Below are 235,609 nucleotides of genomic sequence, written 5' to 3' on the forward strand. Positions count from 1 at the left end.
TGTCGAATGGCTTAATAGAAATCCTACAAGTGCCTATTGATATTATCAGCCTTTTCCCCTACAAACCTTTATATCACTACTGTGGAGTGTAGGCCATCGTTGACTTTAGCTCTCTGCATATTGGACAATGCGATGCCTCTCCAAATGGACTAACAGAGAGATGATGTGAGGCAATACCATGGGACGAGTGTGTGTGAAAGTGTGTTTATTGTTAAAAGCGGCACTAAAATGAGAATGGGTGCCTCAGAGGTTGTTGTGCCTGAAGTGGACCCCGCCTCATCCACTGCTCCAAAGGTTTGTCTTTTCCAGCCTTGGCAAACCAAGAGAAGGAGAAAAAGGGAGCGATTGTATTAGCGGGCGCCACTGGTCTATTGTAAGTGCAGTGTGTTCTTTCTCTCGACCTCTGACCTGCATTGTTATGAGGCTGCTCGTTCGGAGAGCCGAGACAGCTGGGAGAACTGCGGGGGGGCTGACGGACAGCTGGGGCCAAACTAGAGAGAGATGGCAAGGGGAAAAAGAGAAAGTGGAGAAACCAAAACTGATGAGGTGAACAAGGTTCTGTGTACCCCCATTCTTAAGTGACCTCTTTCACTCTCCTCTTGTGGGTCAGCTGGGCATTGGAATGACACATAGCTCCACACAGAGAGTCACTGAGGATGGGTAATGACAGAATGCAAGGTGTCAAGTGCATGGAATGACTGCAAGCTTTACTCTGTATAATAATGGAGTTGGATTATGGCAAGTCATAAAGTCAGATCCCAGAAATCTTTCATATTATACATATCCATGTAAAAAAACAACAACAACAAGAAAAGCAATATGTTTGTCTAAATTTGACGACAGCATTCTGTTAAACAATATCTATTGTTTTTACATTTTAAACATAAAAACAAACTTCACTTTTTGAAATAGCATACTTATATTGTGATATATTCCTTTAAAAAAACTAACTTCAGTATTTTGTGCAAGGAAAACAGCAAACTGAGCATGCTGATAGAAACTAAACAAATTGATACCCACAGAATAAACAACACAAATGCTTTTAGTGGCCCTTTAACATTTTTCATGGCAATATATCAGCCGTCTGGACTCAGCAGGGTTGAAATAAGGGAAAATTTTCAAAGTTGTCAGCTGCTGTCGACACAATCATTCGAAAACGCAAAAGAATGAAGAGAAAGGGGTGCAAAGACTGCGTAATGTGTTTCCCATAGGGCAGATGGTCATTGCTGTGACCTCAGCACCACAGCAAATACCCATGCAAACGTTATATAATGAAAATAGAAGTCAACAATTTTAGTGTGCTGTTTTCAAGATCCAAAAGATTTCTTCTGAGAAGTCTAATTCTTTTTGTAATACAAGCAAATCTATTATGGTGCTTTACTTTAAATCCTGCCTGCAACCACTTTAATAAATAAATACATGACAGCCTTAAACAGAGCGTTTGGACACTTACTGTAAAAATGTATGACCTTAATTCAAAATATTTTCATCATGAAACAAGATATTCAGCAAACTTTTATTTAACTAAAAATAGACCATTTTGAATACAAAACAATTATATATAATATATATTTATATTTCTGTTGTTTTTCTATTTTAATCTTTTTTATTATTTATAACCTTTGGAAGCTTGGGTAGTCAACAAATGAAATTAAAAATTATTGACACTTTCTTGTTGACAAACGTGAGCAGTTATTGTGATAAATTGCCCTTGTGGGTTACTCTGCTAGGGCACCGGTGTGAACTTGAGGGCATCATATATCCATTAGAATAACTTTATGACCAGCTGGGTAAAAGAAAATGCAAAAAGACAGTTTGTAACAGGAAAAAGTAATAGCTGTTTTTAGATTTGTTTCACTTGCTTTAATATTTCGTTATCTGAAATGAAATTCCTTTCTTTTAAACGAGTATTCTAGGTTAAACACAAACTAAATTAATTTAATCTGTGGCATACTGTTGAAAACACAGAAAAAAACAGTTAAAGCCATACTTATAGAAACAAACATTTCAAAAAATTCTACTTAAAAATGGAAGTGTGAGATAATAGCAATATACCACAGTACGTCTCCGTATCTTAAGGTGTGTTGGGTGTTCAAACACTTTTTGGGGCCACTGAAAAAATATATTGAGTTACTACAAGAATTCTTTAGATATGGACCACCAGGGCTCTGTTTGTGGAGTTGTGATTTTATAAAAGTGAGCCTGAGAAGGGGAGTGGATGATGGGACATTAAAGTGCAGTCTGAAACCTCTTTCACTCCTCCCCAGTTTTTTTGTCTCTCTGGCACTAATCCACTGGCCAAACAACACAGGCTCCCGCTAAATGAAAGGTTCTGATCCATGGGGGGAGATGGGGGATAAAGCATTGTGATTAAGATTGTATTAATGGGGCCATAGGAGGCTGGAAGGCTTTAATCAGTGTCTGTGCTGCCGTAATCCTCTGCCTTTAAGCTTCGAATAACACTGTGATCCTCCTCCTCGTGAGTCACATCACACACGCTCTCACAAACACACTGGATGGGCTGGAGAAGAAGCGTGAGGTCAAGGTACAGAGTTGAAGCACAATGAAACTGATAGGTGGTTGAGGAAACATGAGGATAATGTGACAAAATACCTGTCGGCAAGGTAAAGTAGAAAAAATGGAAAGTAAAAAAATAGACATATATAATATATTTTGGATTCAAAGTTACAAACAAAACCACAATCCAATGCAAAATTTGCATGTTGATGTTGACCACAAAGAGATACGGGTACATAAATAGGGCAACTGGGGCTAGCTGTCACATGGGGAAGCTGTAAGAATAATAGCTAATTTAGTTACTGCAATGAGTCGCAAGCAATTTTATACAAAAACTTATTTTCTAAGTAAATTTTTTTATGTTGCTTTCAAACTTATCATTCAACGGTTAGCTGTCTTTAATGTTGTTTTTTTCCTTTAAACAGAAATCTCAATATTTTCGTATTTTCATAACAGCATTAATAAGGCAAAGGTCAACTATATAATTAAGTACATTATAATTATGGTTGATTTGACTAAATATTTAACTGTACAAAGTGATGTAAAAATATTTTTGTATTATACATTCTATTTTTTCATTTTACATTTATCATTCATTTATCCAAAGCAACTTGAGCAATGAGAGGTAATTTAACATTTTTATCTAAACTCTTACATTTTCTAATTAAAGAGTTTATTTGCAAAAACAGATAGGCTAAGTGTTTTATATCATGATTTTATTGTGTTTTATTGTGTTAGTTAGCTGGATTTTTTTTGTTATTATTACTCATTACACATATTACACATATTATTACTGTTAGTAAATTGTTTTACTAATTGTTGTGAGCACGTTGTCAAATAAGGCCTTTACGCGATTTTAGGCATGCAAGAACCGACAGACGGATGACATCATATTACCGCGAGAGAGATTCGAGAGCTGACTGCTCCATACGCTTTTGACTCACTCGCGCTGTAATGTGATGTCATAAGCCTGTCGGTTCTTGCGGCGCCGCATCAAGTCGAACAAGCTTACTAAGCCACTAGATGGAAAGCCTGCAATAATTTTTGCTATTAATGCTAACCACTTGGATTCAGCAGGCGTAGGAAAGTGAAGTGAAAGTGACCTATTAGTGAGATATGGTGACCCATACCCGAAATGTGACCTCTGCATTTAATCCATCCAGAGAGTAGTGAACACACGTACACCCGGAGCAGTGGGCAGCTATCACTGCAGCGCCCTGGGAGTAAGTAGGGGTAAGGTGGCTTGCTCAAGGGCACCTCAGTCGTTACCCGCCGGCCCTGGGAATCAAACCGGCAACCTTCTGGTCATGAGTCCGACTCTCTAACCATTAGGCCACGACTTGATAAGCACCTGTTCCAAGACACACACGCAGAGACGCTGTTGTGCTCAGAGTGGAAGCAGGAAAGCAGCAACGAGTCACACTTGAGAAACTTGAAATAAACTGTGAGCTCAACTTTAAACTGACGATGACAAAAAGCTGTAAGGTTAGCTAACAAGCTGTCTCCCAAACTGACGTTCTCGACGTTTTGATTTGGTGGATTGTGACAGCACAAATTCTTAGAAACGATTTAAGAAAACGCCTCAAAGTGTTATCATTGGCTAAACGTTGGTGTTTCGTGTGATATTTTAGGTCACATATTTCTGTCAGGTTATTGGTACGTTTTCTATTTACATGTACATTTAGGAATTTGTCACATGCTCTGTAGCGTCAATTTTTGTTTTTGTGCATTACATTTTTTATAAGTTTGTATGTTCCCCGGGTCGAACCAGTGACCTTTGTGCTTCTAAGGCAGTGCTTTACTAATTTAGTTACATATTTTTGCTACTTAGTTAGAAATGTTCACGTCACACATAGAAATATCCTGCATATATTGTACTTTGTGACACACACAACAGACAAAAACATTTAGCATTTTTAGATTTAAAAAAAATATTGTTCTGTACAATTTATAAGCTTTCTTGCCCGTGGGGACCTCAATTTTGGTCCCCTCAGTGACACGAGTCCCCATGAGTTTGTGTGCATTCAAGTCCCCACCGGATATAAAAACAAGGCCACAGACACATTTCTGTTGTATCAGACAGGAGCCGTCCAAAGCATTGCACCTGCCCTACGAGCTCAGATCTGACTGAAGAATGACAGGGAGAGAGAAATTCAAAGACGGTCCACAGCAGAGGAAAGGTACAGGGAGGTTAAAGTTCACAGAAGGGTGGAACAAGCCATTAAAATGACATTGTGAAGCGAGACTTGTCCACTCAGAGCTTTGTGAGTGTGCTGGGTTGTCAAAGTTAAAGAGCTTCTAATAGGATGGGGATGCTGTCGTGTTTATCCTGCCTACCCCCTCTGCACGCCCACTGTATTGTGGAGGTAGCCCCGCTTTGAGGCCCCACAATGGCTGGAGAGGAGGGACAGATGGGGGTCCCTATGGAAGGGGGCACAAAAAGAAAGCAAGGTAGGAGGGCCCGACTGTGTGAGAGAGAGCCTGCAGTTAGCTCACACTGATTGCCATGCAAAGTAATGGAGAGTAAAAGAGAAACGGATGGGAAAAGTGAGAAAGACATGGAAAAGGGGAGGGGAGAAACGTCACAAAGAGATTTGGAGAGTTGTATAATAATCCGTAAAAGATATGGAATACAGTGCAAGTCTGAATGTAGCTGGACCCTTTATGAGTTTAAAATAGGGAAAACTAGGGTGGATGACTGATGGATAAGGGTTAATGTATGGACGCGGCTTAAAAGCACTATTGGCTGTAGTATGCAGTTTAAAACCTGGGTAAATACTATTGAACGCAAATTGAACCAATGTTATAGATTCTGAGTAAAAAAAATGTTGGCATGATGGCCAGTCCCTGTTTTCTGTCAATAAAGGTCCCATAAACTGCCATTTTTCTCCACAGATTTTTTTGTACATAGTTTTGGTCATGGTTTTTGAAGTTGAGGGCCTATCATGCAACCTGTCCATAGTGGTATTTCACCACCTTATACTGTACCAATTTCCAAAATACAGTTCCAGAATTAGGTTACACACACAATGACATCAACAACTAAGGATGTGAAAAAGTTGATAGTCCCATACATTACTTTAGGCCCATACATAATTTGTTTTCCCGCTGCTGTTCATAAGAACAGAACATAACAGCTGACCTGCCATACAGTTTTAAAGATATAGTTTACCTCAAAATAAAAATTCTGTCATTTATTCAAACCCCGTACTGTATATGAATCTGTGGAACACAAAATGTATTTTGAGAAATATCTCAGTGTTCTTGTGCCCTTTGTTGTTTGGTTACCAACCTTATTCAAAATATTTCATTTTTGTGTTATGCAGAAGAAAAAATCATACAGGTTTGAAAATGATGATTTTTTATTTTTAAGTGAATAATCCCTTTGAGAGCCACATTATGTCCCTTAAATTTGGCTGGTTGTGCATGTGTTATTTAAATACATTCTAATATTTTTTAAACAAGTGGGTCTATTGGCAGAATAGGTCTTTGTTTAGTCTCTATTGGCCCCTGCATCTGAGTTAATCTGTGCCTTTCCAGGTGAGTCCCTTAGCATTAATTTTGGCTCAGTGTGTCATAAAGGCTGAATGGAGTGGGAGTTGAATTATGTGTGAAAGGAGGGGATGCTGAGCGGAGGTGAGGCAGGGGTGTGTGGCAGAGCCTCTTCTGGTGTAAGATGAGGAGAGCCGAGGGGGAGGACCCGCGCACAGCAACAGATGGGCCCCAATGGCGCTCTCAGGTTGTAAACTTTCTGTTGGGAACATCTGTCAATTTGTCCATATGCCACAATCAGAGAGGAGAAACCCCAGTCTCAAACAGTGTGTGGAGTGTGGACACCTGTCACACCCAGTGATGAGACTGGAAATTATGGACTGTGTTCCAGTATTTGATTTCTCGTTGATGTGGGCATGTAGAATATTATAGCAGGAAAACAAATGATTATTGTGAAACGTTAATAAACGTATTTACCCCAGAAAAAATTCAACAAAATATTTTCATTGAAATTGTTCTCACGTCACATTCTCAATGTTGTTTTGTGTCTGCATCTTGCTATAGGCTATTTTTTGGAGCTTGATATTAATAACAAATGTTCTTTATTTTGAATTTAATTTATGAGTGCATAAAGATGTGTGCTTTTTTGGGGGTGAATTATTCCTAGCAGAAAAATGCCCAGCGTCTGAGCGCTTCTGGACAGTGTAACATTTAGAACTTCTGTAAAAGAAACTTCTACAAAATGATGCAACTCCACGAAATCAAAAATGTGAAACCAGTTCCACACTGTTATTTTGAGAACTTAAGAAGTCTCCTCTGAACTCCTCCTCTAGCAGAGTGTTACATCACTTTTTTGTAAAAGTTTCTCATTTTTCTATTTACTCTGTTGCGAGCGGATAAAGGAGAATTAAGCAGTTGATCGGGCTCAGTGTCCAGAGTGTTGCATTAGACAGTAATCCAGGGCATAGGAAGGGGGAGATGGGATGGCATCCCTAATCCCTCTCCTGGCCCATCTGAAACAAGTATTTTATACAGTTTTCATTATAGAAGCCTTATACACAGCATTTATCTTAAAGCTTCTTCAACAGGATCTATAGCTCAAACCGTATACTCCTGCACTATATTATAAATGCCACTAAAACCAATTTAATTTCCTTTAAATTCTTCTCTGGTTGCACTTCAAAAATTAGATACCAAATGATCCACAGTACCAAAACCGACTGAGCCCTCCAGCGACAGACTTTGGTTTTACCCACAGTTCACCCCAACACTGTCTAGAGTGACAGATGTTACAGGGACAACAGTTGGTATGGAGAGGGAGGGGGTTTGGGACCATCTGCCCAGGGTCAAGGTTTGGATTGAAGGTCTTGCAAAGAAAAAAAAATGGCTACATAGCTGAAATAGTGTTGAACATTGAGTGGTTTAACGGAATACTCGCACATTTAACTCATGCGTCCATATGGTTCAAACAGGCAAAGTCATCAAAGCCAATCTTCAGGGTGTCATGGTATACATGTACAAATGACAAACACGGTTTAACAAATGCCATTAGCAATTTAAGTACAAGCAATTCCATCAAGGTGCACAAAACTAGACTCTTGTTGACGCTTTACAAAATTAACTTAATTTTTATTTAAAACAGTAGCATACAAAAAGTGAAGTATTAAAAAAAAACAGCAAATATCAAATCAGAGTTCTCAGATTTTCGCTGATGGCATCCACTTTATCACGCAAGTTGGCGATTTTCATGTGAGCCATCTTCTTCTGAGGGAAGAGAAAAAAAACACCTTCAAACAGCGAACTTGAAATTAAATCTGATGATTGAATGCAAAACTATATTGTTCACTTTACACTTACAATGTAGACACGGAGTCTCTCCTGTTCCAGTTGAAAGAACTCAATCGCAGTGACCTCTTCAAATGTCTTTTTCAGGTGAAGAAAAGCGCAGTTAGGAGAGCGTTTGGCATGCTCGGTCCTTTGACACAGACATTGAGACATTCAGACATTCCCCTGATAGCACACATACATCTGGCTTACGTCTATTTGACATCTGCATTTACATCTGCAAGACATCTACAATACATTGTTTGCTGATCTGCAATACGTCTCGGAGATGTCTGCTGTTAGACGTCATATAGACCTCTAAATGTCTGTAAGATGTTTATGATTTAGAATGGATGTAAAGCAGCTCTTTCTAAGATGTTTAGCAGATGTTTTTACGCAGCAGATCTCCAGATCTTTAGCAGATGTATTACAGACGTTCAGACATCTCCGAGACGTATTGCAGATGAGCAAACTACGTATTGCAGATGTCTTGCAGATGTAAATGCAGATGTCAAATAGACGTAAGCCAGATGGATTGTGCTATCTGGGTCAGATTCAACTTTATTGTCATTACATATGTACAAGTACAGGGCAACGAAATGTAGTTTTTCAAATGGTAAGAACTTTAAAACAGTAGATTTATAGTTCGTTTATTAACAAATAAAGCATCAACATTGTAAAATGTACTCAAGACTAACAAAGTTAGATTATAAAAAGGTGTGCTTCAGGATGGGGGAGCTCACCAGGGGTTATCATCAGGTTCCCAACCCTCCAACTCTTTGAGACAGTAGAAACAGCAGGCCACGTCTGGCTCATTCTCACTCGGACAATGTACAAAACCTGCCTTGGCCATCTGAATGAGCAAAAAGGTTTTTTAACAATACATAGACTTTCTGATACAAAGGTGTTAAAAAAAGGTTGAAGAATTATTTAATTTCAAATAACATCACATGACCAAACGTGAAAAGAAAGTGTTAACAGCATTTTGAATGAATTATATTTACAGATTTTTAATGTTATCAAAATGCCTGATTATTTTCATTTGTGGCGTTTTAGTCTATTGCCATGTTTGAATGTCAGTGAGGAAAATAAGTAACTTTTGTATATCAGTATGTATTTTTTGTGGACATCGATTAAGTTCATCTTCAGTATATTTTCCTAAAGGCGTTTTTAGTAAAGCTCTATATGTTACGAGCTCATGCAGCAGACTGAAGCGGGTGCGACGACACCGGTTTTCCGGTTCCTGCACGTGACGTTAGGCAAAAAGTCAATTTGGTTCAAAGTAAGTTATCGGTCCATTTCTCTTTCCATACACTCACCAGTTCTGGTGTACACAGGCAATCCTCTCGAAAAGGCCACTCGGAAAAAGTCTGTAGTCGCTTTTCATAACTGTACATGTGATCAAATGACATGAGACGGGCAGCCATCACCTCTGGGTTAGACATATCTGAGAACTCATGACCTGCTCCTCTCCTCCACACTATAAACCTGACTGGGTGTGGCTGTTTAATTGGCAGGCTGCTGTGCATTAATTGACAGCTGACAGCTCCGTAAATTAACAAGTGTTGGATTTCATGAAGCGCTGCCGGCGTATATGACATCAAAATACCGCTAGACCGATTCGACAACTTAAATATATCCTAAAGAATAATATACGTAAAACTGAAAACGCGTATAAAAACAAACTTATTTTTCGACAAGTATGCGTAAATGGGCATTGTACTGTAAGTCCGCGAACGATATTGCGTGTATGAACATTTCACTCCGTTCAACTTTTTTTTGACACATTACAATAGCAGGTGTACGACTCCCTCTGCTGGACGAATTTAAAAACAGCAATGCTTTTCAAGCCACTGAATTACCAAGCTTGTGAATTACCAATATGTAATGTTCACTTTGACGGTTTCTTGAGGCGTTATTAATAAATGAAGATTAACTTTATGTGATATGTATGTGTAATACCTATGAACTACATATTCAATCAGTATAAGGTATATTTTTAGTGTTCAATGGAAGTTATTTTTAGAAGCATTTTCAGCATTATATATAGGCCTATTTTGCTTTAATTGAGATTAAAATATGATATTCATCATGCAGAGTTATGTGGTTTAGAAAATACTTCATGTCCTACAGTAGTTCACCTCCTAACAAGTGCCATAACGATTATGTCAACAACTACATGTTGTACTAGCTGTTTCGAAACCCCGTGGCTTAACATCACCAGCTATTTACCGCTTGAAAATCTTGGAGCAAGGTTGTCCCTTCTTGGCCTTGCTAGCCAATTTCTGTAAGCCAACTTAAACCATAAAGTGAGATCATAGTGAGTGGCGGACAAATTTAATGCTTTGCGGTGTGATCGTTTGGAAGCTGTTTATGACTGTGGTGGGTAAAAGAAGGGGTCCTTTTGCTGTCACTGTGTCCTGTAACTGTATCTCACACTGCCTGGCTGTTGAAATGTGCTTACCGCTTCAAAAAGTGGCCTCGCCGCCCCTCTTTGCCCTTCTGAAACTTTCCCGTGAGGGTCATTTATGTAAATCTATATGTGAGTGAAGTATCACTCAACTAGGGTGGTTATATAAAAGAGGATTTTCCTTATTTGATGATTGGTGGCTCGGAGGTTTCGAAGAATTACAGCTGCTTGTTCTCTGTTTTGTGGTGATAGTTTGTCATGTAATAGTCAGTGTAGGGTTTCAAATCAGACAGGACTTTTGCCGTATTTACTTCACACTAGAGCTGTCACTCATTCAGAACTCATCATAGATGTTAAGTGGGAATACATCACCATCAGCTGTTGCCTCTAGATGAGATGGTGTCGTGTTGCTTGTCTTCTTTATTATGTTTACACTTATATTGACCTAGTCAGGCTCAATAATTTAAATTTGTTGTGGAAAACATCATAATGACAATTGCTATTTTATTTATTCTTTTTTTTTAAACAAAAAAGTATTGACCTTGGTACAAAAATATAGTCTGTATATTATGCATTGTGGTGCAAGAATATAGCCTATGGTTTAACCATTATTATCTTTTTTGTAAATATTTTGAAAGTGTAATGTACCAAGACAGATTTAAACCCCATGTCCCCATGAGCTCCAATATGACCAGAGTTTTTCATGATGTTCTTCTTCAGTTGCAGGCTTCCGAAACATCACTGGACCCATCCACAGAAAAGAGAACTCTGTGGCTCCATTTATCACCTAATCTGAAAATCGCTGCTCTACATGCATCAACAAACTTGTCCATATTGTGAAATCAGGTCTTGATGTTCCGGCTGGATTTCATCACAAGACTAAAGCCTCTAGCTACTAAGTCCCACTCCATCTTCCCAGCTGTCAGGTATGTATCTCACGCTCGGTCCATACTGTATCTCTCAATCCCAATCCAAGTTTTCATTGACACTTGATTCTCCGCTCTCCGTTTCTTCTCCCACCCTCCCTGCTTCGTTCTTCTCCTCTCCCCCTACTCACTTATTAGGATCCTGGTGTGATAAGCGGCTGGAATCTCTTGCACTTGTCCTGTATTCTCAGCGTGGTGAGATTGAAAGGGGGAAAGTGGGATGGGCCAGCAGATGGAAACGCATGTCTCGCTGACCGTGCGCAGGAGAAACCTTCTCTGTGACTCTCGCAATTGACCGAAGTTCTTCAGGACTATTTTGGCTCCTCATTCAAATATCTCAGCTCAAGGAACAAGGCTGCCCGGGTGCTCCGTTGTTCATGCCAGCGAAGGTTTCCACTGGGAATTTGCGGTGTCGGGGTGCAAGCGGAAAGATCCTCGGAGACGGAAAGAGGAGAAGGGAAGACAGGAAGTGATAGAGGAAGAGGATTTAATGTGGGGCACAGGTAAGGCCATCCATCTATATCCAATTCTGCTGGCAGTCTCCTGTGAACACATATGAGATAAAACTGCTTTCCATGGAGATCCATTTTGCTACATGTGCAGAAATGTACGGCTGCACTTTAAATACGGGCTTGGAAAAACAACACTAATGCACCATATTCCGTATTTTCAAGGTTGAAATTGTAAATATGTATATACGGCATAAGCGTAGGACATAGATTGATTGCTTCTGGAGATGTGATACATCTGAGCCTGTGGTCAACGTCTTGTCCTCTTATGTCAGTCTTGTCATTAACAAGATTGTATTTCATGTAAAGAATTTGAACACACTTTGCTGTAATCAGCAGTCGGACAGCTGCTTTGTTGTCATGTTTAACGCCAGTAAAGCTTAAATGAGTTTGATCTGAGATGTTGTGTATATCAGAATGTCAGGGCCATAGACAGTACAGAACCCGGCGGGTCACTCAGCACAGCCTAGCAATGAACTGCTTGTATTTTTTTGTGTATGTCTGTGCACATTCCTGCAGGCTTTTTGCTAACATGTGTGTGTGATTGAGTGCGCTAACAGTTTTAGATGTAATTTTGCCCACGGCCAGTAATAACCTATAGACTGTGAAAAGCACGGCTGGACTGACCTTTCAAATGTATCTTTGGTCCTATAATAATTTATTTCAATGTGAAGGACATCAGCTATACAAAAGAAAGGAACAAACTCAGCAAGGATGCTTTTTGTGACTTTTTAATATCAGCACTTGGAAATAAAGTTTTAAAGGTCAGTCTGCTTTAAAGACTGGAGGTTTATTTAGCAATATTCATACATATTGGAGTGTGAGCCTTTCCAATATGTTTTCAGCCAGTTTCCTGCTTAAACCAGCAGTTTTGAAACCTTTTGGAGTTAGAACAAGAGCGGTCTGTTTCTTTTTCGTGAATGATCAATTATTTCACTGACCAGCTATAATGAATCGCTTTGCCACGCATCTTCACACAGGCTTTTAACATGCGCGTTTGACGCGATTACTGAAGTTCTTTGAATGTTTGTGGGTATATGCAAGCATGTGCATACTAGAAAGTGTCTATATGTTCAAGGCTTGATGTTTGCTGAGATGGATGGGTGTAGACACGGTATTGGGAGGGTCTCTGTCGTCTGCCAGAGGTGTGAAATTAGCATCCCTGTGAGAGAGAAAGTGACAGTCAACTTCAACATTCCCCTCACAGAGCTGTCCATTTGGAAACCTCTCATCCCTCGAAAATATTTCCAGAAATCTTTCCTTCTTGTTGCAGAGGCACCTAACTGATATGGATCCACTTTTGATCAATATTCTAATTTTAGTCTGATCATCCCCTGTCATGCAAACAGATACTCATAGACCCACTGCTGGCTCTGTGCTTTTCAAGGGCATGGACGCAGAACACTGAAGGGCTCAGGCATATTTAATGAACTTTAAAATCAAACCCTTTTAAACTTACACTTTACGTGCACTATTTGTCAAACGATTATATTATATATATAATGTCGATTATTTGTAGCCATAAGTAATGCGAGAAATTTACGCAGTGTAATAAATTATATCTTTAAATGTCACATCGTTCAGACTTCTCAAATGAACAGTGTTATTGATAGACATTGATTTGAAATCTCTGATGATCGATAACTGCTGCTTTTCCCTTTGCACTCGTTACTCTGGGTTATTATGGTTGTATGGTCCTTGCCATCCTTTGACCTTTCAGTGCAGTCTCTAAATTCACCACCCCTCCGCCAGCACACACACATTGCTGATATATACTGTACAGTATGTCCTCAGAGCACATGGTATGTACGCTTTCTCAACAGATAAAAGCCAAGCTCACTTTACGTTTGTTTTGGGCACTTGGAGTTGGGTTGTGAAATATACCTCCTCTATTCATACATACCAAAGGGTCAAGTAGACCATATAGAACAGGTCGTGTGAGATGACTGGAAAGAGAAATGACCTTGGCTTTTTGCTATCAGTTTTATGCTCTAGAAATGTATTTACGTTATTGATTTTATTCATCACTGGCACTTTAAATAGTTGTAGCAAATTCACGAAAATAGGCTTAAAGGGATAGCTCACCCCATTCTGTCATGAATTACTCACTCTGTAGTTGGTATTCAAACCTGTATAAATTTCTTTGTTTGATTGAACACAGAGAAAGATATTTGGACGAAGGCTTGTAACCAAACAGTTTTTGGACCCCATTGACTACCATAGTAGGAAAAATGACAATGGTAGTCAAAAGTGCCCCAGAACGGTTTGCTGTTCTACATTCTTCGAAATATCCAATCTTGTGTTCAACGAAACAAAAAAATTATAAAGTAATTTTTCCTACTATGGTAGTCAATGGGGTCCAAGAACTGTTTGGTTACAAGCATTCTTCCAAATATCTTTCTCTGTTTTCATGAGAACAAAGATATTTATACAGATTTAGAACAACTCGAAGGTGAGTAAATGATTACAGTTTTTTTTTTGGGTGAACTGTCCCTTTAAAGTCACCATGAAATTTGTTCATGTAATATTGCAGTGTTTATTCTAAATGCTTTATTTATTGTGTATGGATCATTCTTTTTTTAAATTCATGTGGCCTCATAATTTTTAATAAAAATCAGAAACCCTTTCAAATAAAATCACTTCTGAGCATGATTTGTGTTTCGGCCTGAGACTCTCCAATGGCCAGGCTTCCAACTTCCAACAATCATTTACAACAAATACTGCGATATTCCATTCAAAAAGCATTGACATTTTTTATTTCACAGTTACTTTAAAGGTTTTAGGTTAAATGACACTGGCACTGACCAATGGCGGATGGAAAACGTATAGGAAACATGATGGGAATACGTTCTCTTTATTCTAGAAACAGTCAAACTCACTCTATTGGTTGAACTAAATTTGACATGTCAGACTACTAAACAATGTATATGTTTTTAAAGTGCCTTGTTTTAAGAGACAGTGTTTACTACAAAAAGTCTACTGTACTTACAATGTATAGTCTCTAAACAATACATTGCATAATACATCATTTGAATAGGCCTAATACATCATTTATTATGAAGAATAATAAAACAGTCAATTGTACACTAGAATTATCTTATTAACTGCTAACTAACTAGTTTGTGTAGTATCATTTCTGATATCTTCATGATCAACTTTGTTATATTGTTTCATCAGATGCACACACTTGGCCTGAAGTTAACTTTCGGTCTGTGTTTGTTTAAAATATGAATATAAAATAAATTGTTATATTATAATGTATATTCATTGTATTAAATTAAAACTACTCGACAGTTATTTATTCTTTGCCGAGATCTACCAGAAGTTAAGTTTGGGCCATATAACGTTATGTTATGTATGCCGCTAAAACGGTCTATGACTATCAAAATGCATGTTCGCTGCGATTTACATTTGATCTGTTAATTTTACGAGAGCATAAGAGGAGAATGTGACAACTGATGATGAGGGGGATGATGAAAGGTGTGTTAGTACACAGATTTTACAACTATCCCTGGATATACCGTATCTGTGTCCACTCAACCGGCCAACTCAGAGTTCGTATTTATTCTTCGATGTTCTGATCGCTAGTTAAGCACATTAAAAATAGAACCTCAAAATTGCAATATACACCCGGGCCCTAGGCCAGACAGGAAAGCCTTCATCGAGGCCCCAACATGTTTTTGGCCCTGTCCCCTAGCACTTGAAGCATTTTCCTTGCAGCTGCGTCGTATCTCAACATAGAAGCTCTCTCTCTCTCTCACTTTCTCGCTCAGTGTAGCTTCATCTTTGATCCGGCCCTGGATACAGTGTTTAATTTTGCATTCTAGTTCCAGGTTTGGTTTGTTTGTGTCTCTGGTTTGCCCCGCAGGAGGTGGCTCTGTGTTCGCATGAGAGGCTTATCTTGCAGAGGTTGGTTTGCATTCAGGAAACGGTCCAGGCTGCTGCGCTACAGAAGTGTATACATAGTGTCTGGGGAAGTGACTCCCACAGGCTCTTTTCAAAGAATAGCTCTCTAAATAAACCATAATTCTCAGTGAAATTGTCACTTTAACGAGGAGGAAGAAATATAGCAGGTATTTTTTAAATCCTGTGTGAGAACTAAGATCGTTTCCTATACAGACTCAAAGAGTCACAGTTACATAAGCATATATTAACAAGCAAAATTGGCTCAATGAGTCCAACTAGATCAATTAATTAATTTCATTCAGAATAAAGATAGTTATGCAACGATAGAGTATACATTATTTAAATAATGGGTTGTATTTTGGAAACATTGTTTTGCTGATTTACTATGTTAATTGTAGATACTCCTTTGTGAATTTATCTGTCAACCTGCAGAGGGCAGCAGAGTGCTTTTCCCATTGCTGAAGCATTTCCCAAGAAGCGTAACATCAAGATCGAATGTAACACGAAATGAGGTTCATGTCGTCTAAATCTGAGTGTTTTCAGGTTGGTTCTTGGTTCTCCATCAGTGTTTTTTGGTTGAATGGTGGCAGGCGTCTTCTAGTTCTCTCTTCTCTATCAAGTTGCAGGGATATAGTTGGATTATAGGGCTCACAGAGCAGCACCTGTGTGTCATTATCAGAAATCGAATGGTTTCTCAAATCAAACCTGACAGGATTCAGCAAAGTACTGGATTTCTTGGACAAAGAAAAAGATGTTAACAGTCATGCGCATTGCATTGTGGATACAATATTCTCTGCAGTTTGCTTTGGTGGTATAGTATACATTTCTGCAGATGTACTGGTAGACAGCTTTTATTGAGCTACTTGCATCCCCTGTAGATGGGTGTAATGCTGTATGTTTTGCCCTTTAATGACCTCTAGTCCCTTTATGCAAACCTATATGTTCTATCATTTCTAACACCGTGGTTAGAAATAGTCATATTGCCTGTCATATTATTACTCCAGACAACCTTGAGACAAGAATCTAATTAGATTAAGTGTTGGCAAGCATTGCTCTTTCTTTGTGTCATTTTGTTAAAATAAGTTGTTGGCAAAATAGCTGTAAAGCGGACACTTCCTAAAAGGCTTGGCAGTCTTTGCGTTTAAAACGGTTGTAATTTAGCTGACACTTTTGTTAAAATACCAGGGATTGTTAAAGAAAAAATTGACATATTTGAATATTGTGTTCAGCACGAATGTGTGAAATGTTTTAAAATGATTAAATGTAGCCTACTTGTTCAAATAATTATTAATAGAATTATTCCCATCTTCACTCCACAGTGTCATTTTTTTATTTATTTTATATTAAAAATCATATGATATGAATATAAGCATTGTAGTGTAGACATAGTGATTTTTGGCCCTACCTCAATTTGTGTGAACAACATTTTTTATTTAAGAAATAGATATACAGTTTGTTCAATGCGTTGTAATATTTTCTATTTTTCATATTCTATTTTGTTGTTTGCTGTTCAGCTGATCAAGTCTTTCCAAACAAAATTCCATTTTTCCACTTTCATAGCCCTATCACAGGACCTTCACAGCCTTATTTTCATTGCGATAAATATATAAATAAGGCTGTGAAGGATAGATGTACGAAGCACTACAGCAACTTACACAGAACTAAGATGTCACGTTTTCGACTCTTTGCCGAAGGAGATGACTTAGGAAAGGTGCTCTGTAGAGCAGTTTGTCCGTTCAGGGCTACTGTAGAAATAACATGGCGAATTCCATGCAAGGGGACCCACGGTGTATGTAGATAGAAATAGCTCATTCTAAGTTAATAAAAACATAACGCTAAGGTCTTTATACACCTCAGAAGACATAGTTATGTATATTATATTGCATTTGTGTCAATAGATCCTCCAAAAAATGTCGCGCTGGACCTTTAAGGGTTTAAAGTAAAGACTATAACTCTCCTTTATCACCATCCATCCATCTTCACACCTGTTCTTTGATAGCCACTGTCCTCATCCTGTGACCATACCCATCCCAGACTTCTCACAGCACACACACCCGCACTGAGCCAGGGGTGCAAGTGGATCCCCGTTCTTGGATTTCACCCTCTCATCATGACATCCATTAAAGTCATGCTGGGTCCCAGTCCCTAGCGGGTAGACAGCACATTAGCGCTTGGACCATTGAGCTCAACAAGGCCCTGCTCTAAATTATTGATCCCAACACAACTAATGAGGAAACCCTATCCCGCCGTTTGATGAGGCACACACACGATCACCCTATACCTTCTACATTCTATATTGACACATTGTTTACCCAGCCAGGTCTGGATCGCCCTTCTTAATCAACCTGTTTATCAGTGCTTTGGTATTCACAGGCTCAGACGTTCAACGAATGTCCATATTTTTATTCCATTATACACTCTCCAGCTTATAGATCCAGGCTGTATACTGTACTGTACATACATACAATAAGCTGCTGTTTTCAACTAGGCAGGGTGCACGACCTTCCTTTTGACCCTCACAAAGTGAATGATTAAACTAAACACCAGTAATGAGGAGTTAATCAGTAAAGATCTAAATGAAGAGCTTCACCTGTATCAATGTGTTTACCCATTGACAGACACCATTGACGGGCACACAGACATTAGTAACTGTTTGCTCAGGTGCTTGTCTATTAGCGTGTACAAGTGCCCTCTGGGATCAAATGTCAGTCAGCATGTGTGTGTTTGCTTATGTAATGTATTGTAGAGTACTAGTTTTGATGATGATGAAGCGTATATATCACGTTGTCCCGACCCTCCTTTATTTCCTTCCTCTATCTATGTCTCTGTGCAGTGTACTGTTGAGAGTGTCATCCAGCCTCCTTAGTATTCACCTCCCCGCTCACTGACTTACTGCACAAGCCTGAGACAACGAAGGAGAGATAGAGAGGGAACACAAAACAGGAAGACAAAAATGACTGCGATTTTTCTATCCCCTGGCTCATGTGGGTTTCTGTCTGTGTGTGTGCTGTATTAGGCTTTTCAAGAGAATTCATTTTTGACACATTTCTTTTTAAATAGAATCAACCCTGAAGCATGGCTTTCTTCCATCGGCTGCCATAAGCTCTCTCTCTCTCTCTCTCTCTCTCTCGCCGTTGTCAGTGCAGTGGCTTGTGTGAGCAGAATTGTTTACATACCAAAGATGTTCTCTTTTAAATTCATTACGAGGTACAATTTATGCATTTTAAGGACACGTTTTGATATTGACCCCATTGTGTTGGTTTTATCAGTGGTCAACTCTTCGTTTGTTTGTCGCATTCTTTCATCCCAGTCTTTCCTCAATGTCCCCTCATCATTCTGGCAGTTTCAGTTTAGTTACGTCTCTCCCCCTCCTTCTCTTTCCTCCGCACCGTCGCTTTCGGTTGCATCTCTTCCAAACGCTCTCACCCATTTCGTCTCTTTCCCAAAACTCACCTTTTGGGAATGACGTAGCAGAGTGAGCACTTCTGCATCAGAAACAGTAGAAAGAGAGGAGAACAGAGACTGACAGAGAGGAGGCTAATCCCCTTACAAGTTTATTGTCATGTGGTGTCAAGAAAGACAGAGAGAGAGAGCCGGGCGAGAGGAGGAATGAGAAGCGACCGCCATTCCGACCACCATAAACACAGCGATTATGAGCTGAGACATAAAGAGATGGAGGGAAAAATTGCGAGTGAGAGAGAAAGAGAGCGTGCTTCCATGCTTTCCACTCTGCAGGATGACAAGCGGCTGCCGCCTCTCCAATTGGTTGGGAATGCCACCAATCAGAGTGCAGGCAGAGAAGGTGCCTTTAGGTTATACCCAACCCCAAAAACAAGAAGCAGGGAGCGAGAGAGATAGAGAGAGAGAGAGAGAGAGAGAGAGAGAGAGAGAGAGAGAGAGAGAGAGCGTGCAGCGCAGACACCGGCTTGACTGTGCTACTAAGGCATTTCTTTATGGTATCAGAGAAATTTCTGAACAGAAGAGAAACTGTTCGTCTGCTGTCTGCTTTAGAGAAGCACTGTGCAGGTGTTCCTGCAGGGAATTTTGCTCATTCACTGACTGGGACCCCCCCTCCGGACCCCATTCAATCGTCCTCCCCCCACTCTGCCCTCTGACTCACCTGAGAAAAGATAGCAGAGGACCCGCAGATCCCTCCCCACTAAAATCTGCTCGTTCACCTGGAGAGAGAGGACATAGGAGACAGGATGGACAAGAGCTATGCTCCCTCTCACGCAGTGCTGGCTGATTGACTCACTTCTGTTTCGGGAAGAGAGAAAGAGGAGCGCAGAGAAGAACTTGTGCTCTTCAGGATTGGAATTTAAAGAGAGCCGGTCCTGATCGCAGGAGCGAGTCGTGCAGGATGATCATAGGTGAGTTCTCGCTTGGTTCTTCACCGATAGCTTTGGTAAGGTGCTGCAAGCACGCAGGGGTAGTCTAAACTGAATATAATGTATAGCCTATAATGATTGAGCTTCAAGTCAAAGAAATCTCAAAAGTGGCTCCGGCTGAAGCAGAAAGCTTGAAGTGAGTGATCATAGCAGGTTCTTCAAGATAAATTTGGGTTGAGAGTGAAGGTCACAGTTCAAGCGGTGGGTGTTCGTTTATACATACGGTTTTAGCCTTTGCCAGATCTTGCTGTCGTTTCTTGGAGGGGATTTTAACAAGCAAAAATTAAACTGAAAATGAACCGAACTTCTTTAGGTGAACTCCACGGTGGCTCTTTATTGCAAGATGTTATATCCAGGTATATTCATTGGCGTAATCTCGTATTTCATTTTATTGATCCTCATCAGCAATTTATGACGTATCATGAGCTCGACATTTACTTTCTACCTATAAACACAATCCATCCAGCGTATTAGAGTGGCACATAAAAGATTTCTTTGCAGCTCCAAAATGTGTTTTGGGCGCTTCTGGAGAGTTCCTCCATTGCTGTGAGGCTAAAGATGTGTGTGTGTGTGTGTGTGTGTGTGTGTGGTGACTGGAGGCTGCAGCATCTGAGCCCACTCAGACTTCTGCAGGGCTTGTGTTCATTTAGCCTCTGCACTCTACAGAAACACAACTGTGCTAAAGTGTGTGTCTGCGAGACAGTTGTTGTCGTAGTGTGACTCCGCTTGGGTGCTTAAGATCATGGACAGTATGTATGCACAGATCTCTTTTAGTGTTCTGTAATGCACCTGGTGTCTGTGTGTGCGTGTTTGTTTGTGTTATGCTCTGTGAGGGAGCACCAGTTGAGGCCGCATTGTTTAACGCATGCCTGGGCTGATTTAACAGTCAGGCTGCTACACTTCTCGCCGGCATTTTCCTGAGGGCATGTTTTCCAGGGAGCTAAGCATAATGACTATAGGGCTTGTAATGTGTGATCTGTTAGTTCTGTGTGTATGTGTGCGTGTATGCGTATGTCATGAATACAACACGGAAAGGATTTAGAGTTGCAGTGCACAGTTCTACGCTATAGTCGGTTGTTGCACGATAAGAATCTTTCATTTGTGTTAGCCTAAGATACTTTCATATACAGCATGTTCTTTCAAAGTCTAGTCTAGTGTATACTCATAAAACACACATTGTGTGATTTTCAATATGCTCTTCCTTAAACTTGTCTGCATTCCACCTTAAAAGTGTGTGCTTGAGTTTGTGTGCGAGAGGTCGGGAATTGTGATGAAGTACTTGAATTTGGCCTCATTGAACAAACAGACGAGCACGGGCACGTCGTTATGTTTCCATCTGAAGAGGCTGGAATGATGTTTGTGACCGGCGAGATGGGCTAATGGCTTCATTAACCCACGTGATTACAGCTGCGTCACTCCAATCTCATAAGGCACATTTGACGGCGAAGGCTTTGGTGTGGGATTCTCCAGCTGATGAAGGAATTTTTCCAAGTATTCGGTCGGCGCCTGTGCATTTTAACCAAATTCCCCTCTGTGCTTACTCTGTGTTGCATTTTTAATGTCGTTTTGAGTATCAATGAACGACTTCTTGCTTATTACATGTTTTGGCAGCGCAGATGCGCTCGGTGCTGCTGTGACCTCATGCGCGTGTGATGTGACATTATTGGAAATGATGTTGATTTGTAGACAATAAAGTAATTGGTATAATTAAGTCCTGTTGCTTATTTAGTCTCGGGCTTTATTTTTAACATGGCGTGATTGTTGTTGTGATGTTTGAGATCTTTTGTCATTGTGGTGACCTTTAGAAAGCAGATGTAGTCGAATTGTCATGTCTCGGCTCTTTCTGCCAGTCCACTAAACAAAAGCCGTCTTACACAACACACAACATGTTACAATTTATTCGACACAGTTAAATACCGCTGTAGTGTGATGCTGTAACTGATCATATATAGTCCATATCTGAATGTTCTCTAAATGACCTTGAGCCTTCTTTTTTCTGCATCCTGCATTACTTTTATTTTATTTTTATCTCTCTCACACATTCTCTTATTCTCTGTGTGCGTGTTTGTGTCTTTGGTGTTTTTGAAAAGTGAGCCTTTTTGCCCTGGAGGTGTAGCCCCCCAACCCCCCTATCTACTTTTTTATCACCAAGTAGTGAATGGTCATCTTTGCGTTCATATCGAAGACTTGTTACAGAAGTTTTGAAATCTGCTTAACTTCTTTTTTAGCCTCTGTTAAGTGCTATGTAAACACTGACAAGCTTTGTGGGTGACAACCCCATTTAATTACGGGTGTGAATTTCCTCAGTTAAGGTTCCTGTCAGGGTTCCCGTCCAGAATACAATTATTGTGCAAATGATGATATGGACAAACAAGACAGACTTGTATTCATAGAGTCGCCTCTCTAGATCTCAGTGCCGTAAAACACACACACACACTCACACACACGCACACACACACACGCACACACACAGTGGCACTCTGGAGCCATGGCACGCCGCCTGGCTCCCAGTGTTTTCATCACCAAGACTGAGACAAAGAGCGGGGTTGGCTGCTGAAAAAGAGGTGAGTAACCTGAGCAGTAGAACTGCGACATGCATTCACTGCCGCCTGCCCAGTGTGGAGTTTCCATTGTGGCCGGGCAGTCAGAACGTCCCCCTTTTCCTTCATACTCACCTGCACACCTGTCTGTGCACACTGAGATAAGTACACCTCATAGACATAGATCGTTTAGGGACAGTTCACCCAAAAATGAAAATTATTTTCTGTTAACTTTTATTTTATTTACATCAAATTAATTCACGATTAAATTTTCCAAGCTTTCTGATTTTTATTTTTGGACCTAGCTGAACTGTCACTTAAACATTGATTTGGTACCGATGCGCAGAGGGAAGGAGTGAGAGAGAATATTTCTTACAAGTAGCATCCTTTATTTGTGTCGCCCGGAGGATCCGTTATGTTTTGTGACATTTAGGCACAGTGCCCATGGTCATCTGATGTGTTGGCTGTCTTGCTGTCTTGCTGTCCCTGTGATTTTATGTTTGTTGCGAGCACATCTGTCTTTATGATATGGCGGGCTCTCTTGCTTCCTGTCTACCTTGTTATCTGTCAGGCAATTCCACCGTTATGGACGTGACATTTTGCGGTATGGACGTGACATAAAAATGCTCAGAGAATGAATTTGTTACGAATATATTGAACCATCTGTTTATATTTTACTGAACCCTTGTTGACAGAGTCTAAACATCAAAAAATGTCAGTCTATGAAAACATTTTCGATTTAAAAAAGGGAAATAAACATGCTTTATGGATGTGACAAAAAAAGGACGCGGTTTTTGGGAGACAATAAACTTTGTAGGATTTCTGTAAAATAAAATGCACAATCCTGAAGCAATAATACCCAATGAATGGAGAAGGGATGCCTCTTTATAGAACATAAAATAGTTACTTTATATTCATTTTCATGTGTCCATTTATGAGGAATATGTAGCGTTATGGATGTGACAATCCTGAAAATGGCACTTACCTGACTATGAAAAATCATGCACTAAAAATAAAAATAAAACAAATGCTTTACAAATTTGAAGAGAGATCTCACATGGGTATTTGAACCACCACATGTTAAAATCTGTGCTGTTACCATAGTAAAACCGCTGGTAAAAACTTTATTTTTTCATGGTAAGGTTGACATTTTCATGGAATTGCCCTGTCATATATTCCCTCCTCCTCACCTTCTGCCTTCCTGCTCTCTCTCTTGTTGCTCTGTTTTGCTCTCTCTCTCTTTTGCTGCGGTCAACCTTAACACTCACTTGTCCCTTGAGGTTGAGAAACAAAAATCTGTTTGTTTGGGCAGCTCAGCATTTTTAGTTTTTTTCACCTCTTGTGCATGGCTGCAAGAGAATGACACAGCAATTATAAAATCTGTCCTCTAGAAACACCATCCATATATCCACACACTGCAATTTACAGACTAACTTAAAGGTGAAGTGTGTAATTTCTGCAGCATAAGCATCACTAAATGTAACTTTAAATACATTTTTAAACACAAACTTAAAGGTCCAGTGTGTAGTTTTTGTAGGATCTATTGACATAAATGCAATATAATATACATAACCCTTTAACATATTAAAAGGTTGCAGTATGTCCATAATGTTGCTGCTAGGGTACTTACCTCGACCAGGCGCAGTGCTCACTTTACTCCACCTCTACACAGTCTTCACTGGCTACCTGTTTCCTCACACATTCAATTTTAGATTCTCCTGTTGACATTTAAGGCTTTGAACGGTCTTGCACCTGGCTATATCAAAGACCTAATTCACCCATATATACCAACTCTGTCTCTTAGATTATCTGATTTGGGGCTTCTTAGCATTCCCAAGTTTAGACTGTCCACTGCAGGTGGAAGGTCATTTAGTGTTAATGCCACCAGGTTATTGAATTCTTTACCCATATCGCTCCGTAAACAATTGAAAGCAATTTGTTTGAAATGTATTATCAATAATCTTGCATCTTTTCCTGCATATTTGTATGTTTGTTTTAAAATGTATTTTTGCTTGAAAGTGCTCATTGTAAAGCGACCTTGAGCTTGTGGAAAGGCGCTATATAAAAATAAACTTCTTCATCTTCTTCTTCAGAGGAGTATGACCTTACATAATGAAGCGTTATGTTTTTATTATCTATTTCTATCTACATTCACCGTGGGTCCCCTTGCATGGCATTCGCCATGTTTTTTCTACAGTAGCCCTAAATGGACAAACAGCTCAGAGTGTGTTTCATAAATATGTTATCTTAAAGAAGCGAAAACGTAACAGCATCTTAGTGTGCAGCCACCGTAGTGCTTCGAAAGGGAGGGGAGTGGAGTGGAATTCGCAACCTCACTGCTAAATGGCGCTAAAATGTCCACATACGCCCTTTTCACATGACGTCACGCATCTTCCGTTCTGCCGCGAAACAGTGTATCATTACTTCCGCTAGCACTCCAGTTCATAAGGTGGCGGTAATGCACCTATAAGCTGATTTGCCAACCGCCAGTAAAACTCAAGAAGAAGAAGAAGTTACTTCCGCTAGCGCCTCAGAATGGAGTTTACCAAGTGGCTTGCACATCTGCCACAAATTCGTCTAGATGATGTACAACATCTTGCAGACAACTTTTCGCTAACGACAAGATCAAAGCTAGAGAAAGGATACAAATTCTTCTTTGAACAGTACCTGTTTGATTATGAAGGTAAGTGTTTTGTTTTCTTTTTGTGTTAGCGAAGGTGCTAGGATAAGTACTTGAATACGTGTTCTGTCAGTTTTTTGTCTCACTGTTGTTAAATTCCAGCGCGACGGCAAAACGGAAGTTCTTCTTCTTCTTCTTGTTTGTTGCAAGACGGATGTTGTGATACACTGCTTTGCAAAAAGGCGGAAGTTAAGTGACGTCATTGTGAAAGGGGCGTATTGCACCTTTAACCAGAGGACCATTTGTAATACTCACATGTTACTCTATCATAGGAGAATTTATAGCAATCTCATTTGTATTTCATTATTTAAAAAAATGTATAAGATCCTATAGTTGTGATTTGCCTTCAGGTGAATGTGTACTCTTGCTTTTAGCTTGTTTTGGTACTGCAGGTAAAGTACACATTTAAAGGGATACTCCATCCAAAAATGAAAATTCTGTCATCATTTACTCACCCTCAAGAAAGATATTTGTAAAAATGTTAGCAACTGACATTCCTGGCCTGTGACATCATTGACAGAACAGTTTGGAACAACTTGGGGTTGGGGTGATTTTTTTGGTGAACTATACCTTTAAATAAAACCTCACAAATGTTTTCTGAAAAAAAACTTATTTTAAGTCCGGATTTGCTCTCCTAGCTAAGACCCTATTTTTGGCTTATTTATAATACATCACTTTAACAGCCTGTTATGACTTTTCAGAAACTGTATTGTGCCATCTATTTTTAAGCTCTTATGCTTTGACGTTGTGTGGTTAAAGACGCAAAAGTCTGTTTTTTCAATTCCGTATAGATTCACTTTGTAGGTTTTATGTGTGGTTTAGCACCCATTAAGCTAAGCACCTGCTAGTGGTTTGGCAAAGCAATCAGCGTCATTCCCCATTTTATAACCCAATGAAACCCTATGTTTACACTTTCCACAAACAGCTTTGGTTTTGCTGGCTAGATTTCAGTTGCACAAAAACATGTATCCAAGCAAGTGAAAGACAGAAATGTTCAGAAAAATGTTTGAAGAAATGCAGAACAATTATATACTGTATCAAACTGGTGAGGAGAAATCCGTTCTCACTAAAACAGCATGTATGTGATTTTTGTTTCTCAGGGCTGTTGTGTTCCTGGTAGGTGGTCAGTTTATTCTTTCTCCACATGTCAGGTTAACTGCGCTTGATCTTCACACTGTTTGAGCTCTGAAGAATGTTCACATCTTGTTTTATCCCCCCCTCTCCCCTTCAAACCCTGCCATTACTCTTGACCGGACAGACAGACTGGCTGGGTGCTAGCAGACCGTCAATAGTGGGTGTAACAGACACTAATGAATTGGCTATAACAGGAGCTCTGGGAGGCAGAAATGCATTACGGACTGTGTGAGGCCCAGCAGACTGCGGGACTGTAAGATGAAAAGGTCCCAACTGCAACTGTATCTTTACACACACTGGTTTGTTTTAGCATGTTAGTGAGGACATCTCATAGGCGTTGTTTCATAATATTTTCTCTTTTAAAGCTAACCCACACCAAACTGTTAACAAACAGTTAACTATATCCCCTTTCACTCAAATAACCCTATCTGAAAAATGTCCCTTTTTTGGTTCTGTGTCATGAAAGTGTTTTACAAATGATTAGTTTTGGATGATTTACGAGCCTATTTTTTAGTGAGTAAATGTGACCTTTTTATGCAGTCACGCACCAAACATACACACATGCATATACACAAGCGGACTCATTTTCCATTGTTATTATATACAGTTTATTGTAATTACTACAAACTATGCCTACTAACATACCTAAAGTATTTATTTTTTAATTTTTAGAATAAAAATGCATTATGTCTTTATAACTTATTTGTGCTAATACAGACATTTGCATTGTACTGCATTGTAGTTCTAGAGACGAATTTGTCCCCAAAGTACCCATATGCGTGTGCACACCCACACACTATACCTAATTCTTGGCCTGCATATATCCTCTAATGGTTTAAGCATAATGTGTATGTTGGTGCCAGGTGTCAAATAGAGCTGCTCTTTAAAGCTCACGGCCCACCCTCTGTGGGATCCTGTGACATGTTGTGCATTTCCTATCAAAATGCTCTGTTTGCTCAAATGATGGGATGCACATGGCTGGTTGGGTCTTGGCTTTGTTACAGAGCCTCCTTGTTTGCCTTATGGTTTATTTTGAGACTCATAGAGCAAACAAATCATAAAAGCCTCGCTATACAAAGGAAGCAATGGGGTCACCCTTTGAATGAGACAGTTTATGAAATACGCAGAACCCGAGTGGAAGATAAACACACACATCCATCCACAAACAGCCCACATTTATCAATGGTTTGAGCTCAAATCCTTGACAAATTGGAAGGCTGGATGAATTATGAAGCAAGTGGAGGGGAGCTGGTGTGAGACAAAGAGAAGCGCGTGCATTTGTGTGTATAGAGAGATAATTCAGTGTTTGTCATTAAAGGAAAGAAGGTGAGTGGAAGTTTATGGCTGGTATTAGATTGTTTCCTATTGTTGTTAAGGTTATAAAAAAGAGGAACAAAATCAATTCTCCTTGAAATTCTGGAAGGTCGATGCACTGGAGTGAGGGAGGGGGTGGTGATGTGATAGCTTGCAGGAAGGAGCGAGAAATCTTTTCCTCCTGACAGGCCTATTGAGTTCAGTAATACCCTTTCTGAATGTATTCACACATGAGAACTAAAGCAATTTTTGTAAGTCACTCTGGATGAACGTATTTGCTTAATGTTTTCAAGAGAGAGTTCACCCAAAAATGAAATGTATGCCATCATTTACTCACCCTCAGTGATTCCAAAAGCATGAATTTTTCGTGGGGCACAAAGGAAGATATTTTTCAAATGATGTTAACGTTGCCTTTTTCTCTCCAGCAAAAGTGACTAGAGTCAAACCTGATATAAGACTTAAAATTGGCAACTCATTGGTTATCACATATCTAATAAACCAATTGTGACATGTCAAATTTGAAAATGTTAAATGCAGGCTGAGCTCAGACCTGTCTGAATGTTTTATGTGTGTGAAAGAGAGATAATAGATGAACACGCGTCCTTGTGTAAATGCGGATCTTGACAGCCTGCATACCTTTGGATCTGTGCCATAGAGTCATTGGCTAGCAGGTAGCGTGGTTGGTATAAAGAAAAGTGATGCGCCAGAGTTTGTGGTATGCACACCTGCACCTCCTCTACCTCCCCCTCCTCCCTCATTTTGCTCTGGCGAAGGGTAGAGGATATGGGGGATCTGCGCTCAGACCTGCCCCTGCCCAGGGGGTAAACGCGTCTGTGTCTGCGCATACATGCCTGCATGTAGATTCGGCTAGGTGCACCAGGCTGACATGGCTAGCTGGGTACAGTAACGAGTGAAGAAACCCTTTCAGTGTTGATGTGCATTTTTTGGTGACGGACGTGTCTGAGCGCATTGGCTGATATTTCAGCTTTTGCTCTGAGGTGTGTTCATGAATTATAAACACTGCATGTCTCTGTGTCGGACCATTTACAGTCTGAAGCTTATAATGATAAAATACCTTTTCTTGAGTTTAACTGTACAGAAATACCCTCACAAAAAGTTGTGTATGTTCTCCAAGTGAAAAAATGTTGTTGCTCAGCAGTTGTAGGCTACTTAAAAAGCTAAGTTTACTTTATGGAGATTTTAGATGTTTCGTTTAAAATAAAGATACGTTTTACCACCTCCTTATGACAGTGTTTCTCAACCAGACAGCCACAGCAAATTCCAAAGGGGCCTCAACTTCTTACCATGTGTTTAAAAATAGTAAAACATGTAACAAAAGGGTCAAAATTTTAAGTGGGGGCCTTCAAATATTGAAGTGTAAAATGGCTTAGATTCACTACATATACATCCCCGGAAAAAATAAGAGACCAAAATGATTTTCTGAATTTACAATTATACGTAGGTATGTGTTTAGGTATATGATCGTTTTTGTTTTATTCTGTGAACTACTAACAATAATTATCCCATATTACAAAGAAAATATTTGCATTTATTTGCAGAAAATGAAAACTGAAGAAATAGTTCAAAATGCTCTGTATTTTCCAGACCCTATACTGCAAAGAAAACACCTTTAAGCAATACAGTTCAACAATAATATTTGTACATGTATTAAGGAAAAAAATGTGATAACCTCAATTTTTCATCACAGTTTCCGTGTGTCATATCATGCTGTCAGTATTTCACATTGCTATTGGATGACTTTATGTCACTCCTGAGGTTTGTTGGAATGACCACAATACATCTAGAAATGCTGATTGAAATAACAATGACACAAATGAAATAATTTTGACTGTGTAGTGTGTAGAATTATGTTGAGTCTATATTAAGATATTTGTGTCATTTTAATCAAACAGAGAAAAACTTGTAATGTAGTAAATTTGTACACAGTTTGAGACTTTGAAATTAGAGGAGACGCATGTAAGAGCACAGTTTTTTAGAGAAATATCAAAAAACAATATTCTACATTAGATTTCCAGTTAATTTAAATATTTAGTTTTTATACAGCATTTTGTTTTTAGATTTCATTTGTAATTTTTCTCTTTTTGGCATTTACTTGATCTACAGTATAGTCTCAGTTTATAGTACTTACCCTTCAGTGTATCCTTTTCAAAACCACTTGCAGTAGAACATCTCTCATATAGCAATGTACTTTCTTAAACACTCATACTGATGCAACCAGTGGCTTAAGGATGTTGTGAAGGATGTGTGGTGAGCGGCAAAGCGGCTTGTGGAAAAAGACGTGGGCCATTTCTATAAAATTAGCTTAGCAAATGCAATGAAGCAGCAGCCCCTGCAGAGCATAGACAATCCTCACTCTAAAAAACGCCTTGTGTTCATCTAATATATGCAACTTTTTATGGCCTTAAGCAAAAATATCTTTACAGTAAGACCGCAATTGCATTAAAAGGATATTATACCACGCTAGATTCGTAAGGCATGAATAAGGCTTCAGCTCTATGGGTATGTTTCTGTGTTTTTGTGTTGTCTCCACATAAGTGTTTCTATTTTGGGCGATGGGAGTGATTTGGCTTTGCAGCACCCCAATAATCACAGTACAGACACCGCTACATATCTTCATTAGCGGATTTGCTGTGGGAAATGAATCCCGCTCTTTTCCTCCACCCCAACCTCATTCCAAGTTTTTTCTTACTCTGTCATTTCTACTTAAGTGTCCCCTCTCACTTTGGGTGCGCACACACACACGTCACCCTGCTAGCATGCTAGCTTCTGTTAAGCTGTCCTTTTGTCCCCCGAAGGTGCTTCGGCGGCCCAGTGGGCGTATAGACTCGAGACAGAACAAATTAAGGTCACAGCAGGCAGCGGACAGCACAGGAAACCTGCGGTAGACCAACCTTCCCTTTCCACCTTCAACACTTCAGAACACGGTTGATGCCTGTCGCCGGCTTACTCTGGGGAGTCATAATCATTTAATCAAGACCCATCACAGCCCCCTGTGTCCTCCTTTGCTCCCGGAGGCCCCAGTCGCCTATTGTTCGTATGAAGAAATGATGAAAGGTGATGGGTTTCTTTGAACTCGAGCAGGGCAAGAAAATAAATATGTGAAGTACATCCGAGATGTTACTGCGGCTCTGAGGGCGGTTTTTGATACGGACCAGAACTGAGAGTGAGAAAGAGAGAAATCGTATACTCGTGAATGGGGTAAGCATGACTCATGCTGCTCTGTGGTGCTTGATGCTGGAGCCCACAATGCATCTGTGTACTTCCAAAAGTAAGTTCAGAACACTTACATAAGGGCTGAAAAACAAAATTCATTCACATCTCCCCAAAACAGGGCACCTGTAAAATGAGAAAGTGCAGTAAGCAGCATATTTACGTTCTCGTACTTGGGTAAATCCCAGTGGCTCGCCAACCATTAACACCTTGGTTTAGATGGACGGCGTTCGGTAGACCTCCCGTCAAGGACGGTATCCAATTCTGCCTGTGTGTGCGCGGCTGTGTAATCCATAGCTGCAGGGATGATGACCTTCACAGCGTGGAGCCTCAGAGGCTAATGCGACAGTGAGTGAGACGAAGGAGAGAAAAAGTGGGTTACCAAACAACATTTAGCCATTTTATTGCTTAGTTCTTTACTCATGTCGCTGTAGTAAAGTAGATATTTTACAAAGTTTTTTCTTGATATGTGTTTTTATCCAGATAGGTACATCCTTAAGATGTCTGCTAAAGATCTGGAGATCTGGAAAACATCTGCTGTGTAAAAACATCTGCAGACATCTTCTAGAGTTCTATATGACATCTGACAGCAGACTTCTCAGAGATGTAGGGCAGATGAGATCTGAAAATCTGCCAGATGTCTGGCAGATGAAAATGCAGACATCAAATAGATGTCTGCCTGATGTACGTGTGCTATCAGGGTACTGTTTGCTGTCTTTGAATAAACATCACATGATAGTCGCTTAGTGAAGGCCTTGCGGCTTTTGTGGTGCCATTGGCCAGTCATATCATGATGTCATTTTCATGCACATCCAGATCAAAAGTCACGTAACATTACAGTTTACGTAATTGGCTTAAAAAGTTATGTGGTCCCATGAGCAAAGATTTAAAAAGATCTTAGAGCGCATACTTTCGGGAGGGGGTATGATGTTGGTTAAAAGAGTACTGGCTTATCAAATATTAATTGTTCTTTGATGGAGGAAATAAGAGAAGCGGAAGTTGAGTTTGTGATGCTGAATCACCATTCGCCCTTGATGTGGTTTCATCTGATCTCATCAGGCGCACCGGCACGTACAGGTGATCCCCCCATACGGCACTGACTTCGTCTCACAAAACCAATGACCTCTAAAACGGGCTCTTTTCAAATGTTCCCTCTCGTATCGATGTGCCACCCGTTCTTTTCTTTCTCTGTCCCATTTCTCTTTTTAATTTCTTTTACTATCTATCTGTTCTCCGTCACCCCGCTATTTTTGTCAGAATCAATCAGTGGATTTTCCACTTGGCTGCTCTGCATTGCCGCAGTTACAGGCGAGGGTGGAAGTACGAGGGGAGGAGAAGAGAAACAGAGGAGAAAGGGGGTAAAATGTGAGATGTGGCTACAAAAGCGGAGGCTGGCTGTTTTGATTTGAAATCCCTGTAGAAGAAGCATCATATCTGTCCCTTCTGGTGGCCTCACTGTATGCTGACAACATTGCATAGCTGCATTCCATCACAGCGCAAGTACACATGCAGTCATCCTCCCCCCCACTCCAAGACTGCTCTGTGGACTCCGCCACCATTTCTCCCCTCCTTACTCGACTCTTCGCTCGCACTCCGGAGGAAATGCGCATCTCGCATTCTGACACCATGCACCACGGTCCATGCAGCCAGTCGGGGAGACCTCCATGGTGCATTAAATTTTATGTGTGTCCTTTGCTGTATAGAGAGAGGATATAGTCTTAAAATAGCATCAAGAAGAATGCGATAAAGACACATAGGAAAGAAAATCGAATACCTCGGTTGTTTTTTCCAGACTCTTTTTAATTGCAGACCTACTTCTCTAACAGTAAACAGTCAAACTCCAACAGCATTAAAGGGATAGTTCACCCCAAAATTAAAATTCTGTAACCATTTACTCACCCTCTTGTCATTTCAAACATGTATGACTTTCTTTCTTCTGCAGAACACGAAAGATAATATTTTGAGAACTGTTGGTAACCAACGTTACCCATTGACTTGCATTGGTTTTGTGTCCGTACAATAGAAGTGAATGAGTACTGCTGTTGTTTGGTTACCAACATTCTTCACAATATCTTTTTTTGTCTTCTGCAGGAGAAAGAAAGCCATACTGGTTTGAAATGACAAGAGGGTGACTTTTTCATTTCATTTAATTTATTGGTAGTACTATTACTATTAACATTCATATTTCATTTTAAATTAAGGAGTGTTGAGTTGCCTATTGGTTTTGCTGTGTATTGAACATTGGTATTGAGAATTGTATAATTGAACTGTTGTTGGTTAAGACTACTGGAATTTGACTTAATTTTAAAAATGTTTCTTTCCAATACTAATATAGAGAAAAGAAAATAGAGGAAGTAAATTGAGAAATGCAGACAGAGAGAAAGAGAGAAACCAAAATAAACAGAGGTATAGATAGACTGCACCTTCCTTTCCACTTTTATCCATGCTGTTTGCTCCGTGGATGCATCCTGATATTATTCTGGATCAGTGGCCATGTGCCCACATATGTTAGTAGTGGCCAGAGGTACACATCAATATTCATTGAATCAGAAACCCTGACTTCTCCAATTTGTTCCACCCAGGCTGAGAAGGGAATTACTCAAAGGATAATAGTAGCAGATAAACTGGCCTCTCAGACTGGCCAGTTGGTATAAAACAATTGATTGGAATGGAGGCGATTTCTAAGCGACCGTAGCAGTGATAGATCTAAACGGCTAATACAAACATGTTGGCATTTAAATAAGTGGACTGATCTTTTTATTTGTGCGGGGTGGTCGTTATGGTGAGAATTACAGGGGACATGATGGACTCCGTTGCCTGTTGTGTCTGTCCCACGCAAGACCGATCACACATACAGATCAATTTAATGGTGCGCGTGATAGAATCGACAGCACTGTGCGACAGGCATATAACCACCGGAACGCAGGGGAGAGATTTCACAGAATGATTTTACCCTCGATGTCCTTCATGGTGCAGGTGAAGAGCAAATGAAAAGGGTAAACGTGTGTCTTCGCTTAGTTTCTCAGTATATGTGATACATACAGTATATAGGAGCTTTTGAGGGCTATTGTTTTTTTAAAGGTCCAGTGTATGAAATTTAGTGGCATCTAGCGGTGAGGTTGCGAATTGCAACTAACGGCTCGCTCCACCCCTCCCACCTTTCTCTCGAAGCACCACGGTGGCTGACACAGGACTAAGATGTCATCACGTTTTCGCTTCTTTGCCGAAGGAGATAAAATATTTACGAAACGCGCTTTGTAGAGCCGTTTGTCCATTTAGGGCTACTATAGAAACAACATGGGGATTTCCATGCAAGGGGACCTGCGGTGTATGTAGATATACTCCTTCTAAGGTATAAAACATAACACTTCATTATGTAAGGTCTGAAGACATAGTTATTATGTTGCATTTCAATAGATTGTCTTATATATACTGTATATACAGTATATATAATAGACCTTTAAGGCATCATTGGTGATTCTGGTTTACTTGGTGCCTTGGGTAAGATAAGTGAACATAATTTTTATGTATTTATCAGTTTAAGATTTGTTAGTCTATTGTTATGATTTTTTGTTTCATTTGCAAAATTTTGCATGGGAATGCAGGTTAAAATCCCATCTTATTGATTAAAAACTAAGCAAAAATTCAACTGAACTCATTGAATTGCAGCTAAACTAATCATCATGCATTTTTATTAAATGGAAAATAACAGCTTTGAAATGTTTCCTCTTGTGTTGTGGGAAAAATGTAAAATATGTTTCATGACATGAGTTAATGATGAATTTTGTTGTGTGACTTGATAAGACTAACCAAATTTAGAGGATGAAATTTCTGCCAAAGCATTTTGGACAAACACATCTTCGCCTACAATATTCGTCAAAATGAAGATAAATAAATGTACTGTATGACACCTCTGATTAGGGGCCATCAAACTGTCACATGTACACTTTTGCCCTTCATCATCACCTATTATTCTCACATTAAGGAAAAAGTGATGACTTAATGAAAGAGTGGCAGTGGAGAAAATCCAGCTAACACAAACAAGAGATCAGAGCGACTGTGACCACGACAGCATGAATTATGCATCGGCAGCAGTAAATGAACGTCTCCTAGAATCGCAGGCTCATAACGCATAATCTCAATGCATGATGAGCAATGCCAAACCTTTCATCTCTAAACAGATGTTTCCTATGAAATTAGAAAAACAACAAATAACATGTTTGTAGGTGTGATGATTTAATAGCTCAGATATCATATGATCTTCCAAACATTCACTGTTTTCTTGTCCCATGAGCAGAAACATCAAGGTAACAGAAGCATTGTTGATGTACCTACAGGTGCACGCAGGGGCAGCCCATCATTGGACATTTTCCATGCAGCTTCCTCTCTCTCTCTCAACTCTATTTTCTCTTCATCTCTCTTCTTTCCTCTTCTCTCCAGGGTAAGCTGGGTATTGGGGTTAATGTATATCCATTGTCACATGCTACATGCTGCCACAGTTTGACAGTTTATCTCCAAAGCCACAGAGGAAAAGAAACCGGGGTGGGGGGTTATAATGAGGCAGAAAAGAGGAAAAACGAGAGAAGAAAAACAGAAAAGAGGAGAGAGGTGGCTGATTTAAAATGCGTGGCACGTGGAGGCCGGATAACCATCTTTTCTGCAGCCCTCCTCCAGTGCACTGTTTGCGCAATCATCATTTACTGCAGAGAAAGAGAGAGAGGGGGAGAGAGATGAGGGGTGTTCAGTGATCCAGGAAGGAGGAAGTAAAAGAGTTTGAAAGAGAAGATTGAAGAGGAAAGAACTGCTGGAGATATACAAAGGCAGGCGGTGAATAATGGTGCAGAGATGATGCACCAGGATGTCCGACAAGACGGGTTCTGGTTTAGATGGTGTACCAGCATAGCTTCACCAGTCATTGTTAAAAAGTGCAGGTCGACCTGCATGAAACTGGCCAGAGGATTTGCAGTTTACATTTAGTCATTTAGCAGACGCTTTTATCCAAAGTGACTTACAGAGAGTAAGCATGCATTGTGTGTATGGGGCTGCGTTAGTATTTTTTTTTAATTGTGCATGTTTTTTCAGTAAAGAGAAAGACTTGTTGGATTTTAGTGTTCATAAATCTTGGAGATTTAGAAGCGTTGTTGAATTCTTGTTTTGTGGTTGCCATTGTTCAGAAACGTTGTGCTTGTACTGTGGAAGTTTACACTTAGAACTGTTATTTTTTGTAAGTTCTGTTAACTTAAAATGATAGTTCAATGATGAGTCATAATTTACTCACCCTCTTGTCGTTTCAAACCTGTGTGATTTTCTTTCTTCTGCACAACACAAAAGAAGATATTTTAAAGGATGTTGGTAAACGAACAACGGCAGACGCATTGACTACTATTGGTTTTGTTTCTATACAATAAAAATATGAAAAATTACAATGGTAGTCAAAAGTGCTCCGAACTGTTTGCTTTCCTGCATTCTTCAAAATATTTTCTTTTGTGTTCGACAGAACAAAGAAATTTATAAAGCAATTTTTCTTACTGTGGTAGTCGATGGTGGCCAGGAACTGTTTGGTTACAAGCATTCTTCCAAATATCTCTGTGTTCATCAGAACAAAGACATTTATGCAGATTTGGAACTACTTGAGGGTGAGTAAATGATGACAGAATTTTTATTTCTTTTAGTTCCTTGAACTAAAAATACTGGAGTTAAGACATTTCTGACAGTTCTATGTATAACAATCACGTAACAAACACACAGTAAATTTGGCAACATGAACAAATAAAGCTGAGTAAACAGAACTTATATGTGCAACCGATGTACATTTTTTTGTACATATTTCGGGTTTATTTGTTAATCCAACAGATTGTTCTTCAGTGTGCATGATTCATTGTGATTCATTAGGAAACCCATCTTCTTGAATGTGTCTGCTATGCTCTGTTAGTTCCAGCTTCATGCAGCTTCATGTTTTCCTCTCCTGATTCACACCAGATGTAACCTTTCTGCTGTCCACTTACCCTCTCTGTTCTACCGCCCACCTCTGCGTGTGCAGAGGATTCTTGCGCAGTGTTGTCTAGTAGTTCAAAGCACATAACAGTACACAAACACATCTCTTATCCCCTCTTACCACCACACACACACAGCAGCTTCAGAAGGTTCCAAATCTCTGATCCCGACTCCCTGCGTGAACTCTTCCGAACTGTGAGTGAGTGTGTGCCTCCGGTGCAATTACTCAGATGATATCAGCTGTCAATCAGCAGCTCACAGATGAGTCGGGCTGACTCTTTTGCATGATAATGGAATGCCACATTCAATCAGGCCTTTGTACTGCAGAGAGGGGGCAGTTGAATCAGTAAAAAATACACCGCAACAACAATGAAGGAATCTACATTAGCAACCCTCCGGTTTTATACCACGGTAGAGCTCTCCCCCCGTATTCACCTTCCGGTTTCCTCGCTTGTTGTAGCTAGAGGAGACGAGACTATGATAAAACACAGTAGAGTAGACAAGATAATAGAAAAACAAAGGAGGAGCGGACATGAAAAGGTAGCCACGTCAGCAGTCCACCACCGTACCTTCTCTCACCTTCATGATGAGGACAGTCTTTCGTCTTTCGTCTCTCTCTCTCTCTCTCTCTCTCTCTCTGCTAGTAGTGAACATTGTGCTAGTGATTTGCATACGTTTGTAATTGTCATCTGCGTGATCTCAGGTTTGTGCATTAGACCGTGTGGAGGAGTGGAGGAGAAACAATATAGGCAGTACACACACAAGGTTAAATGGGGATTAGACCCTCCTGTGGCTGTGGATGTATTTTTTAGAGCTTGACAAGAAGCCTGAGGAAGACTTATTAATAGCTGGTCCTTTACCCGCTGTTGAGCGTGTGGTTAAATCAACTGCAAATGAGCATTAAGTAAATGCTTTTCATTCAGAGACACTAACAATTTTCCAGTCAGTTATATTATGTGACAGTTTCAGGGAGCACTGAAAGATTCACAGAAGCGGAGGATTCCCTTCTTCCTGTTTCTTCTGCTGTTTCATTCGCACGCCACCTTTGGGACCTTGACTTTCAAAGAGAATATGTTTTCAGCATAACCCACTTCCCTGCTTGTTGACTCTCTGTTTCTGTCCTTAGTTTATGTACTCCTTGTTTTGTCAGTGTCTGCTTCTCTCAGTTTTAATAATACAATTACAGTAACAAACATTCTTGCCACATTTGTGGTGAACAGTAAAACATGTTTGAGCACATTTGATGATTTATTATATTTACAGTTGCCGTAATTGAGGTGCACCTGAAAGATCACACCTCATCTTATTTTTTTTGTAATTGTTTCTATTCTTACTGCTTATTTTTTACTAATAAACATAGAGTATGAAACTAGTTTATGCTTTGTTGGCATGAATGATGCCTTAGATAGTGCAGCTTTTAAATGGGTTTTGAGTTATTCCTTTTATAGGCAGTCGTATGTAAAACTTATTTTGCAATAAGATTGAATGTATTTAAGGTGCTGTGTAATTTTTTGGAGGATCTAATGACAGAAATACTATATAATCTACTATAATAACTATGTCTTCAGAGGTGTATAAAGACCTTACATAATGAAGCGTTATGTTTGTATTTCCTTAAAATGAGCGGTTTCTATCCACATACACCGCAGTTCCCCTTAAATGGAATTTGTCATGTTGTTTCAGTATCCCTAAACGGACAAACTGCTCTACAGAGCATGTTTCGTAAATGCATTATCTCATTTGGCAAAGACGGAGACATGACGACACTGTATACTTCGAAATTGAGGGGGGAGAGTTGGAGCGAGCCATTGGTTGCAATTCGCAACCTCACTGCTAGATGCCGCTAAATTTCATACACTGGACTTTTAAGATTAAGTTCATTCAAACATGAACTAACAATTAATAATACTTCCACTTTTGAATTGTGCATTATTTAAGTCTAGTAGCACCCTCGCAATGGTCTATGGTGTTTGTACACTTTAGTGGATTAATAAATGCTAGGAAAGTCGTCAAGACAACACTGTAGCTAAGACAAATTGTCCTCAGAAAATGTACAAATCTAATCATACATATAAATGTTGTGTGGTTGTGCTGAGGACAGTTAGACTGTTGTGGACATAGAACAATGACAAGATGTTCAAAGAGCTCAGAGCACTTAAAGAAATTGGACTTCTGACTCTAATAGCACATGGCTAGAGTCTCTCCTGAATGATAAAAAATACACTCATTTATCATGATAGCCTCATAAAAACACTCCACAGATATGAACCTTTCTTTCCTGCGCAAGCCCTCCTCAATTATGTATAACATTGTTGTGCCTTTTACCAGGACTTTGTGCAACTGCAGCTTTTTCTTTTTAAGGAAACAGTGGCTTACATGGAGGTTTCGAGAAACCGGTAGAGGTGGATCATCTTACACATGTTCCTCTCTTGTTATCTGTGCTGGAATCTTGCAGCCTTTTTCATTCCCTCGTCAGGTGAATTTGGCCTAATCCAGCCATTTGTGCTGAGTGATAGGATTTCATACCTGAGGGCAGGTGGCTTCGAGAGAGCGGGAAAGAAAGACAGGACGACCATTGTTTTTCCTAGGCGTGCACCCCAGACTTTAACCATTTAATGAGGGGTGGGAGGTTAAAGGTGGATTGAGAGAGGATAGCTGGAAAAGGCTGTGGGGGAGGTTCAGACAGGTGGATAAGAGAGAAAGAGGGGAGCAGCCACATTCCACAGCATTAGGTTGCTATGATTCTTTTGTGGTGGGAGAATATAGAATATAGTGTTGTGCTCTCAGGGCACAAGGGTATAAAGATAACCGCAACAAAGCGCTGCAGTGATCGCTCGCTTGTTCAATTTCTTTTTTCTGTGGAGACTTCAGATAATTCTTCAGTAAGATGTTGTAAGAACTGAAACAACCAAACCAACTTGAATATCACTATGCATCTTGTCAAGCATTGCAAATGACAAAATCGAACTGCATATAAAACCATTAACTAATAGTTTGAAGTAAAATTTGCTTATTAAATATATATTTAATAAATAAATATTATTTTTTTAATATATTAAAATGTATTTAAAATGTATTAAAATATTAAAGGAACAGTACAGCCAAAAATGAAAAGTCTGTCATCATTTACCATAGTAGGAGAAATTGCTTTATAAATGCCTTTGTTCTTTTGAACACAAAAGAAGATATTTTGAAGAATATAAAGCAAACCGTTCTGGGGCACTTTTGACTACCATAGTAGGAAAAATGACAATGGTAGTCAAAAGTGCCCCAGAACGGTTTGCTTTCCTATATTATTCGAAATATCTTCTTTTCTGTTTAACAGAACAAAAAAATTATGAAGACATTTTTCCTACTATGGTAGTCAATGGTGGCCACGAACTGTTTGGTTACAAGCATTCTTCCAAATATCTTTCTCTGTGTTCATCAGAACAAAGACATTTATACAGATTTGGAACTACTCGAGGGTGAGTAAATGATGACAAAATTGTGTTTTAAGTGTGGTTTCTACAAAAGCTTCTACCATCACTTAATAATCCCAGAGCTCATAATCTGTCTTGGAATGTTTATACATTATCATTAAAAATCAATTGCTCTTTGGAGAAAATAAATTGGATTTTTACACTGGGAAACCCAGTTATTTCACCATTCACTGGTCAGTGCAGAGACATCTAAGACTGATTCAGGATCATTGCGTCGAACTCTAAGAACAGGGCAGCCTCATTCACTTACAGAAGTGTCTTTTTGTAATTGCCAGTGAAGCTACTGAACATTAGATCATTAGCACTCCCGCTTCCTCGCTTTGTAGCGTATATACCCTTTCAGATTTACCCTCAGACTTTCATGACATTTTACTATCCATCAAAGACGTCCGTGTGCCCTACAGCCAGGACCATTCACATAGATTTACAGATGAAAAAGAAGGGATCATCTCACCAGTCAAACTGGCCTTCAGCCAAACATGTGTGATTTATGATTGTGGGAGGAAAATAATAGGAACTTGAGAAGGAACAACTCAGGGCTTATAAAAGGAAGAGGAGAGGGATGGCGAGAAAGATTAATGAACGGTAATGTAAAGGGAATCAGCAGCGTCCTTATAGGAGATCTGTCAGTTTCACGGCTCTTTTACAGTTTGTGGGGATCACTGGCCAAGTGTAAGCGAGTACATTTTGGCACATGAAGAATGCACCTCAGCACAGTACATTATTTGTCACACACACACGTACATATATATTTGAAGTTTCAAAATTTTAATAAATTAAAAACAATAAAATCTACATTTTGACAAAAAAATGTATAATACATTTTTCTTTCAGTACACATTTCAGCTCATTAGGTCATTAATCGAATAAAACAACTGGTGACATGTTTGTACAAAAGGTCAGATTTTCTTGCTTCCGAACCACACAGTGCTCTTGCAGTCCTTAGATTTTTGGACCTCATTGTACTTGCATGAGTGAGAGTCAGACTTTTTGTGAGCTGTGTTTTTGTGATTTCATATCATTCGCTTGTTTTGCTGGTCTCTGTTCTCTGCTCTGTTTGTCATGGTTCTCCCATATTAATAAGTATTATTCATTGCTACTGACCTCAATACATCTATTTGCTTTTTTCCGTAAAGCTAAGAAAACATGCGCTGGTTAAAAACATCACACAGGTTTAAAATGACAACAGGGAGTAAATGATGACTTTGAAGGTGAAGTATTCCTTTAAGGCAGTGGTTCTCAACAGGGGGCCCTGGCCCACAAGGGGGCCCCAGCTGACTTCCAAGGGGGTCTCAGGGTGACAAATAATTTAAAATGAGCATTGAAATACATTTTAAAACAACTAAAAACCAAGATATTTCTTATTATTTGTCTATTTTTATATTGCATAAACACTTTACTGGTTAATGTCAAGCTCTGAAATATTTTTGGGGGTCGAAATTTTGAGTTTCTGTGAGCCGGAGGGAGGTCTTTAAATATTGTTGAATACAGTGGGGGGCCTTGGAGTCAAAAAGGTTGAGAACCCCTGCTTTAAGGGATATTTTAACCCCTTGTGCCAAATATGTAATTTGACGTGAATATCAAATAAGAATCATTTGAGTTTTGATATCACTGCTGTCCTTCTGAAACCTTGTATCTCCATATTTCTTGATTTTATTGTTTGCCATACATCATTATTATTAGTCACCCTTTGTGTTTGTCACTGGGTTTTGCAAATATCTAACCAATAAATATTTAAAGATGCTTGTCAACTTTTACAACACAGCATTTAATCATTTTAAAAGTACAGCGTTTTTTCCATTTCCTGAAAAATAGCGACAGTGACGATATAAGAATAATTTTCTGTTTTATTCATTCATTTTTGTCTGTATTTCTCAGTCAAATGAGCAACCTAATTTTTGTTTCATTGTGGTTGGTGGCCAACATTCTAATCAGAACTCAAGTCGTGTATGGACTTGAAGAGGAAACGTTTCTAGATGCTATCTCCTACAGCCATCCTCCCTCTCAGACATTCTCGCTGTAGGCCCTCGTTAAAGCCAAGACCAGATTTATCCCAGGATTAGGGTGTGCATCTGCTTCCACGCCCAGAACATGTGCACGGGGGCCAAGGGCCGTGAGAAAGGGGATACTTACAGAAAGTACCTGTACATTTTTCTACTTCAATCAGTTTCAGAGCAAAGCAGTCTCTATCAGCGTGGCTGTGCTCTTCTCTGTAACTCTTCAATCACACTCAGCACTTTTCCTTTAGAGACAGGTTGATCATTGAAGCAGCCTTGATTCACCTACTTATAAAATCAAGGCTCAGTCTTTCTGGGGCTTTTCTTGCAGCCATCTATTATCCAACCAGGGTGTCATTACACCCATTCTCTGTCATTACTTCACCCGTATTTAGCCACTAAGCCTTCCTGCCTGAAAATAGTGTTTGTGTGTGGCTATATCTGTATCTGTTTGTTTGTGAAGATTAGCCACTGGTAATGAATACAGCCAATGTTTTTCTGTGACGTTCTTACATGCAAGCAAGACTCTGGATTTGGGGGGAGGGAGTGAGGGGGTACATGGCTTGGTTTGCAAGGCAAGTTCATCCATCTACAGAAATGCTTGTGATGGAGATCTTGGTCATCACAAGCTTATTTTTTCAATACTTTCCTCTAACATAGATCTGTTTCAACCTAAATCAGTCATGTGATTTTGGGGCAGGACTAACAGTTTTTCAACCAATGGCAGATAAGTTTTTTTTTAAATGTTTAAACAAATTATTTTTGCCACATTTTGGTGACAAAATAGTGCATTACTGTACATCAGTTTTAATGCATTTCGATCTATCCTGGATTTGAACCAATGTGGTGACCTTCTGAGTATGTGTGCACAAACTATAACCAATGTATAATTCAGACTGGAGTAAATCAAAATCTGTAAAATTATAGCGTCTGCAAATAACATTTAGGTCATTATGACAGTGCATCTATCACAGGCATGTAATTTGTGATGACATTTTAAATCACAGGTCTGTCGGTATACACATTCTTTATCTCTGTACTGTGTGTGTGTGTGTGTGTGTGTGTCTCTCTCTCCTTCACACACACACACACACGCACGCACGCGCACACGCACACACACACACTGTCTCATTCGAGTGCCGTGCAGTGGAAGCGTGCTATCGCGTGTGTTTATGTACAATATATTTGTGTAGGTATGATGAGAGAGATTAATATCAGACAGCCTCCCGCACACCTCTGTGCTGAAGCGTAACGGATGCTTATCACAGTCAATCATATGTTCACCACACTCACGGTGCACACACACGAACCGCAGATGTGGCGTTGTGTCTCACCTCACCAGCGCCTCGTATAGCAAGGAATGATGGCCAGGGTTTGAAACTTCAAAGCAATATGGGTTAGTTGAAGAGAAGATTTTATCTCTCTGGCTTTGTATTTAACATGCAAAGCCCTTGGGGAGGGGCTGGGGACTTCAGGGGCCTAAAAATTCAGGGGGGAGACTAATTGATTAAGAGCTGTGAAACAAGGATAAAGGGATTTATATTCCGTTTGATATCTGTGGAAGGGTCAGTAAGCAAGGTCACAGCAGCACCTCCTTGTGGCCAAATATAGGTTTGCTTTTGTGTATGGAGCATGTAATGCAGTCAAAATCAGGTCTGCTTTTAACATTTACATATTACATTTACTGATGTATTCATTTAGCAGACGCATTTATCCAAAGCAACTCACAAATGAAAGAGCATTTAACATTTTGTCAAAAAGCTAAACAATAATTGTAGTTTACCAAGCTGTTCATTAAAAGATACAGTTGGCACTGGCTAAAAGAGTCCCCATGTATAATTCATCTTTCTCAACTGCCAAAAGTTATGATTTGTTTTGATTCAAAATTATAAGTAGGTGGCAAAAATGTAGCATTATTATTATTATTGATTTTCTTGCTTATACAGTACCTACATTGTGCTGTTGATTTTCAGTAGTCTGTGGCTGGTAAGCGGAGCTTTATTCTTGACCGATATACGGCTTGTTGTTTCTCTTGTTATTTTCTAAAGCGCTTGAAGGAAGTCAGGCGAAGTGCAGAAGTGTTAAGAAGTTTGTTCATATTAATTACATGAGAATGTTAATGAGCAGCTACTTTTATGTGCTCTTTTTGAGTGAAGAAATGGAGTCGGAGGGTTAGAGAAACGACTGGCGACCCAGATGCTCTCAGACTGGCAGCCACTCCAGATGTAAGTGCAGGGATGTGCCGTTATGGCAAGTTTATGAAATTAATACTTCAACCTCTAAAATCTAAATGATGAGTCACTTTTTACAAACTGTTAAAATAGCTGACATGCACACCTGTGACCAATTGAAATACAAACATAGGTACAGTATTTTATATACTGTATATATATATATATATTTTTTTTTTTTTTTTTTTTTGTAGATAGAACATTCTTTTTTCCTCAAAACAGTCCCACGATGTACACAACATAAAGAAAAAACATCACATAATGTAAACAAGTAAGAATATGCGATTAACTCAATTTTGACAATAATGTCAGATAGAACCTTATAGTTCCAAGGTGAAGAAATATATTGCTTTTGGCCATTTATCACATATCACTGTGATGATTTTGGGATATTTTGATAATTCTATCATTGTTTAATAAACATTGCTTTCTTATCTACATCTCTCGATAAAGATAAGCTTCTTGTGACCATGCATTGCAATAGTTCAGCTTACAGCTTTAGTAATACCGCATTCATGTGTGTTACTATATGGGTGCTGTCTTTATATTATGTGGTTGGTTTTGGAGGTGGATTGCGTTGGCGGTCAGGTGAGGGGCATTCTGTCTCGTCCTGCTGTTCTGAGACGGGACCAGAATAGTGAGCAGCGCAGTGCTGCCGTCACAGTAATTGGACCCAAATTGGTTAAATGAATGAGCCATTTCTGGTGCCTTGGTCACAGCTGAGGACAGGGCACACAGACACGCTCTCAAACCCTCAGCATGCAGAGGAATAAAATGAAAATATTAATTCACTCTGTGTAGCTGTTTCTGGAGATTCAACAGATGAGTTTTGATCAATTTCGGTTTGAGAGCTGATGTGATTGTTTTCCCTCATTTACAACTGTAGTGAAAAAAACTTGACCTTATCACCAGATTGTCTTGTGTGGACTTCTTAGATTTCAGCTAATTAAATCTCTCCGGCACTAGCAAATTTGGTAAAAAGGCATCCGCTTTAAGCAAATGTAAATAAATGTAGTAAAGCTGAATCTAAACACTGTTGAGAATTCATTGTGTATTGCACCAGGCTGTCCCTGCATGCTTTAATAAATAAAAACCTAAGAAAATAAAATATCGAATTTCTTGTCCCTTGCTGAGTAACTCTATTATTATAAACCAACTGTTCCCTCTTTCAGGTTTTATTTGATAGTTGAGAGAGATGGCACCTGCCAACCATAATATATGCCGTAATTACAAAGGACTCTTTGTTGTGGAATACGCAGTGCAGGTGGCTCTGAGAGGTACAATTTGTGTTTTTTTATGATCTGTGACTCCATTGTTTGCCAAGTGACTGATAACTTAATAAAACTGTCTTTCATGCTGTGAAATGTCCTCCAAATAGCCACGAAACATGTATTTTAATTTTGTCCGATTTCATGGCTAGTTTTGATTTGCCTTCAAGGGAGAAACATGTTTTCCCACAAAAAAATCATGTAAGTAGTGCGTCAAGGTTGTGTTATGTTCCTGCAGCTTAATTGGTTGCTTATGGAGTTAGAAAGGTCAGGGGTTTGATCCTAATGCAGGGACGCTAATAGCATGTTTATCCTAAATGCACTGCAAGTCACCTGTAGGACCAACAAAAAAACTGTTTGTTGTCACATAAGATCTATGTTTAATATCTAAAGCTCATCTAGATAGTCATGATTAAAATACACTGATATAATGACAGAGAGTAAAACACAAGCACACAGATAGCGGCTGATTCAGAGGGGACTAAACATCTATCTGTATCTCTCCTCTCATTAATCTGCATTTGCACCAGTCTCACTCTGAACGACAGGTGCTCAGTGAGGGGCTCTGTGGGACCCCTGGCTCTCATTCTTCCTTTCTTCCTTCCTCTCTGTCTCTCTCTCTCTCTCTCTCGTTCCCTCTCTCTTTGCAATTTGTTCAGGGCCACTGCTGCTTGCCAGGGGACATCTGTGTTCCTCCAAAGCCTGCCATGCTGTTTTTCCTTTTTCCCCTCTCTCTCTTCTCTCATTGATCTAATTTCTTCTGCTATCTTTGCTCATATATATTGCTTGTATAGCATATATTGCTTGTTTTTACTGTATTACTGAAAAGCAACAATGCAGATGCATTGAACTAAAGAGATACTGTATTCCATCACATATCCCATAAGAAAGAAAAATAATAAATCAGATCTTTTGAAGGGGAAGTCTCCTGCTAAGAAATCGCAGTTGTTTCTAAAAGAACAACCCAAAAACATCTTAACTCAAACCTTTCTGATCTCAAATTCTCCCAAGACTAAATGGTCTGAGCTATCTACATTCATGTTATGTAAACAATTGACTCATTTAATTCTATTCCAATTTCTTTTCAAGACTTTTAGGAGAAACATATGAGACGGGATAGTTCAAAATGATTCATTCATCATTTATTCATGTCATTTAAAACGCTTTCGTCTGTGGAACACAAAAGAAGATATTTTGAGAAATTTCTGGGTGAACTGTCCCTTTAAGAGAAACATGAAGATGTCCATTATGTCTCTGGACCAGCCTCTGAGCAATTTGTTTTATATGTTATGTTGTTTATTTGTTACATTTATAGTTAAGACCAATTATATGAGCAATTATTCAAGGATTGTTAATGGAAACATTAAGGCAGGGAATCATTAAGTGTGATCAAAATCATTAAATTCCATACAATTCCATTCCCTAATGGATCAGTCACACTGATAGGGTGGATATAACCGCACCCTGCATGCCTCACTAGAAAGAATTGTACTGAATGCATTCAATTCTGCTCTAATGTTGCCCAGAGGAGAAAAGTGATCCTACAAATGGTGTTCTGTTCCCTTGGGTGCCTCTTTGCACCTGAAGAAATGAAGTGGCTGATTTTTTATCCTAATGCAACCAATTAAACCACCGACCTTCCGGTCTGGAGGTGATCGGACAAATAAGACCAATTCTTTTGGATTTGGATTTGGATTTGGATTCAATTTATTGTCATTGCACATGTACAAGTACAAGGCAACGAAATGTGACCTCTGCATTTAACCCATCCAGAGAGTAGTGAACACACGTACCCCCGGAGCAGTGGGCAGCTATCACTACAGCGCCCGGGGAATGCATGTTTATGTTTATGCATGTTTTGAATGTTAACATTCTTTTTTTCAGTCACTGCAGAAATCTTCTGTTTACTCCGTCAGCATTGACCTCATGATTATCATTCCTTATCTCCAAACCATTTCATTCTTATCTCTCCGCTCGCTCTCCACAATTACGCCAGCCATCTGAAAACAGCAAACGCACAGCCTAAGAAATAGGATTGCCGAGCTTCGGTATTAGAGAGAGACGGGCACGCCTGAGATTCCATTTATCAGGCCCAAACAGGCTCGGAATTATTCGAGTTTGTTGAGTCGCTTTCCCTTGCCTTTTATCTTCCAGTGTCCTTCTCTCTATTTATAAACCTCTCCCCACTCTCTTTCTCCTGCGCTTCCAACCATATTCACACACGGCTGTGGATCATTCTCTTCCAAATCCTCTTTCAAACCAGCACTGAAGATTCCCTTCACACCGGCTCCCATATTGCCATCATGTATTTGTCCTTGGTCCCTGGTTGCAGCCGCAGGGCTAAACCCACATCGCCCGCCCCCTGCACTGCAGGCTCTTTAAATGTGGTGATTATGACCTCGGCGTGTGATGCAGGATTCCTGGCGTGTCTCAGCGCTATCCCCCACCCCCTGAAACGCAGCCCCTGCTCTGGTCTGATCAGGTTACTGTAGCTTGTTAGGAGAATCAGATTCATACAGTGGCAGTACATCATCTCCCCGCGCCCCATGGGTTTGATGAGGCCGTTAAGACTGCTGGTATTATCATCAAGGCACTTTGTCCATCGTCAGAGGATCTTGTGGTGTTGTGGTGTCTAATCAACGCTCTTGTTTGAGTTAATGCTTAAGCCTGTGATCTTCGGCAGCTGTGCTTTTTAGTGCTTTGCTATTAATTAAAGACCCAATGAAACCAAACTTATACTTTTCTTCATAGAGGACACACGAAATACTTATGCACCAACTACACCCTTATTCATAAACTGTAGTGGGCAAAAGTTATGCCCAGGGGAGTTTATTAGTACAATATTTGCTTTTAATGTGGTACAAAATGGACATAAACACTAAAACTTTAAAGGCATAGTTCACCTAAAAATGGTGCCGTCTTTTACTCATCCTCTTGTCATTTCAAACCTGTATGACTTTCTTCCTTCTGCAGAACAGGAAAGAATACATTTTGAAGAATGTTGGTAACCGAACGATGGCGGTACCCATTGACTTGCATTGGTTTTGTGTCCATTCAATAGAAGTGAATGGGTACCGCCGTTGTTCAGTTACCAACATTCTTCAAAATATCTTCTTTTGTGTTCTGCAGAAGAAAGACCATCATGTTTGAAATGGCAAGAGGGTAAGTGATTACAGAATTTTTGGGTAAACTATCCCTTTAATGTGTTTATTGGACAAAATGATTGGGCAAAAAGGCAAACTGCAGCATTCCAGGGAATATGTGAAGAGTTCCGATGCAAAAGCCTCTAAGTGCCGTCTGGCATTTTTCTTCAAAACTGATTATTTTGATCAGGCTCTGGTGTTTGCATTAAAAGTTATTTGATGAATATGTTTTTAAATATGTCCTCTTTGCCATTAAAGTGGTATCACAGAACCTAGACAGCAAACCAATATTGGATTATCACTAATGTAAATATCGTTGAGGGGATGCGTCTATGGTGGTCATGACTGTGCATACGTATGCATTTTTATTACTCCGTTTATTCTGCGTGTGGTCGTAATGCATCATATACCACACACATACACGCATGCCCTTACCCTGTCATAGTGATTTACAGAGCGAGCCGAACCCCAAAAGTGTTGTTTAGTTTAAAGAGGTAATAATACATTGGGGGCAGCAAGCAGCCTGGATCTGATTTACGCATGCTGGCCGTGGTGTTTTGTCACACACGCTTTGACTCTACTCAAGGACAACTGTCCTTCTCAGACACATGCTCACACACTTCCCCGAGCAGTCTGCTGCACTTGCGCTTGTGTTTCTCTCTTTACTCGACTCTCATTGGCTGTCAAAGAAACTGTGTCGTTTCTCAGTTGGCATGTGAACAGACTAAACGGGTTTGGGTCCCTTCACCCTCTCAGTCATGTTTTGAGTTATGTCAGGGCTGTATTGCAGTGACAGGAGCACGCAGGCCACACTGGCAGCGAGAGTGACCGCTGTAGAGAGAGAGAGAGAGAGAGAGAGAGAGAGAGAGAGAGAGCATATGCATGTTCTGTCCGATTGAGGGGTTACAGTGCAATTCAGATTTCAGCTTGCACTGAGGTTGTTAAAAAATAGTAGAAATAATCATTATTTTCTTACAGACTTTGTAAACATAAAAGTTGAAGTGGTTATCAGTTATTTTTTACTAAGACGTCAATGTTTTCAGACGTATCAAATAGACTGTTTTTTAAAGAGACAGTTCACAAAAAATCTGTCATCATTTATTCACCCTCATCGTATAGGACTATTTCCTATGGATGTAAAAGAAGATATTTTTTAGAAATGTCTCAGTGGTTTTGTCCATAAAATGAAAATCAATGGGTTGTTTGGTTACCAACGTTCCTCAAAATGTCTTCTGTTGTGTTCTCAGAAGAGATGTCATACAGGTTTGGAATGTCATAAGCGTTACTAAATGATGATTTATTTTTTCATTTTTGGGTGAACTATCCCTTTAAGATACTTGTATTTTGGATCTTAAAATCCTTAGTCAAAATGGTTTGTTTTGATTTGCAATTTGTTCTGCATTTGTGTCCCTTTAAAAATACAAACCATTCAGGTTTTTCTCTCTTTTTTTGGCTGTACTATTCCTTTAAGACACACTGCGGCACTTTAAAAGAGATCTGTTTGCACCAAAAGAGAGTATTTAGAGGATAAGTCATGTGACTTTGTTGAGCATTGCATCAGGCACCAGCAGTGTCCACAAGGACCACTGGCACTCTTTTTTTCTCTCTTTCTCTTACCAGCAGTCTTGCAACCAATCTGCCTTCTTATTCGTTCTCTTTTCCTCCCTCTCTCTTTATCTGCCTGTGCGCTGTGCAGTCATTCAGGAGTCTTGCATGCCTAATTTGAGTTAATGATGCCAGGGCTCGTTCAGACCTGAGGCCCCAGCAGGCGGAACAGCTGGGGCCAGGCTGAGACAGCATATCTCTCCAATTTTATCTCTCTTTTTCTCTATTTCATTTTTTCTCTCCTCACATCCTTGCACGTATGCCCACAGCAGCCCTGACTACGGCACAGCCTAATGACGTCCTGTACGTGAGGGAAGCACAGGAAAAATCAGGAGAGAGTAGAAGCTTGACATGCAATCTCGAAATAGAAGCGGAAAGGGCAAAAAATCATCCAAGATTAAGAAAGAGACAGGCAGAGGGGGTGAGAGAGAGAGGAACAGATTTAAGACTGGAGGGAATTTGAAGCAAGGAAAATCCAGCAGCAAAATTAAGCAGCTTAAAGTAACTGCTCGCTAAAGCTTCATTTTGGAAAAAGGGTCCTCATGCAGGAGGTTGCGGCGGGTTGTAAAGGATAAGAAAAGACAATCTGACAGGGAGCAGAGCAGTGGTGTAAAGTATTGGAGTAAATGTAATTTGTTACTGTACTTAAGTATCTTTTTGGCTACTTTGTAGTTGTACTTAGTATTAAAGATATTAGCAACTTTTACTCTCTACTTTACTACATTTTTGAACAAGTATATGTACTCTTTACTCCACTACATTTGTAATGACTAATGCAATTACGCATTACATTTTGCATGGCACCTATCTTTTTTTGCAGCAGTTTATTTTTTGCTACAGAATCATTCATATAAGGGCATTGAAGGTACTTCTTGTGAATTTTGCCCTTACTTCTTTATGTGAATACGAGTGCATTATCAGGTAGTTGACAATCGCTGGCATTGACTTTTTAATTTTACCTAACATTATTTTATTTATCCTTTATATTGAAGAGACCTTTTTGAAGAATGTTGGCTTACTTATGAGCACTTGAGCTTAAATGAGACTTGGGTGTTTGTAATAGATGTAGGTTATGGTGTCGACCATGATTTGTTGCAATTTTGAGGTGTTCAGTCTTATTATGATTTAAGAAAATAAATGTGATTGCTCTCCTCACGAATCGACTGTTTCTTGTTTTTCACTGACGTGTCTCTTAAGTGTTGAGGACTAGTGCTGCTTTGAGCCTACATTCAGTATGAGTAAAATACTCAAGTACTGTTAAAATCAGATACTCGAAGACTTTTACTGAAGTCGTTTTGGAATTGGTGACTTGTAACTTGTAATGGAGTAATTTTCACTGCAAGGTATCTGTACTTTTACTTAAGTATGGTTTTCAGGTACTCTTTACACCTCTGGAGCAGAGACTCAATGACGTGGACAGAGAGAGAGAAAGAGCTAGTGGCTGTTGTTTCTTAAGCCTGACATCTCTCTGATGAGTTTCGTGCTGATAAAAAGTGTTTTAACACAGCCACTTCTAAGCCTGTGTGTTTCACCTCTGTATGCCATTTTGTCAATATTTGAGCGTATGACGTTTAGTCAGGCTTGACACCAGAGGATTGAAAGCTTATCTCGAAAGATTATTGGAAGAATTGCCTTCGTTTGCTTGTTCTTCGTGTTATTTTGTTCCTCTCGTCCCCACAGGAAGCATCAACCGAACGGGGGCCATCCCTACATTTCTACGGACCCCTACAATGATCCAGCCTCATCTGGATATGAAGCCCTTCCTACAGTTTCCAATGGAGACCCCTCCCCCACACAGCGTTGGCCTTTTCCACAACTTCAACGCGGTGAGATTGTCACGCTTCCATTTAAATTAATCATTGAATAGGCATTTTCAATTGTTTTTTATAGTAAATGAGTAAAAAAAAGTTTCTTTTTTTCAGTTATTTGTTTCTTAAAAAATTGATTACTTATGGAAACTTGTACCATTCCCCCTTTATCTATATATTATGGTTTATAAAATTTGATAATTAGGTTAAAATATTTTTAAAATAATGTTATCAAATGTTTTCTACATGGCTTTGTTTGAATTTGTCTGACTGCTTACCATAGAAAGCCGTGTAATACTAAAGACATTTCTTGTGTCATTGTGACTTATAGCTAATCATTTAGATTAGCATGCAGCCCATTTCACTCTCTCAGCACTTTTACTCTGATTCTCTTCTGCACATTTCCCAGATTGCATTCTGTATGTATAAACCGGTGCAGAGCATTCTGGTTTACATTTTCTCTCTTCCTTAAACATTTTAGATGTTATTAATGATTAATAATTAGTTATTAATATTAGGTGAATATTAAGACCAAAAGAAAAAAAAATGTTTTTGTGTATTGTGAATTATTTTCTTATTATTAATATTTTTTGTTTGAAAATTGATGGTAGAACTTTATTTGAAATATGTTTCCATATTTCTGTTTGAAATCATTTAGCCATTTTATAATATCTTGTGTAATTTTTATACTCCTTGTGCATCATTTTGTATATTTTGTACTTTTAATTTAATTTATAGTTGTAATTTAGAAATTTGACGGTGCATGCCATTGAAAGGCTATGTTACAAAACTTAGTTCCAAAATGAATGTGTTGGTATTCACAGCACATCTAATGTGTTAGACATTATCCACATTTTTTAAAAGAAGAGTTACATTCATCCAGTGGTTTGGATATGCAACACACTTACAGTTATAAAGATGCTTTACCCCCTGGTACTGATTTCTTACACGAAAAACGAAAAACCCTTTCCCCATGCCAGAACAATATGCATCAAACATTGCCATCCAATTCTGCCACATTTATTATCTTTTTAGTAATAGACAACAGAAGTTTATATATAGTTCATGGGAGAGTCAGCATCTAAGAGCTTAACTACTGTCTATTTACTTATGGCATTTATACTTAGACTCTGAGCTGGACTATAAACTTTAAACTGTGTGGTCGCAGCATTGCAGCAGGTTATTAATCAGAATGGGATAAAGCTCCGTATGTGAGTGACCAAGTGTCCAACAGGAAATTCTGACAATGGCCAATAGGGGGCGATATTGGAGAGGCTGGAATGACAGGCTGACCTCCCTGTAGGACACTGCTGAAGACACACTGCAGTGTTTACGCCATTGCCTAATGGAATACTGACATTTACAAGTTTCCTCGGTCAGGTAGTAAAAAATAGACCTTTACTGAAGTATTAAGTCATGTTATTTTGAGGAAGTACATGTGTAGACATTAGATGATGATATTTAGCAAATCTTTATAAAACTGTATTTTGTGGTCTTGTTATATGCTCAGACATGAGTATATTATACAGCATTGACCCATATCTTTCTCTATTTTAAAAACAAATGTGCATAATTTAATATGTAAAATATGCATTCATTTAACATGTAAAGTTTACTGAAAATGGTCTCTAGCAAGCCAAGCTTAAAAGGCTAGTTCACCCAAAACTAGACCCATTTGTCGGTAACCAGACCCATTCACTCCTATATGGACACAAAGGAAAGGGTACCGCCGTTGTTCAGTTACAAACATTCTTTAAAATATCTTATTTTGTGTTCTGAAGAAGAAAGAAAGTCATACAGGTTTGAAATCACAAAAGGGTGAGTAAATGATGACAGAATTTTTAAAGAAGAAAAGAAACTGATTTTGTTCTCAAGAATTCTGTTGGTATAAATCTTCAGAAAAGTCAAGTAGACAAATTTAAGCTCGTACCTTAGTTTTTCACTGCTTTACGGCTCAGTGAACTACAAAACCCTATAAACATACGATTTGTCAGCTCATTCCATCTGGATTCACATTCACATTGGAATGGAATTCCGACGAAGTGCAGCGCAGCCTGATCAAACAGAAATGAAAGCGTAATCTAGTTCTCACAATTTGTGGGTTTGGCAAATACAACCACTTTGCTGTGTTTACAGTACATTTGAACTCAAATCAGATGCTTTTAATCAGCTGTGTGTAGAGCCGGGGTGGCTCACGGCTCTATCTTTCATTCATCTCTTCAGCTGTACGGTCCAGCTGTAATTTGACTTTAATGTGCTTTGGCCTCTACCTGCCTGTCCGAGTCAATATGCCTGCAGGCGGTGAGGAACCTAAATAATTTATACGAAGCAGCTGCTTGTGATGTGGAAAAAGACCTCGCTTATTCTGCAGAATCAGGAATTTCTGATGTGTTAAATAGGACGGCTCGTGTGCCAACCTGTTGCCTTTCACCTGCTGCATCCTTCAATTCGAACCGTCCTCCCATTCACTCGCTGGAAAGTTTATTCCCAAAGCTTCCCAAGTTCAATGCCAGTTTTCCTCGCTGAGTAATGAAAGTCCACACGCACTTCTTGAAATTCCTTTAGCTGCGCACACTTCACCTCTGATGACCCTTCCGAATATCTCCTTAAACCCTCTTTAATAGCGGCAAAACATACATTTTGTGGCTGTATGATTTCAGATATTTTTGGAAGTCTTATTAACTGAGACCAGGTCACAGCTCGATTGGTTCCACATGAGTTGAAGAGGTGGCGGAGGATCGTCACAACGGGGTGGGGGCGGAAAGCAGGCAGCTTGTGCCTTGGTGCTTTTGATAGAATCAGGGAGTGGAGGAGCGATTTGGACAGTGAGACGGAAGAAAAAAGAAATGGGAGGGAGTGCATGACATTCTTAGTGCATCTGGACAAAATAACAGCGCGAGAGTGTGAGGCAAAGAGGAAGGAGATCGGAATACAGGAAGGAACGACAGTATTTATTGTTGGAGGGGAGAGAAAGAGTACGAAAAAGAAAGTTAAGACGCAGAGGAAAATGAAGAGGGAACATCCAACCAGAAACAAAGTCTTGGCGTGTTGTGAAGTGTCAGTTCGGATGGAAGGAGGAGTGGAAGAACGGTTGATGACATTATCCAGCGGAGAATGAGAACCGACTGTGGAAAAAAGAGAAAATTCAGACTTCACTTAAACATATCCTGAACCTGAATTCTACATCTTAGTTTGGAGTCGCTGTCGTCCTCAGAGGAGTGTGTGTGTGTGAACACGAGAGCGTGGGAGAATCAGGTGTTATGTTAGGACATTGGGGATCACTTCTGGGTGAGTGACACTCTCGCACCCTCCCACACAAACACCAGCTCCCTCACGAGGAAACCAATGCAGCTGAGAGATCCAGGCAGCGTTGAGTCTAAGAGGGTGAGTGCCTTCAGCTATCACCAGATCAGGCAGGTAACAAAGCAAGGTGCTTTTCTCCAACAGCATTCAGAGGCTTACATGTGCTTTAAAGGGTGTTTTAATTGGCATGCACCTTAGCTTGGGTCGTACTGTGTGTGGACGTAGTGCATGTTGGGCTCGCAAGTGAGAGAAAGATTATCATATAAAGTGTACTGTAAGGAGAGGCACTTTTAGTCCTTTTTCTAAACTACATTACAAAATGTTTTTGTTCAAGGGTCTGTTTTTTAATACTGAAAAAGTTCTGGCTTTTTTTGAAGAGCGTCTGAGTTATGAATGTGTGGGATGTGGTTAATTTCTCTAGATGAGCAACGGGAGGTGCTGTGACAGACACTGCGCTTCGCTTGCCAAGATGAATGTAACATCCACTTTTAATTGTTCACTTTAATCATTAGCAGTCGTGGCGTCTGCCAGCACCATAAAGATATGACAGCACAATAGTGAGCCTTCAATAAAACATCAGCTCTATATATTACAAACTAGCCTTTGGGTGCTCTGTCAGCTTTGGTTTGGTATTTTAGTGGCTGCATTAGACATTATCACAAATCTGCATCATAGCATCATTCCAGCTAAATGAAAATGGTTGGGGTAGTCTTGAGCCAAGATGTCTAAGAAAGTCAAAAGAATCAATCTGAAGCACCAACATCAGAACTCCACTTTACACTCTTTTTACTTCATTGCATGCGTGATTTGCCAGCACTTGGGATTTTGTTCGGTTTGACTTTAAACTTCTGTAGGCTAAATCCTCATTGGAAGAGCGTTGCGAGTCGTAAGGCCCTAAAGTACAGTCTGTAGACTTAAAAAAAGACAAAAACGAATCTTTATTGTATGAGAGGCCTTCAGAAAGCTTTGATTTTCATGTGCAGCCCATCAGAGACTCATTTCCTGGCTGATGATGTTAATACTGACAGTTGTGTCTATTGATGTGTTCTAGCTGGAGGTGTCCTGATTACCCAGCTAACTGCCAGCTTCACTTAATCCCCTGGAGATTCATGAAGAACAACATCATTGTGGTTAATCCAGTGCCTGTCTGATTGATGCATTGTGAACTTGCCCAGTGGTATTAGGGCCCTCGCGGTTACGGCTGAGATCGAATGAGTTTTCAGACACGTGACAAATAAGTTAAGGGGACGTCCGGTGCGAGGCCGGTTAACTCACAGATGTTAGCTCTGTCGCTCTGTCCCACACCTATGCTTTCTGTGTATTTAACTCTATAGTTGGAAGTTTTGCCTGGATATGATCTGTGTGCTGATTTTCAAAATGTTTTTGTTTGACTAAGAGAATGTTCATTTCAGTCTATCCCATCTTTTCCCAGCCAAGAGAGGATGTTTCAGACTTGCTTGTTCTAGTTTGTTGTTCCTACACGTTGGAATAAAACACATAGCTGTAATCTTCGGTATATTGTTTTTGAAAGGTTAATCCTTTTTTGTGTTAAAGGGATAGTTCACCCCAAAAATGAAAATTCTGTCATCATTTACTCACTCTCATATTATTTTAAGCCTGTATGGCTTTTGTTCTTCTGCAGGACACAAAAGTAGATATTTTTAAAAACTATGGTTACGGGAAACCCCATTGACTCTCATTGTTTTTGTGTCCATACAATAGAAATGAATGGGGACCAATTGTTTTTGTTTACCAACATTCTTCAAAATATCTTCTTTTGTGTTTTTCATTTTTGTGTGAACTGTTCTTTTAAGTACCTTGCTGCATTGCAATATCACCTGCCTTTGTTATTCCTAAAAAAGTAACAGAAAAATATTCTGTTTTACTGTCAAGTATATGTTAAACATGCAAATTAGAGTTTCTATTGTATCGTATGAACGTTGCATACAAAACACTTGAATGTAATACAAATATATTAGCCGTATAATGAAGCAGTGCAAAAATAATTATTGGGAATTACGTTAATGAATAACGACCAGTGCAAAAGGTTTTTGAAAAGCAACACCGGGCTTTGTGCTTTAAGCCAGTTATAAACAGAGGCTTAACCATTGGCGCTTTGGCTGTACTTGAATCACCCAGTTATATTTTTCTAAAGCCTGGCCTCCCACATGAGAGACACTGAAAAAGAAACTATTTTAAAGCTATATGAGGAGGGAATTTTCAAAAGAAAAGTTAACTTTGAATGACATTATAAACATTTTGTTGTTGCCAAGTCAAAATATCAGATGTGTTGATATACTGATAAGTCATGATCATAACAGATCTACTTTTTTTAGTATTTGCACCACAACATCCTTATCTTGTCCAATTGCTTACCTAGTCATGGTGACATGGAGCCATCACTTAGGTAAATTGGGATGTCTTTGTTTATTAGCATATTTGGTAACTGTATATAATGGCAAGCATTCGTGCTATAGATGAGCTGCTCAGACGTGATCTCACAGGTGTCTTTTACACCATATGGTTGATCTTAGGCATGTTCTGCCACCACTGTCCTGCCACCTAGACCTTTCCATCAACAAGACTGATGACCTTTTCTGTCTAATGGGAGCTGGGAAATGTGCCGTAGAGTTGAGTTTCACTTGTCCTTTCTCTTTCTCCTTTCCCTCTTTTCTGTATCCAGATGGATCCTGTTCAGAAGGCAGTGATCAACCACACCTTTGGAGTACCATTGGTCAAGACCAAACGACCAGTCATTTCCTGTAATGTCTGCCAGATCAGATTCAACTCAGAGGTATGATTTTGACGCTAGACTGTTTGACTTTGTGCATGGTTTGTTTGGTGTCTTTAATGAAATGGCTCGTGTCTGTTATACGTTTGAAGGTCTAAATTGTACGTGGTGTTCCTCAACTGAGTTTTCTTTTATGTGTAAAGGGTGGGATGCTGTGTTTTGGCAGCAGAGATTCATTGCACACACTGCTTTCTAGTCTGGAAATAGCCAATGGCTGATTTCTTTTGAAGTACTGTATCCACAAAGCACGTCAAAGTGGAGTTTTTCTTTCTTTTACAATTATAAAAAATTCTCTTTAAGAGAGCTCTTCTGCGTGTTAGGAGCAAACATATGGGCAATTTCCGGCAGGAATGAAAAGTGAGTTAAAAAATCCTTCCTATGGAAACAACTCTCAACTTTTCCTTGTACCACAGTCTTTTATTGAAAAATCCATATCAAGCGTTCCAATATTCCTTACACATCAATGAAAGCAATTATGTTAGTTGTTTATGCACCAAATAGCTGCTACACTTGTTAAGAGAAACTTAAGCCTGAATTATTCTGGGCTGAATTCAGTTGCAGCTGTGGCAGACAGTGACATGTATGAGATTAGTAACAGAGCAGGACCTGGGAGTGTCCCACTAGCCGGGGCTATTTTTACTGACAAGAGCTGTAATCATGGGCAGAAAATGGCTTTCTTGGTGTGAGCATGTAATCTCAAGCCTAGAGTCAAGCAGATGTATGGTCCACTTTAAACCACAGTCATATAGACAATGAAAGACAAGGAAAAGATAGAGAGGCCCTGCCTGCCTGTGGAGACCTGCAAAATTAGATGTTAGTCCAGCTCGCCTTTAATGATTTATGGGGGAAGAATTTGAGACAACACAGCAATTTTAAGAAAAACTTGACTTAATAGTTCTAGTGCAATGTTGGGAGGTAATATTTCATGGTGATGAAAATTCCCGCAGGAATTGTTTAATGCTCAGAGATCACTCAGGAGATTTAATGGAGTTCCCGGTTATGTTTCAGTGAAGTGTCTTTGTAACTTTGCCTCAAGGCAGTTGTTGGCATTCAGATAAATTGTTTCAAAGCAGAAAACATTACTGCACAATGTTTGAAGTTCTTTTAAGAATGTCCTTATTGGGCATTTCATTTAAAGGCATTAGTTCACAAAAAAATGATAATTCTCCTTTATTCTCTCCTGTCATTCCAAACCTGTATGACTTTCTTTTGCGGAACACAAAAGAAGATATTTTGAAGAGAATGTTGGTAACCAAACAACACTGGTCTCCATTGACTTTCACTGTATGCACACAAAACCACTGAGACATTTCTCAAAATATTATCTTTTGTGTTTCACAGATGAAAGAGTCATGCGTAACATGAGGGTGAATAAATGATGACAGAATGGTTTTATTTTTAGGTGAACTATCTTTTTAAGCAAGAACAATTATCATACCAACATTAATTATATTTGTGGTGATGATTGTTAGAATCTCAAGGCGAACCAGTTCTAGTTTGTCTGCAGTGTGAACATGGATATATAGTAGTGTAATATTTTTTGCTATGCGAATGTAAAACCATTGTTGACTCATCACCTAAGGTTGTTTTGTTTTGGTTCCCAGACATCTGATATTTGAGCTGTAAATTCTGTATCCCAAAGTGGCATCCAAAGAAATTCTTAGTTTACAACCCAGTTCATGACCTTCAAGTCAAACATGCTTGACACATGTACGAGTGTGCTTGTAAATACTGATTCATGTTGTCCAATAAAACCTTAAGCACCACTGATTGGGCATCTCTGACATCAGCACCACATTAAAGTCATACATAATTTCAACACCTCTGTTTTTGCTATGTCTCCCTGTCAGCCGTCACTACATTCTACTACAGCCAATAAACCCACTGTTACAGCATGTCTTAACAGGACGCCATTCAATACGTTTTTGTCGGACCTGGTCGAGATCATAGCTTGTTTTCTGTGATGTCATCCTGAGTAGCCCCACCCACTGTGTCTCAATTGCCCAAAAACCCATACATGTGCATTACACATACAGTATTTTCAGATTGGATGCTGTGTGTAATTTTTTGGAGGATCTATGGACAGAAATGCAATATAATATACATAACTATGTCTTCAGAGGTGTATAAAGACCTTACATAATAAAGCGTTATGTTTTTATTACCTTAGAATGAGCTATTTCTGTTTATACACAGCAGGTCTCCTTGCATGCAATTCGCCATGTTGTTTCTACAGTAGCCCTAAACAGACAAACTGCTCTACAGAGCGCATTTTGTAAACAAGTTATCTCCTTCAGCAAAGAAGCGAAAACGTGACGACATCTTAGTTCCGTGTCAGCCACCATAGTGCCTCGAAAGGGAGGGGTGGAGCTAGCCATTGGTTGCAATTCGCAACCTCACCGCTAGATGCCGCTAAATTTCATACACTGGACCTTTAAGTAATACAAGCACTGTTGCAATTTTCAGTAACCATATAATGGAATCTTACAATTACCGTGCTTTCTGTTTTTCTGCAATGTCCAAAAAGAAGCAACACATCTGTTCCTTGAAAATATCTATTCTTTGCCTCCTTGCTATCATCCTTTCACGCTTCATTATGGATTCATAGATTCCTAACCCCTGTTGTCGATAACCAAGTGCATTTATTGTGGAAAAAGCAGACTATTGGCTGCCAGCGTGTATTATCTAAAGCATTTATCAGACTATGGGCTTGGAGCGCTGTCGCGAGCAACGCGCATTCCTTTTACTCTATAGTGCAAGATGGAGGTATAACCTTGCCGCAGAAATGATGTCACCACATTGTGTCACCTTTGCTGCAGGACAGGGTTGAATGAGTGTTCCTCCTGCCAGAAATGCAGTGGCCCTTCACAGTTTTATCATTTACTGGTTTACCATCACATTAGCCTTCCTTCTGTTGTGTTTACCACAGCTGTCAGTCCTCTTCGTTTAAGCTTTCCCTTTTTGTTGTCATAATTACGTTTATGCTGGCATATGTTACAATACATGGTGTTCACATGTGATTGAGTAAGATGAGGACAGTCTGGGTTCTTCGTGAATTGGTGTTCTCATTTGTCCCTGGAAATGTTCTGTGCGCTTGCTCTGTTTTTCCATATTTCATTTCATGCCCCTATAGGACCAGCTCATCTTGTTATGCAAAAGTTTGGGCAAGAATTATCATTCTGCGCCTTACGCCGGGTATACAATAGGGCCCTTGGTCTTTTTAGTCATGTTATATTTCCCCGACTAATTGTGTCCAGGTGTGTCTAGTTTACCCTGATCCAGTCTTGTGTATATATAGCACAGTGTTTCCAGTGTTGGTTACATTACATGCAGTTTTGTGTGTTCTTGTCTCCGTTACCATGGAGATTTGTCTCTTACTAATACAAAGAAGTAATCCTCAATATGTTTGCACAAAAGCCATGATTCAGTTAAAGTGGCACCATTAAACAGCTGTCATATTACTGATAAATGCATTAAGTTAGTGATGTTGCTACTTTTAGGTTTACTTCCCAACATTCATGGTTGCAATTGCGACTGTTTTGAGTCTGTTGCTTGGATAAGACAATGGTATGAAGTGTGCTTCTCATTTATTCTTGGATGTGTTGCATTTTATGCTTTTTTCTTTGCTCTGTTGTACGATTTATTTTTAGGTTTACATATCCACTTTTTGGAATATTAGTACACTTATTAAAACAACCAAATGACACAAATGTAACTAAAAATCCAAAATAAATCAAAGCTATGTTCTCATCTATTTTGTGCTCCTATTTTTGTTACATTAGCTGGTTCATATACAGTATATAGTACCAGTCAAAAGTTTGGAAACACTTGTTCAATCATAATTCCCACACAGTTACAATTGCTACTCTATAGTTTTGAGGTTATTTATATTTTTCCACCTTTTAGAATATAACTAAAGAAATAGTGTTGCCAAACATTTGACTAGTAGTGTATATTACACCCAACCTGTGCCTTAGACTTGTATTTCATGGAGCTCAGGTGAATCCCAATCTATCTGTTGGCCTCAGCGTCCTCTATAGTGATCTTAGTATTTTAGACAGGCAGCTCCTTCAAACCCCTGAAGGCTTCGATTACAGACCACCAGCTATATAAGGCTCTGTCATCACCAATTACAGCCCACAACCTGCCACCACAGACAGGAAGGGCCAACCTAATATCATCCCCCCTGACTTTAAGTGTAATTGCCTCTGGGGGCCAATCCCAGCAGTCTTTGTATATTTTATTGCCATGGGTCCCTGCATGCTCTCTAAACCTCCTCAAGGCTACAACCCATTCACACAGAGCAGCTGTCAATCCTGTATGGAGCACAAAATACAGACAACATTTTATTATGAGATGTTTATAGAAAAAAAACATTTTGAATACTCATTTAATACACAAAAGCACTGAGGTGCCACCAGAGGTGAGAAATCATATACCTATGTTTGCAAAACAGACAGTCAATTGTAACTATGTAGAAATTATGTTGAGACATGCTAAGACCATATTTACTGCAATTACAGTACATAGAGCCTTTAAATAGTTGTACATAAGTAAACATTGTTTCAAGTTTTTCAGTTCATACACCGGTTGGTTCTAAAAATTCTGTACTCCTGACTCCTAAACTGAATTTTGAGAGCGAGTTTGGTTGGAATGCTGGCATGAGAGTGCTTTGAGGGATTCTTTTCTGTCAATGAATTCTGTAATTCTTTTTTTAGGATATGAAAGATGGAAGAAAGAGAAAATAGGAGCATTGTGTGGTCATAGAGTAAGACAAAACTTTAGTGTCTGAGCAGAGGAGAAAACACTGAAGAAATCATAGTTTTTTGGCTGCGTATAAGAGGATGAAAGAGCCGGATGTTGCCCAAAATAGTTTAGAATACAAAAATGAAATCCTTAGAGATTGAAAGAGTGTAGTTTTTTGTAAAAAGTGTCAACAAACACCAAACAGAATCTGTTTTTTTTATCAGACCAGCTAGGCCAGATATACAGTAACAAAAGGTCCAGTGTATAAAATGTAGCGGCATCTAGCGGTGAGGTTGCAAATTGCAACTAACGGCTCTCTCCACGGCTCATCCCTCCATTTTGAAGCACTGCGGTGGCTGACACTGGGCTAAGATGTTGTCACATTTTCGCTTCTTTCCAGAAGGAGTAACGCATTTACGAAACACGCTCTGTAGAGCAGTTTGTCCATTAAGGGCTACTGTAGAAACAACATGGCGAATTCCTTGTAAGGGGACCCAGGGTGTATCTAGATAGAAATAGCTCATTCTAAGGTAATAAAAACATAACGCTTCATTATGTAAGGTCTTTATGTATATTCTATTGCATTTCTATCAATAGATCCTCCCAAAAATGATAAAATATTTATTTTATTATTATTGTTCTGTTTGATGCCCCTAGTCATGCAAATTTTGAAAAGCATGATAAAGTATATTTTGTCATTATCAAGTAGATATATTACCTTATTTTTAGCGATCTATTCATACAGACATTATTCAAACCCTTCTTTCTGCTTTGTATAGAACAATGAGAGTCACACCTGTCAGTAAATATGGTTGTCAATCCCAAACACTGACAGTGTGAATGCAGCCCTTATGTTGTGCTTGTCTAAGCCTTGGATGACACTCTGGCATGGGTCTCTTGGTCCAGCTCCCAGTGTCTGTACAGCAACTGTTGTCAACTCTTTCTCAGTTTCACGTGGTACATAATCCAGCCACTTAATAATCATCATGTCTGTCTTGATGAGATGCATTCCGAAGCCGGCGCTGTTTTGAGCAAAAGGGAAGCTGCTGGTTGGTGATCTGTCTGAAGTGGTCTGCAGGGACGCGTGGCAGACACATGTTCTGCTGCGTGGGAGCCCGCTCCCCCGTTACGACGGCGCGGGCCATAGGCGACAGTTCCTGTACAGTATGTGCGTTTCTAGAAATATACACACGTTCCCAGAAATATACACACGTTCCCATCTACATGTTTTCCTATTAGAGGTCAATGTGATGGATGACTGTCTTAGATTGTGACACATCAGAGAAGTGGAATTGTTTATGTAGATTAGAGCTTCACAATAGTCAGCTGTTTTGTGTTTTTCTTGGTTTGACTTGTGCACTTGCTACTGATGCAGCCAAATATACAGCGAGGGAAATAAGTATTTGATCCCCTGCTGATTTTGTAAGTTTGCCTGCTTACAAAGAAATGAAGGGTCTATCATTTTTATGGTAGGTTTATTTTAACTGATAGAGACAGAATATTGAAAAAAATCAGGGGAAAAAATGTTATATAAAGGTTATAAAATAAGTATTATTTCACTGACTGAGTATCATTTCTTTGTAAGCAGTCAAACTTACAAAATCAGCAGGGGATCAAATACTTATTTCCCTCACTGTATACAGTTCTCTTCAATAACAGTTTATCTTTCAGATAAGTCCCTCTCTGTGATGAGAGCAAGAAATAAAACGCATTGTGTCATAGAACTATGCTATGACGCTTTCTGCATGCATTTATTTAATGTATATTTTATTTCAATGAGATGTTTAAAAAAGATCTTATGCAAAAGCACCCCACTGAAAGCACATGGGACCGAAAAGCATATACCCATACTGCTTTGCAACATAGACAACCAATCAGAGCTATTTACAAAGCTTTGGTGACGCTGATGCAAGACGGTTACAAAATCAGATTTTCCCTACATGCTTTTTGTGGCCGTAAGAATTCACAATAACAATATTATTGCAATATCTATTTAAAGATCCAGTGTGTAATTTTTGGAGGATCTATTGACAGAAATGCAATATAATAAACATAATCTTACATAATAAAGCGGGTCCCCTTACATGGAATTCTCCATGTTGTTTCTACAGTAGCCCTAAACGGACAAACTGCTCTACAGAGCACCTTTCGTAAATACATTATCTCCTTCGGCGAAGAAGCGAAGTCATCTTTGTCCTGTGAAAGCCACCCTAGTGCTTCGAAAGGAAGGTGGAGTGAGCCGCTGGTTGCCATACAGTCCTAGCTATAACAAATTCAAATAAATCAACATCAACTAAATATACATAAACTGTTTCTAATAATCATTGCTTCAGTTTTTGAAGTAAATATTGAAGCAAATGTGATATACTTATTTACAGATATATTTTTAAGAAGTGAATGGTTTTCTTGTAGTACAGTTATTGGTTTAATAACAAATATACAATACAGCAGAAAGTGTATTAGAAGGTTTATACTCCCAGCTGTTGAAAGGTTGTTTTTCTCCAGCATTTCGGATTCAAAATAAACAGCATCATTACTCGTTCTTTCCGCTGTGTTTCTTTCAGAGTCAGGCAGAGGCCCACTATAAGGGAAACCGCCATGCTAGGAGAGTCAAAGGCATCGAGACCTCCAAGAGCCGCCCACAAGAGAGTGACAAACCACCTCCTGGTCCCGTCTCTTCTCCCTCACCTACAGGGTCCCAGCCGGCCGTCTCCTCTGACACTGACCCCAGCAAAACAGGTACGATATAGACACATAATCACAAAATAATATTTCATTTATAAAAGAAAATGTGGGTCGCACAAATGAAACACCCCCTCCATTATATAATTCACACATTTTAAATTGCACTTTTGTTCCAAAAGCTGTACTAATTTAAAGAATATGAAGCACTCCATCATGTTTCTTAAGCTTTTTTTACTCGTGCTAGAATCATCATAACAATGTTAATTCACCCTATGAGTCAAGCCACCAAAACTAGGACACAAAAGCACCACAAATATTCTTCTCCTGCGTGTGTGGTCTGATCTCACGCTTAAGACGCAGCCAATAAGACATTCCTTTCACTGAAGGTATGAGGTCTGTCACAAGCAATTACTGCCCCGATACAATAACAAAGACAGCATTCATCAGTTCCAGCGGAGGATTTAAATTAGCCAGACTGTTAAGAACAGGACAGACCATCCCTCAATCTCAAACATTAGCTGTCCCATTCAGAGCCTAATTTTATCGTAACAGCGTGACTGTCTCCATTGCAATTCACATGTTTTCACACTTTATTAAGACGGCCTAGCTGATGTGTTTACAGAGCTGTTCATAGTGTCATGAGAGATTTGAGGCCCATTTGTCTCTGAATCAGAATAAACGTTGGGATTAAGACGGCCGGGTCAGAGCAAAGGGTGAGCAGCGAACCTGCAGGGCAGGATGGAAACATCACAGCTGATCTTTCTGTAATGAGAAGTGATTAAACTCTGGCAGCATCATAATAGTGGTGAAGCGAAAGGGAGGCACAGAGTTTATAATGTGGCAGAGCGACTCTCTCTTGTGCATGTTCTTCATCAGTCATGCCATGGAGAGTTTGTTTGAGTCTGTTTTATGTCCTCCTATCATTGACGATTAATGAAAACCATCGGGAAGACGCAGAACTAGTAGCCTTTTTATGAGCAGCTTTAAAACAAGTGTTTGAATGCCCTTTTTAAACCACCATCCGTGAATGCCAAAATAAATCCATATTAAAAGCCTCAGAAGGATCATAGATTTAATGGCTCTTGCAACCATTTAGTTATATTTATTTGTGCATTCCCTAGCCGCCATTCAAATGTCTGTTAGCTGTTCTTTGGGTCTGCCTTATTAGGGGTATCGATCGATTAATACATTATATCCAATTCATTAAGGAAGATATTTATTAATTCATCAATTGAATCACAAATGTAGCTGAAACAAACCAATTTATGAATCTAATTTAAAGATATGAAAGATATTACACTATGGTGGCATTACAGCACATTTTTTTGTCATCTTATTCTGTGCTGATGTTTTGGTATGTGTGGTCAAGGGGCATTAAAGGGATAGTTCACCCAAAAATAAAACTGTGTCATCATTTACGCACCCGCAAGTTGTTCCAAACTTGAATAAAGTTTGTTGTTTTGCTGAACACAAAGAAAGATATTTGGAAGAATATTTGTAACCAAACAGTTCTGGGGCACTATTGACTAGACTATGGCCCGGTTTCACAGACAATGCTTAGTTTTAGCCAGGCCTATGCCTTAGTTGGATTAGGATATTTGAGTCACTTTTATAAAAATACTTCAGAAAGAAACATTACCTGTGTGCATCTGTAGACAAACCAATGGCACTGACATACAGTATTTTACGATAAGTTATTTGATTCAGCTCCAACATTCATTTAAGGCTGGGACTTGCCTTAAGCCTTGTCTGTGAAACCGGGCCTATATGCTAGTCAATAGTGCCCCAGAACTTTTTGGTTACAAACATTCTTCCAAATATCTTCTTTTGTGTTGAACAAGAAATGAATACAGGTTTGGAACAACTTTAGGGTGAGTAAATGATGACAGAATTTTCATTTTTGGGTGAACTGTTCCTTCAAATACTTTTGGTTATTTTAAATTGAATGCAATTTTAGTGTACTGCTCATACTGTAGTAACATGTTACATTGACAGCCCTAGTCAATATACATGCTTCTGAGAGTCCAGCTCCTCTTAAAATTTACAAAATAACTGCTTTATTCTCTTCCACCCTCCATCGTTTTCGTCACAGAGCACTGCTGGGATGTTAAGGACATCACAGCCGTATCTCGCACTGAGGGTCCGGGATTTGTTGGCACTCAGAAGACTATCTACAGTCCCTAGCACAGGAAGAATTTCAGCGGGATAGTGCCAAAACAAACCGGCCGGGATCTAAATGTGAAACCAGATCTGTTTGAAAGAATGCTGTTTTCCATCCAAAGCGCGCCGTCGTGACCCCGACCCTTGCTTGTACTGTGTATCCCAGCAATCACTTTGTTTTGATGCCTTCCCATAAACTTGTTTCACAAAAAAATTTCATTAAGTTACCAGCCCTGACAGCTGCAGTCCCATCTGGACATTAACATCCCTTTGTGTGGAAAGCAAGAATTGTGTGTGCTTGTACAGTGTGAAGTCATCATGCACGAGCTCACCGGCTTGTTTTTCTACAGTCTTTTGTTACCACTGATATCTGTGTGAGTGCGAATGCTCATGACTAGATGTTGGAGATGCAGAAGGGCCCTAACCTCTTTATCTCACTTGCTTACAAGTCTTTCTTTCATGTGTATGTGTGTGATAGCACAAGAGCAGAATTCCCACGCTTCATGACAAACACAAGGCTGTGTTGAACCTCGGCTGTCGTAGACGTAATTTATTGATGATTTTTCTTCACACATCAGCAGATTCAGCTTCTACGAGTGAGATAGACAATACTCAGACTATTGGAGTCACCTGTTAAGAGGATATTGAGTTTCAGTTACCGCGCTCTCTTAACAGCTCCTGCACTGAAACTTTAAACTGACATTTAAGATGAACATTATATAGTTTGTTCTAACTTTTAGTAAGCATTTCAGGAATGGTCAGTCAGTTCGCATGTTTTCTATATTTTTAGCTTTTTGAATTTCCTGTTATGGGCGATATTGTAGGTCATTTAGAATTTGTTTTAAGGTTTGGCTGTGACTAACAAGTCCTGTAGTGCACGGGAACCCTTGGCAGGAGGTGTAGGAGGTTTGGCATCCAACTGTTTGTCACCGAGATCCAGACCTGCTGAAACTGAGAGCCATATATTACCAGCACCACGTGTGGAGGCCGAGACAGCAGGCTCTCTGTATTTTACAACATAAGCGCCATCAAATTTTCAGCTAAATCTTTTCCTTTGTCACTGTCACAGCTCTGGTATTGAACTACAATGGCAAAAGCACCACACATACAGCCAAACTCTATAAAAACGACAAGGAGAGTTTGGTAAACGGCCCTGTTGTAAGCGTACTGCATGGAAGATGCATCTGTAAAACAGCGATCTGAGCTTAGTAAATTTATGCACCCGACTGTATAATTAATAAGACCCCGAGCTCATTTGGGCATCCTGTTTCAGGGCTCATCTATTATTGATGATGGGTAGGGTGGGAGCTTCTTTCTGATGCTTCGAACATCTGATCCACCTGCACGGGTCATGATCAGACCCCCGCCTCACTGCATTGCACACCAACTTCTGTGGTGGCATCACATGTTTACTTTACTGCCTAGAAGACTGAGCTCCAGAAGCTTGAAGTTCTGTATGTTAAGTTTGTGCTATAATTCTGCTGAAATTACATTCCATATGCACTTTTGGAATGCATTGCTAATATAGTTCATTAGTATCTTTTGTCCTTCTGAACCCTCTTTAAAATATTTATATCACTACTTTCCAGGGTTTACAGTGTCTGACTCCCTCAGTAGCTAAATGAAGGCATGGGTGATATATATATATGGGTGAGAAATAAATATCCTGCAAGAATTCAAGTTGTGTACGCACGCTTTCAAATATGCAGAGCAAAGCATAAATGGAGGGCAGGCGGGTGCACGGCGCGGTGAACATGAAGAGCATGTAAATGATGGTGGTTGGTATGGCGACCATCCAGAGCATCGAGGATTCTGAAATCCCCATTACACACACCCCACCCTACCGAACCACAATCCTCTAACAAAAACCACATGCGTGCAGTCAAAGCCACATATTTCAGTGTATGATCATAGTGTGTGTGTATATAAGCGTGTGTGAGTTTGTTTGAGGGTGGGGGCCTGTAAAGGAATGGGTGGGCGGTGAAAAAGGAGTACTGGGAATATTAAGTCAGAGTTTGGGGTATTCAGATCCACACCTGCACCAAGTACAAGTCACTGGTTCCGGATCGTTTATTCTGATTCTGTAATGCCTGTAACACCACGAGGGTGCATGTAGAGATCGTTGATCTATATTTGGTGTTTTTAAGGGTCGTGGGGTTTGGTGTTACGTCCTGTATCTTCCTAAAGAGCAATGTGTCATCACCTCAAGCTTTGATCCAGATGATCTTTACGAGCCTTTGAAAGAAAGAAATATAGCACATGCTCTCATCTGCTCCACAAACAGAGCGAGAGAGAGAAAGACGGAGAGCAGAAAGAGAAACATTCTGCCTGGAAACTTTCAATGTAGAGAGAGGAGTGTTTCCTGTTAAATCACACATCTGATTGGCTCTAATCCACCTGCCATTCAGGATTTGCCACCATAGCGGAGGGCATTGAACCGAACATGCCAGAAATCTTAATACGACAGCTGGCATGTGTCTGTGTTATTTAGAACTTTGGATCACGTGAAACACTTATTTAGAATATCCATCATAAAAAAGTCTTATTAGATACAGGCGATATAAAGTCAAGCTATGTAGTCAGCATGTTGCTTATGATGAAACTGTATTAGAGCGACTAATACTGTAATTTATGTAAGACCATGTTGTCAAGTGTTTGTAAAGTGACAAAGAATCCTTGCAAGGCAATTGAGGAATGAAGTCGATGTTTAGTTTCCCCCCCAGGGAATACTTTCCCGTAGTCAGTGTAAAACTTGGGCTGGATTGTTGTCCTTGTGTTTATAGCGATCTTCTATTATGGGGTAAGATACCCCACTGTTTTAACTGAAGGGGACAGCCGGAACTGTGTAATGCTTTCCTGCCAAATTTAGGAGGTCTTTAGTATGTACCCAATGTAGTGTAAATTCCAAAGCTGTTGCGTAGAGATGTTATTGCCTCCTCGGAGTTACAAATGAGCATCCGGCATGTGTATGTGTTCTTCTGTGATTTACATGTACTATAATAGCAGGAATCACATTTCATCTCTTACTACTTTTCTCTTTATAGCAACAATTTTCAATAAGTAAACGTACTTACAGTACATACTGTTTTGCGTTTTACTCTAGAAGTTATAAGCTGTACCAATATAGCAAGCGTTCTGAAAAACACAGACATGTGCAAATAATTATATTTTATGAAGTATCTTTTGCGAATGTGTTTTTATGTGGTCTATAAAAGCTGGGGTTGTGCACTTCGAGAGAAATGATTTTGAGGTACATTTGGTTTGAAGTTTACGGGAAAAAACACATTTCTGTGGCGAAAGCCTGTGACTTCAAGAGCATTCCAGAGAATTTCGCTTTGTTATTTTCAAAGTTGAAATGGTAGAGCCCATTAACTGCCATAAATACTCCATTTAAATGTCATTTTGTTCTTTGCTTTGTTTCGTAGATGAGACACGGTCAGCGCCACTGTTAGACGGACCCGCTGCTGTCCCTGGGGCCGTGTCCGTTTCTGCTCCCCCATCCCCGGATTCTCCTGGCCCTGCCTGTCCGCTTCTGCCCACCCCTGCTACACCACAACCACCCCCAGCCAGCTCCTCGTCCCCTGGTTGTGTCTCCTCTAACCCGGAGCAAACAGTGACTGGGGCCCCTGGAGCACCATCAGTCACTCCCAGCAATCCTGAGACTGAAGAGGACAAAGCCAAGAAGCTGCTTTACTGCTCACTGTGCAAAGTGGCCGTCAATTCGCTCTCCCAGTTGGAGGCCCACAATAAAGGTGAAGATTCATTCAATGACATCTAAAGTCAATAGATTATCGTGCTAAAGTACGCAAAGCATCCATCATTGGAATAAAATGTCTCCGATGGGCAGTTAAAGGTGGATAGCTCGTATATAACCTCACATGCTTCCGGAATAGAGAGAGAATGACGTTATCGTATGCCTCTGATTCTTTTTACTGCTACAGTGTGATTGAAATATCCAAAAGTTATTTCGAGTAAGATTCCACAGTGTCATGTGCAACACAGATGTTTAATGTTTGCAACAAACCCAGCACTTTCCATTTCAGATGTGTAAAGGATAAAGCGGATCCAAGAGGTGATTTATACACATCTGTGTTATCCAGGAATGATTTTGCGCTCTGTTAATGTTCCTACATGTCTAGATGGCCCACAATTCAATACTGTAAAACTCATAACCGATATCTCCAAACCTGTCGCATCATAATAAAAACCAGCTCAACTTCTTTAAAATTATTTAGAATTATCCTAATAACAGTCATATTGGCAAATTTAATAAAATGCAGTCAAATCACTGCAATATTCTCAATGTTGTTTAAAGGGATACTTCACCCAAAGATGAACATTTATCATGATTATCATTGATTATTTACTTACCCTCTTGTCATATTAGATCTGTATGACTTTTTTCTTCTTCTGCAGAACACAAAAGAAGATATTTTGAAGAATGTTGGTAGCCTAACAATAGCGGTACCCTTTCCCTTGTAATTTGTGGATACAAATAACAATGCTTTACCAACATTCTTCAAAATACCTTCTTTTGTGTTTTACAGTAGAAGTCATACAAGTTTGAAATGGCAAGATGGTGAGTAAATGAGGACAGAATTTTTATTTTTGTGTGAACTAGGCTATGCCTTTAATTCTTTATCTTCAGCAGAATAACCCCCATCGTAAATAATTGATAACCTTTCAGCTCTAATGCCAATTATTGCTAAGGCATAATTATTTTAAGAAATCGCTTGACTAAAAATGCAAGATTTATCTTGTTTTGTGAGCAGTAGAAATATGCTTCGCACAGCTCAAGGCATTGCCCCGGGGGAAAACCAGCAATTACACCCATCACTGAACAACCTCTTTAAACGTCTAAAATCAGAGCATGTTACATCTGTATTTAGAGCTTTCTCTCCCTCATGATTTATACACAACCTCACCAACCCAGTCTCACGGCAGTTCGTGGCATAGACACGAAATTTGAAATCTATTCATTCGTGTTCATGGACACGAATATCCCCATTTTTTCGTGTCAGTGAGCACTACCTTTTTTTAATGTCACTCAGCACGACTTTTTCTTTTCATGTCACTCAGCACGACTTTCAATACACAGACTGCGTGTGTATTTACATGTATATATTTATAACCTGATGTCAAAAGAAGTCGTACATATTTTAGGATATGGCTAACCAACACCTTTAAATCACAGCCGCAAAGGCTAATTTTGCTAAAACCGCGAGTTTCACGAGGTGGCAAAAGCATGATAAATGGCTCCCCTAACCCCGCCCCTAAACCTAACGTCACAGGGGAAAAGTCAAATCATAACAAAACATACCAATGCGATCGTAGGAAATAGGAATTCACTCGAATGAGCCACCTTGTAAAATAGGTATGAATTCCCATCAGATTGCGTTGATATATATTTATACTGTACAGTGAAAGATACCGCGTATTAAAATACATTAGATTGAAAGTCGTGCTGACTGACACGAAAAAAGGGGGAAATTCGTGTCAGTAAACACAAATTAATAGATTACAGTTCGTGACAATGTCACGAATTCCCGTGAGACTGTGTTGACCTTACAGCACTGACTGGCCTCTTGATTTGCCCCAGAAGTGTCCTCAAAAACAAGAGAGTCAGATCAGTTTTTGCACTTCAGACGTGCTCGTAGTATTTTTGGTAGTGTTTGATTTCTTGTGGTATATCGAATGCCTGTGCAGATCTCTGTCGTTCTGCTGTATTATTCAGTTTGTGTCAACATATATTAGAGCCCAGATTTTCAGTCTGCAGATTTGATCAGTTAGTGTGTTTCTATCTGAAACCTTTAAAAAGTCTGCAAGTGTATGATGTCTAGTTTAAAAAAAAATCTGTTCAGATTTGAAAAGTCTTGTAGTGTATTCCAGCCATTAAATAGGGTATTTCACAATTAAGTATGTTGTCAGCACTTTGACGCCACATGGAAGTCTTTCTACTTGGAAACTATGCTTTTATGTAAACGTTACCTAGTACGAGTAATATTGAAGCATTGTTGCTGTGGAAAAAGGGAATTTATTATCACAACCTGGAATCAATACAGTCCATTACCTAAATTACACACTGAAACCAAGGCCAAAAATTCTAATCTGTGCAGACAAGTACAGACGCTTTGGGAGTTGAAGAGGGAGGTTCTGGAATGAGAAGTTAGAGGCGTCGGTTGTTTGTCAAATTTTATCCCAGATGTACAGCGTCAACTGTCAATTATTGTATCATCCTTTTTTTATTTTACAGATGCTGTTTATTAATGACGGTTAGACAGGGAGATGATAAACAACCATTGTTTTCCTCAACTGGAACAAATTTAGCTGGAAATTTTGGATTCATGCTCTTCTAGTATTATATTTACTCTTCATGTATTATCCAAACTTAACAGCACAAGGCTGTCAAAGGGATAAAATTCATTTAGATTTTTGCTCTTTTTTTCGATTCAAAACAAACCAGTCCTTACTCTTCCAGAGGCCATTTATGTGGGCGTCTCATGTTTTGGTCTATATCTTATCCGTGTTTTCATTGCCGTGTGAGGCCAGGAACATGATGGTGACACATTTAAGCAGAACCATGAGTTACAAGTCTCCATTTATAGGAAATGGGAAATTGATGAGCATTGTTGTAATGGAGGCAGACCAAAGCTCAATAAAAGAATTCATTTTTGAAAGAACGTTTTTGAAATGTACACATCTCAGCCAGGTCTCAATGGCTGTGTACTTATTGATTTGTGAAAAGCATGGTGCAATATTTTAACCTGCATGCCAGTGTTTGACATTCAAATAGGATTTGTTTCCTAGATGATTTAAACACGACATCCTATAGGATAGGATTGGAATAGAGATAAAATAGGAAACATGCCGACAGGAATAAGAATCTTCTCTGACTCTGACAAGCATGAGCAGACACATTCAAGGGTAATTCAAAGTGAAAGATTCAAGATCCCTCTAGTGGTTGAGACTGGATATTACAATGCTGCTTGATATTTGTCTGTGTGTGTTTTATGTTATATTTTAAACGTACATTCAAAATATGATGGGTTATTTTCAACTCAGCATTGGGTCAAAAAGGGACAAACCATTGGGTTTAATTAACCCCCCCCAAATGTTGACCCAACAGTGGGAAAAAAACAACGCAGCATTAGTTAATATGAAACAGTTGGGTTTGTCCCATTTTGACCCAGCGCTGCGTCAAAAACCCCCAGCATTTTTAGAGCATTTTTTAGACAGTAATAGACTGTAAAATGCTTAACAGTGTCTGCCAAATGTGCATATACAGTAATTAAATAATATACTATATTATAAAATATGTTATTCTAATTTATAAAACCACTTGTGTTTCTCTGTGTTGCTCAGGCACGAAACACAAAACCATTCTGGAAGCCCGCAGTGGACTGGGCCCCATAAAAGCATACCCGCGTTTGGGTCCGAAGCCCATCGGCGAGCAGGGAGGCGGGGCCACAGACCCCAACACTCAGGAACGCACCTTCCACTGTGAGATCTGCAATGTGCGGGTCAACTCTGAACTGCAGCTTAAACAGGTGTGTGTACTAAATATGTGTACTTTTAAATGTACATTGTTTTTTTGTAGGCCTGCTTAATGCTGTGACATAGACCAAACAAAGCATTCAAATAATTGTCATTTTACTGTGTTCTCAGCACATATCAAGTCGAAGGCATCGAGATGGAGTGGCCGGAAAGCCCAATCCTCTCTTAAGCCGACACAAGAAGCACAGGGGAGCTGACCTTGTGGTAAGTGTTTACCAAATCCCACTCAATACGTTTATTGATGTAGTTCTGGATTGAACTGTATATCAAAATTCATTATGATTTCTTTTAGGATCTCACCAAAGCGTTAGGCGCCGGCCTCCTGCCTAGTCCTCTGGCTGTTGCCGCCGCAATGGCCGCCGCCGCTTCCTCCAACCAGCTTGCTCTCCGCGCCGCAGCTCCCACCCACCATCCGCATCATCACCTCCTGCAAGGTCCACCCCTTAGCCACGCCATCTTGAGACCAGCTCCCGGGCCCATACGCACCTCACACGGGCCAATCCTCTTCTCTCCGTACTGACTCCACCCCTGACCCCCTTAGCCAATCACAGCCAGTCCGGAGCCTCACCTCCAAAAGCACACTGTGAAGAATTCAAGAAAAAAATAGTGAAACACCACAGCAATGACAAGAATCAACTCATCAACAATAAAACCAATCATTAAAATGAGCAGAAGGGTGATGGGTGTGAAAAGACCCCGTTCCTACCCAATTTCCATCACCTCCAACTGCCTCTGCTTTTCCGGAGTGATTTATTCAGTGGTGGACAATGAATATACAAACGCAGGGATTGTTGGAATAGAGCAATATATCGAAATATGCTTGATGCATTTGACATCTTCGTTCATTATCTTCTATTCTGTCCTCTATTTATACACATAACTGTGAGGTAGCAGCAGTCACATTGTAGCCAGACATGCTGGAAATGGGTTAGGTAACTTTATAGAGACCCCAGAACACACACACGCACCCAAAGACTACAGTTAAAACTGTTTCTTTGTGTCAGTCTGAATCAATGCACCCCTTGACCTTATGCACCTTGAAAAAAAACATCTGTTTGGTACTTGCTTCTAGTAGTCTTTGATGTATTCAGCTCATGCTCTGTCTGGCTTTGGTTCAGAGATGCTCAAAGCATCTTCATGCCTTTAAGAGAAAAACACACCACCATTTCTGATCCACCTCAACAAGTTCCTGGGTCAAGTAGAGCAGGGGATTGTGGGTAAGCATGGGGAGAAAAGTGTAAGAATGCCCAACTCTTTCCTAATGCTGGTAGTGTGGCCAAATATAGACATACCTCAGTTGCTAAAAAGGTTTCTTCTAAAAAGCTAGATCAGTCACATCTCCTCAAGGAAATAAAGAGATCAGTACTTACATCTACATCAGACTACATCATTTGACTAAAATGCCCTCGTAGACCTTAGAAACCCAGTAGATGTCTATTTATTCTATTGTGTAGTGTAGTGTAGTTTAGTGTATAGTGTAGTTCAGAACATCCAAGCTGGTTGACACAGAAAATATCCAAACTGACATATGTACGTAGAGGATGATGTGATGCGGATGCTGAATAAAGATGACAGAGTACTTTGATTCTCAGAGAAAGGCAACAAACCTAAGCACACACTTGGACTTATACTGTACAATGAAGGCTCCTCGGTTCATTCGGTCTCTGTGATTCTATGGAGAATGGACATTATGCAACCCCAGTGAAAAGTCTGACAAGCTCCTAAAAAGCAATATGGCCCCCTTCTCACTCCCCACTCAGCTTCTGTGTTCAGTCTCACGAGGCGACAAGGACTGACGCCACAGGTCAGCCTCTTCTGCAGCTCCACACAAATGAGTTTAGTAAAGAAATAAAGAAATAAAGTGAAGACGGAGTGAGAAGATCAAATCAAAAGTGGGCTGACACAGTAGTGGAAGCGAGGATGCGAGGTCACAGCGGACGCGACTGTGCGATTTTCCTTTTTTGGTATGAACACTGTCGTGAATCTAAAGCCATGCAATGCATATGATTTCTGTTCTTTTGTTATGATGGATTACTGCTATCGTTTTATTGTTCTTTCGGTTCATTTTCATAGCGCACTGTTACATTGAACAAATATTGTTGTGGAAATTCTAAAAGCGGGAAAAAACTGAACAAAAACAGGAATATTTTTCTATGGAAGATTGAAAACCTTCACTCGGGTGGGATCAGAATGTGGTAGGGTGTGGCCTACCCCGTTGTAGATAATGTATTTAGAACTCCAAAAAAATGGTAAATGAGCAAGGGTCTTGTGCGTTGGACACAATCTCACACCAAGTACTGTTGGAGATACACAGTGCCCTTCCATTAACAAGTGCAACAATGTCTTACTGTTGTTTTGTTGTTTGGATATTGCAATGCAATAAGCAATTATGTTGTCGTAGATGAGCGTATACCTACTGTACCGGGTTTCATGGTTACGTACGCCTGCAAACAGGCCTTCATGTTCTTCCACAGAGATGTTAGCCTTTTTAAAACAATAAAGAGTGGGAATATAAAGCAAGAAAAGGGCCACCCGCAGGGACGGACCCTTCATATTAAAGGGTCTCATCAATCTCTGAATGGGTGACAGGGTATAAATCTGAATGCAATCAATGTGTTGTCAGCCGTAGCCTTTGCATTGTGGGTTAGTTTTACTTTTTTTGTTTATTGTTTGCATTGTGTGGGAAACAGATTTCGTACGTCATGATAATGCCATTACTTCATGCTAACTGTGGTTAGCATCCATCATTGTGCTTTGATGGAAGTTGACCTCTGTTTGGAGATGTATTTTGGTTTTGGCACTAAAGGTGCTGTAGTTCACGTCAGTGTGTATCGTGTAGTGTTGTGTGCATACAGACAGAATCCGGTTGGGGAAAAGAAATGTTCGATAGCCTAAGGGGCTCATTGCTATAAACCGAATCTGCATTAATCTGCAAACCTCAGATCAGCCGATTTTAAACTTACTGCATATATTTACATTTAGTCATTTAGCAGACACTTTTTTGGGATAAAAGCATCTGGTAAATGTAAATGTATTGAAACAACCAGAGAGCAAAATTTTTATCTGATATGAGATGTGCAGCTTGGGTGGATTGCTTTTAGAAAAAAAGGGATAGTGGGCTCAAAATGTTTCAAAACTGTCCTTTTAGCGTGAGTAAATAATGACAGATATTTCATTTTTGAGTGCACTATCACTTTAAGGCTACGCGCACTTGACACTAGTTTGACGGGTGACTATAGACGGTTTCAAAGTGACAACATAAACAAACGTTACTGCGCATGCGCTCGTTCGTGGGCTGCAGTTAGCTTTCGGTACACATTCACAAACAATAGCGTGCCTGTAGATTATTTCTGATAACAAGCAAAAGAAACCGAGAAGAACCGTTAGTTGGCAAAACTTGTCTCTCCAAATTTTTGAATTTAGACTGCCATACCAAGGTCAACCGCTAGATGTCAATGCACCATACGGTTTCTTTAAATGCGACCAAACTACAGGACCCATTCAACAAATTGTTTATTTAATAAAATGAACATACAACAAAATTCAACAAATCGTTTATTTAATACAATTATTATACAATAACACATCATACAAATTAAGATTAACATAAATTAAATTAATTATAAATAGTTATTATATAATATATATTAGTTATATAAATATTATTAGACACTAGCCGAACACAGACCGGAACTCAACTGCAGTCCCGGCGCGCGCGTCCGATGAACCTGTCTATAGCGCCTCCCCATAGACTGTATAAAACAGGCGCCTCCTAAAAATCACGTCGGGTGAAAAGACCCCGTCACAGCTCACCTAGGCTCGATGCTGACTCGCTTAGTCCCATTCGTCAGCACTGTAAAGACCATGTTCATCCTGTAGTCACCCCTGAAGATAAGTGTCATCGTTGTACAGAATTGTCTAGAGCTCTGTAATAGATTCGTTCAACCTTTCAGGGCAGGTGTAATGTTAGTGGTGAAGTCTAGCCGTAGCCTTATTTCACCCCAGCCTCTCCAGGAGCCGCTAGACGGAGAAGCGTTGGTCCAACCTCGTTTTGCCAATAAAGTTATTTTTTAATTGTGAGATGGGAAAACGGTAACGTTACATTTGATGGAACGTAGCAATATTTAGCTCCTACTGGCTACTCTTGTTTATTGCAATAAGGAAATCAACCAATAGATGCATATGTGAGATAAATATTATAGATGTAAATTAAATAAAACACAGAACATCATGTAAATACTCGGTATCAGAGATTCTTGGATTTGCCACAGGGGGAAAAAAATAAAAATCAATGTCAATAAATCAATAAAGAATATTAAAATTCATGTGTAATGATTCTTTTTTTTAATGTACCTTTTCATGCAGTTGTTTATTTATTGAGGTATTACGTGTAAAAAGGATATCAAGACACTGAAACTGGGAAAAGTGAATCATATATTTTTGTGTTTGTCGTTTCTTTGTGTGTTAGTAACTACACTTTGATGGACAGTTTAAAGGGATACTTCACTCAAAAATGAAAATTCTGTTATCGTTTACTCACCTTCTTACTACCATAGTAGGAACAAATACAATGGTAGTCAAAAGTGCCCCAGAACTGTTTGCTGTCCTACATTCTTCAAATTGTCTTCTTTTGTGTTCAACAGAAAAAAGAAATGTATACAGATTTGGAACAACCCGACGGTGAGTAAATGATGACAGAATATTCATTTTTGAGTGAAGTATCCCTTTAAACAACTGTATATCGTTTATTCCTTATATGCACTTTCTATTGTACATCACTAGATGGCGCGCCAAGACTAAAACTTAAACTGCAGCAACAGACGAAAAACAAAATATTCTGTCAATAGAGTACAAACCTGCTAAAACTATTACCTTCTGTGTCATTACAGACTTTTATGTTCAAACTGTCTTGACAAAAAAAAGGTTATTAACAGATCTCGAATTAGATACCGTGTTTGTGTTTTAGTTTAAGTGTGTTTAAAATTTTAATGGAAACTCTTCATAAATGTTTAAAATATTATGCCTAATATCTTTTGTATATATTTTAATATTTTTTAGCACTCAAATGTAATGTCTTTATCTTAGTTTTATGTTCCCCTTATGTGAACACACTCTACAAACTATTAGTCTGATATTGCTTATGAGGTCAGGAGCCATCAATAGATGTCATGCTCATATGCTCACACACATGCTTCTGCCTTTAGGGAAAATAAATTTTATCTGCAATCTTGATGATTTTATTAGACACATTATTCCATGAAAATGCTATTTGTAAACGATTGTGCCAGCCATTTAGTTATTTCCATATCCCATATTGAGATGGGTGTAAAAATAGTATATATGATTAAGGAGGTTATTAATGGAGGTTTTTACATCAGCTGTGCAATACTGATATTTCTATGAACGTGCATAAATCTAACATTGTCCGAAAACATACTCGTACATGAAGGAATCAGTCACATGACATTTACAGCTCAAGCGATTGTCTTAAAAAAGCAAAACTGTCCTAGGATGCGTATGCCATTCTGTATGTAAATGATGATCCTCGGAGTGTTAATTTATTTATCTTTTAAAACAGAAATGCAAATTATCAGAAGGAACTTTTTAGTTGTTTTAAATGACCCTATTAATTCTAGTGGTAGCCCTTTTTGTAATAATAAAAATGTAGGAAATTAGAGCACGTCTATATCAAATTCTGAGCCCATTTAGGCCTGTAATCCACTTTTTAATACTTGAGAGGAAAGGTGAGCACAGTTGAAGTTCTTGTTGAGGTAGAGAGGGTGGTTGAGGAGCTGTGAGTGAGGGAGAGCTATAGCAGAGACACAACTCATGAGAACAGCGTGTCAGAGTTTGATAGGTTTACACGTTCAGCAAATGCAGAACTCCATTAGCTGAAAAATGTGCTTGTGCTTTTATCAAAGATTTTAGGTCTAATCTTTAAGGTCTGTGTAAGGAATTGCACAATATGTAACAAATAAATTACATAACACCAATGTATTGAAAGGTGAAAGGCACTCAGAGAATAAAAGACAGGTGCAAGAAGAAGAGGAATAGATTGGGGGTGGAAGTTTAATGTACTATTATGCACTTGACACTATTATACTTGACATTAAGTAACCTACCAAATACTTTAATACTGACAACTGATCAAAACACATCAGTGACAGCATTTAATTTGGAATGGAATCCATTTTTAAAATCGACTTTTCCCTCTAATTACAAAGTTGTTTAATATTAGCTCTGTTCAATGTTTTATAGGCTATTTGGAATTTTTCACAAAGGTTTCCAATTCCACTGTTTTTGGGCAACTTTTAAACTACTGCCAGGGGTTGTTTTTTATTCTGTGGGTTAAAAGTGAAAGGATTTTGTTCATCAACAGGCATTTTTAAGGTAAGTAGTGATTTCTGAAAAAGACTCAAAACTGAAAGTTTATGATAACCTCTATACAACGATTTAAGACAATATTGTTTATAATGCATAATTGTAAAATATATATATATAGCTTTTGAGTTTTGGTATTAGGTAGGGGGTTGTTGGACTAGTTTTGTCACGCAGATCTGGCAACCCGGATGAGCTTCATTATTGCTTTTCTATAATCATACATTTCTGTATATGATTCTCTTTAAATTAATTCATGTCAAAAAGTGAATGCATTACCGGAGTTCTATTGCGGCTTCATATTTTTGTAAAACTGTGTTAGATAAAGTTAACCTGTAAACAACAACATTCGTTTAACTTAAAGTGAAATCCCTTTAAAGTTTAAATGAAATTGAATTACACCTGCCATGTTCTCAAATCATTGCACATTTAATAACAACACGGAAATTGAGGCCTCGTAGTGTGCCATTGTAACTGGCTTTATTTTCATTTTAATAAATCAAATAGATTTTTATGTCTCACTTTGGTGTACTTTCAAGACTGCCACATGGGACCCTCTATTAAAACGTAAAACCCCAAATCTATTTTTTTTATCCGAAAGCATCAGTTAAGAAAGTAGTGGATGTGCATATCTTCATGGCTTATAAACAAACAAACGCTGCCCACATCATTTGCGCAGTTAATTGAGAGTATGTTCTCTCTACCCGTTCTCATCGATCTGCTAAATAACACGCTGTTGCAATATCGTGTAATACATATTCCAAAATTCAATTGTGCGTGCACATGAAACGACAATGTTTGTATGCACATCAGTGTATAGCAGCCATTTTGAAACGTAGGCTACATGAAGAGGAGACACTAAAATAATTCAAATGATACCGTTAGGTTTAGTGTTTGGGTTAGGTTAGAGATTAATATGCACGCATGCTAAAATTGGCGTATCATATGCACACAAAAATAGGCGTATTGTATGCACGCACAATTAAACTTTGGCGTACGTATTACACGATATTGCAATAGCTCGTGTTATTTATATGAAATTTATGAGAATGGTTTAACAGTCTTAATACTAAGGTATTGATTTCCCCACCCCCTTTAGTCGTCAGTTTCTCTCATTTCCACAGAGACGCTGTGCTCTCCTGCATGTTGCACTCATATGTGTGGGAGAACATGGCTTTATGTAGCCCATCTACATCCCAGCAGTGACATCAAATATGTCGAGTGAATGCCGGAGGCTACACTCCTCTGTCCTCTCTAGCTTTCAATTTCACAGTGTGACACCCACCTCAGAGAGAGAGCAACAATGCTTAGATAACTCACACCCCTGGGGTGTCGGGGGTGTCCTGATGACTGTTGGAACATTTGACAGGATTATTTTCCTGTCACGATTATTTCGAGTGACCCTGCCTCCATGATCAATTAGAATCGTGCATGTATCTTCAAAGGAAAGCAAGCAATCCTGGTAATAGAAGAGGGTGTAATTTGTTATATAATGAAAAGCAAAAAGGTCCATTATGATGTTTATAATGATCAAATTGAATTCATTTCCCAGACTGAAACTTGCTCTGCCTCAAGTGGCCTCGGCAAAAGGGCCACATACAAATGAAAAGAAAAATGCAGCCTCTTGATTAAATAGAAGCTTATAGTGTTTCTCTGATGATGTAAACTGATATGTTTTGTTTTGTAGTGAGCAAGAACAGTTCTGGCATAAAAAATGGTCATAAACATAAAATCATCAATAGAATCATTGCAATGTGATGACAGGTTTATATTACAGACAAAGCACTAAATCATCACTGCACATGTGAAAACAATGTAAAGTTTGCTGGTGTTATTTATACAAATACAGAGACCATTTCAAAGACCATCTTCAGTTTTTCTAAATTTACTTTTTATAGGTGTTTATAGGTAAAATTATAATTTTTGCTTCATTATGTGAACTAACAATATTTCTGCCAAATTTTAAATAAAAATATTGTTTCTATTTGCATTTATTTGTAGAAAATGAAAACTGGATAACTTTTAAGCAGTACCAGCAGTAATATTTCTACATGTATTTAGGAAAAGTTCAAAAATATTTTTTTAAGTGATAACTTAGTAATAATAATTTTGTATGTCTTCTCATGTTGTCAGTATTTCACATTGCTGTTGGATGCTGTTGTCACTCTTGAGGTTTGATTTTGTTAAAATTCAACAGACACTGGACTAGAAAGGCGACGATACATCTAGAATTGCTGATTAAATGAAAATCTGAGTCTCTCTATTTTCTGCGGCTGTACGTCTGATCATGCTGTGATTTTTCAAAGCTCATCTTTAACTTGTAAGTTGCGCTGCACATATTGGTTTAAATATTACATTATGCAACATCACTCCTTGAATTTCTGTGACACTTAAAAAAAAGATTTAATTTGATAAAGAATTCCCAGTTCAAAAATTATGATTAACGACAGATCTGTCTTCTTATGTTTGTTTGCATCCAGATGTTTCCAATAAAGTCGACATTGTAATCTTTCTCAGTTTCCCCAGGATGCTCCGGCTAAACAATAAAAGCTGGCAGGTGTGAGCTCATCACAGCGATAATTACACCAATTTTCCTATACACATCCTGTCATAAGAGATGCTATAGACAGGCAAAAACAATTGTTGTCCTTTTTCCCCAAAGCCGCAAAGAAATCAACCTGTATTAGATTCATTTCCAGGCCAAAATTGTCCATTCGGTGCAGCAAGACATTTACAGCAACTAGTGGAGTCAATAACTACAATCCAACTGGGGCTTAAATTGAAAATGTGTAGATATAGACAGGCAGACAGATTTAATCGCATACTGTTTTATTTGCTTTATATTGCAACAGTGTAGCTTGCCACAATGATCTTGTCAAATGAAGACTTATAGAGTTTGATTCCTTTACATATATTACAGTATACAGTATATTGAAGTGCTTCGACATCACAGAACTTACTGTAAAACCAATTACTGAAGTGAAATGAAATTTCTGAGAAAAGAGATGACTTGATTTGGTTTGAGACCTTATACACTCTGTTCAATATAATTCTTATGGTTTTCGTCCATTAAGATCTCAAGGACGCACAGCTTTGTAGATGAAACCACAACAGCACACAAGAAACCAGGCATAATACATCTGTGTTGTGAGGCAAATATGTCTAAAATAACATCGGACTAAAATTCTGGCTTTCTCTGTATGACTACTGTACACGTGATTTAGACAACCGTGTATGGATTATACATCTGACACAAACATTATTATTTATTTAATAAGAACATTTACAAAGATTGGGTTTGAGGACAACACATGTAGAAATAAATAACACTTCATAATACTAAACATTTTATTCACTCAATTTAAACACAATAACACGAACAACTAAATATTCACATTTATAAAAAATATGAATGATGCTTTGTTCAAACAGTACAGTTGCTTACTATTGCATGAGATATTTTGGTCACTAGATATCCTTCCCATAATGCTCTTTTGCTGATTTTATTGTCCACCAGTTGAAAATCTTTCAGGCCGATCAGTTATAAATCTAAAAGCACTCCTCTTTTTAACAAGCCGCACGATGCTCTGAAGTTTAAAGAGGATCATGTCTTAAAGGGACAGTTCACCCAAAAATAAAAATTCTTTCATCATTTACTGTCCCTTGAGTTGTTCCAAACCTGCATAAATTTCTTTGTTACATTTACATTGATATTTATTCATTTGGCAGACGGTTTTATCCAAAGCGACTTACAAGTAGAGCATATAAACATTTTGTCAACACGCTAAACAGTAGGCTACCGTTAGTTTACAAGGCCATGCTAATAGGATGATTAAAGCTGGAGTAAGCAAGTGAGAGAATGAACAACAAGATTTTTTGTTTTAGACACAAGACATAGACAGTTATTGGTTAGTCAAATAAATGCGGAACAGGTATGTTTCGAATTGTTTTTTGAAAGTTGGGAAGGATGCTGCAGTTCGGCTGGCAGTCATCCCACCACAGGGGAACCGAATGAGTAAAGGTTTTTGCAAGCGATTTGGTGCCTCGCTGTGATGGAACAACCAGGTGTCGCTCATTTTCAGAACGAAGATGATGGGAGGGGATATAGACCTGGAGCAGTGAGATAAGGTAAAGGGGCGAATTTGCCATAATCGTTCTTAAGGCCGTGTCAGGGATTTAAACTTGATGCAGGTTGGCAACTGGCAGCCCGTGACGTGAAATCAGGAGGGGTGTTACATGGTTTTTTTAGGCTGATTGGAAACTAGACATGCAGCTGCATTCTGGATCATTTGCAAGGGCTTGACTGCATTGGTCGTAGGGCTAGTTCTCGATTCTGTTGTTCCGATTCGATTCCGATTTACAAGCATTCGATTTGATTCTCGATTCGAGTCAATGATTATAGATTTAATACAAATCCTATAGATTTTTCTAAAAAAGATCAGTAAAAGTCACATTACAATGGTGAATTAAAAAATGAAATGAAGAGCCACAAACCTGTATATTAAACTTTAAACACATATTGAAACAGAACAGGTTATTTTACATTTAAGATACAGTATAACAAACACAATTTCAGAAAATTAGCTGTAACTGCTGCCTTTTATGTGAAGGTGATGTTTAATTCGACAACACACCTGTATCCGCCATGTTAATTAAGCAATGAATGAACTATATGCTCCCTGTTGTAACACCCACCCATTGTAAAAAGAAAAGTGACATCGGGTGGATAGTAGTAGCAAGAACATTCACATTAATGAATGTTCAGTGCTTGCGGAAATATGAAAAAAAATTTTTTTTTTTTTTTTTTTTATTTTTTTTTTATTTTTCTTTTTTTAAAAAAACTATGAATCGATTTTTCTGTCCAGCCCTAATTGGTCGGAAGGCCGGCCAGTAGAGAATTGCAGTAGTCCAGTCTTGATATGACCAGAGATTGGACTAGCAGCTTAGAGGCATGCTCCAACAGGAACGGCCTGATTTTGTTGATATTGTGGAGCACATACCTGCAAGTTCGAGTGGTTGCTGCGATGTGAGAGGTGAATTTCAGCTGCTCGTTGAACATCACCCACAGGTTTCTCGCAGACTTGTTGGGTGTTATAGGGCTGAATGGTAAGGTGGTGTTCAATTGATGGTTGGGCCAGTATAACCTGGAGTTCTGTCTTGGAGCTACTTAACAAACAACAGTTTACCTCAAAATCAGTGCATGAAGTTCAATAACCCTTTGCTAACAAACAGCTACTAGTCCAGTTCAAGTAAGCTCACTACAGCTGCAGCTAGCTAGGCAGACATAATGCTTCTCCACACTGGTTTGTTCTGATGAACACAAAGAAAGATATTTGAAAGAATGCTTGTAACCAAACAGCTCTTGGCCACCATTGACTAATATGTACAATGGTATAGTCAAGAGTGCCCCAGAACTGTTTGCTTTCCTACATTCTTCAAAATCTCTTCTTCTGTGTTCAAGAGAACAAAGACATTTTTCCTACTATGGAAGTCAATGGTGGCCAAGAACTGTTTGGTTACAAGCTTCTTTATTTCGAACAAGTTGAGGGTGAGAAAATGAAGACAGAAATTTCATTGAACTGTTCCTTTAAAACACAATTGGTGACAGATGTTTAGAAAAGAGCCTGTTTACAGTGCATGTTACGACAATAATCAAATCACCCCGCACTGGACTGATGGCGTTATTAATGGCATTTGTCTGTTACAGAGACACGACCATTCGGGGTGCCCGCGGTCTTTAATCTTGTCTGTGTGTTTGCGTGTGTATGTGCGTGCAGAGAGTAGCCATTGGGAAATGATGGCATGATACCATCAACAACCTGTCAGTCTTTCTCTGGAACATTCTACATGAAGAACGAAATAAGACTCTGCAAATATAAAGATTAAAAGTATTTATTGCACGGCTCATTGGAATGCTTGATTCTGATTGGCCAGTCGCGACATTTGCATGTTCGTTATTCCCAGATAACAACCTCTCAAAAATCATTTTGACAGGTTTTTTTTGACAAATTAAATATATCTTTTAATAACATATATGACATTATATTTACTAAGTAAAAGGCTTTTCCTTGCGGAAGGTCTGCATTCGGTAAAAATGAGCTTTTTTTCTCATGTGGCAAGTAGCCGTGTAATAAGCGGGATAATGTACAGGCAGCCGGTTGTTATCGCAGAAATAAGCCGCTTCAGTGTGATACAAGATCCTCCGTTTCGTGTCGGGTCCTGATCACACTGTCGCGGCTTATTTCTGCGATAACAACCGGCTGCCTGTACATTATCCCTTACATAATCTATTGATGAAGATTTAGAGGAACAAGCATGATTTAGAATGTCATAGTCAATATATTTATACTGTAAAACATGCGAATGACTAACATTATAGTTAGTCAAGATCCTTTAATACACAGTAAGATAATGTGACATTGAGAGCATCATCATCTATATATCTGTAATTGAAAATTTAACCCAGCTAATGAGGCAGAGGACCACGAGATACAGAGTGCATCTGTTTGTCCAGACAGCTTAATGAAACATTTCCACTGTGCTTAGAAATAGAACAGCCTGCACAATATTACAGAGACGTTACTGCAAAACATTTAATTGAGTCTACACTAAATCCAATAATTGCACTGTAACCCTTCAACCATACAGTTTTTTTATGTCAAGGCTGTTGACAAACGCTATTCATACATTTTCTTCATTCACCTCGACCATCATGATCCCGCAAGTGAAAGATAATAAAGATAATCAATAAGTGTGCATTTGGCTGAAAGCACCAATCACAAAGGCAAATATTCCTTATACCAACTGACAGGCAGCTAAGCAATGACTCAACAACAAAGTTGAAGCCCAGAAAAATCACATTTACTCAAGTCTGTAAAATGACAGGCACAGTGCCTTGTTTAGAAAACTTCAGTTAGGTTAAGTTAAACTAGCTTCCTAACTGCTGTATAAATATACGGAGAGTCCTTTGTTAGCTTATGAATGTGCTCAACAGACACATATCTGAGAGAACGTAAGATCTCTTAACAGCTCATTTATGGAAAACCTTATTCTAACAGCCCTCTTGGTGGTCAATACCTAACTTTCCATCCAAGGCCAATATGACCTCTGCTTCACTGGAAAACATTAATAGGAGAATTCAAGGGCAGAGCTTCAGGTGGAGTTATCCCTTGTTTCTGTCAGAAATCATTAAGCACCGTCTCCAAATGTTTCAAAAGCAATAATCATACCTATGTGTATGTAATGGATCTGGATTCCAGAGACCTGCATGAATAATGTCTTTAATAGACTCTCCATTCCTTTGTCCTTCTCCAAAAAGGAAACAAAAGAGAAAAACGTCAAAAGTAATGAGTAGGTGAGAGCAGCATTATTGCTTTGGAAATTACTTTTACACCCATGGCCTTTACCCCTAGAGAAGCCGTGTGTTGCTATAGCAATAAATCACCTTTCGGAGAGCCCGAGGGCCTGGTTATTCACGAGTCTGACCATGTTGTTTATTAGCGCATTCATCCTTCAGTCTTACAGACATGTTAAATTCTCCGGTTTACAAAGCCGTATTTAAGCAGTTTGCTCCAATCTGGACATAAGCAGACGTGATCGGTCTTGTATAATTGCTGGATTGAAAGGCACCTTAATATTTAATGCATGTTGTCAGGCGCCACCAAAAGAATCGTGGCCCATAGGTGTCAAGCGCTGAGCAACGTCGGTGCGGGACAAATTGAGCATGAAGAAAAGAAATAAGATGAAGAAATCTGGTAAAGATTGATCCCCCTTTTGCAATCAGGGAATGCATAATGGCAGTCAAACAACTTTAATCCTCTTCAATCTGACTTTCTGTTATTGCTTGGCCTATCCTGATCCCTGCTGCATTGCAATTTCCCTTAAACATTTTAGATGAGCGCCGAAGAAATAAGAGAAATGCAAGTGTCGAGAGCATCGAGGCCCTCATCTGGAGGCTGGTTTGGGAAGTGATTGGTCAGTCATGAATGCTGCTATATCACTGGAATCAGCAACAAGGTTATTTTGGCATCATAAGTGTAGATATATTCATCACATTCTATGCCGGACTGATTGAGTCACCATTTCCTGTCTGATGTGCTAAAAAACAGTGCAGTGCCTGTTTTTTTGTAGAAAATAGGACAGCCTTTGTGAATGTAGAGAATATGAAGAACAAACCTTTTTGATCATCAGTTGAATGAAACTCATCAGTGATGTACTAAACTAACAAGACTGAATAAGAAAGGTGGTCTCAAAGGGCATTACTTTTACTATGACTTTGAGACTTAATTAAAATTGGATGAAGTTATATGAGAGGAAGATAGTGATCTCCAGAGGAAAAAAACACCAATCTGAAATACAAAACTACATACTGTTAAAGGGAAAGTTCACCCAAAATGAAAATTCTGTCATCATTTACACGCCCTCTTCTCATTTCATACCTGCATGTCTTTCTTTCTTCTCCAGAACACAAAAGAAGATATTTTGAAGAATGTTGGTAACGAACAACGGCGGTACCCAGTACAGACATAAAACCAATGCAAGTCAATGGGTACCGCCGTTGTTCGGTTACCAAATTCTTCAAAATATATATTTTCGTGTTCTGTTGCACTTTACTATATAGGCTGAATCTTTAACATTATACAACTTCTTGCTATAGTCCTTAAACATTATAGTCTTTTTTAAAATTCTGACTGATTATTTTACATTAGCAACACAGAAACCTCTTAAACATCTCCAATGTGCTAAGTTTTGCGTAGTTTATATTTAGAGAAAAATGTCCGACCTGCAACCTTTTTAATAAAATTAAACTTCCAGAACTTTCTCCTGTAAAATGGTTTGGGCTTTTAAAACTAATCTTACTTTCCATCTGCATCACAAACGTCTATATTCATCAACACTGTGCATATTACAAAGAAGTAAACTGCTCACAACTCTTGAGATCCATGTCTGCTGTATTTATAGTACAGTGGTCATGCTGTTAGTGTCTGTGAAATGGAGGCGCCTTGCTCAATACACAGGACTTGTTTACTGTGACAATCTTGTCTACTGAGACAAACACATTAAAGTGCATTGCTATCAACAGCAGGTATGGACTTAGATCTATATGCAGAGTAAAGTGACTACAGTCTTGGTTTTCTTTAATAAATTACATGAAGACCAGCTTTTATTGTGAGTAATGGATAAACCAGTTCAATATAAACTTTATCCTCAGCTAAAACATGTTAACACAGAGTATACATTTTTTTTTTAAATCATGGACACATGATTTATTACAGTGAACCTAATAATTTTATAAAGAAATACAGGGTTGCATATATTTGGCACTTTATGTATATTAGGACTATTAATGTCAAAAGTCTTATAGACGATTTCATCGGCACGCACCGGGATCGAAGTTAACTTCTGGTCTGTGTTTGTTGATCGATCTTGCTAGTGGCTAATAATATATGTTTTATTTAATTAATATTAATATTTTATAATATAATATTAAAAAAACAATTTGTTAAATTTTATTGTATATTAATTTTATTAAATAAAAAATTGGTTGAATGGGTTGTGTAACTTTGTCGCATTTAAGTTTAGCCAAGTAACTGTTCTTCTACTGGTAACCCAAAATAATACTGGCTAGACATACTTTCAACTTGCTAGCTAATGTAATTTACTTTAATGTGATTTTCCTTTCCTTTGCATAACAAATCTGTGTACTTTGCCATTTGTTCACTTCGCAAAATGGTGCATGCAAGATGGCAAAAAAGAAAACCATCCTGTTGGGGATTTTATGTGACATGGTACGCCAGTTAACCGAGTATTTGTGGCAATTATGGCCAAAAATGGCTTCAGTTGGTTGCATGTACTCATTATTTTTCTGAAATATCAGCTCATTTATAGCAAGCAGATCCAACCACAGCTAATCTATTTAATTCTACTTAATGCATTCATGTTTTCTGTTCAATAGCTGTAGTCAGGCAGCAATGATTTCTTTTTGTACAATATTGTAAACTGATTTTGTCAATATTCCAGTGTTTTCCCGCATTGGGGTAATCTTTTGACAAGCAAAAATGTTTAAAGTGAATGATTAAAGATTATATTGGCACACTCACTGCTAAAAAGCCAAATGAGCATAAACACATTTTCATATCACGACACGGTTCTCAGCATTAGTATGACAGACAATGAATAAACAATATAGCAAAGACTCTATTTCCAAGTCTCCAAATAGCATTTTGATGGCCGAAATGAATATACAGACTTGCTTTTCCACTTACACTGGAAAATCTACTCTTTTCTTGTATAATTTTGTGGCGTATCGCTGATGGGGATGCGTTTTAACAACACTAGGACAGACTGGTATGCTGCCTAACGACCCTAAATGTCTGTGTAGTGCAGAACTGTCAACTCTTCCGATAAGAGGACACAATCAGACGCGAATTAACATTTAGATGACCATAAAACCTTGAAAGCCAGTGGGAGGGGAACTCGGGAGGAGTGTGAGGTCGCAATCTACCCCAAAATACCCGTGGGTAGCAGACACTTAAAAGGAGGTACGACTCTGTCTCACAAGCTATTACAGCTAATCAATCAAATTAGTGTAATGAATGTGTGTGAGGTGACATATACAGTGGAAAAAACTGGACATTCTCCTGTCGGTTTTATTTCTGGCTCGTTTGTGTCCCCTCTGGGTGACACAAGCATCAGGGGTCTCTGGACTACATTGAACTCACCCCACTGTTAGACACGTCCCGACACACGCAGCCACCCCCGACGTTTCATTGGCTATCAACCCTTGGATGTCCTGCTGGATCCTGTCTTCACATTTAGCTCCCTTAAGCCTTACAGCTTCAGTGACACTCCTCCGCCCTGGCTTTTAATAACTCTTGAGTTGTATCGGCTTTTGTGACAAAGAGTCGTCTGCTGCATCTGCGACCCCAATGTTCTGAAATTCGTTCCTTGCTGCTTTTCTCTTCCATCCATAAAAGCCGGCACAAACTTGCAAAGGGGATGTGAGGTAGATTTACTGCAAGAGTGTCTTCATGTCCTTGAGCTGGCAACCATTCTAATGTTTCAATTCAATAGACACAAGCCTTTGAACTTTAATGTGAAAAGTCCAATACAAGTTGCGGAAATAGGGGTCTCGTGGCCCCTGACACATCAGAGAGACAACGCCGTTCCGCCTCCGTAATTTCCTAAACTACAGATGTGATCTTCACCCAAATGTGAATTCACGATGTTATCTTTTATTTACAGCTGCCTTTTCATAGATTTGACATACGAGGTAGCTGTTGATTCACACTGCTTATGTAAGTTTTGTAAAACAGTACAGAATTTTAGATATTCAGCAGTTCTTTAGTTTGGGAAGTGGATTTTTTTGCTTTATTGTGAGTATAGCATTTAGAACATTGCATTGTGGACTAAATCTAAAGAGAGATTAAATATTAAATTAAACGTTTTTGCAAACATCATTTTTAAAAGTTTCGTGTTACAGATGCAGATAAAAAGACCACCCAAATGTATACGCAAGTAAGGTGGCGTACCTGTCAGTACAATTGCTTTGGAACCTGATGTTCCAAATATGGTAAGAGGCGTTACATTTCCGTCACACGCTTGCAGTATTCGACCAATCACTACGCACTGGTTAACTGGCCAATCATAGCACACCTCGCTTTTCAGTACGATGAGCTTTGTAAAAAATCTGCGCATTTCAGAGAGGCGGGGCATAGAGGAGATGTACGGTATGTGAAAATACAGCGTTTTTTAACCTTAAATCATGTATACATCTAAAACAGACGGTAATATTCGTTTTAGCCGTGTCATATGACCCCTTTAAGAAATTATCCAGTGCATTTAATGCAATAAAATAATGGTTTAAATTTTCTCTAAGCCTAATTATCAAAATCAGATGATATTTGAGGATATAATATTCGAATAGAAGCTCACAATCTAATAAAGCTTATGATCTTGTATATCCAGTTTATATATAACTTTGTTAGTTTATTAAAACAGCAATCAGTTATTACTTGTTCTCATTAGTCACTGGTCTCCACTTACAACATCATCTTTCTAGTTGTGTTTCTCCCAGTCTAACATATGCCGTGCCTGAGTACAACTTCAACCGATAATCTGATTTGTCATTCACTAGTCCATCATGTGTCAAATCTCATTTACGTTTCTCTCCTTGCATTGAACAACAAAACAACATTGCACATATTAAATCCTTGTAGTTATTCAAAACCAATACAGTGACCATGTCTACATATAAAAAAGAGGTTTACTGTACATGCAAAGAACATCTACATGCACATTTTTAATTTTACATAAAAAGCACATCATTTTATTATATGAAAATGCTGGGAATTCTTACTATTTAAATGTTATCGTATCTCTGAAATGAACTCACTATTACCTTTGACAACAGTACACAAATACAAGTAACACAAAAAAGTAAGGTGCTTTCACTCATTTTATGTTTATTAGGGAAAAGCCTTCATGCTGCGAAGGTGTGTTTCTTCAACGGCATGACTAGCAACACATAGTCTTGTTTGGGCATGCACAAATCAATATTAATTAGGGATGCATCGATATGTCAATTTTGGCCGATAACGATAACTGATAATTCTTTAAAATTGGAAGTCGATAACCTATATATGGCCGATATACAGTATCTAAATATTAATATAAAATTCCCTAAGACTGAAACAAAAGGCAAAATGTGGACAACTGCTTTTATTTGAAAACACTCACTGCAGAAAACAAGGTAACCATCAGTATTCTAATCTGAATATTTGTCTCAGGGACTTGTAAAAAGTTCCTGTGAAATGTGTTTCTTGATGCTGTACATACTTCGGTGTCTTTGTAGACACATGATGTCATTAAAACCCAGATTTATGTAAATCTAACTCTCCATGAGCGCTTACAAAAAGTTTATCGAGTCTAAACAAACAATTTATACAAAAAGTGAGGTTTATGAGATTGGAAGGCACAGGTGAGAACGTGACTTCCGAACACCAGCTGCCACAAATGAAGTGACTGCTTCATTTTACATTAAATCGAATAAAAACATGTCCTGTATGGTCTTGAGAGAGCTTCACTGATTCCTGTTTTCTCATGAGCATCCTTTGGTAAACATACACTTTAGATGACGATCCGCGATAATTGCCATCATTTTTTCCTTGCCAGCACTATATGGCTCCCTCTTACGTTTTGAGTGATCTAAATGATATCTAATGCTGATAGCGATGTTGGCGTGAGTTTGCCATTCATGGCAACCACTTCCTGCAGTCCCCCTCTCAGCGGCAGGGGCCCTCCACCCTAGCATGCTCTAAATAAACAGTCCTACGGTGTTCTCCTTTGGGTTCTCATTGATACTCCCAGGATGTGGCTGTGAGATTAAGGGAAAGAAAAACTCATTAATTATGAAAGAATGCAATTAATTGCTTTTTCTAACCCTACTGCTGTTAGATCTGTCTCCCATCCTTTCCCATCTCCCTAATCTAACCCATTGCGTGATCCATGCGGCGCAGGAAGAGACATATATGGGTTAGGGCTCATTACTAAAACATCAGAATTGTAATTCGTTAACCTTTGGGAAAACCAGACATTTGGAACTCTGACCTGCCATTTGTTGTAGTGGACACGATGTACCCACAAGCCAGAGCTCAGTTTGATTCCTGTGGCTCAACACAGCCAGCCATGGAATCCAAACATCTGCATCAAAAGCATTTTGAAACGCACATGGTTTGCATAGTACAGCTACAGCATATTCACCAACATGTCTTGCAGTGAGAAATAATTGGTATGCAGATAGTGAAGCATATCTGTTGATTGTTACGTGGTAGAATATCATAGTGTCTTAAAAGGATTATAAAGTTTACAGAATGTATAAAGGGAATTTTTAGGTATAAGTTTTAAGATATTTAAGGCTATATGTTATATATAATATGATATATATATATATATATATATATATAGGTTAATGCTAAATCATGCAAACATGTGCTGATTTTTTGTCTTTAAAATAGGAATAGAGACAATAAACAATAGTACCATGAGAATATTTATAAAATGCCCTCTGTTTGCCAAGTAATTTGCATTCAGATCATTTATTCTGCATTTCTTTTTTATTTAATACACAGTTAATAAAACACCAGAAAGCAATGGTCCAATTCCAGACAGCAAAAATAACTGATTTAACGGTGAGTGTAACAACGTTAAATGAGTTATTCTAAACATTGATTCAACATTAAATCAATTATTATTGGTATCTGAGATGTGTAAGGGGCCAGTGTCTAAAGAAAATTCTTGAAATTGAGATAAACAATCTAACAGGAACTCGTAACTATTTTATGAGGTGGCTAATTCGTATGAATTAGTGCCAAGAACTGTTTGGTTACAAGCATTCTTTCAAATATCTTTCTCTGTGTTCATCAGAACAAAGAAATTTATACTGGTTTAGAACAACTTGAGGGTGAGTAAATGATGACAGAATTTTCATGTTTGGGTGGAGTATCCCTTTAAGATCTAATTTTCTTAAAAGAATAATTTCTATTATTCACAGCCCTAAACCTACCCTACAATCTTAAGGCAATGATTGAATATTGGAATGCTGTTGGACCAACATAAAAATTGGGATTCAAACTGATTCAGGAACGCATCCTTCCTTCATCTGTAAATTTAGCCTTAAAGCAATGAGAATATAACATAGAGGCGCCTGAATCTAGACAATATCAGACATGAGTGATGAAAACGATGAATACAAGAATGATGGGAATCATCATAATAATCATGACGGGTTCTCATCGATTTTATTTCTTTCATGAGCAAGTTGGTTGGTGCTGCTGTTGATGAACAGATCAGATCTGTTCTCCAACAGGAGCTTCAAAGCACATCTGCCCTTTTGCATGCTGCATACTGAGTGTGGGCAGCAACTAATGGATGTTCCCACTAATCAACCCTGCATGTCGCCAGGCCAGTTAGATGCCCCCTCAAGAAGTCCATCGAGTCTGAGAGACACCGTGCTCAATGTTCACCGTTCCATCTGTGTAATTGCTTCCTAGAGAGATTACATTCCCGTCAGTGACACCATCAATTAGGCAGTCAGGAGGAAAATACAACAATAAGGTACTTAGCAGAGAAAATAAGCATTCAGATAGATATCGGCATAATCTTAATGATTCAACAAACATGACATTTGGATGAGCATATGTGGATCTCACGCAAATGTTTGCCCAACGCACCTAGACAGATCTCTTCCAAAGCCTTGTCCTCAGTAACCCTGTGCAAAAAATGGGCAAAGTTACAGAAACAAGATTAAAGTTTCAAGAATTCAAAATAGGAATAAGTGATGATGGGGGTTGACAAAGGGGGCTATGGTTATGTCCTTTTAAGGAATGCCCCACGCCTGTGATGTCAGGATCTCGATTGCATGGTCATCGCTGATGCAGTCTACAAACTTAAACCACACCTACACTGCGACATCTGATTGGACTTACGCACATGTTGCTATCATTTAACAATCAGACAGAGATTCCCTGTCTCTGTGTCTCTTGTCTGATAGTCCCTTACAAAAGGATTGTACTCCTCAACCATAAACTGCAACTCAGTTGTGCTTTTTACCTGTTTCCACCGAGCAGCAGCCTCAGATCAGGTAATGCCATATACTTTCATGTATAGTTACTGATAAGTTGCTACCATAAATTTTGGAGTGATCTCTAGTCGAGAGTTAGATTTTGGGAGGGTTAAGTTTTCAAAATATTTTGAAACAGAAAAATATTTTGTTTAAAAATGCATAGGGTACACCAAAAACACTTGTAAAGGTTGTCAATTGCTTCAGTGCATTTATTTCCCTAACCATTTAGAAATCAGTCTCCTGACAAAATGTGTTAATATGTAAATTTGACAGTAAGCTATGAATTGGTTAGAAATCACTGTATATTGTATAAATTTCATTCACATACACAAGTAGGCTACTGTTAACCACACATTTATTTCTCCTCAGATTGAGTAGTAAAGATGTGCCGTGGATTAGTGCTACTGTTCTTGGTTTTGGTGCTTGAAACCCGATGGAGTGAATCCAGCTGTCAGCAGCCAGAGTCGCAAAGATCAGCTTCAAACGTAAGCCTAATAACTTTATGTCTTCATAAAACCAAACAGCTTAAGTAAAAACTTATCATTTCATGCACAGGAGAGTCCAAGTTTTCGGCTGTCAGCTCATAACTTGCTAAAGAGATACAATGACATTGACTATGACAGTTTTGTTGGATTAATGGGACGCCGGAACGCCGGTAAGTGCATTAAACTTGTCTTTCTTTTATTTTTCACCTTTCTTCCTGAGAAAAGAGGTGTTGAAAGTATTTGTAAAAATGTTTTTTACAGATGCAGATGATAGTATACCATCCCAACGTAAAAGTAAGACATTCCCCAATGGGCTTTCAAATACATATTTCTTTTTTATATTAAAACTCTACGAAACTAAAAATGTTATGATGATTTGTTATTTTAGGGGAAATGCATGACATCTTTGTTGGGCTCATGGGTCGACGAAGCTCCGACTCTGGTAACAGCGCTTTCTCTTCAATAGCAGAACATACCATTGCTGTTTGCAAATAAAGTAGCGATTCTTAGCACCTTTTTTGTTAGGACACACCCTTGAGCTCTTTCATTTAAATACATTAAAGCATCTCAAACTTACTGTTAAATTAGCAGATGCTGGGCGTCCGTGGAGGAAAGAGTATCCAGACGCGAATGGAGGAGGCATCTTCTTCAACAAGTGCAAACTGAGGTGAGAGATTTGGAGAGCCTGTACTGCCACCTGCAGGCTCTCTAAATATATTACAACGCCATTTATATGTACCTGCAGTAATGTTTGTGCATCTATTTGTTGTTTTCAAATATTTTAGTTTATTTGTTTGTATATTTACGCTATACATTTTCCTGCAGGTTTCGTCGTGGATTATAGGCATTTCATACCCAGTCAATCGTCTGTTCGACCCTGTCAAGACAGCTTCTTTTCAAAGCATTTCTTCGGAGTGACAACAAAAAGTAATAATTTATTTTACGAACCTGATAGAGCAAAAGTAAATTTATATAAAATTAATCAAATAAACATGATTTCCTATAGTGTGCCCGTTTCATATACTGCAAATGATACATTTACATAGATTGTACATAGCCACATCTACATAATTTATGTCCGCATTTAAATATCTTTATCGAAGTCATTCAAAGTTATTTTTGCCTCCTAATGACTAAAACATGATTTTTGTAAATAAAAACATGATTGATCAGATCTCACAATGTTTTCATTAAAATTTAAAAACAGCAGAATGTAAACAGACTATAGCCTATATTTGTTCATTAATGATCATGTAAAAGTGTATTCCAAACCTGTGTTGTGTAGACTTTGGTGGAAAGAGCAGATAAACATTTTAATGTCCTTTGTCACTTACATTCTCACAATATTATATGACTCTCTGGGGGGACGGGTCTCAGATATTCTGTTTGTTAGAAAAACTTGAAAGTCTGTTTTGAGGGCCTATAGCCTTTTCTTTATAATGGGATTGCTGAATGAACTATTGACAGTACGAATGATTAGAAATAGGACTTTAAGTGTCTTGACTACATTGATAAGGTATCTGAAACTCTGATGCCAAGATCTTTACAAGGTTCGGCCAATGTGGCAGCTGAGAAATCCTTAAACAATGAGAACCTTGTCATTTAACAGTGAAAGTAAAAGTATGTTTTCCTTTAGAAAACACACACCACATCAAACGAACTTCTGAAGACTTAGTAAAACGCTGTTTTTAAGAAATCCTATCCCATTAGATGAGAACAAAAACGATACAATGCTACCCTTTGAAAATTCACTTAAGGCTGTGAGCTGATCTGCTGTCTAAGTCCAGAGATGGACCCAATCAGACAACATTCTTCCAACCAAAGATTGTTTAGTCTGTCCTCAGGCTAACTTACATTTTTACTGTTCTCACACCAAAACAAGGCAGCAAAGCAATTTATTAAAACAGACCAAAAAATAAATACACTGCATCAGCGACCTTATCAACAAATCTGCAGAGCACATACTGTAGTAAGGTAAGTTGTAGTTTACCAAATAATCAAACCGTATCAGGTATAAATATATCTGCTTAGTACACAGTCTTAATAAATAAAAATGCTACACAAGTTCACTATTTATTTCATTCAGTGCCATATTTGACTGTTGTCCTACTGCACATAATAATGCCACATTCAATTTAATTTTCATTCACATATCAAAACACGATCATATTGAAGACCCTAGCTATTCTTGACTCTGATGTCTTGATGTTAAGCTACTGTCCATTGAGTTTCCTTTCTGTGTTCCATTTGTAAGTTTCTCAGTCTGAAAAGTCTTTCTTGCTTCAGTTCTGAGCTTCACTGCGTTGGATGATTTTTTGTAAACATGCTCCTCAGTTGTCTGTGGTACTTCGGTGGGCTTCACAGTTTGGGAGGGTGGGTCTAGAACAGCAGGCTCCGGAGGCTGATACCGATGTCGATAACCATATGCTCTCAAATGATATGTGTAGTACTCAAGAGTATACATTAGCAAAGGGTCTACGTAGTGAAAAGACACTGCTAAATCGGAGCAGCACTGTGGACCCTGTTGGAAAATATGAACCATACATCAGGGAACAAATATAAGGTATTTAAATAGAATCAAATCAATTTGAGTTTTATCATAAGATATTAAAAATGTATTTAAAACAGCTTTAGACATCTGCTGTATATCCAATAATCATGGCAACAGCAACGGAAATCACAAATGTTTAACAAAAAGGTGCCAGAGGTGTTATATTCTCTACATTTTTAAATGATCCCACAATGCCATTCACAATCAAAACTTAAAAATGTGAATCACTGTAAAAGTGTTTATATGTAACGTGCGGAATATTCCAAGCCTGTATTTTATCAGCATAATCTTGTTGCATGTTTATACTCTATGAATTAAAAATAGATTTTATAAGAATAGCATTTGTCTCCTTTTCATTATCCTGACGAGATGAAATCACTTGTTTACGTCTTGTTTTCGTGTGGCTATTAGTCAGGGAGTCAGAGTCACATCATCAAGTTTATAAAAGAAAAGCTATTGACAAATGCTGTCCTCCATCTGTATCCATTGTTAAAAACATGACAAGGCTAAAATTATCAGATGCAATTTCATTCCCAAAATACACATCTCAAACAAGGTTACTGATTTTGTATCAATACCCCAAATATCTTGAATAGAAAATTACTTTTGACAGTTTAATAGTTTAGTTCTTAAAGCTTTTGAGAAACAAACTTTTAGCAAAGGATAACTAATTCACTTGCTGTGTGTAGGTGCGAGAAGCTATGAAATGAACAGTTTGTTAAGAACAAAAATGACAATGAGTCCACATTCATCACAGCTGCTTAGAAAACAAAAATGGTTTGAGTGCGTGACTTACCTCTACAATAGGATAGAAACAGTAGTTCCAGTACCAGAAGGTCTTGGAGAACTTGCCCGTAAGATGATGTTCAGGAATGAAGGGATGGAAGGTTTCTCGCAGCATCGTGTCCCTGGAGTCACCTGCTAGCACGCCCATTTTCTCCAAACACTGACCCATAGCAAGGTCCTCCACTGGGGTGGTATGAGTGCAAACTTTAGTGTTAAAACCCTCCACAAATCTTCTCAGGGCCTCCTTACTGAGCACGTAACCCGCTCCGCCGCTCATGTAGCCCTGCTTGGCGTACGGCTTGAATCTTTTGCCAAAGTAGATGGGCTGATCTGCTGTGTAGTTGGACAAGATCCAGCGCAAGTTGTCCACAACAACAAAAGTGTCATCGTCGGCTTTGAGGAACCAGTCTGCATCATTACCGTGGTTCTTCAGAACGTAATGGAAGGCTCGAATAGTCTTCCAGTACAGCTGGTCACGGCCTTCTCCAGTGCCGAGGCCCACCGTGGGAAAGCTTCGGTCTTCTTCGGAGCTCATGAACAACACTACATTACAGTGTCGAGTCCATGTGGCCTTTACATGGCAAGCCTTTGACTGTAGATTACTGGGCCCTGTCATCACCCAGCACAAGATACGCACATTCCTAAATAGCTCATCTGCAACATGACCATCCTCTCCTGTATAAACAAGTTATATATATGTCACATTCGACCATTGCATATTTCTGTACAATAAAGAGAATTTTCTGTAACAAAACAGTCCTGATTAGGGATGCACGGTAAATTATCGGCCGATAAATGATCATTTTTAATATTATCGTATTGGCCAATAATAAAATTTAGGCCGATATATTATAGCCGATAAATCATAAATCCTTTCCTCTGGTTAAACTTCTTCAGCTGCACGCTTCTCACAGTTAAAATACAGTACAGTCCTGTCTTTCTGTCGTGATCATTCACTTACTGCTATAAGCAAAGCATTGTTGGTAGGTACAGTATGTAGATACAGTATTTATGAATGTGTAAATTATAGGAACAAAAGCATATTGTTTGAATCAGACTGCTGTCTGAATGCTTTCTGTCTTGAGACCTGTTAGACGTGGCTATTAAGAACATTTCTCTGGGTTGCTCTGGAAGAACATCTATTATTTGTTTATTAAATAAAAAATATACCAGAAAAGTTTGAAGGATAAAGAATCGTTAACTAGTGTAAAGTGTGTTGGTACATGATTTTCAGGGAAAAAATTTTAACTAATGGTTACCTTGTTTTCTGCAGTGAGTGTTTTCAATTAAAAGCAGTTGTCCACTTTTTGCCTTTTGTTTCAGTCTTAGGGAATTTTTTTATTAATATTTAGATACTGTATATCGGCCATATATCGGTTATCGACTTCCAATGTTAAAGAATTATCAGTTATCGGCCAAATTTACATATCGATGCATCGCTAGTCCTGATAAAATAAGTGCTGTGTGCAAGATCACATATTATTGTTACTATAAAACACACTTTCTCCCATTAAAAAAACATTCCCGAAACACATGCTGTTAAAGTGAAAGTTCTGCATCAACTGTCTTACCTTACAATGCCTTATATCATGTAACGGCCAGTAACGAATGTGATAAATTATGCACTAGAGGGCAGTGTAACTCTGTACCTGACTGGTGGGGCAGCTTAAGGTTGATCAGGGCAGATCCATCCACTCTCTGGGTAAGATTGTTGTTGTTTAGCTCTGGCCCTGGTGGAGTAAGGTTCTTGCCATCACGCTGCCAGCTGAAGCTCTCCTCAAACCACACCTGCCTCAAGAAGACGTACAGGGTACAGGTGCCCACCAGAAAGCCCAGAGAGAACGCACACCTTGAATTCCCCCCTTTCATGGTGTCCAATTCATAGACTGTATAAAACATGGACGTAGTGTCCTTGACGTCACCCGTAGTTTTGAGAAGAGCAAAAGTCATCCATCTTGGCAGCACGTCACTCCCGGATAATAAAAAAGGGCAAAAAGGCGGGATGTGGAGCTGAGGTGCCTGGTTGGTGAAAACACTTGTCACTCAAGTGGCCATGCCCTTAATTATACAGAATTTTAAGGCTTAATATAATTTAAATTGATGAATTATAAAAAATTCACCCCCCTCACAGTTGTCATAAAGGGCAAAATTAGCTATATATACCAGGCTGTAAACATGTTTTTCTCTGCTATAAAGTTGGGCATATTAACATGGGGCTCAATGAGATTCTGCTCTGTTTTGGAGCCAGTCAGTCAATGAATTGCAGTTTAAGTCACTTCCGTGTTTCACGAGTGAGACCGGAAGGTTGACTCTCGGTCCAATCAGAAATCTTTGACACATTGGTCACTGCATGGCTGTAAAAACATTGGTGACTTTAGTTTTGTTTTCCACCTTTGTGGGGTGCTTTCTTCCAGTTCCACAGATTGGTCACAAGCCACTGAAAAAATTAGGAGACCATTTCATAGACAGTTTTTCTGATTTTAAAATTGAGTATTTATAGGTATGTGTTTAGGTAAAACAGGTATGTGTTTAGGTAAAACGGTCATTTTTGTTTCATTCTGTGAACTACTAACAATATTTCTCCCAAATTTCTAATAAAAATATTTAGGGATGTAGCTATCAAAATCTCACTGCACGATAATACCTCGGTATAAAGTCCACGGTAAGGTGTTTATTGCAATATTTTAAATCATAAATGATGACTTGGAAACGTGCCATAAGCATCCTCTTTTCTTAATCCTCTAATCATAACTGTTGTTTAGAGGTATGAGTTAAAGTATGAGATGGGTCAAATGACCTATAAATCCCTTTTATAAAATAAAATAATTGCACCAGATGGACCTTGCCAAAGGTAACATCTATAATTTTTTCTAACATTCTCTATGTTAGGCCCGGAAGACCTATCGTTTCATACAGTCATGTGACCACTATAATACTGAGACAATTTTGCTATTGCGATAACACGATATCGATAATATTGTTACATCCCTAAAAATATTGTTTCTTTTTGCATTTATTTGCAGAAAACGAACACTGGAGAAACAAGTCAAAATAACAGAAAAGATGCTCTGTATTTTTTCAGACCTCAAATACTGCAAATAAAACAAGTTCATATTCAATTTTAAGCAATACAACAGTAATATTTGTACATGTATTTAGGAAAAGACAAAGTGTCTTGTCATGCTGTCGGTCTTTTACACTGCTGTTGGATGACTTTGTCGCTCCTGAGGTTTGATTTTATTGAAATTCAACAGACACTAGACTGGAATGACCACAATACATCTAGAAATGCTTTCTTTTTTAAATTAGGAATGGTTTCTTACTTTTTTCCACAGCTGTGTGTACTATGACTGTTTAAAATGTGTTTTCATTAGGGTGCTACAATGGCAAATCTAAGATAAAGACTGCATTATAAGCTTGTTACCTTGGATGACTGATCAATCTTTGTTCTTGTCCTAATTTCTTTGAATTAGACACCTGCTGCTCCTTATCCTTTAGTCTTAAAATAATAAGACTACTTTGACTGCATCTGCTAAATGCCTTATATAAATGTATTTAACATTTAGTTAAATATACACGACAACACTTTACCAAAAACAAATAGGCTACAAAAACGCAGAGATTTTTAGAGCTTTACTTAATGGTTTATTTAACTTTTATAATGTAGCCTATGCATTTCCCTGTTGAAAAACCCCAGCATATGCTGGTTTGGTATGTTTTGATGCTGGTTTGTGCACATTACGCAAATATTCCATTATTATATGATTTTATTGCATGAATACACATACCGATATGCTGCATGCGCTTTTGTTGACATGAGATGTGTACCAGAGATCAAGGACAAAGGCCCATACCTTGTAATCTTTTGTCACCACTCCCCATGCATCTCACCGACCGTCATACGTGCCTGAAGAATGTTGAGAGCCATGTTTTCATGTTTTAGGTTTCATGTCTTCAAGCTTTAGTCCTGGATTTTAATCAGTTGAACAGAGAGTCGCGCGTCAGCTTGTTTAACTGCGTGTTATTACGTCAATGCGTGTGCAGAAGACGTTGAGGATTTCTGATGGATTCCAATCTTCCGACTTATTTTATCTTAACACAAGCTTTCCAACAGTTTGTTTTTGGTATACGGCTTGTGTTTATTTGGCGTTAACGGACAATATAGCCTCTGTCATAAGCGAAGGCTGTTGTTATCAGCATCACCGGTAGTTTGCCGTGTCGAGTCGACGTGTTTGATCGGAGGAATAGTCACTGTTGTTATGGAGGCCCGCCTACTAGGGGGCGTTCGCTTTTACTCGTTTTGTAGAAGGAAAACGAAGTGCTTCTCTACATCCAGTAGATGTCCCCATTCGCTCGTATACACGAACCTGAGACCCAGGATGTTAATTTTTATTCAATTAGCCCCTTATATAAGCGTCCCTATTTTTGAACATTTTATTGATTGTAAAAACAAGTTCAGAACATAAATGTCGAGTGTTTAATCTTTCAAATGAGGCATAGTTTGTGATACTCCACGGCATTAATAAATTATACAACTGATGCGTCACTAAATTAACAAATGTAAGTACACATTAAACATTACATACGAAATAATGAATTAATAAATACCTTAATTGAAAGAAGAGCTGTTTTTCAATGTTCGTGATTAGCCACAATGTTGGCCACAATGTTGTTTAGGGGGAAACGGCCACTTCCTCTTCCTGTGAGTATGTCCCAGGCTGTGCCATCTCTTTTGCAATGCACTCAAAAGTACCTACAATTCAAACACAAAAACAATACCTACTATTAGGCATAGTATAAGTAGGCGATTTGGAACGCAGGGATACTATTTCTAGATCTGACAAATTCTAGATCCAGACAGATTTTGCACCTCATTGACTCCCATAATAGGAAAGATAACTTATTACTTATTATCATTTTTTTGTTTGGTTGAACACAAAAGAAAACATTTTGAAGAATGTAGGACAGCATACAGCAAACAGTTCTGGGGCACTTTTGACCAACATTGTATTTTTTCCTATATCTTATTTATGTGAAATAGCCTCCACCCTCCAGTGATGCACCAACATAGAGTAGTAAAATATCTGTTGGAGGTTAACCTTAAAGTAAAATTGACTTAAAATGTAACACGCAAATGTACATGTCTGAAAAAGATCTCCCTCAAAGTCCTTTAGTCAAGAATATTTATTTATTTATTGACAAAGTAGCTTTTCATTGAGGGTCTCGGTGGTATATTTATACAACAACAGCTGACTAACAGGCCCTTTGTGAACTACACATGGTTGTTCAGCTAATAACTGGAATTCCCATCAAGTTTGTGGAAACAAATTATAAAGCATTTAATTCATCCAGTTTAATAGCGTAAAAAAATTAGCAACAGTCAGGAAGTCACAAATCATATATTAAGTTTGTGTTGCTGGGTTATTATTATAGCATATATTGTTGGTTTTAAAATGACAAGTTGATCTTTTTAAATACTATTTATTGTTAAATGCCCAAAACAGAAACTCAATGAATTAGGCTACATTAAGAAAATAACACAAGGTAGGCTCAACGTCTTTAATCCTTTTTAAAAAAAGTTTTGAACTTAGCCTTGGGTAAATATATTAATGAATTCTTAAACGAAAATAAATAAATAAATGTTTTAGGCTTGTTTAGCGCACATTTACGGAGCCTACAAAACAATAAAGGCTGTGTCTTAAAGTACAAAACTTCATTTGTGTGACTCTGCAAAATTGATGCAATATATAAATAATAAACGAAACGAAATGTCTTAGCTTTACCATAAGTCTATACGGTTAGATCCGGGCCGTCATGCTTGCGTGCGCTTGGAAAACCGGTTTAGGACCAGAAAGGGGTATAACTGGCAGCACAAAAAAACTCTCTGTGATGGTGTGCTCGTTGCACAAATGCATGTGTATTTGCTAGTGACTTTGGAGATGCCAGAGTTTGATTGCCTTTCAAAAATTCCCAAACTTGTGAAGTTACATTCATTTATTTTATATTCATATTCCTGGCCCCGTTTTGAATGACAGTAAATGGAGTTCGAAGTGTCGATTCCATCGACTCATAAAAGTGGGAGTCGAGAATCGGAGTCGGCTCTAAAAAACACGGAATCGAACACCCCTACTTTTGAGTGAAGTTTCACTTTAACGCTTAACTTGTATGGAGGACTAAACCTGCAAAAATTATAAATAAATAAATGTATAAATAAATAAATATATAAACGAATAAATGTAATAATATGAAAATAAATAAAGGAATGAATGGTTTGATAAAACAAAATAATTCGTTTTAGCTATTATTGATCTTAGCTTTAACTTTTCTTTTCATTTTTTAAATTGATTTATTATTTTTTGTGTCCATTTTTTATTATTATTTTTTTATTATTATTATTTATTTTTAGATTTTATTTATCATTTCCTTTTATTTTTACATTTATTTATTTATTTATTTTTATATTTATTTATTATCGCATGTATTTATTTCCACTTTTATTTATTTATTCTTGAATTTATTCTTACTTTTCTGTGTCTTGTATGATAATTAGATGGGTTGGTCTTGCCTACTATTGGTTCAGCGTAGATTGAAGCGTTTGATCGATTACTCTTGACTTGTTTTGGACTAACGTCACGTCACTCACTGATCGTTTGCTTCGTGTATAACGTTAAGTAACTATGGGGGGCGCACAATTAGCTAGAGAGTTACAGCATTTAGCCAATGAAGTCGATAACCATGCATCAAATGACTATGTGTCATTCAGATTAGATGCACTTATTGATGATTTATTACAGATTGACGGCGAGATAAATGACAAAGTTCTCCCTCGGTTGTTAGCCTCTTTGCAGCACATTCAAAGTCTGTGCGAGTCAGAGGGTGCTATGGTGGTGTTACAGTTCAACTGGTGAAAATCATAAAGCACAAAATGTAATAAGGTTTAACTACACAGATGAGCTTGTAAACCGAAGTCGCAAGCTAACGCTTTGTCAAAGTGATAGTTATAAGCAGCCTTTCGGTTAGAAAAAGCGTAAAGATTTAATGTAACATGATGTAACATAATGTAAATGAATTGAGACATAGTGAACTTAAGTCACAAGTTAACACGGTAGTAATGAGCATCGTTCTTTCACTACAGGGGCCATCAAATGGAAACCATTCCTTCTAAAAAGACGTGGTTACTAAACGGTACTCGTAAACTACATTCCATAAGAGATAAATAACACAGAGGTCACAAGTTAAAACGGGCATATTCCCTTGATTCATCCAGCTGCATATTGTTGTGTGACATCTTGATATTATTGCAAAGATCCGCAGCAGCTAGCATTGCGAAATAGCTTAGTGTGATTGTTACCGTAGTGACACGCTGCCTCGCTTTATTGTATGGGTACGAATCCCGTGTCAAATCGCTTTATTTATTTTTTCACCTCGCTTCAGCCGTTACGGGCGATCATACCAATAATTTGCAATCTTAACAAGAATGTCAAAATCATGTAACAAGAAAGTCTGTGTTTATTAGACATCTTAATATCAAGTCGTCTTGTGCTTTCAGAATCGACGAATCTGCTGAGGTCGTTCATGCACCTCTTTGGCAGAGGACCTGTAACCGGAACTTGGTCACCACCTTAGCACCCCCTGACTCGCACAGATTTTGAAGAACTTTGTCATTTATCTCTCCGTCAATCTGTAATAAATCCTCAATAAATGCATCTAATCTGAATGACACATAGTCATTTGATGCATGGTTATCGACTTCATTGGCTAAATGCTGTAACTCTCTAGCTAATTGTGCGCACGCCATAAACGTTATACACGAAGCAAACGATCAGTGAGTGACGTGACGTTAGTCCAAAACAAGTCAAGAGTAATCGATCAAACGCTTCAATCTACGCTGAACCAATAGTAGGCAAGACCAACCCATCTAATTATCATACAAGACACAGAAAAGTAAGAATAAATACAAGAATAAATAAATAAAAGTGGAAATAAATACATGCGATAATAAATAAATATAAAAATAAATAAACGTATAAATAAATAAATGTAAAAATAAAAGGAAATGATAAATAAAATAATCTAAAAATAAAAAATAATAATAATTAAAAATAATAAAAAATGGACACAAAAAATAATAAATCAATTTAAAAAATGAAAAGAAAAGTTAAAGCTAAGATCAATAATAGCTAAAACGAATTATTTTGTTTTATCAAACCATTCATTCCTTTATTTATTTTCATATTATTACATTTATTCGTTTATATATTTATTTATTTATACATTTATTTATTTATAATTTTTGCAGGTTTAGTCCTCCATAAACTTGTAGGCCCTACTGGAAATAAAACGTAGCCAAGCTTGACATTTCCTCTGAAATGCACGCATTTGAAGGTTGCCATGTAATGGCAATTCAGAAATAATTATTTCAGAAATAATTACATTTGGCTGCATAATCTTTTACGTATGTACACACAAATAGGCACAACGTGTGATACATACAACACAATGATAAACATGACATAGGCCTAATTACTTTGTTATAAAAGACCATATTAATCCTCTGTTAATTTTTTATTTTCCAGGTGCACTAGTGCTTGTTTTTAGCACATCCATCGTGTGTTTAAAAGATCATACATTTGAAATAAACTATATGCAGTAACACAACGTCATATTTAATTGTATTTTTGCAGCATCGCGGTAGGTGTATTAATAATTACTGAGAGTAACTGGTGTTTTTTAAGTATCTGGCAACCATTGCAGAGGCGAACCCAAGCAATCACAATGCGCACCCACAAGTGAAAATACACGTGACACTCACTGCGGTTCCACGCTTTTTTACTTCTTATAATCTTCCTATAGTTTTTGGATTAAACTGTACATTTACTTATTGCTGGTGAGTTACCGTTGTTTTTTGTAGCTACTTTAGGCTACATGTAATAAATATAAAACATCTTGTAAAATTATATATAGGCTATATATACATATATATGTCATGTTATCTATGACAGTACAAAAAACCTACGCTTGTATGATTTTGCCTATTCAAATTATGCTAACTTTTCAAACTTCTTTATGCGCATTTTCTGACTCGTTTGCTGTTGGCTTAGCCTATTAAAGCAGACGGAAGGAGGTCGGTTTCACTGTCGTAACACAAATCTTCACGTGAGATGGAATTTGGGCTTTCTCAACGTTAGGTTAGGGTAAGGCAATATGTTTTATATTATGAACATTTGGTCATGTACTATTAGTCAGTAAAAATATACATGTTACATCTGTTTGTTTGAGTCACTTGAAAACATTTGCGGAGGTAAAAGCCAAGTGCCTTGATATTAACAGGCTATATCCATCCGGGTGAGAAGAGAATATAGCTATCTGACCACATAAAGAATAAATTATATTTATAGACACAAGAATAGACTTGGCGATTGATTCGATGAGTGTGTTGAGATGTGTTGGTGTGACTTGTGGCACAACTTAAAAACTTTTGACTGCTTTTTGAGAAACCGATGCCTGTGTAGTGTGTACTACCAATACTCTGTTTAGATTATTGTACTGCCTGTACTTGCTAATGTTTTCATTTTACTGTTTTTAATAGGCTATTTTTATAAAAGTTCTAGCATGGCTTAATGGGAGAAGAAACCAAAGTTTGGGTATACTGTATATTCCATCTGGGTATATTAAATTCAACACGTGATAAATATTGAATATTTGACAGAGAAATATTATTTGTGCATGTTGCCTGTCTAAAAGCTGGTCATAAAACCTTTGACTGACACATGCAAAATTGTTTTCATTTCTTTGGCATGTAAACCAACAAAAGGATGAAACACTACTGCAATGTTAACTGCACTGGTTGTGTTTCTTTCTTTCGCTCTTCTGTAATTTAAATAATTGAGAACCTATCTTGTATCTTCCACCTTTAGGGTACTATTTTGCATTAACAGCCGTAAATCCAGGTTCCTCTCAGCTCTGTTAGACTTTTGCCCGGTTTCACAGACGAGGCTTAGGACTAGTCCTAGACTAAAATGAAAGTTTGATAATAAATTGCCCTGACATATCTTTAAATATGTAATTGCCATTGTTTTGTCTCAAGATGCACACCAGTAATGTTTTTATCAAAGGCATTTTAATAAAAGCGACTTAAATAGCCTAATTTAATCAAAGTCCTGGCTTGCTCTAAGCCTTGTCTACGAAACCGGGCCCTTATCTTCCAATTAGACTTCTTGTTTCTAGGTAGCCAGTTTCAGCTCTGTTTACATGTGCACAGACAGAATGAGTATTCCACTGGCTAATTTGCTTATAATTCACATCAGAAAAAATGCATCTTGTCACTGAGACAGAACAACTATTGTGCCCTTGCGGTCGATGATATGTTTCCTTTATGGGAAGATAAGGTACATCTCGGAGTGCTGATGTTAAAGAGTTTGTACCTTAGAGAGTGCTGCCCAAAGATGAGGTTTTGCAAATATTTTGACAGCTGTCATAGCAAATTTGTGGGAGCCTCACAAATGAGCATTGATGTACTTATTAACGTCATGCTCCAAAGTCTTCTAAAGTGCCATTTTTGAGAAGCAGGATGTAGAATTTGACAAACAGTACGGCAGCATTTTTAAAATCAAGTTTTACTAGATTTTTTTGAAAAGGAAAAAAAAAACACTCAAATGTAAGGAAATGAGCCTGGTATGCTTTGCATTTGAACTCGCACAGCTTTCGGTTTCTGCTAGTAAGCTAAGGTACAGAATTCTGTACCATAAAATAGATGAATGCAAATTAAGAATTAGAGCGATGAATTCATTAACTGTCACTATCATATGTGTGCTGATTATTTTAAAGATTATATCTGTTACCTGATGGTGATTGAAAATGGACTGTTGCTTTGAATCACTTAAAATCCTAAATGAAAGTCTTAATATTATCTGACTTGTTTTTCAGCATTTTTGTACACAGGTGATTATGCGTGTTATGAATAAGAAAGCACTGGCAGTTTTGCTGGTGGTATTCCCGCTCACAGTCATACTGATTTACCACTGGAACTCAGGGTCCATCGCTACAATTGACATACGGGGACGAGACACTTTAAAGAAGCTACTGGATGAGAGGATACGACAGATGAAATATGAAAATGACAATATTCCTTATCGCATCAAAGAAAACATCTTAAGGTGTGTACAGATTTGTTGTTGACACACATACTGTTGACCAGCGTAGTTTTGTTTTGCTGCATGAGTCGACTGACTGATAATCTTATATAAACAACCACAGAGCACCTACCAAGATTTTCCTACCAACCAAATTTCCAAATTCGAGCACTGGAATTGGGGCTGTTGGCCGTGTAATGTGACCATGAATATGATATACAGCTAGACGCTCCCACTTAATTTCATAGTCAAACAGAAAAACCTACGGGTTTCTAACCTCAGGCCACTGGCCTCTTTAACTGATATTTCGCTTCCACGCTGCACTCTTTGATAAGTTAATGAATAACATGATGTTTGGTTGGATTTTGCCCCTTCCCTCTTCAACTTCCAGTCTGTGTTTGGTTATAATATTGATTCTTTGCGGAGGTTTCCCGGAAGAGAAGTTTGGGCCACGTAATGGGTTTTTTATATTGTTGCCGTAATGATGCTGAAACCATCTATAATCTGAACTATTCACTTCAAATTCATATTCTTGCAATCTTAAAGGACCAGTGTGTAATTTTTTGGAGGATCTAATTGCAATATAATATACATAACTATGTGTTCAGAGGCGTATAAAGATCTTACGTAATGAAGCGTTATGTTTTTATTACCTTAGGATGAGCTATTTCTATCTACTATTCCCCTTGCATGGAATTCACCATTTTGTTTCTACAATAACCCTAAACAGATGAACTACTCTACAGAGCGCACTTCGTAAATACTTTATCTCAATCGGGGAAGAAGCGAAAATGTGACTTCATCTTAATCCTGTGTCAGCCACCGTAGTGCATCGAAAGGGAGGGGGGAGGAGTTGAGTGAATGGTCGGTTGCACCTGACCTGACGAATTCCTTACAACTGATCTGACGCGAAACCGCTACGATAAAGGCCAGTCGGTCAGGTGTCGGAAACAGATGAGTGATCTAACAAAGATTGCTGTTTGCACATGCACACTTTCTCACAATAGAAGGCCTCCGTTACACTTCTGAGTTTCTAATTTGGCAATTAATTTGACTGCAATAGCAGACTCGGTTGATTTTTATCTGCGTCTGGTGGGTGTTAATTTCAAAATGCAAGATAATAATATAACATTTTTAAAGGTTCTACGGACCCCCCTGCAATTACGCCACAGACCACTAGGGGTCCGCGTACCCCCGGTTGAGAAACACTTCATTAGACAGAGTGGCTTGTTTTTTGTAAAGTGTGTTAGTCCTTGTTTGTGTGTGACTTAATCGATGGCGCACCGCTAATTTACTTAGTTTTAGTCTATTTTGCGATTGAAACTCGTTTGCATTGAGTTCATATAGCCTATATCTCGAGCCCTATGATTTCTGTGATGCGGACGCAGAATCCTGCTATTTAAATCTGTCAACTGCCGGTTCTGCGTGTATGAGTGAATGTGTTGCACAGTTTAAAGTGCTACACGTGTGACGCTCATGGATTTGTATTTGTCTCACTGTATGAGGACATAAACACATGAGCATCATGTCCAGAGTTTCCCTGAGAGTTTATTTCAGGTGCATTTAACTGTTTTCGAAAAACTATCATCACTGAACCATACACTAAAACTCAAATTGATGAGTTGAATCAGGTGTTTTATATAGGGAGAGATCTAAAACATTCTGGAAGGTGTGCCCCGAGGACCAGGGTTGGGAAACACTGACCTAAACGCTCGAATGAAAAAATACTGTAGTGTTCTATAGTATTTGATATAGCTAATTGTGGTATTCTTGTTGCAATTGATCAACTGTAGTATACTTTAATATTTACTATAGTAAGGTTCAAAAACACTATATTATCTAGGAATTTTACTGCAGTTTACTATAGGCCTAGTAAATGCTATAGTATAAGCTACTACAGTATTTTTATGTGGACAAATATATTACTATTGTATAGTAAAAAATGGACAACACAGAACATTAAAAATGGATAAACTAAAAATTATATGGCCCTTTAATTGATCCATTTGTACTGTATATAACATTAATGTCCTTTGTTGATAACCAGTCTATTTATGTGATGATCTGCATTTGTGTTTTTTTAAAAATGATAACAGACGTTTTATACTTGTGCTACCTGTATAATTGTTTGGCCTGTGCTACAAAACTTTAAACCTCTGTAGCACCAGTGCTATGTGCAAAAAAGTTAATGTACAGCCCTGTATTTCAATTCAGATCGTGGATCGAGATTCTTTATGAAAATTGTGATATCCTTTTTTGGGAAGATTGCCCAGCACTACTTGGTGGTGGTGACGTTGATATCGAGCGACCTTAAGTGTAGTCTGTTTATAGCATCGTGTTAGCTTTTTGTTCTGCCGATTGTATTTCAGCTTCAAAAGTAACAAATATTGTGTTAATTTGTAAAGATTATCTTGATAGACAAAACGTGTAAACATCATAAACCTTTGATAATAACAGATCTTATTTTTTGCGGTCTTCCAAAAGTCTATGGGAAAAATGCATAGGCTTTCGGTCGAGGGAACCAGTGCGGCGCTTACTTCCGGGTTAGCCTACAAAAATACGTCATCTCTGAGGTACTGGATTCACAACCTCACCGCTAGATGCCGCTAAAAATTACACAATTGTCCTTTAAGCTTATTTTAATTGTACTAATGTCTTCATTTTAATTTCATGTATTTGAAAGTGTGTTTTTGTACTGATTTACGTAGTTCTATATACTGTAATTAAAATCTCATTTACTTACTTTCAAACAGAACCCTTGCCATTAATGGATGTGTTTGTGAAAGCGACAGATCCCCCATTCATTTCCCCTTTGCTCAGCAATTGTTTCCTCAAGTATCAGCTACTCGGCTAAATACAATGTTACAAGGCGCAGACCTGCAAAGAGCAAAACAATACAGGAATAAGGAGTACCACAGTTTCCTTAAGAGGTATGTCCAAAAGCACCGCTAAATACCCTTAACAATGGCGCCTGCGCACCGAAATATCACTCATTTTGTCTTTAAGTACAGTTCATTATTTGTATGGATAGTTCACCCAAAAATGAATGCTCTGCCAATTTACTATCCCCTTATGTAGTCCATCATTTACTGTCCCCTCAAACTAATATAACCTGGTTATTCACACTTCAGAAAAGACACCAAGCTTCAGTTGCCACCTGATATCAAGAGTGCTCCTTCTGTTTCTATTTTTAAGTCCAGACCACATTTTTATTCTCTGGCCTTTCCTGACTATTAAGTTTGTTTAATAATTGTTATTGTTAAGGGTTTTTCTCTCTCTCTGTTTATGGAATTTTAGAAGTTGTTGTATTTATTGTTGGTTTTGTACAGCAGTTTGGTCAATGTAATGCTGAACTTAAATGTGCTTTATAAATAAATGTACTTACTTACTTACAAAAGCAAAATGAAAGTAGGCTGTGTTGCGGGATGTGTTATTTTCTGAGAATCTTGCCTTGCCTCACTTTGCCATCTATGGGTCACCGTTTACTGTACTGTTTAGAAAATAGCAGTGAGCTTTCTGTGCAAAACTAGCAGTACTGAGAAATAAAGCCATACAGGAGTTATGATGAGTCATTAAAAAGCTAAATAATGGCCACGCCATAATAAGTTGAATCAGTTCTCTGATTTGTTTTCTCTGTTCATTTAAGGACCTTCACTGCTGCAGACTCGCTTATCTTAGCTGATGCCAACAACCCTCTCCAGTACCCTACTCAGGGTGTGGAAGTCAGACCAACCAGGACCATTCTAATACCCGGTAAATTACTGCTTATAGAGTTACTCAACTTAAAGCAACCATTAAAGGATTATTTGTGGTAAAATAGGACTAAAGAAGAAAATATTTGCAATGAAAATAGCCTATTGTGTTAGCTCTGGATGTTGTTCACAGATGTGTGATAGACATCTTTATATTTTTAATAGGGAAACATTTTTATAGACATTATTTTTCGATGATCACATGCTGCAACCATTAAAACCAATAGGTGCCATATTTAGTCATAGTTATCTAACCAACAGCTTCATATATAACAGCTGTGCACCTGCTTGTTGATCATGTGTGCACTGAACTGGATTAGGTGGAATCTCACTTGTTTGGGGAATAGTTGTACAAGGACCTAATTATCAGTGTCTTGTTGCTTAGCAAGTCCAAGTTTTATTAACTCGTGTGATTTATATTTGTCATTAACATGCGACCTGTATCTGGATGTTGTCCACATACACATTGAAAAGACAAGTGTAAACCCACTTCTGATCGGAATGTTGACCTCCCAGCGTGTCCTGATCCAGATGTAGTCGAGGACGTGTTGTGATCGGTTCTTAGTGTAATGTAAATGCAATCCAGCCAGTTTATCTACATTTACCCTACAACTTCACAGAAACCCCGCCCGCTATCATTATTCTCCCTCGTCTGTGCGACGCCTGTCAGACTGCGGAGCAGATGACAAATACAGCGGAAAGTTTACTCTTGCGTCATTCGTTCATTTTCCCACAAAATGATCGTGGATATTCTTTATAGTGTATCATTATTTGCAACCTACAGAGGATGTATGTCAAATCACAAGATGTTTTACTTGACCACTTCAGCTGTAGGGGAGCACGGGGCACAAAGTAACGCGGGGTCAGGGCTGGGAAGGTTACTTTTAAAATGTATTTCAGTACAGATTACAAAATACATGCTTTAAAAAGTAATCTGTAACGTTTCTAGATTACACAATTTTTGTAACTTAATCTAAATGCTTTAGTGTGAGTCAGTGTGACAAAAAGTCGCAATTACCTTAAAAATCACTTAAACAAGACACAAACAACTATCACAAAACATGAAAACAGTCGTTAATCATTCAGGTAACGACAGACAATAAAGATTCAAGGGTATGTACATTTTTTTAATGTGGTAATCAGTATAAATTCATACAGTTTGTCTCCTGGAGTAGGCTATTTGTAAACTTTTATTGTGTGAAATAGCCTATTCAGGACAGCACTAAATAAAATTAACATGCAATTTCTATGAACCCAGATCCTTCTTTTGATAAAATGATTCAAAATTTGCATATTCTGCAAGGGGTATGAAACTTAAGGGCATAACTGTAGTTTAGGATGCTTTTGCATATTGTCAGAGAATCACAGATTCCTGTTTACATTAGTTGCCTGTTACAGTTGATATTAATGTATAAATGACATAAAAATTCCAAGTAATCACTTTGGTAATCTTAAAACGGAGCTCTGAATACACCGTGTATATAATTTACACACAGAAAAAAGCTTGTTTAGTGTTGCTAATAGGCTTAGCTGATGTCAGTAAGCATGCTATTTAGGGCGCAAACCAAGGAAATTACTCGCTGTCACTTGCAGCCGAACCAACCCAAATAGACAAGAATGGGTGTGTGATCGCTTTTGATCATAGTAACTTACTTATGTCCTTATTTTATGTGTCTGTGACATAAATAAACAAATGATGTGTTTAAAAACACTGTTAGAGTCAGTGTGTGTGTGCGCACGTGAAATCCACCGCAGCTTTAATATATGATGATACGGCTGAAGTGGTCAAGTAAAAGCTTGTGTAATTTGACAAACATCCTCTGCTTATACTTTCACATATAAGATCATTAATCGTTTTAATAACTCCAGCTCGGTAGTCCAAACAGTTGTAGCCTGCATCTGATTCTGACCGTGGCTTACCTCCCACCGCTGCCTTGATTTCAACATGGCTGTGGCGAATATAGTTCCCAGTGTATCATTATCTGTAACCAAAGCCATCCTCCCCGTTATACGTGTTCTGTGAAATCTCAATGACAAATAAACACAGCCTCTGACTCAGAGGTATCGACTTGTAGCAATATTTGTAGATAAATATATTGAGCTTGAACACAGCAAAAATAATAATTTTAACACAGAGCTGTAATTGCAAATGTGATGTCAAACATGGTAGATTACTAAACTGTGAAAATAGCCTTTATCGGCATAAATCTCTGTACTAAGAATGACACATGACCAAAGCCACACAATAAGCCCGTGTTTTTGTGTTTATGTTTAAGGTTTGAGTCTAAATGTAAAATCCGAAGGGAGACATCATTTGGTAAGTTTACAATTTTTGTGTTTTATGTGGTAATGTATAAGTATTATTAGGTGGCTGTCTGGAATACTGCATTCTTTGGTCATTCAAAATAATCTCATGGCAATTCGTAACTACGATCTGTTTTAGTGAATTGGTGGGTAATTTGTAAAAATTTGCCTGAAATTCTCATTTGTGTGGGTTTCTTTTTGTACGTTCTGCTTACATACCATGGTTTCACATGGATGTTTTTAAGGGCTGGGTCGGTGGACCTTCATGCTTGCTTGCTTCATCATTTGTTTTTGTAAAATTTACATCATAAGGGGCTGTGTCCACCGAGGCCTTTACGCCTGCGGCCGACGTGTTTTTTCAATTGTTTTCAACGGAAACTCCATTTAAAAAAAACATAAGTTTACGTTTTTTTCCGCGCTCATCGCTGGTGCTATGCATTTTTCCCACGATCAGCGCCGGCGTTCGACCGGGTGCCCAGAGTTGAAAAATGCTCAACTTTGGGCAGAACGCTGAGCCTGCAGCGAGCGTTTTCAGCCGAGCTCCTGCCGTTTTAAGCTACGTAAATGCGCCTCGGTGGACACAGCCCCTAAGAATTAATAGAAAATGGATCATTCAGTGGTCAAATATTTTTTTAAATGACAGGGATCATATGCTGTATAACTGACAGTTTATTGTACTCTTATCTAACATGTTCTCTCTATACATGCTAGTAAAAAATATTAAAATCAAATTTATGTTTTTTAAATATATATTAAATATTATTAAATGTCCATTTCGTCTCTGTCTGGCCAAGCAAACTGTATTTTTCAAAAAGTGCCAATTTCAGGTAGATCTAACAGCTACGATGGGAACATTTGATACGGCAGTGCTGGTGGATGGAGTGCAGATCAGTGGAGAAGGAGAGATGCACATTAGTTTTGTGAGCGAATCACTGGCCTTGCTAAACAGACAGCTGCAGTTTGTCACCTACACAAACACACAGTTCCACCCCAACACAGCAGATGTAGGTAAGAGATTCAGAACACATTGAAAGACAAAGCTTTCTTAGGCAAACATTACCAATACAATGGAACTGGGGTTTGCACAAAAACATGATCCCTACACTGCAACTCCGGCGCTAAACAAATAGGTTTAGATTTCCCCGAGAATGATTTACTCAACAAGTCAAATATTAATTCTTGTTGCAGCATGCTCTGGGTAGCAGGGCTGGCTCTAGGCATGGGCAGGGTTGGGCTGAGCCCCCCTAAACGTCTGTCTTGCCCACCCAAAGAGAATAAAAAAAATCACCAAAAATTAGCTGAAAGCAACCTCACTCTTCACTCACAAAGCGGCTTTAGTTTGTAACATTGAAACATGCTACATACTACAGGTGGAAGAAAAATAATGTGTAAAGGCGTGCGTGCTTTGTGTTTATTATAAACAGAATGTAAAATTAATTGTGTCGTAAAATCAGAATATTATAACTTGTTTTTTTAGATGTTTCAGTAAAAAAAATCTCATATAAACTTTTCTGTTGTTTTGACCTGTTTTCTCCAGTTAATTTTTTGCAAATAAAAACAACATTATTATATGGAATTTGGGAGAATTGTTGTCAGAAGTTCACAAAAATAAACAAAAAAGACCATTTTACCAAAACACATTCTTATCAGAAAAAAATGGAAATACTTTTGAAATGGTCTCTTAATTTTTTCTGTGGCTATATGTGTGGTTGGCATATATTCCCTCCCAGGATATCGTCTTGGTTACGGATGTAACCTCAGTTCCCTGATGGAGGGAACGAGATGTTGTGTCGAGCTGACAGATGGGGTTCGCTCTTGAGAACCTATCAACTTCTGACTAGTTTAGAAAAGGCCAATGAAATTGGCAAATGAAATTTGCATGCCGGACTGCGCACCCAGATATCCGGGTATAAAAGGGAGACGGCGTGCTGCATTCATTCACCTTTTGGTCTGAGGAGCCTGAGCATCCCTCGACCGCTGCGGCAGGCGGCCAGCGTTGTGGCAAGAAGGACACAACGTCTCGTTCCCTCCATCACGGAATTTAGGTGACATCCGTGGTGACATACCACGTCTGTAGCACTAGGTCTGGTTAGAGCTATGTGGTAGATAACTCAACTGTTCCCCAGCCTAAGGGGGCAGGGCTGCTCTGCCCATCCTGCCCCCAGGAAGGTGTTTAGTGATGGATGGAATGCCTGTTCTTTACCCAGTGGGGAAAGAAGGGAGGCGTAAATAGCCGCTGATCCCCCTAGAGGAAGGGGGAAGGGCTTTCGCAGGCATACGCCCTACCGGCTGCTGGCCCTACACATTGCCCTGCAGGACGCGGGCTGACACCGGTTCCACGCGTAGGTATTAGAACCTCGCGAAGGTGTTGGGCGTAGCTCAACCCGCAGCTCTGCAGATGTCTGCCAGAGAGGCGCCCTGAGCCAGTGCCCATGAGGAGTGTGCCTCACTCCTAACGGGCAGGGGCGATCTTGAGATCGATATGCCGTAGTGACGGCATCCACGATCCAGTGCACCAGCCTCTGTTTGGAGACAGCCCTCCCCTTCTGCTGACCTCCAAAACAGACAAAGAGCTGCTCAGAGCTTCTGAAGCTCTGCGTGCGGTCCAAGTAGAGGCGCAGTGCGCGTACTGGACACAACACGGATGGGGTTGGGTCTTCCTCCCTGGTGGGGAGCGCCTGCAGGTTCACCACCTGGTCTCTAGGGGGAGTGGTGGGAACTTTGGGCACGTAGCCAGGCCGGGGTCCCAGGATAACGTGAGAATCACCGGGCCTGAGTTCTAGGCAATCTGTGGACACGGAGGGTGCTTGTAGGTCCTCTACCCTCTTGGAGGTGAGAAGTCGCTGCAGGAAGGCACAGTCCGCTGCACCATGTGGTAAGATTCCAGCAGTAATTCGGCGTAGAGTTTGAAGTCTCGAAGTCGATCAGTGTGAAGGCTCTGAAGAACAAAAGGTGAATGAATGCAGCACGCCATCTCCCTTTTATACCTGGATATCCGAGGGCGGAGTCCGGCATGCAAATTTCATTCGCCAATTTCATTGGCATTTTCTAAACTAGTCAAGTTCAAGTTCATTTATTTATAGAGCACTTGTTAAACAGCCACACGATTGACCAAAGTGCTGTACATTTTAATTAAGATCTCATACATCTCATTTCAAACTACAAAAACAGTAATAAAAGCAAAAACAATAAAAACCAGTGGAAAACACACCCTTAATGGTAGGCCAGATCGAATAAATACGTTTTTAGACGAGATTTAAAAATGAGAAAAGAGGGGGCCACTTTGACCTCTATTGGCAGATTGTTCCACAGCATAGGGCCAGCTACAGAAAAAGCTCGGTCTCCTCTACATTTAAGTCTGGACTTGGGAACCATAAGGAGATTCAGGTTGCTGGAATGCAAGTTTCTAATGGGGGTGTAGGGATGCAGCAGCTCTGACAAATAACTGGGGGCTTGGTTATGCAGGGACTTATAGACCAATAAGAGGATTTTAAAAACAATTCGGTGTTGGATAGGCAGCCAGTGAAGGGTCTTCATAATAGGGGTGATGTGGTCATATTTTCGACTTTTTGTAATGAATCTCGCAGCAGCATTCTGAACCAGTTGTAGATGGGTAATTTGTGACTGAGCAATACCAAAATACAGTGAGTTGCAGTAGTCCAAGCGTGTAGTGATAAACGCATGAACAACTGTCTCTAACATAGAAGCGTTTAAGAAGTGTTTGATGTTAGACAGCAGGCGGAGTTGGTAGAAGCTTGAGCCAATTACAGTGGAGATATGCTTGTCGAGTTTTAGCGACTCATCGAAGTGGACACCCAAATTACGCACATGAAAGTTGATAGGCAGCCCAAATCAGGACTGGTGGCCTGAGAGTAAGCAGACGGACTAAAAAGAATCACCTCAGTTTTATCTTCATTTAACGTTAACTTTTTTTTACCTAGCCAGATTTTAACCTCCTCTATACAGCTTGAAAGGGTATTCAGAGCTGAGGGGTCATTCCTCTTAATGGGTAAATAGATCTGGGTATCGTCAGCATAAAAATGAAAGGATACCCCATGCCGTCTAAAGATGGAGCCCAGAGGAAGCATGTACAGGGAGAAGAGGGAGGGAGCCAATATTGAGCCTTGAGGCAGGCCACATATGAGTGGGGCAGTGGAGGATGAGAAATTACCTAATCTAACAGAGAAATGTCTGTCAGATAGAAAAAACTGAAACCACTTAACTGTCCCTTTCAGGCCCACATCAGACTCTAAACGGGATATTAAAATAGAGTGGTCCACGGTATTGAATGCTGCTGAAAGATCTAAAAGAACCAGGACCACAGAATCACCAGAATCTGTAGCTAAGAGAATATCATTTAACACTCTAAGAAGGGCTGTTTCCGTACTATGGGCAGGCTTAAAACCAGACTGAAACATTTCTGTAATGCAATTATTTTTAAGGAAGGACTGCAGTTGGTCAAGCACAGTTTTTTCCAATACTTTTGAAATAAAAGGCAAAACAGAAATGGGACGAAAATTGTTCAACTTAGAAGGGTCCAGTGAGGGCTTCTTGAGAAGTGGGGTGACAGTAGCTACTTTCAGAGTAGCAGGAATTGAGCCAGTAGAGAGGCATTTATTGACAAAAGACATAAGGCCTGGCCCTACAGTATCAATGATTAGTTTTAGAAATTTAGGGTGTATGGTGTCATGTGGACAGAAAGAGGGTTTTATTTTAGCCTTAGTGTCTTTGAGTGATTGTAGAGTAATGGGTTCAAATTCAACCCAAGAAACAGAATGCGGAGAGAGCTGAGGAGATACAGTCTGGGAGGAATTTACTATGGGTCTCAGGTTTTAAATTTTATAGATGAAGTGTTTCAAGAAACCCTCACATAGAGCATCAGAGGCACCAGCCAAGGTGTTGTCAGTGGGATTAATAGCAGAGTTTATAGTAGAAAACAGTATTCTAGGAGTGGATAGGTGTTTTAAAATCAAGTCAAAGAAATAAGAAGCTTTAGCAGATTTTGCAGCGGACTGATAAAATGTTAAACTGTCTTTAAATAACTGAAATGAAATATGCAATTTATCTTTTTTCCATTTGCACTCTGCCTTTCTACATGCTTGACGCAGAAGACGAGTGTCCGAGTTTTGCCACTGAGCTGTCTTATTTTTGTGCTTATAGTGCTTTAGTGGGGCAGTGACATCTAAAACATCCCGCCATGCAGAATTTAGTAGACTTAAATGCTGGTCAGCATCCAGGTCCGGTAGAGATGAGTCTATAAATAAATGAGAGCTAGACTCTAAAAAACACTGAGTAAAATTAGGCACAAATTTGGAGGAATATGACCGAGATAGCAATATATCATTCTTAGTAGCATGAGACACATTAGGAAGTGACATGGAAAATAAAATCGGCTTGTGGTCTGAGAGCATAAAATCAGAAATCTCAATGTCAGAAACATCAAACCCATGATAGAGTACAAGATCTAGAATGTGTCCCTGGAGATGAGTGGAGTCATTTATCCACTGAACCAAATTAAGAGTCAATTAGATTGATAAACTCCTTTGATAGCGGGTTAGACTGGCAGCACACATGAATATTAAAATCACCCACCAACATAAAGCGGTCGTATTTTGTTGCGATATTGCCAATAAGTTCTGAAAGTTGCTGTATGAAGTCCTTTGCTGCGTGAGGGGGGTGATAAATCACCCCGACTAAAACAGGACCATTCCAGTCAAGATGTATTAATTGAGCTTCAAAGCTTGAGCACACATCCACTGAGACAAGCTGACAGCGATCACGAAAAGAGTCTTTTAAAATAGATACTAAGCCTCCCCCTTTCCTATTTTGGCGAAGAGAATTAAAAAAGAAGCAGTCAGCCGGAACCAGGTCAGAAAAAGGAGTTAAATCTCCCACCTTGGTCCAGGATTTGGTGATAAACATAAAATCCATATTATTGGTAGTGAAGTAGTCGTTCAGCAGGAAGGGTGGAGGAATGACCTCTGGAGAAAGCGAAGCTCTGCTTAGCGAGCGCAGGGCACCAGGTGTCACTCCGCAGCACCGGCGAGAGGGGCCGATCCGGGGAGGGCCGTCCACAGGACCGGGGGAGATAGACACGGGGAGCAGAGGTATAAGCCACCTGTAGATCTACGGCAGAAGGACTCGTTGGAAGGGCCTGGTCAGGAGCCAGCTCGGAGGTGAGCCTTCAGACCTCCTCGACACCCGCGTTTCCTCCTGCGCTTTCTCCGCGCAGTGATGAGAGGCAGACGCTGTATGCACGCCGGAATGTCCATGAAGAATTCCCCGTGCGTTTGATTGAAAACGCGTTCCATGTCCGACTTATTATAGCTATCCACAAACGGGGCTCGGATATACAAAAAGGATTGGCGGGTATTAGAAAAAAGTGCATCACATTTCAGAGGCCAGACAGCCATCCATATACCTAAAATGAGGAGCAGCAGACGGCATGCCAACATCACAGGTGCCATCTTGCTGTGTCATGTGAAAGCTAGTCAGAAGTTGATAGGTTCTCAAGAGCGAACCCCATCTGTCGGCTCGACACAATTTCGAGAGACCGACAGAAAGGGAACTGCTAGCCCCCCCTTCTGTACCTGGCAGGGCCTGCTGGGTAGTCTTGTTGAACGTGCACACTTCAAAAAATAGCTCACTGAAAGGTTGTTTTCAATCACATGGACTGCAGCAAGTGATTTTCTCCATAGGAATTCACTATGACAAACTCAAAGTAGGCCTACTTATGCTTAATGACCTGAACAATGACCAGGTAAGCCCAAATTTCTGTCAAACCTTACTTGTAATTAACACTAGCTTCTGTTAAAAGAACGAGCCCTTATTAAACAGATAAAGTAAAAGTCTTGCGCTAAGCCTTTATTCCCCAAAATCCATTACAAGGAAACAGTTTAACGTACCAAAACAACAACCACGGAAAAACAACAACCACGGATAACCAAATTAAATACATTTTGTTTATCACTGATATCAAACATAAACATGATAACAGAAAAGTTTTATGTTCTCAGTTTGTCGCTGTCTTGAGGCACGTTATGTTGTTTCTTTAAATTAAACAAGCTTAACGTGGGACTGTTGTTATCGCCGGAATAAGGGCTTGCTCTTTTAACAGTAGCTAGTGGTTATTACAATTTAGGTTTAATAGAAATTTGGTTTTGCGTAGTCGTTGTTTCGGTAGGCTATGTTAAGCTGTTTTCTTATAATGGACGATCGGACTCTAGTGAAGTAGGTATTCCCCCTACTTCAAATTGTTTTACTTTAATGAAATGTTGGAATATTGTATATTTTTAAAATAAAAGATCAAAAGCAGAAACAATGTAGATTTATTTTTACAGCCTTCTTTGCTATTTACCAAGGGTGCCAATAATGGTGAGCAGGACTGTATACATTAGACGTTGATCATACACATTAAATATGCAGGTGTACACATGAACGTGTATGTATACTGGATCAACCATATAATGCACATAGTACAAATATAAGTATGTAAGTTTGGGAATGGATGGTTATTGCATTAGGTGCAATGCATGATGCATTATAGTCCATGAAACTGTAGTTTCACACGCTCTTAGTACACGGCCTGGGATGTGTGTTCTAGTGGGTGTGAAGAGTTTTTTTAATAATATAAAACTATTATTTTGTTCAAACAGTTCAATTTAAAACAACTGGATTCCAAGCATTGTTCACTATTAAGATCAGACATCCACCGATGCCTAAATTCTACAGCCCTGGACCCAAAAGAGGTATAATAATTAATTATCAATTGATAATCCAAAGTTTTTTTTATCACTGTTTTACGGATTTTACATTGGTCGACTCATGTTCTTACAGACTACAATGTCAGCACTCTCGTCACCATTGCCACAAAAACATTTCTACGCTATGATAAACTTCAAGACTTGATCGACAGCATTCGAGAGTTTTACCCCACTGTAACTATAGTGATAGCTGATGACACCAAGGATCCAAAACCAGTAAAAGGCCCTTACATTGAACATTATCTCATGCCTTTTGGGAAGGTATATTTATACTTCATCAATTTTATTCTTCCTGCATCTGCTTGATTTAACGTCTTGATTCAGTTTTAAATTCTGTTGGATGTATTTTGCTGTAACATTTGTCTAGTGTTAAAAAACGTAAAGAGGGTGTGCTTCTGGACCGGTATTTTTTACATCTTGCAAAAATTGTCTTGATCTCTGTGTTAATTGTGTAATTGTTGTGTGACCTCAGTGTTGTGAAAAGGATGGTCTCAAGTGCTGTCTGCTCCTCATTACAGGGCTGGTTTGCTGGCCGCAACCTGGCAGTCTCTCAGGTGACGACCAAATACGTGCTTTGGGTGGATGATGACTTTATTTTCACCTCAAACACCAAACTTGAAAAGATGGTGGATATTTTGGAAAGAACCACTTTGGACCTGGTGAGTGAGTCAGATTGGCTTAACCTGCATGTTGGTAGTTGCTGGTATGTCTTCACCTTTTCTTAATCAGCAACATTTTATTTGTTTACTTATTTTAAGTAGGGTTAGTAAAACGAAACAGGAAGTAAAAATATCCACTCTGGAACCAAACACTTCATAGCTGCTCATCTTTGTCGTTCTGATGTGGGTTTCGGTCTTGTTCCATTGTGGGTTGTATGAGGGTTTTTTTTAAAGGTGAAATGGCGTTTTTTATATGTATGCATTCATTTCATTGGCCTTCGCATTTTACTCAGACACTGTCAGCTACTGCACTTTTGATTCAAAGGCTGCACATTAACACCAGCAAAACTGCAAGTGTATAATCCTGATGTTTTAATGTTTGTTTCTAAATCATGATATGATTTAGAGTTCAAAATTGTCTCAATATTATCGTGGTCACATGACTGTATGAAACGATAGGTCTTCCGGGCCTAACATTGAGAATGTTAGAAAAAAATGTTGTTACCTTTGGCAAGGTCCATCTGGTGCAATTATTTTATTTTATAAAAGGGATTTTTAGGTCATTTGACCCATCTCATACTATACCATACCATACATACTATTATCGTACAGTGAGATTTTGATATTGTTACATCCCTACTTAAAACGCTTGCTAAGGTGTACAGGGGCCAAATAAGGTTTTTCTAAGACTAAAATGTTAAAATGCAAAGTAGCAAGCACGTGTGCACACTGTTAAAATGCAAAGTAGCAAGCACGAGTGAACACGTTTTTCAAGGAGGCGTGAACGGCCAAACACCAAATTCCATATCTAGCCAAGATAAGACTTGACAAAACACTAAGGCCCAGTTTCACAGACAAGGCTTCAACTAAGGCATAGTCCTGGCTTAAACTAAGCCATGTCTGTGAAACCGGGCCTAAAACTTGTTTAAAAGTATTAAACCCAAGGTGCCATTTGCAGTGACGGATCTAGGAGTTTTTGAAAGCAATGGGGCCAGAATTTACAGAGGGGGGTCAAGTATAGTGTGCAATTCTTTTTTTACTTTTCAATTGCTGCTGGCACTATACTAGATTTCTGAACAAAACACTGGAGATGAGTTAGAGAATGATGCATGACGATGATAAACAGAGATTTAGGCTGGGTTGCACCAACAAGGATTAGGCGTAATCTAGATTAAATGAAGGTTTATTTAATAGTTCTATTGCACCAAACTGTAAACCTTGTTTAAAAATAATCAGGTTTATATTGAAGCTATCATTTGATTTAGGTTTTAATTTTACAGTAAATCTAGATTAATTTTAATCCTGTTGCTCCATTATTTACTTGGTCAATAAGATTTCAACTGGCCCCACCCCTAGATCCACCAGTGGAAACCTGAACAAACATTTTAATCAGTCTGTAGTGTTAACACAGGGTGTGGAACCTATGGAAAGGTTTAGTAAATCATTGTATTTTGTATTAAAAAGTGATAGTTCTTGTCAGAGGTCCTCACTAATTCAGTAATAAACTGTACATGTATGTGTGTGTTTGCATTGTGAGGTGGGAGGTGGGGTCAGGGAAGTGACGGGATACACTGCCACCTATCGACACATCGTATCCACGGATGCAGGTGATGAGGAGGGAGATTGCTTACACATAAGGAACGGATACCATCATGTTATCGAGGGATTTCCAAATTGTGTGGTTGCAGATGCTGTCATTAATTTCTTCATGGCTCGTACAGAGAAGATACGAAGAGTGGCCTTTGACCCACGTCTAGCTCGGGTTGGTCATTTAGGTGAGGTGACAAATATATATTTTAAAAGATAAATAAATGACTTTGTGAGTTTTATTATTACTTATAATAGAGAGTTAGTGTAATAATAATACTTTTAAATTGTCGTATTTTGGTTTCAGCATTTTTTATTGATGGGCTTGGCACTCTTCACGGGGGCTCGTGTGATGATGTCATCATCAATCACGCATCGAAGATTAAGGGAATGTTACCATGGGGACAGTCTGAGACTGACAAAGCCTACTCTGCGTTCCGCTATCCCGCCAAAAAAGAGAAAGATGTCAATGAATATGATCTTTACTATCTGAAGAACCATTTTAAATGTGTCACTAGTGACTAGACAACATCTGCATGCATGGCAGCCACTCAGGGATATATTCTGCCAGAACGAGGGAATGGCAGAGAACAAGTCGACATGTCCTGTAAAATAATATCTGTGGAAAATATATTTTAAAAAAGCTCGATTCTAACAAAGACAACAACAAACAAAGGGAAAATATATCAAATAATGCCAATACACATGTCAACAGAACAGTTTAGATCCTGGTTATTTATAAATTGTAGTATTTCCGTTTCACTCCACAAGCTAGTGGACCATTTCTAATTTTTTACAGAGAATACTTGATTTTTTTTTTAATTGATTTGTACTTATTTAGGGTAATTGGTTGATTTGTGTGTTTCATTTAGAAAAATTCTGTATTAAGTTTTATATCTGGGGGGGTTGGTAATGGTAGGCTGTCAAAGCAAAACTTCCACCTTCCACTTCCACCAAAAAGCCACCTCAGCTACAAATGTCAAAATAGTAAAGTATGTTAGTGTTTGTTGATGAATAAAACTTTATATTTTTATAAAAGATTTAGAACTGTTTGTACACATGATGCGTACCTTGCTGATTAAAGTGTGATGCTTGACGTGTGCGGAAAATAACCTTGGTTGTTTGTTGCTTTTCTTTGTAGCTTTTTAGAAGTGTGCCATCTAATTTCACAACATATGCCACCCATATGCAGTGTGTTTCACAATTGTATAACTTGACATGAGAGAATGCAGAAGTTTGCAAACATATTTTGATATTGTGTGTATTTTTACATTTTTTTTCCATTTTTTATGTTCCGAGATTTTGCCAACCACTCCACTCTTTCCTGCGCTGTTCAAACTGATCAATAAAGTGTTGTTGCAGTATTTGTTGTTGTTGGTGAAGCTATTTTTAAATTTCTTTATCATTTTTGCAAGCATTAATTTTGGTTCCCTTTTAAAATCATTAGCCTATATATAATTTGATTTTACAATAATTTTTGTTCATTGTTCAGGTCGATTTGTATAATTATTGAACGCAGTTTAGCTAATTCAGTATTCTAATTCTTCATCAAGTAAAGACAAACCAACACATCAGCATGCAAGACGATTGTTATTTTGAATGTACTATAAAATATCCAGAGTTGGCTGAGGGAAAATGCCAGTAATGATAACTGGGCAGTCATGTGAGCCAGTGAAGTGGCCTTACTTCCATCTAACCAATTAGTGATATCTCAAGCTTTAAAAAAGAAACTAGTGTTTCCCTGAGAGGGTTCTTTGAAATACCTAAGAAAAATGCAGGCATCAAAAAGTACAGGGAAAGTCATTTGGAATTTTTGGTTAACATTTTAGGTCAATGTGTTATTAGGTATTCCGTCAGGCTGATGGCAATTCATGACTTCAGCAAGCCACATGTTATAATATTGCTCATTATTGCAAGTTGTAACAAACTTTATTTTAAAATAAACTGAGACAAAAATAATAACCTTTACACGACACTGTAGTGATTAACACATTAGTCCAACAAGGTGAATATTGCATAAATAATATAAATAGCTAATGGACCTACATTTCAATAGCATGTACAGCATTTATGTATTAAAAAAAACCATTGTAGGCCTATCTGTACAAAATCCATTTTCATTACAATAGCTTTTCATGTCAGTTTTTCAAAGAGAAAAATGGTTGTAAACTAAAATGATTACTTTTAATACACTGCCAAGATTCTCCACCCCTCTATGTTTCTTTTGGTTTATTTTCTGTTTATATGAAGATTGCAGGAACACTATTAACACTGTTGTTCAAAGTTATGAGTTCCACTGGATACCACGTACAGTGTAAACAACAGAATACAAGAACTAAAAACAGGCACTGTGCTGAGAAAATTGGCAATAAAAAGTCCTGAAGCCTTTTCACGCATCCTTCAGTTTCCAGACCAAGAATTCAAATGCCTTTGGTTGTGTAAGATAATTACACCCACACCGTTGCATTGTTCTCTTGTGGTTTTTCCTGTTGAGCAAAAATGATTAAATGTCAATGCGACATAATGCCACAGTTAAGCAGAATGTTTTTGCAAAAAAATTAGTAATGTTATGAATAAGCCCTTGCATCATACTCTCTGCTGTTGGATGTAGACCACAGCATCATGGACTGTAACAAAAATATGTTGAGGATTTATGTAGTTCATAAGCCCACTGGATGTCAAAATCTTCAGTACACTCTCTAAAGAACAGAGAATGTATTATTGTTTGATTGACAGTAAACACTTTAGTACATTGGTTACGTTATTGAAGGCGAATGTAAAACTTTACCATTGCAGTTAGAAAGGTATATCCGTACCCCAATCTTTTGACACTCCATGCACATCTGTCACAATATACAGTATGTAATTATTGAGAGCATATGACAAAAACAAGACTAACAGGCCCAGCTTACCTGTATGAACAACCGAGCTCCAGCGACATCCATGAAAATGACACTGCTGCAGTCAATCAACACAGCCTGAACTTCACCTTCAGGCACTTCTGCAGTAATGTCAACAATTAAGAGAAAAAAAATGTAATTGTAAGATTTTTGTTAAAACTTTTCATTATTTAAACATCTCTAAAATTTGGTACCAGAAATGACTGAGAACTCACCTGATCGGAATAAGTCATTCTTTGAAGAAAATGAACTGTCTGCAACTCCTTGTTCCTTGTAAAACAATACAGTTATCCTTTAATTCCGTTTCAATAAAACATCTTAGAAATATGAAACAAAACTTTTTTTATAAACATTTGAAATGCATTACTGTTACAAACAGAAGCATGTCGTTTTTTATTGAATTGAAAGCCTTTATGAAGTTAGGAGCCTGTTGATAGACAAATAAATAAAAACCAAAAGCCAGAATAGATATAGAATTAAGAAGAAAGATAAAGTGAATTAATGTAGTTTATTCTTTTATTGCAGAATGTAGAAGTTTATTCTACATTTTTTAACTAAATTTAATAGTATTTCTTAATAATGCTAAAACATTAGGTAAATTAATAAAAAATAAACAAATAAAAGTAAAAAAGCTCCAACGATGGCCTATAAACGGTATACAAACTGTATATGAATGGACTGATAAATCATCTTACTACAGTACTGATGGCCTCCCTCTCTCTCTTCTCTATTGCTTTAATGGCTTTCTCTCGTCTCCGTATCTTCTCAGGGGTGAGGCCCAAAAGCTCAGTCATTTCTGCTTTGAAAAAACTACGATTCCCATAGTAGATGGGCCCATTGTAAGTCAAGATCTTCACACCAGGGACTTCATAGCACTATGATAGAGAAGGCAACAGTAAATCATATCAACTAAAATGTTTAAACAATATTAATAAAATATGATTAACTCTACAAACACAAGCACGTGAATTGCACAAAATAACATAATGTGCACATGATAACTTTTGCTAAAAAACATGATAAAAAAACAAAAGATTGCATTAAAAGAGAAGGAACTGACTCCTGACTCACTTTATTGTGATTGTTAATAGATCTGTAGATCTCCGTGTTGGCAGCTCTGCCCAGTACAGAGCAGCTGGCCCTGAAAACATGAAGTTTATTATGAGTTCAGGGATTTTTTTGGTCTCAACTTTATCTCCCCTTACCTTAAATGTGAATTAAATATCCGCCAAGAGAGGAAGATTGTTTTGGAGTATGGGGGTCTGTAAGGGATACTGTTTTATACAGCCCATGAGCATTAGAATGCTTAATTAAAGGATGTGGTAAACATAATTATTAAAGCAGATTAATACACAAAACTAATTAAATTTCAATATGAACTCAATATCTTGTTTCACTGGGGCTGCTCTAGTTGGATTGCAAGGTAGCTCCAACTCTAGTCAAAATGATAGAACATAGACTAGGTCTACATTAATCCAGATAAATTAAAAATAGTTTTCCCCAAAAGTGGCTTAAAAGGTCTGTCAAGCCATCTGAAATGGGAACGGGCAGCCAAATGTGGACGTGTTTATGATTCATGAGGACAGGATCAAAGTACATAAAAATGATACCTCTGTGTACGACAGATAACTGACATCATTGAGAAAATGACTCCAATGGCCAAGCCCAAGTCTACATTTAGCACAACCACTGACAGCCAGGTCACAAGCCACACCATCTGCTCAAATATACATAAATGATTATACGTGGTATCTTATGAACACCAAAACAAAGTGGAAAACAAAGATGGGAAAATACATACAAAATCAATTCTGCTAATTCTCCAAAGATCTGGGAGGTCCTGAAACAGCAGGAACATCTGTCTCAAACTGGTCACATTTATACAAGCAAGTACCGCCTGGATTGGAAGAAGAAAATATATTACTGCCATAACGATGCTTTCTGAATATCAGCATGATTAAACCAAAATGTACAGTATTTTCTTAAAGAATGCAAGGTGCAGACTTTTCTTAATGCTTTTGGTAAAAAATACCGTAAAAAAACTTACATTTTCTGGCTGCTGGGGGCGCAAATAACATTTCCCCCCTATAAAATTACATATGTCTTTTTCTGTAATTTTACGGTTTTGACCAAATTTTAAAAAATAATCTGTAACCAAAAAATCCTGTAAAATCTGTAAAAAAAATTCGTAAAAGTACGTAAAATTACAGATTTTTGACATTTTAAGTAGAAAAATTCTGAACAAATCTGTTTTTTTTACAGTGCATGTGTTATTGTTACAGGAACTCTTACCTTTGGTAAGAAGTAGAACAGAGGGCCTATCAGCAGCAGTACTATTAGAACAACCAGACTGGTGAACAGTCCGGCAAGCTGTTGATACACAATTTACAGAAATAAATACAACAGACACCTCAGCACACAATTTCTACATTTTTAAAGAGTACATAACTAGGGATTTTTAAGGCCCTACTTTGGTTTATGGAGTGTCCAAAAACAAGTTTATGTACATAGACGGTTATTTCGTAATAATAGGCAGTTATTCTTACCTTACTTCTTGACTGACTCTCAAATGATTCGTTCCGCGATTCATCTGTCTAATCCCCTCCTTTCTGCTAGCCTAGTCTGATGTGATTGGTCAGATGGTCTAGTCTGATGTGATTGGTCTACCGCTAATGAGGCTCACGAGTTACAGTGTTTGGGGGAGAAGAGTAAAGTTCTCGCAGGCAGTCCTAGCAAAACGTATCTGCGGCGGTTCGCGAATCGGACAAGGTAGGACTCGTTTGCGTGATTCAGAGTCGACTCCCTTTTTTCCAAGCCAATAACTTTGTTATTCATTCACTTTTGGATTTATAACTTGGCAGACTGCTTACTTTCAAACACGGCAACATAACACACTGCATGAAATGTAATTTTCATGATCTCATGTTATGTACTCTTTAAACATAAAATAAGTGTTGCAATAGCAGTGAATGTGATCTCAGACAAGTACCTGTGTGTACCCTCCAGCACTCTCCAGAATGTTAGTGGTGGCCAGTGTAGCTGAACTGGGGAAGCAGGTGAAGAGAGATGACACAGTGTTGGAGATCCCATGAGCTAGAAGCTCCTAAAACAAAACAAACGCTTGATTGGAACATTTTTGATGGTAAACACTTTTCATAACAGTGACTACGATATATACCTGATTTGGATCAATGGAGTATCCATGTTTGTCAGCATAAATCATGGCTAAAGATACAGACACGGCGTAACCGACAAGGGTGATAGCAACTGTGTCGGCAGCTATGTCTGGAACCGTCTCCAACGCTGGCAGCCGTGGCTTAGGGAAGCTGAAACAGAACACTCAGCCTTAATTTATTGGCATGATAAACACTGATAAAAACATAATTTCTTAAATATAATTTTTTCTCTCGTTTTATTTTGTGAGTTTCAGCTGTTGTAAGAGAAAATATATCTGAACGAACAATAAAACAACTAGGTAAGCATTAAGTAAGGGATAATGTACAGGCAGCCGGTTGTTATCGCAGAAATAAGCGGAGTGGAGGGTCTTGTATCACACTAAAGGGGCTTATTTCACAATAACAGCAGGCTGCTTGTACATTATCCCGCTTATTACATGGCTACTTGCCACATGAGAAAAAAAACAGGAAATAAATGTGAATTAGAAATATTTTATTAGCTCATTTTAACCGAATGCAGACTTTCCGAAGGAAAAGCCATTTACTTTCGGTTTTATGGTAAGAAACGACGTTCAAATGTCACAAACAGGCAATTTAGTTTAATCATTTGTAAATATAATGTCATATATGTTATTAAAATACATATTTATATTTAATTTGTCAAAAAAATCTATCAAAATGATTTGCTGCATCCGGGTTACCGTGTAGTTTTGAGTGGTTGTTATCTGGGAAAGACGAACCTGCAAATGTCGCGACTGGCCAATCAGAATCAAGCATTCCAACGAGCCGTGTAATAAGTGGTAATATCCCATGTCTAGTACTACCTGCATTTCAGTAAGAGCCTCATTAATATTCATGAGCCAAGCTAATAAAATGTATAATGTCCCTCCCCCATTCCAATGCGTTCAAATGCCTCTGATTATATGAATAGATTACCCTGCTGGAATATGTCCTACTATTTGTATGTTGTATCTGGAATCCAGAGAAAAGGCGTATGTAACTCCTGTTGCAATGATAACCTGCAACAAGAGGAACAGAAGAACATTTTAACAGAGCTGATGGAGAACAAAAGTTCATTAGCATATTGATGTGAACATTTATAAACCTAAACGTTCTCAAATATCCTAAAACAATAATACTCACAGTGATGATCTCCACTGGGATTGGAGTGCGCAGGCGCTCACGAAACCGTGAGTTCACCTCTTTTACTGGGACCAGAACGGCCAAGCAGAGCAGTGAGATCACCAGCTCGGCCACATTAGTGTTCGGCAGGTTCTCCATCACTGAACCCAGAGTCTGTGGATTTAAAATTTAAAGAACACTTCTGACACACCTGGGGCCTCATTTATCAACAGTGCGTAGAAAAGGTTCTATATTTTGTCCTACGAATGAAATTTAGAATGTGTCTAAGTGCAAAAAAATGCGTATTTATCAAACGTGCGTACACGGTTCTTAAGCACACCAGTGAGTAATCATTGTTGATAAATCCCACATGTTCTTAAGCGCCATGTTTGTTCACCCAATGAACCATATATGGTGACGAAACCTCCCTCATCACGTGCTCTCACTAAACAGATCACAGCGGTCTTTGAAAATGCATTCTTTGCACAATGCATGGTTTGCTCAATTTGATTTTTGTTGTTAATTTCATAATTATTTATAGGAGACTTATTTTGCATAAAATGTTCAGAAAAGTGAAATTGCAATTCGGTAAAGTGATGTGTAGTAATAGAAAAGCAATTAAAAAATATTTATATAATTTTGTAATAATGATTAATATGCAAACCACTTTTTTATTTTCTCATATATTGTTCTGTTAAGTGTGTCTTTTACATTATGCTTTCAATTAAAGGTTTGCCAAATCATCCAGCAAAGTGAGATCAGCCATGTCACTATAACTACATTTCAAATGATTTCCCATCTGTCTTTTGTAGCCTCACACCAATTATACAAATGTCTAGCTTGAACTATGAATTTACTAATTGAGTATTTGCAAATAAAGTACACTGGCACTTTATTTTTGCACTACATTTTCTGTATAAGCATGCTCAAAGGTGTGCTCACATTTACACACAATTCTACGTATTAGTACAAGTTAGTAGATCCCACACTTTGCATTAAACTGTTCTCACGCACTCACTACGCACACATTTGTGCGTACTGTACGTACTGTTGATAAATGAGGCCCCTGGTTCTTTGGCAGTACGTTTTATTACTGGCATGAACAGTTAAACTATCATTTGTTTGGAATAGGGTACTATGCAAAGGAAATGAAAAACACTACAGTCTGTCTGAATTCGGTCGTTTCTGACCTTAAAAAGAGAGAAGGCACCGGTGTATCGAGGGAGCCGTAGTCCCAGCATGCTCTGTAGCTGTGAGATGGTCACGTGGAAGGCGGCTGCACTTGTAAAAGCTTTTACAATAGGTTCTGAGAGGTATGTTGAAAGGAAACCTAACTGGAACCCACACATGCAGAGCTGCATACGGAAGATATAAAAACAATAATACAATAATGTATGGAAGCCCGTTTCTGCCAGGGTTTTTATTAATTATGACTTAGACTCATCTCATTGTAGTAATTCAAAATAACTTTCTCAAAATAATAACTTGGTGGAAACGGGCATCCATAATAATGCAATAGGTCTAATGTTTTATCAGAGAAAACACATTTGTTTAAATCAAGGATTTAAAGCCAAGGATGCCGTCATATGATGATCCCTTATCACCATAATAAACACAGTACTGTATATACTTTTAGATAGACCAATAAAAACACGCATAAAATATAAAAGACAACTTGTTTTATATTTAGTGTTTACTTGCTTTATTTTATTGTTTAGTAGGCAAATTAAGAAAAGTTTTCTACAAATTTTTGAATATTATACAAACATTTTCAGTTGTAACATATTTGAATAGCGCTTTTTAAAAACATCATCCCAAAATGGATTTACAAAAAATAAACCAGCAAGCTAAAAGAGACCATGATGATAAAATAAAAAAATCTGTAAATCTTTTAGCGCCCCCTTGTGGCGCCAGTCTGCAAACCCTTGGCTAAACTAAAAAGAGCTTCTTACCATCTCATCTTTCCCTATAATACCTCTTACCATCATTATTCCTGAGAGGAATGCGACAGCTGATGCCACTCCAATCCTCTGGGCCTCAAACTCTGCAGCCTCTGGGCTACTGGAGTTCAGAGCAAGAGGGGTGGGGACCAGCTGCTCCACCACAGTGCCAGTCATCAAACTCAAAACAGCAAAGGTACCTGCAAAAGTCAGATACAATTTAGCAGTAAACATATGTCTTTTACCAGGGATTTAAACCCTTGATCTTGCTGTGGTTAGTGCCCTGCTTTAAAGCTATAGAGTTACTGTTAAGCACTATTCATATGACAGATTCTTTGTGTAAATAGACATGCAAGCAATATGCCAAATTAACAATTCAATTTTATCTTATAAAAGTAAAGGGAACACAAATTAATAATTGTATGTATGTAAATCAGGTTCTTAAATAGTCAACGTGCACTATACGTGTTTTCATAATAGCTACTATAGGCTAAATGTGGTTTACCTGTAGAAACGTGGTGACCAGTGCCGAAGATCATATAAAGAACTACAGGAAAGAAGGATGTGTAAAGGCCATAGACAGGAGCTACTGATGTCAACAGAGCAAAGGCCATTCCTAACAAGCACAAATCAGAATACAGTGAATTCGATGAATAGGATTTAGAGTTCTCTAAAGAACACTTACAGCAGAGTCCTTCACTTCGAGTAGGCCTATATTACTTAAAATAAATAAATTAAACAGCAAAATACAATCGGCGTGCAAAACGTGATTTTTTCTTGATTTGATTTATGTATGTTATGCATGCTTATATTTTAGAATAAGCGTTGTATATTTCAAATTGTTAAAAAGTGCACCAAATACAAACGTCGATATGCGCACATTATACGCACAAGTTTTTTACGCGCAAGGTTGTTGTACCGTACATGTTTATACTTAAAATTGAACTACACAACTACAAGCAGCTCTGCCATAGTCGTCACTCGACACACACGAGTCCATCGTAACGCAAACATCTTAAAACTTGAAGTGATATTTTACCTTGGGGAATGTGCACTATTCCAACAGTCAGTCCCGCCACAATATCTCCTAAAATCCATTTTCGGAGCTTGTATTTTGGGAGCCAGTTGCAAACAGGCACTCTTTTCTTGAGCAGGTGAGCGCAGTCCACCTGAGAGCAGCTGCATCTCTGCGCAAGTCTGTGGTGGAGCCGCTCTCTGCCCCTCTGCTCTTCTGTGCCATACGCCTGTCTGAAGCGATCCTCTGTGTAGATATTTCTGTACACAGCCACCGACGCGCTCATTTCTATAGTCCAAAACTATAAACACTGTTTGTCGGAGAGAAAAGTTAGTAAACTTCAGAGTTAGACCCGTTCAAGTGCAATGCCCAGCCTCTCATTTATAGTAGGAGTCACTGGAATTTGACATCAGGAACAATTGTATTTTCCTGTCAAGTGCCAGGAGCCAATTGAGCAGCAGTTTTTTTTCTTTGCAAAGTCAAATGTCCGCATCTAAAAACATCCTACGTTTTAATATGGGTTTCTCTCAGCATATAAATCTGGCAAGTCCTCTGGGTGCAAACAAACACATGAACATCCATACCTCATCTAACACATAGCACTCAGACACTCCTCCTCTTCAAAGACTCTTTCTTCATGGTTATATGACATGAAGAGTCTGAGTATGGGAAGTGTACAATGTATAGCTCTGTGTGATATCTGCGTGAGGATCAGAGTGCTATTGTTTACAGGTTGCAGGTGAAACTCAAACCATGACTATTACCGATTATTAGAGGATGTCATTTCCGAGAGGGGGTGGATGTCTGCCGACCTTTAGTGTCTTCGTGTGCTTTGTGGAACCAAACCTGCATGGTGAAGTGTAATCATAGATGTTGTCTTTGCTCTGCTGATCAAACTTCAGCTTGTCTCTGGTGAGTGTGTATTGTCTGGCCACTAACAGATGCACTACTAAAGACAAGGTTCATTCAAAAAAAAGAGAGAAGAAAATACTGTCATTATTAATTCACTCTCATATTGTTCCTAAACACATTCTTTATTTTAGCTCTGTGGAACATCATTTTTTTTTCAAAATGCATACCCTCTCTTTTCTATAGACCACTTAGCAAATTGTAAACAATGGTCCAGAAGCACTTCCGGTGTTAGTTTTTATATAAATATTTTAAATCTTACATACGTAGCCTACTTAAATCTTAAGGACATTTGTTTATCATTTTAAACCAGTTCTAAATATTCAGTTGGTTGTGTTTTGTTCCAACGTTTGTGTAGTGTAACAGGAAGTTCTTCGGTACCAGCATTATGTCATCCGGAGTGGTCTATATAACAAAAGTAAAAATTATTATTAAAAAGTATCATAAACACATAAGTGACTATATTGTATGAGCTATATATTATAAGGTTTCTAAAAAAACATGCAACAGCTCTGTGTGAGGAACACAATATTCATGCTCGTAAGCATGTCTTCATTCAGTGTTAAGAAATGTTTTCCATTGTTCGAAATGTAATTTACGTAGATGAAATTCATTGAAAGATGGGTGAGCCTCGGTTTTAGTGTAAACGTGATGGAGATCACTTCATCGCCTCCTTAGCCAACAAAACTATTGCCGTGTAGACCTCTAGACAATGTCACGGGGCCTGAGATTACAATCTCCAAATCCAACCCGTGGAACAAAGAGTGATACAATATAAATGAATGATTTGTTTTGGTAATAGAACCGTGTTAGGTCGCATGAATGAACTTCTTCCTGATTATGATATTTGTTGGTTCGTGCAAATCACCATGCACCTGTGCCAGGTCAGACTGGACAGATGTCACAGATCACATTTCAACTATTTTGGCCCTCACTTCAAACTGAGATTCTCATGTCATGTTGTTAAGAGACAGAAAAAGTTGAAAAAGAGTAAATGATATAATAGAATTACTTTATGATAAAAAATCATGATGTTTGGTGTACTTTGAAAAGAGAAGAAGTACTTTTTTTCTGATGTAGCAAATTTGCAGTTGTTTATAAATTCAGCATTAGCTCATCACTTCAAAAAGATGCTTTCTCTGGTTGAGGGTGACATGGCTTAAGTGCATGAACTTTATTACCAATTATCTTTTTTTTTCTTTCACAGACTGTTCCAACTTTTCTCTGTGTGGCTGTATTGCTAAAAACAAGAGCCAATGGAGCTTCACAATGTCTTCGCTGGGTACATTTCAAAATGTTAAGTTTATTCATTTTTTTTATTGTGACACAAACAGTGCCTAAATACAGCGATGTTGTTTTGATCCCACTTTCCAAGAATCTCCGGGTCTCTGTATACGTTCTGATATTTTGAAGGTTTTGCCCAAGAATGCGGCTATTGTGTTCATTAGCTCAGGAGAATTTATGGACGTGCTGATGGCGTGTTGCGTCTGATGGCTGTTTAAACAAGATATTAATCAGTGGTTAAAGGAACAATGCACTGAATGGCAGAGGATATGGAATGTTAACCCCCCTAAAACAAGATGAAGCGCAAGCAGTCCAAGAACGGGACAGATTACAATAAACTCAAACAAAGACAATATAAACACAGTGTGAGATTCTAAATCACTTTGGCTGGAGCGTGAATCTGAATATCAGTCTGCGATGGACTGACAGGCTGTGAGTAGCTCATATAGCACATATCCCCACTGTCTTACTATAATAATGCTTCCTTAAAGGGATAGTTAAACCCCAAATAAAAACTGTAACTACAGACTCTTTCGTCTGTGGAACACAAAAGATATTTTGAGAAATGTCTCAGTGGTGTCCATACAATGGAAGTCAATAGAGTTCAGTGTTGTGTGGTTATCAACATTCTTCAAAATATCTTCTCATTTTGTTTTGAGTACCACTTTGTTTCTGTCAAACCCCCCTATGCTGGTTTGTACCGCACATAAAATACATTTTGTGTCATATGATAAGCACTTGCATAAAAATGTTTATGTTGTTTGGCTCCAAATCGCTCGGTGATGTAATTTCCCCAGTTGTATAAATTATAATTGCATTAGAACAATATCTTCTTAATCTCAGACATGCTGAGAGTGTTGTGGTTCGTAGATACTGTTTGCTTCACACCGATATTGTTTTGGCACTGTCAAGATAATTTTTTAATTCTATAGTTCCTCTTATTGTTTGTCATTTTAATGGGCCTCTTCAGTCGACCCACGCTGGTATGTCCTGCGTACTGACCTCGACAACGAGACGCGTGCTGAATCTCTCTTTCTGTCTCCATCCGACCACCTCTCCCTTCCTGACCCATCACGAGTGCTTATTCTAAACGAAACTGCGAACTAACAAAGTTATTCATTTAGCAGCTATTTCTCTTTTTTGTGATTTTCACATGTGACCCAGTGTGTGAAAACCCTGCTATTTTTTGTGATCGACTGTTTTTCACAATCATCCTATATATTGTGAAGAACATTCTGTGAAAATATAACTTTTTAATATACCTTTGATATTGACTGGGAAAGGCCGTGTCAAAGATTTAAATCATAGTGAAATAATGGTTGAAATCAAACTTTGATGCTCATTGTCTCAGAATTAGACTTTGAGACTTTAGCCTGGTTTTCACAGACTGGGTCACATATTCCAGGATTTTTAAAGGGGTCATATGACACGGCTAAAAATAATATTATTGTTTGTTTTAGATGTAATGCAATGTGTATACATGATTTAAGGTTAAAAACACTGTATTTTCCACATACCGTGCATGTTTGTATCTCCTCTTTGCCCCGCCTCTCTGAAACGTGCGGATTTTGAACAAAGCTCATCGCTCTGAAAAGAGAGGTGTGCTATGATTGGCCAGTTAACCAGTGCGTAGTGATTGGTCGAATACTGCAAGCATGTGACAGAAATGCAACGCCTCTTACCATATTTGGAACATCAGGTTCCAAAGTAATTGTACTGACAGGTACGCACCTTACTTGCGTATACATTTGGGCGGTCTTAGTCAAATCATACCACGAACTGATGTAGATTTGTGGGGGTGTGGTTACACGAGGCGTTTCAGGCAGGTCTGGGTGAGCATTCGCTTTTAGATAGAATGCATCTTTTTTTCCGACACTTTCATTTTACATGTCTAATACATGCATGGGCATCTTACACCAAAGACACAGAAAAACACGTATTCGCGCCATATGACCCCTTTAAGAATGTTTAGATTTTTTTTAAAGCATAATTATATAAAAAAAACAGAATTGAAACTAATATTTTTTGCACATCCGTACAACAGCGACAAGATATTTTTATATGAATGAGCGTGATAACAATAGCAGATGCTTTGGTCATTGATTGCTGACTCAGAAAAAGCAGCACAATAAAATGCTTACAGTTTAATTGCTTTGAACCATGGTAACTTGTCTTGTCACTGGGAAAAACAAGAGTGCGACCGGCGTCTGAACAACAGCAGGGAGAGGAAGGGGAGTGGAGGGGCATACACTAACCTTTTGTTCCATAAGGACGATAAACCCTCCCACACCACACCTTGACCTCTAATCACACACTTATTAATATATATTTGATGTTATACATAACAGAAATGTTAAAAGATCCTGCAATTCCTGTCCTTAAAATCTATTAATGATGTGTTTGAGTCAAGCAGTCTATTGCGCTACGGAGAGTTTGTATTCTTGGCGATAGCATTGTACCGCTCGAATGCTCTGTCAGAGAACAGCCTTGAACTGCATTGTTAAGTTTTCTTTGCATTGTGTGAACTCCTTCACTGTGTTCTCCACCCATGTGGCCCTCAGATTCTCTTTTCCCTCTTTATATGACCCCCGAGAGTCTCAGCAAAGACTGATAACATATTTGAAGTCTGGTGCCAGAGAGTGGTCTTGGGTGGACCCAGGTCAGCTGTCTTTCTCCCACACACACTTAACTCGAGTGCAGTGATCTTTAAGGGCCCTTGGTGTTCAAGGATAGCTGACACGAGTGATTTCTAGACCCATGTGTTTTCATTTGTTTATGATAAATGTAGTAAAAATGTCAAAACATCATGTTTTAGAGACATCATGCGATACAGTGGTTTAGGCATTGTTTAAGGATAATAGAACGGTAAGCTAGAGAATTGATTAGTTGCACAATTTTAATAAAAAGATCAGATCAGAGTGGGCTACTCGTGTGGTTAATGTCAAAAAAGAGGCTGTGATGGAGATACTTGAGGTACTTGACTTGTTCAGACTCATACATGGAGTCATTTGGGGTCATCTGTCATCATCCGAATTAAAGTTAAGGTGGAAGGGAAGATGACCTAGAAACTAACATATGAGTTTATCTCAGCTAAGAAAACAGAAAACTTTACAAACATTTTAGCTAGCAGTTGAAAAGTAAATAGACAAAATCTGAAACATCATAGATGAGTTACATTAATTCCCAAGTGTCACAATGCTTGTATTGCACAACTATGAAAGTGATGAACTCTTTCTTCTGAGAAAAAGCCTTGCACGATATTCAACGGGGCTCAATCACTGGCTAGGGGGCCTTGGTAGTCTCCCACCTTTCACCTTCATCCCTCTGTTTTCAGCATCAAAAGACAATCCTGGCTCTAGCTGAGTGGCCACCGGCCTTATTTCCCCCCACGTGTTCTCCTGCCATTCAGCCGGGTCCAGGCCCCGTCAGGGCTGAGCGTACCCATGGGATCCGACCAACAGGACCGCTCATGGCCACTTCCTGGTCATTTAAGACCTGTGCTGCAGAATGGAGAGCCATTGTCCAGACTGTTATCTGATGGCCTGCGCCAAAACACAGACAAAGCCAAGTGTCTGGAGACTCACCCCTTCCTCTTTCATGAGGTTATGGGGCTTTTTTAAGCAGGGAAAGGAATAGGTAAGATAAGGTGAATGAAATATAATCAATGAAAACAAGCAATGACAGTTGTAATTGAACATAAGAAAATTATTTTTAAAAAGAAACATAATTTATAATGATCAAGTGTGTCTGCAGAAGTGAAATGTTGATCATGACAGTGATTCACAAAAGTGTGTGAATAAATCCACTATGCAACTATACTATTCCCTGTTCATTTTTTTTTATTTTTTAATATTATATATTATTATTATTATTATTATTTCATAATAATTTCATATAATTCTATAAATACAATTTGTATAAAGCTTTCCACCTTTTGTAGTGCCTCAATACTCCCTGCCTGTTGTTTGTCATTCCAGATTATTCCATTTTTTGTTCTAGTCTTTAAACTCTTTAATTGATAAATATTAATAATTAAAACTTAATTGTTGATATTTCAAGTTAACCGTTATATTTCATTTCCCAAATGAACACTCTGTACTTGTAAAACATCCCCACAGGTACTGTATTTACAGACAGGATTTTTTTATGTTGATCCCACAACCATAATAGAGAGAATTACTTTAACAATTTTTTTCTGTTGAACACAAAAGAAGATATTTTGAAGAATGTAGGACAGCAAACAGTTCTGGGGCACTTTTGACTTTCATTGTAATTTTTTCTACTATGGTAGTCAATGGGGCAACTAATTAGTTACAAGCATTTGTCCAAACATCTTTTTCTATTTTCAACCAAACAAAGACATTTGTACAGATTTGGAACAACAGAGAGTGAGTAATTCATGATAGAATTTTCATTTTTGGGTGAATTATCTCTTTAAAGAAGGCTTGTGGGACTTTGACGTGAGAGGCTTCAGAAAATGTTTTTTGCTGTGCATTGTGAGCTATTTGTTGCTGTTTGTGACTGAGACAGCCCATATAGTCTGACTCCCTCAAATCATCTTGATTTGCAAAACAGACCTATAGAAGGTCATTTGGCAGACAAGATTAAAATACCGAGATGATTTCAACCTGTGCTTAAGACATTATCAAGAAAACACCATTGCAAGACTGTCCTGTAGTGAGGATGGTAATAGAGGCCTTAATTTCTTGATTGTTTTATTTATTTATTTGACATAAATTTTAAAACGTAATACAAACAAGCCCAAAAGACCAATTCATACACATTTTAAAACTGTCGAGGATAACATACATAAAAAAGCCAGAAGCCAGAGGCTTATTTCCCTTGTGGTCCTCTGTATTTAAAAATGGACTAACAAATCATAAAGGGAGTGAAATCAACATCAAAGATCAGCAACTCACATACTGTAGTAACTTCTAAAACCATAATTAAAAAGCCATTTTTTTACTTCTCTTCTATAAGTACTTTTTATCTGTTTTTACCATCAGGTAATTAATTCCAAGCGACAGAGCTAGTATATAGAAAAGAATTCTTCCTAAACTCTTGAACCTACAATATATGTATTATTGTTCCTTGCCCTTGTAGAATGCATGAACATCTCTCACAAAAACATAATAGGCAAACAAATACTTTGGAACATTTTTCTGTAATATTTTATACACCATCATCAACTTAAGAAAAGTTAGCCTTTTATCTACTTTTAAAAACCCAATATCCCTAAAGTGTTCATTGCTCAAATGCATTTGTGGATGGAAATTCAAAATAATCCTACACAATTTATTTTGACTGTAGAATACTTTTAACTCGTTTCGTAGAACCACCAAACCAAAATGTTGCAGCATAATCATAATGTGCTTGCACTAATGCACAGCTAACATTTTTAAGGTTTGTTCATCTAAGAAAGCTGCCTGTCCTGCTTAAAATTTAATTTGATTACATATCTTTGAATGAACTACAACAGCCATGTTTTCTCCGGTCAATTTACTATCCAAAATACAACCCAAATACTTCACTTCTTGTTTAGAAGTAATAATTAAATCTCCAACCTTTACTTATAATTTAGAATGCTTTCTCAATTTAGCCACAGAACCCAATAAAATAGCTTCAGTTTTCTCCAAATGTAAAAACAGCTTATTATGAACAAACCATTTGGATACTTCCATCATCTCTCTACTTAACTCAATTTTAACTTTTTCTTTTATCTCATCAGTAACAATTATTGCTGCATCATCAGCATATAACATAAGGTGATTAGAGCAGGCCATTTTTAAATCATTAATGTACATTAAAAAAGTAAGGGTCCCAATACACTTCCTTGTGGTACTCCACATGAGATGGGCAAGCAATCTGAAAACACCCCATTTAAATCCACCATTTGACACCTATTTGAAAGATAGGACTTATTCCATTGACATGCCTTAAAATCGAAACCTATAGCTTTAACTTTTAAAGAAAAATATTATGGACAACATGTGTCAAAAGCCTTTTGCAGATCTAACAACACCATTCCACTTAATTTGCCTTTATCCAGTTCTTTCCTGATTGGTGTCTCAGTGGAGTGCATCTTCCTAAAACCAGACTGAAATTCTTACAAAATATTAAATTTTGAAATATAGTCTTCAATCTGATCAAATATAATCTTTTCAAACACTTTAGATAAGGTAGACAAAATTGAAACAGGCCTATAATTGTTACATTCCAACCTACCTTTCTTAAACAGAGGGATAACTTTTACTTGTTTTAATTCGTCAGAAACCTTTGCTTGGCTAACAGAAAGTTTTAAAATATGAGTAACCACAGGGGTTATAAAATTAGCTGAATCCTTAATAACTTGCTATTATTATTTAGCAATCATAACCCACTGTCTGGTTGATGATCGCTGTATTGCCCTGCTGTTTGGGTCTCAGGCATTCTGAGTTTCCCTCAGGTAGACCAATGATAACTGGCATACAGAGCTGGCATTGTGTGGCTTTCATCAAAGAGTGAGCTGTTGAAGAAGCTTTGCTGTTTGGACTATCATAGCTATCAGTGCAGGTGTACCAAGGGGGATGGGATGTAGACTGCTCACATTTCAACTGTGCTAAATCAACTGCATGAAACTCTCTGGGATTCCGGTAAAATGTTCAGCGTATAGGTCATTTCTCATGAATTACGTGCAGAGCAAACTCAGTCTCTTAAGTTTGTGAATATAGCAAAAGGGTTAGTGAGCCAAATACTGTCGACTCCACGTGTGGGTATTTTAGTTCAGCATTGACTCAGCACTGCCCTCTGCTGGAGAATAACCTGCAATACAATTAGTTGAAATGTACGAAATAAAATATTTTCTTAGGATTCCTTCTTTAGGGATTTTGTGTGTGTGTGTTTTACAAGGACAAAGACAAAAGCTTTGATAATAAGTTTATTTATGTCATTCTTGGGATTGATATTACTGTTGATGTGAAACCTGCACAGATTTGTATTTTTATTCTAAAGATAGGAAAAATTACAATGGTAGTCAAAATTGCCCCAGAAAGGTTTGCTTTCCTACATTCTTCAAAATATCTTCTTTTGTGGTCAATAGAACAAAGAAATTAACTAAGCATTTTTTCCTACTATGCAGTCAATGGTGCAAAGAACTGTTTGGTTATAAGCATTCTTCCAAATATCTTTCTCGGTGTTCATCTTAGAACAAATAAATTTATACAGATTTGGAGCAACTTGGGGGTGAGGGAGGGTTACATTCTTGATGTAATACAAATGACACAGACCTTCCTCACAGACTACAGACCTTTTCACTCTTCACAAGAATGCAGGAATTTGACATGAAAATGTTGTCTTCTTGGTCACATATGTCCTTTCAAATAAAAATCACAGATATTTAGAACAAAAAGTAAAAGCAGCAAATAAGCAGATGTGCCTAGCCTAGACCGATCTATCCATCTCTACACTTTCCCTTCTTTATTTTTGAAGATCAAGCAATAGCAAAAACTTGAATAAATCTGTGTCTTTGATCTGCTCACGCAAGTACGACTTAATTTCCATTTTTAATTTTTTTCTTCCTCTCTGTGAAAGTGCCAGCATCAAGATTTACCTTGGTGTGCAAATGTGCTGGAATAGGTTTAAAGGAAATCTCCTCGCTCTCTCAAAGCTGAAGTACAGATGTTATGGAGTTAATTAAAAATTTAGCAGTTTGTTTCTTCAGCACCAATTTAGGTTGCATCAAATGGGAGAAAGCAGAAGGTAAATATTTTTGAGAGATGCATGAACCTGTCACACACACTACTTGAATGGAAAATTTAATTAAGAGTGTATAATCTATTCTACTGTATATATTTATATACTTGACAAAATCGATTAAAGAAACATTACTATATTTATAAGCTCTACACTAGTTTATAGTTACCAATTAACTAATTAAATATTGTACAAAAGTCAAGATGCTCTTTGAAACATTCACAAAGCACAAAATGGATCATCATATTTCACACAAACGTTTGGACTATAATACATTTCAAGACTTGTTTTTGCAAAATGTGGGGAAACAAAATTTTAAAGCATACTAAACTACAAATCCAACCTGACGTTACACTTAAAACGTTATGCTTTTAATTTAATTTGAAAAATGATTACTTTTTATTTCCTTTTTGCACAAGAAAAAAATTCTCCACTGTATACATTAAAATCACTTTTGGTGATATTTTCCCTAAAGAGCGGGTCTGAGTGCACAAAGCCTGTATTTCTATCTCTGTCAAAACCTGTTGGCAAGCATCTTGCGTTGTCAATGCTCATTACTAACAAGCTGACACATCCAGAGGACAAGCGCACAGAGCATATTCCAGAACCCGTTTAACAGGTATAACAGTAAGCCACCGCTTCATAAATAATTATCAATGTTTACTGAAATTGCATCAGATTGTTGACACAGGCCGTGTGTTTCTCTCCGTTCACACCTAAATAACAACACGGTGAAAAAAAGAGTGTCAAGTCTCCAGGGCTGCCCCCCTCTTTCCCAACACAGATTGGCTGATCATGCCCCTGACATGAGTGGGGTTTTGATTCTAGCACAGGTGTTGCACCAACGTTGGCACAGAATTCCCATGCCTGTGTACACAGCCCAGTGCTCACCACTATCTGCTGGCTCTTCCCAGCGGACCTGTACTTCTATTGAGGGATATTACAAGCGGCAGGCGCTCTCCTCTGATCTGCATGCGCTAGGCACTCTTACAGTCCTGGGTGAATTGTGCTTGACTTGTTCAATTTGTTTAAAAGCCTCATTCGGCTCTTTGAAGCCACGCATCTTAGCATAAATCATAACCTGTCTTCTTGCTCACAAGTGCTTTGAAATGCAGCATCTGCTTTTGAGTCCCTGCTTTACAATTAGTTAGGCAACATCAATAGATTGACTAAATATCATCTTTCTTGATAATGAAGTGTTTGGGGTATACAGTGTGAAGGGGAGTGCGGCCTTATTTTGAATTCAGCCGTACCTGGATTTAGTGGACAGTTCATTAGGATGTACAGCAGAATGGTGCAAAAACAGACGCAACAATCAAATTGGGTTACTAGCAGGATAACCTACTTAAGTCTATTATGGTTGTGGGGTATAGAGCTTGTGTTGTTTACTCTTTCATCACTCCATTCCTGTTTTCAGTTTGTTCATTTGTTTTGCCAACTAGAGCCGTCTGTTCAGTTATGAGGAAAGGAAGGAAAGATCTTAGAAGACGAGACAAAAACTGGCAGTGACATGCCTGCGTGTCGTCAGCAAATGAAGCAGATAAATCAGTAGACTGTATACAACACAGTGAGAAAGTCCTTGACAGCCTTGAAATGACTAACACGTCAACCAAATGATGACACATAATACACGTTTATTTGTCATGAACTTTCACTTTTAAAGCAGGGGTGGACAGTGAGCTTTTGTGACGCCAGGGTCGGCAAACTAATTTCCGCTTACACTATCGAGTTGTTAATCGTGTTATGGTTTAGCAATGTAAAGAGAATCTGTCATATCGCTGATATATTACTTTCTTCTTTTTTATTAAAAAAACTCCCATATTTGCAAAAATCCTCCTTTTTCCCATACAGTGTTATACAACCGGAAATTACTCTGCCGACTCTGGCGTCCCAAAAGCTCACCAGCGCCATCTTGTGCAACTAGCGAATTGCAACCAACGGCTCACTCCACCCCTTTCTTTCGAAGCACAACAGAGGCTTAGAGAGAACTAAGATGTGGTCATGTTTTCGATTCTTTGCCGAAGGAGATTTATTTATGAAACACGTTCTGTAGAGCAGTTTGTCCGTTTAGGGCTCCTGTGGAAACAACATGGCGACAAGGCAACAACATTCCATGCAAGCAGACCGGTATGTAGATAGAAATAGCTCGTTCTAAGGTAATAACAACATAACGCTTCATTATGTAAGGTCTTTATAACTCTGACCACTTTGGAAGACGTAAACAATGCTGGTCCAACATTCGTCTCCTGTTTCAGTAGTTTTTTAACAATACACAAACGTTTGAACAAAAGAAAACCAACAGAACATTTATAACCAATTAAAAATGTTGGATGTAATTATATTTGTAAGATTTAAATAAAATAAAATAAAACTGGAAGTGCTTCTTCACATGTTTACGTCTTACGAAGTGGTCTATAACATTTTTCTTTTGCTAGTGTTCCTAATGTGTGTAATCTATATTAAAAATGATTTCTTAATCCTTACTCAGTAACCATGAATAACTGACAGTCATAGAAACTGATTGCTGAAAAAGATTCCGGGAACGGGAGGGCTCACTAAGGGGCTGTTCAAAAAAAGGTTTTTTACAGTACATCCCAGTTATCAGGCCTGCCTTTAGTGCAAGTCCAAGATATTTGTCATTTGTCAATTTGTCATTAATCCAGCAGAATAGGTTTGATTTTATTACCTGCACACTCCATTAAGCCCAAGATCAAAGTAAAGTTGATCCACTGTTCTTCCTCATCATAATATGCCTCAACTTCAATCTGTAACATTAGGAATTCTTTTTACACCAAGAAAAGAGAAAGAGAAGGAAAAACAGAGAAAACCTCCACTTAAGTTTTTCATTTTCCAAAGGCAAGTATTTGATCAGTAGTCATAAATTAAAGGTACGGAAGTGCAAATTACGGCATGAGGATTAGATAAAAGCGCGTCTCTGTCAAAAGGTGGCATCTTCAAAGCTCCCCTACTTAAGCAGCACACAACAGCTTGTTGCTGATCCCTGGCATGGCTCGCTGCCGGATGACATCTCTACGTGCATTATGGGGGCTGTGCTATAACCGAGGGGGCCAAACAGCTGCTGACGGAGGTGTACAAACACAAATAAATCTACATCTGTGAGCAGAGAGCTGCTACTCACGTCAGGGACGCTGCTACTGGCTCATCACTAATGCATCGGGCGAGCAGGATGCATATGGCCCGGGAGTAGAGTCGAGGAGGGGCGAAACGGGTGTTTTGTGGGTCTGAGTATGAAGACTTGAGAAGAATTGAAGACTCATGTCAAAGATATTTTACACATTTATCTCAGATACTACTACTTTAAAAGAACAGTTTCATGATATATTATATACACACACATATATACAGTATATATGAAGAGTTTGATTCCAAGATGAGATAACTCAGTTTTTTTTTTAAATAAGTTTTATTTTATTGTGTATTCCAATTGATATCAATCAAACTGCAGTTGGTTTGTTTTCATTTAAGCCATAGTAACTAAAAAAAAATACAGCTAATTAACAAAATAAAACATGATAACATAATAAAAAAACATGATTTTTGAAAATTTTAAAATGTTATTTAAAGTTATTTAGTCTCATTTTGGAACCAAACTCTTCATATATACTGTATATATACCATATGTATATATATATATATATATATATATATATAATATACCTAAATGTAATTTACATTATGTATAAATCTAAACATAAATATTGCACATATTTCTTAATTATTTACATATATGTGGTTGCATTTATATATACATATAAATATACACAACACACTCACATATATTACATGAACGCAAACCTTTATTTTGGAATCTTTTAATCGCGTTTAATCTGTTTATCAGCACTATTTTTTATATAACTATTTTTATTTTATTATTTATTTACAACTTTATTTAACTAGCTAACCAAATAAAGACAATGGAGATAAAATGCATTTGTAAATAAAACAAACATCCTGAGGTTTCTGCTTTGTTATCAAATGGAGGTACAGGAATCATGTGTGTAATTAGAGCCCAGCCATCAACACTTGACATATTACATGCCTCACTGTAATTCTGAGCTTCTGTGGAAATTGGCAGGGGTCCATGTGCCGCACAATACCCACATTAACTCAACATTGTCAGGTGTTCTGACTATTTATTTTCCTTTGTTTCAGTATGTGTTTGTGTGTATTTGATTGATAATCAGTCTGTTCTTTCCTGTTGTTTTCAGACTGGCTTTTATATTATTAATATCACGTTGCCTTAGTCTGACAGCTATTGTGGGGAATCACTGTTTAGTGTTTTAGGGGTTTAAAGAACATGAACCATGAATAAACAATGTCCCCTTGCAGTTTAAATTAGTCATCATCTATTTTAAACTTTTATACAATGGAAGAGTGGAATTTACTGAACTAGATATAAATTGGCAACAAGTGGGATCTTCAATATGTATAGAAAAAGTATTTATAAATAAAATGTAAAAATATATGATATTACAATGATTTCTGTCTATTAAACTATACATCCTTGATTTCAAATGTAATATGTCAGACCAAAGCAACACAGCAAATTTGAGAGTCCACTTCAAACCTATAGTATAGATGGTTTCATCGGAATTGAATACTTTTTTTCAGTTACTTTAATTCAATAAATGGCATGCTCATAAACTGTCATGAAAATGAAATGCCAACAGAAGTATTTATAATAATATTCTCAGACTTTTGGGCCACATATTTAATTTTACTCTAGAAATCTAAAACTATCATCATCAAACAAACTTCATCACTTCTATCAAGCAGTCTGTCTTGCAGTGTAACCGAGTTCTTCAGGTTGAATGGCTGGTCTTCAAAAAGGATGTCTTTTCAATATGGGTGAGTTCAAAGTGATGAAGTAGTCTTCAAAGCTCAAACCCCAAGCAAATTTCATTCAGATGGCAACTTTCAGAGCTTGTCACATGACTTTTGGGGTCAAAGACCTGAATTGCTCTGGTTTACCATCTATTGTTGCTCTGGGATTAAGCAGTCAGTGTATATTTAAATAACAGACAGGCCAGATCAGTATTAAGGGAGCGAGGTGCTCATGGCTGTGAAATCTTCACTTTCGTTTTATACTCCGTTCCAGTACAGTACAGCTTCCGTTTCTTTTCGACTTTTCGTCTTTGGCAGTGCAGGCGCATGTCAAGCGATTGTTGAATTGAAATATTGATGTAGAATATCAAAGCATGGGGTATAGCTCCTGTGTTTCCCGAACTAACCGAAAGCTGCTTTGATCACAAGCTCCTGTGATCTGACTTCTGAAGTTGTTAAGAGTACTGGAAAACAAAATGCAAACAAACTTCAAGTGCCCCTAGTAATGATAAAAGTTTTCTCTGACAAGAAGATTTTTTGCGCTTTTTCATTTCAATACATAAATGACGGATCTCCATCTTGCATAAATGCAAATGGACAAGCACTAAAAATTGTAAACACAAAAAAATTCACCTGTCAAGGGTTTCGCTTATTTATTTAGACTGTTGTCTGCATTTCTTTTATATTCCTCTGCTGACTAACAAAACATTTCATACAACTAAGTCACAGTAAAGAATTTCTTTGCTGTTTTTTAATCTTTCATTTGACATAGGCTACAATCTTTTAACCTTAAAGGGACAGTTCACCACAAATAAAAATCTGTCGTCATTTTCACACCCTCGAGTTGTTCCAAACCTGTATAAATTTCCTTGTTCTGATGAACACAGAGAAATATATTTGTAAGAATGCTTGTAACCAAACAGTTTTTGGCCACCGTTGATTACCAGAGTAGAAAAAATTACAATGGTATAGTCAAAAGTGCCCCAGAACTGTTTGCTTTCCTACATTCTTCAAAATATCTTCAATATCTTCTAAAGAAATTTACAAAGAAATTTTCCTGCTATGGTAGTCAGTGGTGGCCGAGAACTGTTTGGTAACAATATAAGCAAACCTGCATAATCATATAACATAATATATTACATGAGCATTATATGAGCCTTAACTATTAGAGCATAAATATCAACATTACAACATTGTTTAGTAAAAAAGCTTTGCATTATCATGTCCTATACATTCCTCAAGTCTGTCATGGTAATTATAAACAGCTCGCTTCCTGATTGCATCGATTAGTGTTTTAAGGTGAACGGATGCAGGGGGCAGCAGGTTTTACCATGACTTCTGTCTCATCCATTATGCCACATTTGTCAAGCTGGGGGTTTTAAGACTCATTTAGTCCATGTGGGGCTGTAAACTGGCTTTTGGAGATGGTCAACAGTACCAAAGCGTGTGGCTTGCTGTTTGGAGTGCAGATGGTCAAGACAGCTGGAACAATTTAGTGATCTGAGGCTCTTAAACTGCCCTCCAGACAAGCTAAAACAGCTTGCCTGCCATTGTTTTGGTTATTTTATGAGGACATTGATCTTTGAATGAATGCATTTTGCAATGGTGATGAAGAACGAGGGGCACTCTAACACGCACCTTAGATCAAGAATAAAAATATTTCGTTTTTTAAATTAGACAAAAATGATAATAAACAGCATTTTAAATAATCAAATGTCAGATGAAAATAGTTATGATGCATAATGACTGTAAATAATCTGATCATCTTTTAAACAAGCTTTTATGTTGTTTCAATTCCAAATTCAAACCATTAAGACAACCGAGCTTTATTAACACTCGAACGTATGCAGATAAATAAATCCTGCGACAGGGTACAATGTACAGCTACCTAACAGCAGATGAATCCTCTATGTTCAAGGCAGTTCTCCCGATTGCCTGCCATCAGCTACAGCTGCCTAATGAAGGCTGGGATCTGTGCTTGCTTTGGAAATGAGTTTTCCCTTGAAAACAGCGTAAGCCTATCCAGGTCTATTTAAATGAGGTAACATGGGGAAGGTAAGCACAACCACTGGAGCATTGTTTGCACAGTTCAAAGTAAGGAGAGCATACTTTGCACTTCAAAGACGCTCATCTGGGAGGCTGTGAGAGGAGGGGGGAGGGGGATTTAGGGGACAGGAAATAAGAATCTGGGTAATTAACAACTTCTGCTCTGTAATAAAGCGCAAGAAAGGAGACAGAAGCGGCCTCCCCTACGTTAAGAGACCAAATATTTGATGCATTATACTTGCGTCCTTTTCCTGACTGTTACTGTGTTTTATTAGTATTACGCACCTTAATTGCCCCCAAAACAGTGTAAGGATGTGCTGCTTATTATGTTGTGTAAGATCTAACAGTATCTAACATGATTTTTACACAGAACAACAATTTTGCACCAGAATAATTTTAGAACAAGTATGTTGTTTGATTTTTTGGATAAACGCTTCTACTTACAGTACCTGTCAGCAGACACTTTAATGAAAGTGATTGAGATTGGAATCACAAAACACATTAATTTATTTGTTGTGACGGAAGTATCGTATGCACTAATGCACCCTTTCATAATTTAACATAACATTTTTTGTTGATTTTCTGATGTTTAGCACGTAACAGTATAAGGCAAATCTGCATTTGCAGGTCTAGAGTATTAATTTATTTCCTGAGTGTTGTATTTGATGTAACACATAAGAATAACAAATCTAAACAAAATTAGTTATTTTAATTTAATGTGACTATTTGAAGAGAGAGGGAGAGACATACCTGCATTGTATGTTTGGGTATGTTTTTTAATTCATAGAGGCAGAATGTCAAATTATGCTAATCCAATGTTACAAGTGTTCAGTCACTCCTTTTTCAAAATTTTACGGAAGGAAGATTTTGTTAGAAAAAAATACAATCAATTTCCTACAAATCTTACTACATTCCCTCATAGAGGATGCATTGTGGTCGCTTAACCAATATAAGCATGTTTTATATTGGTTAAGCAACACAATGCATATCAGATGGAAAAAAAGTGTATTTAAAAGAAATGCTTACATCATGTATATATGTGCATGTGAAGCAATACCATTTCAATACTTTTTTAATTCATGTCACATTTAACCCTATTGCAGTTTTTAAGAGAAATAAAACCACCAGACTGCAGACTTTTATACGATTTTCCCCCTTAAAATTTGCTAATTAAATAACTTATTAGAAATTGATAACAGCTAAACATTTCTTTTTTTCCCTCAAATGCTTTGCAGCGGGTTACTTTAAAGGACATTATGTTGTATATCACTTTTTTTGTTAGTTCGTTTCAAAGACACTCGTCAACCACTCCCAAACTTAAAAAAAAGTTAAATACAGATGTAAAAGCAACACGAGCCCGCATTGAAAATCGATTTAAAAGGCACATATAGCCTACTGCAGCTATAAGTTTAGCTCGTTTCCTCCGTGTCATTTCATTTCTCCATCACTGTGGTATATTTTAGCAGAGACTAAAGCAATGCATATGTTGGGACAAAGGTCAATTGTTATGCGACAAGAGGTGAGAAGCAACACAAAGCCATGAGGATTTTACATGTATTAAGATGTTAAACGGCTTTCCGACTTCAATGTAAATTCTCTGAAAGGCTCAAAGTGTTAGATGAACTTTACGTGGCTTCGCCTTTAATCCCTTTAAATGTGCTGACGCCCTTAACTTGAACCCGATGTGTGAAAATGTCACGCAGAGCTCTTTATTTATAATGTCACTTACGAGTGCGAACTACTGAGTTTTCTTTCATTTCTTTTGTTGGACTGTAACTCGTATAAATACTGTTTGAATGAAAATAGCGCTACTTTAAATTACCTTGTTCATTTTCTCAAACGCTTAACGAGAGAATTCACATTAATAGTTTTGCTCTCCAACATTCCTGACATCATTCAGGTATTTCAATTAACACATCATCATCTTCAATTTACAAACAACAAGCTAATATCAAAGACCAGATTAACAGTGATGCTGAAAAGACAATTAGGGAGAATTGAACTAAATGCCTAGAATACTTTTTGAAAAGTTTAACACGCCTAACTAACATTAACTATTTCTATGTAACGTATAACAAACCATCAGCTACTGTTCGTAAAAATATTAAATGTAGGCTATATTCACTTTTTGCTGACCTATTATAAAGTTTAAGCAAGGATGTTTTCTTTTTTCGTTCTCATTTTGACACATCAAGAACGATTGAGTCATTAAACGTGTAAATATGAATTACACGTGAACAAACGTTCACGTATTAGACACTTCTCACAAACAACCGGTCAAAGGAAAGGGGCTCGTACAGGTTAACATTTGGCAAAATTAAATTAGAATAAAATGAGGCTATAATACACACCCCTTTTCCTAATCTCTCAAAGATTGCCCTCCCCAATATTACCCCGCCGCATCTCTCTTCCATTTACTGGCCCTCCTGATACATACTTAAGAGTCCCCGTCGAGAGGATCTTTTCCCTACAAAGAGAAGATGCAATCTGAGCGCCTTTGAAATGATCCTCGGGATTTATTGCGATAGGCCCATCATTCGCACTTCAAAAGGAGGAGTCCTGGATTGAAAGCCGCTGGTTTTGAAAAAGGGACTCAGAAAACCGAACGAGCAAGAGCGCACAGTTGTCAACGACTCCACAGCTGAAAGGACAGTGGAGCTGGTGTGAGAAGACAGCATCTAAGGATTACAAATACATCACGATAACGAGTTTTGCGGACAAGCCGAGCGTGGATCATTGCGCGATTTCTACTTAACGTCTCACTTTGGCACGGCGCGCGCTTTACGCAGGTGTGGATTTCTTGAGCAACCGGTGTACAGATGGCTGCTTTAACCTTATCGAGAGCGGATAATTTTCTTCACAATTTCTTACAGGTACTGTGCTTAGTAGTTTTCTTGCCTCTATTACGTTGTATTATTACTGATAAAGAACTGAAAAGCGCGCGCATCACATGAACAACTTAACAATTTTTCTTTATAAAAGTCCCCCCGAAGGCTTATTGTGAGCAATATCCTGTTTTGTTTTTTGTGTTACTGAGTTTTTTTTTTCAATTGACTTAATTTTACAATCAGTATTAGTTAATTTGACTATCTTTCTGTATATCTATCTACGTAAATCTGGTTTCATATTTTGTGTGTACTGTGTATATATTTATATTGTATAGACATACACAAATATTTCAACTATTTTTTAGTAATAGTTGTTTATTTTTTTCTTCCAGGATCGCACCCCCAGCTCTTCTCCAGAGAGTGGCCCTAGCGCCCTATCCTTTTTGGCCACCACATGCAGTCAAGCCTGGCAAGAGGGGTCACAGCTCCCCTACGAAGGGCCAGTGGCATCCGCATCCAGCATGTTTCAGCTCTGGAGCAACGACATGCCACCTAACCCCAGCCTGAGTGCCCACCAGATGACCTTCACAGTACCTAAGGTGCAGTTCCCTGGACACATGCAGCCCAGCCTGGGCTCCCATTCCCATCATCATCACCACCACCACCATCACCACCACGAGTTACCTCTCACTCCCCCGGCCGAGCCTCCGTCTGCATACTCCTTTGAGCTATCTCCAGTAAAGATGCTCTCCTCCCAGGCACAGGGTAATGCACCATATTATGCACAGCACAATGCTGTGACTCAGAACTTTCCCACCTTCCTCCAGAACACTTCAGCCAGACCTCACCTTCCCGGCGGGCACGTTGAGGACGGCCAGCAGTGGTGGAGTCTCCCTCAAGGTAACGGCACAGCCCCGGGTCACCCTTTCTCTCTGGGTAGGCAGCTGGTTTTGGGTCACCAGCCCCAAATTGCAGCCCTGCTGCAGGGCACATCAAAGGGTCTGTTGAGCTCGACACGCCGGTGCCGCAGGTGCAAGTGCCCAAATTGCCAATCCACAGGAAATGGCAGTGCCACGCTGGAGTTCGGAAAGAAAAGACTGCACATTTGCCACATTCCAGATTGTGGTAAGGTCTACAAAAAGACCTCACACCTGAAGGCACACCTGCGCTGGCATGCCGGTGAGCGACCCTTCATCTGCAACTGGCTCTTCTGCGGAAAAAGCTTCACGCGCTCGGATGAGCTGCAGCGGCACCTGCGCACGCACACCGGGGAGAAGCGCTTCGGCTGTCAGCAGTGCGGAAAAAGGTTCATGCGTAGTGATCACCTCTCCAAGCATGTGAAGACCCACCAGAGCAGGAAGAGTCGGTCCAGTCAGCCTCCTCACAGTGGAAGTGATGCACTGCTAAGCAACATTAAGAGAGAATAAAAATTATAGAACAAAGACTGCACAATGCAAAAGAACTCACTGTAGAGTCTTTGGACTATCAGGGAACAGCTAACACATGAAGCAGCTAAAGTGTTTTTGCATAAATGGCATAAAAATGTGTGTCTATGTTTTTTAAACAGATATTCCAAAAAGCAATAGAAAGAAAACACTGGAGGAGTGCTTGCACACCATGCTGCACTGAAGAAAATATGCTGCTTATTGGGGACTTTAGAGACTTAAAACCACATTCAAGGTTTAATTTTGCCTGTGATTTGTGAGCTGATAAAAACAACATATTTTCATGCCACTGTATGCAGAGATGTCTCATGATAAAATGTTTCCCTTGCACATTTATTTAATTGTAATTCAAATCATTTCGAAAAAAATTCTCTAAACTCAGCTTAAAGTATTTGTTATTTTATGGTTGTACAATTGCTGTTTGTTTACATTTTGTTGTTGCTTTGGTTTTGAACGCTACTTTCTTGTTTAGGGAATTGTTGCCTTATGAAATAATTCTGGTTGCAACCAGCCAAATTTGCCAACACCATTCCTTTGCCGAATCTATTTCCCTTCAAATGTAAATTCCAAATAAATAATAGCTATAGTTTTCAAAAGTGAAATCAAATGTATATAATGTTATAGTGCACAGTTCAGCGAACATCAAGATAGCATGTGAAATATAAATAAACATAACTGTGCAAATCTTGTGTTTTGCAGTTCTTCGTTCCTTCACCGCAAAATGTATTTTTAAAGGGATGCATGACCTGCATGACTTTCTTCCGCAGAACACAGAAGATATTTTGAAGAATGCTGTTAACTGGCACCCATTCACTTACATTGGTTTTGTGTCCATATAATAGAAGTGAATGGGTGCCAGTGCTGTTCGTTTAACAACTTTCTTTAAAATATCTTATTTTGTGTTCTGCAGAATAAAGAAAATCATACGGGTTTGAAATGACAAGAGGGTGAACAAATGATGACAGAATTTTCATTTTAAGGTGAACTAACACTTTAACACCTTGTCCACACTTATTGCGTTTAACAGACGTTTTAAGTTCAGCAAATGGCTAACATTAAATCTAGAATTCAGCGTTTTGCATTTATTCATATGTTAATGGAACAGTGTTCAGGATGCAAATTTAAAGTGGTCATTGTTTCCAAGGTGTCGAGGAAGCACTTTGAAAGAACAAATGACTGAAAAGCCCTCAAAACATTTTACAGTTGTCAGTAAATAGTGAAGCCATTCATGAGAACAGTGGGCTGACCTTCTCCCATCAAGTTCACAGTCATGTTGTCTTGTAATGGCCAGTGTAAATACCAGTTAACAGTCACTGAGGACAGAACTCAACTGGAGCTCGCAGTCAATGGACCCCCAGCTGTTTATGTCCCACCGGTGGTGACAGAAGTCGCTTTGATTTGGCACCCTTGTGATAGAGAATCCTCAGAACCCTTTTTCCCATTTGTGTGTGTAAATGAAGTCTTTACTGCTCAAGAATGCCCAGAATGTGATTTAAACCTGAGACAAATTAACCAGATGTCTGTAAGTGTTGGGTGTTAAAGAACAGTTAACCCAAACATAAAAAGTCTGTCATCATTGAGTCACACTGATGTGGTTCAAAACCTTTATATGACTTTTTCTTCTGTGGAACACACATAAGATATATTGAGAAATGTCTCCATACAATGAAAGTCAATGGGGTCTAATGTTGTTCGGTTACCAATGTTTTTCAAAATATCTTATTGTGTGTTCTGCAGATGAAAGAAAGTCATACAGGTTTGAAATGACAAGCGAGAATAACTGAGGAAAGAATTTCATTTTTGGGTGAACTGTCCCTTTAAGGTCTTTGGCCTTACATATTTGTATTTTCTTTTGAACAAAATACTACCAAATATATCTATTAAAATTTTATCAATCAGTTTCTGATAGTTTGACACATCCTTAAAAATATTGCAAAATACAAAGTAAATAAAGAAGACAATAAAATATGTTGTGCTCCAAAAACACCCTTGTGTTCCAAAAGAACACAGTTTAATTCGATATAATACAATGATAAGTTTAGTCACAGACATACTGTAGTCTAGACATATATCATGTCCAATTCTTTCTCCATTTCCTTCATTTTCTAGAAGTGATCTTCAAAAAGCATGCAACCTTGTAAGATCTGAATCCACGTCTGTGGAAAGGCAGTACATGAAAGCTTTCAGTTTATGCAGGGCTATGTCAATTCATTTGATTCAGCCGATTTCAAACTTTGAATATTACATCAAGGCAAGAGAAGGTTGTTACAATCATTTTAAGGATACTAATGCATTTTAAACATGCCAACAGTAAAGCAGTTCAGCTTTGGTGCGGAGTTGAAGTTAGTTTTCAAGTTACCTGTGGTTTGTTGTTTAGGTAGCGCTAAAGGTCTCTGGCGCCCCCTCTTGGAAAGAATGTGCTATGAACTAAACTGAGTAAAAGTGCTTTTGATAATGCTGAACAACATAGCGAACACATACAATCCCTTCTTTGGTGTCTAACATTGTGTGACAAATTTTTTTGTTTGAATTCAGTTAAGAATGTCATCTTCCATAGCAAAAATGTTGTTGTCATAAACGAACATCTAAGCAAACTTGCTTAAAAAAAATTAAAGTGATTTATCTCTGTGATAAAAATGAACTGAATTACACATAAGGCCTAATATTTTGTTAATTTCATGTAAAGGGTAGTGGAACCTGCATTTTGGCACGTAATGACATTTTACCTTTGGCCTTGTAAGCTATGAAACAACACTGTTTTTGGAGACCTGCACAGTAAACCCACGTGCATTACATTGGCGGGGGGCAGCAGGGGCGGAAAAGGGTCATTAAACCACAGATAAAGTACTAAAATGTTTTTTCTTTCTGCCATAACAACTGCTGTTCATAACAACGGTCCTTCTGCTCAACAAGGCAGAGGTTTATTGTAAATCACACCTGTTGAACTCAATTTAAATGATTTCATATGTCCACCAGCAGATGCTGCGAGGTGTGAACAAGAAGCTCCAGGAGGGGATTTTCTCACTCTCTGCTACAACGGAGCGGATTGATGACAGAGAATTCACAGACACAGCGCTGGCTGCTTCCCTTTTCAAAAACCCAATGAGGGAGGACAAAGCCAAGCCTCTGTGTCCACAGATACGGTATATACAAATTAGCTGCATTTAGAGTCTCTTTGCCCTTTGGCTCCTTCACAAGAGTTTTTACGCAGCCTACGTGATCATTTGACATGGGATATAGAAAGACAGCCTCTGTAGAGTGGCACCTACAAATCCAGCGTTAGCCACCAGGGACCCTCTTATGTTCATGTACAGCAAGTTCTCCGAACTTCAAAACACATCAGGGATGAAAACGTTCAGCTTGTTCTGGATCAAGCCATCAGAATATAGCATACAAAGACGCATTCGAAAACGAACATTCATACGTGTGCTCTGGCCTGAATGCAAACTCACACCCTCAAAAACAGATTTAGTCTCGTTTCTGATCCAGTGACCTCCCAATATAGGAATGGTTGATTCTCCTTTGAACAAAATACAATCTTGTTAAAAATACAACAAAACAGAAACAATGCAAAAAATACAAAGTCACTAAGTAATTCATGTCACAGGTTTAAGAAGAATACCACGAGATAAAAGATGCAAAGTCCACCAGCGGTGTAGTCCAGACTGTGGCATGCTTTGGTGCACACAACAGATTGCCGTTCACTTTCATTCATGCTGCGGTTTCACAGGTCGTCCTCATCAAGCTGGGCCAAGTTACTAGAACACTGAAGATTGGATGAGGGACTTGGAGCAGCCATACGTCCATCTCTTGGTGAAGACCTGCGACCCCCTTCACCTGAGCTCTGAGAAACCAAAGAACACAGATGAGATGAGGGTGTGCATATAAGAATGGAGTCACGCTTATTTTTTTGCTCATACGTAATTACGATCATTCTTTATAAATCTTCATTTGAAAGGATCTGTGATGCATGACAGATGTAAGAAATCATCACCTGTTCTCCAGGGAGAGAATAATGAGCCGTCACAAGCCAACCTATTTACTAAAAATGTCTGTCGAGTCTTAATTACTGGGAGCAGAGCAGCAAGATATATGTAACTGGGTTTGTAGTCTGACTGAAATAGGATGTCAAGGGAATGTCGTCACAAGAGAGCAGTGCTGCCTTAAATGAATGCTTCAAAAATCTGGTCGCATATGTGGTCTTGAGCAAAAGTATGGCAAACAAAATGAAAATATAGAATATAAAAAACAAAAACACCTGTGAAATCCATGTTAAATTTTTGATAAAAACATTAAAAACTTTTAGCCAGCAGTAAAAGAAATATACAAAAATATAAACTATTTTATAGTCCTTTTTATAGCCCTGCAAAGGCAGTGCAGTAACTTCATTTTTGCTTGAAAGTGAATTGTCAATTTCGTTGTTTTTCCCAGAAAATAATGGGTTGTAACCCGTGAGCCCATGAGAAATAAATAAAAACATTAAAGTCTTTTTCTCAATTCCACACTCTAGAGAGTTAAGGTCTTTTGCCTTTGTAGGGCAGAATACTTCTATGGTATGCATAAATTTAAGTTAATGCTAATTTCAGCATTTACTAATAAATGTTTTAAATCAAAAGTTAACATTAGTTAATTCACTGTGAACATGAATAATTGAATTGACAGAAAAGACACACGAAATTCACATGTGCAAAAAACACATGTGATCACATGTGAAATGTGTGTTTTTGGAACATTTTGGTGTGAATTCCATGTGAATTCCCACGTGAAACCCATGGGATAACATGTAAAAACCCATGGGATAACATGTAAAAACCCATGGGATAACATATGCGACATGTCTCCACATGTGATCACATGTTCTTCACGTCACCACATGTTGCACATGTCATCCCATGGGTTTTTAACATGTTATCCCATGGGTTTCACGTGGGAATTCACACCAAAATGTTCCAAAAACACACATTTCACATGTGATCACACGTGTTTTTTGCACATGTTAAACACATGTTGTATACATGTGATCACATGTGAAAAACATGTGAAATTCATGTGTCTTTTCTGTAAGGGAATAACCAACATTAACAAGGATTAATGCATGTTAGTTAGTATTAGTTGATACATTTACTAATGTTAACGAATACAATCTTATAAAGTGTTACCAAATATGCAAAATATGCTGTGCACTACAGGCCTGATTCTGGGCAAAACGCTGTTAGATATGACAAAGGCCCCTTTCTGTTTCTGTGCAGAAACCTGGCCAGCTTTTCACACTTATTAAAAACCTGAAAGATCTTATTTATTCTTTGTGTCCCTTGTTATCACCTGTCTTCCTTCCATTTCTCACCTTCAGATAAAGAACAATCAAAATCTATTATTTCTCCAAAGCCCACGGAGAAAATAAACGATTGTGTTTTAAAGATACAGAAAGACCTACATATAATACAGATATGTTGTCTCTTGAATTTATAGGATTATAGCTTACAGTATGCTAGTTCAAAACTTACATAATTTACATAGTGCTTTACAGTATTTCACCTAAATAATACTGGGACAAAACAGGGTTGAAACGTAATGAAGTTGACAAAACAACAAAGCAGCACTCAGTTTCAACAACAATCATGCTTTTGATAGAGATCTGCTACTTCCTTCAGTCAACCTGTCTCGTTCCTGTTTGTGAATGTCATTACTCTCAGGCCTGAGTAAAGAAGATAAACAGCTATTTCACACACAACTATTGTTGAGCCGTCATCAAAGCTCATTATCAGGACTAGACTTTATCACTAACACAAGGGAAAATCTTAAAGGGACACTACATCAGAATAAAAAAAACAGACAGACCCTTCATAGTAGTCATATGGCAGATCTGGTACCATAAATATACAATAGTACATACATTTCAAAGTACCATGATAGTACCATCTGATATCATGATTTTACAGGATATGTCCATAACCCACCAGCAGGGGGAGCAGTGTAGCCTCTTATGCAAAATGAGTCCCATCTTCAAACTCTAACCTCATTCAGAGCACATTACATCCACGCGAGTGTTGGAGTATGCACGGTACCTGTGTGCTTTGCGTGCTAGAAGAACACAGCCCGTTGGAGACCTCCTGAGAGTTAAGAGGAGCCTGGTTGAAAGACTGATCTTCAGAGAAGGCTAGATGCACATGAGCTGGAGACGCTGTCTGGGAATTCAGTCTGGAGTCCACTAGAGAGCGTTGGACTTGGGTTGACTGTTAACATCAGACAGACAGAGGGGTTACAAAATCTTTAAGGTTATTTATGTCTGTTTACCACATAACACTATGATCTTGATTATGACTTTAAAGTATGAGATGAATGAAACATCTTACATCTGACTGTGAATGGGAATCAGTGGGGACCTGGCTGGGCAGGTAGATCGATGGTAAAGAGGTGTTACAGGAGTGAAGGCAGGGCAGTTTGTGTCGGTCAATGGATGCTGAAGAGTGTGGTCTCAAACCAGCAAATGCCGACAGAGGAGGCTTCATGCTCCGGCCCAAACTGTTGCTCTTACTTTCTCTTCTCTGGTACTCTATGGGAGACTGCAGGGCTGCACCACATAACAAATCAAATAAGAACATTTCAGTCCGTCTGAAACAACCAATCCAAAGCCACTTAAAGGTCCAGTGTATGAAATTTAGCGGCATCTAGCGGTGAGGTTGTGAATTACAACCAACGGCTCCCCGCCTTCCGAACCACTACGGTGGCTGACACAGGACTAAGATGTCATCACATTTTCTTTTCTTTGCTGAAGGAGATACCGATTTACAAAATGCAAATTCCATGCAAGGGGACCAGCAGTGTCTGTAGATAGAAACAGCTCATTCTAAGGTAATATAAACATAACGTTTTATTACGTAAGGTCTTTATACACCTGAAGACATTTTTATTATTGCATTTCTGTCAATAGATTCTCCAAAAATTACACACTGGACCTACAAATATATTCAAGGAACACACGTGTATAGTACATGTGTTCCCTGGGAATCTATGAAATTTCTGGAAAATTAGTGTTTTGTACGATGAGTAAATGAGTTTTGAACTCTCACCGTTGAGGAAATTGCGTTGGGTCTCCAGTATTTGGCTCACGTCACTGACCCAAGCCTTACAGATGTCTGCTGATGAAGAGTGCAAGACAAATCGCACTGTGTTGCCATCAGCCCCCCGAGACGTGAGGGCGAAGCGAGTGGGGTCATCGTCTACACACCCCTCCACACCCAAACAACTTATCTGAAGGAAGCAGTTACGTAGAAAACATATACACTTATTTAACAACCCATATTAACTAAATTACCATTCAATGATGCTCAGGGCTATTTGCACAAACAAAATGTAAAATCTAATTTGTCCCTAAACAACTTGTTTTTATTGAGGAACACGGAGTTCATAAAAATTACGAAAACATAAAGTTAATTATGCTTAATAAATCTAATCTGTAAGATTTAAGCGAATTTCTCATAAATTAAGCAGAGAAAAGTATGTTGAGAGGATGAAGTCTTGTACAGCAGAAGAAATTAAAGTCAAAACTAGAGATTTAGAAAATATGAGTATAACTCACCTTAATACTGTTCTTAAAAATATATCCAGGTAAAGAAAATCCTTTTTTCCTGTCTATTGGTTCACTGAAGATAACAAGCTGTTCGAAAAGGAAGACCCGCCTCTCTTTAACCCGGGACAGTAAACTGCTGTCCTGCTCTGTTACTGAGAACGTGTCCTGCTGGAGAAGTTTTCCCTGTGCCGTGATCTTCCCCTGATAAAGACAGAGAAAGAACGTGGCCTTAAGAAATCAGATTCGCTCACAGAATTTCCACAGAGCGACAGCTTTAAACCACAGCCTTCGTCTGGCGCCGTACCTCAAAGCCTTGCAGCCGACCCACGTTCATCATGTCATTACAGCGCTTCGGAACAAAACACATCACCTCCACTGCTTTCTGTTCCAGAGAGAAAGAACGAGAGAGAGACATGCAGACAGTTAGAAAGAGAGAGAGAGAGAGAGAGAGAGAGAGAGAGAGAGAGAGAGAGAGAGAGTGAGAGAAGGAAATGTGTGGAACAAACCTGAACATTCTTGGTAAGGCCTATGAGTAATAATTATTAGTGATTTTTGGCTCATACTGACACAAATGGAGGCGAAAACACATGTTGGCACCGCAAGGAAAATACACCATGATCCTTGGTGCGTTTCTGGTCTTGACAAATAAAACTTTTGGATAATTATAGCATCTGAGCAACATGATTTATACCTCCAGCTCTTCGGTATCCATCCCAGCCTTCGTGTAGTACTTCAGGAAATCCTGTCACGAGACACACAGCATGAGCTTTAGAATGGTCTATTTTTGCATCTGAGTCTGTTTGAATTAATGAGTGTTTGCCTGTAGAAACTAATTAGGGTCATTATTTTCAACAAGTTGTGGACACTTTACATTAGGAGAAAAGTATGAGGTTGATTCAATGCTAATTGTTATAAATTGAATGTTAATACATTTGGCAGCGCTTCCTTCTATCATAAACTTCAGAGACTAATGTGTTGTGACAACAGTAACGGTTTCCTGACACTGTGACAAGTGGTCATAAACATTAGCATATAAAAAGTAGAATTGCTTCTGCAAGATGACTTAAAACTATTTAAAACAAGCATTAAAAGAAGCAGGAACAACTAAAAATCAAAATCAAAATCTTTTTATAACATCTTACTTGTTTTGCCAAGCTATAAAAAATCTTATTGGGTAGAAATTGTGAGTGGGGGGGCCTTCAATTATTGTTGTGAACAATGGGGGGTTTGAAGTCAAACAGGCTGAGATGCACTCTATTAATATTTTATATGATAATATAATATATAATATGATCATTTCTAAGTGGTTAAATACTGTGTTGTCAAGCACTTTTTATTGGTTAGATATTTGCAAAACCCACTGACAAACAAAAAGGGTGATTCAAAATAATGATATGGCAAAAAAATCACGAAATACAAACATATGAGCTTTCAGAAGGACAGCAGCAATATATAGTAATTACAAATGAACAAAATAATGAGTAAACAGTTGTTTGCTCTCTGTTGTTTTTTCACCAAAAGGTATTTTTAAATTAAAATGTAAATGTATTTATTTTTAATGGATGTGGCGTAATAGTCAAAATTTCCAAGTGTCCCTTTTGAACATGCATTAGCTGCTGATTAAATGCTGAATAAAATCTTTAGTAAATTATCATATCCTCCTATCAACATTCTGATAATGTCATTTCAGTTATGAAATTTGCAATTGCTTTGACGTGGTTTGCAAAATTGACTTGTTTGTGCCCGTGAATGTGTGTGTTGCCCTGTGATTCACCTTCAGCAGCAGCTGGTACTTCATGATCCTCTGCACAGGTTTGATGAGCAGGTCATTAAGCTGCAGCCTGTGACCCAGCTGCTGTTTTAGCTCCTGCATACACACACAGACAAATACTATAAGACACGCGTGGTTTACTTATTCAGTAGATTTTCCTTATGCACAGAATAACAAGATGACCTATCACATTTGTTCAATTGTGCACGGAATGCAATGCATTCAGCCTTCCATTTCTACTGTAACAAATAAAGCAGAAATATCACAATTGCATAAGCTTTTTGCTGCCAATGTATGCATTCTACTGCGTAAATGATTGCATGTTGCATACGGTTTCATATACTTTGTTTAGGCAGTATATAGGATATACTGTGCAGAAGCCAGTAAGCAACATGGTAATATGCCTCAGCCAAACATTCGCTTTGATCCATCATCCCATAATGCCAAGCAATATCCATCCATAACCTCTTAATGTTTTGGCACAGCACTAAGAAGAATCCATTAAGTGTCAAGCTTTTCGATCAGGCATCTCGCCATTATGTCTGTTACAAGAATTGATGGGACTCCAACAAATGAAAAATGGAAAAAAGGGAGAGATGAAAAGTCGGCTTTGAGATATTTACACAGATGGTCCGGTTGATTCAGTTCGGTCAAATCAGCATGGTATGGCTGACCTGTGCCTCTCTGAGGACTGAGATTGAATGAGTGTGTGTGCGCCTAAACTTGACATGACCTTACCTCAAAGTAAGTCTCGATGTAATCTGATACAATGTGCTCGGACTTTGGTTTGTTCTGGCAATACACCACATATATGTGAAGTCGTCTTTCCTGCAGTTTGTGCAAACAGAGGACTGAATTAGCCCAGTTGAATGGTTACATACTGTACAGTCATTGCAGTACAAACAGTTCTATTCACAAATCACATTAGTAAGCTAAAAGCTAAAAACCAGTGTTAAGAAAAAATGAAAACAGGAGGAATATTGAAGTCACATTTTCCCACCCCAAAGAAAACAAATAGAAAATTAAGCATATGAAGAAATATTTTTGCATTGCAACATTATTAGGGGCCAAGGCCTGAAGTTGTTTGGGGTTGTGGGTTCGAATCCCTTGTAGCACGTGTGTTGTGCTTATATATATAGCCAACATTTTGAGTTCATTTTCACCTATTCTCTGTTTTTCACATGTTTTATTTCTTCCGTTTTTGCTCTTGTTGCTCTGTGCCAGTATGGCTCTGCGCTGTGCTTGTGACACCTTCAGGGGCTTGGCCCTGTTATCGTTGCATGCAGCTATATTTCTCATTGTAATCATGGTATATATCCCCACATTTTCATTACCATAATGCAACTTAATTTTCACCTTGTACTTTTTTTGAAATCCCCAATATTCTAAATAGTGATTCTCATTAGATTCAATGGATTCTTATTTCTGTACAAAATACTATAATGCATTGACAAAGGAAGTACAAAAAACACTAATTCAATATTAGAACACTATTTTCTTTTGTATTAAATTAAAGAGAATACAATTTATTTGCATTCAAATGTGCTTAAATGTCACAGCAAAAATAATGCAATAATCCTAACAAAAGTTTTAATTTTCTTTAAACGGGTCATATGACACAGTTAAAACGCATATTATCATTTGTTTCAGATGTAATGCAATGTGTATACACGATTTAAGGTTCAAAAACGCTGTATTTTCCACATACCGTGCATGTTTGTATCTCCTCTTAGCCCCGCCTCTCTGAAACACGCAGATTTTTTACAAAGCGCATCGCTCTCTGAAAAGCGAGCTGTGCAATGATTGGCCAGTTAACCAGTGCGTAGTGATTGGTCGAATACTGCAACCGTGTGATGGAAATGTAACGCCTCATATCATATTTGGAACATCAGGTTCCAAAGCAATTGTACTGACAGGTACGCCGACCTTACTTGCGTATATATTTGGGCGGTCTTAGTCAAATCATACCACGAACTGACGTGGATTTGTGTGGGTGTGGTTACACGAGGAGTTTCAGGCAGGTCTGGGTGAGCATTCGCTTTTAGATAGAATGCATCTTTTGTTCCGACACTTTCATTTTTGCAATTTTACGTGTCTAATACATGCATGGAAAACTTATAACACACCAAAGACACAGAAAAACACGTAGTCGCGACATATCACTCCTTTAAGCAAAATAATTTTTTTTTTTTTAAATATGACTTGTTCATAACAGATGTTGATATGACCCACAGTGATGTCTTAGAAATACATCAATGATCTTTTTGGAGAACATTTACTGTTATTTCTCCAGGCTTTACACCATCCATAAAATGACTAATGTGACTTACTCCAACTCATTATTTCCACATCTTAAATGAGAGACAGTAAGAGATGGGCAGCACCAGACATGCATTACAACACAGATGTGATTCAATGGAAACTTTGAAGCTGCTGTATATAAGTCTGTAACAGATTCTTTCTGCAGTATGAAAGCATTGTACTGTGACAGCACATAGAGGGAGAAAGAGAGGATGTACAACACTGATGTGAGCAGAAGGTCATGTATAATTCAACCCAATTATCCTGAATGTAATCAGAACCCTATTCTCTCACACTGCATTCGGGTATCAGGAGCATACACCTGCAAGTGCACACACCAACACACACTTATTCACACACAAGCACACTTATACAAAAGTGTTGCCTAGAGACCGCACTACAGTATATAGTAGACATCAAACCATAAATAGTTATGACATCAGACCATAAGAGGCTTTCTTAAAGGTCCAGTGTGTAATTTTTTTAGAGGATCTATTGACAGGAATGCAATATAATATACATAACTATGTGTTCAGAGGTGTATAAAGACCTTACATAATGACGTGTTATGTTATTATTACATTAGAATGAGCTATTTCTATCTCCATACACCGCGGGTCCCCTTGTATGGAATTCACCATGTTGTTTCTACAGTAGCCCTAAACGGCCAAACTGCTCAAAAGAGCACGTTTCGTAAATACGTTATCTCCTTCGGCAAAGAAGCGAAAACTTGATGACATCTTAGTTCTGAGAGAGGGATGGAGTGAGCAGTTGGTTGCGATTCGCAACCTCACCACTAGATGCTGCTAAATTTCATACACTGGACCTTTAATCAAATGTTTTTGTCTTGTTTTCTAGTTTAAAATATTTGAACATTGCTAAACATAAAAAATTTGATGTAACTCGTAATATTGCAGTTATACTATACGTAATATCTTAAAGACTTCTAGAAAATATACACTGTATGTGTATACTGTATATACTGACTTAAATTACTTTTACTCCACTAGCAAACTGTTTTTCTTTGTTTTAAGCATTAACCTCACTATAATGTATTTGTTTGTAATTATGCACAAAACAGAAAAAAAGGTTTAGATTTTTACTACAACACAATACAAAAATACTGATTAGGAAAACTATTTTTGCACTGCAATAACATCTCCTTATAAGCGTGTCTGTTTCAAACAGCGGAAGAATTTTGCAACACATCGTCTCTATATATCCAAAGTTATGCATCAATGACCGGAGAGGACATAGCTTCAGTGGCTCAGAACATTTTTATGTATGAGTTAAGAGAGGGTCTGAGAGCAGGACCAAAGAATGTTAAGAGGGGGGAAGGTGCTTTTTTGGTAAAAGGAAAAAAGAAACAGAGGAGGGGAAGTGAGTGTGACTGGCCCTGACTCCCTCTGTATTACTGTTTCCCATTACCTACCCGTTTCCCACTAGGCTTGTTTTCACAGTTTGATACAACCTTCTGTTACATGTTTCTTTATTCCCCTGAAGTCTTTTCAAGTCATTACCCACAGGACACAGACTTATTAAATGGTAAAAAAGGCAAACGATGACATACGTCTTCTCTTACTGTAACTCGTTGCTTTTAATTTGATTCTTTGATTCACCACCAAAACTCGTATCGCATCATGTGGCAGCTTTTAACAAATTGCTGCTACCATCAACTACTTCCACGACTGTAAATCTGCACATTTTATTCTCTCACATGTACATCTGAGACTGCAGAGATTGTGTTTTTTGTTCTGGGAGAGTTGTTTATGTGTATGCCTATAGCGCAGTGTTGATGTCCAGAAATAGTCTCGGTGTGTAAAGCAGCAGTGTTATCAAAGGATGCGGACGTGCTTGTTATTTCTCTTACTTCTCGCCTATTTTTCTGTCATGCTTCCATCCTGACCCTGCTGAGCCTCGTGGAGGCGGGCCAATGGACACACAGGCAAACACACAGCCAGTATCAGTAACAGGGGGTCCAAATGGGGGCCCAAAATAGAGTGAGACGCTGTGAGGATAAATGGGGTGTTAAAACGGTGAGTGTTAAAAGCCCTCTGTGTTTTCTCAGCTCTGTTTGTCAAAGGAAGTTCTGCTCAATCTTCTCTTCTGAAAAAACAGATTAGATCCAGCAAGAATTTGTGCGATGGTCCACGCGGCTTTGATGCTGGTCTAACTGGTGTCCCAGCATAGCCAAGGCAAAATCTTTGGGTAAAATTGGTTCAATTGTTGGACGACACAGAGTAGGGAAAGACAGACACAAGAGAAAGAATAACAAGACAGACTTACGTGTTTGATAAAAAGTTGGGCCAGTCGTTCAGGCTCGTCTACACATTTCTCCAGCTCACCCAGGAAATAACTACTCAGAACAGAAGGGAGATCAGACGTTCTCCATCATACCACCAAACACTCGCTTTGCTCATACTATAAGCATTTCTCATGCATAGATATAGCCTAAGATCATTTGTTGCTTTTTAACAGACAGACCGGTTATAAGGTCAGAATTTCACATCTAAACAAAGCGCTGGGGAAAGTTTAGTCTAAACTGTCTTTAAAGTTTTAAGAATATGTTCAAAGACTTAAATTCTTTCTCACTCTCACACACACATGTGCAAACACAGATAAACCCACTCTTTATGCCAGTCGTAGATCTGATGAATATTCCCAAACACTATTTTGTCTTTCCCCTTCATATCTTCCGGTACTCCTTTAGCGTTCATGGTGGCCATGTAGCCCTGAAAAAGACATTACATTGTAACCTCACTTAGCACATGACCACAAAGCACTCAACTGTAATGAAACTACACCATTTCATCTGTGACAATAAAGCATTTTTCTGGCATCATTACTTTGATTTATAATACAATCAGTATTACAGCTGACAAAAATTCAGGTCATATGATACATCAAATCTAATTCTACGGTGATTAAATGCTCTGAAATGCATTCTGGTTGTTCTAAGATTACAGGAAATTGATACCATTCCATAACGCCATTGATTAAATCCTCATGTGATTTGCTAATAGATATTTTCAAAGCCACTGCGAAAGCCATTTATTTTTTGTAATGTTGTGAACGAGAATGTGGCTCACCTCCACAATAAGTCCTAGATCACCTACATACATCTTTTCTGTCTCTATTAATTCCTTCAGAACGTACCTACAGGAGAAAGAGGGGGCTACTTTAGATCTTATTGGCTTCGTGAAGTCATTTGATTCCAAAACAATACAGACAGTGCAAAACACGTGGCGAGCATCTAATATCAGCAGAGGTTTGAGCTTGAATGGCATATTAATATAATGGAAGCTGTAGGGGATTTTTTCTAGAAATGTGCAAATATGATATGACTGCTGGTGAACATCTAATATCCGTTCAAATTTGCAATTAAAAAAGCGAAAGATAGGCTTTTCTTTTGTGTTACATAAGAGGCCAGAAACGAGCCGTTCTATAATGTTACGTAAAGGGTAAGACTATTGACATCATGATTTCACACACACATGCTTTTTTCTAAGGCACTCCTCCGGTCCTCTTCGCTGTCTGCGGTGGTTGATGATTGGCTGGAAGTGTCGTCCATAAACATCGAACTATTGTCGTCCGCCTGTAGGCTGGTGCAATGGGTGATCTGGAGACAAAGAGGGAATAACTGTGAATAAGAGATGAGACATAACGCTAAAAATGTTCCTCAAGAGAGAGAGAAAGACAGAGAGAGAGAGAGAGAGAGAGAGGGAGGGAAGATATGAGGTGTTGTAATAGCTCAGGTTGCCTAGGTGACGAGAAAGGAGCACGCTGGGTCTTCTTGTGACAGTGACTGAATGATAACAAGAATTCAGCGCTCTCCCGTAATCATGACAGACTTGCCGAGGGGCGAATTTGCTAAACTGCTGCGCCACATTTGCACATAGCTTTTCATTTAATTCACTAACCACTGCAATTCAATTAAAGTCAGTTTTGTTTTAATTCAATGTATTTAGATGAAATAATAAGGCGCAAAATGCCTGTCTCCTTTGTGATTTATGCTTATTATAAAATGTGCCTTACAAAAGTCAGTTAATAAGCAGACGCATCTTTAATGGAGGTGTTTCTTCCGTTCCCGATTTGCAAAATTTCTCAACTGACTGGCCCAAAAACAACAAACAATTTGTTTCAGCGAATTTACTTCTGCACCATAACGCCACTGACCTCAGTCACCCTGTTCTCACTAAAACTCCCAAATTGCTCTGGTTGACATGGACCATTGTTTTACTTGAGGACAGATGAGCACACAGCGGCGACTCTTGGGACGGAAAAAGGAAGTTCAAAGACGTTCTGTCTTTGTTAAGGTGTTTGTTAACCACATCAGAGGTAAAACTAGCACATATACTATGCTGTAAATCAAGCTCTATCACATCTCTTACAGTTGTTAATAGTGACGCTTGAGGTTGGGAGCTTGAACAAACAACCACTGTTGCATAACCAGGACTCTTTGTGTTACAGAAATGATAGCAGACTTACAATTTTACCTGGCAGATGTCTGATGGGTGGAAAAACGTACTGATACATTTAAGAAGTTTTCTTCTAGTGATCTCCTCTAGTGATGCCCATGTAACCACCCATAAACATCACAGGGTAAACACCCTAGCAACTGCATATCAATGCATTTAAAAGACCCAGAATACCTTAGCAACCTTAAAACATCACCCTGGCAACCATCACAATACTGTGCAGGTGACCACACACACATAATAAGCACTTGTCAACTGACATACTGCTCCCTGTAACGTACAACATTATGCGTCATAGCTGCTGAATGGATAAAGTCAGCTGATTTAAAGAGACAGCGCACAGGTAATGAAGAAAAGAGATATCAGTGGCTGCAGAAAGCCAGAACCAATTATCAGCAACGACCACTTGTAATTGTTTTCTCTTAAAATCCTACAATGTGTCTGCGTAAGTGAGCAGCAATGTGTTTGACAAAGAAACAAATAAAACAACATTCGTGGGTGACTAGATGTCTTATAACCTGCTGGACTCCCACTTTCGTCACATAGCCTCTTCAAACACAGCTTCAATAGCAAAGATTCTTACGCTGAGACCTTGTGGTGGACAGCAAGTCTCCTACATCTTTCAGGTAGTTTGTAGGGGCACTTCCTTTGCTTGTGTGTGCAGTTTCTTATTGTATTGTATTGTATTGTATGTGTGTGAGAGAATGATGTGAGACATTTCATCATGTTGAAATGATGTGGATTACAATAAACGGAAATTCCATGTTCAAACACACGACTATAAGTTATGATGTTAACGTCGTTTACAGATATTTCAACAAGTATGTTGTCGTATATCCCTCAATCACTGTTAGCAGTTTTGTTTTGTAAAATATCTTAAAGGGATAGTTCACACAAAAATAAAATGCTGTCATTCCAAACTTGTATATGACATTTTCTTCTGTGGAACACAAAAGAAGATATTTTAAGAAATGTATCCGTGGTTTTGTTGTGTCCATACAATGGAAGTTAATGGGGTGGGGGTGAGTAGATGATAATTGTCATTTTGGGTGAACTCTCTCTTTAAGAATAAAACAATACAAACAAAATATAAAACTGTTTTCAGAGAATATATCTTGAATTAACTTTTGTCTTCCTCCCCATTAGCAAATACTTTTCTATTTTTAAACATAAATGTAAATATATCAAGTTTCAAGGGTGTTTACATTTAAAAAAAAGAAAAACATTTCCAAGTGAACAAGAAGAACTCTGTCTGATTAAGAAATAGTGAGTTATGTAGTGTAGTGTAATGTTAAGCCCTACACTGTACTGATGTGCGCATTACACCAGGTCTGTCTGCATGTAATATTACACTGTTTTGTTGTTTTCTCATACATGGTTGTGTGTTTGTATGTTTTAGAGCCGTATGAGCTCTCCTGACTGGCTCGCAGGTTTACTCAGATCATTTTCAGATGTGCTTTGGCACAGGCCGCAGGAGAGCCCCCTCGCTTTTAATTTTCCCTTTTTTATCTGCGCGGCTTGTTTTTTACCCAGAAGCCAGGGGTCTTTGCTTGTTCCTTTAATAAAAAGCTGAGATCATAGTGGTTGTTTTTTTTCTACAGGAAATTATTTTTAAAGTTAGCTAGAGCAGAGGGATGACCTTGTGTCATTGTGTCAGGGATGACGGGACTCACGCTATGGTTATATCATCGGCAGCTCCTCTCTCAAACTGCTGTGTCAGACCTCTATGTGTGCGGGGAATATAACAAAACAGTCAGTTTGATAAACATGTGCTGCGCTCCTCCGTCCGTGAGACAGGCCGCATCGGAGGAGTGCTTACATATTCATTCAGGAATTTTCCATTAGCCAACAAATAATAAACTCACGCTGAATTCCTACAGAAAAATCCCTCTGTGTCAGGTACAAAGCGATGTGTCAGTGTGCACTGAATAAGAGAGAGAGAAAGGCATGTCCAGAATGAACTGTGATGTTAACTAAAGCTCGTCCTCTCCTTTGAGAGAGACAGGACGTTGCAATGAAATATAAAAAACTACCATAGAAAATCTTATTTTATTATGTTTCTTATACCAGAAAAAATATGGATATAATCTAGAGATGCACCAATACTAAATTTCTCATCAGATACCGATAGCCAGCCCTGATGATAGGCTGTTTTTAACTATTGGCCGATAGCCAATAGTGTGAAAAATTGCTTTTATAGACCGATACCGATTATTGGCCAATATATCTGTGCATCTCTAATATAATATAATCTATTTAAAGTCCTGGGAAAGAGAATTCTGAGAATTGTTTCTAAACACATTATAGATGTTAGAAATGTATTGCTGAAACACATTACAAAGACTCAGAAGTATGTAGTACTGAATTGTGGAGTTAAACCGTTAAACAGTTTTTCACCAATTCTCTGTTCAGGATTTTTTGGGCGGAGCTAAAACGGGGGATCGATGACGCAATGGAGCGTCCGAGCATGCATGGCCCCTCCCCTATCACTAGAACACCTAGCATCAGGTGTCTGCTCAATCACAATCTCAGGGTTGTAATCTCTCACGCACACGCTTTCAGGCTCTCACTTACACAACTAAACAAATATCACGCCAAATAACAAGCAAATGGTAACGCATAAGCAAATGGATGGAGGGGAATAATGCGAACGGAAGGAGGATCACTGCGCGTGATCGCGACGTGCTTCAGTGAATGATGTTTAATTAACAAATTACTAGACGAGCACGAGCAGTTAATCCACCCGGCTGGTTCGCTATCAGCAATCTCAGCATCTACCTTATCAGCTCAAGAGAACCACTACAAATAGAGAAAGCCGTTTTACCTGCATTCTCTCTACAGTCTTCAGGCATCCCTCCACCACCCCGGCTCCTCACCACGAGACCGTTTTCTCTCGCAGGACTACAGGGGAGCGCTCTGGGTTCGTGCTAATACCGGGACAGGGGAAGAGTACTCCAAGTTCGGAGGAAACTGCCGGGCTTAGATCCATCTCACCAGACAGCACGCCAAATATGCATACCTTTTAATTTGTATTATTATCTGCATGTTTGAATTTAAATCCTCCCATAAAACGTATTCACATAATTCATAATTCAGCCTACTGGGCTGGGGACTAGACGTTGGTTGAGCGACGCGAGTGGGCGTGGTTTCAGCGCCAACAGCGGACACGCCCCCAGCATTTGAGAGCAGAGAGTCCTGCTTATTTTTCCAAGATTTTGATAACTTATTTTATTTACTTGGATGTTTTTTTCTCTATTCAAATTTGGCTGGGTGGTTAATAACACACTTTTCTGTTGTGTGACAAACTCGGAACACATATTTTCATGTCACTTTACGCGGACTTATTATTACGCGGAGTAATATTCTAACTTTTCGGTTTAAAAAACAAAAAGCATTTTGTACATATACACAAAATGTTCAAAATTGTCTACATACTTTACCTTCTATTTGCAGCAGTAAGCTTGCAATAATGATAATTATTACAAAACATGTAATATTATATGTCAAAAATAATAAGAGCTGTCAATTCGGATTTCACAGATGTAGTGGTAAGTGATGTAATGGTAATCATGCAGATGGCAATACAGAGGCAAAAGTTATGGAATGAAGCTTAAAAAAATGTACATTTCCTCAAAAAAAAGCTTAATGTGACTTTATCTCTTTTTTACCTCCATATTTGCAATGGTTATTTTCTGATCATGGTGTATACAGATGGACTCTATAATCACATTTACTTGCATATCAAAAGGAAGCATTCCTGTTCATCATGTTGTTGTTCATCTAACCACCCATTTCCATTTATTCACCCTCCTCCAGCTTTATATACAGTACGTGCAGTATGTGTGTGTGTATTTTTCACAGTGTGACAAAATACTAATTCTGACTTTCATTTGTTGGTTTAATTTTTTTCATTTTCCACACACACTCTGATCCTGGACATCTGATTGGCTGGACTGACCTGTGTTTGTCCTAGCATGGTGAATCCCTGTGGAGAGTCTGATTCGTAGCTGTGGGATTGCAGGATACCTGGATCGTAGTTGCCGGGAGCAGGCAAGCCATCTCTCCACTCCTGCACACACAAAATAAAGCTTTAAAACAGCCAGGAACTGCAGGCTTTACTCTCAAGGCTTTCACAAGCATCAATACGAAGGTCAAAATAAAACCGACCCATAATTCCTCGCTCTATGTGAGTATGATGAGTGGGTGTGACTGAGGGTCGTAGCGAGTAAAGGTCACGACAGACGGCCAGCACACGGTTCATTTGAACTGTGGTTTATGTGGAGGTGAACCACAGAGCTCGAGTGAGCAGTTGGTCAAGCAGTGTGGTGCAATTCACACTGTCTTATGAGAAACAGAATGAGCGGGGAGACACCTGTAGTGTGGTGATATCGGATGTGTACGTGACTTTCTTCTGTGGAACACAAAAGAAGATATTTTGAGAAATGTATCTGTGGTTTTGTGTTCATACAATGGAAATCAATGGGGGCCGATGTTGTTTGGTTATCAACATTCTTCAAAATATCTTCTCTTGTGTTTTGCAGAAGAAAGAAAATCATACAGGTTTGGAATGACATGTGGGTGAGTAAATGATGACAGAATTTTCATTTTTGGGTGAGCTATTCCTTTAAGTTTCCAAATAGCTTTTTGTTTAAATAATACACTAAATGTCAATCAAATACACCAAAATACACATTTAAACATCTAAACCTCACCTGTTCTCTGTCTATAATTGGCAGAATGGTGAATTCCTCCTCTGTTGTTTGTGGATTGCCAAGTTCTTGGCTGCTCCTGGTGGGTGGAGGTGGGGGTTTGCCCTCCAGTCTGCGGACCTGCCGCTCCCCCTTGGCTGCTCCGGCCGCCCCAACGCTGAGCTTACGCACCGGATTAGTCAGCCACTTCTTTAGGGTGCTGACGGAGCGACGGGAGCTGGGGGAGTTTGGGGCCGAACTACCCGAAGTTTGGGGGGGCAGAGAGGCCACAGAGGTGGAGATGCTGCCCTCACTGCCGGCGGCTGAGTATGAGTCTGAGAGAGAGAAAGAGAGGGCAAATTAAAGATCATTTTTCACATCTCAAATTTTATGCTTCACTCTGTGTATATATGTGTGTGCGTAAATGTATATGACCCATGTTGACAGGCCTCATGCCACACACCCCAGTTCGTGTTAATCACATGAGATTCCATCAGACTGGTCCACGGCAGACATAAAGAGCTACACTGGTTATCCAAGTTGTCGTGTGACCCTGGGGAACTAAATATAGTCCCCGCCCCAAAGTCGAGGCTCAGGCTTACACTGCCGTGCTGGTGTCAGAGGGACCCTGGGAAACGAGCAGAGGGGGATGTCCACAGGAAACACACTTTAATCCTCATTCACAGGAAGGTCACCAAATTTTTTTGTTCTCTCTAGACGTTGTGCCCCCCGACTCTTTTCCTGACCCAGAACAGTGGCTGTCTGAGGTTATCAGCAGCAGCAAGGAAGAGTCTTGCCTGTTAGAGTCTCTCACCCTTCTAATGCAGCCTCTGCTTGACCTCCTGATTCAGCTCAACACGGTCTGACAGTACGGAAACACACACACATAAAACGCTCTCTGCCCAGAGACACAAAATGCTTTGCCCAGATGTCAAACTGTGTCAGAATCAACAATGTAAACTAACTAAAACTGCATTTTTTTTAAACCCAGCGGAAATTTGATTATGTTCCTCTTTTATTAGGCGAGTTCATGCATGCATTTAATAATGTTGTCACTTAAAACTCAACTTTAAGCATATTCCTGTGATAATTTCTACATGCCTTAAAATGACTTCAATGTAACTCTACACCCTTGCTGCATTTATATACATGGATTAATGTATATGCAAATAAGTCCCCGCCTCCCAATCGCAAGCTTGGACCGTTGATTATAGGTACATAGATACCTCACTCGACGTGTAAGCAGCGCAATTCTTTTTGCAGGTTACAGGGTTATGACATCATAAACGGAGGCAGCAGAGCCGATCCTTCCTATACGCAGGTTGCGTAGGGCCTCTGCACCACCAGGGGGCCCCCTTGAGTACCGAATCAAAAACATTATAATGTAAACAATACGCTATTTTTATAACTTGCGGATTCAACTTAACAGGAATCATTCGGAAATTTCATTTTTATTACTTTATTTATGTAATTACTTTACTCGGACATCATGTAGTGCGCGGCAGGTGATAACATGCGCGTGATGTGAGATGCGTATTTACATATGGCCATGGGTTTAAAACGGAGCTATCCGTCTGTATCCTTTGTACTATTTTCAAAGTCTTATTTAGTTTTGCCAAATTATGCAAGTACAGATTTACTAATTCAGTATTTATCCACTGGCATAGAGTTGTTTTGACGTTGGACTTTCAATACTCTGAATTTAGGGACCGTCTCCAAAGTTACATAGGCTACACATTAATACACACGTTTCTAACTTCAATAGCATTTAAAGGGAATGACTTACATTTACAAAACCAACTGTACAGTGTTCAAGTGAGTCTCAGCTATAATGCACACCACTGCAATCCACTGTAATTCGTTTGCCCATTATAATATGTCATTTTTGTGTCATCACATTTAGAGAATTATTGATGTGTTTTCGTATGCTTGGCTTTCTTGAGTAAACTATATTTATCATGTTTTATTTTTGTTAATCCCTCATTTGGTTAGTAAAAGCACACCACGTTTGCGTGTTAAAGTTTTTTTTTTGACAGCTGTGTTAATTAATTGATATATTTTTATTTCTTGTAGTTTACAGTTATGTTTATCTAAATTTAACTATCACAAAGGTTTGCTTAGGGGCCCCAGACGTCTAGGATCGGCTTTGGGGGGCAGATTCTAACTGCATTTGGAAACTGTCAATTGGTTAACTTCAATTTTATGGACAAAATACTCTGCAATGGTTTAAAATTATGAATTAGCACATGGTTTATCTTAAAGCATATTAAAAACACCACATAGATATAAACAACATTAAAAACTTGATTGTCACCACAGGGGAACTAAGTATGAACACACATTTATCTTCTGAAATTGCTTAGGAAAGATAAATAGAAAGAAAACAAATGGCATTCAGTTTAGAGTATGAAACTATAAAATAAATGTGTATAGCATAGCTTAGATAGTGTGGAATAATTTGAAAAGAAATGTTTGAATTCATATTGAAATATCTTGATTTTGATGGCAAACTTCAGTATCTTTGCAAAATTGAGCACTGTTGTTGTTACAGTTCAGCCAAAAAATTCTCTCAACATTTACTTACCCTCATGTCATTCCAAGCCTGTATGACTTTCTTGCTTCTGCAGAACACAAAAGAAGATATTTTGAAGAATGTTTGTAACTATTGGCCATATTGGCTCCATTGACTTCCATTGTATGGACACAAAACCACAGAGATATTTCTCAAACATCTTCTTATGTGCTTTACAGAAACAAGAAAGTAATACTGATTTTGAACAACATATGATGACTAAATGAATAAATGATGACATCATTTTTAAAGTATTCCTTTAAGACAGTGTTGACATCTCTTCAAGAACTCCAGAGGAAGTAGAAAGCAGACTTAAACCTCTCCAACTAATCTAATTGCTTTCTAGGAACAACGGAGACATTAAAGAGTTGTGATTTTTCTTTCCTATAGGGTAAAAGGTTGGAGCAATGTGACAGCGGGGAGCACAAGCTTCTATTTCTGCCAACTTTAACTGTCTTGAACAAATAAAAGCAGGAGGAAAAACAGAGAACAAGTTCCTGGTTAGAGATTAACACAGAATTCCAACTAATTTATTAAGTTAATGTTTTGTGTACTGCAGCAGAACTGACCAAGAATTTGTGCTGATACACAAAACAACCCCTGTTGAGATCTAATCCGCAAAGTTTCCACTTTCATTGGAGAATAATCAAGGAAATAACGGAGTTGACCTCAACCCAGATGGAATTCTGCAGAACCTAAAGTGGAGGGATTAGAACTCTTATTGCTGGCTAAACAGCAGGGTAAAGCTGCTTTCCTGATATGTGCCGCTGTGTGCTCAGGGGGGAATCCTTCACTGTGTGAAAAACATGCTAGACTGTCTACGCATGGGGCATAAGAGTGAGGAATGGTTTCATTCAGCACTCAGCACGTATCCAACGGATTTAGAAAGAGTGGCAGTTATGAAAAACCCAAATCCTATTCATTACCCGCGTTTGTTTTTTTGAGCAAGAAACTGAATGTTATCAGGACCCAAAGGCTGCTTGGAACCGGCAGCCAACGCTTACCATATCCTCCACAAATCAGCAGTGACACCCACATAAAACAATGCGTTATCAATCATACAACACATACAGAGTGTAAAAAACATATTTGGTCCTGAAACTTTGATGCAGTCGTGCATAGCAGGAAAAGTTTTTGGAACAAAATGAAAACTAATTCACATTTAACACAGAGAGGCTGAAATTGCAGGAATGTCGAGAAGTGCGAGGTTGTGTGAGAGAAAGGCATGTCCTCCTCCATTTTGATTGCTGGTAAAAAGAGAGGATGAATTGATTTAAAAGCTTTGCTAAGTGCTGGTGATGTGCAGAGAGAGAGAGAACTTCTTTTAATATGGCTGTGACTGAGTGTCAATGCTAAATTCTTTAGAAAGGATTTTTCCTAAAATCCTACTAGCGCAGACATCTGCAACGAGGGGAGAGAGAAAGAAAATGTGTTTAATAAGATGTTGTTACATAATATTCTGTATATAATATCCTGCAGATCAATTTGTGTATACATAGTGATTATAAGGTTTATTCTAAGTAAAAAAAAGAAAATTACCATTTTAAAATATTAGTTGTTTTTCTTAAACCAATTAGAATCAATGGGAAAGTAAAAATATGATATATACTGTATATTATATACACTGACCAAAATTATAAACGCAACACTTTTGTTTTTGCCCCCATTTTTCATGAGCTGAACTCAAAGATCTAAGACTTTTTCTATGTACACAATTTCTCTCAAATATTGTTCACAAATCTGTCTAAATCTGTGTTAATGAGCACTTCTCCTTTGCCGAGATAATCCATCCACCTCACAGGTGTGGCATATCAAGATGCTGATTAGACAGCATGATTATTGCACAGGTGTGCCTTAGGCTGGCCACAATAAAAGGCCACTCTAAAATGTGCAGTTTTACTGTATTGGAGGGTCCGGGGAGGTCTGAAAACCAGTCAGTATCTGGTATATATACATATATACATCCGTGGAAAGAATTAAGAGACAATTTTTCAGTTTTTCTGGTTTAGGTGAGATTGAGTAGTTTCATTCAGTGAACTACTTACAATATTTCGACCAAATTTGAAATAAAAATATTGTTTCTATTTGCATTTATTTGCAGAAAATGAAAGATGCTCTGTATTTTTTAGACCTAAAATATGGCAAAGAAAAAGTTTATATTCACTTTTAAATAATACAACAGCAATATTTGTACATGTATTTAGGAAAAGTTCAAAAGATAATTTTTTATGTGATAACCTTGATTTTTATCACAGTTTTATGTGTCTTGCCAGTCTTTCACATTGCTGTTGGATGACTTATGTCACTCCTGAGGTTTGATTTTGTTGAAATTCAACAGACACTGGTCTGGAATAGCCACAATACAACTAGAAAGGCTGATTAAATGAAAATTCACAGCAGAGTTGCGGGTCCCTGAAATGCCAGACCCCAAAACATGTGAGACGGATGAGAGGGACTGCGATAAAAAGAACTCTGCATGAGGACTGAATGGCTATCTGAGGTTGGCTCTCTCTCACACAGTTGGACGGAAGAAAACACAGAATTCCCCACAGCCCCCCGCTGGCAGGCCAGCCTGTAATTTCAGGAGAGCATGTGTTTCAGCTCAGAGCGGCCAGTGGGCTGTTTCATCGGCCCTCTGCAAGAAAGTCAACATGAAAGCACAAGCAGGGGAGGAGTGTAAAGAGATCTGTGATGCTGAGATGAATGGACGCAGGAGAGCAGGGGCTCTCAAATAGGAGGGAAGGAATAGAGTGATGGAGGTAAGAAACTAAAATGGCTTTGTTGTATCTGATAGAAACAGGTTGTAAACAAGACAACAAAAATAATCTTGGGCTTGTGTCTGAGAGAATTCCGACTTGTACCTTTCTGTCTAAACACACTCTGTTCTATCAAAAGAAAATTTGCCCAGCTTTGTAATACAGAAATCAAACACCTGTTCACACCTAAACTTGTGGGAATATTCGATTAATCTGTGTATATCCACCATGGCTAATCACATCATTTACTCCCTGCATCCCTCACCATGGTAACCAATACACCATCTCTGCATGATGACTGCTCATCATTCTACCAACTGGGTTTTCCGTCGAATTAACATAATACACAGCAAATGCATTCAGATGTGTTAATGTTTCTGCCTGGATTAAATGTGTAACTCTCCATCACTCATCTGATGGGAGGGTGGTAATATTGTAATGAAAAGCAGCTCTCGTGTTAGTCTGAAGTATATATGTAAACTCATTCCTGTAATGGTGTGGCTGAAAGCCAAGAGAGATGACAAAGCCACATTTCCATAATGCAGGAACTGCACTGTTCAACAACATCGATAATTTAAAGATGAATTAAATAAAAGGCAATATTTTAAGAGTTGTAAATGAATGCAATTTGCATGCCGCAATTTTCCATGCAGCAGACTACCACGATCTGTCATGCTTTACTGGGACTGCCCAACATCTCTCCATCACTACAGCCAAGCACCTAAACAGTCTCTTTAAAATGCTTACAGTGCACAACAGGTTTGGTTATATGCCCGGTTATACTGCTCTTCTCCATAATGTCATTGAAACTGACCCTACATGTGGAGTTTGATTGACAGGCGACCAGACCAATCAAAACGCTGATATTATTTAGAATTTAGAATAGAATTTTATCGGAGGTAAAATTTGATCTTTTTGGTCATAATCACAGTTTCACCCATTGCCTAAACGTGTCAGAAACCAATGGCGCTATCTAGACGTTATGTCGTTACATCAAGCACAGTACGTTAGACTAGAGCTTCGATCTTTATTTTTACTTTATTGCGAGTCACTTTCACATCCTGAATATATACTGCATATTGGAGACTTTCTTATTGCATTTGGCTGAAAGTACACGTCATTTTTTTCCAGAAATGATTATTTCACAATAAATATTCTTTAGTGCAGTGGGAGCACTTTGGATGATGTCGGATTTAGCAAAAGGGGGAGGGCTTTGTCCCCAGTGATCAGCGAATTCAGTTTCTGTCATCTCTATCTCTCTCTTCCCCAGCCTCTCCTTCTAAATCTCTCTTCTGAGCCCTGTCATTATAATGAATCCGCGTGCAACAGAAGGGATTCTTCCTCTCTAAACTATGGGATAATACAGATTCACAGTTTCTGGTTAAAATTGCTTTTTTAAACTTCCCATGCTTTGTTATATGTAGAAGTTCCATTAAAAGTACTTTGTAATGGTGATACACATAATAACAATCATCATTAAAAAAGATCAGGGGGAATTCACGAAGACTGAATTGCAACTGATTATTTACTTGCATAACTGGATTATGCAAATTCAGAAATCAGGTTCCGAAATGTAACCTCGAATGCAATTTGCATGCCGCAATTTTCCATGCAGCAGACTACCACGATCTGTCATGCTTTATTGGGACTGCCCAACATCTCTCCATCACTACAGCCAAGCACCTAAACAGTCTCTTTAAATGCTTACAGTGCACAGCAGGTTTGGTTATATGCCCGGTTATACTGCTCTTCTCCATAATGTGATCATCATTTGATGAATTACTGCTGCCACAACCAATAAAATGTACACAAATATTTCTTTGAAACAAAATCCTGCTTTCTCTATATAGTAATTGCATCAGGCAGGCACTGAGCTATGCAAAAAAGAAATGAGCTTGAGGGGCAACATGGCATAAGATTTAAAGACATTTTTTAGAGAATGTTATCTTGACAATAAACATGAATTTGTTCAATCATGTAATTTGACCAATAACTCAATCATTGTAATTGACCCTACACTTGGAGTTTGATTGACAGGTGACCGGACCAATCAAAACGCTGATATTATTTAGAATTTAGAATAGAATTTTATCGGAGGTAAAATTTGATCTTTGTGGTCGTAATTACAGTTTCACCCATTGCCTAAACGTGTCAGAAACCAATGGCGCTATCGTTACATCAAGCACAGTACTTTAGGCTAGAGCTCGATCTTTATTTTGTTCACTTTATTGCTAGTCACTTCCACATCCTGAATACATACTGCATATTGCAGACTTTCTTATTGCTTTTGCTGAAAGTACACGTCATTTATTTCACAATAAATATTCTTTAGTGCAGTGGGAGCACTTTGGATGATGTCGGACTTCGCAAAAGGGGGAGGGCTTTGCGAAGGGTCAATTGGCTAGATGTCTAATCATATCCAATCATACACTATATACATTCACAAGCCCTGGATATGAGAGGTATTTCTGATGGCCGTCTATTTCTGGAAGATGTTTAAATCATAATTCTATTATAATTTTTTTGACATAGAAAATGACTACAATTTTAGAGGCAATTTTTAGGGTTGGTCTTACAAATGTAAATCCTATCAAAACTTTGATTCACACAGTGCTTGTGAATAGAACTTATGAATAGGACAGTACAAATACAAACTTAAACAATCAAAGGTGTATTTTGTTAATGTACACCGTATTGAGGAAATTGCAATAATATGTGTCATCGCTGCGATGCTGTCCTTCCGAAACATCAGATTTCCAAATTCACTGTTTTTCAGGATTTTTTTTTTTTAATTATTAAATACTGTGTTGTCAAAGTTGACAAGCACTTTTTGATACTTTTGCTTATATATTGGTTGGATATTAGCAAAATACAGTGACAAACATAAAGGGTGTCTAATAACAATGATTTATGGCAAACAATAAAAACCACAAAGTATGGAGATACAAGGTTTCAGAAGAACACCAGCGGTAGTCTAATTTCATATACTGAATTCTGTTTTCTTTATGTTTCATGAATACATATTCCACTTTTATTTCTACTATCTATACGAATGTAAAGCTGCTTTGCAACAGTGCAAAATTGTGAAAAGCACTATATAAATCAATTTGAATTTTGTCTTGTTTGATTGGCAGACCTTTTTCCCTGTTTGTTTAAAGCACAAGTCATATTTATCTCTCCCGAAACTAACTGGATTACATGCATGACATGCATGACACTGCAAACACAACAAAAGACACTTACTAACATTTGGCTGTATTTCAATGCACTTGTTATTGGTCACACATGTACGGCTCAAGAATTGACAAAGAGTCCCTTAATCCATAAAACCAGCCCCTGCCTGCTAACATGTAAACATTTGCGATAATGTGTGCTGAAGGCCATGTGTTCTGAAGTCCACCTTTCCAGGAATTTGGGCTCCATTTCCATGTATTGATCGGCCGGTGGTAGAGTGCTGAGGCAGCCGCTCTGCAAGAGAGAGGTGTGTTGGCTCTAATGGGCAGCAATTTTCAGAGAGACTCAGGCCCCTGGAGACCTGCAGCGCTTTAGTCAGCTTTTGTTTGGCAAGGCCTCAAAAGTCAATGCGTTTGAAGAGGCGAGCCACAGCACCTGTTTCTCTGTCTGGATGTTCAATGTAAGACACTGCTTTTGTCTGAAAGTTGTGTGGTTGTGGATGAAGACAAGGTACAAAGCATCATCAGAACACAACAGACTTATGACCCTGAAGACCAGCTAAAATGTCCAAATTAAACAAAAACTTATATGTGGATTCACTCACGTCAATTTCAAACTTAAAAATGGGGGGAAACAAACAGGAAGTTAAAGTACAGGATTTGTTACATTTCCATATATTTACACGTGCACCATTTTAAACCCATAATTGCACAGGATACTTGAGTAGGGTATCGATCTATGACAAGAGCGTCATCCAGCCAAAACCAATTGGACTGTGAGCGGAGCGAAAAATGCAGAAGAGTGTCTCTCATTTTCCTCTGCTGTTGTGTTCGTACACTAAAGCACTTGTTCTCAAATGCAGGACTGGCCTTTAGATTGCATTTCACTTACGCAGGGGAAATAGAGCTGTTTGCACCTCATATGGGTCTGTGTGTGTACAGCTACTAAAGGACAGGAGCTCCTTGATGTGCGGACACAATCGCCCTTGTTGGAACGTATTGTACTGCACTGCATCACTAACATCAGATTCTACTAGCCCATGGCTGCATACAACCACCACCTTCTGATCTGAATCACACACGACTGCTGGATCATTGCAACCATTAAATTTTCCTTAAAATGTATCTATACATTTTATGTAACCTGTTGTTTACGACCGCAGCTTTATTTGTAGTATAAACCTTTTTTCCCCATTTGTGCAATTCGTTTCCTCTTTGGCCTCCACACTCTCTGTATCTCCTTAGCTGAAGCTGTGCCCTATTGCTCACCACTCACTCAACCCCAGAGACCCTTAACTATCCCCCCAAGCCAGCCCTGCCCCTAAATGCTGAGCATTAAAATCTTGTTCTCCGCTTGGGTGTAAAACAGCTGTATTTAGTCTCTCCGCCTCTGAGGATATCTGGAAGGCTGTAGTTTGTACCAACAGCCAATGCGGCATAACAAAATGAACCCCTTTAGTTATAAGGTCATTTGTGTTTACATTTCAACAAATAGCAGGTTTAATCACAGCCATGATGAGAGGAAAGAAATAAGAGAGAAAGGAAGATAGACATGAGAACTCTGGTTCTGCCAGAAAGACTCAGGAGCCAAGATGACGTTGCAATGACATTTATTTAACAGCTGACCAGCTAATGAAAGCAAAAGTCGGCATCAGTATCTGCAAAGGCACATGTTGAGTAAGTACGGATCTTATATACTCCAAGTGTTGGATGATGATAGGCTAGAACTATAAGTAATGAGTGACGTAGCATTAGAGTCTTCCTGGCAGAACTTGCGCTAAAACTAAAACATTTTTGTGAAAGACACAGACAGTGATTCGAGGTTGCAAGAAAGCTTTCAGGTTACAAGAGTGATGGAGAAAGAAGACTTCAGAGTACAATGACAGATGGATGACAGTTCAAGGTTTAGTCATAAGCACATTCACAAAACCACTTGCTCTCCTCTGATGAGTGGAGACAAGGATATTTTTAAGCAAATGAACCGATTTTGAGAGAAGAGAAAGACCCACAATTCCGTTAAAATGCCAATAGAGCTTGTTAATTGACGTCCAGCCGCGTTGAATGTTGCGCCATCTTGGGAGGATAGCTGCTAGTGCATTCAATGCATTGTTTTCTTGTTTGATTAGGAAATATAACTATTAGGGCTGTGCAAAAATATCATGCATATACATGCAACTATCGCAATATTTTTTTTCCCGATAGTGTATCGATACCTCTACTATTTTTTAAAATCATGTCATATACATACAGCCAAAAGTAAGTGGAAGAAAAATGGCGAAAAATATAAGAACGCTTGGAGCTCTCAGAGCTGATGTGTGGGTGTGCTTTGGTTTTCAAAATAAGTAATGGAGTAATGAGTTATATAAAATAATGCTGTTTGTAGGCTTCGCAAGTCATGACACAAGTCACTTGGCTACTGCAGTGCATTAGACAAAAAGTTTATTAAGAAAAGTAACAATGACATTTATTGTGCTCTCACAGATGTGACACCAGCACATTTACAGCACGGATGAACCAGGGGTTTTATACTGCCCATGTTCATCGTTTTAACTGTAATGCACCACAACAGCCAAGTGACTTGCATGAGCCACCTTACTCCCCTGTGCTACCCACTTGAGGGGCGCAATCCACAGTTTGAGAACCCAAACCTCTGATCTAAAGGTCCATGCATGGCACATCATGGCCACTCTGCAGAGGTAAGGGATGTTTTGACACTTATCCTTACAGAAAACCCCCGGTGGTGCACAGCATGTTGTATTTCTAGCTCTACTTTTTACATTTTCTATTTAAAGTATTGCAATATATCGCAAATGTGTGTCGTATTGGAATACATAGAAATATATTGTATCGTGACCCATCTATCGTGATATGTATCGTATCGGGAGGCACTTGCCAATACACAGCCCTAATAACTATGGTAGGTCGGTCTTGTTGTGTTAAAAACTGCAATAGCATTATGCAGAGTCGTTCAGGAAAAGCCCATATGGTTCTTTCATTTTTGATTTCACCATATATCAAACAAAACAAGTAACGGTAAATCAAAACAAAATAATAGCAGTGGAGTATTATCCTCCCAAGATGGCGGCGCCACTGCAACATGCAACATGCTTGTCATGCAACATGCAACAGGCGTGACGTCAGCTTCACATTCTCTATTGCCTTTAATATTAAAACGTTTTTCCTCTTAGCTGGACCAGCCTGAACAAAGTCATGCCTATGTGATGTGCTTTAATATCATATAGGAATGACATAGGAATGGTGATAAACCATCAAATAAAAACAAAAACTTTTAACAGAAATACCTGACAAACACAAAGTGTAAAAGCTAAACTGTAGAGATAGCATTTATTTCTTTTCAAGCATGCATACACAAACTCAAGCACACAAACAATGTTGGGTTGACAATGAGATTATCACCTCGCTTGCACACTTGTGCCCTTAACATGCATACTAAACCCACAGAAGAGATCTCTTACTTTGACACTTTAGTCTTCTCCACTGGGTCATGACGGTACACTTCCCCTTTCCTGTCACAGCATTTGAGACGCTCTCCCCTCGGGCATATCAGACACTAGCTCAGGAGGCGACTCAAGTGGAAATAGGTGAACCGTCACACAGATATTTCTATTTTAAGATCTTAATGGGAAGGCTGGCGTGCGCACAAGCATAGGTCACATTACCTGTTTGCACCCTCCGGTTTTGGAGCTGAATAGATGTGTCTGTTTTAATATTTGTATTTTTGATCATTATTATCAATCAAATCACTTTATTGTCACTCAACCACACAAGTGCAACAGTAGGTAAAAAACTATTATAATTAGTCATTATCTTTTCTCCTATATGTGTGAAATGCATATTTTCTGCAAACAGTCTCATGAAAAGATTTCTACAGACAATGCATAGACAGCATGACAATGCATCAATGGATGTCAAGTTCAGTTGCAATTTTGCTTAGTTTGTTTAATTAAAATATAAAAAAAACATAATTTTTCCATTGTGTGAAAAAGTCTCACCTGACTGTGACTGTGAAACACAAAAGAAGATTTGAAGAACATTGCTAACCAAACAACATTTGACTGCCGTTGCATAAAAAATAAAACCACCAAGACATTTCTCAAGATATCTTCTTTTGTGTTCCACAGAACAGTCATATACAGGTTTTGAACAAGATAAGGGTGAATAAATGATGACAGAAGCTTTATTCTTGGGGTAACTATCTCTCTTAAGTTAACCAATGCCAGACATACCACAGGTTCCCCCTGAAAACAAACAAAAAAACAATTAAATTATGCTTGTGCTCACCACCATGATATAATGTGAAATGGCTGTATTTAGGGCACCCTGTGCTTTCAGGTCCACTACGCCTAAAAATGATAGAACACTGGATACAGAGTACTAGTACTAGAGCAGTCACACACTCCGAACGTCTGGATAAGAGGCTTAAAACTCTTTTATTGCTGTCTGTTCTGTGTTGTTGGAATTGACAGGCATGGCACAAGCCAGACGGTGGTGAGCTACTGGTCTGTGGAAGAAAACCACAGCATTCCTACCCAGCTGCTGCTAGAAGCTTGCTAACCACGCTCTTTCTCTCCCTTTTACCCTTACCATGTTCCACACGTACCATCATAGACCAAGACGGCTAATCTGCCGTCCTGCTAAACACAAGCTTGGGCCAGACGCAGTGCTGACACACATCATAAGAAGTGTAAAGGAGACGTAAATTACACCCTTCTCCACACAGACTAAAGCCCTGAGCCAACCCCGGGCACATGAACACTCCTGACTGCTGATGTACTCATCCAGACAGCCAGAAGAGTCACTACAGGCAGTGAACGCTGATCTCAATCGCTGATGACTAAGATATACAGTATCTGTTTGCTGTCAGCTTTTAAGAGCACCGCAGAATCCTGAATGTGTAGAGAGATGTGTGAATGAGCGTATGACTGGTGTGTTTTTATATATATTTGTGTGTGTGGAGTCCACATGTCTGAGACCACTAATGGAAATTTAAATGTATGTATTGGAATGTTTAAAAATTGCTCATTGCAATATTTTATTATATTATTCAACATCATTTGCTAATATTCTGCATGTATAACATGCCGTTGACGACAAGTTTGTGCAAAACGCATGAGTAGCATCAATTCATAAAATAAAAATCTTGAACATGGTCAATATATGTAAAAATCACTAATCGACATTTGATTAGTAGAAAGTGTAGAATCGTAAATTGTTTCACTTTCACTTTCATTTTACATTTGTTGTTTTTGTGTTTCAAAATACTAAAACATTGTTTTGCGAGGTTTAATTACATATTTTTAATGTGGAGATATTTGGACACCAGTGTAAATAAACATTTCTGATACAAAACTATAGCAAGTAACTAAATATAGTAACTATATTACATATTAATGTGCAATAGCGGCTAGCTTTAAATGTACTGACCTTTCATATTCTACCGGAAAACATATAGTTGCTGCAATTTTTGCTTTGCTGCTCTAGTCAAACTTTGGAGGAATATTCTCAAAAACAATGACATCATATGCCAAAAACAGACAAACTGCCAAAGCTCATCAACTGAGATATAAAGAGCAAAATAGAAAAGAATCTCAAAAACAACTCCTTTGTGCCAGGGATGTAATCGGAAACATCCACCAAATCAATCATCCTATAGTGTTTAAACACAATCAATAAATCGTGTTTGGCCACGTGTGCATCTTTATACCATAGTATACTTAAGATTAAAGTACATCTTCAACGTCCGTCGTGTGAAGGTCTATATGGAGATGTGCATATAGTGATGGTGAGCCACCTGCCTGTTTGTCAGTATCTCCCCGGGCAACGCTAATGTCCTGATCATGTGGGCAGAATAGTGCGCAACACCAGCAACACCTGTTCCCTCTTCCAAATAATTAAAGAGATGACAAATCCTATTAAGATAAGTACACTTTCCATTATATCACAATGCCTGTTTCTCTTCTACAAGAAGCAATGAACTGGGTCCACCCCGAGTCCACCCCACATGCTGATGTCTCTCCTGCCTCCACACTTTCCTTCATATTCAACAATCAACCCTCGAGTCCAATAAAGAAACATGTTTATAAGAGTTCTGTTCATAATAAAATCTAATGTATATTTTTACTGTAATCGTGTCACTACCTCATTCTTCTGCCACAACACACAGCAGTCGGGCATGTGACAATGTGGATGTGGGTAGACCTCCCTGTGTGTTAGCTTATATCTGCCTACCCCTGTTTTTGGTTGGTGGCAGGATGTTTAAGCCCAGATGGCACTGATTGGGCACCCCACGGAGATCACTACGGAAGACAGGCCCTAAAGCAAAAGAGTGCATCTGTACGCTCCGAGTTTTGACAATTTATGATAAAACGATCTCCCAGAAGTTCTATGCTACTGCAGATAGAGCCTGTTTATCCTCCTCATTTTCACTGTTAAAACCAACCCACACACCACGAAAGCAAATTTAGATTTTCTATGCTTTTATATGCTAGTGGATGAGGTCAACCAAAAATTTGTATAATTATTCAGGGCTTCCTTTAGGCAGATTTGTCAACTACAATTGATCCATTGATAAAAACATAAAAGTATTGAAAGTTTTCACCTTCACGCACCATTCATATTTGTAGTTCGGTTCTTTTGGTTCGGACCAAAAAATAAAAAAAACAATTTAGTTCTGGTTCGCTTAGCGTTCAGACTGGCATTTTAACAACGAACCTAAAGCTTACATGTAAAGTCGCAACGTGATTGGACAGGTTTTATGATTTCTATTTTAAAATGGAACTTACCGGACATCCAAAACAATGCCGTGTGCTGGGTTATACATGCTCAGTATATGCCTGCGCATATGACGGTATTTTTAGCAAGGCAGTAACTCGCGAAGACCTCATGAAGTGTTTAAAGCTGTCAAAACGGCGCCAGGAATTTCTCCGTTACTACCAAATCACTTGATTTTCTGCTCGTATATTGTTATCATCACTTCCTCATTTTGGTTCTGTTCGATGCCTTTGGTCCGTGTTCATATTTCAATTGAACCCCGCCAGAGTTCGTTTGAAAGTGGACCGAGACCCATCTTTTCAGCGGTCTCGGTCCGCTTGTTTGGTGCGCACCAGGGTTCGGGTGGCAGCGTTCACACTAAGGGCGTTTTCACACCTGTGTATCGATTGCTTTGTTCCGAAACTGGGGGTTAAATCGCTACAATATTTAAATTTATTTTAGTTCGGTTCGCATTCACAAGGCAATATTTCCAAACGGACCAAACTTTGTTAATAAAAGTCACGTGCGAGTAAACTCTCATTCGATTGGTCAGAGTGCATCTGTTTATTTTCCGGCCGGTAACGCGGGTGATAATGAGCGTCAGCTGCGCGTTGTCTCGCGTCTCTCACGGCGGAGCTCGGGAAGCATAAATAGAGGAGAAGGACGAGAGAGAACCAGGCCTGGATTTTATGTTATGTTTTATTGTGTTTGTGTGGCCGGCAGTCGACTGTGAGGGAGCTGTCAGCACTTTACTTTCGTTTTGTTGTTTGTTTATTTTATTAAAAGTTTGGTTTAACGTTCGCCGGTTCCCGCCTCCTTCCTTCCTTACTTTGAACATTGTTACAGGGAGCCATTAGCAAAACAATCCCTTTCGCGTCACGCAACTTTACATAATTACCCATCATACATTGTGATACAGTCTGGTTCGTTGGTCCGTTGGGTCGGATGGCTTTCACACGTCTACCGAATCGCTCCAGAGTTCGTTTGCAATCGGGTCGAGACCACCTTGTTCAGGCGGTCTCGGAGCGATTGTTTTAGGGTGGATCCTAGCTCGATTGCCGTGTTCACATATGCGTAAACGAATCGAACCGAGAGAGAAAATGTACCAGGTTTCGAAACAAACCCTTATGTGTGAAAACGCCTTAACAGAGCAATCGCACCAGAGTTAGTTTTAATCGAACCAAACATGGCATATGTGAACACACCCTTGTTCTCAATGTAGGTCAAAAACCAGATAAGCTTAGCTGGCGTCGGCTATGTATATACTTTAAGCTGATGAAAGTGCAGTTTTCTTTCCTGTAGATACTCTTCACACCGTTATTGATAAGGCGATACTTATTTGAAATCTGCTCAGGGGAAAATCTCAATCAAAGTCAACAGAGTGTGCTTAACACTCAGGGCCCTACCTGGCGCAATGCGGTGCAAGTGTTTTCGCTAGTTTCAGCCCGACGCAGTTCTCATTTTCCCGTCTTGCACTGCGTTGTTTAAATAGCAAATGCATTGCAATATTTTTTTGTTATTTAAAGAGCACTTTAGTAGAAAATGCGCCTCCACAACGCGCTTTCACTTTACTTATTAGACAGAGGGAAGCGCAGCAGCACACAAACATGCAAAATATAAAAAATAAATGGATTACAATGTAAAAGATTATTATTGTGTACATAAAGATAAAATCTGGCTTGTCCTGTAGATGGTCTGCTCTCGCGCTTTAACCTCACGCACGAGCAGATGCGTTTCCTCTCTGGAGAAGTGTCCAGTCTTTGCTATTGCAAATTCCTCCGTGAAAGTAGCGAATCCGCCACGGCGCGAGCGCAACTGGCTCTTAAAGGGAATGAGAGATGAGACTCTGATTGGTTTACTGCACGTTACGCCCAAAAAACACCCATTACTCGTTAAGAGAATCGGGACAACCCGATTAGACCATGCGCGCCGACCGTTTTCCCGTTGTCAAACTAGCAAAAGTGGATTCGGACATGCCCTGAGTGCACCTGCGCCGTGTGCTTTAGATTAAAATAGGGCCCAGACTTAAAAATACAGTTTCTTAGCCTGCTTGAGATTTAAAAACAGAGCTATCCCAGTTTAAACAAGGATATTTTGCCTAGCTTAATAGGTATCTGCGTGGGAAAATTACTTCTGTGTGTAATACGTACAAATGACGATGCTCAGTGTGAGTCATACAGTAGGTGACGCGGTTAACATAACCGAACGCACTGTATACAGTATGTACTATAACGGTTGTTAAGCCTCCAGCATACATTTTTATTCCTTCTCATGTCTTTCGATTTCGTCTAAGTCCCATTGCCATGGCAACTAAACCCTAAGGGAGGAGAGTTAGGGACAACAACACAAAAGAGAAGTCAGAGAGAAAAGTTATGGGCATTGACGGACATAGAAACAAAGATAACGCCCTCGTGCAAAACACGTTTTGGAAAGTTCACTTTACAAGAGAGAGCCTGTTAACAATGACATCAAAGTCACACTTAAAGAGACTGACTTAGAAAATGTCAAGCGAGCACCACGTGTGTAAAAGATTGTCTAGCTTGCTTTCCTTTCATTTACTAAGCTCTTCTGCAACTTTGACTAATAATGTTGTATACAATATATGGCTCCACAACGAAGCTGCATACTTTCCCTTTATAAGACAGCACATGAACGTCTCACGAACTCATTTTATTTCCGGCCAAGGTCAAGAGAAACCCTATACAGACATGGATTTCTTCGTTAGTCCCTGACTTGTTGCATAACAGGATAAAACACTATATTTCACCAACAAGCATCTGTCCTCTTTCACATTCTGTGTCCTCTAAGTTAAGCTGCTATTGGTCCAAGAGGTTTAAGAACTGTTTCTGCTCCACTATAATTTGTTTGTTCACTACAAGAAAATATATCTGCCAGTGAGATCCGTTGAGAAGCCTCCAGGGAAAACATCTTTGAGAGGCTGCCAGCAGTCACAGAGAGACCTTTGTGTTGAAAAACACAATTCAATAACGGCACACTAAAATACACATCAAGGGTAAGTGAAAACATGTCTTCTTTTACCACGATAAACACCAGCGGCATGTGGCTCATTCTGGCATGCGTGATGTTGTGCATCACACAACACAATTTAGGGCAGAGTAGACGTTCAAGGAACACGAAGAAGGTTCAATGGAAACGTGTCCTCTCGCTGTCTTTTTTTCTAAACAAGGCATGGAATGCACTTCTGTGTCTAATAACTTGTGCTCCATTCTTAGTCACACTTTTGCTCGAGTGAAGGGAACACCACCTGCGTAGAAAATATTTGGGGGCGGTACAAGTTCAGAGAGACAGACTAAAATAAGGCAGCAAAGCCCCCCCTTCAGTTTTTATACAATCTGACAGTGATTTTATCACTGGAGGTCCACGGGTTACTGCACTGTTGGATGTGCTAACCCTACTATGGGCTGCCTAACTGGCCATACATAATACCTCATATCATGAACAAGATGAAAAAATATCAAGTAGACAATTTCTAAAGCAGTGTTTCTTTTTTAATATCGCTGTATGTGAGCAGGGCAAATGAGATTAAATCTCTCACAGTAATATTAACGTCTTATATTTGACTGCATTATCTCACAAGAGACAGATCACATGAGCTCCGCTGTCTTCACACCTATTAGTAGTTGCTGCATCACATAGCTACTCATTTTATTTGTTGCATCACTAGACACGCTCACACTAACAAGAAGCAACCAATAATGCTGTATTTTTATATTAACATACTTTTCATTAAAACCAAGAAGAAAATGATGTGTATACATTTCACATTGCTTTAAAAATAACTAATGCATCATAGATATTTGTGACCCTGGACCACAAAACGAGTCTTAGGTAGCACTGGAATATTTGTGGCAATAGAGCCTCTGATCTCAAAGGCGATCTCAATATTTTGATTTTTTGGCACCCTCAGATTCCAGATTTTGAATAGTTATATCTCGGCCAAATATCGTTCTATCATAACAAACCAATGGAAAGCTTATTTGTTCAGCTTTCCTATGATGTATAAATCTCAATTTCGAAAAATTGACCCATAAGACCCATAAGGTTTTGTTGTCACAATTATATAAAAAATGTCTATGCTTTGTAAACAGTATTAAAGGAGTTCCTCATATGCTGTGTTCTTATTTTTGGTCCAAAACTTTTTAATAATTAAAAAAAATGTGTCATGAAAGAACTGAGCAATTTGGCACAATTATATATTTATCCACATAACTCATTTAAAAACTTACTATCAAAAGGTTTTTAAGATTATGAGCAACACTTCAGTGATATATCAGTGTTTATATCAAAACCTTTTTTGAAATGTCAAAGTTGGGAAGTACTTAAGTACTCAAAAACATTTTTCCAGTATCTTTACATTTAGACAATAAAATTTATTTCAATTTACTAAAATGTATAAAGCAACTTTTCACTCTAATGCTTTTCATAAATACCTATTTTACCTTTAAAACTTTAAGTAAATCTACTTAAGTATTAAATGTAAAACAACTACATATTTCCATCTTGAAAACTACATTATTTACTAAATGTAGTCATGTAGAAGGTATGATATATGCTTTATAATGTAGTAAAGTCAAATTTTCCAAAGTAAAAACATTGATAAAACACAGATATTTCAAAATATACTTAAAAAAGAAAATGGCATATTTTCTAATCTAGGGAGGACTTTCAAGGAGGATTGCCTCTCTTACCTGCCCAGATCAAATGGCCCCAGAAAAATACCCAAATGTTTTAAAGTTCAATAGATGTAAAATATTTAAGCTATTGCATCCAGCTGAGCTCAGAAGTTTAATTTAGCATGATTCACAGAGAAAGGGAGAGCAGAAGACAGAAAGACAGAGAATTACTAAATGAGATTTGCCCCTGGAATGATCTTAACACTCCACTTGATTTCTCGCAGGCATATCATACAATTTCAGCCCAATATTCAACTGGGGCTATTTCTTCATTCTGTTAAAGAGCTGTGAGTGTGCATGCAAGAGACTATGTCAGATGGAAAGATGGAAGGAAAAGAGAAAGAGAAAAAGTGAGAGAGAAAGGGGGATGGGTGCTGGGTTAAAAATATCTCCTACTAAGCAACGGAGCAGTCTCAAGTACCTCTGAATGCTGTTCAGTTTTTGCTATTTCTGCAGCTTTTTCCATAATGCATGGAGGAATGAGACCTTATAAGTGGATAACAAAAAAAGAGCAGCCAGTTTTGTCTGCATAGTCAAAAAAAAGCATAACCTTTAAACTGCAGTGGTCTAGTGGAAATTGAACACAGACCTCTATTTGGCAATGGCAGTCCGCTGTTAAAAGTGAACATAAAACACTGTTTGCCACTCATTTTATATGTACTTCCATAATTTGACATATTTCAAACTTGAACAGGATATTTGACAGGAAAAAATGTCACAATTGATTTGATAAAAAGTGGCCATTCCATGTGGTGTTTGGATAGGAGAAACTGTAATATTAAAGGGCTTGATGAAATAAATAAAACGTGTAAACATATAATCATTGTTGCTGTCATGCAAACTAATTGCTACTCATGGGTTAAAACGTACATTCAAATAATCGATTTGTCTTTCAGTATTTCAAAAAGTTACATCAATGAATTGTGTCTAATAAAACCAGAAATGTGCATTAAGAAAATACTTTCAATTTGGATTTCACGTTTCAATCACTTGGTCAAATAAAGTTGCAGATTTAAACCATATATTGCTAAAGCGTTGCCAAAAAACCTGAGTACTACTGCGCACCCAGGTTGTGCCAAGCAAGCAGTCCTTACAGTTATTGTACTTTAAGTGGTCTATCATAAAAAAACTGCCTGCTAAACAGCACCTGTCCAATTAGACAGCCCAATTAAAAGAGCCACTTAGCAATGCTCATGTGCAACAGGAGCAAATCTGCCTTTTGTGAGATGGTAGGTTGAGCTGTGAGATATAAGAGTGTCAGCTCATGACATGGCTGAATCAAGATGGCTACACTGGCCTCATGGGCTAGCGACAGACTGAATGTGCATGCATGACAACACTAGCAAGCTCATGGAAATACTGTGACTAAGACAAAGCAAAGTCATCTGTGGTCATCAGTAGGGCTGTGGCATCTCACATCGGGGCTGAACAGAACTCTCTGACAATCTAACATAAAAGGATGAAGCTGAAATGGATAATTTGTCAGCATCTCAGTCAAGTGTAAATCTCATAAATTAGCATGACAACACCATGATGAAATAATGAGTAAAATAATATTGTACAATGAGTAACATAACATTTGTCCGGGCTTCAAATTTGCCGTACTAGAAAGACGAATGTACGAGAATGAGAAAGAAACAATTGTGGCTCTTTCTCGATCCTAATGGCCTCATGCCTCCCAGGCATCACCTCGGTTAGCTTCTATATTGCTTTGGGGTGAAACAGAGAGCGGAAACCTGCAGGTGAAAATGAAGGCATGGGGCGACAGAGAGAGCGGAGGCTTGGAAAGCAGAGCAGAGGCTTGGAAAGAAGACAGTTCTCTTGGCAGAGCAACGGTGCTGATTCACTCCATTCACTCCCTTATTTCCTGCCACTGGAGCCTGTCTGCAATACTGACACACACTACTGTTCTCTTACAAAACTTAGTGAGCTGACTATGGAGAGAGCATGATAGTACATCGATGATGAATCGGTGTCTCATAATTATTCATGACTTCTGTGTTTTCTTTTCCAATGAGAAGACATTTCTCCTAGTTATTCATGATAGTGCCTGGTATGTTTCCATCTGACCCTTCACAGAGAGGCATTCATGGCACATGATAGTAAGCTGATGGATAAATGAAGAAAAAAGCAGAATACAAAAATACATATTCCGATGATTATATATAAAATAGGGCTGTCAAACGATTAATCGCAATTAATCGCATCCAGAATAAAAATTTGTGTTTACATAATATATTTCTGTGCAATGTACATATTAATTTTGTATAATAACACACACACACATACATGCATATATTTAAGAAAAATATACAAATTTATCAACATATATAATTTAAATACTTGGTAAATATAAATAAATACATATAAATACGTAAATATTTCCTAAATATGTATACATGTATGTGTATGTGTTTATAAATAAAAAATAATAATATGCACAGTGCACAGACAAATATTATGTAAACACAAACTTTTATTCTGGATGCGATTAATCACGATTAATCGTTTGACAGCCCTAATATAAAAGTATATTTTTTGTGAAATACACTATATGCGGTATATACAGTATGTGGGGGAAGGGCTTCTCCACAGAAAGTGATAAATACATGACAGTTGTTAAAATTGTTGCAAAGAAACAGGCGCAGATGACGGAGGTGACTTCTGACCATTGAAACGCTAATTTCACCTGTTTGAAGCCCGCTCGTCGCGGATGTGAGTAAGGCCGGAACAGTAGCAAACTCGGGAAACTCGTTTTACTTGGGAAGGCTTTTAGAAATGGAGGCAAGTGGACTTTTGGACTTGCTCATGAAGGCAGTCTGCGTGCGGTACCGTGACCCGAGGACTTTTCCTCTTTAAATGCGGTAACTGTCATATTTGAACTAGAACAGTTATCCATGCATTTTGTTAAAAATAAATACTCATTTTATTACATGTAGTGGTTTCTGTAATACCGCTGTGGCTTGAACGTATGATTCGTGTAATGACTATATATTTTAAGATATGGAATCGGATCAATTTCTCTCCTGCCCCGCCCACTCCCCCACTCTTCTTCTCACAGCGTTCACACTCATTTAAGTTGCATGTTTCAAAACGACAGTGAGGTAGACTGTAGCTGAAAAAGGGGGGCTTCATGACACTTTATGGCATCTTACTGTACGTGCACTTTAGACATACTGTAATAATTGTTCCTAAAGATATTCAATATATGTTTGATAACTACTTTCTGCCCAATTTTAAGGCAGCATTACATGTATTCTTCACAGAAAGAAGACAATCCCAGAATGCATTGCGATGAGGCGAGAGAGAACGATAGATTGTAATTAAACTTTTAATTCAGCAATAAACTACTAGTACAAAATAGTAAAATGGAAATACAGTTGATTATTAATATCATTTTAGTTAATGCTACATATTTGTATGCTTTGCCATGGTAAAAATGCAATATACCAGCAGATGTTGTGACTTACTGGTACCGTCTCCCTCTTAATCACAACCATGATGACAACTCATTCCCGGCCTTCATTAAAGACCAGACAGTCTAAAGCAGATGGGTTTAGGTTTTAAATGCCTCTGAAGATTTCAAGTTTGGTAACATAAGGCTGATATTGGGGCAGCCATTTTGTTTTCACGTTACAAGTTGCAGTCGGAGGGTCACGCTGAGAGGAGGATCTGACTGCAGCTACAAATATCTGTACCGTGACAGGCTCACATGGACTGCTGGGAAAGAAAATAATCATATATCCATTAACCACGGAAACAGCACATTAAGCAGCGCAGAAGCATCTCAAAATCTCGCAGGCGCACGCTTTCCTAATGTAAAGAATCTTTTCCTCAGGACACCTTAGATAGTTCCCAGGCCTTACGGCATGCTCTTCTCCTCAAACACAGCTGCAGAAATCCACAACAAGATCCTTTGTTGAGCTCATTTTAGGGAAAGACATGTTTTTTCCTGAGGTAAAAACTCGGCTTCCTGCTCCGGGGCCAAGGAAGTTTCAAAGATGACACAAACTCTTAGCACAATTCTTGATACGGCTCCCAAGAATGTTTAGATCTACCATTTACCTTCTCTGTTTTTATGCTTTATCCCTGTTAATTTTGTTCCTCATAACCGCATTGTCCTTCTAGCTGCAAGTTCAGTGTGACGCTATAACAGCAAATACTTTAAAATGTGCTATCTCAGCAGCAATCTCTGCTGATGCTTTATAAAATAAAGTCAATGCATCGTGCCATTACGTCGAAGATTTCTGTTCCAAGTCTATCAATTCTCTAAGTGGGATTATGAATGATACATATTTCATATACGCATGACGACACTTTATTTACACTTTATTTAGTCTTCACTCATGAGTGAGAAAGTGTTCTATGCTATAAGCTACTTAGTCACGATCATTTTAATAATGACTAAACAGATGATTGTCATGTGTCATTAAGACAGAGAAGAGACGTCATCTGGTGGAATCCTGCTGGGCTTGTAAATAATAGCCATCAGCTGCAGTGTGGAAAAGGAACAGCACTCACTGCTATGTAATTACCAGAATGATAGCTTGGCTGAAAAAAAACAATGCGATTGCATTCTGTTCTTTGGAAAGATGACTCTGTGAATGTGTGGAAATGATTGAATAAAATAAATATTATATAAATATTATAAAATAAATAAAATGCTATTAAAATAAACAAAATAAAATAATATTGAAATATTACAAAATAAAATGATGTTAAAATAAACATAATAAAAGGACATTGAAATAAACTAAATAAAATGATATTACAACAAAATAAAAATCAAGAACAGAGAAAAATCCTCTTGGATAGGACTACTAAGTACTATACTGTTGTTGGAGTAGCATGTAAATACTATATGGTATATAAATAAATAAGATAATCACTCGGTCCCATGGTAATTTAACAATTCACAGTAAAATCGGCAGTGTTAAAAAGGTCAAATTAACACTCACAGTGTACTGTATATATAATCCACACTCTCAAAGTGTGGATTATATAAACACTGTGAGAGTTAATTTGACCCTTTTTAACACTGCCGATTTTGCTGTGTAGACACTTCAGTCCCACCCTAAAGTAAAAATGTCATGCATTAGATAACAAAAAATCTAACATCTGCAAACCAACTGTGCAAGACCTTTATCTCAAAACTAACTTTAGTTTTCAGGCGTCATTTTTAAAGAACTCCACAAAAGCTGCCCCAGGTGTAGTTCAGCACTTTAACTATGGCCCAGAAAGTGTCAAAACACATTATACAAAATTGTAACAAATTGTTTAATCAATCAAAACCCAACAACCTCCTTGTTAAATAGTTTGCCTAAAAGTGCTACATTTAATGTAAACACTTGCTTGGGACATAATGCAAAGATGTGCATGGCTAAAGTATCCAAATACATTTTATTTGAAACCATTAATTCATACCATGGTACCACCACTTTACTTTTTTTTTGTAAAGGACAAGTTGCAAAGTCAAGTGTACAGTATGTGGCTGCTTGCATAACTCTAGCCATGGGTATGGAAAAGTGTGTTTTGGGAGACGGTCTGTAGGGTCATAGCAGGGGTGTGCGTGACACAGTGAACTAAACTGACAGTGTGAGACCGCCTGCCCATCTAACTGTGCAGAAAACAGCTCGCCTGCCGCCCTCCTGCTTTGGACGTATTCAGGTTGTGTACTTTATTCCTGGGGCTGAATAAACATTTAGCTCTCATCCAAGCGTGATTAAATGCTCTTACATAAACCAGCCATTTATACCCAATTCTATTACAGAATACAGCTTATGTGTTAGACTAAGACATACTGTATAATCTCCAAGGTAAAAGAGTAAGATTGGGAAGCACAAAAAAACATAAAAAGAGATGGTAGGAGGAAATCGCATATGAATTTAAGCTGCTCCATCTGCCTACAGCTTTCTCATCATGCGATTTATATTTAAGCAGGAGAGATTGATGCTAATGCCCTGCATTAAAATTATATTCGCTAGCATTTGAGAACTGGTAGCCACATGGTAGCATCACAAGTAACCGTACAGCCATTTTCTGCTTAAAAGGCGTTTAAGGGATAAGTTAGCACACACACGTCCACTAGAACTACAGATCTGCCTTGACACCTAATGTGTGCTGTTTGTATGATTAAAAGCGCCATTCCAGCGTTCCTTCTTAGGGAAGATAAGCATTTAGAAGGCCATTATGTAACCGCAATGCATCAATTCGAAACAGTAAGGAAATGGATGTTTAGTTACAAAAATGGTTAGAGTTTGGAGAGTTTGCAGCCCTTACATGGTTTGTGTGGTATCTCGAGAGTTAAGAATGATGTCTGCGGCTAACTTAGATGATCCCAAGTGAAGGTAGGAAGCTCATACTTTGGCTCAGAGGAAGAGTATCCATTAAATAAGCAATGGAGATTAAACTGGAGGCATCTTAACTATGCCAGAGCCCCGCAGAGGTGGCTATAGCACAAACAATGATAAAAGAAAGCTTCATTTTTCCACGATTTTTGCAACTCTGTTTGGTCGCACTGGTGGCACAGAAACTACATATTTTAGTTTTAAAAGGGCATTTAAAATCTACACTAATTTTAGCCGCAAAACACACAGAATAAAGCAAGAATCATTTGCACTAATCATGTCTGTATGTGTATTTGTAGTCCCTATTCCGAATCCATAGTTTTCAAAGCTCTGCACTGCCACACCTTAACAATACTGACCACCAAGACCATCTGAAAACAAACACAGACCAAAAAGGATGAGACAAGCCGAGGAACAGAGAAGGAATGTTTTTGAGTTTTTATCCACCCACGTGCTGCACATACATAGACCACCCAGACCCCCCATGAACACGTTCACACATAAACATATATAGAAACACACATTCATATAATTACACGTGTGCACACACTCCGGCTAGTACACAAAGCTAGACGCTTTGCCTCTCGATAATCGTATGTGCGTTTGAGAGAGAGGAAAAAAGTGTTTGCAAGGAAAGCCTTAACCAGGAGAGGTGGCAGACATCTGTTGCTCCAGCTGAGCGCAAGACGAGAAGAGGCACCCCCCTTTAACACCCCCCACACACATACACAAACATACAAGCATGTAATGCAAAGCAATGCATGCAAGCACACAGCTCTGGTGAGCAACAGTGTGCGCTTTTTAAAGGAGCGATAAGGAAAAAGGTGGGTGAGCATCTGTCAGTAGATTTGGAACAGGGGAATGGAGAAACAAAAACAGAACACTGGTGGGGGAGGACTGAAAAAACTGAAATAACACTGGATAGAAATCAACTACAGCTCACATGTTCAGCGCTCCTCAGCCAAACGTTATTCAAGTTCTATAAAAAAATACAGCTCACTACATCAATAAAAGAACCATTTCAGGCTTGCCTCTACAGACACAACATGCGCAGTCACTGACCTCTGACCCGGGCATAACAGCAGCCGCACTTTGCCAGGACTTTCCGGAACAAGTGGTGGCAGGCGCAGCCCCGATGGTGATGACTCCCCTTCATGGTAAACCCCAGTCGCTGACCACAAGATTAGCAGACGTGGGCATGGCACATCACACACTCATTCACTTGCGCGCACACTCGTGCCAGGGATATCCCCGTCACTGTAATTCCAAAGAGGTTCAAGGAGAACCTCAAACAAATCCCGGAAAGAACGCGAAAGTCCTCCACTCCTAAAGGGAATCATATACTGTCCAGATATCCAGCCTCTGGTTGTCACTCCACAAGGAGAGAATAGCGGCAGTCAATAGCACAGCTCAGTCTCCCCTGTTTTTCCACGCTCCTGCTCTGCTTAAATGACAGACTAAGATTGCTAAGAGAGAGAGAGAGAGAGAGAGAGAGAGAGAGAGAGAGAGGGGAGGGGGTGTGGGGGGTGGAGTTAGCGGCTCGACTTGCTGGCTATTCCAGGATACAGTTCCCACTCCCCCTTTTCTCTCTTCATCTTCTGCTCCCCTAAAGCTCTGATCTTTTTTGATAATTCTCTCTCTCCCTTGCTCTCTCTCTCTCTCTCTTCATTCGATTCAAGTTGTCTTGCTCCGTTTAGCTCCTTCACAATACCTTGTGGCTCAGGCTACTCCAGATTTAAGATAAACAAAGTGGAAGAAAATCTTCCCATGAGTCTAATGACACGTAATTGCATCTGGTAATTATATCAGGAGTGCCGGGCTAAAACAGTCTCTCATCGGCCAATTTCAAGCAGAGGGGCAGTAACAGAAAATATGGGAGGATTGTGTTTACTGTACACAGAGTTTACAGGGCACGAGGGCAACAAGATACCGGTGGCTGCCCTTTTATGACTTCAGACAGTTGCAGATCTGGGAAGATACACAGACGCAGTTGGGTGTGGTGAATACGGATATCACATTACAATGTTTACAGGTTTTGATCACACATGTCTGATGGTGTGTTCATACTGTACGCCCAACGCTGGAGGCCGAATGGTGTGAGCGTGTATTTAAATGCAGGTCAACTCTGATTGGACATCCTGATATACGACACATTTAGGCAGAGAATGTAACTGACACATGACCATATTTTAGGTGTACTACAGGGACAAATTTGTAAACATTTTGTTTACACGCACGTGCGTGCGTGCGTGCGTGCGTGCGTGCGTGCGTGCGTGTGTGCGTGCGTGCGTGTGTGTGTGTGCGTGCGTGTGTGTGCGTATGTTGTAATGTGGGATGCTGGTGAAGAGGAGCAGGAAATGAAGTGCAGTCTGGAGATTGTGCTGAGTTTGTGTGTGTTGGTGGTATATGTCTTTCTCTGGAGCCCAATTACCCAGTGTCTATTGCAGAAAAGCAGAGAGGCTCCTTGTAAGGAATACATAAAAATATACACTGTCAAACAACTTAAAAACGTATACACTCATGGCTCATAATGCCATAGAAGAATCATTTCTGGCTGAATGTAACTTTAATATCCACAGAACCACAGAAGGCTCTTTAGATTATAAAAAGAAAGATTAACGTCCTGGTCTGTACGTACCTTTAATGACAGAATAGAGGCAGGGCAGACAACTCTAAAGGAGTGCTCACAGACAGCAATAAGAATTAAATCGCTGTAATGCTTATTCAGGCATAATAAAATGTTTTTAAAAAATGTTTAAAATTCTTTATATGCAAAACTTATATTTTTAATATTATGATATCACATGGTATATTTTATAAACTGAATATATCTGTAAAAAAAAATAATGTTACATTTTTTACTCTTCGCTACATTTTGACATTCGCTATCTGCATACTGGTAGCTGCATAACTTGCATTCAAGCTCAACTTTGTCCCTTCGGCAGTGGTCTGTCTCACTCATGTCTTCCCAAATGGCCAAATCTCATTGAAACCGCATGAGGTCCTCTTGTGTTCCTACGCATATCTTAGTGTAAACGCCACCTCAGCCAGCCTGCTGTCTGCCTTGACAAAAATGGCAGAGGATTTTACTTGCAAGAACAAAAGGGAGCTGCATGTTCCTCTATTATAATCGGTATAATCCAACTACACAGACAGAACAAACAGTATTTTAATTTGGTTAAAAAGGAAAACAAATTAAATCAAACTAAAGGAATTTTCAAAGGATAGAACAACAAAGCATGATGTGCTGTTTGTATTTCTCATCTGTTAATGCACCTAATGTTTACTACTGTGAGAGGGAACAACACGCACTGTAGATACAATACAATACAATTTTCTCATTTTACCCTCCTCGTGTCCCTGCTTCTCTTTGCCTCACTCTGCCCTTCACCAGCACTCTTGGCTCAGTGCAATACTGGAGGAAATTATCCATGACAGGAGGGCAGATTTAGTTAAGTTGTTCTGAACTCATGTTGTGTTTGCTTTTCCAGTTGAGGTACAAGCAAGCAAATAGTTTCGGTGGCAAATGCCTCCCTCAAAACTAACATCCTGAGAACAGACTCAGAGAGGAAGAATTCATTTGGCACACTCACATGTTTTGCAGTGTATGTACTTTTAAAGAAGACTGTTACATAATAATCAAGTTCTCTATTGTGAAATAACACCCAGTCATCAAAGATGCACGTACAGGGTGCATAAAATTTTTCTGTCAGTAGGGGGATACTGTGCATCGGGGTAGATATTTGGCCCTCAAGAATCTTCTTATCTGATTTTCTGTGAAACTCAAGGGCCAAACACAAAAAACAGGCATTTCCTTGTGTACACCATTAAATAAATGCTGTAGATATACTATAAAAGAAAACTCTTACAGCAGTCAAAACTTATTTAACTTTTGTATGGTGTTCATGTTTTTGTTATTCAGCCAATGTTGTGGGTCTAGTGGACCTGCAGCATTATTGTTATTTTTTAAATCAATACAACCATAAACGTTAACGTTGCTATATGTAATTTTGTTAAAAAAGAAACATATGATATATATAATATCTAAAACATACTTACATTTAATAATTATTAATGTCCAAGGTAAAAAAATAATCTCATTATCTTTTTTTGAATAAAAAACCTGAACACATATCTTCTTTACAATGAGAACAATCATGATGCTGCATTGTTTTCATAAACCATGTTGCATCCATGCATACAGATCCAATTCTGATCTGTGTTATTTTACCAAGAATGTTAAAGAGATACCCACATTTATTTGATCAGCATCACTGATATTTGTTATTATGGTCACGATGTGCTTTCCTTGTTTGTTGTTGTGACCTAACATGACCTAACCAGAGGTGACCTCAGCAGAACTTCTTGTCTGCGACCTAACAAATGCGGTCTGGTCCAAATTTCACTGCATCCTGTTTTTTCTCATATCCTTAGCAAACACAAAAGCACATATTGGCTGAATGTACATACAACATTGTTTACATGTTCCTGTGTTTCTTATAAACCTTCACAGCTGTCAAAATGAGGGATTGGTTTATTGTAACATTGTTTGCATCCTAAATACACGCGAAATACTCACAATAAATACTCGCATATGACAATACTCACAGTAAGCATGTTTAAGATCCGCAAGCTACTGTTTTTACCACCAGAAATCAAAGGTTAAATCTAATCATGCAACTATAACAATTGTCCTGTAAGTCAACTTGCACAAATGTGTGTACATTTAAGACAATATAAGGCATATTTACAAATCTTGCAGACTTGTTTACAGGTAAGTGGAGGGCACGGTCAGGAGAAAAAGCTGATGTATTCGCTGTAAATATGTTTTCCATCCCTTTCTCTCCCTCACCAACACATCTAAATAATCATGAGCAATTGCTTCCACCCGCCGAATCAACGCCACGCTCTGATTTTATTAGGATGTTTAGTCCTCTCAATTTCTAATACTTTCATCTTTCTCTTACTAAAAGCAGGAGCTCCAATTAAGGCTGCATGAGTACACAGCAGTGGGAGGACAGAGAGAGAAAGAGTGGGCAGCGGGCCGATTGACTGCAGTCATGGTGTTGTATGCATTGCACTTTTTTTGCTCTGAACTCAGAGATTAGCCAGGACAGTCACACACGTATACATATGATTCAAATGCCAACTCATAAATTAAAAGGAATCCCATTCTTAGCCTGAAAAGACCTCAGATTTGTTTCTGACTGACATTTAGAAACACAAAACACACCTGCAGGATGATGGGAAATGTACCAAAAGGTGCCTCCTCCCACAATCCCTCTGACCAGAACTCCTATTCTATGCATACTTTACTTAAGCCTATACTCCCTGCGATCCTATAAATCTACTCACAAAAACATCCTGAAGAGGATTTTTAAGGATTACTGTTGAGATATTGAAAAATATAGGTTTATAACATAAACACAATTATTCTTTGCAACTTCTTGACACACACCGCTATCAGACAACCACAAATAATGCTGAGCTTATGTAAGACAATCTGCTTCCAATTATAATATATACACACTCCAAAGTTACATTTCCTTATAAAGCCTCTCCTTGCATATTATTCTGATGTCTGGAGCATCACACATTTCCTCTCAATTTTTTATCTCTTTCCGGGTGTCTGTTCAGAAAACATCAGATTACACTTCATTATTTGTATTTATACAAAATCCAAACACGCTTAAATTTAACTGTGCAAATTCCAAAGTAGATAAAAGAGAAGATGGAGTGCCGATTTATACTGCCAAGACTGCTAATTCCAACTCCTAATGGAAATGCACTGTAATACATACAGTAAAGAAGCGGTTCATAACATCAGTTCATGTGATAAGAAAGAACGTCTTCATGGCTGCAAACACAGACCCCACACAGCAAAATCGCCAGTGTTAAAAAAGGTCAAATTAACTCTCACAATGTATATATAATCCACACTTGGATAGTGTGGATTATATATACACTATGAGTGTTAACTTGACATTTTTTAACACTCGGGATTTTGCTGTGCAGCATCTATGTGCAACAATGTTATTCTCAACCCCACAGCCAAATAGAACGACTCCTCAAAAACTCCCCGTCTCTCAGCGGCTCGGATCAAAGCCTACCCTCCCCGGAGCGCTGTTCATCATGTGGACTTGGCTATGGCATTTGGAAGAATGTGTAGAGAACTCTGCTCTGATAAACGACCAACAGGCAACAGTTAGCACCAAAGAGCAAAACAAAACAGACCTACGTCCACCACACACAAACATGACCCGTCCACTTTCCGAGCTCCAACTTAACCACGGATCTATCAACAACATGCTGCATCTCACCCAACTGTTAACAATTATTTACATCCAACTGATAAACACACACGGTGGAATACACAAACAGCACTACAACTTTATGGTGTGTTTGACACTGTTCTAGAAGCTGATGGAGAAGATGGCTGATGGTTGCAGGGTGTCAACGTTTGGCTCCCAGCCCTGAACTCCAGCACAGAGACCAGCAGTTTATCAACATGTCTGCAGAATTAACACAAGTATTCTGTCTGCTCTCCATAACAACGCTGGTTTATTATCAAGTCTTAAAGGAACAGTGCACACAAAAATTAAAATTCTGCCATTATTTTTTCTGTCATCTTCTCATAGTGGTTTCAAACATGTATAGATGAACATTTTTGGGGGTGGTAAACTACCGTATCTCATTAGTTTATGCTCTGAGTTTATTTAGAGTAATTCACATTACACACAGTATATTCTTTCTATTGACATCTGTTTCTTCTCTTTTTTCACATTGACATGCAAAGTTTGACCCCCGGATTTTCATTTCAGACTCTGGTGGATAACGGATTCCATTGTAGCAATAATTGTCAAGGTTTATGTACTTTTCGAGGCTTGATGTGCATTGAAGTATAAATATTCCGCAATAAAATATACAGATGTGAAAAAGTGCACACATACACGCGCTGGGAAAGCCTGAGGTGTCCAGCACCAATTTCCCCCCAGTGTGGCACCACAGCTAGAAAGCCGTGGTAACAAAGCCCCTTTTAAGGTCAGGACTTGCTTTGCCTATGGGTCTCCCGGGACGTCCGACTTCACATTACCCCAGCACTGTTGTTATTTTATGTACGAAGAATATGTGCAAAGAAGGCTTTCAGAATGGGCCAACTTATGAATGGATGAGCATTCTCTGCAGAACAAGCCATATATAGAGGATTCTGGCCAGTGTAAAACACAATGTTTTGTGTCAAATATCCTGCCAAAAAAACTCTTTGTTTGCACAGCATCTTCTACAGTTTTGATGAATGCATAATTATTCTTAACTGCTTGAAAATGACACATCACAGAGCAACGCTCGGTAGAGGATAAAAGCTTTGCATTGTCTAAATAATGAATGAGCATTGTGAATAAAATAATTATGAACAAAAAAAACACAGAATCGTTTTGCGATCAGTCAGCCTTTGCACGCACAGGTTCTACCAAATGTAAAATTTAAATCCAATTAAAAAAATTAATGGAACCACAAACATTTTTTGGGGATTTATGTTTTTCAAGCATTTTTACTCAAAGTGTTCGAGGTAATTTCCTTTTAAAATGTATTATTTATGAATCAAGGGGCTAATTTTTACTGTTTCAGCAAATGCATCTTGGTGCACGGTAAAGGTATAGTCAAACATTATAAACATTATACTGTATTAACAAGATGTGTCACTGCCACTGAAATTAATGGGGAGGAACGCAACGCTCAATTTGGCCGCCCTAGCAAAGCTTATTGTGTATTTTAAAGGTATAGCATAAAATAAAAGCACAGCATAATCAATTCTTCACTCACCACAATTATGTTTAACTAAGAAGTATTCATAGGAAACGTAGCCAACATAGATAAATCACACTTTTGTTAACGAATTGTTGCACTTTTATAATATTACAGTTTTATTATAACTAAAGACATTGAAATCAGTATATCTAATAAATGATTACTTACACAAATGCACTTTATATGGTTTTGAGCACCTTGAACAACCAGTAATGACTAAGGCCTAAGATTTTGAGGCGTAGAGGTTGAGGCTTTGGGGCATACTTTGACCTAAAAGTGAACCAACCATTGTTTAAAAGCTTGCACAAGTTCTGGGGACTTTCCACTGTGTTTGAGTATCCTTAGTAATGGTCTTGGTCCAGTAATATTGGTAAAAACATGTTTTTCTGTAAGATTCAGAGACTGGTATCAAGGAGAAAAGTAAGCGTACCTATTGTATGTAAATGTATTTAAAAAATTAAAATACGATTGGTCTGCCACAGTTAGAACCATACCTTGTTGTTTAGGAAATAAGGGTGGCAGATGAAATGGGATTGGCTAAAGAAGAGTAAAAGTAAAGGGCGGAGAACCCCCTCTGAAGTTTTTGTATAATTGATGCAAAATGCTGTATCTTCAGATGCTTTGAGGACGTCTCACTTTGTTGGCTCGAGCAAATAAAGTTTAATTCTCTTGACACCTGGACCTTCTTCGTTTGTGAAATTTTTTCAAAGTTTTTAGACTGATTTTCCACAACAAGCTTTGCGCATGCGCAGTATCGAAAGCAACACGAAAAAATATATTTATAAGCACAATTTGATCATAGGATAACAAACATTATGGTACAGTTTACAACATTTTTAAATGTTGTTTTTAAATATGTTGTTTAATTGGGGTTTTATGGTAGAAATATCAGTATTCACGTCTTGTTTGAATTACGTTATAACTGCCCGGAGGCGCGTTGCGAAGATGGCCGCCGAGTGGCATGACTTCCCTAAATGGACTTTGGTATAGTTCACCTTCAAAATGAAAATTCTGTCATCATTTACTCACCCTCTTGTCATTTTAAACCTGTGTGATTTTCTTTCTTCTGCAAAACACAAAAGAAGATATTTGGGAAAATGATGTTAACTAAAAACCGTTGCTCCCCATTGACTTCTATGGACACAAAACCAATGTAGGTCAATGGGGACCAACGGTTTACCAACATTCTTCAAAATATCTTCTTTTGTGTTGTGTAGAAGAAAGAAAACCAAACAAGTCTGAAATGACAAGGGGGCTTGTAAATAAGGATAGAACTTTCATTCTGAAGGTGAACTATTCCTTTAAGTACGGCACACACTAACCTGTGCTTAGAAACAGGAAGCTGCTAAAGCATTCAAGTTTTGTGTTTCTAAGCATTTAACCAGACAAGTCAGCAAATGAAGGGCATACGTGTAGTCTTGAGCGTACGTAGAGTAATCTTCAGCAAGCCTTCCTACGAAACAGCTAAAAGATGCAGGTTGGCTGCATCAAAATATAGTGTGGGCAATGGAGCAGATGGACACTGGCCCTGTAAAACGTGGAGAAGGGAGACCGAGTGAAAAAGAGAGAGATAATGTGTGCATATCTCTCAGCGATCTGTACCATGTGCATGTGATTTAGTGAATGCTGGCACTGTCCCGTGATCCCACTGAAGCCACTAGAAGGCATCTTGTTTCTAATCTTTAACAGATGGGTGCCTCTAGATCCTCAGCAGTAATGCTAGAAAGGGCCTCTTTACTGACAACTTTGACCCCTTCTAAATCACACTGACCGGGAACTAAAACTGCATTAACTTGAGAAAACAGGCATCTTGCAAAAGGACTAAGGAGGTTCTGAGAACTAAAATTAATTTTAGTGCATATTTTGGCAAGAAAAAAACGTATGAACACTTAACACAAAAAATAAACACTATCCATATTAGCCGATGGCGTTTACTCTCTGTATGTCTTTTAGAGCTAACCTTTAGAGGTTACAGTTTTGACACTGCAATTCATCTATACAGCCTCATCTGCAATAAACATCCTAGGGCTTTCAGCTTTCTCGTCAAGTTCTGAATAGTTAAGGATCTGGTCACAAAACTCATACCTCAGCATTCAGTACCCAATGTCACCACAAAGGTTTTTTTGTTCTTGGGGACTTTTGGAAAATTTAAATGCAGACAAACCTCCATAGATAAAATAACCATAGCTGCAACAAATAACATTTTTTCCTGACATTGGGTGAAGGCAGGCAAGTGTGTCTCCCATCTGGAAACAGTTCAGAGACGCTTTTCCATACTTCTCTCCATGGAACATTAGCAGAGCTCACTTCCTCTATACAGTAGGATTAAGCAAGTCTGATTATCAGGTCATGAAGGACTATTAAAGGGTGTGGTTCATTAACTATTGTCACAAAGCCAATCAGATAAGAGTTTTGTTACCTGCGCATATCTTCTCTGACCAGAAATTAACTCGCGATCAAAACACATCATTAGCATTAGATGTGAATTATTGATTTGTAATTGGTAAAATGTAGTAACAAAATGTATACTTGAATTAATGTTTTTTATGAAATGTTTTGAAAATACACCCAAAGTCTAAAAACAACATAATAATTCAAATATAAAATATTGACTACAAAATGGCACAATGTAAACCCCAAATTTGTCTTTACTTGCACAATTAAGTAATCATGACCAAGCATTACTTGTAATATTACATTTTGGAGCCAAAAATAAAAAAACAAGTATGTTTAACTTAAACAAAATCTTGAATGTTTCATTTTGAGATCATACTTAAAATCTCCAGTACAAAATGCCATGAGGAATACTCCATTGTGCCCTAATATTTTTAATATTTACATGTGGTTAAATGATAAAAACTGATAGGGCATTTAATTGAAAATATAGCTGAATGAAGTTTTGTTGTTGTTGTTTTGTTGTCAAAAATACCATTCAACTTAACCTGTTTGGTTTCATTTTGTGTAAAAACTAAAACGTGCAAAGACAATTCACTTCCAAATAAATTTATAGTTTAAACTAAATCAGATTTAAGGCATCAATGACAACTGCTATTTGTTTGGCTATCAAACATCAAAGACATTATCAACAGGTCCCCAAGAGCTGTTGTATTTTTTTAAAAATCTGTAAACATCTAAGGAATAAACAAAATATTCAAAATATTCACCTGTTTAAAGAATTATATATAAATAAAAATCTAAAAAATCTCAAAGGGTTAATATCTCAAACATGACTGGCTTTTACATCTTTGCTGACTCATCATTTACATCTTTTCTACCCATGCTGAAATCATTATAATTTCATTTAAGAAACCAAAACATGCTGGTAGTGTTAACTGCACTTGTAAATATTTGCCAAACCCTAAACACTGTGGCCCAGTATGTTTATTTGTAGCACAGCTCGAAGACGCTGTTTTCATAAGATTCGGACGATCATAAGGATATCAATCAGTCAATAAGAATATTCCACAAATCAAAACAACTACCCGATCGCACATATGGCAGAGGAAAGGCGTAGTTAAAACAGAAATGATTGCTGGTTTAAACAGGAACAAGGTCGAGCATCAACATTGGCATATACTACCTCTACATTTTTTTTACTCCATTTTTCTCATAATACAATTACAGTAGATCTCTAGCAATATTTTCTGTGTATATGTATAACTTGCTACAACTCAAGTCAAGCAACATTTGACCAAATATGGGCGTTGGACCTTACTTGCTCGGTTTCGGTGTCCTCTTTTCCTCGATGGATCTTCCCAGTTCAGATCCTCTGTGTCCCATGAGGGTTGTTTTGAAATCTTCTGTCCTTGTTTGACACTCAGGTGCTCAATACCCTCTGTGTTCTAAAACCAAATAAGGACAGTCACAAATGATAATCGATCAGTTCCGTTCTTTAAGAAAATAAAACATGAAACTTTCTGTGAATGTCATAGGACCATGCAGTGTATGTTCATTTGTAATGTTTCCCTACCTATTAACTGTTTATCTATCATAAATTTGGCGTGCCATTAGTATTTAACAACAAAACATGGCATGTCACAGGAGTTATAAGCTCCGTCCCTTATGAGAAAGTTCCACTAAAGTTCAAATTTCATCAAGCACCATTACAAAGTCTCTGTGTCACACAAACATCATGCACATTCTTATCCACACTATGTATCAAGGAAAATATTTTTCAGAGGAGAGTTGGAAAATCAGTTGTCTTTGTATTTAGATAGTTCATCCAAATATTAAATAAAGCATATTTCTCAAATTCAATGCTTCACTATCGCATCTGCTAAATATCAATGAAAGCAATATTATGGTTAATAAACCAATACGCTGATACTGAATTGATGCATTTATATTTACGTCACATTTACATTTATGTTCTCAGCAGATGCTTCGATACCAACCAATCTTAACATTCCTCACACAAATGTTTTCCTCCTCAGACTTTATTTTGGCAAAGGCCATGGAAATGAAAATGAGTGGTCATTTTTTGCTCTGCATTGTTGCACTTCTTGAACTGTCATATATACTGTACATCACAGGAAGCAATAAATCAAATGAGTTAATACATTTACACTTTAGTTATTGTTCCTTTCTATTACGTCTTTGTTTAGAGTGTGAATTACAAACAATCTTATAGACGATTTGGTTTGTTTGGACAGGACAAAGTGTCCAAAAACACACTGTATGCCTTTTAAAACCAGCAGGCTGTCCGATGGGAAGTTCTCCTAGGACCTACAGTTTGCCAGCTGTTTTGAGAAGACGGCATGCGTGTGTTTGTTTATGGGTAGATGTTTTAATCAGCCCTTCAGCTTTTCCGTGTATGCAAGTGCTCCAAATGACTCCAAAACACCCATGAGTGCGATTCTTCTTTTGTCACTGAATCCTTGTTTACTTTTTCCCTGAAAAATGTATCTGCCACCTTCTGGTTGACATCATTGTTTGTCTTTTCGTTATTTTCCAGGGACCACTTGTCTTCTGATAAAACCATTTGATTTGATGTCATTGTTATGACGTGATTTTGAACATGGGTGTTTACCTAAGGGGTAGTTTTATCATTGGCACACATGGACACGTGGACAGTCACACTTTTTTTGTTTAATTAAGGATCTGTCATCTCTCCTTGCATACATAACCCCCACCCTCACCCACTACAGTCTCAGGAACATGTTGACAAACTATTCCAGCAGGAATGTGTCTTATGTAAGATATGAATCATACTGATTTCTGGGATACATTATTTTTCTGACCTCATCCCAGTCAGATTGTATGAATGTTTGTATGCTTCACTTCTAATGCGATAAGACCCAAAACAAATAGTTACTGTTTTTTAGATGCACATCTGTAACATAACAGCAACACTCTTTACGCTCCATTACTACAATTATGACCATGGTTACGAGTTTGAAACATCTAACAGTGTGGATAACGTTTGAGCAAACAAACACAAACAAGCAAAAGCAGCTGGATTTCATCATTTGGAGGTAATGTGAATCTGTTTTGAAATATCTCAGAGGAAAGGCGGCTTACCGTAAAACCTACAGTTAGTCAAGGTTGTGTCTAACAAACCAAAAAGTCAAAAGAAAACTGTGACAGATAGCGATTTGCATTATTTCGCAATAGTAGCGTGTAGTTCATGTATGTGTGTGTTGATTTACAGAGGTGAAAGGCCAAAGAAGTCATGGTTTAGTCACTCACCCACTGCTGATTCGGTATCGCCAGAGAAGTCAGCATATCTGCCATAGCACCCAAAATCTGATCGGTCCGTCCCTGGTTCTTCGGTAGAGGCTTCATATTGCCGTAGTCTTTGTGAATCTCTTTGGCTTTATTTCTCCCTCTTTCAAAATCGCTCTTTCTCGCGGTTCGTTGTGCAAGAGATGCAGTATAGTTCCAATTTGCTCCTCTAAAACACTCTCTAAATCATTTATTTCAGCAGGATCGTCTGGTTTCATCTAGTTTAAAGTGGCTTGTAGAGAAAGGGGTGCTGCTGTCCGAAGCGTCTTCTCTGGCTTCTGTACTGAACACAGGTGGAGTCTTGCTGTGGGTCAGCCAGGCCTCTCTCCCCCTCCCTCTAAAACAGCCACAGAGTTCCCGCGAGAGTGTTTTCCACAGTAAACAAAAAATCACTCTGTATGTCTCGCTTTTCTTTGCGTTATGTTTCCTGATTTTCAGACAGTACTACTTTCTGGACTTTTAAGCAACATGAACTGAACATTTATCTCCAGTCTGGCTTGTCATTGGCTGTGTGCATTTACCACCCCTCCAGCCAACTCCTCTCCACCCTCTACATCACTTTCATCTTCTACTGTGCCTCCCTTGCACAACAACACTGATTCTAAGAATTGCCTCCCTTACTTCTTCACCCATCATTCTTATTGTACTTCCATCATCATTTGCTGGATGTAGCCTTTTTGTTCCCCATCTGCTCTAACATGACACATGGCTTGTGGCATAGTGAGGGGTTGAACTTTGAAGAGCCAAATAAGGCAGCTGTGCTGGACTCAGGGTACCTACACAGAAGCTGTCAGAGATTATTCATAATAGCTGCCCGCTTCTTAAACACAACAAGAGCTTGAGGAGGGGAGAAGAAGAATCTCTACATATGAATCTAATTACACTTGACAAGTACACTTTTAGTCAGACTGTGTGTGCAACTGCTTGAACTGCCATATATAAAGCAATGAAAGCAAACAAATGACTAAAAAAACATTTTGAATGCTGAAGATTCAGTCTGCAGTAAAGTCAGCTGCACTTTTCGACGACCATTTTAATTTACTAGTTTGTTGTTGTAATAATATATTTTTTTAAGATTTATTTTTGTCCTTTTTTCTTTACTTTATTCAGTGGGAAGGGGAAAGTAGAAGAGAGAAGGAGGTGGGGTCTGGACAAGACAGCGAGTCGAAGCACGAAGCCATGAAGTCCGACATAAAATGATCTTTTTTAATTAGGTGACAGAAATTGTTTTTTAAACTACCTGATAAATGAACCATATTTTGTGATCATTTATATGGACGAAATGTTGTACCATCAAAAACTTTTTCACAGTGCAAGATTCATTTTTATTTTCGCCTTTATACTTTCCAGAATAAACGGGTGACCGTGTCATGATACACATACGTGGGTGGCCCGCAACGTATGTGTGCTTTTCTAAGCTGAATAGACATACACATTCCTAAGTCTACTGCTCATTCCCTCTTCACCTGGCCTGCAGTCACGACACATGTTTATAGAATTACAAATGTTAGTCTGGTCTCTCTCCGCTGCAACCGCACACCAATCCGGGTTGAATTTTCCCCAGACAAATTCTTATGTGATGGTGTATGTTCACGGACGGAGTATGAAAGGACATAGGAGAGCGGAAAGCAATCGGCCGAACCCATCTGAGCTGGAGCCAAACAGTGTAAAGATGGGCTGTGGAAACACTGCCAAGAGTCTAAGAATAACTCGGCACATGGCTGTCTTTAGCACTGCTTCTGTGACTAAACTTAGAGCTCAGGGGCCGTCCTCCTGCAGACCAGAGCACATGCATGCATACATGCACAAACACAAATCATGTTACTTATTAGAAAGGCTGAAATGGCAAAAAATGACAAAGCCCGAGTTGTGGGTTCAGATGTTTCGAACAAGTTTTAAATGAGAGCAGCAGCAACAACAACAACATATAGAGTTAAATTCAGTGTGCATTTTACTTTGAACATAATAATGATTTAGTGCTATAATTATGCTAATTGTACATGATTATAATGACCGAACAGTGTGTGTACTTACACTAAAGTTTGAACTACAGTACAAAAAATATATACTGTATATATTGTGACCTTAAAGGGACAGTTCACCCAAAAAGAAAAAATTGTGTTATCATTTACTCAACCTCGAGTTGTTTCAAATCTGTATAAATTTCTTTGTTCTGATGAACTCAGAGAAAGATATTTGGAAGAATGCTTGTAACCAAACAGTTCTGGCCACCATTGAATACCATAGTAGGAAAAACTGCAATGGTAGTCAAAAGTGCCCCAGAACTGTTTGCATCTCTACATTTTTCAAAATATCTTCTTTTTTTGTTCAACAGAACAAAGACATTTACAAAGACATTTTTTCCTACGGTAGTCAAGTTTGGTTAGAAGCATTCTAATAATCTCTCTCTGTGTTCAGAACAAGGAACTTTATACAGATTTGGAACAACTCAAGGGTGAGTAATTGAAGACAGAATTTTCATTTTTGGATGAACTGTTCCTTTAATAAATCAGATCAGACATCTTTCATTATATTTTTTCTATTCATATTTTATTCAGGTAACATATCAAAAACAAACTAGGGATGTGCGCTACGACTAATTTGACAGTTGTTTAAACAAAAGTTTTTGTAACCGTGTAGTCGACTAGTCTAAAACTATATGGCCCAGAAGGCGTCCAAAAACTTTGCGTAGGGCCTATGTAATACATTTTAAAGACTAAAGAATGTAGGCTATTAATTGAACTGTTCACATACAATATTTAATGTAGCTCAGGCATATGTGTTTATATATAGGCATATCAGGCACTTTCCTTACGTTACCATCATTAATATTTCTGCATTTGCTGATGCGCCAACCTTGACTGCATCGTTTTAGCAGCTGCAAGAAGTGACACGATGATTGTTTGCTTTGGCTGTTCTGTGTCTGGGCTTAAAATATGTAGCCTATACAAAATCCATTTTATTTTCTCCTTTAAGTCCTTAAACTTTTCGGACTCTGAAAGTTCAATTAAAATTTAGTAATCAAATTAAATTAAATTTTAGTAAAAGTGTGTCTATTACACTGAAATCATGAAAAAAAAAGTTTTTAAAAATTTAATAAAAATGAATTAAAAGCTTAAAAACGAATGTTTCATCATTTGTTTACTTAACTGATGTTGAATGAAAAAACATAACTTTTTTTAATTATGTCGCAATTTAAGTAGCCTACAAGTTATAATTAGGTTAGCCTAGCCTATCAACAAACACAATAGATTACATTTTATCATGTTTTTATTATTTATAAAGCAAAGCAAAGCAAAGCAAAGCAATGTGTGTAAACAAAAAAGCAATGGACAAAAAGTACAGAACAAGCTAAAATAGCAGCTAATAAAGCATACGGCCCATATTAGCTTATTTATAGAACATACATAGGCTAAACACTTGAGTCCGCATGTGATTATGATGTTATTATTATTTTACATGTTCTTGTTGAGGAAATGCAAGCATTATGCTCGGATGAAAGTCGGCTCAATGTTTGTGAACATAACTCCGTCTGACGAATCTGCGCAAACTCTGCAAGGGCGCACAGATAACAGTGCTAAGCGATCGTATTTATTCAAGCGCTTTTTTGTGATAAACATTATATTCAGAGAAATTTCTAAGTTCTGTGAATCTAGAAGCTGAGACATTCTCATCTCAGTTTTATTGAGTGTGCTCAAGATGCATTCACCGCATTTATAGCTCATTCTGCCATCAAATAGGCTAACGTCAATCCGTCTTTCATGCATTTTAAATATTAAAATATTGATATGTATTATTAAGTAATTGTTAACATAACTGTATGTAGCTAGATCATTATCTACTTTTTCGTTTTATGACTGCATTCAGCGCTTCCGACGCATTTTCCGCATCGCGGCAATATGAAGAACCCAATACAATATGGCTACGCATGGCTCCAGTGAAATTATTATTATGCCACTTTGATATGACATAGTTTGCGTAAAACCTTCCCCGTTTTCCTCTTTCAAAACACCCCCACAACCCGTCTTTCAAGTGGTCATTTCTGAGCGTGCTGCAATTAGCACAAAGGAAACGCACTCTAGATCTAAAAATTAAAACATTTCGTTCCTGATTTAAAGACTATTAATCATTATTTTTTCAAACATATTGTTTTAGTATGTAATTTAAAAGGTTTTTAAACGAAACATTAAAATGAAAGTAATTTAAAGTATAGTATTTTGTGTAATGTTTTCGTGTAATCGACTGTTGTTTTCAGTGTCGACTAGTGGGAGCTTACCGTTTAATCGACTAGTCGATTAGTCTCGCACACCCCTAAAACAAACCATTCAAAAATGAGTATTTTAATCATGCTGAGGTTTATTTTGTTATGGTAGGCTACATAGAGTACCCTGACAACACCAAATAAACAAACCAGTAGTTTGTAGTGGTGCACTTTGCTTCCCTCTGCTGGTGAAATGAGAAAAAAAACATCCAAAACCATTTCATTGCAGTGCTCATAAAATACAGTGTACACTTATACATATAATGTGTGTGATGTTGTTTATGGAGATACATATTTTAATTTACACAATTTTTTCCCTCTTAATTCACCGCTCTTTTTATGCTCTTGTGGAGAGTCTGTGAAAGAAAGTTGGTCAGCTAAGCTTCCCCTTTCTCTCTCTTTCATTTCCTGCAATACCTCCTGTTCTTCAGATCAAGAGTTTGAGAAAATAACAGTTGCTGACCCTCTTCTCCTGTTTTTACAATACAGCTTATCCAGCCAACTCGACCTGATGCTTTAAATCTATCAGCAAGTTTGGCTGAATGTGTTTCCATAGGTTATATAAACTCATCCATTAATCAGGTCAATAATTATGACTGAAAATAGCCTTAATATAGGTTAACTGAACTTTTATTAGTACTATTACTACTGTAGAAACTACATGTAAAAGCCGATTATTGTGTCACAATATGTGGCCTATAGTTCTTAAAAATACATAACAGTATCACAGTGCTACTAAATTCAAGAATCTCACATTTCTGCCTGGAACGCACTGTTCCTGTCACTCCTGTTTTGTTCACATATTTAATTACAATGCCCTAAAAACAGTGTGCACCCCACCAAATGTGTCAGCCCACTTTGCTGTATGGAATTAATTGAATTTGAAATCACTGAACGGGATCATGTGAGTCTGTTTGCTGTTGTTGTTCACAACGTCATGACAAGCATAAGTGCCCTCTTTTGTTTAAAGACTTTTGCTGTCTCAATACAAATAAACATGCAGGGATGTGAACACAGTGTTTCAAATGAGTAATACATTAGGAAACAAGGGATTTTTAAGGGCATTTCCAGGAATAGAATTAAAATGTAAGAAAAAAATTAAGTGCATGAAAATAAAAGCTTTTTCAAAAGGAAAATCCCTGAGTAGTCAAAGAATATACAAAAATGGCAATACCTGAATTGTGTTAAAGGGACAGTTCAACCCAAAATAAAAAATTCTGTCATCATTTATTCACCCGTTTTGAACATGCTTTTCAAATCTCGTATATGACTCTTTATTTTGTGAAAAACAAAAGAAGATATTTTGAGAAATGTCTTTGGTTTTGTGTCCAGACAAGCAAAGTCAATGTTGTTTTGTTACCAATGTTCTTCAAAATATCTTATTTTGAGTTCTGCAGAAGAAAGAAAGTCATACAGGTTTAAAATGACATGAAGGTGAACTATCCCTTTAAGAGCATTTCAAGGGGAAAAATACTTTTTACATTCACGAACATTCTTTCATTTTAGTTACAAAATAAAACGCCGACTGGTCAGCCAATATACAAAAATGGCAATAGCTGAATCAGTACAAATTTGGTTAGATTAGTTTCAATTTCAGTCTCTTCACATTTTTCATGTGACTTCAAGATAGCACAAGGTGTTACCTGGGGTTTGACTGAAATGCTTAAGCACCTTTTAATTGGCTAAACTCACATTTCGATCCATTGCTATTTAAGGGTATGTATAAGACATGGACAATTCAAAGGCATGCCAGGCATAAAAATAAACCAACAAAAAAAAACATTTATAGGCGTAAGTTTATAATACCCATCCAATTCCCTGCATACAGGTGATGTTTAGTGTTTTATGACTTTGCAAATGTAAAGTCCTGTGTTTGCGTGGGGTAAAGTACTAATGGAATTCCCAGTTAATGGCAAAACAGTCAATTGCTCACAGTTGGTTAAAAAAGGAAGTCATTTTTTAATAGAAACATGAAGACTCAGACCAGAGGGGTGACGCAGGGAGAATCCCACAGTCAGACTCCTGGCAGCTGCCATTTCTGCATGTTAATCCACAAATCTCCTGTAATCAGGATGAGAGCGGGGCATGCTGCACAGCACCTGTGTAAAGATTTAGAGGGATTCTTCAGTGATCGAAGGCCTTAGTGTCAGAGCGGACTCTGAGGGCTGAGAGGAGGGGATAGGCAGTGAGACTACTCTGACCTACGAGATCAGACAGTCAACAGTAGGAATCCATAGTGAATGGACCTCTCGGACACAGCAGGCGCAATGATCTGATCACCCAGAGATAAGTGGACCAAATTAAACCTTCATCTGAGCACTTTAAATGGTGAGAAACATTTTATTGATTTGGTGAAAACTTGGGAAAACTGCATTGGCTACTTCTTAAGTTACTACTTAAGACTACATAAAAGTGATGCAGAAGAGAACTACTGGCAAATTTCTAGAAACAAGTTGGCAATATATATATTCTTGTGCATTTGCTCTAATATGTGGCATTGTATATTACAGTATATAACATAGATCAACCAGAGCAAAATATTATTTACTACTATGAATACAATTTTATATATGTAGCCAGAATATTTCTTATTATTTTAACAAAAACGTTGTATCTTGTAGTGCAATTTTATGTTTGGATTGCCTGGGACAGCGTGTGGACCGAGATCTGGCTCTCACAGGACAGATTGTTTATATGGCACTAACAGGGAATGTTTTCCCATCCTCGCTACTTCCCTCTGTCTCAGCCTCACACAAACGCACACTGCGAGTCTGTCTTGCACTGGTTACACAGTGCCACCAGCAACAACGGTTAAATATAGCTGGGAAAGCACCGTGAGAGCAAATATAATCTTTTTCAAAATTATCTATGGTATTTTTTCATGCACGGAGCAGCTTAGACAGCAAACCTGTCATTGCATTGGTTTTCATGTGACCAATGTGTCCTTTCTACATCAAACATATGCAAGAAAGAAAGAATTATAAATAGTTTGTCACATCAGTTGCTTGTATCCAAAGCATACGTGTAAATGGCAATGATGATAGTTTCTGGCTCGTTTCAATGTTGGGGTCACCAGCCTTAAAAGGAGTAGTTCACTTTAAAATTTGCCCCCATTGACTTTCCATTGTAATTTTTATTCCTACTATGGAAAGTCAATGGGGGCAAATTTTGAAGTGAACTACTCCTTTAAGCTTTAACTACTACACCACAACACCCCAAATGTTTTTGTTTTATCTGATGGCACTACGTTAATACAACATCCATCAGCTCTGTCCAGCGTGTAATGGTCTCACTTCTAAAGTGAAACAGGACATGATCTTTAAGTTGTAAAAAAAATTGTGTTTACTTGGTATCTGTCAGCTAAGTAGACATGAGGTGTAGGAACAGTTCACTCCTAAATGAAAACTCTTGTCATCATTTACTCCCACTTTTCATCTAACTGTATTTACGAAACATAAAAATAGTGTTTGAAGAATGCTGGTCACTTTTTTCAAGTTACAAAGAATGCTGAGTGCTGACATGAGCTGTCAAGCTTAAAAATGATGATAAAAGAACATATTTCTCATACACTATATATACATTTTTATGAAGCCATGTGATAGATTTGTGCGAAGCAGAGACGAAAAATATTTATTGCACTTATTGCAAATCTTGTCATCAACCGTGGCTTGTTCATGACAGTCAGTCATACAAAAAAAGTCAAAAGAGTGAATTGTAACAGCAAGCAGAATCTCCTGGTTGAGTGAACTTATTTTATATAAACACAACATGTTGTTTAAAGATGAGAATATAAAAGAGTAGGGTAGTCTAATATTACCAAGGGAAATTCTCCTGTATGATTTTGACAAGTCAAGAGTCTGCCTCTGCTGACACAGAATCAGACACATGACACACACGCTTGACTAACAGATTCTGCTCTCTTCTCTACAACACACTCAGTTCAAACCATTTACAAAATTGCTCTAGTGCTCAGTTCAACATATTATTCTCATTAAAACCAACAACAGCAAAAAACATGGTGCCAAAACAGATACTTTTCATTTTGCAATGCGTTTAGTTTGGCACGTTCTCTGTGTTGTCATGTCAACAGACCTTGTTATCAACATTATCAACAGTTTTAGATATTTTCCGCAAGCTTGAACAAAAGTTCACAAGTTCCATCTCATTTACTTTTATCGAGTTTGGCGTTTACAACTATGTGCTTTGCAAGTTCAGTTTTAAGCCAATGCAAATAGTTCACATAGCGTTCAACAAAATCAATCTATTGGTTAAGTAGAAATTTTATCTTACTTGGGCGATAAATGGGTACAAAATACCAAATGACAAAAAACTGCCAAATTTATCAAATCTATATGATTGCATTGTAGGCTCTAAAAGAGGAAGCACAATGGATGCAGACGATATCTAGGTGCCTGTTGACTGTGTGAGTTTTGGTTCCTGCTGCCCAGATGGCTGAGGTTAAAGTGATGGTGCAGGTTGATCCAAACCTGGGCTCTGGTCCAGATGAGGATGCCTCCGAGCTGTCAGTTTCAGAGAATGATTCAGATTCCGGGAGCGTGCTGTCAGATGACTCGGTGCTCCCTGACTATGAGCGGGAAGAGGCCAACGGAGGCCTCACCTTGTACCAAGCCTGTGCCAAGAACAATGCTGCAGCGCTCCACAGAGTTCTGGAAAGGGGTGTCACAAGAGATGAAGTCATGGATCTAGACATAAATGGAAGGGTAGAGTCACACATTCATATTACTGATCAAACATTTGAAGCAGAAATGGTTCGCATAACTTTAAGCTCTGATGAATCCTCTTACTATTCTCTGACAGAACTGTCTGATGTTGGCAATCTCAAAAGGTTTTGTGGATATTGTGTATGGACTGAACCAGTGCCCGTTTCTGGATATCAATCACCAGGATAATGATGGCAACACTGCACTCATGATCGCGGCACAAGCTGGTAAGCTTTACTTTAACACATTACCCTGCTGCAATGATCAGCATCGCTGGGTACTGTTGTGGTGGGGATGCTAAAGCACTTGTACAAGCAGATGCATTTGGTTAACAGCCTAGGCTTTACTGACAGTAAGACCAACATCCAACCTAATGGCCTGCATAAAAACATCATATTGGCTTATTCTGGCCTTTTTAGCATATTAAACAAAACAAATATGTGGTATAAACAATAAACAGTATTGCTCACTATTGCAGGTTTTGTCACCATTCTTACCTACATCCTTAACTACTTCTCTGGAGTGGACATGGAGGTCAGGGACAACCGAGGCTTCACTGCACTCCTCAAAGCGGCCATGCAGGGCAGCGATGACTGTGTGGCCTCACTAGTCATGGCTGGTATGTTATTCTAGGTCAATAACAACAATAAAAACAATCAGTTTACAGACTGGTTAGTTTAAACAGGTGAGTTCTAGTCAGCTTCTTTTAAGCAAACTGAGGGTGCCCTGTCTCTTTAAATCCGTGCAAATTAAATTGGTCGTTCCTGTTTTTATGCTAGAACTAGAAGAGCATTACTACACTACTGCAAAACTTTACAAAATTATAAAAACGCATTAGACACGGCTAAACCCATACCATTGTCATCAATGGTGACGGTAAAAAAATCATAACGTTATACAAATCATACGAAGCAGGTGTGAGGCCATTTCAAATTCAATTCAAATTTACTGTATTTTGGGTAAACTTGTGGCGGTTATCTAGCTGCCTGTCATGTCAGTGTTAAACCACTCTTCGACGCACACTCGCGTGTTGTCTTTTTATGTGGATGTACTGTAATTTACGTCATATTTAATCCAGTCGCTGTTTTCCACCACCGTAACGTTATACGGGTAAACTTTCTCTTGAGACGACATATATAAATAAAAAATGCACTAGTGAAGGTACACCTCGGATTTGACATATTTTCCACCACAAACCCGGAAGTACAGTCTGGATTTAGTTAGACATTAAAAATATTTTGTAACATTAAAACATTCATGTTACTAATAAATTAGTCGAATTAAAACATTCCATCTATTAACATAAAAAAACGCCGTTCCATAAATTATTTTCGGGTTTAGGTGTGAGTCTGAAGTCATCACGCAACAGTGCGCAACAGTGTTTTCTAGGCGATTTTAACAATCAAATGTAGTTTAGACGGTTAGAGTAAGGTTAGGGTTATGGTGTGTGTTAGGGTAAAGGTTTCGTAAGACTTGAAACACCAAGGATTTAGTCAAAACCAACAAGCCACGCCCACGGATCTGATGACGTCAGACTCGAAACAACAAGGATTTAGTGAGAGCTGCACGCAGCATAGTCACCGAATGAAACATTCAATTCCATGATGCACGGCAACCACGAACGTGCAAAAATGGAAGCATTTTGGTAGCAATATTCAATTTAGAATGCAATATGGCAATGCAATATGTAAAATAACAATGCATTTATGTATTTAAATATACATTTTAAATAACTTATGTGCAACATTAGGTGCAAAATAAAAATGAAAATTCAGTAATATAATTTACATTTGTCAGTTCCTACACTAGTTGTAATATATAATCTAAGTAGATATTTATGCTGCATAGATAAACAAGCTCTTTAAATGGCAAAATCTACACACTGCTGTTGCATTTCGAGCTGGTCACGCCCCCCTCCCCTTCCCTAAAGCGTGCGTGAAGGCGAAACCAGCATCGCTAGCTCTAGCTCATTATTTGCGTTGTTTTGAGGTTTGTAAACACGTATGGCTTCAGAGCTGATAAAAGCGTTACTGTCGTTTTTGGACGCGCATGTTTTTAGTATAACGTTGAAATGTGGTGGATAAATTCATGTCAGTGTCAACATTTGTTAAAATTTGATTTTCCACACTTTTGTAAGTTGTATGTAGTATGAAGCAGACAACAAAATTACATTTTAAGCACCGTCATGTTGTGACGTGACGGAAGTGCAAGCCGGTTTAAAATACGACCCTGAGGTCATTTTCTGTTTGATCCTCGGATAATCTATTAGCGTTTACGGCGAGTAATGGATTAGAGGTGAAATCTTAGGTGTAAACGTGCACTTCTGACAATTCAGTTACACTTTTTACACCTTCAATAGCTTCTTATTTAGAACCCATGCAAATGTTTTGCCCTGTAAAAGTTACACGAAACTTGTTTGGTTATAGTTACGACGTAATCACTATGCAGTATGCAATATAAAAATGGAAAATCCATTAAACTCGACATTGACTGTAAACTATACCTCAAGCGGACACTAGGTGGGGCAATAATAATTGTTTACATATTTCTAGGCCACCAACACATGTCCTACACATACAGCGAGGTCCATTGACTACCACTGAAAATGGTTTACATTTTTACGTTTGTAAAATAATGAATACATTCTATTACCTGCCAAACCATTTTAGGTATTTTGAATGTGACCTTTTATGCTGAAAGGAGAACACACACTTGAGCATAGACTATTTGTGCAAAACTGTTTCAGAGCTTCAAAGAGCATCATATGTGCACCGATGTAAAACTGTACATTGAATTTTTATTAATTTTACATTATACAATTTTTATTCTTAATATGATATTTTAGTTCTAGACTGTCAATAGGGTGTCAAGCATTTGGTCTCCACTGTATATACATTCTTTTTTTCTGAAGCAATGTTGTTGACATCTCCTGTATGCCTCTCTTTTGCTAGGGGCAGACATAAATGTAGTGGATGCCGCAAGGGGGAAGGATATGCAAGAATGGGCCCTGAAGACAGGTCGATTTAACACATTAAACAGGCTCAGACGACTGAACAGCAGACCACGTGCAGAACAATTCTGTGAGACTTATGTCCCAGAGTGGCCAGAACTGAAAGAACTTGTAGCCAACGCCACGGGCACAAAAAACACAGGGAGGAAAGTCACCCATCGCCTGAAATCAACTTTCACTTTCAGCTTTCCACATGACCCCCAGGACAATGGCGTCATGGACCGTATGGTGCGTATCACCACAAGCATCCACAGTCCTTTGGTGGTCACAGGATGTCGTCCTCTGTGCCCCACCAGTCCGCCGGAGATTGGCAAGAGACGTCTGCCTGTGCCTGATTTGATGCAGATGCACCCAGAAAAAGAGCTGACGATACATGCGATCCAGCACAGCAACGGCTCTATCTCTGCCTCAACCACCTCCACCTCTTCTTCCTCGCTGGCCTCGTGCTGCTCTGACTCAGTGCGGAGAGGCAGCGTGCTCTCTTTGGCCTCCAATGGCATCCGCAAGTTTGTCCCACGCATGGCACGACGCAATAGCGTGTTCCCTGCTGGCTGCATCCCCCATATCAAAGTGACAAAGTCTGGGGAACCAACACCAAAGAAGGAGAAGAAGAAGAAGAAATCCAAAGGTCACTTAGAGCCACCAGTATGGAAGTACAAGGAAGCTAAAGAAGAGAAGAAAGAGAAAAAACGGTTGGAAAAAGAAAAAGCAGATAAAGAAAAGACTGATAAGAAGAGTAAAAATAAGTGAACTGCCAACAGATTATTGCCATGATATTACAGCTCTCAGACTCATATGCCATCCATATAGATCATTTAGATCCTGTGCTAGGAGTTTAAAGGGAAGGGACAATGTCATGTGAGTGTGGATGGATATTGTCCTCACTGTTGTTTTTCATCATTGCATGTACTGTTTCACTGAAGTAATGGCGTAACAAAGCAGCCAAAAGCACTATAAGCTCATAATACTTGATGCATCTGCGATGACAATATTGTTCGTATTACAGGACAATCTTTACCAGTTTTCTTTTTTCTAAACTAAAGCTATGCGTCTGTACATGCAATTAATTCAATTCAATTTTATTTATATAGCGCTTTTCACAATGTGCATTGTTCCAAAGCAGCTTTACAGGAGCAAATAAGAAAAACACAGAAAGGTAAAACACAGCACAGTGCATGGTGTTTATAGATCAAGCAAGATTATTATAATAAATAATATCTAATAAATAAATGAATATATTAATGAATAAATTATTAAAATTAAAATTATTTATTTTAATGTGATTTATCATGGAAATGTTACTCAGGGAAGACAAAATCATATTTTACTGAGTGTACAGTATTATTGCGCATAAGCAATATCTGACTAAGCAAAATCTGTAACATATCTATGCAAATAAGAATTAACTCATAAGACAAAAAGTTATACATTCCCCTATAAGGTACATTTGCACTGGCCAAAATGTTGTACTGTATGTTTGTTAGTCTGTATTATATTTTGGTAGCATAAACAAATTGTGAGATATTTATTAAAGTGTTATATACATGAAGGGCTATGATGTTTTTGATGTTTGTAAATCAGGTTTTATATTATCACTGATGATTTAGATTGTAAACCAATCACTATAAGCTTGTTAAAGCAAGGCTATAATTGGAGCCGTAAGGTCGAAATACAAAATAGGACTTGTGGTTTAGCAAAGTATTTGCTTACTCATTATGCCCTTGCGTGACTGGTAAGATCTTTACCATGGCAGAAGGTTAGGTATTTCTAAGGCATATACAAAAATAACCTGCTTTGCAAATTATTTGCAGACCTTTGTTTTGTACCATGAATTTTAGTGATTAAGCTTTTCGCTCAGCATTTTCACTTCTGGTTGTGCAGAAGGAGTTCTAATTAAACAAAACTTAGTGAAATGTCTCGCTTGATTTTAAATCTTTTGATCAGAAGGCATGTATAGCTAAATGTCTGAAATTAGTTTTGTAGAAAAAAATGTAATTGATTAGAGCAAGTGATCCTAAAGATAAAACCCAAATCAAATTGTATAAAGTTACAGAGCCCACATCTTTTATACAGCCATATATATGTACAATATGTACTGTATATTTTAGACCTAGTTTTTTATCCCTGTAGTTGAGGCAAGCATTTATTTCTTTAGGAAACATTTATTATTTACTGAATTCAATACTAAATTGATTATGTTATTATGTTTATTAGTTTATTATCAGTGGTAAAAAAGAAGTGCTGTGTCATCTTCTCTCATAATTGCCCAACAAAAAGGGATTTCCATCAGTCACAGGGAAACAGTTGGGAGAACTAAATAGTCTGAGAAAAGACAGACTCTCAAAATCATACATATCATGGGAACAGGATAAATGAATACCGTTTAAAACACAATTCTCCCTCTACTCCACTCAGATCTGAGGAGTGCCAGCTGTGTCTGAAAACAGCAGCCAAAAGAGAAGTCTTTTTTCTTATGTGTTATGCTTATGATGTGGTTAATCTTGAATCCTATCTCTGTTTTGTTGTAACAAACAAGAGAACGTTATTTCCGTTTCCACCGTCTGTGAGAGATGGTATTTAGGGCTATGGAAACTTGCTAAGTGGTTTTCTTTCAAAGCTCAGGAGACCAAATGGACATTTGTTGACATACAATAGGAGTATAGAGTCATAATCACAGTTCATCCGATAAATTGGTTGTAAATGAATTTAAGGCATGTTTTAACATTGTTCATCTTGTAATCTCTTGATTTAAAACAGTAGTATTTTGGCAAACTTATTTTCACAATATCTCTAAAAGAGACACTTTCTATACAACAATCTGAGACTCCTCTTTGCCTCATTCAACCGTATGGAAGTCTTCAGGCTTCTTTGGTAGATGTCACAATAACCCAAGGTCGCGCCGCCTTCAGCAATGTCCCAACTGTCCATCTGTGTTCAATCTCCTTTAAAACCACAAGCTCATGAAAGAGCCCCAAGAGGGATAGCCAGATGCATTACTAATCGCTGATTGGTTATTTAAATGTTACTTTAGTCCAAATGACATTTAAAAACAGTCCCCTAACCAGAGT

General features: G+C 38.4%; 9 protein-coding genes and 2 long non-coding RNA genes across 17 annotated transcripts; 5 read left to right on the top strand and 6 right to left on the bottom strand.

The window, feature by feature from the left end:
* Positions 1–7,656: 7,656 nt before the first annotated feature.
* Positions 7,657–9,278, bottom strand: birc5b (baculoviral IAP repeat containing 5b). The gene is made up of 4 exons (XM_057319564.1): positions 9,153–9,278; positions 8,577–8,686; positions 7,867–7,984; positions 7,657–7,773 (listed from the first exon to the last, which is right to left on the bottom strand). The coding sequence occupies exons 1-4, from the start codon at positions 9,276–9,278 to the stop codon at positions 7,693–7,695; spliced, it is 435 nt and encodes a 144-aa protein (XP_057175547.1). The 3' UTR covers positions 7,657–7,692.
* A 2,328-nt stretch (positions 9,279–11,606) lies between these two features.
* On the top strand, positions 11,607–79,994 carry znf385a (zinc finger protein 385A). Of its 3 annotated transcripts, none has more exons than XM_057319560.1 (8): positions 11,607–11,672; positions 52,272–52,417; positions 58,386–58,496; positions 65,804–65,978; positions 71,510–71,836; positions 75,447–75,631; positions 75,750–75,842; positions 75,931–79,994. In XM_057319560.1, exons 1-8 carry the CDS (start codon positions 11,660–11,662, stop codon positions 76,156–76,158), a joined length of 1,278 nt encoding a protein of 425 aa, XP_057175543.1. In that variant the 5' UTR covers positions 11,607–11,659; the 3' UTR covers positions 76,159–79,994. The 3 variants fall into 3 exon arrangements, with proteins under 3 accessions (XP_057175543.1, XP_057175544.1, XP_057175545.1); XM_057319561.1 differs by lacking the exon at positions 11,607–11,672 and adding an exon at positions 19,462–19,954 and having other exon boundaries at positions 75,931–79,993; XM_057319562.1 differs by lacking the exons at positions 11,607–11,672; positions 52,272–52,417 and adding an exon at positions 55,104–55,783 and having other exon boundaries at positions 75,931–79,993.
* A 16,129-nt stretch (positions 79,995–96,123) lies between these two features.
* Positions 96,124–98,771, bottom strand: LOC130545485 (uncharacterized). The gene is made up of 3 exons (XR_008961655.1): positions 98,701–98,771; positions 97,247–97,284; positions 96,124–97,062 (listed from the first exon to the last, which is right to left on the bottom strand). It is a non-coding gene; the product is annotated as an uncharacterized LOC130545485 (long non-coding RNA).
* tac3a (tachykinin precursor 3a) lies at positions 97,490–99,302 on the top strand. 2 transcript variants are annotated; one of them, XM_057320007.1, is made up of 7 exons: positions 97,490–97,656; positions 98,008–98,123; positions 98,194–98,293; positions 98,385–98,417; positions 98,512–98,565; positions 98,715–98,790; positions 98,949–99,302. In XM_057320007.1, the coding sequence occupies exons 2-7, from the start codon at positions 98,022–98,024 to the stop codon at positions 98,965–98,967; spliced, it is 384 nt and encodes a 127-aa protein (XP_057175990.1). In that variant the 5' UTR covers positions 97,490–97,656; positions 98,008–98,021; the 3' UTR covers positions 98,968–99,302. The 2 variants fall into 2 exon arrangements, with proteins under 2 accessions (XP_057175990.1, XP_057175989.1); XM_057320006.1 differs by having other exon boundaries at positions 97,493–97,656; positions 98,712–98,790; positions 98,949–99,294.
* Positions 99,303–99,986: 684 nt separating this feature from the next.
* c1galt1la (core 1 synthase, glycoprotein-N-acetylgalactosamine 3-beta-galactosyltransferase 1, like a) lies at positions 99,987–105,857 on the bottom strand. Its single transcript, XM_057320005.1, has 4 exons — positions 105,315–105,857; positions 103,110–103,479; positions 101,471–102,135; positions 99,987–100,644 (listed from the first exon to the last, which is right to left on the bottom strand). The coding sequence occupies exons 2-4, from the start codon at positions 103,408–103,410 to the stop codon at positions 100,306–100,308; spliced, it is 1,305 nt and encodes a 434-aa protein (XP_057175988.1). The 5' UTR covers positions 103,411–103,479; positions 105,315–105,857; the 3' UTR covers positions 99,987–100,305.
* Positions 105,858–110,233: 4,376 nt separating this feature from the next.
* On the top strand, positions 110,234–130,021 carry b4galnt1a (beta-1,4-N-acetyl-galactosaminyl transferase 1a). 2 transcript variants are annotated; one of them, XM_057363371.1, is made up of 12 exons: positions 110,234–110,347; positions 110,562–110,654; positions 112,387–112,616; positions 115,346–115,522; positions 116,239–116,345; positions 118,621–118,661; positions 119,476–119,656; positions 126,304–126,396; positions 126,485–126,672; positions 126,930–127,070; positions 128,608–128,845; positions 128,965–130,021. In XM_057363371.1, the coding sequence occupies exons 3-12, from the start codon at positions 112,408–112,410 to the stop codon at positions 129,180–129,182; spliced, it is 1,593 nt and encodes a 530-aa protein (XP_057219354.1). In that variant the 5' UTR covers positions 110,234–110,347; positions 110,562–110,654; positions 112,387–112,407; the 3' UTR covers positions 129,183–130,021. The 2 variants fall into 2 exon arrangements, with proteins under 2 accessions (XP_057219354.1, XP_057219355.1); XM_057363372.1 differs by lacking the exon at positions 110,562–110,654.
* Positions 130,022–130,103: 82 nt separating this feature from the next.
* On the bottom strand, positions 130,104–139,354 carry slc26a10 (solute carrier family 26 member 10). Its single transcript, XM_057363369.1, has 18 exons — positions 138,835–139,354; positions 138,301–138,411; positions 137,838–137,995; positions 137,046–137,210; positions 135,877–136,029; positions 135,670–135,752; positions 134,736–134,883; positions 134,547–134,660; positions 133,850–133,927; positions 133,359–133,454; positions 133,168–133,274; positions 132,629–132,698; positions 132,253–132,432; positions 131,773–131,827; positions 131,570–131,658; positions 131,446–131,500; positions 131,250–131,356; positions 130,104–131,143 (listed from the first exon to the last, which is right to left on the bottom strand). The coding sequence occupies exons 1-18, from the start codon at positions 139,094–139,096 to the stop codon at positions 131,105–131,107; spliced, it is 2,070 nt and encodes a 689-aa protein (XP_057219352.1). The 5' UTR covers positions 139,097–139,354; the 3' UTR covers positions 130,104–131,104.
* Positions 139,355–157,791: 18,437 nt separating this feature from the next.
* sp5l (Sp5 transcription factor-like) lies at positions 157,792–160,602 on the top strand. The gene is made up of 2 exons (XM_057319672.1): positions 157,792–158,498; positions 158,846–160,602. The coding sequence occupies exons 1-2, from the start codon at positions 158,445–158,447 to the stop codon at positions 159,878–159,880; spliced, it is 1,089 nt and encodes a 362-aa protein (XP_057175655.1). The 5' UTR covers positions 157,792–158,444; the 3' UTR covers positions 159,881–160,602.
* Positions 160,603–161,868: 1,266 nt separating this feature from the next.
* Positions 161,869–220,976, bottom strand: arhgef25a (Rho guanine nucleotide exchange factor (GEF) 25a). 3 transcript variants are annotated; one of them, XR_008961623.1, is made up of 18 exons: positions 220,514–220,976; positions 218,541–218,667; positions 180,731–181,041; positions 179,977–180,087; positions 175,035–175,159; positions 174,630–174,696; positions 174,169–174,272; positions 173,827–173,896; positions 169,978–170,067; positions 169,243–169,335; positions 168,160–168,210; positions 167,773–167,850; positions 167,478–167,669; positions 166,969–167,149; positions 166,252–166,469; positions 165,964–166,131; positions 163,521–163,742; positions 161,869–163,418 (listed from the first exon to the last, which is right to left on the bottom strand). XR_008961623.1 is itself a non-coding variant. In XM_057319574.1 (17 exons), the coding sequence occupies exons 1-17, from the start codon at positions 220,607–220,609 to the stop codon at positions 163,623–163,625; spliced, it is 2,202 nt and encodes a 733-aa protein (XP_057175557.1). In that variant the 5' UTR covers positions 220,610–220,975; the 3' UTR covers positions 161,869–163,622. The 3 variants fall into 3 exon arrangements, 2 of the variants coding, with proteins under 2 accessions (XP_057175557.1, XP_057175558.1); XM_057319574.1 differs by having other exon boundaries at positions 161,869–163,742; positions 220,514–220,975; XM_057319575.1 differs by lacking the exons at positions 218,541–218,667; positions 220,514–220,976 and adding an exon at positions 208,082–208,667 and having other exon boundaries at positions 161,869–163,742.
* Positions 220,977–226,941: 5,965 nt separating this feature from the next.
* ankrd33aa (ankyrin repeat domain 33Aa) lies at positions 226,942–234,437 on the top strand. The gene is made up of 5 exons (XM_057319468.1): positions 226,942–227,138; positions 229,178–229,531; positions 229,629–229,758; positions 230,010–230,150; positions 232,483–234,437. Exons 2-5 carry the CDS (start codon positions 229,259–229,261, stop codon positions 233,289–233,291), a joined length of 1,353 nt encoding a protein of 450 aa, XP_057175451.1. The 5' UTR covers positions 226,942–227,138; positions 229,178–229,258; the 3' UTR covers positions 233,292–234,437.
* LOC130545116 (uncharacterized) lies at positions 229,376–232,590 on the bottom strand. The gene is made up of 3 exons (XR_008961620.1): positions 230,594–232,590; positions 230,029–230,160; positions 229,376–229,477 (listed from the first exon to the last, which is right to left on the bottom strand). It is a non-coding gene; the product is annotated as an uncharacterized LOC130545116 (long non-coding RNA).
* Positions 234,438–235,609: the final 1,172 nt, after the last annotated feature.

Source organism: Triplophysa rosa, linkage group LG21 (assembly GCF_024868665.1).
Source record: "Triplophysa rosa linkage group LG21, Trosa_1v2, whole genome shotgun sequence".
NCBI lineage: Eukaryota > Metazoa > Chordata > Actinopteri > Cypriniformes > Nemacheilidae > Triplophysa > Triplophysa rosa.

Bases quoted from the DNA above. Each gene is read 5' to 3' on its own strand.
- birc5b (XM_057319564.1), bottom strand. From the start codon at position 9,278: ATGTCTAACCCAGAGGTGATGGCTGCCCGTCTCATGTCATTTGATCAC. The intron at 7,985-8,576 runs GTGAGCTCCCCC...TCTGTGTCAAAG, and splicing joins GAACCTGATGATAACCCCTG to GACCGAGCATGCCAAACGCT. The intron at 7,774-7,866 runs GTAAGTGTAAAG...CTCTTCCCTCAG, and splicing joins AGAGACTCCGTGTCTACATT to AAGAAGATGGCTCACATGAA.
- znf385a (XM_057319560.1), top strand. The intron at 52,418-58,385 runs GTGAGATTGTCA...TTCTGTATCCAG, and splicing joins TTTTCCACAACTTCAACGCG to ATGGATCCTGTTCAGAAGGC. The intron at 71,837-75,446 runs GTGAAGATTCAT...TGTGTTGCTCAG, and splicing joins GTTGGAGGCCCACAATAAAG to GCACGAAACACAAAACCATT.
- tac3a (XM_057320006.1), top strand. From the start codon at position 98,022: ATGTGCCGTGGATTAGTGCTACTGTTCTTGGTTTTGGTGCTTGAAACC. The intron at 98,294-98,384 runs GTAAGTGCATTA...TGTTTTTTACAG, and splicing joins AATGGGACGCCGGAACGCCG to ATGCAGATGATAGTATACCA. The intron at 98,418-98,511 runs GTAAGACATTCC...TTGTTATTTTAG, and splicing joins TATACCATCCCAACGTAAAA to GGGAAATGCATGACATCTTT.
- c1galt1la (XM_057320005.1), bottom strand. From the start codon at position 103,410: ATGACTTTTGCTCTTCTCAAAACTACGGGTGACGTCAAGGACACTACG. The intron at 102,136-103,109 runs GTACAGAGTTAC...TTGTTTATACAG, and splicing joins TAAGCTGCCCCACCAGTCAG to GAGAGGATGGTCATGTTGCA. The intron at 100,645-101,470 runs GTAAGTCACGCA...ATTTTCCAACAG, and splicing joins GTTTCTATCCTATTGTAGAG to GGTCCACAGTGCTGCTCCGA.
- b4galnt1a (XM_057363371.1), top strand. From the start codon at position 112,408: ATGCGTGTTATGAATAAGAAAGCACTGGCAGTTTTGCTGGTGGTATTC. The intron at 119,657-126,303 runs GTAAGAGATTCA...TTGTTCAAACAG, and splicing joins CCCCAACACAGCAGATGTAG to TTCAATTTAAAACAACTGGA. The intron at 126,397-126,484 runs GTATAATAATTA...ATGTTCTTACAG, and splicing joins CAGCCCTGGACCCAAAAGAG to ACTACAATGTCAGCACTCTC.
- slc26a10 (XM_057363369.1), bottom strand. From the start codon at position 139,096: ATGAGCGCGTCGGTGGCTGTGTACAGAAATATCTACACAGAGGATCGC. The intron at 138,412-138,834 runs GTAAAATATCAC...TGTGCTTGTTAG, and splicing joins AATAGTGCACATTCCCCAAG to GAATGGCCTTTGCTCTGTTG. The intron at 134,884-135,669 runs GTAATCTATTCA...GTTCTGTTTCAG, and splicing joins GTAGGACATATTCCAGCAGG to CTTCCCTAAGCCACGGCTGC.
- sp5l (XM_057319672.1), top strand. From the start codon at position 158,445: ATGGCTGCTTTAACCTTATCGAGAGCGGATAATTTTCTTCACAATTTC. The intron at 158,499-158,845 runs GTACTGTGCTTA...TTTTTCTTCCAG, and splicing joins TTCTTCACAATTTCTTACAG to GATCGCACCCCCAGCTCTTC.
- arhgef25a (XM_057319574.1), bottom strand. From the start codon at position 220,609: ATGAAGCCTCTACCGAAGAACCAGGGACGGACCGATCAGATTTTGGGT. The intron at 180,088-180,730 runs GTGAGGTTTAGA...TTGTGTGTGCAG, and splicing joins CAATTATAGACAGAGAACAG to GAGTGGAGAGATGGCTTGCC. The intron at 167,851-168,159 runs GTATAAATCATG...TCTCTGGAACAG, and splicing joins TGGATACCGAAGAGCTGGAG to AAAGCAGTGGAGGTGATGTG.
- ankrd33aa (XM_057319468.1), top strand. From the start codon at position 229,259: ATGGCTGAGGTTAAAGTGATGGTGCAGGTTGATCCAAACCTGGGCTCT. The intron at 229,532-229,628 runs GTAGAGTCACAC...ATTCTCTGACAG, and splicing joins ATCTAGACATAAATGGAAGG to AACTGTCTGATGTTGGCAAT. The intron at 230,151-232,482 runs GTATGTTATTCT...CTCTTTTGCTAG, and splicing joins GGCCTCACTAGTCATGGCTG to GGGCAGACATAAATGTAGTG.